This window comes from Macrotis lagotis, chromosome 1 (assembly GCF_037893015.1).
Source record: "Macrotis lagotis isolate mMagLag1 chromosome 1, bilby.v1.9.chrom.fasta, whole genome shotgun sequence".
Classification (NCBI taxonomy): domain Eukaryota; kingdom Metazoa; phylum Chordata; class Mammalia; order Peramelemorphia; family Peramelidae; genus Macrotis; species Macrotis lagotis.
The window spans coordinates 296303640-296591997 of record NC_133658.1 but is presented as its reverse complement, the minus strand read 5'-3'; the positions used below and the strand labels follow the sequence as shown (position 1 = coordinate 296591997).

At 38.1% G+C, this 288358-nt stretch overlaps 2 protein-coding genes and 2 pseudogenes across 12 annotated transcripts; 2 read left to right on the top strand and 2 right to left on the bottom strand.

Moving 5' to 3' along the window:
• Positions 1 to 62622: 62622 nt before the first annotated feature.
• LOC141505380 (large ribosomal subunit protein eL38 pseudogene) lies at positions 62623 to 73600 on the bottom strand (annotated as a pseudogene).
• A 90-nt stretch (positions 73601 to 73690) lies between these two features.
• STK35 (serine/threonine kinase 35) lies at positions 73691 to 118754 on the bottom strand. 3 transcript variants are annotated; one of them, XM_074211178.1, is made up of 4 exons: positions 118583 to 118754; positions 116549 to 117176; positions 99480 to 100229; positions 73691 to 73974 (listed from the first exon to the last, which is right to left on the bottom strand). In XM_074211178.1, exons 1-3 carry the CDS (start codon positions 118610 to 118612, stop codon positions 99517 to 99519), a joined length of 1371 nt encoding a protein of 456 aa, XP_074067279.1. In that variant the 5' UTR covers positions 118613 to 118754; the 3' UTR covers positions 73691 to 73974; positions 99480 to 99516. The 3 variants fall into 3 exon arrangements, with proteins under 3 accessions (XP_074067279.1, XP_074067277.1, XP_074067278.1); XM_074211176.1 differs by lacking the exon at positions 118583 to 118754 and adding an exon at positions 117807 to 118308; XM_074211177.1 differs by lacking the exon at positions 118583 to 118754 and adding an exon at positions 117592 to 117800.
• Positions 116800 to 255445, top strand: PDYN (prodynorphin). 9 transcript variants are annotated; one of them, XM_074211180.1, is made up of 10 exons: positions 116800 to 116882; positions 131658 to 131754; positions 138237 to 138433; positions 145636 to 145827; positions 146288 to 146372; positions 179496 to 179530; positions 241273 to 241392; positions 241919 to 242062; positions 251690 to 251837; positions 252706 to 255445. In XM_074211180.1, the coding sequence occupies exons 9-10, from the start codon at positions 251709 to 251711 to the stop codon at positions 253339 to 253341; spliced, it is 765 nt and encodes a 254-aa protein (XP_074067281.1). In that variant the 5' UTR covers positions 116800 to 116882; positions 131658 to 131754; positions 138237 to 138433; positions 145636 to 145827; positions 146288 to 146372; positions 179496 to 179530; positions 241273 to 241392; positions 241919 to 242062; positions 251690 to 251708; the 3' UTR covers positions 253342 to 255445. The 9 variants fall into 9 exon arrangements, with proteins under 9 accessions (XP_074067281.1, XP_074067284.1, XP_074067282.1 ...); XM_074211181.1 differs by lacking the exon at positions 116800 to 116882 and adding an exon at positions 117110 to 117194; XM_074211179.1 differs by lacking the exon at positions 116800 to 116882 and adding an exon at positions 118182 to 119362.
• Positions 149588 to 161409, top strand: LOC141505378 (heat shock cognate 71 kDa protein-like; annotated as a pseudogene).
• Positions 255446 to 288358: the final 32913 nt, after the last annotated feature.

Sequence of the window (288358 nt, the reverse complement as noted above, 5' to 3'; positions counted from 1 at the left end):
TATGAATAATTTTGTGAAATTCAATATTGTGAAAATAAGTGAAATTACAAAATGGGGCAGGAATGCTCAGTTCTTTGAGAATTCATTGGAAAAGACCATGATGGCAGTGGGAAATGGAATGGCAATCTCACTTTAACAACTACAGAGGATGTGGGGACAAACAGCACATAGAGACAAGTGACATAAGGGTTACAAAAGAAGGGGATGAGATGATGAAGGCAGTCTGAGGAAGAGAATGGGTAGAGTGGGAGACAAAGTGTCACTCACATAGCCATGGATTATAGTCAGGAGCCTTCAGAAACACAGACCAGATGGAGATGAGAGAGTGCTTGGGGCAGGGTGAGAGAGTAGGAGTTTGAGGTCTCATTTTTATTGGTTTTTTTTTGGTTGGAACAGAACTCTTATCTGTGCCACTTTGGGGTTAGTTCATTCATATATCCAAATCATTTCAAAGTTGTCAGTAAAACTTTAAAGTCAATGTGTCCATATCATCTCAAAATTATCAGTACCATTTGGTGATCTGCTGATCTTTACTGTGGAGGTCTGGAATTTGTCTGGGATTTACATGTCCTAAGACCAAAAGGTCCTGACAGCAGCGCCAAGATGGCTTCTTCTGATTCAGCACATATTACCAGGATGTGATTTTTGATTAATATATGATACAATTTATAAATTATACTATATTATAAATTATATTCAAAGATCCTTTGATCCTTGAGATGGTTTGAATGTGACCTCCAGGTTCTCCTTTGCAATTTTATTTCCTACTCTCCTTCCTTTATGCTAACTATTTATGGAAAGGGGTGGTGGTCAAGGGGACCAGAACAAGATGCAATTTTAACACATTTGCAAAATTTAGGATTGGATAGGACAGTGATGACTTCAACACAGTATCCTCCATTTCATATAGCCCTGGGCAACTGTAGGGTCCATTGCTTTATTTCAGGGAACACATTTGAATTATATTTTACCTTACCTCCTAAAATCCATAAAGAAACCATGTATATATTAATATTGTAAGAAATTATTATATTTATAATTCATTATGATTCAGAAACTACAGCTATCATGTGACACCACCCAACAAGACCTGGGGACAAAAATAATATCACCTGTCACAAAATCCTATGTCTCAGGATGATACAGCTCACTGGTGGCCTCTAAGAATATCTCACTGCAATCATTTTCCCCTCTTGGATTGGGTTTCCCTTTCTTTTTTCAGGGGTAGATTCTATACATTTCATGTTTCTATATTCATTACTAATGAAAATGCACAGGGTATAAGGGGTTATGCTCTCTTCTTCTATTCTAAAGAATCAGGTAGGGCCAAAGCATCTTCTGGAAGATGACCAAGCAACTTTCTTTTCTTTTTTTTTTTTAAGGTTTTTGCAAGGCAAATGGGGTTAAGTGGCTTGCCCAAGGCCACACAGCTAGGTAATTATTAAGTGTCTGAGACCAGATTTGAACTCAGGTACTCCTGACTCCAGGGCCAGTGCTCTATCCCTGCGCCACCTAGCCACCCCCCAAGCAACTTTCATATAGTACCTTGTACTCCTTTCTGATGTCCAATTAAAAGATCTCAGTTTATTAAAAACTTTTATTTTTAAACAAATCCTTGTCAGAATTCCGACCCTCTTCTCCTCTAACTTATTCACCATCCCTCCATTCTCATCCTGCCCTCTCTAGTTCTGTGGCTTTAGTCACTTTGTTTCCCTTACCTAAAATAAACTCTTACCTTGTCCCTTGTTCCCCCTCCTCCCAATCTCTACCTTCCTTTATCTTATCCTTTATCTTACCTTTCCTTTAGGGTCTAGCTTAGATGCCACTTTCTTATGATGTCTTCTCTGACCGCACCAGCTGGAAGTGATTTTTCCCTGTTCAAATTTCTTATCACATTTTGTACAGATGGCCCCTTTGCATTTATCACATTCTGCTTTGTATTATTTAGGTCAAAGGCTGTCAGAGCTAGAAGAAACATTGGAGCTCTGGTCCAACCTCTCTTCCTTTTACAAGAGAAGGATGTGTGGTCTTAATTATTGGTTAATTTCTGTCCCCATTATATTGTAAGCTCTTTATAGAGAGGATGGTTTTAGTTCATCTTTCTATACTCAGTACTGATTTGTAACCAAATAATAATAATAACATAATATAATAATAATCTATTGTTAATAAATATTTGAGGAGTTTAATTGGGTTTAAGAAGTTGCATAGTTGGAGGAATCCTATGAATGTCCCTGTAGTTAATGAACCAGGGATGGGATTTGAGGGAACAGATTTGGCTGCTTCTCTAAAGCTGCCAAGTTCCTGTGGAAGAGAGAGTTGAGTTCTTATATCTTACTTAGGTCAAAGAACTTAGAGTCAGAAGGAACCTTAGAGAGAAATGAGTCTAATCTCTTTATTTTATAGATGGGGAAATTGAGACACAGAGTTACCAAGTGCTTTGCCCAAGATTATAAGGTAATAAATACCAGGGCAAGAATTTAAACTCAGGTCTTCTGATCCTAAATCCTGTTTTCTCTGCAATGCCATGGTGCTTGCCTTAGGGTCTTAAGATTTTGGACTCCCTAGTAGAAAATAGCAGTTCTCTCCCTCATCCACAGGCTACTCCAATGCCCTCTGGACTGTTTTGACTACTTACTTGGATGAGATGGGAGTCATCAATTCTGTGCCTTCTATTGAGATAGAGGATTACCAGACCTTGTTATTAATCTAGAGTTCTCTGTGCCCTCCAGATTCCCTGTCATCTGAACTCCTGATGCAACCTTAGGACCTCTGTCATCACTTCAGCCATATTAACCTTAGGACTTATAAACTTTTCCATTCATTCTTATAGAGAGCAGAGACCATCTCAATTCTCCTGTTTGTGTCACTAGCACTTAACCCAGTGATTGGGACTATTGAAAGTTTAATAAAGGACAGGTAGGTCATGTGGTAGATAGGGAGCCAGGTCTGGAGTCAGGGGGACCTGAATTCAAATCCAGTCTCAGACACTTACCAGCTGTATGGCATATCACTTAACTCTCTTTGCCTCTATTTTCTCATCTGCAAATTGAGTTGGAAGGAAATGAGAAACCATTCAGTATCTTTGAATAGAAAACCCCAAATGTGATCACAAAAAGCCAGACATGACTGAAATGAATGAACAACAGCAAAAATGTTTAATAAATATTTTATCGTAGATTGAATCATTTCATCTTAGATCTTCCACACAAATCTGAGTACAAGGCTTTGTGCATAATAGGTGTATAATAGACATCTGTTGAATTGAATCATATTTTTGCTAAAGCAGCAGGAAATCAGGCCACTGCTGAGTTGCCAGATGCAAGAGAAAGGGTCCTACCTTTCTCTTCAGCATACGGTTATAGTTAAGAGCGCTCCAGTTAGTCTTATGTACATGTGATGAGGTTTCCTGTTTATTTTTGCCTTTTGTATATACACCTCATGTTTTGTTCACTGAAGTAAGTGACCTATTATTGTTTAACAATGCAAGTACTCTTCCCTTGGAAATTTGTATTTTCTTTTATTTTTTTTCTTCCTGTAAAAAGGTGACATCTCTGGTAGAATAAAGGCACATAAAAATTTCCATTCATTGTAATCTAATCAAATGTGCCATATCACCTTTAGGAAGCTATTCATCTGACTGCTTCTTGAAATGTTGGATATGTCTAGATTCTAACATGTGATAATATCAGCATCAGCATATTTACCTATTCTCACTGATAGAAATGGATGTTTATTTCAAACACTTCAAAACCAGCACTTAATATAAGTGACTAGGGGGTGGGAGAAGAGGGGCAGCTTTTCTGAGAGGTCCATATTTTACTTTCTCAATTCAGAATGAAAAGTAATGACCAGATGCAAAATGACCTTGCTCTGTCATAAAGCTGTAATAAAGGTTTATAAAATTTGAAGGCAGATGGCGCCAATGATCCAGACTGGTTATATTTCTTTCGTTCTTTTTTGGTAAATGTCTTACACTTTAATTATGAAGGATTTAGAGCTGGAAGGGACATTAGAGGTCATGTAGTTTGATTCCTTCCTTTTACAGAGGAAGAAACTGAGGCCCAGAGAAGGTAATTTATTAGCTCTGGGTTACAGCGGTTAGGGCTGAAAAGTTCTTTAGAGTTCATCTAGGCCAACCCTTTAATTTTATTGAAGAAACAGGACCTGGGTAGGGAAAATATTTGTCCAAGGTTACAGAGCAAGTTATTTGTATGTTAAAATGCTTACATAAATATAATTTGTCATAACTCTGACATTTTATTTTTGTACACAGTCCATTTATACACATTTGAGTTGAGAGAGAAACCATAGTATTGAGCATAGATTATAGATTATTAGCACTAGAGAAATCTTAGAAGTCAGAATGGCATTACTGTAAGGGATCTTAAAAATATACAACAAAGAATCAAAGGATCTTAAGGCAGGTCATGGGCCAGTCCTTTCATGTTATAAAGAAAGAATCTAAAAACCCCAACAGAAGAAAAAATGAATTTGAGCAGCAAAAAAATTGTTAAGCATTTCTCATATACTATACTATTCTAAGTGCTGGGGATACAAATATAAAAATGAGGCAGTCATTTCTCCCAAACTGCTTAAATTCCAATAGGACAAATATCTTTAATCTCTTTTGTGGCATAGATCCCTTTGACAATCTGGTGAAATCTATGAACCCCTTCTCAATAATAGTTTTGTTGTTGTTGTTTTAATTGGAGAAAATGTTAAATTTTAGGCAGTGATTAATGAAAATAAAGATACAATTTTTTTACCTCATCCAAGTTCATGAGACCCCCCCACCACCAAAGGGTTCAAATATCCCCTATTAAGAACCCCTATAATACTGGAAAATCACACACACACACACACACACACACACACAGAGTGCAGAAGCAGTAACTAGGGAATAGAGTGTCTGGGGAAACATAGAAGTGGTGGAACATTGATCCAGAGGGCAGAGCATAACATTTCTTTTCTGGAAACAATAGTGGTATGACCAGGAATTCTGTGAGCCAACTGTAATCCCTACTGCTGGGGAGTCTGAGGTAGGTGTATGACTCAAGTTTGGGATTTCTGAGCTAAAGTAGGACTGAAGATCTGCAGTGTTTACCATGTGGCACTGATATGTGCCACCATCCCCACTCCCAGGACCAGTCCTGTTTCAGCCAGTATTAGGCAGCAAACTGCCTAAATAGGAGGAAATGGGCCCAACTTGGAAATATAGTAGTCAAAATAGCCATTGTACTTCCATAATAGACTAGTTAAAAACACCAGTTTCAAAACATCAAACAAACAAAAATAATTGAATTAAATGTTTAGTCAAAATAGAAAAGACCACTATAGGAGGCTGTGGGTCCTCCTCCTTAGAGGGGTTTAAGGAAAGCCATGCAGTCCTTCTTCCATGCCCTATTTTGCTTAATTAAAAAAAGAGTTAAAAAAAAAAGATGTATTCAGACATACAGAAATACCAATAGGATTATTACTCATAATAAGAATTTCATTTTCCTAACTAGATTTATAGAATTATTTTAGATTAAGAAAGTAGTGGGGTGGCTAGGTGGTGCAGTGAATAGAGCACCGGCCCTGGAGTCAGGAGTACCTGAGTTCAAATCCGACCTCAGACACTTAATAATTACCTAGCTGTGTAGCCTTGGGCAAGCTGCTTAACCCCACTGTCTTGCAAAAAAAAAAATCCAAAAGAAAAAAAGATTAAGAAAATAGTTCTATAAGTGAGAAAGATCATCTAAAAAAAAGTTCAAGAACTAGTTTCCCTATATGGTTTGTTTTGCCCATAGCTTGATAATATTCAGCCACCCCAAGATTGACATTTGAAAAGCTTGCTCTTTTGCAAGATTTCAAACCATTTCCCTTTTCCGCCTCCTCTCAGTCAGTAGCAATCAAGTCTATCATTTAGTTCTTCAGAAAAATGCTATTTTGTACCTGGGGTGTGCAATACTGGAGTTACTTTTTTTCTTTGCAAATGCTATGTAAGAAATCTGAATGTATAATGCTTTTTCATTAGTGTCACACACTCAGGTGGAAGGGAATTTTACTGATCTTCAGGAGGAATCAGGAAGGAGTTACTCTTTATGGTCTAGTTGCGGATTATTAAAGATTTAAAGATTGAAGACAGAAGTTTTAAGGCCACTGAAAATGTGAAGGAATTTACAGCTCTCTGGGATGTTAAAACTGCTCAGGATTTTATTATGGCAAAATATTGTTACAAAGTACACAGGCCAAAATTAGTAAGAAAAAAGCAGTAAGCATGCTGAGGACAGGCCAGGTAAAGTCTGAGTAAGAGAGAGAAACAGAGAGAGAGAGAGAGAGAGAGAGAGAGAGAGAGAGAGAGAGAGAGAAGGGCAGGCAGCCATGGGCCTTGGTTTAACCAGGCCACCACAGGGCTCCATGGATTAAAGAAGATCATGAGAAAGTTCCATCCTTCTGGATAGGAACCCAGCTCAGAAGAAGCAAAGACCCAGAAGGGCTGGTGCTTCCTATTAAATACCCTTCTATGGCAGGCTGGATAGAGTGTGGTCTTATACCTTGGACCAGGCATCTTCCAATGGTAAGCTGTATACTGGTCCTTTCTGTCCCAAGGTTCAACAGCCAAGTTCAACATGTCATTTCCTGTCACACAAGCACCCAGGCCAAGGTTAAGTGAAGGGGAAAACGGGGTGGGGGGGCAAGATACAAACAACAGTGTCCAGGGAAGGCAGGATATAATCAAGGGGGTCAGTTTACATCTCAAGAGCAGGGAACCTCCACCCATTTAACAGGATTTAAGATTTAACAACATTTAAGATTACAGATTTTTTCTTCTACAGTCATAATTCTCTCCATCATTTCCCTGCATCAGTCTGACCTCTTAGAACAGAGAGGGAAGAAGACTATTTCTCATCTTCCTCAGAAAACACCATCCATTCCCTGGCTTAGGACCCTTTTGTTTTGAGGTCTAGGGGGTAACTCTAAGCCTTGCCAAATACAGGAGGAGGCTATTATCTATTTTCTTCTCTCTTTCTTGATTATACCTATCCACTCAAGACTGAAAGTTCTACTACCTCCAGTAAACCCTCCATGACTACTCCCTTAGTTTATTTTCTTCTCTAATATTAGTAATGAAATTAGTAATCCACAAAACTCATTTAAGATATGAGACAGCTAGATACCTAAAGGGAAGGGATAAAATGGATAAAATGACTTGCCTTGAGTCAGGAAGAGTTCAAATTCTGCCTCAGATACTAATTAGCTGTAGGATCCTAGGCAAGTCACTTAACTTCTGTTTGCCTCAGTTTCCTCTTCTGTAAAATGAGAATATTAGTTTACCCCTCCCAGGGTTGTTGTGAGGATCAAGTGAGGTAACAACCTATAAACAATTTATCACAGTGTCTGACACACAGTAAACATTATCACAGGAACTGAGAAATTATCTAGGTTCAAGCTTTCATTTTACAGAGGAGGAAACTGAGAACCCATAGGAGAAATGACTTGCTCAAAATCATTGTGGAAAGCTCATTCAACTCTTGATGAAGTTGAAACTGAACTGAGAGAGTCAAATGGAGGTTTGCAGTCTCACAGGTTCACAGACAGTTGAAAGTTGGAAGGCCTCTTAGCTCACAAGTCACCCAGCTCTATCCTGGGTACCTTTAATTCAAGGAAAGATTAAAAAACAAAGACTCCTCACCCCAAAGGAGCTCATAGTCTAATGAGAGAAAAAATAAACAAGTAACCAGATCAATTTGAGTCATACACAGAGTAGATGAGGGCTAATTTCAGGAGGGCCAATACTAGTAACTCTAGGAGAATGGGAAAGGCCACCTATAGAAGGTGAGGATGTGAACAGAGATGTGAAAGCCAGAAAACTTAGAGGAGAAGGGCCAGCACTCCTAGTAATGGGACAGTTCAAAGGCAGATAAGGAGCTGAAGCCTTGTAGTTAAGGAGGTCAATGCAGCCAGACTGGGGAGGGAGTGAGGGGAGTGAAGTGGAAGGTGGTTGTTTTTGTTCTCCAAGAGGACCATGACATCAGGGAGGTAATGCAAGTGAACTGGATTTAGGAGGAAGGGCTGTGCAATGTCGCCAGCCTCACTTTTTCCTCTGGATTCATCTGGGTCCAGTGGCCAGATATGAATTAGGACACCTGGAGATGGCCTTGGATGCAATGGAAGACCATGGCCTTTTTAAGCTTTGGTCTTTACTAGGCCTCAGTTTGATTGAGACAATGTCCATTCAGTGATCTAAGCTAGGTAAAGTCAACCTCTAATAAATCTCATTGTATCAAGGATCACTAGGTGTGCCAACCTCCTGACTTGTCCAATCAATGTAGGAAGGGGATGAGGTAGGGTGCAAAGAAGTGGAGGGGATCCAAAAAGAGTGGGAAGCAGGGGCAGGAGGGAGAAACAGAGAGGAGAGGTGAGAGGAGACAGGACATATTCCTACAGAAGGAAGAGCCTTAGAAAAATTTCATAAGGCAAATATATACTTAGAAGGATTTCTGATGGGATTAAAAGGCAAACCCTTTGTTCTGTTTTACCTTAAGGGAGTCATCTCTAAACCCCTTTCTCAAATGCTAATTACCAGGAGACTACTCCTCGGTTCCCTAATCTGCTCTATAGAAGCATTTATGAAATAGGGGAATTTTCAGTCACTAGTTATAGAAATATGTTAAAATTTATTCTCTTTTAACAAGTCATGCAAACTTTCAGCCAGATTATTGAAATTTGTTCTTCCTTTTTCCTGATCCTTCCAGAACAGTGGTCTGTGATCTCTTGAATCAGGATAAGCAGGGAGGGAGGCTCTATCAGTTTTTTCAGGTGCTCTGGGCTCAAATATACCCAAGCTGTTGACTGGAAAGTTTGAATGTTGGAGAAAAAAAGAAGAAGGAAAGATAAGGGAGACTGAGGTATCTGTAGGAGGGCATTGCCTCCCATTTCTGTAGAAGCATAAGTCTAACCATGCCATTCCCCCATCCCCCTTAGTCCAGTGGTTTCCTATTATCTCCAGGTTCAAATGGAAATTCTCTTCCAAATTTCTGGGATTGACCATACAAGACATAATGTCCTTCCTCCTTACCTCCCTGAAATATCTTCCTAAGTTTCAGCCCAAAGTCCACCTACTGCAAAGATTGGTCCATAATCATTTATTTTTAGCCTCCCTCATTTGAATGTGTGTTTTTAGAGGATAAGTGTTTTTTTTCTTTGTGTCTTTACAAAGTAAGTGTATAATAAATGATTGATTGATATGGACATGAGGAGTTGTTTCTCTCCTCAGTCTTACCCTTCTGGAAATGGCTTCATATTCTGGGTCCTGTACTAAATATACTAAGAAGCAACCTGGTGGGGCTCTCTTGAGGATTTCTAAACTTCTGGAAGCATTCCATCTTCCTAGGGCCCCATCCCCAGGCCCTTGGTCTTGGACATTTTAGATTTTTTTTCAAGGCAATGGGGTTAAGTGGCTTGCCCAAAGCCACACGGCTAGGTAATTATTAAGTGTCTGAGGTCGGATTTGAACCCAGATACTCCTGACTCCAAGGCGGGTGCTCTGTCCACTGTACCACCTAGCTGCCCCAGTCTTGGACATTTTCACATCAGTCCACATTCCCATTCCCCTATTTCCTTCACCAGAAAAGTTTTATCAGCTTAGGAGAACAAAACTATAAGATCGAGAAAAGTTCCCTGACAAAGGAGAAAAGAGGAATCACTGGGAAATCATGGTCCTGTAGTAGTGGTGGGGAGAGGGAAGGGTCTTGAAGAGGGGAAAGGGGGAGGAGTTATCTTTTTTCTTGAGCCTTACCCCATTTGAAGTGTCCCATGGTCCCACAAAGACTGGATCCATGGGTACCTAAATGCCAATCATCCCAGCCTGAAGCTAGCTCCCAAGCTATCTCCTCCTCCTCACCTGTGTGAATAAGTGGAGAGCCAGACCTGGTGTCAAGAAGACCTGAGTTCAAATCTTAACACAAAATACTATCTTTGTGACCCTGAGTGAGTCACTTAATCTGTCTGCCTCAGTATCCTTAACTGTTAAAAAGGGCATCTTAATAATAGAACCTACCTCTTAGGTACTTGTGAGAATTGAATGAGTTGATATTTGTGAAGAGTTTAGAACAGTACTTTGTACTTAATAAATAGTATATATAAAATATAGTAGTCACTTAATAAATGTTTATTTTCTTCTTTCCTTCCTATTACCCGAAAGAACAAATCTGGGCTACTGGCCCTAAGAGATTCAGCATGTCTGTTCAGTCCAGGGCCTTCTCCTATTCTCTGTGCAGAAAAAAAAAATTAGGGGGCCACCAAACTGAGCAAGAACCCTTAGTCCCCTTTCTTTATATTTGTACATTTCTCTCCCTAGTGCAAACTTCTGATCAATTTCTTCTTTTTCATTTTCTTTTTTCTTTTTTCTGCAAGACAATGGGATTAAGTGACTTGCCCAAGGTTACACAGACAGGTAAGTATAAGTGGCTGAGGTCAAATTTGAATTCAGATCCTCCTGGCTCCATGACTGGTACTCTATCCACCTAGCTGCCCCCAATCTCTTCTTGAAAGTACTTCTTGTCCTTAACAGATCAGGAGTCTGGTTTGTTAATAGTTTGTTTTTGTTTTGTTAATTTAATTTAATTTAATTTTAATTTTTAGTCAAAATTTCCCTTTCCTCATCCCTCCTTCACCCATTGAAAGGGCGAGAAAGACAAAAGTCATTATAAATATGAAGTCACTCAAAATAAATTTCTGCAGCAGCATCATCATCAAAATCAATATTTATTAAGCTCCTACTATGTGCCAGTCCTGGAGATACAAAAAGAGGCAAAAGACAGTCCTGGTCCTCAAGGAACTTCCAATCAAATGGAGAGAGACATTCTACAAATACATATAAGGCAATCTATAGATAACTGGAGCTTCTAGGGTAGTTCGAGAGTGATAACTGTGGTTAGTTTTAGTTGACAAAATCACTAAACTGACCCAGGGAAGTAAGAAAGGTTTAGACTTTAATTCTTAGATTGCACAAAAAGTTCACAAGTTAGATTCTTTGGAGAAGCAGCAAGATAGTTTCAATATTGCTATGAACTAAGGGAAAGTGAAGACTGGAAACAAATGATCCCTAATGAGCAAGAGTAATCATGTGGGGAATCAATTTGTTTCTTTAACAAGGTAAACATGAGTTTCTAAGAAGGTGGTAAAGTTAAGCAAAAAGAGAGTTACAAGCCGGAAAAGAAGGTAAATTTCGAAGAAGATAGGCAAGTTAAAAAGTGGGCAGCCTCCTGCCCAGCTGAGTAGTGTAGCAAAAAGAGGGTGAGCCAGGGCAGCACCTCACTTAAATACATTTGAGTGGAATTTTACTGGTATTGTGCATGCTATCACCCCAAAGGACATGACCAAGGTCAGGTCTAATGTTAAATCCAGAGTGGAATGGGGTTTAAAACAGCTAATACAGAATGGAGAGCACTTGAACAGTACAGAAAAAAATGTACAAGATTTGTTTCTGATACAAAAGGAAATATTTCATTATGTCTAGAGTTCCTCTGCTTCATATATCCAAGATAAAGGGGATAATTAGCAAAGGTACGGCACTGAAATTAAGAGGGTATAGGAAAGACTTCTATAGAAGGTGGAATTTTAGTTGGCACTTATGGGAAGCCAGGCAAGTCAGTAATCTTAATGGAGGAGGGAGAACAGTCCAGGCATAGGGGAGAATCAGAGACAATGCTCAGAGCCAAGAGATGGAGATTCTGATTCATGGGACAGTTAGGAGGCCAGGGTCACCAGACTTAAGAAAACATGTGAGGGAGGAAAAGACTGGACAGGTAGGAAAGGATTAGGTCATGACAGGTTTTGGATCCAAATAGAGCAATTAATGTTTGTTCCTGGAGGCAAGAGGAAAACACTGAAGTCTATTAAGTAGTGGGGATGGGGTTGGTGATATGGTCCCATCTGCACTTAACAAAAATCACTTTAGGAACTGAATAGAGGCTGGATTGAAGAAGGGATAGACTAGAGGCAGGTAGACTCACCAACAGGTCATTGCATTCCTCCAGATGTGAGGTGGTGAGGGCTGCAGGGAGTGTCAGAAGGAGAAGGAGGGCTATTTAAGGAATTATACAAAAGTGAAATGGACTGGCCTTGGGAATAGCTTGGAATGGGGAGGGGGTGATGAGAGATAATGAGGAATGATTCTCAGAATGTGTAAGACTGATAGACTGGGAGGGTAGTGTTGCTGACTATGGGAGTAAGATGTACAAAAAGTATAAGAAGTACAAGACAGGAGATGTGATATTGGAAGTCAGTGGAGAGATTGGGGCAGGAGAGGTTTATTTAAGAATCATCATCGTATGTTCAACCTTAATGGACTTTCTCATTCCATCAGTGCAACGATCAGGCACAATTTTGGGGTATCTGTGATGGAGAACACCATCTATATTCAGAGAAAGAATTGCAGAGTTTCAACAAAGACCAAAGATTATTACCTTTAATTAAAAAAAACATTATCTTATTATATAATTTTGCTATCTCTTATACTTTATTTTTCTTCCTTAAGGATATGATTTCTCTCTCATCATATTCAATTTAGATCAATGTATACCATGGAGGGGTATTGCGCTGTGGATAAAGCACCAGCCATGGAGTCAGGAGTACCTGGGTTCAAATCTGATCTCAGACACTTGATAATTACCTAGCTGTGTGGCCTTGGGCAAGCCACTTAACTCCATTTGCCTTGCAAAAACCTAAAAAAATGTATACCATGGAAACAATGTACAAGACTAACAAACTGCCTTCTGTGGGGGGTGGGGGAGGGAAGCAAGATTAAGGGAAAAAATGTAAAATTTAAAATAAATAAAATCTTTCTTTAAAAAAAATTGAATTCCAAAAAAAAATAAAATAAAAAAAGAACCATCATCATATTGATGGTAATTAAAACCATGGGAGCTGATGAGTTCACTAAATGAAGTAGTATAGAGGTTGGAGCAAAGAGGACCCAGGACAGAACCCTGGAAGATATCTATAGTTAAGAGGACATGATCTAGAGATGGATCCAGCAAAGGAGTCAGAGAAGATGTAGTCAGATAGGTAGGAGGAGAACCAGGAGACATTGGTATCCTTAAAAACCTAGATAGAAGAGAGGATCACCTAGAGAGAGAAGAGAATGATCAATGGTGTCAAAGGCTTTAGAGAGGAGGAGGATTAAGAAAAGGCCATTGAATCTGGCAACTGAGAAATCTTCAGTAAATTTGGACAGAGCAGTTTTGAGGCAGTTATAGGATAGGAAGTCAGGTTATAAAAGAGATTAAAAAGCGATAAAGGATGAGAGTGAAATGGTCTTTTTTGAGAAATTTATCTACAAAAGACAGAAGACAAATAGGATGTTAGTGGGATGGAAGGATTAAGCAAAGGTTTTTCAGGATGGGGAAGAAATAGGCATGTTTGTAGGTAGTAGAAAATGAGCCAGTAGAAAGGAGAGATTGAAAATAATTGAAAGAATGGGAATGACAGAGGGAACAATCTGTTGGAGGAGACTAACTGGAATGGATTAGCCTTGGTAAGGAGAAAGCTACTTGATCATGTGAAACAGGGTTAAAGATAAAAGTGGCAGTAGAGCAGCTAGGTGGCTCAGTGGATAGAACACCGGCCTTGGAGTCAGGAGTTCCTGAGCTCCATTCTGGAGTCAGACACTTAATTACCTAGCTGTGTGGCCTTGGGCAAGCCACTTAACCCTACTGCCTTGCAAAAAAAACCCTAAAAAAAAGATAAAAGTGGCAGAAAGCATTTGAGTGATAGGAGGTGACGAAGAGAGGAGAATAAGGAATTTATGGTTTGAAGAGGAAAGGAAAGGTTTGGAATAGCTCCTATGAAGAGTGAATTAATGAGTTGATAGGGAAGGTATAGAAGCAGTGAGGGTCTAATTGAGGATGTGTAACATAAATTTGTAGTGGACTCAGATGGTTATGTGATTTTTTCTACTTTCATTCAGCAGCCTTTGTGTAGGAGTGAAAGCAACAAATTGTTTCAGTGATCTAAGGCTGAAGCTTGGCTAGGTTTAATTGATGATATGATAAGGTAGTTAGGGATTTAAGAGAGCAGGACTGTGTAGAGTTGAATTGGTTCACCAAGGAAGGGATCAAGATGGGAAAAAGAGGAGAGATTAATTTATGTGGGGGAAATGATTTGGGAGAGAAATGAGGGGGTCAAGGGATTGGAAGATGAGAATGCAAAGGAAGAGTGTCATATAAAGGAAGGCAGAGTGAGAGGCTAAAAAGCCAATAATGTTCAGATAAGGAGAGTTCAGAATTCTGGAACAAAGAAGTGACACATTTGTGAGTGATGGCATTATATCAAGGGTATAACCACCTTTGTATGTAGTTGGGGCTGGGTGGTGAGAGGTGAGAAGGTTGAGTAACTGAATAGTTAGGAAATCAATATGTATGTTGAAGTCTCCTAATATGAGGCAGGAGTTGGGGAGGAGACAAAAATTGTAAACTAGGTATCTAAAGCATTGAAGAAGGAAGGGGAGTGACCTGATGCTCAGTAGACAATAGCTACCAGGATTTTGATAAGGTGATAGATATGAACAGCATGAATCTCAAAAAAAAAAGAGAGGTATTGAGTGATTGTTGTTTGTCCTTTGTTCTCAAAAAGGACCAAGATATCAGGAAGGTGATATCATAACTTGTAAGCAAATTGGATTTGAGTGAGTCAGGGCTGTGCAAAATCACTAACTCTCTCCTCTGGGTCCAGTGACCAGATATAGATTAAGATGACGGGAAATGGCCCTACTGAGTGATGGAGGAAAGGGGAGAACCTGGAAATGTCAATGGGGAGTGAGAGGTATTAAAACTACCCCACCTTGGCCAGTGAGCTGAGGAGATTGAGGAAAGGTAGAGTTAATAATGGAGAGGTGACCAGGGAGGCTGTGTCACAGGGCAAAGCCAGGTTTCAGTAAGAGCTACTAGATGGAAAGAGTGGGAGAGGAAAAAATTTAAGATGAAGGGACACTTGTTCCCTTTGAAATAGCCATTCCAGGGGCAGCTAGGTGGCGTAGTGGATAAAGCACCGGCCTTGGAGTCAGGAGTACCTGGGTTCTAATCTGGTCTCAGACACTTAATAATTACCTAGCTGTGTGGCCTTGGGCAAGCCACTTAACCCCATTTGCCTTGCAAAAATATAAAAAAAAAGAAAAAGAAATAGCCATTCCAGAGGGCATAATTGAAAGGATGGGTGGAGATAGGTTGAAGTTTTGGGGTGGGAGAGTTGAGGGGGATGGTAATGGGAAACTGGATGATAGGGATTTTAAATGGGGTTTAGAAGATGATCAATCTATAGGAACATTAACCATGTTTTTAAAAAGGCAAGAAAAAGAAAGAGAAAAACATTACCTTGTACTCTAAGTAAGTTTTCTATATGAAGGTAGATAACAATTTTCTTTGGAGTTCTTTGGAACTGTGATAGTTATTATATTGATTGGTTATGAAGTCTTTTACAGTTGATTATCTCTACAATATTATTACTATGTAAATTATTCTGATTTTGTTCTCACTTTGTATTTGGTTTTTTTGCATCAGTTCTTATACATTTTTCCAAGTTTTTCTGAAATCATTCACTTCATTATTTTTAAATTTTATTTTATTTTTTCCAATTACATGCAAAAGTAGTTTTGAACATTCATCCATTTTCAAGTTTATGAATTCCACATTTTTTTTTACCATCCTCCCTTCTCTCCTCCCTCCCCATGGTAGTGAACAACCTGGTAAAAGTTGTACATGTATAATCGTGTTTAACATATTTCCATATTACTCACCCTTTGTTATTTTTTTTACAACATAACAGTATTCCATCAAATTCTATATCATAACTTGTTCAGTTATTATTAATAGCTTGTTAAACTGTTATTGGATCTATTTTTATTCACTTGAAGGATTTAAATCAGACCATGTAGGGGAACAGTGCTCTTCATTGGTTGTCTTTTTATATATTGATTTTTCTGCCTTATTAGTATCTTCCTTCTATTGATTATCACTGACTTAACATATATGGCACATATCACACACACATATACATACATATGTATATATGTGAATGATTGAAAAGAACCCTACTGAGTGTTGAAGGAAAGCGAAGAACTTGGAAGAATCAGTGGGGAGGCAAGGGGTATTAAAACTATCCTACTATACAATAACATATAAGTACATAATTATTGGTGTACTGTCTCCTTCATTAGAATGGGAGGTCCTGGAGAACAGGAGCTGCTAGTTTGCCTTTCTTTGTATCCTCAGAACATAATACAGTGGTCAGCATCTAGCACTCCCTTTGTAAATGCTTGTTCTGACTTCATTAGGAGAGTATTCTAATGATTGTTTGGGGGTACCCAGAGTCAAATACAAATAATATTTAGATTAAGGTTTGAATTCTGGATCTTAGCTGGAATGCTGAATGAGATATTATAATTTCTCTGAGCTACAAGCTCTTTTAGTTATAAAACTGGGAATGATGTTTTCATACCTACTTGTCTGGGTTGTTGGGAAGAAAAGTGATTTGTAAGCTGTTAGGGACCATATAAATGTGAACTATTGTTATTAATGATAATTAATCCACAGAATAATGACTCTGCCACAACCTAGGTGACCTTGGGTGAGTCTCTTAACTTCTCTGGCCTCCAATTTCTCTATCTGTAAAGTAAGGGGGTTGAGCAAGATCACCTCTGAGGTGTCTTCCAGTTCTATGATCCAATCAAATCCTATCTTTCATAAGATATCTTGGGTCTATTAATTATCTCATTTGATCCTCCCAGCATCCTCTGTGAGATAGGGAGTTTTATTTGATTACTCCCATTTTGCAGATGAAAAAACTGAGGTGTAGAAGGATCGATTATGTTCTTCCTCTGAATTACAGCTCTTATTCTGCTCATGTTTGAGTCTTGCCACCCATCCAGGCTATAAGCCCAAAATTATCACTGAGATTTTCTCATCTGCAAAATGGAGATAATAATTTCACTCTCTACTTCACAAGCTTATGATGAAAGAAGTGGTGGGGTTTTTATTTTGGCAACCTTATGGGGAAATCAGAATAAGATAAAGACATTAGAGTGGTAAAAAGTGCTATGAGATCAGACAAAGGAAAGATTATGTCTTCCTAGAGATAACATGTAGGATTTCATGGAAGAAATTTGAGTTGAACCTTGAAGGATGGATAGATGCTAAATAAACAAAAATGGGACTGGGTTTAGAGGAGAAAGAAAGGCAAGAACAGGAAATGGTGTAAGAAATGCATAGACCACTGAGGATCTGAGTTCAAATTTAGCCTCAGATGCAAATTACTTAATCTCTGTCTACCTCAACTGTAAATGGAGATGATAATAGCACTTACCACCAAGAGTTGATGTGATCATATTTGTAATGTGCTTAGCACAGTGCTTGAGAAAAAAATAGATCCTTAATAAAATGATTTCTTTTAAGGCAGGAAAGTATGGGAATTGTTAGGGGAAGGGGTTATATCCATTTTGGTTGGAGCATATAGTGTGAAAAAGGGAAGTAGAGTGAGATGAGGTTGAAAAGTCATGGTAAAAGAGAGTTTTCAATACCAGGTTAAAGAGCGTATACTTTATATTATAGATTGTAGGGGCTGGGCTATTGAAAGATTTCAAGCAGAGTATTGAAGTAATCAAGACAGTGAATTAAGGAACTAACTGGCAGCTTTTAGCTAGTTTATATGGCATTGTATTAACTAGCTCTTCAGAAAAGATTCCACAATCTCCTTTTGCCACTCATTGTAAGGGTTTATCACTCTAGCTAACTCAAATACTTCTCGTTCTTCTGTATTGCCTGTTGAGCAACCCTCAGTGGAAATGGTGAATGGGAGATTTTGCAAAAATGAATAGCTCTTTCGTGACATCCCTCATGCCAATATGTGGATATGATTGCTTTCCCTTCATATGCCAACTGGACAATTCATTTATTAATGTCAGCAGAATGAGACACATGCTTGTCTGGCACAGTCCCTCAGCAGATGCTGCAGCCAGAAATTAAGGACCAGTGGGAACATAAGCCATTTTTGACAGATGCAAGTTGGGCCTGGCTTAACCATAGCTTAATGGAGGAATTAGAAATGAAGATTAGCATTTATTCATTCATTCAGAATGTCAGAATTGGAAGGAAGGGATCTAAAAAGAGAGAATACAGAATGTCAAAGACAGAAGGCCCTTAGAGTCCATCAGTCCAACACTCATTTAACAGATGAGGAAACCAAAGTCCATAGAGGGAAAGGGACTGGCTCAATTTTACAGAACTAGAAAAGGGGGCAGTCAGGTATGTTGATGGACTAATATCTCCATGGGGAGGAGCACCAGCTCTGAATGTAGACTCTCAGGACATTAGGATTTGAAATTTGATGTAGTAAAGAGATTGAAATTGAACCTGGAAGTTAAGATTCTAAAAGCTATCACTCCTCCATCTCATTTAGTTCTCACAAAAGCTCTGGGAGGTGAGTATTATTATCATCCCCATTTTACAGTTGAGGAAAAAGAGACAGACAGAGGTTAAGGTCCTATATCAGGATTCCACACCTGTTAGGTGTCTGACACTAGACTTGATTTTAGGTTCTTCCTAACTCTGGGTTCAGAGTTCTGACCACTTATTAAATACATAGAGCAGACCTGGATTCTCATCTTGGGGTACCACTCTGCTTCTCTGGGCAAGTTTTCAAACATCAGTTTCTACATCTGTAGCATAGGGATTAAAATATATATTTCTCATGGGGTTTCTATGAGAATCAAACAAGAAATAATATGGCTTACTAGAAAGAGACTGAGAATTAGATTAAATTAAGTCTTAGATCCTGGTAAGTCATATTCTCTTCTCAGGACTTGATTTCCTCTTCTATAAAAATGAGGAATTGGTTTGTTACAACACTGAAAGTAGAATGAGAGGATCTGATTCAAGTTTCACCTTTGATACAACCTTTGTGACCCTGGGTAAGTCACTTGGCCACTTGGACCTGTTTCCATATTTCTAAAACTGGAGGAGACTGGACTAGATGACCATTGAGGTCCTTTTCAGCTCTATATTTCAGATAATAAACGATCCCTAAGGACTCCACCACTGCTACAGGGATAGGAATCAGACCTGTGTTTTAGTTAACTTAGAGAACTCCTGGGTGAGGAAACTCCCTGTGCCAATGAATAACCTGGGATTGCCTAGAGCAACAAGACCTTCAATGACTTGCCTGTATGAAGCCTTTCTGGCTTCCAGAGCAACTCTCTACCACCCTGCCTTTCATAGCATAAATACTGCAAAGTTTACAAAAGTACAGGGTGATAAAGAGGTGCATAGAAGTCACAGAATATAAAAGAAGTTTTCGAAGTCATCTCACTTAGCCCTTGTGTTTTACCGAAGTTAAATGACTTGTCTAAAGTCATAGTTAGGCAGCTAGGTGGCACGGTAGCTAGAGCACTGGGCCTGGAGTTAGGAAGATTCATCATTCTGAGTTCAAATCCAACCTTAGATACTTACCAGCTGTATGACCCTGGGCAAGTCACTTAACCCTGTTTGCCTCATTTTTCTCATCTGTAAAATGAACTGAAGAAGGAAATGGCAAACCACTCCAGTGTCTTTGCCAAGAAAATCCCAAACTGGTTTCATGAAGAATTGGACATGACTAGAAAAACACATCAACAAGCTCAGAATGCACATTTGTCTGAAGTATGGTGTTCATTCTACATGCTTTTTAATAGCCAGGTAGTACCCTCTGTGTGGGCACCTGGGCACCAAGTGAGGCAGAATAGAATCACTGCATTGATGCAGATGGGGAAGCTGGTGACAGATGTCCCCCAAGAACACCCAGTGCGTCAGAGGTGGGATTAGCCCCCATCTGCGGTGCGTCAGTCCTGCCGGGCCTCGTAGCCCTACGTGGTATAAATGTTCCCTAGTTCTGGGACATAAAGAGGTGGAAATGAAAATGAATTTACTGAAAGCCGACAGGCTTCATGGACTCCCTGGTTGCCAGCGACGGTTCTCTATGGAAACTGACGGCTGGCATCTGAGACATTAGTCACCCACCCCCTCCTTGTACCCTCTGCATACAGAAAGTGTCACTCTCAGCGTCAGACACCAGAAACAAAGGACCAATAGCTTCTCCTCTCTTCCATCCTCCCCCCTCATCCCCTTATTAGCAAGATCTGGCTCTTCATAAAAGATACATTTCCCTTCCCCAGGGTAAGCATGACTCTAATCTTGGCTGTCAAGAGAAGCTGAAAGAACAGCCCTAATCTTTAAAAAAAAAAATCAATGGGGCTAAGAGAGGCACTGTGAGAACTCAAATCAAAAGTCCCTGGCAATTTGGGACCCCATTCTTCATGTCCCCAGTGTCTATGAAATGTTCATTTACTGAGGAATAAAATGATAAGAAAAACCCCCCAATATTATACAGTAATAACATCAGGAAGGAGATAGTCACCCTAACTAGAAGTATTGGTAGTATTTACTCTATCTTGTGGAGAGGAGGAGGTAAGCTCATTTATTTTAGCAAAAATCTATTAAAATCTTTCCTTTCCAAAATTCATAGGAGTTGGGGGGACCTTAGAGACAATTTGATCCAGCTCCTTCATTCTACAGAGAAAGAAGCTGAGACTTGGATAGGGAAATGATTTGCTTTAGGTCATATAATAATAATGCTTGTCCTTCATTCTCAAAGATGACCACAACATCATGATGGTGTACCATGACAAGCACATGAATTGGATTTGAGTGAGGGGTGCTGTGCTAAGCCTTACTTTCTCCTCCAGAGCCATCTGGGTTCAGTGGCCAGATAGGAATCAGGATGACTGGAGATGGCCCTGAAAGGAGGCCATCAGGGTTAAATGATTTGCCCAAGGTCACACAGCTAGTAGGTGTCAGAGGTTAGATTCCAACTTCCATTCTCCCGATTCCAAGGCCAGTGCTCTATCCACCAAAGGGTAAATGAAAATGTCAGAACTTGATACCAGGTAGCTTGGTTTTGTTTTTTAAATTCCAGATCCAATGTTCTATTCCATCCTGCTTTCTATGTGGAAGGTACCAGGAAGACATCGTGTGGTTAAAAGAAAGAATGCTGACCTGGGGAGTAAGAAGACTTGAATTCAAGGCTTTATCATTTACTCTGTGACTTTGGGCTATTTACCTTATCATTCTCAACTTGTTTCTTATTTGTAGAATGAAGGGATCAGAAAATCTTTTCTAGCACTAACATTCTGTAGTTCCATGTTTATAATAAAAGGCTAGTCCTGAGCTGCAAGAAGTTTATAGTTTAATCATGGGACAGCAAGTTGCACCTATAGACAAACAACAGTGAATTACTGATTAATAGCTGGCTTTATGGAGGAGGTATCATTTGAAATGGGCACTGAAGTATGAGCCATATTGCAATAGACAGAGATGGGAAGTGAGGGCTGTGGGAAAGAGTGGAGAATGATCCCCACTGACTTTTACTTTTAAAATGTCACTTTATATCTTGTGATATTTTTACTTAGTTGACTAAATATTTCCAAGTTGCATTTCAATCTGGTTTAGCAGCACCAGAATGTGGTGTAAGTAGGCTATGTTTGACATCTTTGGTGTAGGGCACACATTCAAGGTGTAGGGAGTGAGGTAAGCCAAAATACAACAGGGAGAAAGTGATGAATGTTAAGTGTAGAAGGGCTGGTGAGTAGTTCCTGGTTCTATGGAGAGAACATGGTGGAGTGGGGGTGGGGAGCAGAGTAAGCTTGGGCTGGAAAGCAGCAAGGATTTGGGAGCTCATCAGAGTCTTGCTCAAGCTGAGGTAACAAATGGGTACTCATTAATGATTTATCAATGCTATTTTATATTATATTTTATTTTTTCTAATTACATGTAAAGATAGTTTTCAACATTGATTTTTTTTTCAGTTTTCAACGATCATTTCTTGTAAGGTTTTGAGTTTCACATTTTTCTCCCTCCTTTCCTTCCCTTCTCTCTCTCCCTCAGACAGAAAGCAATCTAATATAGGTTATATTGATTCATCAATGCTAATACTAATGTGGTTTCTACTACCATTTTCCTGTTGTGATATCAACCTGAACAGTCGATCAATAAACATTTATTGGGCATCTGCCTTGTGATAGGCATTATGCTAAAAGCAGGTGATACAAAAAGAGGCAAAAGCCAGCCTTGTCCCTGAGGAAGGAGCTTGGAATCTAATGAACAGCAAGTGATTTCTCCCCAGCTCTGATCTAACATCCGGGAAACAATAACACCTCCTGCTCCATGTAGCAGGGAGCCACTTTCACCAAATTCTAGAATTTTAGAGCTGGAAGTGAGAGAGAGTACTAATCAATGAATTATTTTCAGAATAAGTTGGGGTTTTTGAGCCAAATTTGCTAAAAGTTAAAGGTTATCATCATTTCCAGCTGTGACAGAGTAGAATAAACACCTGACTTGGAGTAGAAAACCTCAATTTTTTGATCTGTAAAATGGAGATAATAATACATGTCCCATCTGCTTTGCGGGAATATTGTGAAGCTCAAATGAGATAATGTGTGCAAAATCCTTAGTATGCCCCAGATTGCTATGCAAATGTCAGCCTTAAAAAAAATTATCTCCCAAGAAGGGAAACTATTTAGAAGTTTCTAAATTGGAATTGTTGGAATTGTCCAACCTTGGAAGAGGAGAAAGTCATCTCTCTCCTCTCTTGCCATTGGCCCCTCTCTCTTCCAAGCTCACAAACACAGGAAGCAGCAGTCCTCATCAGCCTTAGCTGATGGCAAAGGCAGCAGTTTAGGGGAAGCCAGACTCTGCCACCATTTTTTACATATTAAAGTTCTGAGTGAAAAAACCCATCTGGAGTCTGTGTTGTGGGAGAACAGGATCCAATTTCTCTCCCTTTCCTACTGACATTCCTCCTGAGGTTTCTACTCTGAGGTGCTCAGCTGGTACATGTATATTTGAGAGAGCTCCCAGAAGCACATCTCTAAGAGAGAGGAGAAGAGGGCAGCAAAGAGACGTAGCAGCTACGTGAGATTGGTCTGATTAGGGTAAAGTCAAATCCTTGGCATTGAATGAGTGGACCTCAGTTAATAATAATAATAAAGATATGCTAAATTATTAACACATTTAATATAATACTTTTTATTCTTCAAGGCACTTTTTTTCTCTTGTTGGATTCTCCCCCAAATCCCAGAGCAATTGAATTCCAAGAGCCCTGGTAGAAAGAACATACAATAGCAGAACTAGAGGGAACATTGGAGGCAATATAGTACAACCTGATAATGTTACAGAAGAGGAAATGGAGGACCCCCAGAGAGAAAGGATTTGTTCCAAGTTGGTAACTAGTTAGGACAAAGAACTTTAATTCCCCTCTCCAATCTCCAAACTTTTCCACTTCCTCACTAGCAACCTGGAAGTGACTCCACCCTGCATCTTCCCTTTAGATTGGCCAGTTCTTGAACTGAGCCACTGTTTTATGCTCATTTCACTCTCAGTGCCATTTCTTTAGATTTTCCCTTTTCTTCTCTAGCTGCATTTCCCCAACAGGTACTTTCTCCTCCACTTTCTCCTGTCTCCTTCCCCCATTAAAAGGTGAGATCCTTGAAAGAAGGAACTTTCCTTTTTGTTGGTATCACAGAAATTTATATATGTACTCATGCACACATTTATTTGTAAATACCTAAATGCTTTTCCAGCTTTCAACTTTAGCCAGGATCTGTGTGTTTGATGAGTTGGGGAAATTGAGACTTGAGAGCAATGAAGTAACTCATACAAAGTCAGGGACTGGATCATAGATTCAAAGCCAGGAAAGACCTTAGAGATAATTTAGTCCAGTCCTCTAATTTTACAGATGGGAAACAGGCTGAGATAGGTTATGACTTTCCAGTGCCAGGGATTCAAACCCAGTGTCTTCTGATAAATCTAGCTTTTTTCCACTGCCTCACACTGCCTTTAGTAAGTTATAACAAGAACCATGACAAGCACCTGGGTGTCCTTACACATTTATCTCCCATTTTTATGCTTTTGTGATTACCTTCTCCCATGTCTGTAATGCATCCCTTACCTCTACCTCAGTCTTTCCCTTCCTTCCATCATCTTCTACCTAAGCCTCTCCTAATCTTCCCAATTAGTAGTGCCTTCCCTCCCTCCCAAACAACCTCATATCCAACTATATTGTGTTTGCATGTATTCACCTTATACTTACTTTATATACTTATGAAGGACTTAATATTTCCCCAATTAGTATGCTAACCCCTTGAGGTCACTGACAATCTTGTTTTTGTCTTTCTGTACTTAGTAGACACTTTAACAAATACTTGTGTGTTAGTTCATTTTATAGACACAAAATAATTTTATATTTATACTTCATAAGATTTCTAGGAAGATGGTGAGTGTGAAGATTATGATTCATATTTTATGAGATTAAAAAATTAAAGAACCAAGGATGAGTGAATTGTCCAAGTCACCAAGCAGATAAGTAATGGCACATGGCTAGCTCCTGGGTCAACATGCCCCTCAAATTCAGGTTGACTATGTTTGAAAAGTGAGCCCTTTTTATGACATGTCCTGAATATTGGGCTTGAATAGAATTGCAGTAGTTGTCCTAATTCATTTATTTTCAGCACCTGGGCATAAGAGCCTCTTGAATCACTTGCTTCTGATTTGCATGCAGTGACAGAATTAGCATCAAAACAACAGACAAATCTTGCTTCTGGGACAAGAGCTCTGGCAGTTCTAAAGTAGGACTAAACTATTGGAGTGAACATGTGGAGGCCAGTCAGCTTCCTCAATAGGACTCATCTTCACTCCACAGCAAGGTTACCAGACATAAGATGTCTAGGGAAAGGAATTTTTGTGTTTCTCTTTTCTGAGAGAGGGGAAAATCCAAGACCAGAATTCTGACCAGGTGTCTAGTTTGGGTTTCCTTCTTTGTTCTATCTTTGGTTCTATCCTATGACAAAACTGTCTCCAAAGAAAGGGGTATGACTAGAAAATGTCAGAATTGTAAGGAATCTCAAAAATCTTCTAGTCCCACAGGAATGCCTTCTAATGCAATAAGAATGATAACTCACATTGCTATAGTGATTTAAGGTTTGCAAAGCCTTTGAAGATAGGTAGTGTAGATGTTATTGTTTTCATCTATAAATATAGTTCTCACATTATCTAACTCTCAGAGCCAGTATTTAGGAGAGATTTGAACCCAGGTCTCCTGACCAGGACCAGGATATCATTCACTGTGTCATATTCCCCCTTGGATCCATGCTGCACACTTCTCCTTAAAGGCTTTCATTGCTCCTGTCATGTTATTTCTCTTTTCAGATGCCTTTAGTTATTTCTCATAAAAGGATAAGGGTCAAGCTCTTCATACTGGTAGGCAAAGTCTTCTATAATTTCTTTTTTTTAATGTGTATACTTTTAGATTATGAATTGAGTTTTCAAAAGAATGAGAAAAAATTGATATTTGAAAACTTGAAAACTGAAAATATTTAATGGGGTATATTTTGTTTTAAAACAAAACAAAGTTTGCTATAATAAAGAGTTTTCATTTGAAAATTTTTGGCTGTCACAAAAATTATGAAAATGAATAGGATGGTTTAAATATGGAACTTCAATATATTAATATGAATCAACTATCATAATTGAATATGGTTAGTTTTGATTTAGAAGTAAAGGATAGGTGCGGCTAGGTGGTGCAGTGGATAGAGTACTGGCCTTGGAGTCAGGAGTACCTGAGTTCAAATCTGGCCTCAGACACTTAATAATTACCCAGCCATGTGGCCTTGAGCAAGCCACTTAACCCCATTGCCTTGGAAAATCTTAAAAAAAAGAAGTAAAGGATAAATGAGATGCTAACTGTTAAGGAAGCAGAAGTAAAAAGTAAAGATATTCAAGACCTAAGATGTGATCAGTAAAAATTTTGCTATTTGAGGTAAAAACTCTTTGGACTATAATTTATGACTGCTTTGACTTTTGATTACAGGAATAGTTGTCAGAGTTGCCATGAAGCCAATAGTAGAAAATGACATGTGTTGCAGTTTAAAAACTGCTAATGGTGGATATCTGTGCCTAGAAAAAGTACCCAGCATGGTACAAGGTAAAGATCTCTTGATTCAGTTTCCCCACTGTGCTATTTCCTTTCTGAACAGGAAATTTCTTTACCTGGTTAATCCCAAGTTTTGCTTTTGATACCCTGTGACTATATGATTAACTGTCAGATGTGAATCATGCCTGGAATCCAAGTTAAGTTAATCAAGCATCATTATAACTCTGTCCTTCCTTTTTTTTCCCACAGCAAATTTCTATAATCAGAGCAGGTGAGTGGTGGACTTTTTAAAAATATAATACTAAATCTCATAATTAATATATTTATACTAATAATAATGAATAAAACTGTAATGCAAAAGTTTTCTAATTAAATTGGAGTAGTAAATTTTCAGAAAGTAACAGGATTAGATTTTTTCCCCCCTAAGAACTATGTACATAAGATTGACTTCCAAATGCATCTTGTAGGGAAGTTCAAGTTTGAATATGTCTTAGTAATAAATTTTCTTAAGGATTTTTATGTATAAAACTGTATTAATTTAAGAAATTATTTTCCCATTTTAAAGTGGCTATCTGATCATTTTAAAAGACAGAAGAGTTCATTTTACAAGTTAAACTCTTGAATTTTTTTGAATTTTCTTATATCAGTTATAGTGTTTAGAAAAATAAAAACAACAGGTGGTGTATAAAAACTGAAATTCTCTAAAGTGTCAGCATTAGAGAGGCAAATTTAAGAGGTCATACAAAATTGTATTGGGTGTTGTTACTGGCAGATTTTAATTTAGTATCCTTTACAAATAATTTGGAACTGGAGAAGCAGAGCCCTCTTCAGAGTTTCCCTGAGAATGAAGCCTATTTCAGAATGTCCAAGAGATGATATTTTTAAGGATCAGATGACTACATGGAAATTCTGGGACTCAAAATCTGCTGATTAAATGGACATTGGGAGTGGGTTACTAGGATACAAGGAGACTTGGTGTTAGTTAATATTAATGATCATTATTGTATTGCTTTGACCTTTTGCTTCATGGTGTTTATGTTTGAATTTAAGTTTTCTTGGTTACCTTGGTAACATGTAAATTTCCTTTCTCAAAATTAGTCCATTATAAGTTGACAAGCAATTCTGATTATGAATTTAGGAAAAACTTATAAATTTGACTTATAGATAAATGATTCATAGGGACAGTAGACTGCCTACTCATCCATAAATGAAACAGATGAAAATTGAGTGAATTGAAGGGATTAGGACAGTAGTGTTTAATTGTGGGAATTGAATGAACCACATTGACTCCATTTTGTGATTCAATTCTGGATCTAGCTCAGTTCCCTTTCTATTCAATTATGGATCTAGTTCAATTTCTGTCTTATGAGAAAACTTTATTCATTTGCAAGAATTTGGAGAAAATCTTTTGTATCCTTTGAACTTAACCCTGTATGGCTGGGAAGTTGCACCTATTTTACCTGCTTCTTTGAGACCTTTGACTAAGGATTTAGCTTATGCTGACTTAGTCAGATATGAAAACTGATATAAGGAGTTTAATCATAATTATACATCTTTTTTTTAGGGTTTTTTTTTGCAAGGCAAATAGGGTTAAGGGCTTGCCCAAGGCCACCCAGCTAGGTAATTATTAAGTGTCTGAGACCGGATTTGAATCCAGGTACTCTTGACTCCAGGGCTGGTGCTTTATCCACTACTCCACCTAGCCGCCCTATCTTAAACAATCATATGTCTTATCTGAAAACTGGCTCCATACTGATCAATCAGTTATTGTTTTCATGTTTCTTTGATTGTTTACAGACACTTTGGGGAATGGGGAATTTTTCTGAATTCAGGGAATTGCACATGTTGGTTATCTTTCATTCTAATTAAAAATCAGATTACCGAATATTGTATTGTTTCCTTTTAATTAATTTGTCTTTAATATTATTAAACTCTGTCTCCAACTATATATAGGGACCAGCTCTAAGCCAAGGCATTGCTTAATAAATCAGTATGCTTGGAAGATCAAACCTTTGTGTTTTTTCAGTCATTTCATTCTTTCTCTCTCTTTCTCTCTCTCTCTCTCTCTCTCTCTCTCTCTCTCTCTCTCTCTCTCTCTCTCTCCCCCTCCCTCCTCTCCTTCCCACTTTCTCTTTCTAACTCTCTCCCCACCTCTGTACCTTTCCTCATATTCTGTGTCCCCTTCCCCCACCCCATCCCCATCCCAGGCTTGGAAGAGAAGACCCAAGGAGGACAATATCCCTGTCTTCAAAAATCTGATAAACTATCATGGGAGACAAGATTTGATTTTTGTGGCCCCAGGGGTAGAACTAGCATTATTGAGTGGAAGGCAGTGAGGTTTAATGGAAAGAGCACTAGACTGAAAGTCAGGCTCTGCTACTAACATGTTGTGTGACCCGGGCAAGTATTTTTTTTCTTCTCTGGGTCTCAGTTTCCTACACTGTAAAATGCCCTAACAGGGTATGCAAGGGTTGTGAGAATAAAAATAATGGACATAAAACATTTTGTAAACTGAAAGCACTACGTACATGTAGTGAGTTCTCTTTTTATTTCTACAGATGAGAAAATTGAGGCTGAGACAGGAGTGACTTGCCCAATGTCAATGCTCTTTTTAGTACATCATGCTAGCTCCTAACTCTCCTTTCTACTCCTAAGAAAAATGACTGTGGCCTTTGCTCTGGACATAAGTGGCTAAGGTTTAGTCCATCAAGATCAAACAGCCAGGAAAGACTCAGAACCCCAGTTTGTAATTACCAAAGTATTTCCACCAGGGGGAAGCATTGGCTCTCATGATAATCCACCAGTTTTTCAGATTCATTCTCATAACAGATATTTGTAAAGGCTCCTAGGACAGTGCCAGATCATAGTAATTTTTAATAAATGCTTATTGACTGTTATTGACTGTTATTGTGTCACAGACTCTTAGTGTGAGAAGGCTTTAACACATTATGGACAAGGAGCCCTCTATTGCAAGTCCTATTCCCAGAAATCAGTTCTACTATAGTACAAAGACTTCCAGTGAGAGCCTCTCCAGGGCTTCCCACTCCACTTTGGTGCAGCTATAACACTTGGAAGGTTTTCCTTATTAAATATTTCCTTTCTGCAATTTCCAACCATTGTTCCTAGGTCTGCTAACTGAGGCTAAGTAGAAAGATGTAGAAACCCCTTCCACATAATCTTGAAGATGATTCCCATGGCTTCCCAAAGTCTTCTCTAAGACAAATGTAAGTCATAATCTCTTCTTTCTCCTCTCTCCCTGGAAGTTCTCCACTTTATTGATCTATGGTTTTCTCCTTTTACCAAACACACCTCTAAGTCAGGGCAAAGTAGAGCAAAAGCTGCACTTCTCTTGTCAGGGACAATACACCTTTTCATGAAGGGTAACTTATCTATTTAGCATTATCTTTTTTGACGCTCATTCCATTGTTGACCCCTCTGTCAGACAAACTGCTGCCCAGTCAGTCTTTTATTAAGAGCCAACTATGTCAACCTATGTCCATGGGGCTGGAGGAGGGAATGGAGGGTGGTAGAAAAAAATGTAGAACTCTAAAGCTTACAAAAAATTAAATGTTAAAAATTATTTTCACATGTACTTGGAAAAAAATGAAAGAACATTAAAAAATAAACAGGCCATTTGATTTTTTTTTAAAGAGCCTACTATGTGTTGGGTACTAGGTCAAGAACTGGGGATATAAAGAAGGGCAGAAACAGTTCTTACCCTCAAGAAGTTCATAATATTATCAGAGAAGACAACTTACAAATTGTTGTTCAGTTGTTTCAGTTGTGGCTGACTTTGTGAAAGCATTTTAGAGTTTCTTGGCAAAGATACTGAAATGATTTGTCATTTCCTTCTCCAACTCATTTAACATATAGAGAAACCAAGGCAAATAGGATTAAGTGACTTTCCCAGGGTCACACAACTAGTATGTGTGTAGGGCTAGATTTGAACTCAGCATCTTTCTGGTTCCAGACCCAGTGTTGTAGCCACTGCACCACCTAGCTGCCCCCAATAAATAAACAACTGTCTTTAAACAAAATAACTACAGGATAAATTGGAGGGAAGTGAGTTGGAAAATCTCAAAGGATAGACACTATGATGGGAATGACTTCTTGTAGAAAGTCAAACTGTAACTGTAACTTGATAGAAGCTAGGGAAGTTTGGAGGCAGAGATGAGTAGGGAAAATGTTCCAGGTCTGGGGGACAGTAGGTGAAAATATTTGCAAAGAGTGTCTTACAAAAGGAACAAGAAGAAAGCCAGAATTATTGGATCATAGAATATATGAGTGACATGATCAGACCTGCTCTTCAGGAAGATCACTTTGGAAACTGAATGGAGAATGGATTAGAGTAGGGAAGCTACTTCAAGCAAGGTAGGCTATTACAATACTCCAGATGCAAGTGGTTCAGGGCCTGAACCAAGGTGGTAGCGGTGTTAAAGAGAAAGGAGCCTACAAGAAAGATGTTACCCAGATAAAAAAAAAAAGATGACCCCTGATTGGATCTTGGAAGTAAGGTATTGAAGATGGCGCCTAAGATTGCCTTCTAGACCTTGTACATGTAAAGTTAATTTTTGGAACATAAGCATAAGATTTGATATTTATTTCTATTATATTTCATTTTAGAGGATTCAGTCTGAAGTTTTAATCTGACAATATCTTTTTAGTCAATGAAAGAAACCAGAGTGATATGGAGTTAATAAACCCCAAAATATCTTGCTAGGTTTTAGTGATCAAAATTTACATTCTTTTGGGCAGAGCACCCATAGGTAAGAGTGGAGGGAGGGAGGGAGAGAGAGAGAAAGGAGAGAGAAAGAGAGAGAGAGAGAGAGAGAGAGAGAGAGAGAGAGAGAGAGAGAGAGAGAGAGAGAGAGAGAGAGAGAAGGAGCTGTGTGGTCCAACTGGCCTGTCATGAGGCAGCTCCTTCTACTAGCATAGGTTGTTTGTCCTTTGTTCTAGAAGAGGACTAAGACAAGCAAAGGCCATTAGTTGGGCTCTGATTGACTCAGACTAAATGCATACAGTAATTGTTTCTTTTTTGGTTAGAAATCCTGAGAGTCTTCCACTCCCAGATTGATTGTTTTGTTTTACTGAAAAAGAGGTCATTTTTTATTTCACTTCTTTCTTACTTGCCTTAATCACAGAATGGATTTTTGCTTCAGGCAAACTGAGACCTGATAAGGACCTTAGCTTAAATCTTTGTTTCTTTTTTTTTTTAGTTTGTTTTTTTTTTTTGCAAGGAGAATGGGGTTAAGTGGCTTGCCCAAGGCCACATAGGTAATTATTAAGTGTCTGAGGCTGGATTTGAACTCAGGTACTCTGACTCCAGGGCCGGTGCTCTATCCACTGCGCCACCTAGCTGCCCCATAAGGTCAAGGTCTTTCATTGCATCCAGGATCTTCTCTAGGATTCCTGATCCATATCTGGCCACTGGGCCCACATGGCTCTGGAGGAGAAAGGTTAGGCTGGTGACTCTGCACAGCACCTCCTCACTCAAATCCAATTTCCTTGCATGTCATGGCTTCACCTCCCTGATGTCATGGTCCTCTTTGAGAATGAAGGACAAACAACAACAATAACTTATTGCTGGCACATAGTTAAAGGATCTAAGCCTTTATTCAAGTTTCTTGCTAAAAATATTAAATAGCACAAGGTTAAACAGTTCCACTTGAGACCTCTTTTGAAATTGAACCCCTAAAACTGCTTTTGAGATCTAACCATTGAAACAGCTTCAAATCTACCTGATTGTACTGGATTCTAGCTCAGAATTCTTCACCTTTTCCACAAGAGTAGCACAAAACACTATTAAGCACTTTAATAAATTCCACATAAAATATATTGACAGCCCTCTCTTGATCTGGCAGTTTAGTAACCCTCTTTAAAGAGGAAAGGAAATTAATCTGGTATGGTCTCTTCTTACTGATCATTGCTTCTTTTTGTCTATCCTTCAAGGCCCAGCTCAAGTCTCATCTCCTCCAGGAAGTCTCACCTGGCCATCCCAGCCAATAGGAATCTCTTCTTCTTCTGAACTCTGACAGCATTGACTTTACCATACATGGGACTCTCAGCACCCTTGGTCTGGACTTGTTTATTTTAGCTATTTTCCCTCCTAGTATTACTTCACTTACATTTAATATGCGTTTACTAAGTTCCTACCATGTAAATGTGTTAAGGGGTCACATAGGAAAATATAAAGAAGGAAACAGTTCCTGGTCTTGAGAAGCCTACATTCTACTGGAGAGATGTTTGTCCTTTGTTCTCGAAGAAGACCATGATATCAGGGAGGTGATGCCATGACAAGCACATGAATTAGATTTGAGTGAGGGAGGGCTGTGCTAAGTCACTAGCCTCAATTTCTCCTCCAGAGCCATCTGGATACAGTGGAAGACTGGAGATGGCCCTGGGTGTGAGGAAAACAGGGTTAAATGACTTATCCAAGGTCACACAACTAGTGAGCATCAAGTATATGAAGCTGGATTCAAACTTCCATCCTCTTGACTCCAAAGTCAGTGTTCTATACACTGCATCATCTTGCTACCCCCTACTGGGCAGAACAAACATATAGAGCTGAATAAATGAGAAATATATGCAAAGTAACTTTGGGCTTAGGGTCAAGAGAATAGTGATATTTTGGAAAATTAGGAAAGATCTGTTTAAAGAGAAGATTACTTATGGGTGGCTAGGTGGCACAGTGGATAGAGCACCAACCCTGGAGTCAGGAGTACCTGAGTTCAAATCCAGCCTCAGACACTTAATAATTACCTAGCCATGTGGCCTTGGGCAAGCCACTTAACCCCATTGCTTTGCAAAAACCTATAAAAAAAAGAGAGAGAGAGAGAGACAGAGAAAATTACTTCTAACCTTAATCCTGACTGTATCAGTGTCAGGATTCCATTTGGATTCATCCTGGATTTTTTTGATCATCAATACAATAAATATTGATTTCTTATTATGTGACAGGCAATGGACTTGGGATATAAATAAGAAAAAAGAAAATTCATCCTTGCCCTCATGAAGCTCATAATCTAATAGGGGATGAGGATGGGGAAGATTACACCAAAGGAAGTCGAATTGCTGGTAGGGGGGAGGATACCAATTTCAGGGGCATTGTGATGGCAGAATAGAAAATAAAGCATGTGCAGTTGGTGAGGCTGGGTTTCATTGTTCTTTTTGTATGGGGACTCTGGAAAGCCTTTTTGCTCTGCCCTCTCTAGTCCTCCAATCAGAGGAACAGAGGCAACTGAAGGTTCTGATGAGGTGTGAGTACCAAATTGATAAAATCTCCAGAATGATCAGTTTTCTGGTGATGAGCAATCAATAAGAATCCATCAATATGGGGCAGCTATGTGGAGCAGTGAATAGAGCATGGACCCTGGAGTTGGGAGGACCCGAGTTCAAATTTGACCTCAGACACTTAATAATTACCTGGCTGTGTGACCTTGAGCAAGTCACTTAACCCCATTGGTTTGCAAAAACATTAAAAGACAAAACAAAAAAAAAGAATCCATCAATAGGCATCTGATGGGTTCTAATCCTGACTCTGCCCCTTAATAGCTGTATGACTAATGGAAGGTACTTAGCTTCTTTGAAACTCTGTTTCCTCATCTGTAAAATGGCAATAATGATACTTCTATAACCTAACAATTTTCTAGGATTATTGTGAGAATAGCATTTTGTTAACTTTAAAGTGCTAGAGAGGTGTGAGCTATTACTATAATAATGAACAATAGCAGATTCAGAGGCTGGAACCAGCCTAAATCAATGGCATATTTTATATTTTAATATCTTCTGGATGAAGTCAGTTTGTTTTCTAGCTTTTTGCTCCAGTCTACTGATTTCTAAAAAAAATCAATAGTGTCATTTTCGGGGCATCCATCTTATAAATCTGCTTATGGAATGAACATTTGGGTAGATTTCTGAAAAAAAAACCATGCTCCCTCTTGAATTCCTAATTAGAATGTAAAACACATTTGTTCAGTATTTGCAGCAAAATGGAAATATGTAATTGATTCTTTAAAAATGTGACCTCTTTGCTCATTTGAAAGTGCTTTTAGGGCAATATCCTGCATTACAGTCTTTCAACATAATTAGCCCAAGTAATTGCTCAATTCTTTGGCATAGTACATTTGCAGCTAATTCTGGACAACTGACATTTTTGTATAGGATTTTCCTTATATAATGGAAAAAGCTACTTGGTGTAGTGGCTACAGAGCTTGCTTTGGCTTCAGGAATTCCTATGTTCAAATACATCCCCTGACACAGACTAGTTGGGATGACTATGGGCAAACCATTTGACTTTCCAGGGTCCCCAGCCAAACTCTCTAAGACTGGAAAATGGAGGAGATTGAAATACTGGCTTTCAATCATGGTTCTGCTAGTCACTGATTGTGTGGCTCTAGAGAACTCACTTAAGGACACAGAATATGACTTTCCTCATCTGTAGAATGAGAGAGTTGGACTAGATGAACTTCAAGATACCATCCAGTTCTGAATCTATAAAACTAGTATCCTAAATGACAGAAGATAGGTAATTCTACCTCAGTGGAAACTGGAAGTTTCCCATTTAGATGAAATAAAAAAAAATCTAGTTCTTCAACTCCCCCCCCCCCAATCCTTTACTCACCTTAAAAAAGAAGAAAAAAAGGAGAAGAAGAAAGAGGAGGAGGAAGTGGAGAAGGAAGAAGACAAACAAAGATGACAACTATGACAAGAAGAAAATGATGATGGTGATTTGAAATCTGGATTTGATTCTGATTGTTACTAACTTTTTCTTAATTTTTAAAATGGGGATGACATGGATACAGTTACAATAGGGCTTGTAAAAGGAGTATCAGTACCAAGAAGCAGCACATCTACGGCCAGCATGGGTTGTGGAGAGCTTGGGAAGGAAGCGCCTTCTTTATATCATCACCATGTGACCATGTACACATGGGCTTGCTGATATTCCTGTCCTTTTGGGGTCTATTCTTCCTCTTTCTTGGCAAAGACACATCAGACTAGATGTGTCCATTGGACCTGGGACTGAGTAGCTCTGGAGCTAGGGGTTGGGCAGGGGTATCATCATGGCCTAGAGACTTGAGAGTCCAAGGATTGGCTCCAAAAACAAGCCCACAGACCAGGGAAAGGGATGGGGGGAAGGATAATGCTGTGAATTGCCAGGCGGGGGAGTCCATTTCTTACATAGTTGCCACGTAGTCATGAACACATTAGGCTGCTGATATTCCTATCCTTGTTGTTTTTATTCTTCCTTATTCTTACAGGAATAAGTATCAGAGTCAAGATGAACCAGACTATGACTTTGTAAGTTCTAAAGGATTGGAAGAGCTACTAAAGTTCCAGCAGTTGGTTTTCTATAGAAGAGTCTGCTGTTAGTTGAGTGGCTGATCCCAAGAGGAGCATTTGGTTTGATTAAGTATAGCAGTGGATTAACCTGCTAGTTGAGACATCTTGTCCTTCAAGTAGATGAGTTCCTTGTCATTGGCTATGCCACCACCAGAAGTAAACCTGCTTTGGAGAAATTTTTACCTCCTGCCTTAAGTTTAAATCTGCCTCTCCTCAGGAACTGAGTGGGTAAGGTAAGTTTTCCTCATGTAGGAGGTTTTTGTACTACTGGTCCTTGCTATACTGTTTCTGGTAATATTACTTTGTAAAAAAAAACTAATTTATGTTAATTGGTTAATTAATATTAGGAAGATATTAATTGGTTAATTGAGATTTGGGAAAATAAACTAGATGGGGATTTTTGAGCAATAGTGTTAGTTAAGACACTGAGTTTCTCAGGGTCTCATCTTGAACTCTGAGGGCATATGTAGCAGGCCACACTTAGGAGACCTGATTTTATCCTCCCAAATGGAATTTGGATAGTGAGATACAGGGTTTGTGCTAAATATGCTTCAAAGAAAGAACAAGGAAGGGAGATGGGAGTTGCACAACTGTGTGTGGATCATGTTTGTTCTGCCTACCCCTGCCCAAATAATAATTCTTTTAATTCAGATTATTTTTTGGCTCCATATATTTTTAGGGTTTTAAAAAAATGTCAACAGGAAAAAAAAGCAAAGCCTTAATGTTTCAGTTTTCCATCCTGAACCTATTGCTTATTAGCTATATGAGCTTGGAAAAGTCCCTTTCCTCAGTTTTCCTTTAAAAAATGCAGCTAATACTCTACTTCTTAGGGGCTGTTAAGAGGAAAATGGGGTGTGTGTGTGTGTGTGTGTGTGTGTGTGTGTGTGTGTGTGTGTGTACTAAAGTATTAGGGCATGAATATTATTCAACAAGGTATTATAAAATCTCCTTCATGTGAATCGTCATCACTCAAAAGAATTTGGCCTAGTTATTTACAGAGGAAAAAAAAACAAGTGGATGAAGAAAATCTATCATTCAGACTACAGTAGGCAGTTAAATGAACAATCCATGGAGGTAAGCAGTCAGTAATTCTGTCTGATTCAGACAGAATGGACAAACAGGTGGGCCCAAAATTAAACATGCGGAAGAGGAGAGTGATCAGGATTGCATTTAGGAAATTTCAGAATACTTTTAATGAGTCCAAGTATCTCTCTGGAAAAAAGGCCCGTATTTTTAACAAGAATATTTTTCTGGTGATGTGGGATGGTTGTGAATCATTGAATATCAATCTCTGAAGAAATAAAGATGAGAATCATCCAACAGGAAATAGAAAGAAGGTATTATGAGTATGAGCAATGAAGAGAAAGGAAACAAGTAAATATTATCTCAGATTATCAAATGCTGAATTTGATCACATGAATAGTTTATAAAATGTCATCAGTGAAGAACTGGGTGAAAGAAGCAGAATAGGACTAATACCCTGTATGATTGGAAAAGAAGGTGGGTCAATAATATGAGAGGAGCTGATAACTAATAGATTGCCTGTATGTTCCATTAAATTCATGAAATATCCAAAGATCTTGATGTTGAGCAACCCAAATCCAATGAGACTGGTTGCTGACCATGATCGTTGTCTTCCTCCTGTCCACATTCCTTGTTTTATTATAAGCCAGAAAAACAGGCTAGGAGGAAGTTAATAATCATGGCCTGTTATTAGCTTTTGTGCTTGCTTATTTTAATTTTCATGTCAAAAATCAAAGAATTTCAGGGGGATAAAGAAAGAAATCCCTGGGTAAGGGTGGGAGGGGAAGAGAAAGAGAAGGAAAAAATAAAGAATATCCCTAAAATGATTTGAAGTGGATGCAGGGTGACAATCATAACTGATAGTTATGAAAAGGAACTCCCTAAACACAAGTCAAATATAAACATAGGACAGAGATGATGATCCTCCTAAAAAAAAAAAAAGACATAAATTTAAAGACTAAATACCTGAGGGCTCTTATTAGCTGACTGACTCTTTTGTGTTCCAAAAGGGCTTGGCCCCTGGAAGCTAAGCTAATGTCTGGAGAGAAAGTAGCTGAGATTTTTCTATCTAGTCTGATAATGTGAGAGCCTTGCTTTTTTTCTAAAATAATTGAAACTTAAGTTCCAAAGGATTAAACTAAATGAGAGATAGGAAGGGTCTGTTTTTCTTAAGGAGCCTTAGCTGAGGGCTCCAGTTGAAGCTCAGGAGAGAAGGAGGTGGGGAACAGCCAAGATGTGATACCTGACAGGGAAAAGCAGATACATGGATATACTTGTATATATACAAGCATATGCATAACCTCCCATGTTTATTCACTGGTCACATGTGTTCTTGACATATATGTATGTCCTCCATACATATGTTTAAACCCTATGTACAATCAGTCTTCCCTCTAGTAATATTTGTATTTATGGGAGAGTGTTCCCCAGGTTTTAGCTCAATGCTGTTTTTTTTAAACCATGTTATTTCATTAAAACTAATTGTTGGGGGTGGCTAGGTGGTGCAGTGGATAGAGCACTGGCCCTGGAGTCAGGAGTACCTGAGTTCATTTTTTTCTTTTTTTTTTTTTTGTCTGAGGCTGGATTTGAATTCAGGTACTCCTGGGGTGGCTAGGGGCTAGGTGGTGTAGTGGATAAAGCACGGGCCCTGGAGTCAGGTGTACCTGGGTTCAAATCCGGTCTCAGACACTTAATAATTACCTAGCTGTGTGACCTTAGGCAAGTCACTTAACCCCATTTGTCTTGCAAAAAAAGCCCTAATTGTTTTAGCTGATAAAAGTGAATAAATCAGGAGAGACTTGTAAACTGTGAGTTGGTTCCAATTTAGTATTTTAGCAAATGAAAGAATCCTAGAATTAAAGGTGATCCTGTCCAATCCCTATAAGGAATAGGAATGCCCCCTCAATATCATCCAAAAGTCCTAATCCAAAGTCTGCTTGAACCCCCTCCAGTGACAGGAAGCTCATTAAGACTTCCATTTTCAGATAGTTCCAATCATTCAGAAGTGGATGCTTCAGATTGAGCTGGTATTGATCAATTTATAACTTCTCTTCATTGAACCAAGATCAATGGTCTTTGGGGCTGAGCAGATAATCCTTGACATCTCTTCAGGTATTTGAAAACATTACCTCCACGTGCTCTTTAAATCCTCTTTCCTCAGAATAAACCTCTCCAGTTCTTTCAGCTGAACACTGGACAGGCTAATTGGGAGACCCTCCCCATCTTGCTGCTTCTCCCCTAGTTATGTTCCAGTTTATATGGAGCACACCTAGAAATACTGCAAGGATAATGAGAAGTCACAAAGTAGTATGGGATTAAATAGTCAAATGAGGGGAATGGACAAGAGCTGAGAGAGGTCAGGAGAAGGAGAGATCATAGTGGGATAAGTAAGAGAATGGTTAAGGAAAGCTTCCTGGAGGCAGAAAGAGCTGCCAAAAGGGGGGAATATTGCTGATTTAGCCAAGAACAGACTTTACCCTCACAGAGAAACCTTCCAGTAAGAAAAAAAAGGGGGACCATTGGGATTATTTAAAGCTGAATCATCAACGTTATCTTCATCTACAATTATAGACACTCATGAAAGTCTCCTGTGTATAGAGCTTTGTACTGGGGCTACAGAGCTATTGTTGCTATGGGAACGAGAAGTTAAATGAAATGACATTATTCCACCTTTAGGAATCCAAGAAAAGGGATGAAAACATGAAGATGAGTCATTAAAGAACAGGGAAGGAGGAAGACCAGAACCCAGAAGGCACAGGACAGATGATCTTAGAGACAAAGAGGAGATGTTTGTAAAATGGTGGTATCTTTAAGGTCCCTGTCTGCTCTAAATCCTATGATTCCACTGTGATCTTTGGAGACCACTTAGCCCAACCCTTTGTTTTATAGATGAGGGAACTAAAGGCTATAGAGAAGTCCACTTGCCCTTCCACTACATTTAGGGTCATCTTCAGTTGTTTTGGTCTATATCTGGCTACTGGACCCTGATGGCTCCAGAGGAGAAAGTGAGGCTGGTGACTTAGCAGAGCATCCCTCCTCACTCAGATCCAATTCACTTCCATGTCATGGTATCACAACCCTGATGCCATGGTTCTCTTTGAGAATGAAGAACAAAAACAGTGCTAGTCCTTGCTAGTCTATCCTTTATCATCCTTATCTATTTGTTTTGCCCTTTCCCACTATCCTTTTTTTCTTTCCCTCTCTCCCCTACCTTGAAACAACACGAAGGCAAGAACTGGCTCATTTCTCCTAGTATCTTTAGCTTCCAATAGAATGCCTCATATGTAGTAGGGAGGGAATAGCACAAGCCAGAAAGACAGCAGCAGATCATCTATTGCTATCTCTTCACAAAGAATGTTCTTCCCCATCAGTCCTGTGAGATGAGCATGGTATAAGTCCATTTTCAGCGTCCAACTCTGGTGTCATCTCTAGCAATAGCAGAGGAAGTGATAGAGAACAATGGCTTTGGGGTCATATCCTAGCTTGCTACTCATTGCCTGTGAGACTTTGGGCAAGTTATTTCAGTTGTATTCAACTCTACATGGCCCTTTTTGGTGTTTATTTGGCAAAGATATTGCAGTGGTTTGCCATTTTCCTTCTCTAGTTCATTTTTATAGATGAGGGAACTAAACTAAACAGGGTTAAATGACTTGCCCAAGGTCACATGCTAATAAGTATCTGAGTCCTCTGACTCCAGGCCCCTCTGTACTGCACCTAGATACCCTTGGGCAAGTCCTTTCTACATCTCAGTTTCCATAGGTAATAGAATGGGTTGGAATAGATGCCCTCTAATCAGGACCCCTTCTAGTTCTAGACCTATGATATGATGAAAGGAAAGTCTTTATCTTCAATTTTTCTTAGAATATTTTGTCTAACCCTCTGTGGTCTCCCACTACATTCAAAGTCATCTCCGGTCATCCTGATCCATATCTGTCCACTGAACTCAGATGGCTCCAGAGGAGAAAGTGAAGTGTCTGACATAGCCTCACTCAAATCCAATTCACTTCCATGTCATGGCATCACATCTCTAATGTCATGATTCTCTTTGAGAAAAGACAAAAATAATAGCTAATCCTTAGCACATTCTACCCCTCATCCTTATTTGTCTATTTGTCTTGCCCTTCCCCATTCTCCTTTTTTCCCTTTTCCCCTCTCCCCCAACTTGAAAGAACATGAAGGCAAGAACTGGCTCATTGCCCCTAGTATCTTTAACTTCTGATTCTATACCTTATATGTAGTGGATGCTTTAAAAATAATTCATGAAGAATCTCAAAAATAGAAGGGGCCTCAGAAGCTTCATCTAGTTCAACTTGATCTTGAACAAGAATCCTCCCCAACAACAAAGCTAACAAATAGCTGTCTGTTCCTCTCTAATGAGGGGAAAGCCATTAGCTCCTGGAGAAGTCCATTCCTTTTGGGAATAATTCTTATTGTAAGAACATTTTTTTTGTGTGTAGTCTAAATATGCCTCTTTATAACTTCCACACATTGTTCCTACTTCTGCCTTCTGGACCACCAAACAGAAATGTCATGAGTTCCAAGAGGAAGTCCTTCAAATGCTTGAAGAAACAGCTACCATGTCCCCTGAGTCTTCTCTTCTCCAGGATAAACACCCTCACTTCCTATAACTGATCTTTCTGGCAAATTTTCAATGTCCTCTAACATATTGATTGGCCTTCTTTGGACGCTGTGATTAATCAATGATTTTCCTAAAATATGGCACCCAAGACTAAAAAGCACTTCAGATGTGGTCTGCTTAAGGTATCATAGAGCAAAAATATCTTTTTCTATTCCCGCAAACTATGCATTTTAAAAATGTAATTAAGATCATCTTTTAGGGGCAGCTAGGTGGTGCAGTGGATAAAGCACTGGCCCTGGAGTCAGGAGTACCTGGGTTCAAATCCAGTCTCAGACACCTAATCATTACCTGGCTTTGTGGCCTTGGGCAAGCCACTTAACCCCATTTGCCTTTCAAAAACCTAAGGAAAAAAAAAGATCATCTTTTGGGGAGCTGCCATATCATATTGAGCTTTTACCCACTAATGTCCTTCAGATCTTTTTCAGGTAAGTGCTGTCTAACAAAACCTCCCCTTATCTTACTCTTATGATGTCAATTTTTTTGTTTACCTCTATTAAATTTCATCATTCATCCCTATTAATGTTCCAACTTGATCTTTTTTGGATCCTGATGATCATTCAAAATGTTAGATAATCCTCCTCACTTTATATCACATGTAAATCTGATAAGCATGCCATCTGGGTCTGCATCCAAAATACCAATAAAAAAGATGTTAAAACACACATGGCCAATTGCAGATCTTTAGGGGCTCCCTAGAGCCTTCACTGAGTATTGAATTGAATTGAGGCTATGGACCTGGAATTGGAGATTGTTAGAGCTCTTAGACATCCTTTAGTCTAATTCATCTGTTTCAGGGTTGGAGAATCTGAGGCCTAGAGAGAGGAAGTGATTTGTTCAAGGTCATAGAGAAAGTTAGGAGCTCTGCTGGGGCTAGAATCCAAGTCTCCTGACTCTTGAGATAATGTTGTGGGTTTTTTGATTTGTTTGGTTTTGTTTTTTTGTTTCGTGAGGCAATTGGGGTTAAGTGACTGCCCAAGGTCACACAACTAGTAAGGGTCAAGTATATGACTCCAGGGTTGGTAGATATAATGTTTTTTTCTACCACAGGAAGCACAGCCAATAAGCTGGGGGAGGGGGGGAGATGTTGAAGAAAGTATCTAGAAATCCTAGAATCCTAGAAGAATTCTTCTGAAATTGACCCCTGGGGTGTACAAGAGGGAAAAGGAGATGGGGGAGAAGAGTTTCAGAGACTAGAGCTATGAATGGATGGCAGTGGCATTGATGGTGAATTATGGAGTATCTAGAATTAGCCAATCCTAGCCAGTCTGACCTCCCTTTTCCCTAAGCTGAAAAAAACAGATTGTTTGTATTGCTAATGGGATCATGGAGGGTACAAGACTCCAAAGAGGTGTTTGTCAGTCCTGATGCTATCAGGTTAACCTGTACTGCTTCTGTTTGGTTCTGGTGGGGATGAGAACCAAGGGTAGGAGAGATTGTTTTGGAATGCACCATAGAGGAAATGAAATGGATAAAGGTGAGAACCAGTATTCTAGGTAGGCAGACCCACAACATCAGTCTTTGGGCAAACTAGCATGTTGATAGCAAATAAAAATGTCAACTTTCCTCTTGTCTTCTCTCCTCTCAGTCTTGAGCCTCTTAAAACTTCTTGCACCAATGAACAGAAGAATTTGAAGGGAATGTCTGTGGTTAGAAATTCTTTAGGCTATCTGCATGGGATAAACCAAATAACTCCTTAAAATGACCAGTAATTCAAGTTAACTTAAAATGTAAATTGACTGTGTAACCTTGGGCAAATCACTTTTCTCTCAGCTTCAGCTTATTCTTTTGTAAAATGAGATGGGGTTGGACTAGATGGTGTCTAAGATTTCTCCCATTTCTTCCTCCCCTATTTCTAAATGGTTCTATAAGCCTCCACTTTTCTATATACCTATTATGTATTCAACAAGGAAAGTTAGAGAAGTGTTCAACATGGAAGGTTAGAGAGTCCATGCTCTAACCTTCCAATGTTGTTCACATAGTAAGTATATAGAAAAGTTGAAACTTCTAGAATTGTTTAGAACTAGGGGAGGTAGTTGTCCTGCTTCCTTCCCCCTAAGTTTTTTGAAAAAGTTTGACATTCCTTCCATTCATTATCTCATTTGATGAATCCAGCAAGTTTGTGAGGAGGGTAAGAATTGGAAGCTAAGTCAGGTGATTCTGGACAAGGAAAGAGAACCTTTTCACCTCATCTGTAAAATGAGGATAATTTTTGTTCTACTTTTCTCAAAAGATCTTTTACAACTTCAGTCACTATAGAAATGTGTAATTTCTTAACCTTTTTTATGTCATGGAAACTTTGGGCAATCTGGTGAAGCCAATGACCCTCTTACCCTCTTCTCAGAATAATGTTTCTGAATGTAAGCAGAAAAAGAAAGGAAACTTGACTGAAAAATAATTATCACAATCTTTAAAAGAGTTTATAGACTAAAAATCCTTTGTAAGGAGGGAGGTAAGGCCAGGCTAAGATATTTCCTTACTGAGGTTAATTCCTTGCTAATGTAAAGAGGATGAAGTTTTTGCTCTTGCCTGTCACCATTAAACTTCACTTATTCCTATATTTGAGCTCTGTTTTTGTACTTGACCTTTTAAAAGAAAAAGAGACAAGCAAAGAACTGGAGGCAAGATGGCCAGGAGGAAGTCAGTTGTCAGTTAAAAAAAATTATTATTCAGTGTAAATGAGCAAACCTGGACTTTACCCTTCAGTAGGACTGAGTACATGGTAGGTCTTAATTGTTATCATAACAATAACTAATATTTATATGCCAGGCACTGTTCTGTTTTACAATTATTATCTCATTTGATCCAAACAACAATCCTGGGAGATAGAGGGCTATTATTAACCCCATTTTACAGATGAGGAAATTGAGGCAGACACAGATAAAGTGATCTAAGTTAGTGTCTGAGGACAGATTTGAACTCAGAATAATTAATAAATACTTGTTGACTGCCTGTCTATACAGATCCATGTAAAGTAGGATCAAACTTATGTCCTTTTCTCTCACTCTGGGAAATCTCAATTCCTAGGGTGATACTATGTATGTCTGGATGACATGGAGGGAATGTCTTTGGGGGATTGTGCAATTTATCCCCAGAGGACTGGCTTGCTTGACCTCCAGCAAACTTGAGTACTGGGGATGAAGGAGCTTAACCACAGAGTAGTCCTAAAAATGTGGAAGATTCTATAATGTAGAAGGGAGAAGGATAGGGCTAGAACCCACTGGAGAGAGAAGCATAGTTGTTTATAGTTCAGCTATTTATAATTCAAGTCTTTTGTATTTTCTTGTTGATGTAAATAAAATCTGCCTAGTATTTGATGGTGTATTAGCTCCAGTGTCTACCAGGGCTCAGAGGTTTTTTTTTTTTTTCCTTTTACTAGGAAAACTTAGGAGAAAATTCTGATATTGTCAGGGCCAAGACTTGAGTCAAAGGGAGATATATGTGAGAAGCCCTGGAGACTGATTTGGGGACATTTATAAATGGGCTACAATTATCTTCCATATATAAATGAGGTTCAGAGAAATGAAGAAACTTACACAAAATCTCACAGCTTATTGGCACAGCCATAACTCTCATATAGGTCTCTCCTGATTCTAGATCCAGATCTAGATCTAGATCTTTGTACTAACAGCCAGCACTGCCCCTTAAAATACAAAAATCTTATGAAGAAGACTTAAAGAAACCTGTAATTTTATTTTTATTTCTAAGGGAATATACATTTTCCCATCACTCATTTAATTATTTTGGAGGACAGCTAGGCTGACAGGACTCTGCAAACCTAAGCCTGGGGAGAAATTGGACTTAATGATGTGTAATGTACTGAGGCTGCTGCCTGCTTCCTCCAAGGGTTCCTGTTTTTCAGAAAGTCCTTAGGTCAATGATATAAGGGAAGAGTATGCTAGCTGGAGGAAGTTTGTGATCCATAGACTCAGTTCCCCCATCCTCCTGGCAAATTTCTACCAGAGAAGGTTTTACCATCAGTTTATAAGGTAGCTCAGACTGGAGGTCGGGGTGGGGGTGGGGGCAAGCACAAGAAGTGATAAATTCCATTCAAACATGAAGGTGCCCTGATGGTGGTAGGGTTGGAGCTTCTGGAACTCTCACCCTGTCCCTTCAGGCCTTATCACTCTCCTGTATGGTTAGTTAAGTAAAAGATATTGATATTCTTTTTGACCTAAAGAGTCAAATGTCACAATTTAGAAATTATGAGGAATTTGAGTCCTAGGGTTATCATTAATTCATTATGTGATATTTGGGCAAATCATTCTCTAATTTCTTCATCTACATGTAACATTAGATGATCCCTCTCCTTTCTAACATTTTATAATCTATGAGATCTTCTAGTTATGATATTAAAAGGTTTAAGTTTCTTCATGACTTTATGAACTCAAAAATTCCATTTCCCAAAGGAACCTGAGTACCACCCCAGTTCAGAGCTTGGGACAGTCTGCAGTACTAGATTTTCTTTGACTGGAGTTTGTATAGCCCAAGACTCCCTGAGTTCTGTCTCTGCAGCTGGAAGAAAATGTAGGATTATTTGACTAGGTTTCACTTCTTTTTGGTCCCCCCCCCACCCTCTGGTCCCACTCACCTCTTTTACAGCAGAATCTGACATTAGATAACCCCAGAATCTATTCTGAGGGGATTATGACCAGCTGCTATTGAGGGATGTTCTTGTTCTCAACACTCCCAGATGGCCCCTAGGCAGTCATTGAGAACTAGCTGGAGAGGAGTTGGCAACAGCTGGTATTCCAGATGTTGCCTCCGGCTAGTCATCTTCCTCTATCCTTTCCTATAGGGTCCCACTGGAAAGAGAACTAAGCCAAGAGTCAAGAGAAACATCTCTGCCAGGAACTCTGAGTGACCTTGGTAAAATCCTTTCCCCTGAGTCTCAATTTCCCCACCAATAAAAAAAGGAGAGTCAACCTAGATGATCTCTAAGTTCTCTTTCAGCACTTCTAGTGATTCTGTTATGTCTCAGGTAAACCTTTGCTTTTGTTAGAGTTCAGCAGCCCAAATACTTACTATTGTTTAAGACATGGTTGGCAAATTAAATCCATTTGACCAAACTGGGGTCAAATCCAGCCCATTGACATTCATGGTCTTTTACATTCAAAAATAAAGTTTTATTATATTTGAACATTTAACATAGCTCACATGTTCAAAAGCAGGCTGGAGGTTGGATTTGACCTAAGGAATTAGAATAGAAAAACCTCAGAGAAGTTAAAACTTTAGTCTAAGACTATACAATAAGTTTTTAATTTGTGGCTGGTGATTTGGCCATATTGAAACTTAATTTGACAAACATTTGTTAAGTGTTTATTATGGCCAGACATTGTGCTAAGGTGAGGATACAAAAAGAGGCAAAAGACAATCCCTGTCCTTAAGAAACTTACAGGAATCACAATAACTGATACTTATATACCATTTTAAGGTTTGCAAAGTTCATTTGATCCCCACAACAATCTTGTGATTGTTATTGCCCCTAATAATATTATGATATTATATCCCCATTTTACAGATGAGGAAGCCTAGGTTCAAGGAATAAATGACTAGTACACAAGGGATCTATCACACAGATGGTGAGTATGGAGTGGGGGGTAATACTCCAGAGCTTCTTAATTCCTGGTCCAGCATCCTTTCTGTAACGTCATCCTACTTCTCCAGAGCCCTAATTTTCTACTTCCTCATATGTATTCTTTAGAGTTGACCATCATCACCACCATCATCATTCCAGAGTATCTGTAGGATGCATATCTCCATCAGTGAGGGGAGGCATGGTCTGGTAGAAAGAGCCCTGACTTAGAAATTAAGACACCCGACTTCACTCCACCACTACTTCACGGTATGAACTTGAACATGACCTTTGAGTTTCTAGAAAATGTACAGGTTGGACTAGATGGTCTCTAAGGAACCCAAGAGTAAATAAAATAGTAGGACACTCCTATTTTGCCTTGGTCACCCCACTTTTGGGGCCACTCCCTTGCTTGGGGCCCACACAGCAGCTAGGGACAGGGAGTTGCCTTATGAGGTTGACTGACTTTGGCTAGGACTCTTTCTACCCACATTGGAGTTGACAGGCTTCATTCAAAGCAATCGAGGCTGAATGAATCCATTTCACATCACTGACAGGAGTGATTAGGGAACACAATGCTGATGGGATCTGTTTGGGGAAGGATGATGTTTTCTCTGTCTGGGGTGCTTGGCCCCAAGTCCTGTTGGAGCAGAGAAAGTCCTAACCCTGTTGCTTAGGACAAGGTCTGTTCCTCCCTTTCCTCAGCTGGTGCCAAATTATATAACAGGTTGATGCTGGAAGCTGCCAACCTTTCTCATCTGAGGCTCTGAAAACTTCTGGCTCTACTAAAACAAGAGAATGACCTAGGAAAGATAAGGATTGACTTTCTCCAGCACAAACTATGGAAGTATCTTGTTTCTCTCTCCTTTTTCATCCTAATGCTGAAAAGAACTAGGGAATGATTTATTTCCACTGATTCCACATCAGCTCCATTTATTCTGATCAACTACCCACAGGGTGCTCTGAATTGTATTTGCCACTAGGGAAGAGAGTCAGGATTTACAAACAACCTATGTTCAAGGGACTGTGATAAGGGCTTTTTACAAATATTATCTCATTTGATCTTCACACCAACCTTGTGAGGTAGTTAATACTATGATCCCCATTTTACAGATAAGGAAACTGAGGTAGAGATTAAATAACTTGTTCAGAGTTACACAACTAGTGTGACTAGATTTGAATTCAGGTCTTTCTGACTCCAGGTCCAGGGCTCTATCCATTGTTCTACCCACTGACAGTCAGAAAGACAAGAGGAAGAGAAACAGAGTATTAGAGCTAGAAGGTCCTTAAGAATATTAGAGAGGGAAGGGATCTCAGAGACATCTGGTCCAGTAAATTTATTTTATTCTATTTTATTTTTAAAAATGTTTTATTGAAGCCTTTTGTTTCTATATCACAATCATTTCCAGACATTACAACTCTCCTCTCTCCCCACTCCATACGTATTATACATTACCTTCTAACAAAGAAAAAGTTAAACAAAACCAGTTGGTACTGTGAGCATGTCAGACATTATCTGCAACTTCCACCTTGTTACCAAAAAAGAGGGAGAATTATTTCATTCTCTATTTTCCAGGGCCAAGATAGGTGACTTCATTTTATAGAGGAAAAACCTGAGACCCAGATATGAGTGGTAACCTGCAGAAAGCCAGGTCTATTAGTAAGTTTAGAGGTCTTTTGACTTGGTAATCCCATGTTATCATGCAGGGGACAACATTGGACTACAGCTCTGAATTCAGGGACCTCTCCACTACATTGTGTTACCTCAAATGACAATCCTTTAACCTTAAGGAATTCGTTTTGTTTTCATTTTCTCTGTCAAGGAGAATGACCTTTGCATTAGAAATATCAGAACAAACATGTCTGACATGGCATTGTTACCCAAGGCCAAGTGAGGTGATAGTAAGAGACCACCTACCTGCCCTGGATAAATTAAAGTTGCTTGGCCTGGATGGAACTTAGGTCCTAAAAGAATAGTCAGATCAGATTGCTGAATCACAGTCAATGATATACAAAAATGGGAGCATGTGCTAAGACTGGAGATGAACCGATTTTTCAGTTTTCAAGAAAAGGAAAGAAAAAAGACTTTGCTAATGATAAATCCATGAACTAGACTTCAATTTTTGGAAATTTTTCCTTAAAGGATCATTCCAGAGATGACAGGCAAATATCTAGAAAGGAAAATGATGATAAGAGAGAGAGTCAACAAGGCTTCCTCAAGATCTAGTCATACCCAATTAACCTATATTTGCTTTTGTGATAGGGTTACCAACTAGAAGAAGGAAATGCTATAGATGTTGGTTCACTTAGATTTTAGCAAAACTTTTAAGTATTGAAAATTGAGAAAATCAAATTTATCTCATTTGATTATCTCTATTGATTTTATTTTGTATTATCATTGACATTTTGCCAACTATCTAAATATGTTTCATTTGTCTCTGAATGAAGTTGGAACTTCAGCTTTCTCCTTAATCACTCATTATCTTTGAGTTAAGCTTAAGTTCAGTTTTTTGCTAATCATTATTTTTTATTTTGTCAAGCAAATCTCTTATCTTGAAGGATGTCTGTTATCTCTTCAGCACTGCCTGACCTTCAAGAAAGTTGGGTTTGTTATTACTGTGATACTAACTAGCCATGTAAATGGATACTACCAAGGAACTTTCCATTGTGACAAGATAGAAGGAGGCATTGTTGTTAGCCGTGCATTTCAAATTTCCAGTCAGTCATATTGTCCTCCCACTTCTATGATGCTTCTGCCTTTGTAACCAACCACATTATTTTTCCTATCTATGATGTTGCCTTCTAGTTTTTGGAGGCTCCTCCTATTGTTCATAAAAATAATCTGTCAACTCTCATTCAGGGTCTTTTGGATTGCTAGGGAGCTAAAGACCCATTGTATTCAATTTATTGATAAATTGGAATTTTTTGACTCATTTTATTTTAATTTTAATCAGTACAACTGGCAAACTTTCAGCCAGGAGTTGAGAGAGTTTACTGGTCCTGAAGATCAGACTCTACCTTGGTCTTAAATTTGTTTGAGCTAAAATAAGCTTTCAATTTGTTGGAAAAGATATCCCTGGGAAGTCCCTCTGTGGAATAGGTGAGGCTCCACATAGTTAGAGAAGTAGCTACCTAAGATTATCGTCCATTCTGTTGGGGAAGTCTCTTTATAAGAATAAGATTATCCTCTATTCTGATGGGGAAGTTCCTTTAAGGGAATAAAATAATATATCATACTAGTGGGGAAGTATCTACATAGGAAAATGGGATCTAGTAGTATTTGGTCCCTTTGATTATTGTTCAAATGAAAAACTTTAAAATTGCTTTTAGAAAATTTTGCTAATTTAGAAAATTAGAAAAAATCAATTTTTGATTAAAATTTTTTCAGTGGGTTATTAAAAAAATCTAGCTGGCAAATGTTTCTCTATGTCTCTCTTGTCATATTATCAATGTTTATAATTCAAACAAACTTTTTAATGGGTCCTGGTCAGTTGATAAAGAAAGTAAAACTTATTTCTTTAGAAAGAAATTCTCTCCCTCTGTGTTTCTAAATTCTGATTAAGTTAGAAAGAAAAGAAGTGACAGATAAGAGGGAATGTTTGCACTCAGTTGCAAAAATTTATGGCTCATAAACTAGAAACTAAATTTAAGATTGAAAATGTAATTTCTCTACTTTTTTATATGCTAAGATATTTTAATGAATTTTGGGGCAACATTCTATAGAATTTGTTTTAAAGAAATAAGCATTAAAATTGTGGAAGTTATATGGAAACAATACTTAGACCTTTTATTACTCTTTCCCTGGTGAGTGACAGATTTATTGTTTTAATTCTTGGTAGGGGGGAGAGGGAAGGTGAATTCACTGATTAGAGAAAGAAAAAAGAGTTGCAGGTCAAATTTATCTGTTACTTAAGAACTGCCTGTTATTACTCTTTCCATGACCATGAAAAAAGAAAAGCTTGTTTAAATCAGAGAGCAACTTGAAAGTAAATAAAATTTAATTTGTAAGAGTGCTTTAGTTATCATTTTATTTTCTTCTGTGAATAATAGAACAGAATTAATTTTTTAGATAAACTGGAAGGAGGGCATCACTATACATTGGATAAGACCATGCATTTGTTAAGTTTTGGGGGTTTTTTTTTTTAGGATTTTTGCAAGGCAAATGGGGTTAAGTGGCTTGCCCAAGGCCACACAGCTAGGTAATTATTAAGCATCTGAGACCAGATTTGAACCCAGGTACTCCTGATTCCAGGGCCAGTACTTTATCCATTACACCACCTAGCTGCCCATTTGTTAAGTTCTTAAGGGCCCCAAAGGAAACAGTATTACAATTAACTGGGGTTGTATAAAAAAAATGTATCAAATTACAAAATGGGAAAAAATTACAAAAAAGGGAGGGCTATATACATAGTCTGGGATATGACACAGAAATGAACACTGTAGAAACTGAGAAACTGGAAGATGTGTCAAATCAAAGTATGAAGGGAGAACAAGAAAGGTCCAGTTTTAAAGGACTTTAATCAAAGACCTCTGGAGGGATTTAGAGAGAAAGGAAGAGAGAAAAATTAAGCAAGAATGGTTTGAAAGTAGTTTGGTGTTTTGGAAAGAGAGGTTTGAGGGAGATTTTTGATCTTGAAAGGTAAGAAGGATACAAGAAACATGTCGTGATTTATATTCTGCAGACTTGTAAGAGATTTGCAACACAGAATTATTTGAAGATACTATCCTAAAATTCTATCCTTAAAAATCATTAAAAGAGTATATTTTAGTTGTTATGTGAGAAATTAAAAACTCTTATGGAACCTAAAAAAAAAAAGGAAAACGATGTTGAATGCTTTGGTTTTTTTTTTGAAAGGCCTTGTAAACTTTTTATTGTTAACTGTTATTTGCAACATCATGAGAGAAATAATAATAACTGTTTCTAATCCTAAATCATGTCTAGTGAAACTTGTTATTTGAGATAAAAATCTCTTGGGAGTGTAATTTGATAATGTCTTGAGTTTTGAATTTAGGCATAAAGGTCTGAATTATCATTAACAGTAATCCATTATTCAAGGGAAACACTGAGCTGCTCAAAGGGAATGTGATCTAAGAACTACTACAAGTGGATGTCTGTGTCTGGGGAAAGTTGAGGGGACAACCTTGGCATAGCTAATGGTAGGATCCTCTTGACTCATGTTCTCCATTGTTATTTCCTTCTTGAACAGGACTGTTTCCTACCTGGTTAATTCCAAGTCTTGCTATGAAACCCTAGGAATAAAGTGAGATTTTCTGTATGACTACCAGTTCAAATAGTAACTATGACTTTTACCTTAAATCAAATAGTAATTAGGATGCTTTATGCTATTATGCCTATATTGATTCTTTCTGTATCCTGAGTCTTAGGCCTAGAGGACCAGTCTTGATGTTATTACAATCATGGCTTTGTTTCTTCCTTTTATAGCAAATCTCTCTAATGATGGCAGGTAAAGTTGTCATTAAAAAAAATGAATCTTGTTGCTACAATACTCCTATCCTGCAATACAGCACCTTTTCATTATAAAAGGACACATGTATGAAATAGCTTACTGTTTTTAATTTGAATTGGTGGGCAATTTCATATCCTAAGAAAATAAGAAAATAAGTTCTTGGATTTGCCACCTCATTACTAGTAGTTATATAAGGATAACATCTTCCAAAGGGAGGAATTAAGACAAAGATGAAAACAATTTCTAATAAAACAAAGATGTAAAAGGTATATTTAAAAAAATTAAATGGAGTAGTAAATTTTTAGAAAACAGCTGGATAAGCCTGTTCTCACTAAGAACTAGAATAGATAAATGCATATAATTGACTTCCAAATTTTTTAATTAAATAGAGTAGTAAACTTTGGGAAAATAGCAGGATAAGACTTTTTTCTCTAAGAACTAGAACATACAAATGTAAATAGTTGGCTTCCAATGGGTTTTTAAAATAGAATTAAGGATTTCACATGTAAAATTGCATTGATATTTGTGAAATTATTTTCCTATTTGAAATATCTACTTGATAATGTTAAGAAATAGAAGGGCCTGTTTTACAAGTAGGGTGTTCTTAAATTCTTTTAAAAATTCTTCTTTCTGCCTGTCAATAGCAGTTTCCATATCAGTTATAGTTTGGGTAAAGATAGGAATGGCAAATGATATTTAACAACAGAAATTCTCTGAAGTTTCAGGTGAATTATGACAGCTTTTTTTTTGGGGGGGGGTTTGCAAGGCCATGGGGTTAAGTGACTTGCTCAAGACCACACAGTTAGGTAATTATTATATATCTGAGGCCAGATTTGAAGTCAGGTCTTCCTGACTCTAGGGCCGGTGCTCTATCCACTGTACCACTTAGATATCCTAAATTCTGATTTCTTTAATTTGATGTTTTAGTTCTTTTTAAATAAGATCAGAACCATAAGACTTGAGCTGATTTTTGTCCCATGAGCTAGTTGTCATAAAGGCAGGTTTTATAGATTTTACAAAATTGTTTTGAGTCTTATTCTTGGCAGATTTTAGCAAAATTATCTACAAATACCTAGGATAGTAAGTGACTTGGAACCAAAGAAGCAAATCTCTTTAGTAGGAGCCCCCTTCAGAGCTTCCCTGAGAAAAAAGCTTTCAGAATATCCAAGGGACCAGATGACTATATGGACATCTAGAATACAAGATAAAATTGCTGATTAAATGGACACTGGGCGTGTGTTACTGGGATACAAGGAGATGATGTTTGTTAATATTGATAATCATTGTTATATTACTTCAGCTTCTCTTTCATATTTCACTTGTCTTTGAGTAAAGTTTGGAAGTTTAGCTTTCCTGTAAATCATTCATTGTCTCTGAGTTAAACTTAAAAGTTCAAATTTTTTTCTATTCATTTTTCTATTCTTCTCTCAAATAAATCTATTATCCATGACAAATGCAGATAGATGCCAGGAAGTCTTACCTGTCATTTCTACCACACTGACTTGCCTTCAAGAAAGTTTGGTTACTCTTTCTGGAGAGCAATTTGAAATTATAACCAAAGGGCTATAAAACTGTGCATAGCCTTTGATCTAGCAATACCACTACTGGGTCTGTATTCCAAAGAGATCATGAAAAAGGGTAAAAATTCCACATGCACAAAAATATTCATAGCAGCTCTTTTTGCAGAGGTAAAAGAATCAAAACCTGAGGAGATGCCCATCAATTGGGGAATGAACAAATTGTACTATATGAATGTGATGAAACACTATTGTTCTGTAAGAAATCATGAGGTGACTATTGTAGTAATGTGTTTCATGGCTACACATTTTTAACCTACACCAAATAACCTGCTTTCTCAATGGGGGAGTGGGGGAGGGAGAAGGGAGAGAATTTGGAACTCAAAGTTTTGGAAGTAAATGTTGAAACTTGCTTTTGAGAGTAGCTGAGGTAAAAAAAAACTTTAAAAATAAAATTTAGGGGCAGCTAGTGGCACAGTGGATAGAGCACCCGCCTTGGAGTCAGGAGTACCTGGGTTCAAATCCAACCTCAGACACTTAATAATTACCTAGTCGTGTGGCCTTGGGCAAGCCACTTAGCCCCATTGCCTTGAAAAATCTAAAAAAAAAATTTAAGGGAAAAAAAAGAAATCATGAGGGATGGGACTTAAGAAATGCCTGGCAAGACTTATGATGGAAAATATCAACCATATTCAGAGAAGGAATTGTGGAGTTTAAATGCAGACCAAAGCTTACAATCTTCAATTTTGAAAAGTTGTCTTTTGCATTATATCACTTTTTCCTCTCTAATTTTTTTCATTTGGACTTGATTCTTTTTTCACAACATGATTAATATGGATCTATGTTTAGCATAATTATACATGTATAGACTATATTAGATTGCTTTTGTCAGGGGGGAGGGAGTAAAGGAAGGGAAGGAGGGAGAAAAATGTAAAACTCATAAACTTGCAAAAAATTGGTGAAAACTACTGTTGTACATTGGAAAAACAAAAAATAAAAGTATTTAAATTTTAAAAATTGAAAAAGAAAGTCTGGTTATCCTGATGATACTACCTAGCCATGTAGGTGGTTACTACCAACAGACTTTCCATAGCAACAAGATGGAAGACAGGTTGTTGCTAGCTCTGCATACCAAATATCCAGTCAGTCATATTGTCCCCCCACATCTATGATGCTTTTGCCTTTGTAATCAATTGTACTGTTTTGGATACTACTTCTTTTGGCCCTCATTCAGGGTCTTTTGGCTTGCTGAGGAGTCAAAGATCCCTTTTACTGTCAACTACTACCCTTATTAATAAATTGGATGTACTTGGAACTATATTGCTTCACTTTACCTTAATTTCCATCATGATAGTATCTCTTTTTTAAGCTTAATCCCACTGCCTTGCAAAAAACCCCAAACCATTCTAAAATAAACATGTGTATTAAGGGAAAAAGTGAATATTTAAGTTAACTGGGATGATCTTTTCAGAAGTTGACTTTTTTTTTTGCTTCTTAGAAGCTTCTTTTGCCTTTAGTAAGACAGTGAATCTATGAGATTCATTTAAAAATTCAATGCCATTCTTGTGAACAGGATTGAGAGAGTCATCAGTCTTACTTTTTCCTCCAGAGCAATCTGGGTCTAGTGACCAGATAAAAAACAGGTCAACTGGAGATAGCTCTGAGTTAAGTGACTTGCCCAAGGTCAAATAGCTAGTATGTGTCTGAGGCTAGATTTGAAGTCAGGTTCTCCTGACTTCAGGGACTGTGCTCTACCTACTGTGTCATCTAAATGCCCAATAGAATAATATGATCATAAGGTGAAATAAGAATGGTAAAATGGAAAGAACTCTGGAATTAGAGTCAAAGGGGGTGCGGCTAGGTGGCGCAGTGGATAGAGTACCAGCCCTGGAGTCAGGAGTACCTGAGTTCAAATCTGGCCTCAGACACTTAATAATTACCTAGCTGTGTGGCCTTGGGCAAGCCATTTGACCCCATTGCCTTGCAAAAAATCTAAAAAAAGAAGAGTCAAAGGAGCTGGGTTCAAATCCTACCTCTAATTCTTAACTATCTATATAACTGTGTATCTAAGTATCTGTGTAGCTTAATGTATCTGGGAATCAGTTTTCTCCTTTGTAAAATGAAGGAATAGGAGTAGAAAGTAGGATTCTTTCTAGATTTAAATTTCTGATCTGTAATTCATTTGGGAAGATGTGAAACCTGCGGTTGTTGTTACTTATTTTCAGATGTATATGACCTTTTTATTACCCCATTTGGGATTTTCTTGGCAAAGATATTGGAGTGGTTTGACATTCCCTTCTCCAGCTCATTTTACAGATAAGGAAATTGAGGTAAATAGGATTAAGTAACTTGCTCAGGGTCACACATCTAGTAAGAATCTGAACTCAGATTTGAACTGAGGAAAATGAGCTACTGTGTCACCTAGTAACCCTGCAAATTGAAAAGTTAATTGTCTATAATCAGGGTTCACTGAATGGTCTAGGACTATAAGAGTTCATAGGAGACTAAATTGATCACAGAAGGTCTCCTGGGGGACCTTGAACTAGACTTCAAAGTAAAAGTAGATAAGTGCATTGTAGGTAAAAGGAAACAGAGATTCAGGTAATAATGAATACATCTGGTTTGGGAAGACATTGTGGAGCAATGGAGGTTAGACATTTAGGAAGTCGGATAGGATCAACTTAGCTAGAGAACTGGTGGTTGGTTTTTTTTTAGATTTTTGCGAGGCAAATGGGGTTAAGTGGCTTGCCCAAGGCCACACAGCTATGTAATTCTTAAGTGTCTGAGACTGGATTTGAACCCAGGTACTCCTGACTCCAGGACCTGTGCTTTATCCACTTCACCACCTAGCTGCCCCCAAGAACTGCTGTTAATAGCTCTGATCAATGATTTATGGTAGTGAAATAACCCCTATGATCAGAGTCAGAAATTCTAGTACTAGCTCTGCCTCTACTTGCTGTAACCTTGGAGAAAACACTTTAACCCTAGAAGGTGAGATTAGATCACAGGTTTTGAGGGTCAATTCCCAAGTGTGGCCTGAGCCATACTAAAATTTCATTGGGAAATGTTTAACAAAATAAATAAAATGCAATAAAACATGGATAAGGTTAATATGTGGCTTTCTAAGTCAATATCAGCAGGCAGGAATCACCTTCTACTTGATAGCACTTGGACTAGGTGATTTCTAATAATTTTTCTTGGCTCCCAGGATTTTATAGCTAAAATTTATCAAAATTAGAGAAGGGAGGTTGGTGATAGTCAGGAAAGGCTTCCCAATGGAGATAGGGGAATACAAGATATGTTTCAAGTTCAGGGACCAGACCAAAATACTTAGGAAAGGGCTGATGGTGTTGTTGTTTTCATTATTAATCCTAACTTTTCTCTTGGGTGTGGTGGCTGAAGAGCAAGCCTCAAGAGAGTCTCAAGATTTCTCAATATGTGGGGATTGGGGGTGGAGAGGGAACCTGACATCAAGCATGGAGTTGCTCAAAGTTGGAAGAAACCTTTAAACAATGAACATAGACCTCACCTGGTATTTCCTCATATAAAGTTATGTGCTTCTATCACCTCTGGGTATGTCATAATAGACCATGAACTCAATGATGGCAGAGACTAGGTCTCATATATATGTTTTGTATCTCTCCAGAACCTACCACAATCCATTGCTCAAAATGATTCTTAACAAAGGATTATTGAATGAATAATGCTACATGGAAAAAGTAATAGAAGATTCTGCTTTGTCCTCTGTGACCTTGGGCAAGTGGATTAGCTTCTCTGGACCTGTTTCCTCTGCAAAATGGGGCAGTTGGGTTAGATAATCTCTAAGTTTCCTTCCAGAACTAAATCCTGTAAATGAATGAACAAAGACTATAAAAATTGCAGTTGCATGGAAAGTGGAAGATTTATTTTTACAGCAAGTTTTTCTGACAAAGAACTCATCTTTCAAATAGAGAACAGAGTCAAATTTATAAGATTATGAGTCATCTCCAACTAATAAATGGTCAAAGGATATGAATAAGCAGTTTTCAAAAGAAGAAATCAAAGCTATCTATAGTCATATAAAAATGTTCTAAATCAATATTGATTAGAAAAGTACAAATTAAAACAACTATGAGGTACAACCTTACACTCATCAAAGTTGGCTAATATGACAGAGAAGGCAAATGACAAATTTTGGAGGGGTTGTAAAAAATTTGGGACATTAATGTATTATTGGTGGAGCTGTGTACTAGTCCAACTATTCTGGAGAATAATTTGGAAGTATGCCCAATGGGCTATAAAACTGTTTTTTACCCAGCAAAACCACCACAAAGTCTGTATCCCAAAGACAACAAGGAAAAAGGAAAAGGACTATATATATATATATATTATATATATATGTATAAATATTATAGCAACTCTTTTTGTTGTGGTGCCAAATAATTTAAAATTGAGAGAATGCTCATTAATTGGGGTATAGCTGAACAAATTGTGGCATATAATTGTGATGAATTGCTATTGTGCTATTAAGAATGACAAGCAGTCAGTTTCATAAAAAATTTGAGAGGATGAATTGATGCAAAGTAAAGCAAGCAGAACCAGAAGAACATTATATACAACAATAGCAATATTCTAGGATGATCAACTGAAAGAATGAATGACTTAGCTCTTCTCATCAATACAGTGATCCAAGAGAATTCTTAAGGACTTATGATGAAAAATGTTATCCAGACTGAGAAGTAACAGTCTGAATGCAGATTGAAGCATACTTTTAAAATTTTTTTCTTTTTTTTTTGTTCTTTTTTTCTTGTTATTTGGTCTGCATTTTCTTTTGTAATATGGCTAATAAGAAAATGATTTGCATGACTTCACATATATAATCTATACTGAATTGTTTGTCTTCTTAAGGAGGCGTGAGGGCAGAGAAGAGAATTTAGAACTCAAAAATTTTTTTAAAATTAATGTTAAAACATTTTTAGATGTAATTAGGATGTGTGTGTGTGTGTGTGTGTGTGTGTGTGTGTGTGTGTGTGAGAGAGAGAGAGAGAGAGAGAGAGAGAGAGAGAGAGAGAGAGAGATTAACAAGTTGGACTGAAGCCTCAGTTCAGAGGGGTGCTGACCTGGGAGACTGAAACCCTGAATGGGTTTTGCCCCACATCATGTTTCCTAAGCTGACTCATACAAGAAACAAATTGCAGGAAAGTCTAGAGAGCAATAGTAAAAGGCTTTTGTTCCCAGATTAGCGTGCAGTGGATGACCAGTGAGAAAAGTTAGGCATTTTTTGAGATTGAAATTTTCTTTTTAGGTTTTTGCAAGGCAAATGGGGTTAAGTAGCTTGCCCAAAGCCACACAGCTAGCTAATTATTAAGTGTCTGAGACAGGATTTGAACCCAGGTACTCCTGACTCCAAGGCAGGTGCTTTATCCACTACACTACCTAGCTGCCCAGGGTTGAAAATTTTTAACTTCTCTTTCCTACCCATATTGAGAAGATAGAGTAGCTGTTTATTTCTGGGTCACATGGAAGCCTATGGGGGAGGAAGGGGGGACAAGCAGCTGACCTAAACACCAGACTGTATTACTTGAAGATTTGGACAAAAAAGGAGAAAGCCTTTTTTTAATTAGTTTTTTTTAGTCAGAATTTCAATAATAAAAACATCTGAGATTTTAAGAGTCAATTTCTTTGGCATTCAAGGCTCTTCACAATCAAGTCTCAACCTGTATTTCCTCATTAGGTTTATACTGTCTCTGTCTGGGTCCTTGTTGTGGCAGGAGATCTAGGCAGCTGTTATTAAATTCCTTTCATTCCATCTTCAACATGAGATAAGGGCCTGAGGCTGTTGTAAGGGTGGAACATGTGGGCCACAGCCTGAACTGGAAGGAAGCATGGGGTAATCTGGGGCTCCTGAAGAGGCAGCACTCATTTTAGAATTGGAAGAGAGCTCAGTAACCACCAAGTCTATTTTGCAGATTAGCAAATTGAAGTTTAGAGAGATTTTGTAACAGGATTGTGGTCAGGCTGGGCCTAGAACATTTATCTCCTGACTTCTAGACTAGGGTTCATTTCACTTTGTCACACTGTTGTTGCTGAGAGTATGTTCAGATTGATGCACTAAATACAAAGTAACAACAATATTGCAGGATGATCAACTGGGAGTGATTTAGCTTTTCTCACCCCCTGGCTGTGACCCAAGACAAGAGCTGATAGTGTCTGAATACAGATTGAAGCATACTTAAAAGAATTTTTTTTTTCTTGAGGTTTCTTATTTTGGGGAGGGGAGAGGTCTGAGTTACTTTTACAACACAACTGTTATGAAAAATGTTTTGTATGTCTACACATTTTTTTTTAGGATTTTTCAAGGCAAATGGGGTTAAGTGGCTTGCCCAAGGCCACACAACTAATGTCTACATATTTTTAAACTATTAAATAACTTGCTTTCCCAATGAGGGGCAGGGGTGGGAAGGGAGAGAATTCAGAACTCAAAATTTTAAAAATGAATGTTAAAATTGTTTTTTCATATAACTGGGGACAAACTGGAATTTATTTTTTTAATTGTTTTTTTTTAGTTTTTTTACAAGGCAGTGGGGTTAAGTGGCGACAAACTAGAATTTAAAAGAGTGTGTTCAAAGTGATAGGATATCAGAGTTAGTAAGAAACTTAGAACATAGAATGTTAAAGCAGAAGAGAATCTTAGTACAAAGAATGGTAGAGCTATCTAGGACTTTAGAACTAGGCATACAGAATTAGGACTTTAGGACTATATTTAAAGGACTACTGTTTTCTGAGCTGGATAGGGTCTTAAGAAAAATGAATTAATCAATTTTTCTTATGCACCAGACACAGAATACAGAATGTTCTGAAGAGAGTTTAATACAATATCTACTGGCTCTCCCAACCATGCTCTTCAATGTTCTGGGTTGCTTTTTTCCCTCATGCTCCTAGGTCAGGTGAGATGGACTTACTCCTTTTTCTCAGTTCCTTGAGGATCCAGCATATGCTACCATGACTGTCTAGCTTCTCTCTTGAGGTTCAATCCATCCAGATCTTGTTGAGATATAATAGCCTACTTACTTGAAGAGATCATTATTTGATTCAGTCCCATATTTGGTGAGTTAAATTTAGGTTTTGATATTCCTTTCATCACTCTAACCTTTCAATTCATCAGTTCCTATGACCTACCTACATTTAAATTATGCCACCTCCTTCAGATGTAAAACTTTGAAATTTCTTTCTGATTAAAATTTCCACTCCTTTCTTCTCTTCTTTGGACTCACTCCTACTAAATCAATCTTCATCTTTACTGTGACCTTTAGTACTTCCTTTTCTAGGGAGCTAGGTGGTACAATGATGGTACCAACACTGGGTGGAATCAGGAAGATGTGATCTCCCAGTTACTAGTTATGTGACCCTGGACAAGTCCCTTAATCTGTCTGATTCAGTTTCATCAATTGTATAATGTGGATTCTAATCACATCGCCTCTCAGGACTGTAGTGAGGCTCAAATGAGAAAATAGTTGTGAGAATCTTGGCACACAGTAGGCACTTATTGCTTTTTCCCTCCTGTCATCTCATCTTCAACCTTTCATTTTCTATTGACTCTTCCCCTGAAGTCTACAAATATATCCAGGTCTTCCCATCCTTGAAGAAGCTCCACTTGGCCCTGCCATCTCTTTAGGATATTTCCCTCTTTCCCAACCTTCTAAAAAAGTTGTTCATTTTTGGTGCCAAGCACTCACCCAATCCTTTCTTTGGGGTTACCAGCACATTGATCTATTATTAATCGCTATATCTAATAACCTTTTCTCAAACCTCATTGTTTTTGACCTATCTATAGCTTTTAACACTGCTGACCACTCTCTTTACAGCATTTCTTTGGTTTCCATGACCTTGTTTTAATTTGCTTCTTTTACCTTTCTGAATATTGCTTTTTCAGTGTCCTTGGTAGAGTATTAGATATCTTGATTACTCCTGTAGGCTTGTGTGTTTCCTTAGGGCTATAAAAACTGAACTTTCAAACTTTCCTTCCTTGGTCCAGGGTTCTATAATCATCTCATCTCATCTCCAGTCATTTACCCAAAATGTCTTCCTCATTTGGAACATCCCTCAGATGTTCATTTCTGCCCATCTGCTCAGATGCCACTTTATGGCACTGTTCCCAATCTCCTGCCCACTCCCACCCCATGCTCTTTTTTCCCCAGTGGATTACTGAATACATTTATTTTGCACATAGAAGTCATATTTCCTAACCTGGAGGAAGTCAGAGGCAGCAGAATCTAATGCCAATTACAACCTTGTGAGAATAGTTAACCTTACCAATAGCTTCCTTCAGCAGCTCCAGAGCTTCTTGATTCTCCAGGATGTTAGGAGCAAAGCCACCCTCATCTCCTACATTGATGGTGTTCTATCCATATTTCTGCTTATTCACATTCTTCAGGTTGTGGCAGACCTCAATTCTAAAGTCCACAGCTTCCATGAAGTTTGTTGCTCCGACAGGGAGGATCATGAACTCCTTCCCTGCCAGTTTGCTTCCAGAATGGGAGCCACCATTGATTATAGTGAAAGTTGGAACTAGCAAGGTGACTTACAGCAATGATGGAAAAATGAGACATTTCTTGGCAGCTCCGACCATACAAATAGCCAGACATTCCCAATGTGGCATTTGCATCAAATTTAGATTTATTCTTGGTGCCATCCATCTCTATCATCAATTTGTGAATATTTTCCTGCTCCACATTTAGTTTCTTGCTAATTAGGGTTGGGGCAACAGTTTTATTGATGTGCTCAACTGCTTTTGAGACACCTTTTCTCATATAGCAGGTCTTACAGCTTTAGGGCTTCATGGATGTCATGAGAAGCACCCCTGGACATAGCTCAGAAAAGACCTTTTGCTGTATAGAGATCAACTTCAATAGTGGGGTTTCCATGAGAGTCAAAGATTTCTCTTGCATGCACCTTCAAAACTGATATGTTGAGGTTCTGGATGGTGGTTGCTTCACTGGGTTTAGAGGAGTAGAAGGATCCTACACCATCTTCTATTTATGTATGTATGTATTTATTTATTTAGAATTTTACAATTTTCCCCCCAATCTCACTCCCACCCCCGCAGAAGGCAATCTGATAGTCTTTACATTGCTACCCCATGTTCTTAATGCTCTCTCTCTTCTCAGTTTTCCTTGTACTATACTTCTTTCTGTACCTCTTCCCAGCATGATGTTTTTGGAGGGATAGGGACTCATATTTTTGTCCTTCTAGCATTTCCTAGCATCTGATGCAATGCTTTGAACACATTTATGAGTTTAAGTAAATGATTGATGATTGGTTTAAAGTTTGTCTAAGAAGGTAATTTAGACAATAGAATGATAGCCTGGAAGGAACTTTATTTAGAACATAAAACCAGAAAATCAGAAACCCCTAGAATTCTCATGTTAATGTCTCTTCCATGCATTTATTTTCTAGTTTGTATTTTTTTTTAGGTTTTTGCTAGGCAGTGGGGTTAAGTGGCTTGCCCAAGGTCACACAGCTAGGTAATTATTAAGTGTCTGAGGCCGGATTTGAACTCAGGTACTCCTGACTCCAGGGCTGGTGCTCTATCCAATGTGCCACCTAGCCGCCCCACTAGCTTGTATTTTTTGTGAATGTCTTACATTTCTATCTACATGAGGCAGGTGGTTGTACAGTAGGTAAGAGAGTTTCAAGTTTGAGTCAGAAAAATGAGCTCAAATTCAGCCTTAACTCACTTGCTGTGTAACCTTGGGTAAGTCTCTTAACCTTGCTTGCCTCAGTTTCCTCATCTATAAGTATATGGATAATAGCACCTACTTTCTAGGGTTGTGGTGAGGATCAAATGAGATCATTGTAGAGTACTTTTCAGTGTCTGGCACATAGGTGCTATATAAGTTATTGTTATGGTTCAGTTCTGAGAAGCTCAGCTTCATAGAATGTGGAAACTTAACTAGAAGATGGGACTTAGGGATCGTCAAGATCAGTTTCTTATTTTAAAGATGAGGAAATGAGAAGGGAGGTTCCCTGCCTAAGTGTACAACAAGTTAGTAGCAGAACTATGATTAGGTTTTAGGTTTTTTTTTTTTTTGGCAAGGCAAATGGGGTTAAGTGGCTTGCCCAAGGCTACACAGCTAGGTCATTATTAAGTGTCTGAGAACGGATTTGAACCCAGGTACTCCTGACTCCAAGGCCGGTGCTTTATCTACTAGCCACCCCCAGAACTATGATTAGGTCACATGAGGTAATAATTTATAAAGCACTTAGTAGAATGCTTGACATAGGAACTTCTTCCCTCCCTTCCTCCCAGGTTTAGCCTCTTTGCTCCATTCTGTGGCCCCTGTCTGATCACCTCCCATGATGTTGGGATTATCTCTTTTCTTGGAGCCAAGGCTGCTTGCTCCCAGAACTTGAGGAAATGCTGCAGGCTGCCTCAGGAAGGATTCCCACAGATGCATCCAACCAGATGGATTCAGATAGACAGGTAGTATCTGAGGATACTGGGGATTCCTGGGGATGGAGTAGAGAATGGGTTAGAGTGGGGTATAACTCAGTAGAATGAATTTGAAGTCCCAAGGCTTACATTTGAATCTTTGTCTCTTTTGCTTATTCTCCATGTGACCTCAGGCAAGTGTTTTTTTCCCTTGGCTCTCAGTTTTTGTATTCTGTATAATGAGATAGTTGGACTAGATGATCTCTTTGGTCCATTCTAGCTCTAAATTCTATGATTCTGGGAAACTTGTCTGCTAGTCTTTTCAGGTGGATTCTAAGCAATAAGCATGTATAAGGTCAGCACTAGGACTAGTGAGATTGAATTAAGGTCTGGAAAATGTATAAATGCAAGCTCATATTTCTACGATATAGTAATAAGGGGAATAGGTACTGTTATATATGTTTTATCCACTTTACAGGTGCAGAAACTGAGGCTTCAGTTTCTACATCTGTAAAATGGACTACTAAACCATTTCTAAGGTACTATGCTTGCTCTGCCCACATAGCTTCCAAGGTGCTGACTGAGGAGTGCTCCCCATTTCCCCCATCCGCTTCTAGTTCTGCTACTAAAATCAAATAAATACTGCTATTGGTGCTTGAAAGGTTGTGTCAATCTATTTCCCTAAGGCTCCATTCACCATTCCTATAATATTTTTTTTTAGGTTTTTTGCAAGGCAATGGGGTTAAGTGGCTTGCCCAAGGCCACAGAGCTAGGTAATTATTAAGTGTCTGAGGTTGGGATTCCAGGGCCTGTGCTCTATCCATTGTGCCACCTAGCCGCCCCTCCTATAAATTTCAAATAAAAAATAACCCTTTCTAGCCCTAAATCTCCTGTATGTTCTTCCCTATTTGACTGTAAGCTCAACACCTAATTAGAACTCAACTGTTTTCCATTTATTCAATCAACTCATCTCCTCTTGTCTCATTAATGATACTACCAATTCCCTGTCAGTTAAATAGGACTAGAGACCTGTCACCTATGACTTTCTTCTCCAAAACAAAAAATCCCCAAATCTTCTCAGTTCTTTTTATGTCCAAAATTCTCCTTTGAACTTTTGCTGCTACCCATCTAGTCCAGGCCTTCATCACCAAACTCCTGGATTATCTGAACACTCTCCTAAATAATCTCCTTCCTCCCCAGTTTCTCACTCTTAAACCTATCTTTAGAGCATTGCCCTTAGGGCTCTAGTCACTTTTTTCCAGCAAGTTTTCCCCACAACCTTCACTTATCAATTCTACCAACTCTTCTGAGAGCCTTCACTTGGTTACATTTCCCCAGTGCTTCTTCATGTTTGAATTATAGTCATTCATGCACCAAGAGGTTGGAGGACCAAATCTAACGGATCTTTGAATTTTAGCACCAGAACTTGTACACAGAAAGAGGTCAACAACCATAAATTCTTAAGATTATCAGTTTATCCTGCCTATATGTTGTGTGTACATAGTTGTTTGCATGGCATTTCTGAGAAGGAACTGATTTTTTGTAATTTTTTGTACTTATATATTTATATTCAGAACATTTACTCTCCTATACAAATTTTTTAGTTACATACAACCTTAAATGTGTTGTTGTTACATATCTACAAAAGAAAACCTATACAAGGTGGAAAGATTTCTTTTAAATCATTATATAATACCTGAAAGTATTTTTTTTCCCAATTTTTCTTCGTGTATTTTAATGGAGATAATGGAACATTGAGTTGATTCCTTCACAGCCAAATCAGGAGGCAGGGACTGTTTAAGTTTCTCTGCCTTCTCTTTGTCTGTGATGACCAACGTGTACAGGTACCAGTTGCATCGGACCTTAAACTTCACATTGTCCTTGTTTTTCTTGATCTTGACAGATTTAGCATCTTTTCATCTGGCTGTGAGCAGGAAGTCTTTTATTTCCTCAATTTTTCGGGGCATGGTGACGGCGGGATGAGGGGGTGGTGGGTGGCCCAAGGGATGGAGCCTCGGGAGAGATTCTCACAAGGAGTCAAGAAAAAACAGGTTTTTTTTTTTTTAAAATTAGGTATTTTCCTCTCAATTAAAAATAAAGCTTGGCTTTTTACTTGTGCAGGGCCTTTGATTTTTCTCCAGGAGAGCCCTTTAAAGGAAAAAAAAAGGTTTCTTCTTTCCCCCTCAGGGTCTGCCTGAGGGTACTGCACCAGGACCCCAGCCCTTTTAAATTCAACCTTCATTTACTAGTGTGCTCCATGTAATTAACAGTCTTTCCTTTGAAAGTATGAGTGATAGGAGGTGGGAGAAGAAATCACATTATAAAACCTAGAGTTCTAAGGGAAGCAGCTAAAGGTCTCATGGATATCACAATTAGGGACCTCAGAAGTCATGGACCCTAAGCAAAATCCCCAATAAATTGTCATTCAGTCTTTGCTTGAAGATTTTCCGGGGATGAAGAAGTCACTACCTCATGAGGAAGTTCACTTTTAGACATCATGTTCTAATTACCAGTTTTTCCCCCCTTACTTCCTGCCTTTGGAAAAAAAGAAAAAGTCACTCTGTTGTTTCCTTCTCATTAAGCAAGACAAGTCCCCATAGTAATACTTCTCCATGACAAGGATTCTTTAGGTTAAATATTCCTAGTTTAACTAGTTTCCAGTCTCATTATTTTATTCACCATTCCCTGGAGATGGCTCAGCTTGTCATAATCCCTAATTGGCGTTCTTAAAATGAAGTACAAGGGGTGACCAGATGGCAAAGTTTTTTTGGTTAACATTAACTCAATGAAGCTCACTTTTGAGGCTCCTCCTTTCATCTGCCCCACCTCTTCCTAGCCTAGGACTGGAATGTCTACAAGTTTGGCCTGCTATTTCTACAGACTATAAAAAAACTCCAAGCCGAATCTTATCTGTTTCTCCAACTCACATTCCAAAGACTTGATCTTTTTTCCGTCTCAACTGAATTGTTTCCAGGCCTAGCCTATCCCTGTTATCTTCCTAAAGCACAGTAATGGGGCCCATCAAGCACCTAAGGTCTGGGGGTGATTAGTTCCACTTAAAGCCATGGCATCTGTTGGACAGCTTCTCTAATGTTCTCTCAGCCTGGCTCATCACTAAGACTGAATATAATCTAAGCTCTCAAGCCTGGCCTTTGAGGTTTCTTATGTCTAACCTCAACCTCCAACCTCCCCTCTTCCTCCTCCCCTGCATCCAGAGGTAAGCATGCTTCAAAGCCCAAATTTTCCCAGATCCTGCAATTGAGAACAAGAGATCCACTAGCAGGCAAAAAAAAGGGAATATAGGGTCTCAAATGGGTTATCATTGAGGTCTCATCCAACTTCAGCTATTTATGTTGTTTTAAGGTCCTACTTCAGAGTTGTTGGAAGAAAACCACTTTTGTAAACCCCTGGAATGTTCTGATCAATTTTTAGTTTCCCACAGCTCTTTGTATTCCGATGTTCCTGTTGTCTGAAACATAGATGATCAGGAGGCAGTGTTACAAAGTCAGAGACTCTGGGTTCAAAAATCCAGCATTCCCTGAGGGATCATTTCACTTTACTGGGGGGGGGGGGCAGATGGGGATAACTTATGGTACCTTAGAGTGAGCCCCTATAGCTCAAGACTGTGTCCTCAGGAATTGACCTTTGGGAGAGCCAAGAAAAGTTAACTAGGGAGGAAAAGGGAGAAGAGAGGAGGGGGGGGGTCTTTCCTTGTGGTGAGGAAAAGAACCCTCCTCCACTGTCAAATCCACCACACACTCAGAAAAGACCTCAAAACTCAAGACTCCTATTAGTGAATTTTGGTCGAAGTCCTAGGAGAAGAGCTGACAACCTCCAACAAGTCAGGTTTTAAATTGTTCATCCCTGTTCCCCTAGCTACTCTATAGAGGAGCTGAGATACCTGAAGTTAACTTTCTAAGTGATTATGCAAGGGTAATTCTCCATCTTTGGTCTTGAGTTTCTTCTGTAAGATGGTAAGATTGTCTAATGATCTCACAGAATGGCTGTGGTATTCTTTCTCCAAGGTTGTACCCATGAGGTATATATGTAGGGCTCAGTGTGGAGGGGGTGGTGGTGATGCTGACTTCTGGCCTACCTCTACTACCAAAAAATTCACAAGTTGCAGGACCCATTCAAATCACAGATGGCTTCTTCAACCCCATCAAATAGCTTTATTCACACAAACGTCTCTTAATTTACAAAGTGTCTGCCATTCATACACATCAGGGGATCCACAGTGTTCGAGGAACTTAAATACAAGGTTTCAATCCAACCCAAGTAAACTGAGTACAAAAAATATTTATATAAAGTTGTTCACACGTAGGTCCTAGATTACCAGCTTCTGTGCAAAAACAAAAACAAAAATAAAACAAAACCCAGAAAAATAGATTCATTAACTAGTATTTTAAAACTAACTTTGAGCCTGGGTTTAAGCCTTTCCCTCACATCTGCCCGCCTCTATCCTGTCCACTGTATCTATCCTGTCCACTGTGTTGAAGGAGCTCTATGATTCTATCTCACCAGCAGCTCTTTAGGAAAGGAGTCTTGAGGGGTGAAGATGACTGTTTTCTTTTGCTCTCCCCTAACTACGGGGCTACCTGCTTTTTCTGATTTCTACATGAAGCTCCCCCCTCACTCTCCCCCTCTTGTGGCCTGGGAAAGGGGTGCTGGGGGTTCAAAGTGCTATGGAAGCTCTGGGCCCTGAGCTGACTATGGGGCAGCTTTTCAAAGGGTGGGTGGGACTCCTCTCCCCTGGCTGGGGCTCTAAGTGTTTGCTTGGGGTGGGGGGGGGGGTGGGAAGCTGAGGAATGGGGAAAAAATAGATTTGCCAGGTAAAACCCAAGACAGGGGGTAGGTTATTCTGGAATTAGAATTCTAAGGTAATCAGCTAAATAACACGCTGAAACCAACGGCACCAAGACCTACCAGTTTGATGTATGGGGCTTGTCAGCAAGAAGTTTATTGCTTTTGATGACTTTGCACATAAAGACTTAGCTAGTTATTTTTTAAGCATGTGGAAGGCTTGCTATGCCTTCGTGCTTGGGACCAGGCTAGGAGGCTACTCACAGGTGAAATCATACATCCAAGTCAATCCTTTAACCAAATCCCCAGGCATGGCAAGATCAGAGGCATTGTCATTAATTCAGTGCTGTGGTTTCCAAGCGCCAGTAATCTGTCTACCTTACCAACACTATCCATCCCAATCACCAGTCAGGTGTCTGAAGTCTAGGCTTTCAGAGTTTCATTTGCAAGATGGTTGAATTTCATTAATATGAGAAAGTATGGGAAAGGAAGGACATCATCAGGGGGCTGGTCTTAGACCAGAGGCCTAGAAAGGGTAAGGTGGGCAAGCAATAGCAAAAAAGATCCTAGCCTTGATGCATGGATCTGGAGGTGTGTATAAATTCGGCCAATAGCAGGAAAGGCACGTTCCCAGGTCAGGCTGGTGAGCTGAGTTGGCAGTGTGCAGTAAGAGGCCCACAATATTCCCTGCTCTCTGAGCCTAGGAATTTGCTCACCTGGAGGAGGAGTGAGATGTGCTGTTTGTGCCTTTTCTGGTACCAGGCAGGCTTAAACCCAGACTAGATCCTGCTTACTGAAACTTCAAAAGTAAAACAAAACTGAATTGAGGAAGAGAATCATAGGGATAGTACTTTCCTCCTATTACTTAAAAAAAAAAAACCTTACTGCTCCAAGAACTCTAGTTCAAGGAGACAACTGATATGTTAAGGAGTTGAAAATTCTAAAAGGAGGAAGGAAGGAAGGAAGGAACACAAACAGGCAGGAAGACCTGGGAAGGGGACTATTGGCCTGTTAGTCCTAGCACCTCTGGATTTTGAAAACAGGAGGGGGGAAAAAGAGAGGGACAGGAATATAATACCCTTCCCCAGGGCTAACCATTGGCTACATCACAAAGGATGGTAGGTATTCAATAAGGATTTGATCTCCTAGTGCTTTCAAAGTCCCAACCCACTGCTCCAGGAGTTTGGCCCCTCCCTACTGTAAACAGGACAAAAGTAAACAATTTCATACACTCACTCCTAGACCCCTTGGGAATCATAGTACTTTGAGGAGAAACTTTGCAAAGTCAGTTCTGGGCATGAGGAAGACATTCCATCTATGGGCCTGGGAAAGAAGGATCAACAAAACAGGGCTTGCCACCAGGTTGTCAAGAGCCAGAGTTTTGACTCCAATGGGGCAATTGAGTCTATTTTGATTTCTGCCAATGCATGCCATGGAAACCTAGTTTGAGGACCCCTAAACATCAGCTTGTACTACAGGGCTCACCCACCATATTTCTGTATGTGGACATTTCCCCAACTCATGTCACTAGTAAGGATGTGCCCCTAAGTAAGGAATCTTATCCAGCAGTGCTATCAGCCAAGAGAATAATGGGGAGAAGGCAGAGACAGAAGAATGGTAGGGGCCTAACTACAAAGTTTATACTACAAATCCAAATCCAAATGGAGAACCCTGTCCTTTTTCTTCTAGGAGAGCACCCAATGTCCTTGGGAAGGGGTGGGGAAAAGATAAGAACAAAAGGACAAAAGCCTAATCTTCCCTCTAATATGAGAATTTCATATAGTTACACATAGCCCAGGATAAGAACTCTCCCTGATACTTCAGATAATCAAGAACACAACACCAAAATAGTTTGTTCCTGGAAGAGGCCCAGAGGAATAAAAAGTGTCCATAGACACTGACAGGAAGGAGATGAGGAAGAAAGTTAGTGGAAGAGAAAAGAGAGATAGATGAGAAACAGAAAGGAGAGAAGACAAAAGTGTGACTTTGTGAGGCTGGAAGTTTCTAGTATAAGGCACTATGGTCTGTCCCTGGGATTCTCTGGCTTTAAGAGAAACAGATTTAGCCTAGAAGGCCTATCTGCTTTCCACAGGGAAGATGCAGGCTTGGGCCTTTAGATGGACTGTTGTTTCTGTTTCTCTATTCTGAAGAGGGTGAAGTTCATTCTACAGACTGCTGGGAAAGTAATGAAATGTTACTAGCTTGGAAAAAGGGATTTTTAGTGGGGGAGAGGGGAATGGCTGCACAGTAGGAAAACAGCCAATAAAGAATACCTATTACTCCTGAAATCCTGGAAAGATTTTATTTCTTGGTCTAGGATGAGATTGTCAGTGCTGAGTCATTAGAATTGAACAATGTCAACTAGCAGGCATAGGTCACTGGAATGGGGAGAATAAGAAGAGTAACGGAAGGGACATGGTAAAGGGAATGAATATCACTAACTGCTTCAAGAGCTACCTATGCTACAAACTACTGACCAGTCCCTAGACCAGGCCCCAAAACATCTTGCTTTTCTTGGTTCTGGGCAGAGGAGAGCAGAGAGAGTACTTAGCTTGGCACCAGTTTCATTCTAGATAGAGAAAGCCCTGGGATACAGTGGGGCAGAAGTGGCAAGCAGGTACCAGGAGCTGACTCTGACTAGGTGGCTCTCACTGGAGCCAGGATCAAAACCAAGAAGGCAAGGCTAGCTTCAGATGCCAGGAGACCAGAAGTGAAGAACCTAAAGTCTCGGTTGAGGGCTGACACAAGACACAACCCTCTCTGTGAACTGGAGACAAGAATGTTTGAAATGTGGAACTTTGTAACCTCCCGGAAGGATGAGGGATTCTGAGGCAGGAAAGGATGAGAAGGATGGACTAAAAAGAACTTTGAAACACAACTGGGAAGTAGATGAAGAGAGGAAAAAACCATCCCAAACTCCCACCAACCTTTAAATAAAACAAATTAACCCTTGAGCCCTCATTAGAGATTCCTGTGCAGAGGTTGGGGGGAGAGGGAAGTGTAGACTAGAGGGAATTTGTGGCACTGAAATATGGAACTGTTTTTTACTAATCACTAATGAATGAAGAGACAAGTTTGCCCCATGGGAAAAGAGGGCTGGGTGCAGAGATGCAATGCAGCCTTCATCTTAATTGGGATTTCTCCCAGATCAGACTTTCAAGAGCAGTGATACAACTAAGTAGCTGGAGAGAGAAACAAAGAGTCACATGTTATGGAAGGCCAAAGAGCAGGTGACCCTCCCGAATAATATCACCTAAAGCTAAATGTCCACAACAGCTGTCAAGAGTTTTTCAGTATTTGAAGACTAGAGAAATTTAGCAGGGAACAAGAAAATAGATTATTTTTGAATTGTCCAGGTATAGAAAACAGTCTCAATTTGGGTGAGCTGACTTGGAGGGAACCTGTCAAATCAAAGGGGATGCAGAAATAGTAAAAAATGTCTTTATCTTTTCCCTGTCAATTGTCCCTCACAACTCATCCCTAGTCAATCTTCCCTAGCTTTAGGCAGAAAAAAGGGAAAAAAAAGAAAAAAAAGACTTTTCTTTTGAACACCCATCACCTTCCCACTCTAGCTAGGTATAATGCCTTTGCCACTAAGATGGAAAGGAACAATTAGGATGTATGGTAAAAAAACTTGACCTCAGCACTTGATCATATTGAAAGAAAACAATGAATACAAAGGGAAGTTATCCTACAGGGATAGCAGGTACACTGGGAAGGGAAAGAGTATGAGAGAATGAGGATAAAAGAATGAAAACAGACACACAAAGAGAAGTCAAGAATATGACAACAGGCAATGAGCTGATTACATGAAGGTTTTCTAGGCTGGTAAATGGGTTTCTCTAGTTAAGTAGGTTTTTCTTTCTGTAGAAAATAAGTACATTCCTATGGAAAACACTTCCATTTTGAGATGGGGTCCCTAATGGGTTATTCACTTTCACTATTTACAGGAACAGGGCATAGAAAGATTTCTCCCAGACGAGTCCCAGAGATTTGCCTGAACCCAGCCAAGGCAGTGATATGATGGCAAGGTCAAATGGGTTAGCCTCAGCTTGTCTGTCCCCAATGTCCTATGATAGTGCTGCTGGCACTCTTTAAAAACTAGGCCAGTTCTAGAAAGGAACCCACCTAAAAAGGTCTAGCCCGAGAATACCACCACAAGGCTGCCTTCCTAGCAAAGATTTGGCACAATTGGTTTCCTCTCCTGATTTCCCCTGACAGAAGAAAAATATGCATGAAAATGGGTACAGGAAAATCCTTTTATAACCCTCTTTTAGCTCCACTCAATCTGGAGATAGGAAGCTCACAATAAAGTGAGAGACTGAGAGTAAGAGTGACAGAGACAGAGACAAACAGAAAGAGACAGATAGACAGTATGTGCATAAAACATCCAACAGAAGGGGATCCAATTCCTGGCTGTGGTCTGAGGTTTGGATTCCCAGAAACCAAAGAATACAATGAGACTAGGGGGTACCCTTCCCCAAATCCTGCACTGGGCTCTTCCATATTTTTCGAGGTCTGACCTAGCATACTCCCTGCCTCTAGTCTCTTACTATCTGCCAAGGGATAAGTTAATGCTGGCTACCAAGATATCACTTAGGACTGAAGACATATGGGACCTCTTTTCCCTCCTTAGTTATCCTACAGGAAGGCTCACACTTGGATCAGAACAGCTCCTGGCTGACCAAGAGAAAGGATTTAAATGGAAGGGCCCACTATTCCACACTAGCAGAAGCCCTTAGGGAAAGTCCTTCTGGCTTTGAAGGAATTTGATGGTGAAAGGCTGGACATCTTTCTCAATGAGTTGTTGTTTGAAAAGCAGGACTGAGATACAAAGGGGGAAAAGGAGAATAAAAGGAAAAAAGATGAACAAAAATCCTTCCCCCATCCCATCTTAAAAAAAAGTACACATATGCTGAGTCCATATTGAATTGGCTTTAAACAAATTGGTGCCTGTCCACTGGAATAGCTTCTGCTCTTCTGAAGTCTCAATTGGCTTACTCAAAAAAAAAAAAGGTAAAGAAAAATTGAAAGGAGAGGAAAAAAAATCAAACACACAGAAAAAAATACAACCACCCCCCAAACAAAAGCTTCACATAGCTGGAGATCCAGCTGTCCGGAGAGCGCCCATCATCCACCCAGCCACTTCTTGATCCTCTGCTTCCCTCTATACTGAAGAGATTGTGGGTCCCTGCGAAGTCAACCTGGAAGATATCAATAAAGAAGAAACACAGTTAATTAAGTCAATTTGGATTTGGATCCATTTTGGCTAAAGACAACTTAAGGAATTAACAGAGGTAGCATGCAGCAGTAGAAGGACTACTGGGCTTGAATCCTATTTCTAAGCCACTCATATGGGAAAGGAGGTTGCCAGATATCTCTGGAATTTGGAAAGAACTAGAAATATCTGGCTACCTCTTTTCTTTTGTAGATGAGAAGACAGAGGCCCAAAGAAGGGGAGGAGCCTTATCTCTGGTACAATTTCAACATGACTATAGTAAAAATCAAATATGATTACATGTGACAGATCACAATAATAGCAAATGTTTCTATCCTGTTATGCTTTGTTTTATAAAGCATTTTATATATAATATTAAAGATATTGCTATTGCCCTTCATATGTGTGGGAGAAGGCAAATCAGAAGAATTTATTGACTATCTACATGTCTAACACCATGTCAGACACAGTTGGAAAATAGCTCTGTGACTTAGGAAATCATTAGCATCAGAGCTACAAGAGCCTGCAGATACCTCCAAATTCAAAAATAAGGCCCATAGAAGGGAAGGAATTTGTTTCAAACTACAAAGTTGGGAAGACAGCAGAATGGGCTCTAGTCTGCAGTCCACTATACTAAACTGAGAGACAGAGCTGAAAAAAGGGACCAGGGCAGTTTCTTCTCACCCAAGACTCCTTGTATCATCCCTGTTGATTCCAAAGGGGGCAGGCAGCTTCTTAGCATGGGCATGTTAATTTCTGATCAAATGATTAGTGGATTGGATAGAAGTTGGGTTACTTGTAGTGATAATAGCAGGGGAGAGAGTGGGACAGACAGAATAATCTACGGGGGCCCAAGAAAATGGGTGAGGTGTTTGAACTACTGACTATTGGCTGCCTTTATTTCAGCTCTTTGATTTCTATTATCTTCTGGTAAATAATGCTGTATGCCTAGGAAAAGAGTTTGTCAAGGTGATTTCTGCATGTTAGATAGCAGAAGTCTGGCAAACATCTGCAACATCACGCAAACCTATTCTGCTGTTAACTTCACATGACATGCCTGAGAGAGCTCCCATCAATGCCTGGGATCAGCTGAGAGAAAATGTGCTTGAGCAAGGGACATAGTGAAGAAGAGGCAGAAAGCTCACAACAGATTGGTTTTGAGGCTGAGATTTGCAGAATGGTCTCTAGGGTAGTGCAGTGCCCATCAAAGTGTGTGTGTGTGGGGGGAGGGGTAATAGGGTGGGACAGGAGAGGTATATAAAATGAGAGAATATAGCATTTTTAGATGAAATGAAAACCTCAAGTCCAAGCTAGAAAGAGATCATATGAAATTCAAAGGTTCATAGAAGCCCCAGTTTCTATCACAAGGATGAAATCTTCTCAATACTATCCTCATAAGTGGCCATTCATTCCCAGCTTAAACATTACTTTCTAGAGAGTTCACTCAATGACTCTCATTTTCTTTCCTAGGAATCCAGACTTAATCCTATGCTTCTCTTCTTCCTCAGAGGTATATTCCTTTATCCTAGAACTCCCACAGATCACATTAACTATAAAGAACAAAGTCTTGGTAGAAAGACTTGCATGAATCAATGCTGAGTGAGATGAGCGAACCAGAAGAACTAACAGTTATACATGATAACAACAACATGGGGTGATGATCAATCATGATGGATTTATTTCAGCAGGACAATAATCAAAGACAATTTTAAGGCTTGTGATAGAAAATACCATTCATATCCAGAAAAGGAATTGTAGAGTTTAAATGAAGATTAAAGCTTATTATCTTCAATTTTTAAAGCTGTCTAATGTACTCTGTCAATTTTTTTCTCCCTAATGTTTTATTTCTTCCATTTGGATCTGATTCTTCTTTTTACAACATGATCAATATGAACTATGTTTAGCATGGTTATAAATGTAGAGCCAATATCAGATTGCATTCTGTTGGGGGAAGAGGGAGAGGAGGGAGAGGAGAAAAATGTAAAACTCAAAACCTTGCAAAAAATGTTTGGTAAAAATCACCATTCCATGTAGTTGGAAAAACAAAATATTTTTTTAAAAAAAGAAGAAAGGCTTGGGCAAAGTTGTGTGGGGAAATAAGGTTAATTCCTTTAGATTTCTAGGATCCAAAAAGCTGGAGGCCAGTGTAGTTCTTCCCCCAATATTTCTAGCAACATTTATTAATTACCAGTTGATTAGATCTTTTCTTCTACAATTTGACTACAGAATTTTTTTCAGAGATCTTGAAGATCACCTAGCTAGCCCAAATCCCAGCTAAAGCAGGAACTCTCCTCTGCAATACTCCTGACCAGCTGTCATCAGGTTGGTCTCTCCTTGAAAACCTCTACTATGGAGGAACTACCATCTCATTCCTGGATAGTCTTAATTAGAAAAATTTTCCTTAAACTGGTCTAAAATCATTTTCTCTCCTTTTTTAACTTATTCAACTTAATCAACTTATCTTTATGACTTCATCTATGCTCTATAAGATAAGACAAATCTTGTCTTTTAACTCTTCTGCAGGCAGTTCTTTCTCTTGGGAATTAAACAATTGATGGTTTGGACCACCATTTGATTATTCAAATTCTAGCTCAAATATTAATTTTGATTTTTTAAAAAACTGGTCACAAGAAAAAAATAAGCAACAAGTCACAAGGAAAATGTCCTCAACCACTGAAGATTATCAGAGTTTCCTGGGGCACTGAGAGGTTAAGTGATTTGCCCCAATCACAAACTGGTAGGTGGCAGAGGCTGGACTAGAATCCATATCTTTCTGACTAGAAGGTTGTTTTTTAATTGAAGCCTAACTTAAATTACATTAATTGGACTTGGTGGTGGTAGTAGCCTCTGGCCTAAGAAAAATAAAGCTGGAGCTCTATGACTTAAGTCAAGGTTTATTCTACTTGTAAAAACGCTTTATTAATTTAAATAATGTGAGGTTTTAAGTGGTAAAAATCCTGAAGTTGGGGTTGAGATCTCATTTTCACATTTAACAACCAGGTGACCTCAAGTCATTTTAAGAATCTTAATCAATGAGCACCATGCATTTGACACTTGGCACTGCTTCACAGGAGGTGAAGTACTACCAAATGTTGTGAGAGGAATAAAAAGGCCACAGTATTAGTAGCAAGGGCAGAAAGAGACACCAGCCGTGGAAGTTTAAAGCTTAAAGGGGAATTTAGAATTTTTTGCTGGTTTTGTTTTTGTAAGGCAATAGGATTAAGTGACTTGCTCCAAGTCACAGCTAGGTAATTTTTAAGTGTCTGAGGCCTCATTTGAACTCAGATCCTCCTGACTCCAGGGCCAGTGCTTTATTCAATGCACTAAAAGGGGAGTTTGGGAAATAACTTTCTTAGGATCACAAGGACAATTGGAATTGGGGGACAAGAGAACTTTGATTTCCTGACTCCTGGTCCACCCATTCTGCTCTGCCTATTATACTGTCCAGCCACTTCCCAATCTTGCTCAACAAGTCATTTCTACTACACCCCCACCCCCATCTGAGTTTTTTCAGACATAATAATGGGGATCTTAATACTTACATTACTGGCTTCACTGGGGTATTGTAAGGATCAAATATATTATTAGTAAAGTGCAAGATAAATATAAGCTACTCCTAATGCTATTCATTCCCTACTTCCTGAGATACTGAGCAAGAGCAGAAGGGTAAAATTCAATAATCTCTATTCCTAAGAAACCTATATTTTTGTACAAACAACAGAATTTCTAGGGTAAGTTAAAGAAATGACTATTCCCTTTGTTCCTAGGGTCTCTTCTATTTGAAAAGAGGGACTGTCAGACTCTTGTTTTAGACTAGAGCCCTACATCTTAAAAATCTAATGCATGAATTCTGTTTAGAGGGGGTCTGGCATTGTCTCTTAATTCTTTCCCACTGTTTAGTGTTCTTCAGTGAACCATCTCCTTGGTCTTAGGGTCCTCCCAATGGGATGACAGGCATGTTATTTAAGCAGAAGGGCATATGAAGGACAGTCTGCAGGGTGCCCAAGTGGCACCAACTAGCTTTGAAAAAACACAAATGTCATAAAATGCCACAGGAGCAGGGAGGTAGAGGGTCACTTTTCTGTGCTGTTTCAAGTGGTTGTTTGCCACTTGAAAGAAGTTAAGTCAATTGGTGTCACCCAACTGATTTAACTTAGTAGCTCCAATTATGAATAGTGGGTAACCTTCTGGTCTCTTCCCACATCTTGCATGATGGTCTGACCAATAAATACAAGGTTTACTTAGAATCTTAATCACGTTGGGGCTGACATTTCTATAAATAGGTTAACCTGGGTTTCCTCACCAAATCCTTAATATAACCCTTTGAGTCTATCAGGGATAGCTAAGTCAGGGACAGCTAAGTAGTGCAGTGGATAGAGTATGTGGTCTGAAGTGAGAAGGACTCATCTTCCTGGGTTCAAATTTGACCTCAGACACTTACTAGCCATGTAATTCTGGGCAAGCAACCTAATCCTATTTACTTTAGTTTCCTTATCTATAAAATAATCTGGAGAAGGAAATAGCAAACTACTCCAATGTCTTTGCCAAGGAAACCCCAAAGAGGGGTCACAAAGAATTGGACATGACTGAAACAACTGAACAACAACAAGAGACCATCAGAGAAGCCTGTCCTTATTTTGCTAATTTAGGGATTTGATCCAAACCACAAATCTAGACAAGAGGTGGGGCTGAGGCTTGAACCCAGGTCATCAAACCCTCAAATCTGGCACTTTTCCTGCCACAGGCAAATCCTTTCCTAAAGGCTCAGAATATTGGGGATGGCAGGGCCTAAAAGAACCCCAGCTCAAATCAATTTCAGAAATAGGAAGGGTTGAATAGCAACATCAGGAACCAAGTTAGCATTCCAAGGACGGATGATAATATGGGATTGGCTATGGTCAGAGAAGGCACAAATACTTGAATCAATTTTGATGGGTGTGGATATGATTTGAGCTCAATATGAGTAGGCCCCTCTCCTCCTAGTTCATCCATGTCTTTACATCTTATGAGACTCATGCCCAAGAACTCAGGTAAATTTCCCTTACAAGGGTCTACCCAATGTGTTCTGGGACTTTCTCTGGATCTTCTCAAGCTGCTGATACTCCAACTTCATAGGAATATTAAAAGAACTAGACATGAAGTACTCTGGGGTCATAAACAGTAACTGTCATTTCTATGATGTTGCATAGTTTTTAGAATGCTTTCCTCACATTATTCTTCTCTTTTACAGATAAGGAAAACTGAGCCTCAGAGAGTTTGAAAAATAGCTTGTCCTGCAATACACAGATTGTAAATAGCAGGATTGGCATCCAGGCATTGTACTGTCAAATTCAGTGCTCTTTGCATTAGGCTACACTGTATGACTGCCTGGAGAAGAAGTCTGGCCAAACTTGAAAAGGTATTGGGCATCTGGCATATTAACTGATCTAAACCAAGAGTGCTCACAAAACAGCAAATTTCTTTCCCATGAGGTACTGTGGCACACTATGTTTAAACTGGCTAGCACCAGGAGAGTCAGGAGACAGATACATATGGAGGGTTCCTGGCACACCTGGCAAAATTCATGCTGTCCCCTTTGAGAAGCACCGGTTTAGATGGCCCCTCAAGGGGAGTATTTAATCTGAGTCTTGAGACCTTGTGGTACAGCCATGGATTTTGGACTCCTGAAGTCTGGGTTCAAATTCCAGCTCTACTTACTTCTTGTGTGATCTTAAGGACAAAGTCATTTCACTTCTCTAGGCCTGTTTCCTTATCTATAAAAGAAGGTTAAAACTGGATGACTTCCAAGATCCTTTTCAGCTCCAAAACTATGATCCTATACTACTAGTGGCAATGCAGGAAAATCTCAATATGGGCTTATATAGTACTCAATAAATATTTGAGAAGTTATGGAAATGGATGAGGTTCATGGTCAATAGAACCCACTAATCTCTGCCATCCTCTCTAGCTATCATCCTCTTATTCTTCCTTCCCTTTCTCAGGAAAATTCCTTGAAAAAGACACTGAAAGTCTCTACTCTATACTTGTTGCCTTTTCTTCCCTCAATCAACCTTTGGTTAGCTGACATTTGATGTCATCATTCAATTGAAACAGTTCTCTCCAAAGATACTATCAATCTCTTAATCCCAAATGGTAATGTAATTGCCTTAACTGCCCTGTCTCAATTCACATCCTTCTGGCCCTATCTACTGCATTGAACACTCTTGACTACCTACTCCCACCTCCTGGTTATTCTCTCCTGGTCTTTCTATCTTCTTTGGCTGGTCCTTCTTAGTCTTCTTTGCTGGTTCATTAGTCTACACCATCCCTCTAACTGTGGGTGTTCTCCAAGATTCTGTCCTTGACTCTTTTCTTCTCTTCTCCCTTTACAGTTTCTCTTAGTAACCATCATCAGCTCCCATGAAAGGTTCCTCATCTGACCCCTTCCTTCCATTCAGCTACCACCCTATTTCTGGTCCTAGTTTTTTGTTTTATTTGTTTTTGTTTTTTTAGGTTTTTGTAAGGCAAATGGGGTTAAGTGGCTTGCCCAAGGCCACACAGCTAGGTAATTATTATTAAGTGTCTGAGACCGGGTTTGAACCCAGGTACTCCTGACTCCAGGGCCAGTGCTCTATCCACTGCACCACCTAGCCTCCCCTGGTCCTTGTTATACAGATTATTGTAACACCTTCCTCACTTTGGCAACAACATAGAGTGGAGACAGACTGAGGTGATTAATCTTCTTGCCAAAAGTCTCTCTTTACTCCATGCTGCTGCAGAAGAAATTTTCCTTAAAAATATGACTATGGGGTGCTGTGTGGAGCAGTGGATAGAGCATCAGCCCTGGAGTCAGGAGTACCTGGGTTCAAACCCGGCCTCAGACACTTAATAATAATTACCTAGCTGTGTGGCCTTGGGCAAGCCACTTAACCCCATTTGCCTTGCAAAAAAAAAAAACCCTAAAAAAAAATCTGACTATATACTTTCTCTACTCAAGTGATTCCAGTGACTCTTTGGGTTTTTTTTGGATAAAATATAAATTCCTTTATTTAGCTTTTAAAGTCCTTCACAACCTGGCTTCAACTCTTTCAGCCCCATTACTCTCCCACTTCATATTATCTTCCTCATCCTACATGAGATTTTTCTGGGTTCCCCAACTATCTTGCATCTATAATCAATTAAGCATTTACCAAGCACCTGGTAAGGCACTATGGTAAATACCAAGGATTCACAAATTTACACTAATGAAGACAAATACGCATAAAAATCTATACAACATAAATAGAATGTGAATACAAGCCATATATACATATGTATACATATATATAACTATAAATATATAAAGATTGTTAAATACGAGTTAGTCTGGGAAGGGCACTATCAACTGGAAGACTAAGGAAGGGCATCATGCAAAAGAAGATGTCTGAACCATATCATAAAAGGATGCATGTGTGGAGATACTAGGGGTGGGGGTGGGGAAGAGAAGATTGAGAGAAGATAAATTCAATGCTGGAGAGGATAGCTAGGGTGAGGTGCCATTCCAGAGGAGCCTATCAAATCATGGTCCCTTGAACTTCAAAGATTCAGTTCAAAGTGGCTTGAGTTCCTAACTTTTCTAAGATGGGACCTATTATAGTTAGGAACAACAAACTAACAGCAGCTTAGGAAGTAGATGACCGAGATAGCATCTTAATCTTCATGGAGGATCCTTGACCAGTTAATGAAATCTCTGTAACCTCTTTCATGACTCCACCATCTAAAAATGGCCACATAGTTGAACACTACTCTGGCTGATGAATGGAATGAGAGCTGCTTAAGGTGACAATTGCCTGGCTCAGTTTGTGAATGTAATATACATTCTACTTTAAAAGGAAAGACTTATTTATTAAAATTGGCAGCCAGAGAACACTTAGAAAAAATAGGACAAATGATAACCACAGAAAGTGATGAACGTCATCAGTTAATCAAACTAACTCCTTTCTGTGGACTGAAGCACTCTGACCTCCAGAGGAGTATGAATATCATCCCACTTCTATTATATAGCTAGAATGAGTCAACCTATGGTCTCATTTGATGGAATCAGGTTATTTCCTCTATTACAATATAGGTCCAGGAATGTCACCTTAGTTAAGGAGGAAAAAAGTAACCACTGGGATCTTGCCTCACACCTGGGAGAACAAAAGCCAGTGACCCCAATCTGAGATTGTCAAATCAATGTGGCAAAGTAGAATGATAGGAGTGTTGCAAAGGAAGTCAAGTGACTTGAGGACTAATCCTGGCTCTACCAATTACTGGATGTCTCTTGGGCAAGCACCCTTGCCCTCACTGGATCTCAGAAAAAGATAAAAATTGTACAAAACAATGCCAAAGCTCTTTCCATTTTTAGAAGATTCCAAAACACATTTCTAACCTCAGTACTTTGGGACTACCAAAGACAAGGAGATAAGAATTGGCTGATTCCAAGAATTGATGACATTTAGTCAACAGGTCTTGAGTGGAAATGATGAAATGAAGGGAATCTGAGCTCTCCTCTAGAGTCAGAAGCCCTGGGTGTGGTTTGAGTCCCAATTCAGTGAGGCTAGGTGATGAGACAAGTCATCTAACTTCTTTGGGCCTCAGTTTTCTTACCTATAAAATTCAGGGTTCAGTCTAGATAATATATTTAAGGTCCTTCTCAGTTCTAAATCTATGATGAAGGCAGTAAGCATATATTTGGTCCTTGTGCCTCAGATTCCTCATCTGTAAACAGAAATGTTCTAAGGAAAGTATTTTCTAAATCTTAAAAGTACAACAGGTACAAAGCCCTGTAGTGGTAGCATTATTATTAACTGCTAGAGAAGAGGCCATGGCAATAATTGGTCTTAACTAATTCCCTTTCTCAACTTAGGAAGTGTGCCCACGAAATGAGATATGCAGACAGTTTCAATTGGCTCCCTAGAGGGAAAGAAAGAAGGGTTCAGCTGCAGCTGCTGTAATTAGCAAAGAATTGGCTCAGGGGAAAAGGCTGTGATCTTATTGAAGGTGCCTCAGAGATGAAGGCCTTTGGGGCCCAATGCCACTAGACAGACATCCCAATACTATTCCTAGCCAAGGGGCTAAAGGTGACCAGGCAGCTCATGGTCTTTGGGGAGAAAAACAAACTAACAAACTTATGCCTATAGAGAGTGAAGAGAGACCAGGTCACAGCAGGGCAGTGAGCACCCGCAGGTGCTTTTTGTGCTGGAAACAACCAGCCAAGTTCCTTTCAACTTGTTGGCTATAATTGCTGAAGGGCTTTGGGATCTCTCTGTGCAAAGGGGCTGTAGAATATGTTAGTGAGGTTCCATGGGAAAATGATTAGACTTAGGTTGATCTGGCCAAACAAATGAGAATTAGAAAATGTCTTCCCACTATCCCCTGAAGATTAAGTAGAACAATTCATATTTATAGAGCAATTTACAGTTTGGAAAGCACTCTCCTCACAAGACCTAAAACAAGGAAAATGGCTTGCCCAGTTATTAAATGGGTATTGAATGAAGTCAGGACTTGAATTGAGATCTTCTGACTAAGCTCAGCATACCCCAGTGCCCCTCAATAACGATAAACCTTTACATTATCCTTCATAGATCTCCTGTGATCTTCATATTATTTTTGTGAAGGAAGATAATGCAAATAAATGATCACATTCCATTTACAGAGAAGGAAACCAAGGGACAGAGAGGGAAAGTTGTTTCTCTGTTTTTGTTAAACTCCTGTTCATCCTTTGGAAATCCAACTCAAATGCCAACTCCTGAAGACTTAGAAGGGTGAGAGGCTACAGGGGAGCATAACTCTTCAGTATCCTCCTCAAAGATAGCCAGAGAAATGCCAAGAAAAAAATGGGCAACATAATTGAACATGTTATGGATGAAGAGATACAGAGGTGGAAATGCCAGAAGAAATATACATTGAATGTCATGAACAGAAATACCAGACAGGAAAAGTAACTTTTCAAAACCCTGTAATATGGATAATGACCAAAGTAATGGCTCTGAAGTAAATGAAACTTAATGGTACCCCTTTTGTGAAGCCTTTACTAATGATTTGGCTATTAATGCCACTTTCTTCTTAACCCTTACTTAAATAAGTACTCTATTATGGAATCTTTTATTGTATGATAGGTAACTAGCATTTGTCTCATTACATGTCATCTTCACCAGACTGTGAGCTTCCCTCATGTTTTCATGAAATATTTAATTCCTCATGTTAATATGGAACCTTCAATTTTTAGTCACCATAATTTCTTCCTTCAAAATTCACCCTACTCAGTTTTATTTCTTATTCCAAGAATTCTGGGGTCAGAAAAGTCCCTCCCCCCACCTGTCTTTTACTTCTTTTGTCCTGTCTGGTTCAGGGTCTTACCCCAGTTGCCATACTCTGCTCTATGGACTTCTGTCATTCATTAGGGAACCTCAGATGTTGATTAGGACCAGGGACAAAGGCAAGGGGGCAGGAGAAGGGGTATTAAAAGATGTCTAGTTTTGGTTAGTATCCTGGATCCTGACAATGAATTCTACTGAATAATATTAATTTTTCTAAAACCCATCTTTCCATATGCTATTCCAACCTGCTCAAAAACTTTTCACAACTATATTCACATGTATATGGTGCTTGGTAAAACCAAGCGCTTTCCAAGTTAACTGTGAGCTAGGTTGTGTGTACTACTAATTTATCCAATCCTCAGTTTCCTCATCTGTACAAGGGGTTCAGATAATCTGCCCTTAGTTACATAGATAGTGCCAAGTCGAAATTCAAGCCCAACACTCCTGACCCAAAGTCCAGGACTCATTCCCATTCTACCATGCTGTTTCAATGGACCAAGCCTGAATTCCCAATCATGGCATTCAGAACACTTCACAATTTGGCCTCAACCTGCAAAGATAAACCAGTTCCTTATGTAAGTCCCTACTCCAGCTCAACTGGCTTCTTCAATACCAAGATTATGACTTTTGTGCCTTTATTTATCCTCTTCTTCCTCCTTTCTTTTCTAATACAATACCAGTTCCTCCAGGAAGAAAGTGCTCATCGACTTTCAGTCTTCAAGAATCCTACACAAAAAGCATATTACCCTAGATTGTCACTTATTATTAAATCTTTTGTTCACTGAAGATGCCACAGATTATGCCTGGGAGTTGGCTAGAACCTGTGAAACCTCTACTTCACTATTTATGCGGAACATAAATCGCCCCCAATCTCTTGCTTTCCAGGGCCCCAGCTCCTGCCTGGGCCCCCTATCCCTTCATCAGAATGACTCACTATACATAGAAAAACTCTTATCAATTGATGAAGAGCATGAACTATTGGGAAATTAAGACATAAAACAATCCTGATCACAACAGTAAATTTTGTAACAACTCTGAAGAAAGTGCTCTTTTTATCCCTAATTTATACACTGAGGCAAGTGAACTGATCAGTTTAACACATGTAAGAAAGGTTTTTTAAATTTTTTTTAAATTTTTAAAGATTTTATTTGAGTTTTGAGTTTTACAATTTTCTCCCAATTTTACTCCCCCCCCCCCCCCCACGGAAAGCAATCTGTCAGTCTTTATTTTGTTTCCATGTTGTACACTGATCCAAATTGAGTGTGATGAAAGAAATCATATCCTTAAGGAAGAAACAAAAAGTATAAGAAATAAGATCAGACAATAAGGTATCTGTTTTTTTTTTAAAGCAAGTTTTTGAAGTCAAGTTTTCCTGATTTCAAATCAGGCATCTCTCCCACTATAGCCTAGATGAAATTTATCTCTATGCTATGTTCACACTCATACCTTTTAGTTTATATGTAGTCTAAGACTGTTAGTGTTTATTGATACTAGAAACTGGCTTGCAACAGGGGATATTTCCCGTTTTGCCTCTTGGTTTCTTCAAAATGGGATCTAATGAACTATCAAAAGAACCTGATAGTATCAGGAGAACTGAATGATTTTAGCCTACAAAGAATATATCATGGATTTAGAGCTGAAAGGGACCCTGAAGATTATATAATCCAAATCCTTTACTTTACACATTAAAAAACCTGAAATTTAGAAGTGACTTACTACTAAAGATTTTAAAAGAATTAAATTTGAGGACTGAGATTGGAGCTCAGATCCTCAAACAATCTACAAACAAATCTAGGAAATGTGCTGCCAATAAAGCTGTTCCTTTAAATACAAACTTAATTCTTACATATTATTTACATTGTCCCTTACAATACATGACCCTTTTACAGATGAGGTAACTGAGACTCCAAAAGCAAAATGGTCTGTTCCAAATCCTATGTGGCAGAGACCAGTTTCAAATTCAGGTCTTCCAAATTCAAATACAGTGTACTCTCTCTACAATACCATGCTGCAAATGTTATAGCAAATTCTAGATGAAAGATAGAAAACTTTTCTAAGATAAGGGGAAGAATTCTTACCTATACAAAGATAAGAAGATGGTACAAAAGGTATAACAAACAATTCTGAATCTTGTATACACAAAACCAAGGTAGGTAAAATTAAGAAGCAGGGAAAAATTTCTGTACTGTTTCTCTATTAAAAAAGTAAATTATAGCTAAGAGAAATGCAAATTACAGTAATACTCATCAGATTGGCAAAGTTGATAAAAGCAGAAAATGACAAATGTTGGAGAGGTGGTAGGGAAACAAGTTCATTCCAGAACTGGTGATAGGAATGGTGAACTGGTTTAGCCAATCTGGAAAGCAGTTTGGAACCATGCCCTTTACCAAATTACTAAACCCTTTGATTCAATGATATTACTTCCAAGTTTATACCCCAAAGTGGGAAACAGTTCTTATGTGCAAAAGTTATTTTTGAAGGGGTGTGTGTGTGTGTGTGTGTGTGTGTGTGTGTGTGCGCGTGCGTCGCATAGTAGCAAAGGAATAAGAAGGTACTCATTACTAGCAAATGAGTGTAATGGAATATTAATTGTGCTTTAAGAAATGATGAAGGGGAAGTTGGTAAGAACTGATTTGGAGAAAAATGAGCAGAACCAGTAGAACAATTTATACAACAATGTAAAGATAATAACTTTAAACAACAATGTAAAGACAAACAACTTGGAACTTAAAATAACTTAAAACTCTGATAGATATAATGACTACTCCTGATTCCAAAGGCCTCACACTCACCACTGGATAGAGGTGTGAAGGATTCAAAATATAAACTGTATATTAAATTTGGCCATGGCAAGAATTTGTTTTGCTTGACTATGCAGATGTTACAAGTTGTTTTTCTTTTTTTCAACTAGGGGTGGGATAAGTGAACTGGTAAGAAAGAGAATAGATTTTTGTTTCTTAAAAAAAAATTAAGAAAAAAAAGAATTCTAAAAACTAGGGGATAGGAGAGCTGAGTTCTACTATTGCTTTGGCTGGGGGCTCATTTACCTGCTTTGGAAGAGTTGGCTAGACAGATTATCTCTAATGGTCATTCTGACATCCTAGACTCAACATTTTATGTTCTTAGATCCTGATCAGCTCTACCATTCTGAAACTTATGGCCATTAAGAGCATAAAGGCAACTATATAGAGGACTTGCTAGTATCTCACTTAAATACAGGCAGGCTTCTTCTCCTCTAACCTATTTCTTTGGCTGGCATGAATTATAAATAGCATCCCACAATTTGCAATAAAAGTGGCTTTAAAGGAGATTTTTTTTAAACAGTAAGCAATCATAGCTCCAAATTATTACATGAAAGTATAAAAGAAGAATGACAGAAGTATCATTCTGACAGAACCAGAGCCTGCTCCTAAGCCCTGTCCATGTGGCAGGACACTACATTGCTCATTTTCAGCTCATTCCCATCTTTACAAGAAGGTTGATATGGTCTTGAAAGATAAAATTATAGTGAAGTGCCTATGCAGAAATGCCATCATGATCACCTATCATTTAAAGGCAAACTGTTTACAAAGAATAGCAACAGCAAACACTGAAGTATAAGTCCTATCTATCAAGCAAAGAATATAAAAGTTGGACTTGAATTTATCTAAATGGATGAGGGGAGGATGGTGGTCACAAGGGAAGTATGGAGACACACAATGTTGGCCTACCCTTAACATTGGAGAATTAAAGAGACTAATATGGGGATTTATGAGTTGAGGACCAACTTTCTTCCCAGAAGACTCATTATGGCAGAAGAATAATAAATTAATGAACTGGGAGTCAAAAAAACCTGAGTTCAACCTTGAATCTATTACTCATTAGCTTAGGAAGGCACTTCCCCTAAATCTGGAAAATGAGATTATTTATGACTTAACCTACATCACAAAGATATTAGGAACAAATGCATGTAAACTGCTTTAAAAACTGAAAATGTCAAAAAATATATATACGAACTATTATCATCTTTGAAGGCATTCAACTACAGGACTGAACTTTTTACTTTTTATTTTCCTTCTAGTCCTAATATCTGACATTTTGAAATACCTTCTAGCTCTAACAATCTATAATTTTAGGATTCTAAAATCAAAAAAACTGCTGCCTTTCATAATAGATTATTTAAGAAGGCATGGGAATGATGGCTAAGAGGAAACCCCTCCCTCCCAACATTTGGTGAAGTCAGTACTGGTTCTGGCTCTCCTCCCAGACCTCTTCACCACAAGCTTCTCTTCTCTTCTCTTCTCCCTCAAAATAAGAACAATTGATTCCTACTTTAGCAAAATAACAGGGAATCAAGAGTTCATGGTTGAAGACCTTTGTATTATTCCAGCTCCTTTCATCAGAGAATCTCAAAGTATTATTACTGTATAGAAAATAGTCTCCCTAGGGCAAGGGGCATCTGTTGAGGAAAGTCAAATTGTTTTCCCTCCTCTTTCCTCATCCTCTTTAGATGCACTGGAGGCAAGAGAGGAGGTCTCAGTGCCTCTAAGGGCCATATGCTGTCTCATCATAGGCAAACACACCTGTTTTACAGACTTTGGTGATGGCTAATGTACCAAGGGAGAAAATAATGAGGAGAAAGGGCCACTATTAAGCATGACTTGCCCAACCTGGACTGGGAGGCAGAAACCCTTAGCTTTAACTCCATTATGGGCTTGGAAAGATTTCTTAAAGGAGGTGAAGGGAGTTGGGTTATGACCTGGACTAAGAAGGTTAACTGTTAAGTAGAGTCTAGCTGGGGAAGAAAGCAAAAAAGTAAAGGGGGTAGTAAACAGACCAGCCTGGCCTGGGAAAAGGTTTCGTGTTACAGAGCAAGAGGCCACAGACCTTGAGTAAGAGTGAATCATAGGGTTGGTCAAGGTTGGACAGCTGTGGGCAGTACTGGTTAAGGATTTGGTGCAGTGAAAAGAGCTGTAAACTAGAAATCAGGGGAGCCTGGTTCTGCCTCTAAAACTGGATAAATTCAGCTCAACCACTTCCCTAAGCATGAGTATCTCCACTGACAAAGAGAAAAATCTACTCCCAAGAGTTCCTGTGAAATTGGGACAGCAAAACTCTTGCAAAGCTTTGGACAAACTTTCTAATTCCAGTTTTTCTAGCCCTGATCAAATTATCCAAACTTAACAGTGTTAACCAGGGCTAAAGTTAGGTTACATTCATGGGATACTGGTTGTAGAGTCAAAAGAAAGCCTTCAACATCAGCTAGTTCAATTTTCAGCTTCATTTTACAAATGAAGAAAACAAGGATCACAAAAGAGGTTTATGATTTTCAAGGGAATGGAGTATTTTTTTTTATTTTTTATTTACTTAAAGTAATGGGATTAAGTGACTTGCCCAAAGCCACAGGGCTAGGTAATTATTAAGTGTCCGGGACTGGATTTGAACTCAGGTCTTTCTGATTCCTGGGCTGGTGCTCTATCCACTGTGCCAACTAGCTGCCTAGAATGGAATATTTATGACATGTGCAAGTAGCCACATCAAATTTTAGTTCATTTTGTTTATTATTTTCAAAGTAAATTTTTTCCCTTAATTTCAGTTCAGAGTAGGCCTAGTTCCTGAAAGGGAAAAAAAAGTCAGTTAGTTGCTAGTTTGGGGTGTGGCTTATTTATAGTCTTCAACATTCAGAACCGCTGACTGTTTAACATTAACCATGGCTCATTAGAACCAGTCACCCCAACTGGTTACTAACAACAAAGACTTCTTCACTTGTGACCACTGCTTTTTTTTTCTTCCTGGTACAAGGTTGAATTTTTCTGGTAAGATGTTGATATACTCTGCCAAAATCTCCAAGTCCTACACACCCATTCACAGACTTGGACTCGCCTCCCAGGACATGTCCTAGACATGTTAAGAACATCATCTAGATGCAAATATAGGAAAAATTGGAGGCCTGGTTGATTTACCATTTTCCAAATAAATGCAAGAGATACAAAGTGAGGGGGAAAAAAAAAATCAACCCATCCATGTGACGTTTTCATTTATGCAGAAAATGAATGCCCAAGTCCCTATCCTCAAAAATACGTATGATGCTGAAGGATTTTGGAATTCAGAGATAGCATTTATACAATTAGCTTCACTTCACAGCATTTTCCACCATACTTTGCTTTGGCAAAATTGGGTGACTGGTCATCTTTCGTAAATAAAATCAATTTTTCTGGCTCCAGTACTTTTGCTTCAATCACTTATTACATTCAGACAGTAATCCTCTCTCAGTTGAAAAATTCATCACAAAACTCTGCTTAAATTCTATCTCCTCCAGGAAAATCACCCCTTATCTTCTTCCTATCCCCAAACCAGTCAAGAAATCATCTTTCTTCTCTCAGATCTAATAGCCTTTTGTGTTCATTATTATATAACCATCTCCTCTGCCTTATAGTTACTGCATGGTTACCATCCCCACAAGACTGTGAGTTTCTTAAAAGTCCTGGTCAAGGTTTAGGGTTAAGGCTCAGCTTTGTAACTTACTCTGTGTGACTTTGTCCAAGACACTTAACAACTCTTTGATCCTCAGTTTCCTGATCTAAGAAATGGAGCTAAAAGCAGACTGTAAATCTGCTCTTTGTAAAAGGAAAGCTCTTTGTAAAATGTTATAGAAAAGTGTCAAGTTTCTAATGAAATATTTAATTGCTGCTGATGATGAATGGTTTAGAATCATGACCTACTTCAATTTTCAAAGGACTGAAGCTTGGCTTACCCACAGGTAAGTGTGAAAGGTGCATTGACTGTAGCACATTATCAACAAAAATGGGGAAGAAGTGGAATAAAAAATTGTCCCTGGAAAGATGTATCATCATAGAAGAAGGTGGGCTGCATGGTAGCTCCATAGTTTTTCTTGAAATGTCAAGGGAATTAGACTTCTAAGGGCTCTTTCAGCTCTAGAGCTATAGATAACCCTATGGTCTAAAGAAAGTTATCTATCACACCAAGCAGTTTCCCTGTGAAGCATGTATGGCAGGTCATCACCAAGACTGTCATAGTGAGAAGGCCTGGATGGGTTATAATCTGGACCCACTGGAAGGAAGAGATTAGAGATCTGTTGAAGCATTTCCTTGAGTAACACATAGTGGATACTTCATATATGGTTATTAAATGAACTTCAACCAACTCATACTGTACCATAAAAGATATTTTAAAAAGAATATTGCATATCTTTCTCTGTGGTTTGTAGCATTTGGGTGGCTGTTTCTCAATTCTTGTCAGTCTCTGGTTAATACTTTTCTCTTCCAAAGAAATAAAATAGAAAATCTGATCTTTGTATAATGCTTGTTGAGTTATAGCTTTCCCCTGGCACCTCTAACTGAAATGGAAATTCCTTTAAAGTCAGGAAATTCATCACAGTAGTTTATGGTATTGATTTATTTTAAACATTGTTGGCAGTTTTAAGACTTGCCTTGACTGAATGCTAGAAATGATGTAAGGGCCTCTTCTTTTGATTATGTAATGTTACCAGATAAAACCACCAGGGAGTTGAAAGAGAACCGGTGAGTATATAGAAAAAAGGTATGTGAACTACAGAACTGTCATTGGGACTTGAACACGTCATCATTAGGACCAGGAGCTCAACATGCATACAGCAGCTGAGTGCATCTGGTACAATGCAGAGAGAATACTTGATGGACAAACCTAGAAATGCCCATGCTTTAGTCTTTTGTTCTTTGTTATTCTAGGAGAAAACCCTCTGAACACATTCCTTCTTTGGGTCTCTGGAATTAGACTAGACAGTCCCTTTCTGGTACAGACCTTCTAGGATTCTCTAATCTGCTGGTGCCCATGCTCCAGGGTAGCAGGCCAATCCAACAAGCATTTACAAGAACAGTTTCAAAATCTCACAACAGCTATGTGGTTAAGGAATCATGTATGCACCTACATAATTTAATTTAAAAGGGGACTCTGGTACTTTGGAGTCTACGGCCCCCCCAATATAAACCTTACTACCTGCTAATGTACCATTATAGTTTCATGCTTCAGGCAAAATGGGACAAAAAATGAGGGGTGGGCAAGAATGCCAGCAAGAAAGAAAAGACAGCTAATTGGGGAGGCAGGAGGACCCCCAAAGACTTTTTACCTATTTCCTCCTACCCTCTTGGTTTCTCTGAAAAAAAAAAATAATACCCAGGTTAAATGGAGCAAAGGTACAAATTATAGGACACTGAGTATCAAAGTTGGAAAGACTGTATTATATTCAACTAATCCTAAGGATCAGTCTTAAAAGCAGGACCAGACCTTGGAAGTCATCTAACCCTTTAATTTTACAAAGGAAGAAACAGCAGCCTAGAGAAAAAAAGTGATGTGCCCAAGATCCCACTATTAATGAAAGGCTGGAAAAAACTTGAACACTGGTGTCCAGACTGGGTCTGAGTTTTCACTGTGACCCAGTGTGCTCAGGAGAAATATGAGGAGGCAATTGGAATTTTAAGTAAATAGCTGCAGGGTAGAACTGTCCCCTCTTGCTTTTGATTGTCCTGCATTTACTATTCCATAGAGCAGCACAGTGTGGATTTTCCCCAGAGGGCACTGCTCCTGTTACATAACTCAACAGCATCACATTAGCACAGCACGAGTGATCACAGATGGCAACGGTAGAGGCCAAACACAGGCCACTCGGGAGCTCCCCGATGCCAGGCAGGGCCTTTGAAAATAACATTCTTACCCTAGAAAGGAAAAAGGGCTCCAAGATTCTGGCATGTTCAATGGCACCTAATGCTTTAAGGTAGAATTTATTGCTGTCTCATTTTCCAGGAGAAAAAGTCCATATTCAATAGGAAATACAGGACCGTGGGTATAACATAATTTGAGGGATCTATTTCTTCATCTATGACAGGAAATAGCAATACTTATTTTACTCTGTCTCACAGGGATGCTATGAAGAAAGAACTTTGTAAACCATAGTGATGTAAATGTATTTTTTCCCCTCCCCCTGAAACTCACAAAAGGTACACACACATACACAAACACACACACAGCTATTACAGTAATTCATTAATGCAAAGGATCTTGGAGCTGTCTTGGATCAGTCTTCTATCATGGGGTATATACATCTCCCACCTTTTGGCTACTTCATGGTTCATTAGTACTTAAAAAAAGAACTTTTTTCTTTTGGCTTTTGCAAGGCAATGGGGTTAAGTGACTGATAATATTAAGTGTCTGAGACTGGATTTGAATTCAGGTCCTCCTGACACTAAGGATGATGCTCTGTCTACTGTGCCACCCAACTGCCCCACAAGAGAACTTTATTAGTACTGTTGATATCAACTTCATTTTCAAATATATTTCTCTCCTTTACCCGTTCAGCATGTCATATCATATAGGATTTTTTTTTGTTTTTTTTAGGTGTTTTTTTTTTTTTGCAAGGCAATGGGGTTAAGTGGCTTGCCCAAGATCACATATAGGATTTTTTTTAAAAGGACTACAAAAGCAGTTCAACAAAACTAATATAGCAACTGAAACTTGATAGTATATGTATTATCTACATATTCATAATCCTCCTATATCTGTAGGGGAGAGAAGAAGATGCATTAACTTGCATTTACATAGATCACAGGCAAAAATAATCAAAGATTCAAGAAAAGTATAATCTAGTACAAACTATCACCTTGTAGAATCAGTCCCTTCACTTCATCCCACAAGTGTTCAGCTCAGGGTTTTGAATACTTTTAGCAATTTAACTCACTACCTCACAAAGCAGCCCATGTCTCTGCAAAATAGGACTAGAACTAGAAGAAACTTTTAAAGGGCACCTAATACAACCTTCTCACTTTACAGAGGAGATCAAGAAACATCCAATGATTTGCTCAAGTTTATACAAATAATAAGTAGCAGACTAAGGACTTAGAAGAAGACCCTTGGTTTCCAAATCTGCCCATGTACCATGCTGCTGCTTCTAAATCTTGGCAGAGGTAGAGGATTATGGGTATGGAGTTTTACATACACTATCAGATACAAAATGAGTCAGTTTTGGTAAAGTGTTTTTGCTCTTTTATTCTTTGTTAGAAGGGATATATTTAGAAATGAAGATGCTATAAAAATGAAGATTTTTTTTAAACATTTAAAAAATATACAGGTTTCAAGTTCACTATCAGTGACTTCAGCCCACCAAGCTCTAACCACTGTAAATGTTATTTAGTCATGTCTGACCTTCATGACCCAATTTGGGATTTTCTGGCCAAAGTTACTGAAGTGCTTTGCCATTTCCTTCTCCAGCTCATTTTACAGATGAGGAAATTGTGGCCAACAGGGTTAAATGACTTGCTCAGGGTCACAAACTAGTGAGTGTCTAAGGTTGGATTTGAGCTCTTGGAAGATGATTCTTCCTGATTCCAAGCCCAGTGCTCTATCCAGTGCACTACCCAGCTACAGAGGAAATCTATATTACAAAGACAGGAGACAAAACAATTTAAAAGGAAATTAAAATATAAACTACTCCACTTTGCTACTTGACAGTTACATTACTGATAGAATTGAAATTCAGATATATATATATATGGTGGGTCAATGCATTTCTTTTCACAAATTATACATTTCATAACCTGTTCCTATTTGCAAATTAAATGCCTACTATGTGCAGACTTCAAGTGTGGCACTCATCAGGGATACGAGGATAAAATTTAGATATACACCTTCTCTTTTGGGAAATCTGTAATCTTGGAAGCCATTTCACGCATGTGGGGGGGCAGGCAAGGGGTGTGTGTGTGTGTGTGTGTGTGTGTGTGTGTGTGTGAGATAATTTGCTCAGGCAAACAAGCAGACAGCAGGCTCAGTGAATGTAAAGCATATTGTTTAGGAGGTCAAGGCAGAGTTTCCCTTCCTCTAGATTCAGACATACATGGCTAACCTGCCCTGCACTCTCACAAAATGCCTGCTTTTGTTACTGTGTTTGGCAAAATCCATCTGGACTACAGGACATACAAGGACAAAGCACAAGAGCTGATAATTGTGCTTTGGCAGCATCACTTTCATAAAAAGTCTACTTATTTTTTAATGCCTCTGGTTAACAAACCTGTTGACTATTAGTAGATCATAAACCATAGATTATTAGCAGTAGAAAAGACTTGAGGTCACAGTGTCTAAGAGAGACAGAAACCATCTTAGAACCCAATGTTGAAGTTGGAAGTAACTTTGCAGATTAACTATTCCACTCATTTTTAGTTTACTGAGAAGGAAATTGAGGGCAGAAGAAAGTAATTTATCTATGCAGTTACAGCACAGTGATGCAAGTACTGAATTTGAAATGAAAAGATCAGGGTCCTAGTCCTACTGTTAACACTATCTTGCTGTGACCTCAGACAAGTTTCTCAATCTTTCTTAGCTTCCAGGGCATCATATCTAAACTGGGGATAATATGGTTATTGTGATGGTCTAAGAATTACAGAATTTTATATCTGGATACAACATAGCCATCAAGTCCAACATTCTTTAATTTATACATAAGAAAAGTGAGGTCAAGAGAGGAAAAGGCCTAAAAAGAGTAAAGGTAGAAGGTAGGATCTTTGCCTGGAAAGAACCCTGGCTTGAGGGGGGAGAAAGGCTGGTTAAACTTCTAAGCTCCCCCTAAACCTTGGAGCTTCATCTGTGAAATGGGTACCATTCTTTCACTTCATATCTTACATAACTGATTCAAACAAAGCATCTAGCCATCTGAAAGTACTCAACAAACATATAATTACTATCATTAATGATGATTATTTGCCATGCCTTAGAATTGTGAAGCTCAAATGAGGTGCGCTGTAAAGGCTAAAGTAGAACATTATATAATGGTGAAGAGCTATAGCTAGCCTCTGCACAAGTCAGCAGCAGGGCCTGGCCCTCAAGGCCCCTCACTGCCATTCCAGGATATTCTTCACTGTTCCTGCTCCCTTTTGTGGTGGCCTCACTCTTACATGGCAACCATTCAAGTCTAACCTCATTTCCCTTCTGTCCTGGCTGGAGATGCACAGATCTTTTCTTCTTGTCTCAGACTACTTGCCAAGGTCCAGCTCCTCCTAGGTCTAACTATCTATAGTCCCTCTTATCCAAGCATTTCAACCTGGGCCTGTTCTGCTGCTGCCTCCCTAACACTTACAGCAGCACTTGGCTCAGAATGCTCAGGACTCTTCGGGCTCAGTCAGACGTCACACACCAGGGCTTTGGCTCAAGGAGGCCCTGGTTACACTGTTTTGTTTACAGACATCTGCTTCAGCTGTGAATGCAGACTGCCCCCCTCCCCCAATACACACCCTTCTCTCTCAGGCTTGTTGGGCCAGTGATCCCTCGAACATCATCCTAGTTGGTTTCAAATTTGGAATCAAGACATAGCAGGACAACTGAAGTAGCTGAGGCAAACAAATAAAAGAACAAGTACTCTGCTGCCTAGTATTGAGTAATGTGCAAAAATAGATGTTTTGGAACAGAGTGATGGTTTGAGACTGGAGTTTTTGTTCTTAAAGGTGAAGTGAATCAGTAATACTTTAACTCAGAAGCAAGGTCTGCTCTTATTTAAATGAGATGGGGAGGTATAGAAGAAAAGTTAGGTGTTTCTACTTGAGGTAAACAACTTGTATCAATACTGGGTTGAGCTTTTATTTTTAAAAGCAAAAACAAACAAAAAAACCACTGCTATGTTTTCTAATTCTCTTTTACTAAACAACCAAATTATGATCCCTGTGATCTTTAATTCATCCCAGTTGGATGCACTGCAGACCTCTTTTATCATACTGCTGTGGAAGTATAAGACCTATGTTCAGCTTCATTTGTTCAGAGAAGGCTCTTTGTACTTCTTGTAATAACTCTGTAATCAATCTCCTCCCATTTTCTCTACCACCACAAGAATTCAGGTCCTCATTTCCATTATTGGGTCTTCCCACCGCTATTTTCCCTGCCCTTTTTTTTCAATCCTTCCTACACACATAAACCTATCTTCCTTATGCATAAGTCTGATCACATCACTACTCTTTAAATCACTTTAATGGCTCCCTATGGGTTGGGATGTTTGAATCCTTAGTCACACACTGACTGACCTACCAACCTGTCTACCTTAACTTTCTATTCTTTCCCTGCTTCTCATTTATTATAAGATTTTGTCAAACTCTACTTTTACCATCTTTGTACCCTTGCTTTCTAAACTTTGTGCCACTCCCTAAGCTCCCTCCTTACTGTCCCTCTTCAACTTTTGTATTCCACCCATCTTTTAAAGCCAAAATACAAGGTAAATTCATTTCCTCTTTGAAAATCTCTCAAATCCCTTTGGGAATCCCAGGTCATGAAGTGGAAATCAATGGATTGGACAGAACAGTCTCCAAGGATAAAATCATTGATTTTACCCTTCTTTCCATATCCTCAACTCAGGAGGGCAGAGGAGACAGATGATGCAAATTTAATTCTAGCTGCTACCCATTACCTAGCCACCTAACCTTAGTGTCCCCATCTAGGCTGGACCTTAGTTTCCTTATTCTGTAAAACAGGGAGAACATATATCACTGTGTGAATAAAAGCACTATGTAACTGTGAAACTCTGTGTGGACAAAAGATCATGGGACATAGAGCTAGAAAGAACCTTAGCAATCATTTAGTCAAGTGTCATCATTTTCCAGATTAAAAAATTCAGGCTCATTGAGAAAAAATATCATGCCTAGGATCACAGAGATATTAAATAATAGAGCCCTAAACCAGTACTCTTTCCCCTGTGTGACAGAAGCTGATTTATAGGCCTACATTTTAGGTTAGATACTCTAATGACAGCCCTATGGAATATGGGGATCCTTCTTTAAAGGACTGTTCAAATAAGCCTCAGAAGGTGAAAAAGATAAGACAGAATGTGAAAAGAACCCTGGTCAATAAGGACCTCCATTTGGCCTTTTTGTTTCCAGAACTGTATCCCTAAACTCAACCAATAAAGGTATTTGAATAAGCAGTCCTTCATGACTCAGTATGTAAAATAACTGTGCCATAACAAAGAGACTGTAGTGCTATGGTACCTTAACTGATAAATGGCTCCTTGCAAAGTGCTGGGGCAAGGAAAAGAGGGAAGAAAAAGGAAAGGTAAAAATGGGAGTCTTTAAGTCAATCATTGCTAGTGACTACATCATTCCAGAACTGAGCCTACTGTATTTGAGGCCTAGTCATCCCCCTGAAGCAAGAGGGTACAGTTGCAGGTTGTCTACTAAAGTTTCTCCATTGATTAAAAATAGTACAATATCCTAAAGAAAAGAGACAGCTCATGAATTTTTGGTTGTGTTATATCAGAATATATTTTAAAAGCTACATATAGAAAAAAATCATAGAGCTCTGGGTTGATAACTGGACTAAAAGCAGCTCTGGTTAATTCATCACAATTTATTAATCTCAATTAGAGTTTCTCTGGCCTGGACTACCCTCCACCTTCTTATGGGTTCTTGATTCCAATAGGAAATGGGTTTGTTTTTCCTCCAAAGTTCAGAGATAGCTTTAGGATACATCTAGCCACCAGCATACAGGACTAAAGCCTTCAATCTGTTTTCAAATCCTTCAGTCAATCACAAATGGCTAGAGGTCTGATGAATATTCCATTCATACTGGAAACTCAGTAAGTACCTTATGATCAATCCCTTATCCTAAGAAGGCACAATTTATACTCACAAAAATCATTTACAGTTCAAATTAAAAGCACTGATTTAGGTAAGGAGGATTGGGTTCATACCCTCACTTTGCTGTTGCTTACCTTTATTATACTTTAGGCAAGTAACTTCCTCTCTCAGGGCAATAATCCAGTCATATGTAAAGGAATTAGTGTGTATTATGTCTAGGGTCCCTTGGGATTAAGTTTTGACAACATAAAAGAAGACAAGCAATAGCTATATTAATATAGTTCCTCCTTTCAGTGTACATAATACTTTTAATACACATTATCTCAATTGATCTTTCCAAAAGCTTTATGAGGTAGTAAGTATAAGTGACCACATTTCCATTTTGGAGATGAGAAATTGGGAGTTCAGAGATTAAATGATTTTCCCAAGGCCAAACAACTATTATTATCAGAGCTAGGATTCAAATCTAGGTTTCCTTATTAAAAATCCAGGGATCCTTCCATTTCATTAATTATATGCTCTTAATCAGGATACCCCTTGATTTTTCACAGACTTCTGTGGGGAGAAAAATAACTCAGATCCAACCAAATACTCACCCAGTTTTAAAACGCCCGGGATGCTTTGCCCTGAATTTTAAGCAGCACATGTGACTTGGTCCATTCTTGTTTCAAGCTCAAAGGCATCGGGTCGGTCTTGTGGGTTAGCAGCTAACATATCTTTCAAGAGCTGCTTGATCCCCTCAGACATGGAAGTCCTGCGTTTCTGGGGGATGTGCAACTCCATCTTTGGGTTCTCTAGCAGCGCTTCCCCTACGGGTACAATTTCTGTCCCCTGTTTGATGTAGGTCCCCAGCAGTTCCTTCTTGGTCTCGGAGTCAATGAACGTGATCCGCTCTATCATGGCCCAAATAATAATGCCTAGGGCAAAGATGTCCGCCTTGGCCGTGTAGTGCCCCTCCCAGACCTCTGGAGCCATGTAGAAGTCAGAACCACAGGCTGAGGACAACCAGTATTTATTCACATTCACATTTTTGTTGTCCTGACCACCCTCTTTCCCTCGAGGTGCTAGCCCAGCGCAGACTTTGCTGAGTCCAAAGTCAGCAACCTTAAGGACAGGGACCCCAGATCTCTCAGTGATTAGGATGTTGTCGGGCTTGAGGTCCCTGTGCACGATGTGGTTTTTGTGTAGGAAGGCGATGGCACTGGTGAGCTGCAGCATGAAGCTTCGGTTGGTGGCTGGGTCTGGCCGACGGGACAGCACATACTGATTCAGATCTCCCCCTTCACAGAACTCCATGACAAACCAGAGATAGCAGGGCTCCTCAGCATAACCCAGTATCCTTTCACCTGTGTGAAGAAGACAGCAAACAGCTTCAATTGCATGAGATTGGTAATGAAAATTTTGTGATGGGAAGAACAATAGATATCCTGGATCACCAAAGAATTTCTAGAGATCTTTGGAATGGATCTTTGAGATCAATTAATTCAACTTCCTCATTCTACAGATGGGAAAACTAATGTCCAGGGAACTAAAGTTACATGGATACTAATTAGCAGAGGTGAATTATTATTCAGGTGTCCCAACTATTAAAAAAATATATAAATATAAAACTATAAATATAAACACACACACACATATCCACCCGAGTAATAAGAACTCACATTTATATATAATGCTTTAAAGTTTCTATCTCATAACCCTGGTAAGGTAAGGAATGCAAATATTATACTCATTTTTCATAGAAGATAACAGAGGCTCAAAGAGTTTAAGGGAATTGCATAGCCACAAAACTAAGATTCATAATCTTGCTCCACATATTTTTTAAAATATATGTTCTATTCCAGTCAAAGTGGACTATTTTCTACTCCTTCCTCTTGTTTTACCCTTTACCATCACTATTCCTTTGCTTATTCTGTCGACCCACACTTGGAATAGCCACCACCTTCATCTCCATTTATAAATGTCTCTCCCTTTCCCCTTTAAGGCCCAGCTAAGTGATCCATCTATTCCTTGAAGCCTTGAGCTACTTTCACCTCCTACTCCTCACTCATGTAATTCCAAGTACTTCTCCACCTTCTTTGATTAATCAACGTTCACTCTGTATTGTACTTATTATTTATCTATCTTCAATCTCCTCATCCCCTCAGCCAACTGCTCCACCTCCAAAAAAAGAAAGAAAAAAAGCAGACTAAGTTCTTTAGGGTAGGATTGCATTATTTTTTTCATTTTTCTATCTTTGGGGCAACTACACCCCACCCCTCACACCTACCCCTTTACCAGAGAAATTAGTGAATGGACTTTTCTTGATGTGATGTGAATATGAACCCATAGTTAAAAAATTCTAACTTTTATTATTTTAGTTCATAGATCTGGAATCCCAGTTCATAGATCTGACATCAAAGTCAGAGAGGCATGTTACCCACTAAGAATGAAGATATCTCACTTCTCTGGGCCTCAGTTTTTTCATGTATAAATAGGGACTATCATGTCCTGTCAGGCAATGCATTTTTATGATTCTAATGAGCACTGTTCCATTATTTTGGATGAAGTACACCTTGCCTACTGAAATCCTTTCTCATGTTCTAATTCATAGTAAGCAGTATCATGGAACCTTAATATCTGGATTTCAGTCCTGGCTCTTCCTCTAGTTAGCCATGAAACTTGGGCAAATCACTTCTCTTGAATGAGTCTGCTTCTATATCAACAAAATGAAAGGGAAGGGAAGGCAAGTAAAAAACTCAAAGTGAACAAAAAACAAAGGAGAGCTTCCTAACTGGTCTCCTTGTCTCCCTCCCTGTGACTCTACCTCTCCAATACTTCCTCCACACATATGCCAAAATGATTTTCCCAAAGCACAAATCTGACCACATTAGCCAAATACATGCCAATGGCTTTTTATTATTCTAGGATCAACTACAAACTCCTCTGTTTGGTATTTAAAACTTCTCATAACTTGGTTCCAGCCTATTTTTTCAATCTTAATACTTGATAGTCCCTGCCAAGCTGGCCTCCTTGTTGTTCTTCACACTTGACAACTCCCATTTACAGTCCTTGTGCTGTGCTCCCCCCCCCCCCCCAGCCTGGGATGCTCTTCCTCCTCTCCTCACCCCTGCCTCTTGGAACCTCTAGCTCCCTTCAATAATTTGTTTGAGTGTTACCTCCTACATAAGGCCTTTGTTGATATCCTCTCCCTACGTGATCCCCAGCCATGCCTCTTTTTCACCAATTATTACCTTGTATTTATTTGATGTATGTACCACACACACACACACACACACACACACACACACACATACACACACACAACCCCAATAAAATAAAACCTAAGTTCCTAAAGGCATGTGGCTTATTTGTATCATTAGAATCAGGGGCTGTCTAGTATAATAAAAGATGCTTAATAAATGCAAAAGCACTACTCATGGCAGTAGGCAAAATCCTCTGACTATCTTCTGAGTTGTTATGTGTCTAAAAAACTCTAAAGGGCATTTATGAGAAAGTGGAAAGAGAATGGTTAGATAAAGAAAAAAAAATGTGTACATTCTGAACCTTCTAGTATAATGTGATTTCCCACCATTAGCTATTCAATTTGATGTAATAATTAAGATACTGGAGAATAGGGTCCTTATTTGACTTTGTTATTAGCTCTGTGATACTGTGATACTGAATAGGCTCCAAACCTCAACTAACTTCTTTAATAATAAAAAGGCTGAATTTAATGGCCTCTAAAGTTTATCCCACACCTAAGATGCAGTGGCATTCACTTGAGATCCATCTCTACTACTAAGAACTGCTTGAGCTCAGGAATTTTGAGTTGCAATGGCCTAAGCACATCAACTGAGTGTCCATTGTACCAATAAGATGAGCCCCTAGCAGTGGGGAATCAGGCAGTCTGAAGAGGATAAACCAAGGCAGATAAGAAAAGGAACTGACCAAAACTCCCATATCAACTGGCAATTGCATTTCCAGCCTAGATGATAAGAGAAACTCTGCTTAAAAATAGGCAAGATAAAAAACAAATGAATTAAGTCCATTCCATCTCTAATATTGTTTTATAGTCTAAGGTCCTTCTCTTTTCTAGATTTAATATGCTACACTCTTTATTCTAATGAATCTTGAGTGTTCTCAGTCCTGATGTCCCTTTCAGGTATGTTAATTATTCTAAGATTCTTTGCAGTTCAAATGATGTTTGATTCTAAGACTAAAGTATGCATAATCTGGTATCCCTGACATACTACTTAAAACGGCATATGACTGGAAAAACCTCAATGGGTTTAGATTATTAAATTCTCTAAAAAGGTCAGAAGAGGCAAGTTTACCCTCAAGTTTCTGACTGAGGCCTTACATATGACCTTCCTCAAAGCACACATTTCCCCATAATAGCTCATTTCCCCTGTAATTATATAATTTGTTTACATTGCTTTGAATCTTGGTGTAATACAGGTAGAACCAGTTTAGGAAAGATGGATGAATTTTTAAAAAATCTGTTAGTTCTCTTTATCATAATCCACTTTCTAGGTCACCAGCTTTGAAGTATTTTAAACACTGAGGAAAGAGTCCAGGCAAAAAAAGAGATTTCTGAAACCAATCAAATTTTCAAATTAATTCCCTGGGAATGAAAGCTTGATATTTCAAACTCCAGGTGGAGCCAAAAAAGGAAAAGATTAAAAAACCATCCAATTCTTTTCTCACAGGCCATGTCTGCAAACATCAGTGACATTTTGGGAAATGCTGGTTATTTTATATACAAAGTTGGTAACCATAGCTACAAGGTTGGAAAAGCCAGTCTACAAAACAAAATATACCTCACAATCCTGAAGGGTAGGAAGAGAATTAGAATGAGAGAAAAGCTTGAATTCCTACAAAGGGACTAAGTCATTGTTTCTAGACCAGTAGAGATCAAGGAATCTTCCAAGAGTCCTCAGTTCCAAAAGACTCATTTGGGCCAGATCTACTGTTTTAAGTTATGAGATAGGCAAGGGTGTTAGGGGGGATAGGAGGGAAGAGAAATAGTAGCAGGTTGAAGGGGAGAGGAAAAGGATGTGGGGTTGTTTTTGGAGATGAATACAGGGAACAGGAAGAGACGCTCCCAGTCTGAAGACGCCCATAGTAAGCTAAAGACAAGGCATGACTGAATGGAAAATAGAGAGCTTTTGCCTTGTTCCAGATACAAAAATGTTTACACAAGTACTGAACAGTGAAGTGTAGAGAGTTTGTCATTTCATTAGGGCAGCTCTTCTGGGGCTTACAGGAATGCCTCTGTCTCAAGTCTCAAAGTTAATCTGCAGGGAGTATGACAGAAAGAATACAGATCAGAGCTCCTAAGACCATCCCAAGGTCTCCAACACTCACACTGCAGCATGACTCCTCTGCATAGTGTTCAAAATCTCTGAAGGGATCTAGGCCCTAACCTCCCTTCTTCTAGCCTCATTTCAACCTGGCCCCTGGCTAAACCCAAAGTGTGGGCTATTAGATGATTTTGTTTACATTATGTCCTCTAAGTATACACCTGAAGATGTGCTACCCAAACCTCAAATGTCATTTCTCCCAGTTTCCCTGATGGAAAGGTTTTCTCCTTTTTGATGTTCTCAGGAGAAGACCTCAGAAATCACTTATCAGGGGTTTGTGTTGTTTTTTAAAAAATATTTTAATAACTGTATTTAAACATCCTTGTTTTTTTAATCTCTCCTTTAACCCCTTTAACACTTAAAAACAAAATCAAAGGGATTCATGACCACCAAAAGATCCCCTAACTGAAATCAAAGGAATCACTCTGCAAGCTTTACAACTATATAAATGATAGTTATTCCTGTTACCTAGTATAGTCATCTCATTTTATAGAAAAGAAAATAGAAACTCAAAGAAGGTAAATGTTAGGATTACACACAGAATTAATAAGGGAAAGAGCCAGGATGATTTTTACCTGCTGACATGCCTATTCAGCCTAGTGCTTTCTCTGTCACATAACACTGGCTCCAATTTATTCACATCTTTCTTATGGACTCCTTACATTTTAGTTTTTTTTATAATTATTTGTTATTATGTATTACCTCACTTACTAAAATGCAATCTCCTTGAAGATGGGAATTCCTTATTTTTGTTTCCCCCCCAGAAGGAACAAAACTTTGCACACAGAAGATAGTAAAGGTTTGGTGAATGATATCTCTTAGTATATTTTTTGTAACCAAATTTGTACAATTTACCTAAATGGTCTCTATCCATTCTGAAATGAGCTGTCATTGATCTGCAATAGATTAGCCTTTCATTCACCTGACTAATGAAGCAGAATTCTCTTTAGGCTTCTCCCAGCTCTTTTATTTCATAATTACACTCACATGGGAGATATATAACATAATGGACAGAACAATGATGAAGGATAGAAGAGATGCGTATAATCCTGGCTTATACTACTCTTATCTCACAGGATTTTGTTGAGGAAAACATATGTGTGAAACTAGATTAATCATTTTTCTGGGCCTCAGCTTCCCTCATCCTTCAAATGGGGACAATTATCAGTGCTTAGGCTTTCTCATAAGGCAATGATAAAAACCAAATTAGCGCAGTCTTCAGAAAAAGCATAAAGGACCATACAAATATTTGAAAACATTATTATTATTAAGAAATACTAATGAGCCCACTGACTTTATCCTCAATCCCTAAGTGGTAGACTATTGTATATAGCACCTTAATGTGGAAAGCAGAGAACAGAAAAAATTATTTAAAAAAACCACCAAAGCCCTTGACCCTTATAAGGGTCAATGAGAATTTTGGATGTTTTTACTTAAAATATCATAGGAACTCATGTGGCCTGAATTAATAGTCCGGAGCTCTGCCACTAATTTCCTGTGTAAACTTGGGCAAATGTAGTAGAAACTAGAGTCAAGAGAAGCTGGATTTGAATACAAACTCTTATTATTTACTGCCTTTGTGACTGTGGGCAAATCACTTTAGTTCTCGGAGTATCAGTTCATCATTTGTAAAATGAGAGGGTTGTTCTTCTTCCAAATCTAAATATATAATCAGAGACTTGGAAGAGCCTCAGAGGTCATCTAGTTCATTCGAGTGACCATTTAAGTTATTGCCATAGTTCATGCTTGAATATTTTTATCATTTAATGAATTCATCTCTGATCATCAGTTTCCTCATCCACAAAACAGATCATTCAACTCTAGATTCTTGGAGTTCTCTATAATTTATTTAGTAAGCCCTACATTAAAAAAATAAAAATCTTGTCCTTATTGCATTCAAATGCTTCCACTCTAGAAAGTACAGACTGCTTCAAGATGTAATGTGTTTCCAGTCCCTAGTGGTATTTCAGTAGAGGAGGTGTGAATAGTTGTCAGGATTCCAATTTCAAATTAAATTTGGCCTCAATGTCCCACCATCCTCAAATTCCCTTCCAATACTGAGATGAAAGATAAACCCATGTCATACACCTTGGGTATAACTCATTTCTTTCCCCTAAATTCTAACATCTCTCTGACAATGGATCAAATTCTGTTCCTTAAGGGTCTTCCCTTACCCTACCAACACAGAGAGATCAAATTACTCAGAATGAAATATTCTGATATTATTAATGGATCAAAGAATATTCACACATGTTCATAAACTACTGACACATTCAGAAGTAAGAGATCGAGGAGTTCAGTATGAAGACAAGAATAAGTTAAGTTTGGGGTGGCTAGGTGGCACAGTAGATAGAGCACTGGCCTTGGAGTTAGGAGTGCCTGAGTTCAAATCCAGCCTCAGACACTTAATAATTACCTAGCTGTGTGGCTTTAGGCAAGCCACTTAACCCCATTGCCTTGCAAAAACTTTAAAAAAAAAAACCTAAAAAAAAAAGAATAAAGAAATTGCACTTAATCAAAAACACCTCCCCTAGAAGGGAGAAATGACATCTGAATTTTTCAACTGTTATCATACATTATTCTAGTTTCTAATCACAAGATAGCTGCCAATAAAATTAAACTAAAAAATTTAAAGTATATAATGTTGCTGTGCCATGAAACTTTTTTTAAAAGAAAAAAAAACCTTAGCTTTTAGATTACAGTCTCAATGCCAACAAGATGGGACTAGAACCCAGGTCTTATTTCAATTTGATTGAAAAGCAACAAGGGGTGGTGGGAAGGAGACCAGACTGGAATATGATAATCTGGGCTCATATTTTAGTTCTATCACCGATTGACCATGTAGGTTTATGGAAAAATTGTCTTAATCTGGCCTCTGTTTCCTCGTGAATAAATTTACTATGATAATGTTAAATTGTCTTCTTAAAAAATTACTAAAAAAATTGCATTCACCTGCCTCACAGGATTTTTTGTGAGATTCTTCATAAAATTATAAGATCTACATAAATGGAAGCTGTTATTTGATCTTCCACTGTCAATCTCAGGCTCAGAAACTCAAGACAGCTCCCAGATTGGCTATCCAGATCTGTGATTTCATCAGTGTCAATGAAGATCAGTAACCATTTTGCTCTTTGAGCTCTTGAAGATCCCTCAGTCCTGGAAAGTCACATGGTCACTCTGTTTTGGGGAATCTGAATTTTTTCTCAATACAAGACCGAATCTACCTTCCTCTGCCATCTTGACTCTGCTTAAATTGATTATCTTATATACAAGTCTCTCTTCCAGGCTTTCAGAGCTGTTGTTGCTGTTGTTTTTTAATAATTCTAACCCCATTCTACCAATTCAACTTCATCTCTCACTTCTTTTGCATGAAGGATATGTTTGACCCAAGACTTCCTAGGTGTTCCTTGAAAAAACACACCTTCACAGTGTGGAATAGTAGAAAGGGCAATAAGTCTTGTTAGAGGACTTGGGCAAGGAGAGGGGAAGTTCGAGTCCTAGTACTCCTATTAGTAAGCTACTGGCTAAGGTGTAATACCTTCTCTGCTCTCTTCAAACCCTTCTTGCCTTCCAGATTCTCATGTTCTCTGCTTTCATGCAATCCTGAACTCTTCACTGCTTCTCACCTCAAGGCCCATCAACTGCCAAATCTTGTCCTTTCTACCTCAACAAGCATCTTTCACATCAGTTTTATTCTTACCATTGACTTAAAACAGAAAGTAATGCAATGTCTTCTGACTTCCCTCCAAGTTTTATCCATTTTTGTAGCTGCCAAAGTGCCTTTCCTGGTGAGCATCATGTTGTTCCTCTACAAACTTACAGTGGTTTCCCTGGTCTCTGGAACTTGGTAACTTTTTTTTTAACTTGATAAACTTTTTCACAACATAGCCCCAAACTACTCATTTAGCCTTATTCTATATGTACATCTCCTTTCCCCACATTGATCCAGTCAAACTCGCCTTCCAGATGGCTTCTCTCAGACTTTGTACTGGGCACCAATACAAATCTTTCCTTATCTATTTCAGAGAATCTCTTCATTTAAGATTAAATTTGGATACCACCTTTTGAAGCAGGTATACTAACCAGTTGGTCCCCATTCCTGCTTTGTTGTGCTTAGTTGGTGCTATGAGTTAGATTCTTGAATGAGTATTGAATTCTGTATGTGTCCCTTGATAATTTTTGTGCTCAGAAGAGCTAAGTTTGGACGCCTCCATTTCAAAGGAAGTCTTTCTTGATCCCATTTTTTCCAACTGCTACTTGCCTCTTGATCCCATCTTTTCCAACTGCTACTTGCCTCCCTAAAATGCATTTTATTTATTTTGTAAAATTTGAGAACACGGGACAAATCTTCTAGTAGAAGCTAAGCACCCTGAAAGCAGGGACTGTTTCTATTCTGTCTTTTTATATCTAGTCCCTAGCACATAATAAGCACTTAATAATGAATGTGTTCATATGCATTCATTAGAAAAGATCATATGGTATTTTTAATGGTAGAAAAGAAGGGAAGGTGTGGGGTGGGTGGGTGACGAAACAAGATGTCAAAGAGAAGGTCTGATGGGAATGGGCACATTCACGAATGTATGTAAATAAAACGATGACCATATTAAGATTAAGTCACAATGAATAAGTTTTTTAATTTTAAAAATCCCATTAAGAGTTTGGGACATTATGAATACTATTACATATGGACCACTTGGGGAAAGTGGACCATCCTAAAACATAATGTCAAAAAATCCTAGACTTCAGAGCTGAAAACTAATTCAGAAGTTATTTAATACTGGGGAAAAAGCAATGATTTTTTTTTTCTAATGAACTTGGGAGTTAGGAAACATGGGCTCAAATACCTTCTGTCACTTAAATCACTTTGTATTATCTCGAGCAAGTCATTTAACTTCTCTTTACCTCAATTTCCTTACTTATGATATCCCGTCCTATTATTCCAGACAAGAAGTTATGTTTTCTTTAATATATTCAGTGATGGGGTCCCCCTCTAAAATTTTTTTCTGTAATCTTGCCAAGTTCTGATTGTTAGAAGTTCTCCTCTATATTATGTTGAAACCTTACTCCCTGTAACTTCCATCCATACTTTCTGACTTTATAACCAAATAAAACAAGTGCATTCTTTTCCTTCACATAAGTCCTCAAGGTACTTGACATGTGGCTTTCATCCTAGTCCCCATTCTGGTTAGCCTCCTTTGGTATACAACCCTTTCTAGAAATTTGGCAACTAGAAGTTGACCACGAATTTAAAATGTGTTTCCAGGGCAGATAGATACTAGACTGCTATTAATTATTCTCTCAAGAGAATGACTTTCCTAAACATGAGGCAGCAATGCTTCAACTATGATTTTTCTAGTTTCTTTCAGTCTTATTTTTCTCATCTTATTCTTCTTTTTTTGCTTTTACTGATTTGTTTCAAAAGATGGAAGATTAGGAACTTTGAAGAATTTGTTTCCATATTCTCAGATTCCCATACTGCAAATTTTAGCAAGAGGCTGTTATGTTATCTTAGTTTTAATCATAAAGATTTCTATTAAGCAAGAGAACTCATTGGCAAGAGAGCCTAAGTTCTACCCCTACACTGGCTATGTTTTGGTAGCAATCTGGCAGGGAAAAAATCCCTCTTAGCCACAAAGTCTCAGTCTTACTTTGAGATGGCAATACTCTACGCCAGGTCCCAGCTTGCCTGAAGTCTAATAGACTGCAAAGATAAAATATGAAAACTTTCAGTCTGTCCAAACTATAGCCTGAACTTCAACCTATAGTTTAGAGCTTTAATAATTACATTTCAAAACTGTTGAACAGCACCCTAGGGGGTGAGATATAATGCACAGTTTGTTGAACTTAGAATCAGACTTGGGTTTTGAGTGCCAGCTTTTGACTCTTTCTAGTTGTGGAAGAAATGATTTCTCTGTCTTTGAGCTTCAGTTTTATTCATCTATAAATGAAGAGCTTGGATTAAGTGATTTTTAAGATCCTTCAAAAATCTGACAATCTAAAGTCCTCTTTGGATGCCATTTTATATTAATGAAATACTTAGAAGAGTATTAGATTTGGAGTCAAAGGACTTGGTTTCAAATATTAGCTCCTGAACAAGTTACTACTACATGTTTCTGGGCCTCAGTTTTTCACATTTGTAAAATGAGGGTATTAAATTAGATGATCCAAGACCTCATCTGATATTATAGAAATTTATGACTAGGCAGTGGTTGATTCAGGTAATTTCTGAGGTCCCTTTTAAACTTTTACTAGCATTGGCATAGTTCTATGAACCTAAGTACATATTAGGCAGGAAAGATCATCATTTTAAGTGCAATATTTGGTAATCTTAGTCACCGTTCTGTGGACAGAACTAGTATAAGAAGAGAAAATGACTTCGGCTCACTCCACCCAGGCAAATCTCCCTTAGTAACTTGCACTAGGTTGAGAACTACATCTTGGCAATCCAAAGACCACACTGTCCCATAATCTCTCTCCTTTTTTTTTAAGGTTTTTGCAAGGCAAATGGGTTAAGTGGTTTGCCCAAGGCCACACAGCTAGGTAATTATTAAGTGTCTGAGGCCGCATTTGAACTCAGGTACTCTTGACTCCAGGGCCAGTAATCCATCCACTGTGCCACATAGCTGCTCTGTCCCATAATCTTCTAATGGTGGCTACACCACTTATGTGCATCAATGGAGGGCTGACCAGGAACTGAGGAATATCACAGTTGTAATATATCTAACAAGACTAATAAAAAAGAATAATTTTCTTACTAGAACTGTCCATCAATAGACTGGGATGCCTTGGGAGTTAGCAATCCTCTAGACAACTTCAAGGCCCAGGATACAAATATAGGAAAAACATTTACCTTAAAGTCAGAGAGACTGGGTTAAAGGTTAACAACTTTTCTGGGACTCAGTTTTCTCCCTATAAAATGATGGGGTTGCAAAAAGTTGAGCACATCTCATCCGATCCTCTCATTTTGTAGAGGAAGAAACTAAGGGCAGGGATGGATACTCCCACATTCCCAGGATCATATTATTAAGTGACAGTTCTGAGCACTGAGTCAAAATTCTGACTATTAGGGGTTGGTGCTCTTTCTGCTATATTGTGGTGCCTCTCCTCTTGTACTCTGTGCTAATTCATTTACCTTTAAGTTTTAGAGAGTTAGATTCATAGCATCCCTTAGAAACATTCACTCATGTGTCCCACTTTCCCTAACAGAAAAGTTCTAAAAAGTTCTAAACAGAAGGGGTTGGCAATTATCTGTGAAACACTGTGAAAAAAACACAAAAAACAAAAAAAAAACAGCAGAGAGATACTGACTGAGAAGGAAAGGGGAAAAAAACATTCTTTGTAGCACATGATAAATAGGTTAGGAATAGAAATTTTTTAAAAACCTAAGGTGGAAAGAGGAGTGAGTCCTCATGTTTTGATGCCTGCTCTAACTTCTATTGATGGGCTAGCTATATGGCCTTGGGCTGCCTTTGGGCTTGTTTCCTGAAACTGTAAAATGGGAATGATATTTAGCAGAACCACAGAATTTCAGAGCTTGAAGGGACCTTTGATGTTACCCAGTTCAACCTTTATTTTATAACTGGGCAAACTGAAACCCAGAGAGAAGTAATTTGTGCAGTTAATACACCCAAGTTAGGGACAGCTAGGTGGTACAGTGGATAGAGCACCAACCTTGGAGTCAGGAGTACCTGGGTTCAAATCCGACCTCAGATACTTAACAATTACCTAGCCGTGTGGCCTTGGGCAAGCCACTTTAACCCCATTGCCTTGAAAAATATATATAAAAAAAAAATATACCCAAGTTAATGACGAGGCAGAGATCAGAACCCAAGGCAATACATTCTACCTAACTTTTACTACTGATTTTACAAGGTTCCTTTGGGAATCATGAGATGAAACAGCTAACCATGTTTGGCACACCCAAAGTTATTATCATCATTCTAAAATTCTTTGAATCAAACACTAAAAGAGGTTCTTTCTTAGCTAAAAGGTTTGAAACCTTTGATAAGGATAGTAAAAACCTAGATATTTAATGTCAACTATCTCATGGAAAACACTACACTCAATTCCCTCTAAAGGAAGCACCTCAATTAATCAAACCTCTCAATTAAGTCAAGCTTTCTTCCATCTCAAGGGGTTGTACTATGCTCTCCCTGAAGTCCCTAAAGCACAGTGCAGAGGGAGGCAGGTATCAGCTCAAGTGTCATTCAGGAGCAAGGGAGATTATGTACCCTGAGTGTATGACAGATGAGGATACCACCCTTGTGGATGATTCCCTAAATGCTAGGCTGTGATTCCCAATAGCTAGAGGGGGTCCAAAAGGCTTGTCCCATATGACAACCACAAAACCTAGTCTTGATTACCACAAAATGAATTCTAGACACCCCTTAGTTCACCCCAACATAATGAATAGTTGGGGCAGCTAGGTGGCATAGTGGATAAAGCACCAGCCCTGGAGTCAGGAGTACCTGGGTTCAAATCTGGTCTCAGCCACTTAATAATTACCTAGCTGTGTGGCCTTGGGCAAGCCACTTAACCCCATTTGCCTTGCAAAAAAAAACATGATGAATAGTCACCAACAGAAGATACTGGTGACATTTTGTAAAAACACCTGTCTCACAACAACACTGAGAGTTAAATAGTCCAAGTATCATTAACCCCAACAAGAAGAGGAAATGGGTAAATTGTTCTATCAGGATCACAGGACATCAAGTCATGGGGTTCTGGCTAAATCAAGGACTTCAGATTTTAAGTTCAAGGCTCTTTCATCATACTAATGTCTTCTCAGAGATCTTTCAATTTCATCTCTTTTGGTCAAAACTAGATGCCCAGAACTAAAAGTAAAATCTTATGATGCTGTTGCACTTTGCTTTACTTAAAATCCTACAAGTTAGACAATTTCAAGCATTATTATCCCTAATCTGAAGAACAAAATGATAGTAGTTGAATGACTCCCTTAAGGTCACAGAGCTACCTTCTTAGGAGTGATAAGTAGCCAGGCATGGCTCAATATTCTATGACCTTGGTCACATCAGTTCCCAAAGGTTTAATTATCATACTTCTATGCAAGTGATTCCTAGATCTACATATCCAGCTGCAGTCTGTCCCCAAGCTTCAGCCCTGTGTCAGTCACTAATGCCTATTGGAGGTTTCAAACTGGACATCCTGTAGATCTCTTTAACTCTCATCTTGTCTAAAACTGAACTGCTACATTTTTTCTTCCTCTAATCTTCCAATTCTGTTGAAGGCCCTTCCACTATCCTTCTAGAGCTTCAGGTTCATAATCTCACTTTATCCTCAATATCTCTTCATTCCACAAAACTGATTAGATGCCAAATCTTGAAGGTCTGTCACATTTCTTCTGTTTAAGCCTTATCTCTCCCCTTATACAGTTACCACTCTTAGCTCTAAATCACTATACTCTAGTTATTTTATACTCTGATGTCAAATAATTTTCCAGATCTGACTATATGACTTTTCTCCTCAACCAACTCCAGTGGTTTTCTATTGCCTCAAGAATAATATATGACATTCTGTTTAGCTTTAAAAACCCTACAAAGTCAACTCAGTCTATTTTTCAAGTCTTATTGGATATCATTCCCCTTCTCATTCTCAGGAATCCGTCTAAACTAACCTTTTCTCTATTCTTCACACATGACATTCCATTTCCCCTCACTACACTCTGGCTGTCCTCATGCTTGGAATGCCCTCCCTCCCTATCTGTACCTTAGGAATCATCTTTTTTATCAAGACTGTCTTCATTCATACTTCTGTTAATCCTTTCTCCCAATATATTTAACTACCTGGGATGTTGGTGGTGGTGTATTTTATCTACTAACTTTATATTTATGTTGTATGCATTTTCTATGTATCCTTGGAATGAAAGTTCAAGGAAGTATCATTTCTTTCTTTGTACTTGTATTATCTCCTAGAATAGTGTCTAAGCACACAGAAGGCATTTAATAAATACTTGTTGATTGAATAATGTTATCTACTTCCTTCTCTCTGGGGTTTCCTTTTTTTTCATATGCATAGTGGAAATAGTCACAGAATAAAGAATAACGTTCTTTCCAGTTGCAAACTCTTATGCTAACACAGAATTAAAGCGTATGAAGAGAATCTATAAGTCATTTGGTCCTAACTTCTACTCCATGTATAAATCTCCAACTCTTCAGCTATATTTTATCTTGGCATTCAACATATCCAGGGAAGTTTCTACTGGAGCCCTCTTCTATGTGCTAAGAAAGATAATTATTTCACCTCTCTTTCTACAGACCTAGTCTAAGGTTATAAAAACATGTGAATGGGATCTGACTCTCAAATTCTGTTTCCAAAGCTAAAGGATCAAGTGGGATTTGACTGAAGAGTTAGCACCAATCAAAAAGTCAGAAGACCTCTCTTACTAGCCAGGTTTCTTTTCCATGGTACAGTGTAAAAAGCAGTGGATTAGACATCAGAAAATCTGGGGCCGTGACCTGATTTGCTGTGTAGCTTTGAGAAAGTTACTTCCCTTCTTGACTGGAAGATGTCTAGCTAACATTCCTTTGAGATGTAAAAGCCTAAAAATTGAAATGAGCTAAGACCTAGAGCTGGGCTATAGTAAACCATATTAGCTCATACTACTAATTTGTGGCAAAGATGGGCCCTCTTTTGAAATGAAGGAACCTTATCTTGTGCTTTCAACAAGTTTCTATTACTTAACATGAAAGCATATTTATGGTCAAGAAGCTGAAGAGAAAGAAAATAGGTTCAGAGAAGTCAAGTTATGATTCAGAAATATGGAAGGAAACTTAGAAGTCTAATCCTATTCCCTAAGAAAATAAAGGCCAGAGGGAAATAAAAGTTACAAACCTGACCAATTTCACTGGCAATGAACTTGAAGACAAGGAAATATGTATTGAATAAAAGCAATCCTTTAAGCTGCCCTTCCCTTGGCCTATACGAAAATGAAGAAATACATCCAAAATTGATATAGCAGAGGAGAAAATATAGGTGGAGTTATAGGATGAGAACAAAAAATGTCAAGAGTTCAATGGGAAACAGAGTGATTCAGAAGTGAGAAGGGCCTATTTGTGTTGAGTAGTTAGAAAGTTAAGAAAAACTACAGGATCTACAAGTTCACATTTCAAGAGGGTTCAACAGGTATCTAAAGATAGGGTAAATATTTTTAATCCTCTTTTATAGAATGAGTACACTGAGGGTTCAATAAACCTTTTGTGTCTAATTAGAAATCAATGCTCTTACTATGATATGAGCTAAGCAATCATATAAGGCATTGGGGAATTTATCCACCTTCCTATGAGAACAGGGGAAACTATAGTCACAGTCTTATGGAACTAACTGAGGTAAGAGGGAGAGTTGACAGTCAAGGATGTGGATAAGTCCACAGAATCAGTGATTCTTTCTGGTAATTTGACTCTTAACTCTTTCTCATTCCATGTTCATACTGTCAACTCTTACCAAGTCTGTCTCCACATCTTACATATATACACGCACACATATGTCATTCTCTCAACTTTCCCAACCACTACTCTAATGCAGGCCTTCATCACCCTTGCCTCGTCCCCTTTAAAAGCCCTGCTCTCTTTCTCCTCCGCCCCACAACAACCAGTGATATTCCTCAGGCACACAAGTCAGCAAAAAGACCCTGACACTCTCGGGCCCAAACTGCCTCCAGAGTCAAGAACCAACTTTTCAAGTCCCTCACAACCGGGTCCCCCTTTCCCCGGCCTATTTCTCCCTCTACTTTCTTTCCTACCTCCTTGGGGCCCAACCAAACGAGCCTACTTCCTGTATGTGACAAATGACTCCGCCCCCTATAGCTGAAATTACACTCAAAGAAATTTATTGCACACACACTGTTTCCACTAATAGAATGTAAACTCCTGAGGGGAAGTCAGCTCCCCACTTCTCCAGGCCAGTCCCCGGCACAGCATACATATATATATTATATATATATATGTATATATACATATATATATATATAGCCTTTGACAAACTACCTGTTGAGAGTCAGAAAACTTAGGTTCCAGCTCTGACTTCTCAAACAATCGCCTAGAAAGGAACAGAACCGAGCAACCCCCCCCCCCCCAGGCCCAGATAACAATGCTTCACGTGAATATAAATGTAGACTATTAGAGGAAGTTATTCTTATTCTTATTCAGCACCCGGGGGCCTAACCGGGTGAGGAAGGGGACGCCGGAGGTGCCGGGGAGGGAGGGACCCAGCGGCGGGGGCTGGGGCCGAGGGCCCGGGGCGGCACCGAGGGGCCCCGGGGCAGGTGTGGAGCCCGAGACAAAGGGGCATCTGAGGGCCCGTACCTTTGAGCGAGGTCTCCACCAGGCGCAGGTACAGCTGCGAGCTCTTGTTGCCGTGGCTCATGCGCTGGGCCAGCCCGTTGCGCTGCAGGACGCACTCCTCGAACTGCACCACGTTCTGGTGGCGCCGCTTGAGGCTGGTCAGGGCCCAGAACTCGGCCAGCGCCAGCTCCACGTTCTCGGGCGCGTCGCAGCGGATCTTCTTCACGGCCACCCGGGCCCCGCTGCGCCCGGCCACCGCCTCGTACACCACGCCGTAGCTGCCGCGCCCGATCTCCGCCAGCAGGCTGTACCGCGGCCGCGCCGCCGCCTCCCGCCGCCTCAGCGCCGCCGCCAGGTAGGCCTTGCCCGCGGCCGCCTCCTGTTCCGCGGCCGCCTCCATGGCCTGGGCCTGGGCCTGAGCCTGGGCCTGGGCCGCTGCCGCCGGCCTCAGCTTCGCGCTGGGCGCCCGGAGCCCCGGGCTTCGCCTTTTCCGCTCGCTGCTTTGTGTCCCTCGGCGAACACCGTCCTCCTCGCCCGTTTCCATGGCTGCGGGCGGCGGGGGGAGCAGCAACGGCGCTGCCGGGGTCCCCCTTTCTTCATCCCTCCGTCCGGCCCCGGAACGCGGCGGAGCGGGACTTCGGGCTGGGACCTGCAAGCAAAAGAATCGGTTAGGCCAGGAGGCCGGGAGGAGGGGAAGGGGGCGGAGGGGGAGGGCGGGGATCGCAGGCCGCACCGCTTACCCTTACCCTTACCCTTACCACCACCACCACCACCTCCTCCTCCTCCTCCTCCTTCGGCCGCGGTCCCTTTAAGACTGAAACAGCGGCAGGCGCTTGAATGGGGGGAAAGCGGGAAGGTCGAAACCACTGAGTCGCTATGTGGGGAGGTGAAGAAAGAGGGTCGCGAGCCCCTCCCCCCCCGTCTTAATAATCAAGCTAGCTTATGGGGCAGAGGAAAACGACGGCGAGAATTCTAGAAAGCAGAAGAAAGGCGTCTCCTCGTGCGACTGTCTCTCATCTCGACCGCGCTCCCCCGGCCCCGTCTCTCCCCGTCTTCCCCCGTACCTTTCGCCGGGATGGATTCTCCCTAGTGTAAACAGTCCATTGAATTAAGCCGGAGTGGAGTCTAGAGGACCGTCCCAACTTCGGGCCGGAGGCGGGTGGGTTCGGGATGTGGCGTCTCATTCTCCCGGGGCCCTGGGGGTCTGGGTCACCCTGGAGGCGGAGCCAACACTCTGCCCCGTGCCTCCACCAACGGGCCGCTCGGGTCGCTTCCTTACCTGGCTCACGCCCTGCCGTCCCTGGGCCACCTTCTTCCTCTTCTTCCCCCTCGCAGGATGATGGTCCGCTCCGTCCTGGGGATGCCCCGGGGACAGAGCCGCTCTAGCGGCCCAGAGCGGCCGCGGCCGCGGCTGGGCCGGAGCCGCGGCAATGGTGTCGGTGGTGAAGAGCGGGCACCTGCAGCAGTCGAGCCCGCCGCCTCTCCGGCACCTCCTCTCGCCGCAGCCCATGTGGCCGCGCCGGCTGAGCCCCTTATATAAACCCTTTATGTAACTGGCGTGGCCCGCCTCGGGGGCCGGGGGCAGAGTCGGCTCGGGGTGTCCCATCCCCCGGGGGCCGTCGGGCCGGCTCAGCCTCAGGGCCGCCCAGCGCTCCGGCTGCCGCAGCCGGACCAATGCACTTGCGAGTCTCGCCGGAGCCGAGCAAAACCCGCCTCCCAGCCGAGGACGCGCGAAATCCCAGCGAGCCCCTGGCCGGCCCCGCCCTCGCTGCTCTCGCCGTCTCCCCTCCCTCCCCGCAGCCTGCGGATTGCGCTGCATCGCCCCCGGCCCGGCCCCCACCTCCATCCAATCAGGGCGGCTCCTGGCGCTGCTCGGGGCTGCGGAGCGCAGCCGGGCCCCTCCTCACCTGCCGCCGGCCCGCCCCCCGTGGGTGGGAGATGGACTGAAAAGCCGGGCTTTGACAGAAGACCCTTGTGTGGCTCTGCTTCTGCGGAGCCCCGGCCCCTCCCTGGGCCTCGGCTCCCTCCTCCCAGACGTGGGCCGGAGAATCTCACCTTAGCGTAAAGAGAGACCTCGGGGGCCATTTCGTCCAGCCCCCTTCATTCTGCAGACCAGGAACTGAAGCCAAGGAGGTTATGTGACTTGTCCGGGGAGGAAGAATTCGAATCCAAATCTTTCATATTCCATTTCTTCTTTTTCCGGCAGTGGGCTTAAGTGGTTTGCCCAAGGCTACACAACTAGGTCATTATGAGGTGTCAGGTCCTCCTGGCTACAGGGCGGGTGCGCTATCCACTGCGCCCCCCCCCCCCAATTCTATTTCTAATAACTCTGCCCACAAAGCCATCATAGACTATCATTTTATGTTCCTTGTGTCCATCTTAAAAATCCTAACTTTAGTTTCCATATTTGTAGTTATAAAATGGAATCAGGAAGCAGAGTGTGGTTACTTAAAGAAGACGAATCTTGACATAAACAACACCTGCTGTCCAGTTTATCTACAACCTAGCTAGGCCAGGGAAACATCAAATTTAAACATTCAATCAACGAGTATTAAGTATTTGTTAAACATCTAGCACAATCACTTAGGGTTGAATTTTTTAAAAAAGAGCAAATGTCTTTATATTTACTTTGTAATGGGGAGACAAACTCACAAAGATATGTCTATATGAAAGAAATACAAATAAAATATGAAGTAACCTTGAAGGAGAAAGAAACCAGGAGAGGCCTCTATACTACAGGTGGTGTAAGAACAGTCCAGAAAACTTGCTCAACCACTATCCAGGCACTGAAAAAGGAAATGCAACATTACATATGAAGAACAGCAAGAGCACCAGGTTAGTTGACCTCCAAGAACAAGGAGGGGGGTCATGCCAAAAAGAATGGAAAGGGGTGGCTAGGTGGCCGTGGATTGAACACCAGCCCTGGAGTCAGGAGTACCTGAGTTCAAATCTGGACTCTGCCACTTAATAATTACCTAGCTGTGTGGCCTTGGGCAAGCCACTTAACCCTATTTGCCTTGAAAAAAAAAATACCTAAAAAGAAAAGAATGGAAAGGTCGAAAGAACTTTAAATGACAAGCACAGAAACTTATATCTGATCCCAGAAGTAATGAAAGATGCTAGATTTTGAATAAAGCAGTATTATGATGAGCCTTGTACTTAAGGGAAATCACTGACAGCTGAGTAGAAGACAACCTCTGTGTGAATGCATGTATATCAGAGGTACACATATTTACATAATATACACATACATATACATATTTGTGTATTTATATGTGTGTATATAGATGCACATGTATATTTATAGCCAAAGGAGGTTACAAGTTGCCCAGAGTTTCCCAGGTAAGAATCTAAAGCAAAATTTGAATCCAGATCTTCCAGACTCCAGGACCAATATTATATCCACAAAATCAATGTAGCCTCTCACTTTGTGTTTGGGTTTGTTAGGTTCCATCTTTAAAATTCTACCGTTAGGCGGTGGCTAGGTGGCGCAGTGGATAGAGCACCGGCCTTGGAGTCAGGAGTACCTGAGTTCAAATGTGACCTCAGACACTTAATAATTACCTAGCTGTGTGGCCTTGGGCAAGCCACTTCACCCCATTGCCTTGCAAAAAAAAAAATTCTATGGTTAGGTGACAGACTTTCAGCTTTAGTATTTGTAAAATGAAGTCAGGAAGCATAATGTGGGTGTATAAAGAATTCCTGGGTTCAAGTTTTATTTACAACTTAGATTATCAGATAAAGATCATATCTAATCATTCAATCATTATTAAGTGATATGTACACACACACAACATATATACTTACATATATGGAAGGAAAGAAGGAAGGAAAAGAGGAAGAAAGAAAACTAAATTTCCTTATTTGAAGGGACCACCATCTAGTTTCCCAGATACATAACCTTGACTTTGTCTTCAACTCCTCACCCTTACTAATGCCTCCACAAACTCAATCAGTTGCCATAATTTGGCATTTCCACCTTCACAACATCTTTTCATCTGATGCTCTCTCCATTCAACCAACTAATAATCAATTAGCAAACGTTTATTAAGTACCTTCTCTGTACAGAGCATTGTGCTAATAGTTGGGGGATACAAAAAGAGGCAAATAGCAGTCCCTGCCCACAAGAAGCTGTATGGTTAATACATAGGATATAAGATTTTCCATGGTTAGGCCTTATAGTTTAGCTACAGAGAATTACTGACCCTCAGTTTACTTCTGGTATACAGAGAATCTCTGACCCCCAATTCACCCCTGATGTACAGGGTGAGGAGATGAGCCGGACTGATCTCATGTACTTATTTAAAACAGCTTGAGTATTTAAAAGAACTGCTGAATGTCCTTGACTGGTCCTGGCCAGACTCTCAAGGCCCTACTTGATGAACATTGCCTATCTCTTCAGGAACTAGCCATTCCTGAATGTAAACTCCATAATTCTTGGGGTGGCTCCCTCCTCATACAACCTGGAAAATTTGGTTTTATTCCATAAAAAATTGGCAAGAAGCCTTTGTTCTCAAGCTATATAAGATCCAATTAGACCCCCAATCTAATTGGAGTTTCACCCATAGAGAGGATGCTCTGCCTGGGACTCTTCCCAATCAGGACTCTGAAGGCTGTATACCCCAGGACTCCCCAGCCATTGTTGATTCAGATGTTGAAGCTTCCCCATTTAGTGATGTTTTCTCTTAATATATTTATGTAGGCTTTGATCTTTTCATTATATTTGGACTTATTGGTTACTTTTACTGTAAAACTGATTTATTTCTACCTCTTTTGTAATCACTTCATTAAATATGTTCTTTTTAGTTTTGTTGGTGTGAACGTGTCATTTTGTAGGAGCGAATCGAAATCGAAACTACTTAAACAGAAAGCTTACATGGAAATCAAGCTAGCTGGGTACAGGACAAATGAGAAATAATTGAAAGAGGGAAAGTGTTGGAGTTGAGGGTTTGGGAGGGTTTCCTATAGAAGGTGGGGTTTTAGTTGGGATTTAAGGGAAGTCATAGAGACCAATAGTTGGAAGGATGGAAAGGGATCCAGGCATGGGGGACAACCAGAAAAAAATGGCCAGAGCAGAGAAAGGGAGTGTCTTGTCCATGGAACAGCCAGGAGGCCAGAGTCACTGGACTGAAAATGGAAGAAGATCAGAAAAGTAGGAGAGGGCTAGGTTATGAAGGACTCTAAGTGTCAAATAACATTTGGTTTTTGCTTCTGTAGGCGATAGGAAACCATTGGAATGTATTGATTGAAGAGGGCAGGATGTGACGTGATGGGACTTGTGTTTTAGGAAAATTTCTTTAGTGACTGAATGGAGGCTATATTGGAGTACAGAAAGACTTGAGGAGGCAGACCCACCAACAAGCTGCTGCAGTCCAGGTGTGAGGGAAGGAGGACTGCAATAGAGCAGGAGAGAGGAGAGAAGGAGGTGTATTTGAGAGATGTTACAACAGTGTAGTTGACAGATCTTGGCACAGCTTGGTCATAGGGGGTGAGAGAGTGAAAAATCCAAGAAAACTCCCAGGTTGTGAGCCTGAGGGACTAGGTGGATGATGTTGCCCTCTGCAGGGATGGGGAAGGAGAAGGAGAGAGTGTAGTAAAGAAAATGAGCTCTCTTTTGGACATAATTGAATTTAAATTGTTTCCTGGACATCCAGTTCAAGATGATTGAAAGGCAGTTGTTGATGCAAGATTGGAAGTCAGCAGAGAGAATGGAGGAGGAAAGATAGGTTTGAGAATCATCATAAAGTGGAACTTTAAGTTCATGGGTGCTGATGAGATCACCACGTAGAGTACAGGGAGAAAAGAAGAGGGCCCAGGACAGTACCCAAGGGGACACCTGCAGTTAGAGAATGCAATGTAGAAGAGGATTCAGCAGAAGAGACTGAGAAGGAGCTGTCAAGATGAGTAGGTAGGAGAAGAACCAGGGGAGAAGAGAGGATCAAGGAAGATAGTGATCAAGTGATGAAGACTGCAGAGAAGTCAAAGAAAATGAGATTTAAGATAAGGCCATTGGATCAGGCAACTAATATCTTTAATGACTTTGGAGAGAAAAGTTTCAATGGAAACATAAGTGGGAAGAGATTATAAAGGATTAGGAAGAGAGTGGAGTGAAGTAGATGCACCTATTTTACAAGTCCTTTTCAGGGAATTCCCTCCCCAGTTCCCAGGGTAGAATCCTAAACTTCCTCCAAGGTTGTGCTCAACTGCCAGACCTATCTTAGTCTCTCTCAATTGCTCTTGCCCCTCACTGAAATTACTTTGCATTTATTTTGTTTGTATTTTGTCTTTGGGCAACTAGATGGCAGCTAGATAGAGCCCTAGAGTTGGAATCAGGAATCTTCCAGAATTCAAATCTGGCCTCTGACAAAAGCTTTGTGACCCTGGGCAAATCATTTACTGTATTTTCCCATGTATAAAATGCACCTTAATTTTGGGAACTGAAATCTGAAAAAAAAATGTATTATATAAAATATAAAAATGTATTGCATAAAGTTATTGAACTCAAGTTTTATTCATCATGAAATTCAAGGACCTTCTGCTCATAGCTTTCAGGCATCTTTTGGACAAGTCTGGTGTGGAGATGCATGTTTAGTCCATTCCATTTCATAAACCTGAAGCATCAACTGTGTCCTCCTTTGAAATCAGTAACTTCTTTTTCATCAGCAATTCTTGTCTCATGCTGAACCATCTTTGTGGACACACAATGGCCCTTTGTTCTTCAATCCATCTCTCTAACTCAGGCCATTTTGCTGACTAGCCTCTCATGATCTTCTGCTATGGCATTTTCATTAGGATTTTTTCTTCCTGTAGCCAATCTCAGAGTGCTTTCTCAGTTGGAGGACCAAACTTAGGTTCAGCAGCATGATTTCCATTCACTTTTGCAACCTGGATCACTTTGAATTTGAATTCAGCAGTGTATGAAAATCTTTTCTGAGCCATTTCTTGGCAGATCATGGTAAAACATAAATGGCTATACCAGTAACAAATGCAAAACAAGGAGCACAAAGACAACAAGTGCAAAAAAGTGGGAAATACAATTAAAAAAATCTACAGCCACTGTATAAGACACTCCCAGTTCTTAGATACCAAATTTTTCAGAAAAGGGTGCATTTTATACATGGGAGAAGTATGTGGTTCTATTTGCCTTAGTTTCCTTATATGTAAAATAAGCTGGAGAAAGAATGGTAAAGTATCTTTGCCAAGGAAAAACTCCAAATGGGATTATTAAGAGTTAGACATGACTGAACAACAATATACTTACTTATCTGCCTTATATTTTTTCCCTGGATAGGATGTGAGCTCCTTTAGGGCAGTGTCTATTCATGTTTGCATCTTCAGCATCTAGCTTAGTACATGATACATAAATGCTTATTATGAAATGAAGGAATGAATTCCATGGGTTCCTAAGTCTTTTGTGAATACTGTTCTAGAGTATGATTCATCAGAAGCACATTATTCATAACCTAAAACCCATTCATAGGAAATTTCTCTTCTATTAATAGTATTTCACTGGACATCCTCCATGATACTGGTAAACATCTTTAGCAAACATTTATCTTTTATGTCTCATCTGATATTAATAATAATAATAATAATATAATAATAATAATAGGCTTAGAGCTAGAAGGGCCCTTTAAGATCAAGTAATCTAAATCCCTCATTTTTCTAGAGCAAACTAAGACCTGGGAAAATTAAATGACTTGTCCAACATCATACAGCAAGTGAATCTCAATAGGATCAGGTTTTGAACCCAGGTCTTCTGGCTCCAAATCCATTGCTCTTTTCGCTGTATCATGCTGTCTCTTAGAGAACCACTAAACAATATTATCTCTGTTGTATCTTTTGAAGAATCTTGCAGGTTTTATAATTTTTAGAGATGTTTTGTGAAAGCCTTTAAACATAGCATTTTGTTCTGCTGAATCAAAATGCTTTCTTACAATCTATACATACTAAGAACAGTGGAATCTTGCGTTCTGTAGACCTTTCAGTCAATTATTTGACTAAAAATGCGGTCAGCTATTTAAATATTATTTGAAAAGCCTGTCTGTTTCATTATTACACCATATCAATCCCATCTATTTAGAATATTTTCAGGGCAGCTAGGTGGCGCAGTGGATGGAGCACTGGCCCTGGAATCAGGAGTACCTGAGTTCAAATCCGGCCTCAGATACTTAATAATTGCCTAGCTGTGTGGCCTTGGGCAAGCCACTTAACCCCATTTCTTTGCCAAAAACTAAAAAAAAAAATTAAAAAAAAATTAGAATATTCTTGTAACAATTGTATAGATAAAGCATTTGGATCAATGGTTATTGATATCTTTTTTTTGATAATACTAAAAGATATAGATGATATCTATAATGTTGGAAGGAATATTCAAAAGCTGTGTTTACCATACCAGTGAAATCATAAGCCTGGACCCAAAAACAAATATCTGTTATTTTCTCCAAGAATATGCTTTCAGATATCTTAAGAACTGACCCCTCACTGTTTGCCAGAACATGACTCCCAGCACAAGACCCCTTCTGTAATTGATTAGTCTAATCTAGAGGTTTCGCATTCCATGTTGGTCTATCTTTTTTTTTTTTTTTTTTAGATTTTGGCAAGGCAAATGGGGTTAAGTGGCTTGCCCAAGGCCACACAGCTAGGTAATTATTAAGTGTCTGAGACTGGATTTGAACCCAGGTACTCCTGACTCCAGGGCCAGTGTTTTACATGTTGGTCTATCTTAATTAGCTCTCTTACTAAATTCCTTTCAACTTATTTTTTTTTGCCTTCTCTTTTGTGGACTGTAGTGTCAAGAAGCACTGGTTTTGAATCTTTCAATACTTAATATTTGTCTGGCTCTGGGCAAATCACTTAATCTCTCTTAACCCTTTCTGTATAATGAAGATAATTATATCACTTACCTCAGAGAGTTGTAATGAGAATTACAAAAGATAATGCAAAGGTACTTTGGAAACCTTCAGATGAAACCTAAAATGTGAGCTAGTATTATGGTTGTAATATAGTGCTGCTAATAATCTTCAACTAGCTTCCTCTATAAGATTTTATAGACTAATTTATATTTTAAACCATTGTCTGCTGTATCTTTTCACTATTTCTTTTCCTCTTGACCTCCTGGCTTCTCTGGCTTCAAGTTCCAAGTAAAATTCCAATTTCTGCAAGAAGTCTTTTCTGGTCCTCCTTCACCTTACTGCCTTCTCTTGAGATTCACCACAATTTATCTTGTGATTATTTTGTTTGCATTTTGTTTCTCACATTAAACTAGAAGTACACTAGAAAGCAGAGACTGTTTTGTTGTTTGTGTGTTTGGGTTTTTTGTTTCCTTTTTTTTCTTTCTTTGTGTCCTTAGTGCTTAGCACTGTGCCATGCATATAATAGATTCTTTTTTTTTGAATTTTTTACATTTTCCCCCCTAATCTTGCTTCCCTCCATCCCCCACAGAAGGCAGTCTTCCATGGTATACATTGATCTAAGTTGAATGTGATAAGAGAGAAGTCATATCCTTAAGGAAGAAAAATAAAGTATTGTGCCTGATTGTTGTACTAATGGAATGAGCAAATCCACCAAGGTTGTTCATCACCCCCATGTTGTTGCTAGGGTGCACAGTATTCCTCTGGTTCTGCTTATCTCGCTCAGCATCAGTTCATGCAAATCTTTCTGGGCTTTCCTGAATTCCCATACCTCCTGGCTTCTAATAGAACAATAGTGTTCTGTGACATACATATACCACATTTTGTTAAGCCATTACCCAATTGAAGGACATTTACTTAATTTCCAATTCTTTGCCACCATGAACAGAGCTGCTATGAATATTTTTGTGCAAGTGATGTTTTTTTATACATTGCTAAAATAGTCTTGTTTAAGGGTAAACATAATATCCCCTTCCCCCCAAAAATATAGACCCTCATGAGAAATGACGTAAAGGAAAGAGAACAAAATGTGTTTCAGTCTGTGTTCTGATATCATCAGCTCTGTCTTGGGTGGATCACATTCTTTATGATAAGTCCATCATAAAAGTTAACTTCCATTATTTTTCCACTGTTGCTGTTGCTGATTGTAATTCCCTCCATCCATTCCTTCCCACTACCATATATTATATTTTCTCTCTCCTTTCACTCTGTCCTTCTTCTAAAAGGTGCTGTAGGGTAACTGAGTAGTGCAGCAAATTGATCACCTGGCCCTGGATCCAAGAGGCCCCAAGCCCACATACCAGCCCTGTGACCCAGCAACCACCCAGCCCCATGGTCCCAGACAAGCCACCCAATCCCAGCCCTTTGCAAGAAGTAAAGAAGAAAATGTGTTTTATCTGACTATTCTCTTCTATGATCTACCCTTTCCTTTATCACCCACATCCCCTCCCTTCCCCCTTTCCCCTTCTCTCCTTTTTATTCTAAACCCTATTGAGTGTGTATACTGTTTCTTCTCTGAGCCATTTCTGATGATAGTGAAGGTTCCCTCATTCCCCCTTACCTTCCTCCCTTCCATATCATTGCAAAAGCTCATTGTAAATATATATATATGTATGTATCTTTTATATCTTAGCCTATTCTACCTCTCCTTTCTCTTACTCCCAGTGCATTTCCCTTTTAGCCATTGACTTCATTTTTACAGTATATTATATATCTCCAAATTGAGCTCTCTCCTGTGCTTCATCTATAAAAGCTCCTTCCACCTGCTCTATTAAATGAGAAGTTTCATATGAGTATTATCATAGCTTTCTATGCTTCACCTGAATTCTGTATTTAAAGGTCAAACTTTCTGTTCAGCTCTGGTTGGTTCAACAGGAACATTTGAAATTTCCCTGCTTCATTGAAAGTCCATCCCTGGAAGAGGATGTTTAGTTTTGCTGGGTAGTTGATTCTTGGTTGCATTTCAAGCTCCTTTGCCTTCTGGAATATTAATATTCCAAGCCCTACAAGCCCTTAATGTAGTTGCTGCTAAGTCCTGTGTGATCCTGACTGCAGCTCCACGATATTTGAATTGTGTTCTTCAGGCTGCTTGTAATATTTTCTTTTTGACTTGGGAGTTCTGGAACTTGGCTATAATATTCCTGGGGGTTGGTTGTTTTTCGATCTCTTTCTGGGGGAGATTGGTGGATTCTCCCAATTTCTATTTCACCCTCTGCTTCTAGGATATCTAGGAAATTTTCCTGTAGGATTTCTTTAAAAATGAGGTCAGTGCTCTTTTCCTGATCATGATTTTCAGGTATCCTAATAATTTTTAAATTATCTTTCCTGAATTTGTTTTCCAAATCAGTTGTTTCATATTTTCTTCTAATTTTTCATTCTTTCAGTGTTGAAGTATTATGTCTTGACTTCTCATAAAGTCATCAGCTTCCTTTAGCTCCATTCTATATTTGAAGAATTTGTTTTCCTCAGAGAGCTTTCTTATCTCCTTTTCCATTTGGTCAATTCTGCTTTTTAAAGCATTCGTCTTTTCAATAACTTTTTGAAATGCTTCATCCGTTTGACCTATGCTGGTTTTTAACATGTTATTTTCTTCAGAATTTTTTTGGATCTCCTTGACTAAGCTGCTGACTCCTTTTTCATGTTTTTCCTGCATCTCTCTCATTTTTTCCCCAATTTTCCTTCTAACTTCCTTACTTGATTTTCAAAATCTTTTTTGAGTTCTGTCATAGCCTGAGCCCAACTTCCATTTTTCTTGGAGTCTTTAGATGCAGGAGCTTGTACTTCCTCATCTTCAGATTGAATATTTTGATCCTTCTTGGGATCATAGACAAAGAATTTCTCAATGTGTTCCTCTTTTTTTCTCCAGCCTGTGCCTGGTTTGGGGGTGCTTTCTGAGCTTTTGATATTATTGGAACACTCACTTTGGGAGATTTTTTTGGGTCACCTCGCTGGGACCTTTATTCCTCCAAGGTCTTGTGTTTTCTTGCCTGTGCTTTGATATGTAGATGACCAAGGCACTCGCCTCTTCCCTGGAGCTGTGAGGAGGGTCCCTGCTATCTTAGTATGGAAGGCCAACTGGATCTGAGTGTGAGCAAACAGCAGAGTCCTGTCCCAGGGAGAGAAGAGAGATTTCTTCAGTCTCATCTGACCCCCTTACCATCTGTGGGCTGTGCTCTGGAGGTGCAGGCTGGTTTCCCCAGATTCCTGCTGCAGGTTCTCACCGCAGGGCTGCTCTAAGGCCAGTGCTCCTCACTCCACACTCATTCTGGTGCAGCAGAGTTCTCTTACCATCCCTTCACACTATACCCAGTGATCCCTGGACTGGGCTGGGCTGTGCTGAGCTGTGGCAGGGGTTTTTTCTCAACCCCTGGTCCTGTTGAAACACACCTTTCCCCAAGGAACTTCTAAGTTATGTTGGACTGGGAAAATACATTACCCAGTCTTTCTGTGGATTCTGCTCCTCTAAATTTTGACCAGAGTCTTAATTTGATGGCTTTTGCAGTTCCCTGGGGAAGGAGTTTCTAGGAAATGCTGCCTTCATGCTGCCATCTTGCCACATAATAGAGTCTTAAAAATTTTGAACTACTTGACTGGTTAGCAAAGAGATCTAGAATTGACTTGACAAGGTGGTTTCTAGATTATTTTTGGTCTTTTCTTTGTACCATTTGATTTACATTTTTTAGACTATCTTTGAAAATGGAAATCATCTAACATTTGAAATGTTAATATTATCTGTTTTTGTTTGGTTTGGTTTTTACCCATATCTTATCCTTTTGGTCGAAAACTTGCTAATTTTTCCAAAATTTATTGATGCTTTTTACTTTTATATTAACCACACCAAAAAATGTTCAGCAAACCCTACATCTAAAAATAGATTTTATTGATGTTTTTGTTTTTGTGTGGTTTGTTCAGAGAGGGAGAAAAGAGAAACATAAGAGAAAAAGAGAGATAGAAATACAAAAGAGAGAGGAGAGAGAGGAGAGGAATAGAAAAGAGGAGAGAAAGAAGAAAGAAAAGAGAAGAGGAGAGAATAGAGAGAACAAGTGTTTATTAAACAACTATACTCTGGTCTCTGGGCTAGCAAGACTGTGCCTGCCTGCAAGGAGCTTACATTTTAATGGGAGAAGACAGATAAAAGGAGAATCAAAAGTTTGGGGAAAATAGAGTGAGCAATCTAGGATTAATAGCTCTAGTGGGCAGCATGAGCCTCTGTTTTGGGGCAAGATAAGGCAAAAAACTTGCCTATAGGCAGATCCCAGAGATCCTTGGTTTCTAAGGGAAGAAAAGTGAGAAAAACCTGGTTTCCCTCCCTGTCTACTACAGTTTTTTTGTTATGGTTTATGGATTCCTCACTATCTTATAAATCAATCAACAAGTATTTATTAAGTGCCTATTATAGTACTAAACAGTGGGAAAATAAGTACACATAATGAAAAATCCTTACTTCCCAGAAACTTACATTCCAAAGAAACAAGTGTATATGAAAATATACAAAGCACAAATATGAAGTGAATAAAATAAATATGTACAATATACATGTGTATTATATATTTATATATATACACACACATCTATGCACAAAGGATTTAAAAACCTGGACATAATGGAGGATGCCATGAAGATCAAGAAAATTTCATACACAAGACAGTATTGTATCTTAAAGAAAGCAGGAAGCTTCTGTGAAGCAGAAATAAGAAAGGAGGGCATCCTGGGCATGGGAGATGGCCAGTACCAAGGCGTGGTGGGTGGTTGGTTGTACCATGTGAGAAAGCCAGTTGTTAGGACCTTAAAAATCAAATAGAGGAGTTTACATTTTTATCCCAGAAGCAATTAGGAAAGACCTGGCATTAGTTGAGTATGAACTGGAGGAGGAAAAGACAAGGTAGGAAGGTCAAGTAGGCTGCTGAAATCACCTAGGCAACAAGATCAATTAAACTCCCAAAGATGACTTTAGTGGGATAGAAAAAGGAATGATGAAATTCATGAGAGGGGGAAAAAAGTCAAGAATCTAAGGAGAAATAATTTTTTAAAAAATGGAAAGGATGGATTCTGGCAGTACTAGATCTAACACTATATTACAAAGCAACAGTCATGAAAATAATTGACATTATATTACAAAGCAACAGTCATTAAAATAATTGATACTGATCAGCAGAATAGCTTAGGTATACAACATATAAAAGTTTTAGTAGTTTAGTACCTGACAAATCCAAAGAACCCAAATAGTGGGGTGATGATTCACCTCCTGAAAAAAACCTGTTGGAAAAAACTGGAATGTATTCTGACAAGACTTGGGTATAGAACAACAATTCACAGTATATGCCAAGATAAGCTCCAAATAGATACATGTCTTAAATATAAAAAGCTCACAACATCAATTTGAGGGGCATAAAGAATTTGCCTTTCAGACTTGTGCATGAACCAAGAAAGGATCATAGAAGATAAAATGAACAATTGTGATTACAACTTAAAGATTTTGCACAAATAAAACCAATGAAGTTAAAATGAGAAGGTAACAGACATCTGGGGAAAAATATTTGCAGCAAGTTTTTCTGAAGGTCTCATTTCCAAGACATTTAAAGGAGATGACCCAAATATATAAGAATAAAAGCCATTGCCCAATTGGTTATGTAGCCAAAGAATATGAGCAGGCAGTTCTCAAGGGAAGAAATGTAAACTACAATTGCCATATAAAAAATTGCTCAAAATCACTAGTAGTTAAACAAATACAAATTAGAACATCTCTGAGGTTGTATCTCACACCCACTAGATTGATAAACTTGACAAAAAAAAAGAAAATGATGGATGTTGGAGGGGCTATGAAAAATAGTAACAATATATTATTGGCTAATCTGTCATTCTGGAAAATTATGTGGAATTATGCCCCCTAAAGATGCTAAATTATGGATAGTCTTTGACCTAGTATTTACTGAAATAGCATGGTGCCTGACTCCTAGCAGATACTTAATCATAATATATGTTTATTTCCTCTCTCCCTATTCTTCCAAAGAACTTGTGGCAGCAAAGAACTGTTAACTAAGGAAGTTTCCATTAATTGGGAAGTGGCTAAACAAATTATGGGAATGTAACAGACTCCTACCGGGCTGTAAAAAGTGATGAAATGGATAGTTTTAGAGAAGCTTAGGTAGACTTGTATGAACTGCTACAGAGTTAAAATGAACAAAAACCAGCAAAATATTTTATACCGTAACAAACAGGTATGATTCCAGAGGACTAATGATGAAGAGTGCTACCTACTTTCTGAGGAGAGATGATGGACCAAGCGTGCAGAATGAGACATATTTTTGGGCATGGGTAATATGAATATTTGTTTTACTTGTCTATATGCACATTTGTTAAGAGTTTTATTTTTGTTTTTAAGTGGGAGTAGGGGAATAGAGGAAATAAATGTTTTATTGATAAATTGATATATTATTTTCTAAAAATAAATAAATTCTATGTCTAAGGTGATAAGGACCTTAACTAAAGTAGTAGCTTTTCTGTGAAACTTTTCCCAACTCCTCTTAATTCTGGTGCCTTTCCTCTATTAGTTATTTCCTATTTATCCCGTATATAACTTGTCTGTATATATTTGTTTACATGTTGTCTTGCCCATTAGAGGGTGAGTTTCTTCAGTCCAAAATCTATCTTCTGCCCCCTTTTGTATGCAGAATGCTTAGCATAGTGTCCAGCACATAGTAAGTGCTTAATATGTATTTATTGATTGATTAATAACTGATTAATTGTGTGAGTAGAGAGACATCATCAGATGAAAAAGATATCGGGAAAGGAGAAATGTATAATTTGGCAGCTGAGTGGGTTTGTGTAGTGAAGAAAGGGGAAAAGTTGAAGACAGTATCAAGATTATAAATCTGGGAAACTAGAAGTATGGCAATCCCTTCAATAGAAACAGGGATGTTTAGTAGAGGGGAGGGTTTAGGAAGAAAGATGATGAGTTTAGTTTTGAACATGTTGAATTAAAAGTTATTTCCAGGACTTCTAATTTGAAATGCTCATAAATAATTGGTGATGCAGAACTGAAACTCAGAGAAGAAAGTGGGTTTGGATATATAGAAAATGGAGTCAGAAGAGAAGATGGGGGGCTAAGGGCAGACTCTTGGGGAATACTCACAGAAAATAGGGATTTTGATAGTAGCTGAGGAGTGGTCAGAGAGATAGGAAGAAAGCCAGGAGAGAGGAGTGCCATAAAAACCCAAAGAACGACCATACAGGTGGAAGGGATAATCGACAGTATCACATCCAATTCACTCAGTACTCCCTTGTCTTGACTTAAGACTCGTTCTAGTTCAAAAGAGCTACTAGACTCTGGCAGGGCTGTTCAAGCCAACCATGAGCTTGAAACAGGGCTCAATCTGTCTCTACCCTATGCTATGAACAGCTAGAAGGCTGCTGCTCTGTCTGAGTCAGCAGTGGTCTGGGCTATGGCAGCACTCAGCCATCAAACAGGGACAGAGGAAGTGGGCACAGGATGTCATGAGGTAGGTAGACCCCCTAGACCTGAATAAAAGGGGACTGGTATCCAGCTGTGGCCATTTGTATCCTCCTAGAAGTCACTTGGGTTAGAGATGAAGGCTGATAAAATGTTAATTCCTTGATGTGGAAAGAAGCTGAGATAGCTTTGAATTTTAGCCCAAAAGGAAACTTCTATCAACAGAGAATATAAAAGGAAAAAAAGATCAAAATTATTAAAGATTTAGGAGGAAGAAAACTCAATTTAAGTCCTTGAGGACCAGCAGATAAGCCAACAGGGAAGATAATAACAGAAAGAAATATGGTCTCTAAGTCATTTAAACCAGTCCAGCTATCTAGGAATTAATATTGCAATATATAATTGAAATTAGTACCTGATAAGGGAGAAGACTTGATGGATTCCCAAGAAAACATGGAACCAGAGCAGAATATTCCCAAATTGTTTTAAGAGAGAAATAAGAATTGTAAAAGTGGAATTTATGGTCTTGCATAGCAGAAATAATTGACAGAAGTACTTGAATCTATAGTGGCAGACCTCATCAAAGAACAAGTGATTGGGAATCCAAATACAAAGAAGTAAAGGACTGCCTTGAAGAAGAGAAGCAAAAAGAAATAATGTTAAAGGAAAACATGCTCTCTTAACAAGCAAAATATTTTGATTTGTAAGAACACAAATCAAAAAATCTGAACATAATATAAAAAATACAATAATACAAAAAAATGTCCAGAAAACATTTCTATAGTTAACATTTCTGATAAAGAAATTATTTCTAGAATATATATAAAGTACTGAGTCAAATTTATAAGAATATAAATCATTCCCCAATCGATGAATGTCAAAGGATGTGAACAGGCAGTTTTCAGATGAAGAAATTAAAGCTCTTTATAGTCATTTGAAAAAATACTCTAAATCATTATTGCTTAGAGAAATGCAGATTAAAGCAACTCTGCAGTACCACCTCACACCTGACCAAAATGACAAAAAAAGGAAAATGATCAATGTTGGAAGGGATGTGAGAAAACTGAATCACTACTGCTTTGTTGATGCAGTTGTAAACTGATTCTGGAGAGCAACTTGGCACTCTGCCCAATAGACAATAAAACTGTAAACAAATTGTGATAATATGAAAGTGATGGAGTACTATTCTGTAAGAAATCCATGAACAACTGGACTTCAGAAAAACCTGGAAAGACTTGCTTGAGCTGATGCTGAGTAAAGTAAGTAGAACAAGGAGAACATTGTACATATTAATGATGACCAAGTATGATAGACTTAGCTATCTTCAGTACAATGATTAAAAAGCAATTTTTTAATTAAAATTTTATTTTTCTAATTACATGCAATGGTGGTTTTTCAACATTTATTTATTTGTCTGGTAAATGTTGTACATGTATATTATGTTTAATAGGTTGTCATGGTGTGAAAGAGGAATTAGAATTAAGAGGAAAAAAAACCATGAGAAAGGAAGGAAAAACATAAAAGGAGTTTTAAAAAGTGAACATAGTATGCATTTACACTTTCTATTTTTTCCTCTGGATGTGGATGGCGGGTCTCTCAGGGTTTTTTTTGATCTCTGAATTGCTGGGAGGAGCTGTATCCATCATGTTTTCTTGATTCTGCTCACTTCACTAAACATCAGTTCATATAATTTGTTCTATGCTTTTTAAAAGTCTAATCTCTCATCATTTCTTATTGAACAATAGTACTCTGTGACGTTCATATACATATAACTTGTTCAGCCATTCCCCATTTGATGGACGTCTCTTCAATTTCCAATTATTTGCCCCTACAAAAAGAGCTGATAGAAATATTTTGAAGATGTGAGACTTTTCCCATTTTTATGATTTCTTTAAGATATAGACCTAGTAATAGTATTGCTTGATCAAAGGGTATGATCAACTTTATTGCTCTTTGGGCAAGTTTTAGCTTGCTCTCCAGAAAGGCTGGATCAATTCACAACTCTACCAACAGTACATTAATATTCCCATATCCTTTCCCAACATTGATCGTTTTCTTGTTCTGTCATCTTAGCCAATTTAATTTGCATTTTTTAAAGTTGTTTTTTTTTTTTTTTTGCAAGGCAATGGGGTTAAGTGGCTTGCCCAAGGCCACACAGAACTCAGGTACTCCTGACTCCAGGGCCGGTGCTTTATCCACTGTGCCACCTAGCCGCCCCTAATTTGAATTTTTCTAATCAATAATAATTTGGAGCAGTTCAAAGCCAGTTCTAAAGAACTTGTGAAGAAAATACCATCCACATCCAGAGAAAGAAGTATGGGCATGAATGCAGACCAAAGCATATTATTTTCTATTTAAAAATTTGTTTTATGCATTATTTTTTTTCCTTTCATGCTTCCCCTCATTTTTGCTCTGTTCTTCACTAATTTCGAAATATGTTTAACATGATTATACATGCATAAATTATATCAGATTCCTGGCTGTGAAATGGAGGGGAGTAGGTAAGGGAGGGAGGGAGAAAAATGTGGAAATCAAAAGCTTCCAAAAAAAAGTGTTGAAAACTGTCTTTGCATTTAGTTGAAAAATAAGTTTATATTAAAAAAATCAACTGCCCAGAGCTTTTGAACACAGAAAACAAAATGTCAATTGAAAGAATCCACAGATTCCCTGTTGGGAACTGTTGTCTATGGGAATATTGTAAATTATCTTCACCTGATGTCTTTGAGCATCAGAGCCTTGTTTTTGCAAAGTGCTATGGGAGTGGCAGTGAATTAGAGTTTGGGAAGGATATTTAAGCAGTTGTATTCTAGTGAATAAATAGAGCATTTAGAGCACTTGGAGATCTTGATGTAGTACTTGTATTCCTTCGCTTCCTTGTCTCCTGCCCCTCCAATGCTTGCCTGGGGAAGACTGAGGGAATCCAGAACTGGGACTCAATAATTCCCTATAGAAAAAAAAAATATCTATACTGCAAACTCCAAGACACATATTGGTAAAATGTACAGTTCTAATGCTAATAAAATGAACAAAAAACAAATTTAGCAAGAGATTAAGGGAGAAACTTTAAAATTATAAAAGAAAGGAAATCTGAGGAACACAAGATTCTGCACTCAACAGAAATTTCAGAAGGGAATGGAATAATATTAGCCAAAGAGCAAAGGAGTTCGAGATATATAAATAAATGACTTAAAACTTGAACCAAATCATTAATGATAAAAGAAGTTTAATAAAAAAGAGGCATTCGAAGAATTCTACCAAAGAAAATGAATCATGAACAGATTACTTATTTGCAAACACACCAGATAACAGGAAAGCAAGAAATGCAGACAAATACAGTAACCAAGGAAGGTACACGTAACAAAATAAAAAGGAGGATATAAAAAGGAAGAAGGCACCCATGGGGTCATTCCAAAACAGCAACAAAATAACATCAGAGAGAACATTAAGTTCTTTCTAAAAATATAGAAGAAATAAAACAGAATACACAATGATGGAAGAGCAGTCCTGAAACATCACAGAACTAGACAAAATAAATATCAAAAAACCAAAATAGTTAATACATCTTTTATAGATCTTAGAGCAATAAAAATAGTAATCACTTCAGGGAGCACAAACAAAAAACAGACTCAAGTGGAGACATAATGAAATCTTGAATAATTGACTGGGTCAAAGCAAAAACACCATAGAAATGATAAGACTAAGAAAATACCATCACATTTGGCAATTTAGAGATTATATACCTGTCCTCACTTCCAGCCCTACTTAGTGAACCTTTCCTTGTAATAAAACAGTTAAACAAAATCTGTCAACACTTGACTACATATAATAGCATATACACCATTTTGGTCATCATTATTATACAATATTCAGTTTTAAAAATATGCTTTCCTGTTACATATCAACAGCTTGCTTAAATTGGTTAGGTTGGAATTGTTTTAATTACATGCCGTATATTCTCATTTTTATTATGCTGCTTAGTATTGACTTTAATCTTTGCTTTAATAAGTCAATGGTCTGACTATACAGAAGCTGATTTGGAAATAACTCCTCTACTGATAATCAGTCATTTCCTGTGCCTTTGGATATTATTAGTATTTATTTTGGTTATTGGATTGGTATTCATCAAGTCCATATTCCAGCTCTCTTTTTGAAGAAGGTATAAAGTTTCAATATAGTCTTCAAATATTTAGGCTCTTTTATTTCTAATTCCTGATCCATATGTTTCCATGTATTTTTTGCCATTCTCCCTTATATCCACATTTGATTTTAATTCAGAGTATTAAAATATATGTTGATTTGATTCAGAACATTTTATTGAGTTCTTTAAAAAATTTCTCTACTTCCTCATCATCTGCAACAGATGTTGCCTCATTAAGCTGAAATTATCTTTGCATTGGTCTTTTCACAAATACTCATCATGAGCACTGCAATGCAATGTCCAATTATCCCACAAATCTTTTTTGGGTGTTGTTGCCTTTGGATGCAAAAATGAAACCAACTCCACCGATGCTGTTATCTACCTCTTTAAGGAGAACCTGTGAATTCTTTCCATTATGTGCAACCTCCTTTTGTTTCCAGTTTTAATTTGCAAAAAAGAATATAAAAATTGATATGATAATTTTCCCAATACTAAGCACATTCTTTTGCATTTATTAGCTACTATTAATGGTTTTTTTTTAAGGTTTTTGCAAGGCAAATGGGGTTAAAGTGGCTTGCCCAAGGCCACACAGCTAGGTAATTATTAAGTGTCTGAGACCGGATTTGAACCCAGGTACTCCTGACTCCAGGGCTGGTGCTTTATCCACTGTGCCACCTAGCCGCCCCTACTATTAATGTTGATAGACAACTTAAAAATTTCCTGTACTTCTTCTGCCATCACAAAAGAATTAGAAAGGTATCTACACAGGACAAAGAGCCATTTTATATTTTTTTATATGTTTCGTGTGCTGTCATTACCAAAGAATTCATCATTTAGTGACTGGTCTGTTGGTGATGTTTCTGTAGACTAGACTGGTTTTCAGGGGGCAAACATATTCTGTCTCAGGGACATTACTAAGTCCCTTTAGCTTGAAAGATTTGGTAAGAAATTGAATTATACTAGCATAGCCTTTGAGAACCTAGGATGAAGTTCATACTGTGAGATACTATTGGAACAGGACTTTATACTTTTATACTTTATAATAGATATGAAAATACTTTATAACTTTCAAAAGATTATATGAATATTAGCAAATTTATTATGGTAATGTATATTGATAGGAGAAAGGATATGGAGAAATGTACAACATTTACAATTTATATTAGTCATAATCTTTTATATCCTTTATTAAATTCAAACATTTATTAGGTACCCACTATGAGAACTGCCTTAAGCACTGGAGATGATGTAAAGACTTCACAAGAGGAGGTATCCATCTGGGATGATCGATGAAGAAAAGGAAAGATAGAGGCAAAAAATAATTCCTTGATGACCCAATGCTTGAAGGGATAACTAATACACTGGATGATAGAATTAAAAAAACTCATGACAAGGGGCTAAACATGGTAAGAAGATATTTAATAGGGATGAATATGAAAACTTACAATTGTGCTAAAAATAAGTATATAATGAGAAATCATGATTAGATGACAGTTTGTCTGAAACAGACATGGGGATTTTAGAGATCCAGCAAATCAATATTATTCAAGGGAGTGATATGGAAGACCCCCCAAAAATTTGTAATTAGATCTGGAGCAACATTAAGTGAGACATTACTACCAATAATGAGGACATGATAATAAGGCTATACCATGCCCTAGTCAAATGATATCATCTAGAGTATTTTGTTCATATCTGGGAACCACAGTTTAGGAAGGAAATAGTTACTTTTGAATATAATTTTATTTTTCAATAATATACAAAGATAATTTTCAACATTCAACTTTTTGTAAGCTTCTGAGTTCTACATTTTTCTACCTTACTTTCCCCCTCTCCTTGACAGCCAGTAATCTGATAGAGATTCTATATATATATATATATATATATATATATATATATATATAATGTGTATATATTATATATAGAATTATATATAATATAATATATATAAATATATACATATATAAAAATTATCTTAAACATATTTCCATTTTAATGATATTGTAAAAGAATCAGGACAAAAGGGGGGAAGCCATGAAGGGGGGGGGAAAGCCATGAAAGGGGCAAAAAACAAAACAAAATTTAAAAATGGAAAATAGTATGCTTTGATCTGCAGACTCCATAGTTTTTTCTTCTTCTCCTGCTTCTGCTCATTTCACTCAGCCTAACTTCATGCAAGTCTTTCCAAGCTTTTCTGAAGTCCAGCTGCTCCTTTCTCACAGAACAATAGTACTCCATCACATTCATATATCACAATTTGTTCAGCCATTCCCCAATTGATGGTCATCCCATTCTCTAATTCTTTGCCACTACAAAAATATAAATATATGCTATAAATATGCTATAAATATTTTTGTACATGTGGGTCATTTCCTTTTTTTAATGATCTTTTGGGGATTCAGACCTAGTAGTGGTATTGCTGGATCAAAGAGTATTCAATTTTATTGCCTATTGGACATAGTTCCAAATTGCTCTCTGGAATGGTTGGATCAGTCCACCAACAGTGCATTAGTGTCCCAGCTTTCTACATCCCTTCCAACACTGATCATTTTCCTTTTTTGTTATTTTAGCCAATCAGATAGGTATGAAGTAATACCTCAGAGTTGTTTTTAATTTGCATTTCCTTAATCAACAATGATTTAGAGCATTTTTCTATATGACTATAGATTGCTTTAATTTCTTCATCTGAAAATTGCCTGTTCATGTCCTTTGACCATTTATCAATTGGGGAATGCCTTGTATTCTTATAAATTTGACTTAGTGTCTGTATGTTTTAGAAATGAGCCCTTTATCAGAAATACTAATTGTGAAAATTGTTTCTTAGCTTTCTGCATTGATTTTATTTGGGTAAACCCTTTTTTAATTTAAAGTTATCAAAATTATCCATTTTGCATTTTATAATGTTCTCTATCTTTTGTTTGGTCAGAAACTTCTCCCATCTCCAAAGATCTGCCAGATAAACTATTCCTTGTTCTCCCAAGTGGCTTATGGTATCACCCTGTGTGAGATGTGAGTCTATGCTTAGTTTCTGCCATACTATTTTCCAGTTTTCCTTGCAGTTTTTGTCAAATAATGAGTTCTTATCCCAGAATAGTCTTTGAGTTTATCAAACAGTTGATTACTATAGTAATTTACTACTTTTTTTTATCCCTAATCTATTCCACTGATCCACTACTCTGTTTCTTAGCAAATTCCAGACAGTTTTGATGACTGCCGCTGTATAGTATAGTTTTAGATCAGTAGGACTAGGTCACCTTCCTTTGCATTTTTTTTTTTTTTCATTAAATCCCTTGATATTCTGAACCTTTAGAGGGAGGACATTTATAAACTCTAGAATATCCAGAAGAGGGCAGTGAATATCACAAAGGACCTTGAGATCCTATGAGCATTGTTTGAATGATCAGATGTGTGTCTATAAATAAGAGAAGCCTGGGGATCAGGGCAAAAATAGGAAGTAGACAGGATGACTGTCTTTTACAGAGAAGAAGGATTAATTAGATTTCTTTTTCTTGATCCTAAAAGGCAGAACTAGGAGAAATGGGTAGAAATCAAAGAAAAACACATTTAGGAAAAACTACCTAATGAATCCATAGGTCTTTAAGAAGAGGCTAGACAGAGATATTGCTGTGGCAATTGTGGATTATTGTTAGAGATATTGTTGTGGCAGTTGTGTTTTTTCAGGTCTAGTCTTGAGGCCATGTGTAGCCACTGGGGTCCCAACAATTTAAATTCTGAGATTCTGTGATTCTGAATTGGGGTTGGATAGGGAATAGTTATACATATGATTTTTGGGGTGTGATGAGACATGAGGAGATAAAGATGTACATCAAGCTGTTGGATTTTTTCACATCCTCCACAATCCAACAAACATATTATTAAGTTGCTGCTACATGCCGGATTAGGTGCTGAAGACAGTACAGAGATGAGTAAAATGAAGTCCCTGGCTTCAAGAAACTTTCACTGTAGTTGAAGAAATGAGACTGAGAAACCAATGACCCATATGGCACAGTAGAAATAAGGGCATAATAGAGCTACAAATCAAGTGCTACATGGAAAGGATTTCAAATGAAGGAGTTGGGGAAGGTATAGTCTATGATTTCTTTATCAATCTTCCTTCTGTTTCCTGGGCTTAGGGCAAGTTAGACAATGAAAAGATTTGGTGGTTGCCATTTTAAGGAAGAGGATTGCCTGGAGTACCATATTCCAGAAGGCAAAAGATAACAGCTAACAACTAAGAATAACTTATCTGGCAAAGCAAAGTATAATTTATAGGGAGAAACAGGCCCTTGATTAAATAAAGGACTTCCAAGCATTTCTTTTTTTGGCAAAGTAATGGGGTTAAATGACTTGCCCAAAGTTTCTGAGGCTGGATTTGAACTCAGGCTCTCCTTACTCCAGGGCATGTGCTCTATCACTGCACCACCTAGCAGCCCCATTCTAATGCAAAGACCAGAATTAAGCAGAGTTCATTAAATGAAGTAGTCAAAAGTCAAAACAGTGACAGAGAAAATGTACTTGATCAATTGGAAGTGACTACATTTTGAGGTAGTTTCATTTTAAAAGGGGGATAAAAAACAAAAACTCTCTAAGAACTCTTAATATCTTCAAGGGTGATGGAGAAAGTTAAATAAGATAAGAAGAAGACCTGGGAGATAGTTCTTTTTTGTTAGTCTTAGGGGAAGACGGAAATGGGAAGAACAGAGGAATATACTAAGAGGAAAGGAAGAAGAAAGGGGATTACTATTTCACATATGAGAGACAGTATATGAACATGGAGAAAGGGGTTGGGGGGAATGGGATATCCTGTGAACTTCATGCTCATTTGAACTGAGTAGAGAAAAGGTGAACATGCCCACACATGTATATCCACACATACAAAGAGAGTAAGTCTCCATAAGGAAATAGAAAAGGGGGAAAGGAGAAATGAGTGTATAAGGAAAATACCAGATGAGTGAAAGAAAAATTATAACAAAATAAACTCTAACCTTAGAGGTTGAACAGTGAAAGAAAAGAATAAAAGTAAAATTAAGGAGTAAAAACACATGATGGGGAAAGGACAAAAGAAAGAGATGAAACAATAGAAACCATTCACTTCAATTATAGATCACTAGTGTGAAACAAATTCTTCTTTTTACCACCTTCTTTGTAAAGGGAAAAGTGAATGAGAAAGAAGGGGAAAAAATATGAAGACAGGGATGAATGGAACTACACAGTTAACAATCATAACCACATATTTTCCATAAAATGATAAGAGGTAGTAGAATGGATTAGAAAGCAGAATCTAATAATATGTTATGCACAAGAAACACTCTTGAAACAAAGTTTCACACTCAGTTAAAATTAGGGTCTGGAATAAAATCTATTATGCTTAAGGTGAACTCAAAAGAAAAGTAAGAGTAGCAGTTTTCAGACATGGAAATGGTAGGAGTCCAAACAGCACTCTAAGCCAGTTCACATCTATGGTCTCATCTAATCTTCAAGGCAATTCAATGAGTTAGTCAGAAATTATTATTCTCATATTTAAGATAATGTGGTTCGAATAAATCCCTTCTAGAGTTAAAGATAATAGGATTAAACTATTAAAGCTTAGAACTCCACTAAGACTTTTGGAAAACTTTTTCCAATTAATGGATCATAAGAATAACTTAAAGTTTTGTTTTCAAAAAAATAAAAAAATACATTTTATTTTTCCAGTTACAAGATTTAGTAGCTTTTCAGCATTCATCCCATTTATAAATTTATGTTACATATTTTTCTACCTCCCTCTTTTCCCTCTGCCCTCCTCTTGGTGGCAAATAATCTGGTAATAGTTGTACATGTACCTTTCTGTTTACTATATTTGCATATTAGTCTTTTTGTATAAGAGAAATTAGGACTAAAGGAAAAGAAAGAAAACTATGAGATAAGGAGGAAAAACACGAGAAATTTAAACAGTATATTTAAAAAGTGAACACAGTATATTTAATTCAGATTCTGTTGCCCTCCTCCCCTCCTTGTGGACGGTAGTAAGATTAACTTTTAGAGTTAGAATGATCATCTAGTCCAACCCCCATCATTTTATAGATGAAGGAATTGAAATCCTAAGAGGTTATATGACTTGCCCAAAGTCACATACCTAATTTGACAAAATATAGCATTCATTCCTATTAAAAACACTAGAGAGTGTAGGAATAAATGGACTGTTCCTTAAAATAATTAGCAGTATCTATCTGAAACCATCAACAAGCATTATATTCAATGGGGAGAGGCTAGAGGCATTCCCAATAAGATCAGGGGTGAAACAAGGGTGCCCATTATCACCACCACTATTCAATATTGTATTAGAAATGTTAGCGTCAGCAATTAGAGAAGAAAAGAAATTGAAGGAATTAGAATTGGGAAGGAAGAGACAAAACTCTCACTCTTTGCAGATGACATGATGGTCTACCTAGAAAATCCCAAGACATCATCCAAAAAACTACTGGAAACAATTAGCAATTTTAGCAGAGTTGCAGGTTATAAAATAAACCCTCATAAATCTTCAACTTTTCTATATATGTCTAGCAAGATACAGCAGGAAGAGCTAGAAAGAGAAATCCCATTCAAAGTAACCTCAGACAATATAAAATACTTGGGAGTTTATTTGCCAATACAGACTCAGAATCTTTTTGGAAATAATTATAAAATGCTTCTCACACAAATTAAATCTGATTTAAATAACTGGGCAACTATCAACTGCTCATGGATAGGTAGAGCTAATATAATAAAAATGACAATTCTACCAAAACTAAACCATCTGTTTAGTGCCCTACCAATCAAAATTCCAAAAATTACTTTAATGAGTTAGAAAAAATTGTAAGTAAATTCATATGGAGAAATAAAAAGTCAAGAATTGCCAGGAGCTTAATGAAAGAAAGTACAAAAGAAGGTGGCTTAGCCCTACCTGATCTAAAATTATATTATAAAGCATCAATCATCAAAACTGTTTGGTATTGGCTAAGAAATAGAGTGGTGGACCAGTGGAATAGACTAGGTGTAAAAGCAGGAGATGATTATAGTAATCTGCTGTTTGATAAACCCAAAGAGTCCAGCCATTGGGATAAAAACTCCCTCTTTGGTAAAAACTGCTGTGATAATTGGAAGTTAGTATGGAAGAAACTTAGATTAGACCAACACCTAACACCCTTTACCAAGATAAGATCCAAATGGTTATAGGACTTAGACATAAAAAACAATACTATAAGCAAATTAGAAGATCAAGGACTAGTTTACCTGTCAGATCTATGGAAAGGGGAGCAGTTTATGACTAAGGAAGAGTTGGAGAACATCACCAAAAACCAATTGGATGATTTCGATTTCATTAAATTAAAAAGCTTTTGCACAGATAAAACCACTGTAACCAAGATCAAAAGAAATGTAGTAAATTGGGAAACAATCTTTACAACTAATGATTCTGACAAAAGACTTATTTCTAAAATATACAGAGAACTGAGTCATATTTTTAAAACAAAAAGCAAATGGTCAAAGGATATGCAAAGGCAATTTACAGATGAGGAGATCAAAGCAATTCATAGCCATATGAAAAAATGCTCTAAATCATTAATTATTAGAGAAATGTAAATTAAAGCTTCTCTGAGGTACCACCTCACACCTCTCAGATTGGCCAGTATGACCAGAAAGGATAATGATCATTGTTGGAAGGGTTGTGGGAAATCTGGGACACTATTACACTGTTGGCTGAACTGTGAACTCATCCAACCCTTCTGGAGAGCTATTTGGAACTATGCCCAAAGGGCAACCAAAATGTACATATCCTTTGACCCAGAAATACCACTACTGGGTCTATATCCTGAAGCGATGAGGAAAAAGGGTAAAAACATTACTTGTACAAAGATATTTATAGCAGCCCTGTTTGTGGTGGCAAAGAATTGGAAATCAAGTAAATGTTCTTCAGTTGGGGAATGGCTTAGCAAACTGTGGTATATGTATGTCATGGAACACTATTGTTCTATTAGAAACCAAGAGGGATGGGATTTCAGGGAAGCCTGGAGGGATTTGCATGAACTGATGCTGAGTGAGATGAGCAGAACCAGAAAAACACTATACATCCTAGCAGCAACATGGGAGTGATGATCAACCTTGAAGGACTCGCTCATCCCATCAGTGCAACAATCGGGAGCAATTTGGGGCTGTCTGCAAAGGAGAGTTCCATCTGTATCCAGATAAGGAGCTGTGGAGTTTGAACAAAGTTCAAGGACTATTCCCTTCAATATAGAAAAACACAGATATCTTATTGTCTGATCTTGTTACCTCTTAGACTTCTTGTCTCTTCTCTAAGGATATGATTTCTCTCTCATCACACCCAATTTGAATCAAGGTACAACATGGAAACAAAGTAAAGACTGACAGATTGCTTTCTGTGGAGGGGTGGTGGGAAGGAAGATTGGGGGGGATTGTAAAACTCAAATAATATATTTAATAAAAATTAATTTAAAAAATCTAATAAAAGAAACACTAATAAAAAAAGTCACGTTGCTAATAAGCATCAAAGGTGGGATTGGAAATCAGATCTGGTAACTCTAAATTTTCACTGCTATTGCTACTGCTATTGCTGTTGTTCTTTCCTCAGGACCAAAATGACAGTATGATGTTGGAGTCAATGAATGTGATGTTTGATTGACTGATCAATCCAATATAAGCTTGGAAGGCTCTACCACATTTGAACACTTGAAGATGGAGATGGCATTGAATTTATGCATTTCATGCCTTTGTGCTGTCGATTCTGCTTTGCTCATAGAACACAGTGCATTCTTTAATTCAGGTACTCCATGCTAGGTGGTCCTGTGCCAGTGCCTCCCCTTTCTTACAATAAATAACCAAAGAAAGTTCATCAGAGAAACCATGGGAACATCATTATACCTTTTCTTTTGACCTCCATGTGAGCACTTACCACCTTATGTGAGCTATTCACAAAGTAATCTTTTAGGTAAATATAATTTTGGCATTCAAACAAAATGGTCAACCCATTGTGCTTTCTGCTGTAGAGTTTGAATGCTTGGCAATTCAGCTCAGGAAAAGACCTCAGTGTCTGGTAATTTTTCTTGTCAGGCAATCTTCAGAATCTTCCCAAGGTAATTCAAATGAAGTGGTTCAGTTTTCTGGCATGGCACTGGTATTACTGTTCAAATTTCATGGGCATACCACAATGAGGTCAGTGACTCTGTAGATCTTTCTTTTGACATGTCACCTAATATTTCTTCTCTTCCACACTTTTTTTTCAGAGTCTCTCAAATGCTGAGCTACTCAGGCAATGTGTGGGTCAACCATGTAAGCTATGTGTACATTCTTGGAAAGTGTGCTTTCAAGGTAAGTAAACCTAACCATAGCATTCAGAATTTCTTCATTTGATGTAATCATGGTTCTATTCATGGAACTTGCATACTCCTCCTGAAACCTCCTAAAATAAAGTGTGAAATGATCTAGCTCAAGGCAATTCTTTGACAAAAATAAATTCTCCTAGTCCTTGTTACTTCACTGATGAAGCCATTGTTCTAACATTGACTGATTATCCTTATGTCCTTGACAAGTGGTAAACTTGCCTCTTGGATACCTATACTATTACTACTACTACTGCTGCTGCAGCTGCTGCTGCTGCTGCTGCTACTACTACTACTACTACTACTACTACTACTACTACTACTACTACTACCACCATCTCTACTACTAACAGAAAAACACATCTGAGCTACCTTCTTGCCTTGATATTTTTTAAAATTAATTAATTTTCATCCATTTGTACATGCATATTTTCAGGTTACAAGATTTCCCTCCACCCTCCCTCCCCACCCCCATCCCCTCAGTAGGGAATAGTCAGATTAGCATTTTACATAAATATTTTGTTAAACATATTTACAAATTAGTAATTTTTGGCAGGAGGAATTAAGTTTAAGGGAAAGAGATATATGAGATAATTTTTATAAAGTGTTCGTCAGATTTGGAAGTGTGTTTTGTTTCTGTGTATTTTGTTTTGTTTTTCTTGCTCCAGTTGGGGATAATACAGTCCATAACCAGTCAAATACGTACCATAACCAGTCCTAGCTCTCTGGACTGTTGAGAGGAGTTGCTTCCATCCACGTTGTTCATCTCATAATATTGTTGATATGTACCTTGTTCTCTTGGCTCTACTCCTTTCACTCAGCATTAGATCCCATAAATCATAATACTTCTCTAGAATCTGACTATAGTTTCTTATTGAACAATAATATTCCATAGTATTCATGTACCATAACTTATTTAGCCATTCCCCAATTGATGGGGCATCCCCTCAATTTCCAATTCTTGCCACTACAAAAAGAGCTGCTATGAATATTTTGGAACATGTAGGACTTTCTCCATTTTTTACAATTTCTTCTGGATATAGTCCTAGAATTGGAATTGCTGGGGTCAAAGGGCATGAACACTTTTATTGCTCTTTGAGCATAGTTCCATATTGCTCTCCAGAAAGGTTAGATCCATTCACAACTCCACCAGCACTTCATCAATGTCCCAGTCCTTCCATAACCTCTCCAACATTGATCATTTCCCCTTTTTCTCATCTGGGCTAATGTAATAGGTGTGAGATGATACCTCATTGTTGTTTTAATTTGCATTTCTCTAATTAATAGTGATTTGGAACATTTTTTTTACTTTTATTCTTTATTTTTTTTTTAGATTTTTCTTTTTTCTTTTTATTGGTTCTTTTTTTTATTAAAGATATTATTACAATTTTCCCCCCAATCTTGCTTCCCTCCCCCCACCCCAACCCACAGATAGCACTCCGTCAGTCTTTACTTTGTTTCCATGTTGTACCTTGATCCAAATTGGGTGTGATGAGAGAGAAATCATATCCTTAAAGAGAACAGAATTCTCAGAGGTAACCAGATCAGACAATAAGATATCTGGTTTTTTTTTCCCCAAATTAAAGGGAATAGTCCTTGTACTTTGTTCATTTATCAATTGGGGAATGACTTGTGATCTTATAAATTTGATGCAATTCTCTATATATTTTAGAAATGAAACCTTTATCAGAACTCCTAGTTGTGAAGATTGTTTCCCAGCTTTTTGCTTTTCTTCTAATTTTGTCAGCTTTGATTTTATTAGCATAAAACCTTTTAAATTTAATATAATCAAAAATCATTCATTTTGCAGTTTATAATGTGCTCTTGTTTGGTCATAAATCGATCCCTTTTCCATAGATCAGATAAATAGATTTTTTGACTATTAATTTATCTATGATATTACTCTTAATGTCTAAATCCTGTACCTATTTTGACCTTATTTTGGTATAGGGTGTGACATGTGGATCTACACCTAGTTTTTTCCATATTGTTTTCCAGTTTTTCTGTCAATTTTTGTCAAATAGTGAGTTCTTATCCCAGTGAGTTCTTGCCAAATAGTGATGTTTTGGGGTTTGTCAAATAGTAGATTGTTGTAGTCATTTACTGCAGTTTCTTTTGAGCCTATTCTCCTCGATTGATTTCCTTACTCTTATTTCTTTTTTTGATTATTTATATTTTTATTGAATTTTGCAATTTTCTCCCAATCTTACTTCCTCCCCCCCCCCCCAGAAGACAGTCTGATAATCTTTACATTGTTTCCATGGTATACGTTGATCTAAGTTGAATGTGATGAGAGAAAAATCACATCCTTGAGGAGAAAATAAAATATAAGAGACAGAAAAATTACATAAATAAGATAATCTTTAAAAAAATTAATGGTCTTTGATCTTTGTTTGAACTCCACAATTCATTCTTCAGCTACAGATGGTATTCTTTATTGAAGATACCCTAAAATTGTCTCTGATTGTTACACTGATGAAATGAGCAAGTCCATTAAGATTGATCATCAACCCTGTGTTGATGTTATGGTGTACAATGTTCTTCTGGTTCTGCTCATCTTGCTCAGCATCAGTTCATGTAAATCCTTCCAGGCTTCCCTGAATTCCCATCCCTCCTGGTTTCTAATAGAACAATAGTATTCCATAATGTACATATACCACAATTTGTTCAGCCATCCCCCAATTGAAGGACATTCACTTGATTTCTAATTCTTTGCCACCACAAACAGGCTGCTATGAATATTTTTGTACAAGTGATGTTTTTACCCTTTTTTATGATCTCTTCAGGGTATAGACCAGTGGTGGTATTGCTGGATAAAAGGATATGCACATTTTTATTGCCCTTTTGGGCATAATTCCAAATTGCTCTCCAGAAAGGTTGGATGAGTTCACAGCTCCACCAACAATGTATTAGTGTCCCAGATTTCCCACATCCCTTCCAACATTGATCATTGTCCTTCTGGTCATATTGGCCAGTGTGAGAGGTGTGAGGTGGTACCTCAGAGATGCTTTAATTTGCATTTCTCTAATAAGTAATGATTTAGAGCAATTTTTCATATGACTGTAGATCGCTTTGATTTCTTCATCTTTAAATTGCCTTTGCATATCCTTTGACCATTTGTCAGTTGGGGAATGGCTTGTTTTTTGTTTTGTTTTTTATAAATTTGACTCAGTTCTCTACATATTTTAGAGAGGAGTCCTTTGTCTGAAATACTAGTTGTATTACTCAGAGCAGCAGCAGCCCTTTTTCCCCTCCACAGCAGTCAGCTACCACCCCTGACCCCTCAGCAACCATGTCAAAGGGACCCACACTTGGTATTGATCTTGGCACCACTTATTCCTGTGTGGGAGTTTTCCAACATGGGAAAGTGGAGATCATTGCTAATGATCAAGGAAATAGGACCATCTCAAGCTATGTTGCCTTCACCGACACAGAACATTTAATTGGTGATGCTGCAAAGAATCAAGTTGCGATGAACCCCACCAACATGGTTTTTTTTGCCAAATGTCTGGTTGAAGATTCAATGATAAAGTTATGCTGTCAGCCATGAAGCATTGGTCTTTCACAGTGGTGAATGAGATAGGCTGACCTAAGGTCCAAGTGAAGTACAAAGGGAAGACCATAAGCTTCTACTCAGAAGAAGTATCTTCAATGGTCTTGAATAAGATGAAAGAAATTGCTGAAGCTTACCTTAGGAAGACTGTCACAAAAGCTGTGGTCACAGTACTAGCCTACTTCAACAATTTCCAACATCAGGCCATCAAAGATGCTGGAACCATTGCTGGTCTCAATATGCTCTGTATCATCAATGAGCCAATTGCTGTTGCTATTGCTTATGGCTTGGACAAAAAAGTTAGTGCTGAGAGAAATGTGTTGATCTTTGACCTTCAATGTCTCCATTCTTTTTTTTTTTTAGGTTTTTGCAAGGCAAATGGGGTTAAGTAGCTTGCCCAAGGCCACACAACTAGGTAATTATTAAGTGTCTGAGACCGGATTTGAACCCAGGTACTCCTGACTCCAAGGCTGGTGCTTTATCCACTATGCCACCTAGCCACCCCAATGTCTCCATTCTTACTATTGAAGATGACCATCTTTGAGTTTGTCTAAAGCTGGGGACACCCACTTGGGTAGAGAGGACTTTGACAGCCCCAAGGTCAACCATTTCATTGCTGAGTTCAAGTGAAAGGACAAGAAGGACATCAGGAAGAACAAGAGGGCTGTTCACTGTCTGTGCACCACTTGTTTTTTTATTTAAATTTATTTTTTATTAAAGATATTATTTGAGTTTTACATTTTTCCCCCAATCTTGCTCCCCCCCCCCCCCACAGAATGCACTCTGTCAGTCTTTACTTTGTTTCCATGTTGTACCTTGATCCAAATTGGGTGTGATGAAAGAGAAATCATATCCTTAAAGAGAAGTCTAAGAGGTAACAAGATCAGACAATAAGCTATCTTTTTTTTTTCTAAATTAAAGGGAATAGTCCTTGTACTTTGTTCAAACTCCACAGCTCCTTATCTGGATACAGATGGTACTCTTCTTTGTAGGCAGCCCAAAATTGTTCCCGATTGTTGCACTGATGGAATGAGCAAGTCCTTCAAGCATGAACATCACTCCCATGTTGCTGTTAGGGTGTACAGTGTTTTTCTGGTTCTGCTCATCTCACTCAGCATCAGTTCATGCAAATCCCTCCAGGCTTCCCTGAAATCCCATCCCTCCTGGTTTCTAATAGAACAATAGTGTTCCATGACATACATATACCACAGTTTGCTAAGCCATTCCCCAATTGAAGGACATTTACTTGATTTCCAATTCTTTGCCACCACAAACAGGGCTGCTATAAATATTTTTGTACAAGTAATGTTTTTACCCTTTTTCCTCATCTCTTCAGGGTATAGACCTAGTAGTGGTATTGCTGGGTCAAAGGGTATGTACATTTTGGTTGCCCTTTGGGCATAGTTCCAAATAGCTCTCCAGAAGGGTTGGATGAGTTCACAGTTCAGCCAACAGTGTAATAGTATCCCAGATTTCCCACATCCCTTCCAACAATGATCATTATCCTTCCTGGTCATACTGGCTAATCTGAGAGGTGTGAGGTGATACCTCAGGAAAGCTTTAATTTGCATTTCTCTAATAATTAATGATTTAGAGCATTTTTTCATATGGCTATGGATTACTTTGATCTTCTCTGTAAATTGCCTTTGCATATCCTTTGACCATTTGTCAATTGGGGAATGGCTTTTTGTTTTAAAAATATGACTCAGTTCTCAGTATATTTTGGAAATGAGTCCTTTGTCAGAATCATTAGTTGTAAAGATCTTTTCCCAATTTACTACATTTCTTTTGATCTTGGTTACATTGGTTTTATCTGTGCAAAAGCTTTTAATTTAATGAAATCGAAATCATTTAATTGGCTTTTGGTGATGTTCTCCAACTCTTCCTTAGTCATAAACTGTTCCCCTTTCTATAGATCTAGTCCTTGATCTTCTAATTTGCTTATAGTATTGTTTTTTATGTCTATGTCCTGTAACCATTTGAATCTTATCTTGGTAAAGGGTGTGAGGTGTTGTTCTAATCTAAGTTTCTTCCATACTAACTTCCAATTTTCCCAACAATTTTTATCAAAGAGGGAGTTTTTATCCCAATGGCCAGACTCTTTGGGTTTATCAAACAGCAGCTTACTATAATCATCTCCTGCTTTTACACCTAGTCTATTCCACTGGTCCACCACTCTATTTCTTAGCCAATACAAAACAGTTTTGATGACCAATGCTTTATAATATAATTTTAGATCTGGTAGGGCTAAGCCACCTTCTTTTGCACTTTTTTTTATTAAGCTCCTGGCAATTCTTGACTTTTTATTTCTCCATATGAATTTACTTACAATTTTTTCTAACTCGTTAAAGTAATTTTTTGGAATTTTGATTGGTAGGGAACTAAACAGATGGTTTAGTTTTGGTAGAATTGTCATTTTTATTATATTAGCTGTACCTATCCATGAGCAGTTGATATTTGCCCAGTTATTTAAATCTAATTTATTTGTGTGAGAAGTGTTTTATAATAGTTTTCAAAAAGATTCTGAGTCTGTCTTGGCAAATAGACTCCCAAATATTTTACACTGTCTGAGGTTACTTTGAATGGGATTTCTCTTTCTAGCTCTTCCTGCTGTTTCTTGCTAGACATATATAGAAAAGTTGAGGATTTATTTTATAACCTGCAACTTTGCTAAAATTGCTAATTGTTTCCAGTAGTTTTTTAGATGATTTCTTGGGATTCTCTAGGTAGACTATCATGTCATCTGCAAAGAGTGAGAGTTTTGTCTCTTCCTTCCCAATTTCTTCTCTAATTGCTGATGCTAACATTTCTAATACAATATTCAATAGTAGTGGTGATAATGGGCACCCTTGTTTCACCCCTGATCTTACTGGGAATGCCTCTAGCCTCTCCCCATTGAATATAATGCTTGTTGATGGTTTCAGATAGATACTGCTAATTATTTTAAGGAACAGTCCATTTATTCCTACACTCTCTAGTGTTTTTAATAGGAATGGATGCTGTATTTTGTCAAAAGCTTTTTCAGCATCTATTGATATGATCATATGATATCTGATAGGTTTGTTGTTGATATAATTGAGTATACTAACAGTTTTCCTAATATTGAACCAACTCTGCATTCCTGGAATAAATCCTACTTGATCATAATGTATTATCCTAGTGATGACTTGTAATCATTTTGCTAAGATTTTATTTAGGATTTTTGCATCTATATTCATCAGGGAGATAGGTCTATAATTTTCTTTCTCTGTTTTAACTCTTCCTGGTTTAGGTAACAGTACCATATTGGTTTCATAGAAAGAGTTAGGCAGCGTTCCATCTTTCCCTATTTTTCCAAAGAGTTTATATAGGATTGGAACCAATTGTTCCTTAAATGTTTGGTAGAATTCACTTGTGAATACATCAGGCCCTGTTTTTTTTTTTTAGGGAGTTCAGTAATGGCTTGTTGAATTTCTTTTTCTGAGATAGGGTTGTTTAGGTATTTAATCTCTTCTTCATTTAACCTGGGCAACTTATATTTCTGTAAATATTCATCCATTTCACTTAGATTATGAAATTTATTGGCATAGAGTTGGGCAAAATAATTTCGAATTATTACTTTAATTTCCTCCTCATTGGTGGTGAGTTCACCTATTTCATTTATGATACTAGCAATTTGGTTTTCTTCTTTCTTTTTTTAAATCAAATTGACCAGAGGTTTATCAATTTTATTGGTTTTTTCATAATACCAACTTTTGGTTTTATTTATAGTTTTTTTGCTTTCAATTTTATTAATTTCTCCTTTAATTTTTAGAATTTCTAATTTGGTACTTAATTGGGGATTTTTGATTTGTTCTTTCTCTAATTTTTTTAGTTGCATGTTTAGTTCATTGATTTCTTCATATAAGCATTTAGAGCTATAATATATCCCCTGAGATTTGCTTTGAATGAATCCAATAGGTTTTGGTTTGTTGTTTCATTATTATCATTATCTAGGATAAAATGGTTAATTCTTTCTATAATTTCTTTTTTGGTCCACTCATTTTTTAAAAATGAGGTTATTCAGTTTCCAATTTGTTCTGGGTCTATATCTCCTTGGCCCAGTATTGCATATGACTTTTTATTGCATTGTGATCTGAGAAAGATGTATTCACTATTTCTGCCTTTCTGCAGTTGATCATTAGGTTTTTATGTCCTAGTACATGGTCAATTTTTGTATAAGTTCCATGTACTGCAGAGAAAAAGGTATATTCCTTTCTATCCCCATTCAGTTTCCTCCATAAGTCTACCATATCTAATTTTTCTAACAATCTATTTACCTCCCTAATTTCTTTCTTGTTTGTTTTATGATTCGATTTATCTAGATCTGATAGCTGGAGGTTGAGGTCTCCCACTAGTAGAGTTTTGCTGTCTATGTCTTTCTGTAATTTTTTCAGCTTCTCCTCTAAGAATTTGGGTGCTGTCCCACTAGGTGCATATATATTCAATATTGAAATGACTTGTCTATGGTACCTTTTAGGAGGATAAAGTTTCCTTCCTTATCTCTTTTAACACTATCTATTTTTGCTGCTGCTTTGTCTGAGATAAGGATTGCTACCCCTGCTTTTTTTTTACTTGAGCTGAAGCAAAATATATTTTGCTCCAGCCTTTTACCTTTATTCTATATGTATCTCTCTGCTTCAAATGAGTTTCTTGTAAGCAGCATATTGTAGGATTCTGGTTTTTAATCCACTCTGCTATTTGCTTATGTTTTAAGGGAGAGTTCATCCCATTCACATTCAAGGTTATGATTACTAATTCTTTATTGCCCTCTGTGCTATCTTCCCTCTGTTTGTATTTTTCCCCCTTTCCCCCCTTTTATCCATATTCCCCAGTCTTTTGTTTCTGAAAACCACCCCCTTCAGTGTGTTTGCCCTCCTATATCATGCCCTCTCCTTTCTTTCCCCTTTCCTTTTTTCCCTTCTCCCTTCCCTTCCTTTTTTTTATTTCCCCTTATTTCCCCCATTCCCCTTCCCTTTCTCCATCCCCCTCCCGTTTTCCCCTTTTAATACTTGAAAGGTTAGATGTTTTATGAGTTAACTGAGTATGTGTAGGTTGACTTTAAGCCAAGTCTGATGAGAAGAAGATTCAGGTGTTTCTCCTCTGCTTCCTTCTTCCCCACTATTACCATAGGTTTTTTGTACCTCTTAGTGTAATGAGATTTACCCCATTCAATTCCCTCCCTCCTCCCATCTCTTTCCTGTCCCCCTTTTTAGGGCAGTAGTGTTTTTTTTTAAGATCATTCTATCTAAGTCATAGAAAATTCTAAGTGTCTGTCTCTTTTAGTTCTGTATATTCTATCGAATAGAGTCAAAATTCCTGAGAGTTATTAAAGTCTTTCTCCCAAGTGGGGTTAAAGCCAGTTACATCCCATTAGATAGCAGTCTCATAGATAGGTCATGGATGTCCATCATTTCTGGCTAGGTATATTCTCTCTGTTAGAGTTACATTTCTCAGGATTTATTAGAGTCTCTCCCCGCCCCATGCTGGAATATAGCCAGTTTCAACTTACTGGATTGCATTTTTTTCCTTTTACCGCCCCCCCCCCTTTTTTTTGTTACCTTTTCATGTGTCTCTTGAACCTCCTGTTTGATGTCCAAATTTTCTGTTTAGCGCTGGTCTTTTCATCAGAAATTTTTGGAATTCTTCCATTTCATTAAATGTCCATCTTTTTCCCTGGAAGAGAAGGCTCAGCTTTGCAGGAAAGTAGATTCTTGGCTGCATTCTTCAAAATATCTCGTTCCAGGCCTTTTGATCCCTTAATGTTGATGCAGCCAGGTTCTGCGTGATCCTTGCTGTGGCTCCTTGATATTTAAATTGTTTCTTTCTGGCTGCTTGCAGGATTTTCTCTTTTATCTGATAGTTTTGGAGTTTGGCCACAACATTCCTTGGTGTTTTCATTTTAGGATCTTTTTCTGGTGGGGATTGATGTACTCTTTCAATAACTACTTAGCCCTCCGATTCCATGATATCAGGGCACTTTTCCATCACTAGATCCTGTAATATTAAGTCCAGGCTTTTTTTCTCTTCAATGTTTTCAGGAAGTCCTATAATTTTCAGGTTGCCCCTCCTCGATCTATTCTTGAGGTCAGTAGTTTTGTTGATGAGGTATTTTACATTTGCTTCATTTTTTCTATTTTTTGATTTTGTTTAACTGACTCTTGCTGTCTCATGGAGTCATTAGTTTCTGTAGACTCCATTCTTTTTTTGGGGGAGGAGTTTTCTTCTTTAACCTTTTGCAACTCCTTTTCTAATTGGTCAATTCTACTTTTGAAAGAGCTTTCCATTTGACCAATTGAGGTTTTGAGAGAATTAATTTCTTTTTGCATTTGTCCATTTGAAGATCTGAGAGATTTGTTTTCTTGTTGCAAGGTATTGTCTCCCCCAAATTTTCTAGTTGATTTTTAAACTCCTTCCTTATTTCTTCAAGGAAGTCTTTATGTCCTGAAGACCAGATTGTATTCTCCTCAGACGTTCCAGGTCTCTCTGAGTTAGTGTCTTTCCTTTCCAAGAATTTTTCTATGGATCCACCTTTCCACTGACCTTTCTTCATTTTGCTGAGACCTGAGTTTCGGAGGGGCTGGTTCACAGGGACTTGGGATTGCTAAAGGCTTTACTCACTGAGTGTGGTTTCTCTGGCTGGCCAGTAGGAGGTGCTGGTTGCTTTCTCTGAAGTGTCTGTAACCTTGGTTGAGGCCCTCTCCTTTTCCTTGAAGGGAGGAGTTGGAGGTATTGAATTCTTTTGCCTTCAATCAATGGTGGGCTTTACCCTGGCCTGAGGTCATTCCTCAGCTGGGCTGGTTCTTCTGCTCACACACCTGGGCCTGAGGCAGAAGTAGTTTGCATTTCTTTGTTAGGGGAGAAGTCTTAGTTGTAATGGGACTCAGACCAGAGGAGCCCAGGGATGGCGTCCACCGCTCCCCTGCTCCAGAATTCTTCCCCCCAGTCCTGTCCCAGATCTCCAGGGGGACATCTCCAACACCAGAGCCTCTGCTCCCCCACAGACTCACGCCCCCGCGGTCCAGCCCCAAGTCCGATCCAGCAGGTCTGGCTCTCGGGCCCTCAGACTCCCGGCTCCAATTCAGCTGGTAGTCTGGTTGATTGGGGCCGATCCTCCCTTTGGGCCCAGACTCACCCGCCCAACTTCAGCCACAGCTCCTGCTGGAGACAAATCCCGAGGTAGTTGTTCTTTCTTCTGGCTTTTCTTTCTGGGTTTTTTTGAGTCGGATTTCTTTTAAGAGGTTTGTTTCATGTGGTAGATGGGGAAGAGATCAGGAGACTTTAGAACTGTGCCTGTCTTCTCTCCGCCATCTTGGCCGGAAGCCCTGTGCACCACTTGTAAGCATGCAAAACATGCCCTCTCTTCCAGTACCCAGGCCAGTACTTTTTTTTATGTTTTTTTAGTTTCATATTTATTTATTCTCATTTCGTACAAATAATATTTTTATACATTAATAAAATATTCTTGTTTAAGAGTAAACAAAATACCCCTTCCCCCATACAAATATAGACCCGCATGCACGATAAAGTAAAGGGGAGAGAAAAAAATTAAAATTAAAATAAAAAAAATAATAGTAATAATTGTAGGTATGGCCAGGTGGCACAGTAGACAGAGCACCAGCCCTGGAGCCAGGAGCACCTGAGCCCATATCTGGCCCTGTACACCCAACAATCACCCAGCTGTGTGACATGGAAGCAACCCCAACCCCACTGCCCTACAAAAAAAGACCTAAAATAAAATAAAATAGTAATAACAGTAGGGGCGGCTGGGTGGCAGACAGAGCACTGAGCACCCAGGTCCAAATCTGGTCTCAGACACCCAATGTAATCACCCTGCTATGCGGCCCCAGGCAGGCCACTCAGGCCCAATTTACCCTGCACCCCCAAAATAATAATAATAATAATAATAATAATAATAATAATAATAATAATAATAATAAATGTGCTTCAGTCTATGTTCCAACACTACCAACTCTGTTGCGGGTGGATCACATTCTTTATGATAAATCCATCATGAAAGTTACTTCCATATTTTTTCACCATTGCCATTGCTGATTGCAACTCCCTCCTTTCGTATTTCTCCACTACCATGTACTATATTTTCTCTCTCCTTTCACTTAGACTCTGCTGTAGGGTAGCTGAGTGGCACAGCAGACAGATCCCTGGCCCTGGGTCCAAGAGGCCCCAGGCCCCCCTACTACCACTTTGGCCCAGCATCCACCTGGCTCTATGGTCCCAGACAAGTCATCCAATCCCAGCCCCTTGCAAGAAGTAAAAATGAAAATGTATTATATCTGACCACTCTCCCACCATAGTCCATCCTCTCCTCCTTCATTCACATCCCCACTACTTCCCCCGTCCCCCTCCTCTCTCCTCCTTACTCCAGATGCCTATACCCCATTGAGTATATATGCTATTTCCTTTCCTAGACACCTCTGATGAAAGTGAAGATTCCCTCATCCCCCCCTTGCCTTTCCCCCTTCCATATCATTTCAATAGCTCATTGTAACAAAGAAAAATCTTATTATATGAAATGTCTTGGCCTATTCCCCTCTCTTTTTTTCTTTCTCCTATTACATTTCCCTTTTTTTCTATTGACTCCATTTTTATACCATATTTTATCTTCAAATTCAGCTTTCTGCTGTGCTTCATCTATAAAATCTTCATCTATAAAATCTCCTTTTACCTGCTCTGTTAATTGAGAAGGTACATATGAGTATTATCAGTGTCATTTTTCTATGCAGGAATACATTCAGTCCATCATCATTAAGTCCTTCATATTTTCCCCTTCTCCTCCAATCTCCATGCTTTACCTGAGTCCTGTGTTTGAAGATCAAACCTTCTGTTCAGCTCTGGCCATTCCAACAGGAACATTTGAAATTCCCCTGGTTCATTGAAAGTCCATCTTTTTCCCTGGAAGAGGACATTCAGTTTTGCTGGGTAGTTGATTCTCGGTTGCATTCTAAGCTCTTTTGCCTTCCAGTATATTCCAGTATATTCCTACGAGCTTTTAATGTAGTTGCTGCTAAGTCCTGTGTGATCCTGACTGCAGCTCCACGATATTTGAATTGTGTCCTTCTGTTTGCTTTTAATATTTTCTCTTTGACTTGGGAGTTCTGGAACTTGGCTATAATATTCCTGGGGGTTGTTTTTATGAGATCTCTTTCTTGGGGGGATCATTACTTTCAGGTATTCCAATAATTTTTAAATTATCTTTCCTAAATCTGTTTTCTATATCAGTTGTTTTTTCAATGAGATGTTTCACAGTTTCTTCTAATTTTTCTTTCTTTTGGTTTTGAAGTATTGAGTCCTGATTTCTCATAAATTCATCAATCTCCCTGAGTTCTATTCTTTGTCTGAAGGATTTGTTATCCTCAGAGAGCTTTCTTATCTCTTTTTCCATCTGACCAATTCTGCTTTTTAAAGCATTTTTCTCCTCAATAACTTTTTGAACTATTTTATCCATTTGACCTAAGCTGGTTTTTAGCATGTTATTTTCTTCAGCATTTTTTTGGATTTCCTTGACTAAGCTGCTGACATCATTTTCATGTTTTTCCTGCATCTCTCTAATTTCTTTTCCCAGTTTTTCTTCTAACTCCCTCATTTGATTTTCAGTCTTTTTTGAGCTCTGTCATAGCCTGTGCCCAATTTCTGTTTTTCTTGGAGTCTTTTGATGCAGGAGCTTGTGCTTCCTCATCTTCAGACTAAGTGTTTTGATCCTTCTTGGGCTCACAGGCAAAACATTTCTCAATGGTGTTCCTCTTGTTTCTCTGCTTGCTCATTTTCCCAGCCTGAGCCTGTTTTGGGGGTGCTTCCTGAGCTTTTGGGACACTCCTATGAGGATCTCAGTGTGTGAGGCTCTGTCCTCCCTCCTGTTCTGTGAATGACCATAAGCGACCCCCTCTGTCAGGGGACTGAGGTGGGGGAGGCCCTGCTGTTCTATGGGAGGGCCCAGACTGCGATCAGGATCTGAATGTGGTCAGAACCCCAGTGTCCTGTTCCAGGAGCAGAACTTGGTAGTCTCTCTTCACTCTCCTCCCTAGGTTCAATGGTCTCATGCCCTGGGGGCTCCTGCTTATGGATTCTGCCTGCTTCTGTTTCCTGGATCTGAACTGCCTTGGCCAAGCTGCTTGCTGTGTGCCCTGAGGGCTGGGCTTCATGTGTTTGCTCTCCCAGAGGTGTTCCCCCCCCCAAGTTGTGCCCGGTACTCCTGGGTGTAGGTCAGGAAACTCCCCTGTTGCTGTGAGGCTTGGCTCCCAGTGCCCTGGGGCTGCCTCTGGGAGGCTGAAGTTCTTTTGCTCTGGTGGGCCACCTCTCTGGTGGGCCACCCCTCCAACCCCGGGGAGCAGAGCCTTTCTGCTCTTTTCCAGGTTACCTTGAGTAGGAGACCTATCATCAACCATCCTAGCCTATTTCAAGGAGCTTAATGTGGATCTTTTCTATGGCACCCTGGACCCTGTGGAAAAGGCATTAAGAGATACTAAGTTAGATAAATCACAGGTTCATGACTTTGTCCTGGTGGTGGTTCCACTCTCATCCCCAAAATCCAGAAGCTTCTGCAAGACCTCTTCAGTGACAAGGAGTTCAACAAGAGTATCTCCCATTGAAGCTGTTGCCTATGGTGCAGCTAACCAGGCTGCCATTTTGTCAGGAGATAAATCTGAGAATGTGCAGGACTTGCTGCTTTTGGATGTCACTCCTCTTTCCCTTGGAATTGAAACTGCTGGTGGCATGATGACAGTTATGATCAAACATAATACCACCATTTCCACCAAGCAGACACAGACCTTTACCATCTATTCAGTCAACCAACCTGATGTGCTTATTCAGGTTTATGAAGGTGAAAGAGCCATGACAAAAGGATAGCAACCTTCTTGGCAAGTTTGAGCTCACAGGAATCCTTCCAGCACCCAGGGGTGTTCTCAAATTGAAGTGACATTTGACATTGATGCAAATGGCATTCTCAATGTTTCTGCTGTGGATAAGACCACAGGCAAGGATTACAAGATTATCACCAATGAAAAAGGTCATCTGAGCAAAGAAGACATTGAGTGTATGGTCCAGGAAGTTGAGAAATACAAGACTGAGGATGTGAAGCAGAGAGACAAGGTGTTCTCCAAGAATTCCCTTGAATCTTATTCTTTCAACATGAAGGCTACTGTATAGGATGAAAGAATGCAAGGCAAAATTGTCAATGAAGACAAACAGAAGATTCTTGACAATTGGAATGAAATAATCAACTGACTGGATAAGAACCAGACTACTGAGAAGGAAGAATTTGAGCATCAGCAAAAAGAATTGGAGAAGTCTTCAGCCTCATTATTACTAAGTTGTACCAGAGTGCAGGGGGAATGCCAGGAGTTATGCCAGGAGGAATGCCTGGCAGTTCCCAGGGGGTGGAGCAGCCCCATCTGGAGGTGCTTCTTTTGGAACCACCATTGAAGAGGTTGATTAAATGCACCAGAAGAAAGAGCATTTCACACAACTTTTTCCCAAAATTGAAGGACTCAAATATTAGCTAAGGCAGTAGCTAGTTTAAAAGTAACATTTAAGGTACTGTATAAATCTAGGCATTCTGAATACTTGAATGTGTGCAGAGAGAGAGAAGAGAACAACATTGCACTTTCTCAGTACTGTGAACAAGTGGAAATGCAATTCTTGTCCTAGAGAATAAAATCTATTTAAAATTGGCACCTAAAAAAAATACTAGTTGTAAAAATTGTTTCCCAATTTGCTACATTTCTTTTGATCTTGGTTACAGTAGTGTTGTCTGCACAAAAGCTTTTTCATTTAATATAATCAAAATTGTCTAGTATGTTTTTAATGATGTTTTCCATCTCTTCCTTGGTCATAAACGGCTTCCCTTTCCATATATCTGATATATATTCCTTCCTCTCCTAATTTTCTTATAATATTGTCTTTTATGTCAAAATCCTGTCCACATTTTTATCTTATCTTAGTATTGGACATGAGCTGCTGGTCTAATCCAAGTTTCTGCCATACTTATTTCCAATTTTCCCAACAGTTTTTATTGAAGAGAGAGTTTTTATCCCAGAAGCTGGACTCTTTGGCAAAAAGCAGGTTTACTTTAATAATTTCTTGCTACTTTTTTTGCACCTAGTCTATTCCACTGATCCACCATTTTATTTTTAGTCAAAACCAGACAGTTTTGATGACTGATGCCTTTATAATATAATTTTAGATCTGCTGGGGGTAAGCCACTTTCTTTTGCACTTTTTTTCATTAAATCCCTGGAAATTCTTGACTTTTAATTTCTCCATATGAATTTACTTACAATTTTTTCTAGCTCATTAAAGTAATTTTTTGGAATTTCATTACCCTATTTTTTAACCAGTAGCAGGCAGTTTAGATGACTGCTGCTTTATAGTATAGTTTTAGATCTGGTAGAGCTAGGCTATCTTCCTTTACAATTTTTTTCCATCAGTTCCCTTCCTATTCTTGTCCTTTCATTGCTCCAGATGAATTTTGTTTCTTTTTTCCTAACTTGTAAAGTAGTTATTTGGTAGTTTGATTGGTATGGCACTGAATAGGTAATTTTAATTTGGGTAGAACTGTCATTTTTATTATATTAGCTTCACCTGTCCATGAGCATTTGACATTTTCCCAATTATTTAGATCTGACTTTATTTGGGTGAGGAGAACTTTATAATTGTGTTCATACAGTTTCTGAGTTTGTCTTGGGAGGCAGATTCCCAAGTATTTAATGTTTTCCACAGTTATTTTAAATGGAATTTCTCTTTCTATCTTTTGTTCTTAGGATTTGTTGTTCATATATAGAAATGCTGATGATTTATGTGGGTTTATTTTATATCCTACTACTTTGCTGAATTTGTTAATTGTTTCAAGGAGTTTTTTAGATGATTTTCTCAGATTCTCTAGGTATGCCATCATATCATCTGCAAAGAGTGAAAATTCTCATTGCCAATTCTGATTCCTTCAATTTCCTTTTCTTCTCTTATTGCTACTGCTAGCATTTCTAATACTATATTGACTAGTAGTGGTGATAATGGGCATCCTTATTTCACTCCTGAATTTACTGGAAGTGCTCTGAGTTTATTCACATTACATATAATATTTGTTGATGGTTTTAGATAGATATTATTTATTATTTTAGGAAAAACTTCATTTATTCCTAAACTTTCCTGGTGATTTTTAATAGGAATGGATGTTGTATTTTATCAAAAGCTTTTTTCAGCATTTATTGAGATGATCATTGGTTTTACTACTGTATGTTTAATTATGTTTAATGTTTTCTAATGTCGAACCATTTCTTGCCTGCCTGGTATATATCCAACGTGATCATGGTTTATTATCCTAGTAACAGGTTGCTGTTGTCTCATTGATGAAAATTTTATTTAAGATTTTTGTGTCAATATTCATTAGGGAGATTGGCCTATAATTTTCTTTGTCTGCTTTGGTTTTTCCTGGTTTAGGTATCAGCAAGCACCATGTAGGTTTCATAAAAGGAGTTTGGCAGAACTCTTTCCTTTCCTATTTTTTTTTTTTTTTTAGTTTTTGCAAGGCAAACGGGGTTAAGTGGCTTGCACAAGGCCACACAGCTAGGTAATTATTAAGTGTCTGAGACCAGATTTGAACCCAGGTACTCCTGACTCCAAGGCCGGTGCTTTATCCACTGCGCCACCTAGCCGCCCCTCCTTTCCTATTTTTTTAAGAATAGTTTATGTAGAATAGGAATTAATTGTTCCTTAAATCTTTGGTAGACTTCACTTGTAAATCCATCTGGACCTGGAGACTTTTTTTTAGGGAGTTTATTGGTAGTTTCTTCAATTTCTTTTTCTAAAATGGGCTTATGTAGGTAATTTATTTCCTTTTCTGTTAATATGGGCAGTTTGTATATTTGTAAATATTTATCCATTTCACTCAAGTTGTCCAATACATTGGCATATAGTTTGGCAAAGTATCTCTGAATCATCTCTTTGATTTCCTCCTCATTTGTGGTTAATTCACTTTTTTCATTTTAGATCCAGTAATTTGGTTATTTTCTTTCTTTTTAAAAATCAGATTAACAAGAGGTTTGTCTATTTTATTGGTTTTTCATAAAACCAACTCTTAGTTTTATTTATGAGATCAATGGTTTCTTGCTTTTCATTTTATTAATCTCTCCCTTGATTTTCAGAATTTCTTAATTGGTATTTAATTGGGGATATTTAATTTGTTCTTTTTCTAGCTTTTTTAGTTGCCTACCCAATTCATTGAGCTCTTCTTTCTCTGTTTTATTCATAAAACCTTTATAAAGTTTCCCCTCAAAACTGCCTTGGCTGTATCCCATAAATTTTGGTGTAATGTCTCAGTATCATTTTCATGTATATAATTATTGATTATTTTTATTATTTGCCATTTTTTCTACTCATTATTCAAGATAAGGTTATTTAATTTCCAATTAGTTCTTGGTTTGTCTTTCCCTGACCCTTTATTACATATAATTTTTATTACATCATCATCTGAGAAGTATATATTTATTATTTCTCCCTATTTGCATTTGATTTTAAGGTTTTTATGCCTTAGTACATGGTCAGTTTTGGTGAAGGTGCCTTGTACTGTTGAGAAAAAGGTATATTCTTTTCTATCCCCATTAAGTTTTCTCTAGAGGTCTATCATATCTAGTTTTCTAAGATTTCATTCAACTTCTTAACTTCCTTGTTAATTGTTTCAAAGAGTTTTTAAGATGATTTTCTTGGATTCCCTAGGTATACTATTATATCATTTGCAAAGAGTGAAAGTTTTTCTTTCTCATTGCCAATTCTGGAAATTATTTTCAGTTTCTTTTTCTTCTCTTATTGCTACTGCTAACATTTCTAAGTTTTCTAAGATTTTATTCACCTTAACTTCCTTCTTGTTTATTTTGTTGTTAGATTTATCTAGTTCTGAGAGAGAGGGAGATTGAGATCCCACATTATTAAAGTTTTGCTGTCTATTTCTCCTTGTGATTCATTCAGCTTTTCTTCTAGGAATTTGGATGCTGTACCACTGGGTATATACATGTTTATTAATGATGTAGATTCATTTCCAATGGTGCCTTTCAAGAAGATGTGGTTTTCTTCCTTATCCCTTTTAATGAGATTGATTTTTTGCTTTTACTTTGAGATTAGGATCACGACCCTAATTTTTTTACTTCTGCTGAGGCATAATATATTTTGCTCCAACCTTTTACCTTTACCCTGTGTGTATCTCTATGTTTCAAATGTGTTTCTTGTAAACAATGTATTGTAGAATTCTGGTTTTTAATCCATTCTGCTATCCACTTTCATTTTAAGGGATAGTTCATCCCATTCACATTCATAGTTAAGATTACTAATTCTGTATTTTCCTCCATGCTATCTTTCTCCACTTATATTTATCTCCTTTCTTTTCTCTTTTTCCTCCTCACCAAAATTTTACCACTTTCCCCCTTTGACTTTTCTTTTAAAAATTTAACTTTCAGTTTATTTTCATTTATACCTTGCCTTCCTTTATATCCATCTCTGCTCCCCTTATCTTTCCTTTTCCCAATCCCCCTCTTCCCTGTAGATTAAGTTAGATTTTTAAAACTCAAGTGGGAATGTATTTTATTCCTTCACTGGGCTAAATCTATTGAATAGAATTTACTCAGCATTCACATTCTCCCTTATTTCCCTCTAAAATTATAAATCTTTGTGCCTCTTCCCTTGGTATTATTTATCACTCTAATATTATTAATCAGGTATCATCAGTCACAGTTCGATTTATTTGACTGCTTGATAAGCTTCTATTATCTAGATATCATCACAGATTGTTTACTTGATTGCTTGATAAGCAGCATTGACTCAAATTGCATCAAATTATAATTATAATCATTTTTACTTTATCCCCTTTTTCAAGTATCTTTCAAGTACACACAATGCTCCTCACAAGCCAAAGTATCATTCAAATCCATATCCTTTCTTGAACAATTTGTGCTTCTCCCCCAGGCCTATTTTCTTTCACACTTTACCTCTTGCCCTCCCCACCCAAGGTACTTAACCCCTTGTCAAATGAAGCACCAGTTATTTCAAACCCTGATCTAATTAACTGAGAGAATCTTGAAGATCTCTAAGTACTGGGAGGTTCTGGAGATCTCAACTGAGAACTTTAGAAATGATTGTAAATAACAGAGACACTGTCTCAGGTCCTCACAGCTTATGATGCCCTCATTAGACAAGGTGCTTAGTACCTTGTGATTAAGTGAGTCAAAGTATAATGAGTCATAAGTTAAAGTTAACACCCCTGCTTTTTTTCCAGGGCTTTTTAAAAAGTCTCAAACCTATTGATGTTATCTTGGACCTCTTCCATTGAGAGACAAGACCCAATTATATCCATATCTAGGCTCATTCTCTGCAATTATATTCCACCCTCTAATTATCCTTAGAGAAATAAAGTTCTAAAGAATCAGAAGTGTTATATCTTCCCTTTCTGGGTTGTACACAATTTGGTAGTTGACCAACATTTGTTTAAAACAGTTTTGTTCTTCCAGTCCCCTTTTCATTTACCTTTTTTATGCAACTCTTCAGTCATGTGTTTGACAATTGAATTATCTGTTCAGTTCTGGTCTTTGTGTCAAGAAATTCTGGACTTCCTCTATTTCATTGAACATCCATCTTTCCCCCTGATGGTATATGCTGAAATTTGCAGGGCAGTACATTCTGGGTTGCAATCCCAGGTCCTTAGCTCTCTGAAATATGTTATTACAGTTCTTCCAGTCCTTCAGTGTTGAGGTTGATAGGTCCTCTGTTAGTCTGATTGTGTTCTCTTTGTATTTGAATTGTTTTCTTTTTGCTGTTTGTAATATTCTCTCCTTTATTTGAGGGTTCTGGAATTTGGCTATCACAGCCCTTGGACTTTTTATCCTGGGATCTCTTTCTGGAGGAGTTTTGTGGAGTCTTTCAATGGTTATATTGTTGTCTTGTTCTAGTAGATTTGGGCAGTTTTCCTTTATAATTTCCTGCATGATGTTTTCCAGGTTCTTTAGAATTTCTAGTAGTCTGATGATTCATAGATTGTCTCATCTGGATCTATTTTTCAGGGCATTCATTTTCCCTAGAAGGTACCTTACATTTTCTTTCTTTATATTTTTTCCCCAGCCTTTTTATTTTGTTTGATGGAATCTTGTTGTCTTGTAGAGTCATTGTTTTCTAATTGTTCAATTATAATTTTTAGGACGTTATTTTCTTCAATTAGCTTCTGTGTTTCCTTTTCTAGTTGATTATTTTTACTTTTAACCAAGTTGATTTCTTTGGTCAAATTTCACAATTTCCCTGAATTACTTTCATTTCTTTTTTCTATTTTTCTTTTCCCTCTCTTCTTTGGTTTTTAAATTCTTTTTTAAGCTCTTTGATGAGTGTTTGTATTTAAGTCCAATTTATAGATTTTTTGGATACTTCTGTGAGTGATTTTTCACTACTTTCTTCTTCAGACATAGCATTGCTATCTTTATAAAGCAGTTTTCTATAGTGAACACTCTTAGATTTTTTGTTCATCTTTATTGTTTTAGTTCTGCTTCTAGGGTATATGGAGTATAGATCCAAGCTTTTATTTTTGTTGGGGCTGAGGTCTGATCCCTGGCTTGTTGCTGGCCAAGATGTTGCCCATGAAGTCCAGGCCTTGCCTTTGAAGAGTTTTTTTTTTCTACATTTATGTCCAGGTTCTGACTTAACAGAGGATTGTTCCCAACCCAGTCCTGTCTTTTATCCCAGTGTTTTCATGGTTCAGGGTTCATCTAGGGTTGAAAACTTGTTTAAATATTTTCTTTTTCTTGGTGGGATCTGTAGTGTGAATTCAGAGTGGAGGCTTCATTTATCTTTGGTAGGGAAAGCTCCAGGAGCATGCTAGCTTTGTGCCATCATCTTGTTTCTGTCCCAGAAGTTTCTTGTTTGGTATTTTAAAGGGAGCTGCATATAAGACTTCAGAGACTAGAAAATTATGGAGGGATACAGAGAGGAAGAGAGAGAGAGAGAGAGAGAGAGAGAGAGAGAGAGAGAGAGACAGAGAGAGAGAGAGAGAGACAGAGAGAGAGAGAGAGACAGAGAGACTGAGAGAGAGATTTATAGGTAGGGTCATTGGATGGAGGACTACTAGGTACCTATCAAGCCTCTCCAGGGAACCATGGACCTTTCCATGTTAACCATAGTCATTAAGGAGCCAATGCCAGACGGGGAAGATAAAGCTGAGGAACTTTTGTACCCAACAACAAGTTCCATGAAAATGGAGTAATTGGTAGAAGCTATGCTGAAAAACATAAAGGGAAAGAGACAAAAGCATAGTAGAACCAATGAACCTTTGAGCACGAGTGCTGTGCATTGTATAGCTTATATATGTTTGGAGGAATTTTGCCTCCCTGTTGGTGCCAAGTGCTTTTTTTCTTCTGTTCCTTGATTTGACTTTTATAGCCCTTAACAATATAATTCCCCCACCACTGTGGTCAGACTTGCTTGCTAGTTCTTGACTAGGATATTTCCTCTCTCATATCTGTGTCTTAGCATAGCTGGTCCCCCAAGTCTGGAATGTCTTCCCTCCTCATAAATGACTTGTAGGTGAAGACCTAATGAAGGGGCAGCTAGGTGGCTCAGTGGATACAGCACCAGCCCTGGAATCAGGGACCATATCTCAAATTTGGCCTCAGACACTTAATAATTGCCTAGTTGTGTGACCTTGGGTAAGTCACTGAACCCCATTTTCTTAAATAAAATCTTTTTAAAAGACTTAATGGAGAGGGAAGGTTAATTTTCATGTCTGTTTATGGGCTTAGGTGTGAGTCCTTTGTGTTTTTCATTGGGTTAATAAACAAACCTGAACAGTATTGAATGTATTTTTATCCCTAGTGCTTGAAGTCTGTTTTCTGTTTTTTTTTTGTAGGAATGAACCAAATTCTAAAGTTGTCAAGTGTAAACCTTGGATGGGAGGGAACACATCCTGAGAAATTTTGGAGGGAAATCTTTAATACCAATCTTAAGACCAAGTTCTGTTGATGAGAGCCCAGCTCCTCTAGCCCTTGTGATACTCATTACTTAACAATACTAACTACATTGTTAGCTGACATGTATGTGTCATTTTTAATATATGATCCCATTTGGTCCCCACAACTATGCTGGGAGATGGTGCTAGAAGTGTTTTGCTAAAATTCACCCAGGGAATAAGTGGCAGAGCTTGGATTAAATTAAAGCCTGTGTCCAGACCAGCTACATTGCAGGCTTCCCTACTGTGCCTCAGCTCTTCATCCTCAGTTCTCATTCACTGCCCCTTTGACTGCTCTTTCTGATTTCCCTAGGACCTCCATTTAAGGAGGGCCTCCTGGTCAGCCATGGCTCTTTCCTCCATAGTCTGGGCATTCCCCTGTGGCTATTTTTGTCTGTCCCTCTCTCATTTCTTCCCTCCCCCAATTCCCACTCTCTCCATCCTCCTCACCCTATTTTCCCTACTTGTCAATGGGCAGTGCCTAGCATATAATAAGATCTTAATAAATACTTCTTATCATTGACTGACTTTAAACTTAGTGTTTATTTCATTAAACCATAAGAATGCAATGAGAGAAAAGGAAAGAGACACATTAATGCATGGTGTGGGGTGTTGGGATCAGTGATGTATGGTAAGTGTTTAACAAGCTTTGGGGGTAGGGTGAGCACATATTTTTAAGTTTAACCTGCATAATTAATATTTTCTCCATCACTTTCTTAAGTCTAGACAATCAACAAAATAATAAATTAAGCCTGATTTGTAGATTTGAGTTGAAGTATTTGTATTTTTGAGTTGAAGTACTCAGATTGAAAATTTGACAATAAACTTTGTTAAATTGGCTGGCTCTAGCACACCCCTGGTGAGAATGGACATAGGGAGGCTTGGAGGGATGGCAGGAGGAAGAAGGGTCACGGAGGGCTAAGTGTGTGTATCTGTGTGTGTTTGTGTATTTTGGGGGGAGGTGTGGGAGAGTGGGATGGGGTGAGAGAAGAGGAAAAGAAGAGCAAAGCCCAAAAGTTGAGGGGATTGCTTCAGGAGGGAGTGTTTATTAAAGAAGGTCTTCAAGAGAGGGATTTATGATGATTGTCAAGAATTCTAGGGGAATACCTATTAGAATAGTGAACTGTGGGATCCCTAAGATCACTTTCAGTGGGGTTCTTTGATTTTGTTATTACTCTCATTGGACACATGCAACCTGCCTCTAATTGACTAATTCAATGCCCTTTAAAAACTGTGCAGAGGGTACCAGATCCTTCCCCTTTCCATTTCTTTTATTGACAAAACTGTTATGAAGAAAGTACTTTGTAGACCTTAAAGTGTCATAGAAATAAATAGGAATTATTGTTATAATGGGTGGGCTATTAAGCTTGGAGCCCTTATTTCAAAGATCTAATATAACTACTACCTAGGATATCTTTTTAAAGTATGTATAATTATACTTACTTGGTGCAGTTTCACTGATTATAGCATCTCACATGCTCAATGATGTTTGACATTAATCATTAGAGATTTTTTTCCTTTAACTTATGATTTAACTTTTGTTAACATGTAGACATCCCTTACTGATCATTTTCAAATGAGAATGAATGAACTTGTCAGTCAGAATTTCATCTTACATGCTTGAGTAGGGAAGAGAGGAAGACATATGAGGGAAGGTGCAGTCTCTAGAATGCTGGGGAATCTGAGTTCAATCCTATTACTGACTATGTGAGACCATTGACAAGTCAATTAACATCCAATCTTAGTTTCCTCAACTGTAAAAGGGAGATAATGGGATTGTTAAGAGACTCAAATGAGATAATATATTATTAAGTATTTTGTAAACATGGAGATGTTATATGTAAATTTTTTTATATCAAAGAAAAAGTTTGACAACTCTTTTGTTAATATTGAATGTTGTGTACACAACTGGGCAATTAGCCAAATTGCTATTTTCAAAGTCCATTGAATAGGATTTATGGTACCAGGACCAATTCCAAGGCCCTGTTGCCAAGGTAATGGAAAAAGCATCAGTAGCCCTGGATTCTATTCTTCATCTCTGCTGTGTCCTTAGTCAGACTTATTGGAGAAGAACATGGGATTCAGAACAGATATATTAAACAAAAAAGTGGAGGTGGAGGACCCTAAATGCTATATGATTATTTAGGCTTCAGTTTCACTTTCTGTAAAAAGGAGGGACTTAATGGTCTTTATGACCCTTCTAACTCTAATATTTTATGTCCTAAGATGATATTTCTTATATTTTGTGTGTTCCATAATCCTACCACACATTCTATGTTTCTAAGCCTGTTTAGTTTTAACATTCTATATTCTAAAGTCTCTTTTGACATTTTATTATAGGCTCAAATGATATAGAGTTGTAAAGGATTTTTATATAATCCAACCTTCCTAATTTTGTGGATGAGGAAATTGAAACCCAGAGAAGATGTGTTTGCCCAAGGTCATAATTAGCAGTCAAGATTCAAACCTACATCCTCTGGCTGCAAATATAGTACTTTTCCCACAGCATAAAAATCACTCAGTCAGACTTTGAAATGGATCTGCCAGCTCCATAATGTGGGTATTTTATTTAGTCTTGCAGATAGCAACCCACCCATGCCTGCCTATCTTGTGCAATTCTTGTCCATATCATCCTTTAGGTTCACCACAGGATGTGTGTGAATTGAATCAGGTGGAGATTTTTCCACTTATCTTAGCATCACGAAATATCAATGGAACATATGGGCTATCCCTTGGTCATCCCCCCCCCTTGCCATCTTTTGGTTGTACATTCCCTTGATGACATCCATTACACTGCTTCTCCTTGTCAGTACCTTGTTTGTAAAAAGCAAAAAAGCAGACTGTTCACTCCTACCCTGCATGTCTCCATTACCCTTTGGGTGATTCTCATGTGCTATTTACTTGCAGTCTTGCAAGACAAATTACAGAATCACAGAAATTCTGTTTCTCTATCTCTCTCTTTCCTTCCCATCTTTTCCTTCCTCTGTATCATCCTCCTTCCCTACCTCCATCCATACTCACCCATATCAACAGGGAACTCTGTTCACTCTGGCTTCTTTTGAGCTTTCATATGCTTTAGAAAATGCTGAATTGATTTATTCCAGAATCCTTATCTAGCAGAGCTGTCCTGTCAGACCAATTAAAATTGATGCTCTTAATTTGATATTAGGAAGGACCTTGATATCCTAAGCATATTCAATACTATTGTTTGAGCAGAAGTGAAAAGACTTGGGTTTTTCTAATGCTCAGTATCATTATCCAAAGATTTCTTTAGGAGAGGAAAAAGATTGCCCCATCCCATTATCCCAATACCAGGAGCAGGAAGCTCTAGAATAAACTGAGCAAGCTTCACACTCTCTTGAGCTTTGATGTACCTGAGAAATTTCATTGTGTGAACACCAGGGTCTTATGAGAGCAGAAAATTGGAAAATTTGCAGAATTAAAAAGCTATAGAAGAGGCCTCGGGAGATCATACAATCTTAGCCTTCTGCTTCCTGACAGATCTGATCTGACTCATTGCCCTATGTACTCACAACTCTTTCTAACTCTTCATTCTTTAGTAGATTCACTATTTGCATGTTTGGTGAAGACGCTCCATTCTGTGGACCTCAATTATCTACTCCTCAAAAATGAGGGGGTGGGTGGATTCTCAACAATTATTAAGGAGAATGCAAAAAAGTTACTAAATCAGTTCTAGCCTGTGCTCCCCAGAGTCCACTACTGGGATTATTCCCCAAGATAGTCAAGAACTTAAAGAAAAGATTCATATATTTAAAATAGTCATAGTAGCAGTCTATGTTATAAGAGCTAGAAATGCAATATATGACCCGTTGGTTTGGGAATATCTGAAAAAAATGAAGTATGTTGTTATTCTGAGGGAAAGAAGGAAGGATGGGAGGGAAGGAGGGAGGAATGAAGTGAAGGAGGGAAGAAGGAAGGAAGGAAGGAGGAAAAAAGGGGAAAAAGGGAAGGAAGGAAGAGAAAAATGTTGGTTTGTGGCTTAGTTTTAGGTTTGAGACCATATTAGTTCACATGAAAACTGACTCTTGATGCAGACATATTTAGAGACAAAAAGATTTATTACCTATTATCATGATTGGCAGAAGCTAAAGGAGAGAGAAGTAAAGACTGGGCTGATCCTCTGGGGAAAAAAGCAAGCAAGAAAGTACAAGGTAATTAGTAGGAGCAGCAGGAGATAAACAGTAAAGAAGGAAAGTAAAGGACAGTTACAAAGTGTTGTAACTGGGCTGATAAAAGCAGGTTTTAAATAGGGGAGCAGTGCATGTTGCTGGGAAAGGGGTAAGGGAGGATTTAGGGGAAAGGGTAAACCTACCATCCCAGTGGGTTTACATTTCAGTGTTCCTCTTCAGTGGGATAGCCCTGGGGTGAGTTTGGAGAAGGAGTTGAGAGTTACATCTCAGCCCCTGCAGGTGGCTCACAATGGAGCTATTTATCTAGATAAATGGGATAGAAATCAGAAGTCCATAGGATATGCAAGGCCAGCACAGAAGAAAATAAAATTTAGCATGACATATTTCTCTGTCTAATATTTTCTCTATTTCAAAAGAAATGGGGGAAGATATAAAGTGATATGGAATATGAATGAATCAAACAGTCAGGAGAAAACTATGTACATTACCTACAACTTTGTTAAACCAAAAGGCATTTATTATGTGCTTTCTGTGTGCCAGACAGTGTGTTAAATGCTGAGGATTAAAAAACAAAAGCAAAAGCAGCCTCTGTTCTCAAGAAGCTCAAGACTAATGGAGGAGATAAGATGCAGACAGGTGCAGGCAAGATATATAGGGGGGAAATTGAGGCAATATCAAAAGGAAAGCATTATCATTAAGGGAAACCTGAAAAGCCCTCTTAAAGAAGGAAGCTAGGGAAAGCAGAAAAAGAGAGACAAGGAGAGGGGCCAGATAGGGGACAGCCAGGGAAAGACTGGGAATAGAACAAGTAAGAAGGCCCGGCAACATAACTGAGTATGTGTAAAGGACTGGAGTCTAAGACTGGAGAGATGGGAAGGAAGAAGTTTAGGAAGGGCTTTAAAAGCTTAACAGTATTTTTTGTTTGATCCTGCAGGTGATAGGAGGGTCCTGGAGTTTACTGAGTAGGGGAATGACGTGGTCAGACTCGTGCTTTAGGTCTCCTTACTTGATTCACTATTCTACTTTCCACCAAAGCTGTTCCAAACCTTTTCATCTTTCCTCAAGCCTCTCTCCCAGCATAATCTCTCCCCAATACCAGCTCAGCCAAGGACTTTGCTTCAAATTTCTCCAAATAAGTTGAGAACATCTGTAGAGAACTCTCTTCTCTCTTCTTCCTAATCTCACATCACTCAGGCATTTTCCTTGAAAATCTTCTCCACTAGTTGTGAACTGATCCAACTAACTATTCTGGAGAGCAGTTTGTAACTAGGTCCAAAGGGGTATAAAATTCATCCAGCAATAGCACTACTAGATCTGTATCTAGAAGAGATTTAAAGGGGGGGAGGATCTTTTTATGCAAAAATATCTGTTAACAGCTCTTTTTGTTTATTTATTCATTCATTCATTTATATTTATTTATTCGTTCATCCATTTATTCATTCATTCATTTATTTACTTATGTATGTATGTATGTATGTATGTTTTTGCAAGGCAATGGGGTTAAGTGGCTTGCCCAAGGCCACACAGCTAGGTAATTATTAAGTATCTGAGACCGGATTTGAACTCAGGTACTCCTGACCCCAGGGCCGGTGCTCTATCCACTGTGCCACCTAGTCGCCCCAACAGCTCTTTTTAGGGTAAAGAATGGGAAATTGCAGGATTGTCCGTCATTGGGAAATGACTGAACAAGCATATAATTTTATATAGATTTATATATGATTGTAATAGAATTCTGTTGAGCTTTAAAAAATGGCTAGCAGGATGATTTCAGAAAACTCTAGAAAGACTTAATGTGAACTGATGAAAAGTGAAATGAGCAGAAAGAACCAGGAGAACATTGTACATAATAATAACATTGTATGATGTTCAATTATGAGTGACTTAGCTCTTCTAGCAATACGATTACCTAAGGCAATTCAAAAGAACTCAAATGCCATCTACATCCAAAGAAATAACTGATAAAGTTTTAATGCAAATCAAAACATACAATTTTTCACTTTCTGTATAGTTTTCATGATATTTTTTGTTTGTATTTTCTTTCACAACCTATTATGAAAATAAGTTTTGTATGATGTTCAGTCATAACCCATAACAAATCTGCTTACTGTCTCTGAGAGAGAGGAGAGGAGTGAATGAGGGAATTTGGAATTCAAAATTTAAAAAAATGAATGTTAAAAATTGTTTTGACATGCATTTGGGAAAAATTAAAATATTATTTTTTTAAAAAGAAAATTTCCTCCACTTAATTCTCAGATGAAAAGACTCTTCTTACCAATCTCCAAATGATCTCCACCAGATCACCCCTTTTAATATCTCCATACTTTCTCTCTAAATTTCAGTTTCTCTATTTCCTGATTTCTTCCCAGCTGCCTACACATTCATGTCTCTTCCATCCTGAAAAAAAAACACCCTCACTTGATTCAATTCTTGCTAGCTATTGTATTATAACTCTTTTTCCTTCCCTAGAAGAAAGCCATATGCAATAGGTGCCTTAAGTTCCTCTTTTCCCTTTCCTTCTAAACCCTCCTGTATTCTGATTAATATCATCATTCATTGGAATTTTCCTTCTCCAAAGTTACCAGTGATCTCTTAATAGACAAATCTTGATCTTTCTTGACTTCATTGTAGCCTATGAAACAGTTGGTCACCTTCTCCTTCAGCATTTTCCCTTCTCTCTACATTTTTGTATTACTCTTTCCTGTCCTTGTCCTTCTGGTCTGACTGCTCCTCAGTTTCCTTTTCTGACTCATTATCTAAATTTGACTGTGCCTCAAGGCTCTGTCCTTGATGCCCCTTTTTTTATTGTTTACCATCTCACATACTGATCCAATTTTCTTCTACAGATTCAATTATCCACTTTTTGCAAGTGCTTTATGCAAATACTTCTCCAATTAACTAAGCTAAAATCATCTTCAACTGCCTCTTGGACATCTTAAACTTATGTCCTATAGGCATCTCATTAAATATCATTTATTTTCTTTCCTCCTCATTCTTTCCACTAATTTGAATAAAAAAAGATATATAAAACTCTCATAATGGAGATATATAGTCAATCAAAAATTCCTGTACAGACCACTCTAAAAATATATTTCTCAGTGTTCATTTAAGTCCATCACATTTCTCAAAGGAGAAAAATGTAATACTTCATCTTTGGTACTTTGGAATGATTGTCATTGAATTGATCAAAAAATTGGTCATTATCTTTCCTCCTAAGCTTCCTCCCTTTACCTATCACTATCAAAGGCATTGCCATTGTCTCCATATACTGGAAACCTCAATATCATCCTTCATTCCCCACTTGTGCTCAACACACATCACTAGACCATCTTCCAGACTTGTCATTTCTATCTTCACATCTTCCCTTGTAGATATCTCCTTCTCATACAGTGAACCACATCACCTTTCATCCTGCACTATTGCAGTAGTCTAACTGGTCTCCCTTCTCAAGTCTCCCCTTGCACCAATCCAGCATACATTCACAACCTGCCCTCTTCCTATCTTTTCAGCCTTTTTATTCCTCACTTCTCTTCATGCAGTACAGTTCCTTGAATATGACTCTGATATCTGTGTTTTTGCAGTGCCTGTCCATCATGCCTGGAACTCTGTTCCCTCACTGTTGCCTCTTAGTTTTCCTAGATTCCTTCAATAATCAGAACAAATTTCATCTTTTACAGAAGGGCATTCAGAGCATGACTGTATAATAATGTCTTCCCTTTTCATATTACTATCGTCCTCTCTCTCTCTCTGTGTGCTATATGTAGCTAATTATGTACATATTGCCTCCTCCCCTATTAGAATTTAAGCTCTTTGAGGGCAGGGATTGTGTTTTGTTTTGGCCTTTCTTTGTATTTTCAGTTTAACATGGGGCCTTACTTAATGGATGCTTATAGATTGGCAAATTGGCTTTCTTTGTTTTTTTTTTTTACTTTTATAAATATTTTATTTGTTTTCCAATTACATATAGTGGTATGTTTCTTTGCTTTTGCTTTTGTTTTTGTTATTTCTTTCTGTTTATTGAGTCTTTACCCATTTCAGGTGAGTGAATATCAAAGATGGGATGCATCATTGACTTTGTGAGATGCATAAGCTCAGAAGAACCATTAGAGGAGCAGCAAAACGAATTAGTAGCAGTCTTCAGACACCTAGTCTAGGGTCTGCCTACTTCCTGGTGGAAACAGTTCCAACCAAGCCCCTGAGAGGGAATTGCTTGGTGGAGAAGAGAAAGCTTCTGTATCTATTCCCACCCTCACCCCATTTTAATTAGAGGATGATCTTATGTTGAAAGATTAGAAGATTTTAGATTTTCCATGAACATCTCAGCAATGTCCTTTAAAGAACACTACCTGAATGAAGCATACATTAGAAATTGTGAAAAGGCAACTTCAAGACAAAAAAAAGAGCTCAGCAGAAAGCTGCACACCCTAACTAAGGAAAATCTTGTGGAGACTTAGCCAAAGGCAGAAAAGTTCTAGTGGTTGGGCATGGTGACTTATATCCTTGCCATATATGCTCCAGGGTACACTTTTCTCTAGAGCCCATGTACTTGTGAATGAGTGGTTTGAGGATATTAACTGTTCCTATTATAAAACCTTAATAAATACCTATTTCTTAAAGCTGATTAATTCTGATTGACTAAATAATATCAACTGAAAATCAGTAGGGAGGAGAGGCTAGGTGGTGCAGTGAATAGAGCACCAGCCCTGGAGTCAAGAGTACCTGAGTTCAAATTTGGCCTCACTCTTAATAATTACCTAGCTGTGTGGCCTTGGGCAAGTCACTTAACCCTATTTGCCTTGCAAAAAAAAAAATAAATAGGGAAATCATATTGATAGAACTGAGTATCCTAAACTACTCCTAACCAGTCAGTGTTATCCCCCCTAGATCTCTGAATGAGGAGAAGAAAACAACTTCTCTCTGGGAACTGAGTCTGTCAGTGCTAATGGTGTTTTGGGGTGGTAGTCCCAGAACACAAGGCCAGAGACATGCAAAAGTGGAAAGTGTTTACACAATCAAGTCATTAGGTTGGTTTGACTTAACTGTTTTCAGAGAATGTACAAGTTGGGGAATTATTTAGATGTTTCTTGGTAAGTGTATATCAAGAGGAAATATATCGATGAAAAAAAAGTAGGTGTTGTATTTATATGATCTTTAAAGTTATCTTTTCGCTCTGACATTCTATGATCTAAAGTCATTTCCACTTCTATGTTTTATTTTCTGTGGTTCCATTCAGTCTTGGCATTTTATCTTTTAAGGTCCCTTTCGATTCTGATATTCTCTGTCCTTGATCTGGGATCCCTTCTAGCTTTGACCTGCTAGGATTTACCTTGCTCTATATTCTACTGTTTTTCAAGGGCAGAAAAAAATTGAGTGACTGTGTCAGTTCAGCAACTTTGAGATCCTCTTGAGGCCCTTTTTATGTGCCTACTAAAATTAAACATTTAAACCTTATGTTTATAGATGGCCTTTATCATCCCTTTTATTAGATGATGAGAAGAACTGTATGACTATAAGGTAGAAGAATAATTTTAAACTCATCAGCATTAATAACATAATATAAGACTATACTTTATTATGTAAAGAGAATAGTGTACAGTTTATCCTAATAACTATCATAAGATACTGGAAAGTTTAATCTAATTTATTTGTGGTCAGGGATATACCAAAAAAAAAAAACATAGTTCACAGACATAGTAATTTGTAAACCTCACTTAGTGAACACAAAGTTATAAAATGTTAAGAGCAGGAAGGAATCTTACACTGGACATAGAAGACAGGATTTCAGAGCTGGGAAGGACCTTAGAATCCAGATTATTAAGCAATAGAAGGATCCTTAGAACACAGAGCATGTTAGAGTAGACAGTACTAGAATCAGAAGAGGGTTTCAACTATTGAATGTAGATATAGAAATAGCCTTAGAGGCATCTAGTTCAATAACCTCGGAAGGAAGCAGCTGGATGACTCAGGGGCTAGAGGACCAGACCTGGAATCCTGAAAACTGGCCTGCCACAGATTCTCACTGGGTGATGTTAAACTGTTATTTTTTTGGTCCAGTATTTTATATCTATTTCCTCCTTGTTTCCCATCAGTAGAATATAAACTTCTTGAAGGCAGGAATTATTTAATTTTTATTTATTTGTGTTCTTAGTACCTAGTCCAGTTCCTGGCACATGGTAAGTGTTCAATATGCTGGCTGAATGATTTCTACTACTTTCTAATGCGGTAGTGGTTTCAGGCTCTCCTGCACTGAAGTTTCAATCAGAAAAAAATATTTACATAGCAATAATATTTGCAAAAAATACTTTTCTGATAAGTTATATGAAAAGTACATTATTATCACCCCCATTTTATAGATGAGGAGATTAAGGTTTACATGGTTATTGAGAAGTTTGTATTCTTTCCACAGATTCATGATGGAGGACTGCAGCTTCTGTTTTCCAGGTCAGGCTTCATTAGCCTCCCCCACAGTTGGCATTCCAGGGTGCTGATGACTACCAGTACTAGCAGAGCTAATGAGGTTGCCCTGAAAATTCCTTTTATTGAACCAAGTTTGCTGAGCCCAGATTGACTTATTGTCTCATCCTCCCCGAAACATAACCTTTCTTTGCTTTGTGAGATGAATGGACATGTTGTTTCATTTCATGGCTGTGTGTGTTCCATGGCTGTGTGCATAAACTCTTTGGAGTAAATGTTATAATCTCATTTTCAGATGTCATTTGCAGCTGAATTACAGAACCCTTTGCTCCCAGTTGTTATGGTGGTTTATTAAAAGAATTCTTGGTTCTCCACCTGAGAGGCTCAGAGGGCTATAATAATAAATTTCAATGACCTATGTAGGTAAGAGAAGGGGATGTTAAAAAGGAAAGAAGGAAAGAGGGAAGGAAGGAAGGAAGGAAAGAAGGAAGGGAGGGAGGGAGACAGACAAAGTGAGCCAGAGTCAAAGAGATGTGTTTCAAAAAAGACTTCAGAAGAGAGAGAGCGAGTACTTTTCCTGGGCAGGTTCAGGGTCCAACACAGAGTTTTTTAGGACAGAAAGTATATTTTCTCTGTTCTTTTTATTTAGTCAGGTGGGTAAAAAGGGTAACTTGAGATAGCCAAAGTCACAAGTCACTGTTTGACAAATCATAGTGGCAACAGATTAATTTATTCTGAAAAATACAAATGCAGGAGGAGAAAAACATGTTTATAAATCTGTCAATACACTGTCTTCTTAGTGGAAAGCCAAGAATAGGCTCCTTGTGAAACTAATTGCTCTATCTCTTGCACTCAGAACTCGCTGGTCTCTCTGCTCCATAGCCTCTGAAGTTTAACCTCACCCAACAGCTCCCAACCCATTTTTCACTCTCCCAACTCCAACACCAGTTACTGAACCAAGAGCCATAATAAAATCAACTCTACCATTGTTCCTGGATAGATTAGGCCAATATCCTTCTCCACAAGCTTTTTAATATTTCTAGTTCAAAGTGCCCCTGCTGTCTACCACTCCCTTTATATGCTGCCTTCCCCCATTAGAATGTAAGCTTCCAAGGGCAAGAACTCTTTGTTTATTTGTGCTACCACTTAGCACAGTGTAGCATTTAGTAAATATTTTAAGAAATGTTTTTCATTCACTCATTCATTCTGTTCCACCTAACAAATGTTGTTCAGTCTCAGCAACATTTCTGTGATCCTATCCTTGGGGTTTTCTGGACAAAGATAATGGAATGATTCACCATTTCCTCCTTCAGTGGATTAAAGCAAAGACTTAAGTGACTTGACCAGGCTCATACAGTGTCTGAGACTGGATCTGAATTCAGACCTTCCAGATTCCAGCACTCTATCCACTGAGCCACTTAGTTGTCTCCTATGCTGCAAATAAGAAAGACTTAAAATGATTGATGAGTTGAACTTACTTCAGATGAGATAGGCTGTATTCTAGTCCAGAATTCTGTGTGACCATAGGCAAGTTAATTCTCTATTTCTTATTGTTGCTGTTCTGCCTTAGTTTTTTGAATTGGATCATTAACATCACAGGTGATGTCTTGACTCCTGAGTGAATTGGAATTAAACAAGGCAGAGTTTCCCAGAGTTTTCCTCACTCTCATCCAGAGTCACTGAAGTATGATGGTGGGACAAAAGTCAGAATGATTAGCCATGACCTGATTGATGACCTTGGCATCTTTAATATCTGACCAATGTCTGCTTCAGTCACTAGAACAAATTGTTTTCATCTTGCCCATTTCACCATAAGTCTTCACATGCTTGGGACAGATACACCCTTAATTCACTGACAAATTTGGGGCCTGTCAGATACCCTCAACCTAGTCTAGCCTATCTGCCTGGTTTTACCAGGGTGTGGCCACTGCCCACAGGTGAGAGTTGGATGACTGGTGGACACCACAGGTGTATGAGCAACACTGAAAAGGGATCCTTAAGCCCTCACCCCAGGGGGAAGTCCTCCCTGAATACCCCATAAATCCCAGTTTTTTATAGTAAGAGTGATACAAACTAATACTTTTAAAGTTTGTGAAGCACTTTATTTTTTGAATTATAAAGGTTTTATTTATTTTGAGTTTTACAATTTTTCCCCTAATCTTTTTTCCCCTCTCCCACCCCCCAGAAGGCAATTTGCCAGTCTTTACATTGTTTCCATGGTATACATTGATCCAAATTGAATGTGATGAGAAAGACATCATATCCTTAAGGAAGAAACATAAAGTATAAGAGATAGCAAGATCAGACAAAAAGATATCAGGTTTTTTTTTTTTTTCTAAATTCAAAGTAATAGTCCTTGGTCTTTGTTCAAACTCCACAGTTCTTTATCCGGATATAGATGGTATTCTCCATTGCAGACAGCCCCAAATTGTCCCTGATTGTTGCACTGATGCAATGAGTGAGTCCATCAAGGTTGAACATCACTCCCATGTTGCTGTTAGGGTGTACAATGTTTTTCTGGTTCTGCTCATCTCACTCAGCACCAGTTCATGCAAATCCCTCCAGGCTTCCCTGAAATCCTGTCCCTCCTGGTTTCTAATAGAACAGTAGTGTTCCATGACATACATATACCACAGTTTGCTAAGCTATTCCTCAGTTGAAGGACATTTACTTGATTTCTCATTCTTTGCCACCACAAACAGGGCTGCTACGAATATTTTTGTACAAGTGATATTTTTACCCTTTTTCATCATCTCTTCAGGGTATAGACCCAGTAGTGGTATTGCTGGATCAAAGGCTATGCATAGTTTTTTTTTTTTGCCCTTTGGGTATAGTTCCAAATTGCTCTCCAGAAAGGTTAGATGAGGTCTCACTGGATCTTAACAACAACCCAGTGAGGCAGGGACCATTATCTTCTCTTTATAGATGAGGAAACAGGTTAAGCAACTTGCTCAAGGTCACAACTTGCTCATGTTCAAGACTGGATTTGAATCCTGGTCTTCCTGATCTTATGTCTAATGCTCTATCTACTGTACCACTTTGTCTTTAAATAAACATTTTTAAAGCCCTTGCTATGTGCCAGACCCTTAGCTCAGCACTTTTCAAACATGATCTCATTTGATCCTCACAGCAACCATGGGTGATGATTATGATGATGTTATTCCTATTTTTATAGTTGAGAAAATTGAGGTTAAATGACTTGCCCAGAATCAAGCATCTAGTATCTGATTCAGTGCTCTCCTTGTGTCAGATTAGCAGCTAGAGTGATCAAGAAGGTGAATTCATGGAGGAAGCCTTAAGGGCAACCAGGGAACATGAAGGGTCCAGGGAAATACAGGGTCCATGGCAGGCATGGGGGAGGGGGGCTACCTCAAAGTCAAGGGGACTCAAGCCATAGCTATCTATGTAACTTTGGATGAGTTACTTGATTTTTAATACCATCAGATCCTTGAGATGGAGGGGACCTTGGAAAGTCACCTCCTCCACCATTCTCATTCCATACCTTGAATGTAAACTCACAGTTAAATTAGAGGGTCAGATTGGCTGCTCTTTGGTCCCTTCTTAGTCCTAAAAGTTGGCTTTAATATTCCATGGCCGAGTTGCCTTCTAGCATCAGTTCTCTTTATTTCACGCTCCCTTTCCAGTGTCAGCTATTTATTAATAAAGGTGAGCTATCATTAGTTTTATTGTCAATGAATAATTATTAGTCACCACCAAGGATATATAGATTATAGATGGAAAGTCCAAGTACTGCAAGGAATCTTCAGAGAAGCAAAGGAAGTTCTCTGGTTAGCTGGGTCGAGCCTCTAAGGAGGATTTGTGGAAAGATCTGGCCCCAAATCACACAGCCTGAGCTGGTATTTGTGTTCTGTGCCAGGAGGGGGAGCACTGACACCGATGAGATCCCAGAGCCATGGAAGTAATTAAATTGTTAGATAAAAGATGGATCGTTTTGATGCTAATAAAAATGATTTATATTGTGTTTGATGAAAATTAAATTAAATTCAAGGATTTATTAAACCAAGAATTATGCTAGGTATATCGTATTTTGTATATGCAGATATACACACACAAACACAGATATACATTTTATACATTTATTTATATATGTATTTATATATAAAACTTCATATATGCATAAAATATACAATATGCTATAAAACATTATATATACACACACACACACACACACACACACACATATATATGGAGAGAGAGAGAGAGAGAGAGAGAGAGAGAGAGAGAGAGAATCTATATGGTATATAAAAACCAAAAAGCTAGTCCATCAATCCATAAGCATTTATTAAGCTCCCACTATAGGCCAGACAAAGTAAGGGTTGGCAATGACCTTAGCTTAAAATGACCAAGGTCTCCTACTGAATCTGAAATCATCTCCAGCTGTCCTGATCTTTATCTTACCCCTGGACCCAGAAGACTCTGGAGGAGATAGTGAACCAGGTGACTTTGCACAACCCTCCCTCACTTAAATCCATTTCATTGCAAGTCATGGCATCATCTCCCCACTTTTATGATCCTCTTCAAGAATGAAAGGCAAGCAACATTCCTGGCACTGTCTCAGATGCTTACCATGATAATGATGAAAACAGTACTTGTCCTCAATGAGTATACATTGATTCAGAAGAGAAAGCATGGACATATGTAAATAGATAGAGGCCATCTACACAGTAAATGTGGGGATTGGCAATTTTAGGGTATTGGACCAGAAAATATAGGAGTTGGCACTGGCACTGAGCTTTGAAGAGGGGATGAGGGACAGCATTCCAGATATGAGAGAAATTCTTGGCAGAGATACAGAGATGGGAGATGCAGTGTCTTGGGTGAGAACAACTAGAAGGATGTTTTGGATGTATCACAGAGTAGATGAAGAGGACTAAGGTATTGTAATACTGAAAGGTAGACAGAAGCTAGGTTGTGAGGGTTTTCAAATTCCAAACTGGGAGTTTACATCTAATTTTAGAAGTAACAGTGAACTGTAGATCTCAACTAGCTTACATTCTATTGGAACAGGGTTTTTAAGCTTTCTGGTATCATGGATTCTTTTGATAGTCTGGAGAACCTATAAACACCTTCTCAGGATAATGTTTTCATATATAAAAAATATATGTGATGACAAAACTAATTATACTGGAAATAGTTATCAAGCTATTAAAAATTTGTAGTTTATAGATTGCCCCCCCAAAATGATCCATGAACTTGGGGTTGAGAACCTATATACAGAGGGTCAAATGTTTGTAAATAATGAATATGAAATATGAGTAGGGAGAAGGGAGAAGACTGAATGAGAATGGGGGAGGTAAAGTGAGAAGGAAGGGGAGAGAGAGAATAGAACAGGAAAGAGAAGCAAAGAGGAGAGAGAGAGAGTGTGTCAAAGATTTTTAGAGTTCAATAACAACTAGAGGGATCAAAAGGAGATGGTTCTGCACTTGAAGAAAAGAGACAATTCTAAGAGGGGGATAGGTATGATGGATAATCTGCTCAAAGGTCTTTAGGCAGCAGATAGAATGCAGAATTCTAGGATCACCAAGTAGGTCAGTTTGGTTAGAGCATAGAATTCATGAAGGGGAAGAATGTAGAGTAATTCTGGAAAGGTAAGAAAAGCCTAGATTGTTGAGGACTTTACATGTTAAATTGAGGAGCCTATATTTTATCTTAGAGATAAAAGGGAGTCATTGAAGATTCTTGAAGTAAGATCAGTGCTCAGGAGTTGGAGTTTGGCAGCTGTGTGGAGGTTGGATTGGAGAGACTTCTGATAGAAGATTGCACTCCAGGAGGCCACTTGGTGTGTGCTGTTTTTTAAAAATTCTCCCTATGAGGAGTCTGGGTAACATTTCAAGAGGCACAAATGTTTCCTGAGTTGGGAAGGCTGGCAAGTAACAGCTTATTTGACTGGGAGGCTTGCAGCTGTTTATTCTTTAATGGAATTGATTTCTCTCTTTGGGGACAGGCATCCTACTGTGGCTGATCTGAGGAAAAAGCACAGATTTCAGCATCTAGTTTGATATGACCAAAGGTAATGAACTACCTCCTATTCCAGTCCTGATAATGCAGACAAAGGAATTTATTCGAATAGGATACACACAATACATAAGAGCTCCAGAGAGTAAAGTTATTCTTTTGGTTCTGATGATAGACTCCTGAAGATTGTATCAAAAGTCATCCTATTTCTCTTTAATATTTGTTTTGTTTTTATTATTCACATTTCTATAGAGTTTTAACGCTTAAAAAGTTTGGTCAGAACAACTAGGGAGCACAAGTATTATTATTATTATTCTAATTTTCCACATGAGGAAACTGAGGTTCAGAGAGGTTGTCATGTTCTAAGTATCAAAGGCAGGATTTGAACTCATTTTTTTCTAATCCCAATACTAGTATTCCTTGAATTATACAGTAATTCCAGTAGTAGTCCCAGTTCCATGTTCAAAACCTGATTCAGGTCCCAGTCCCACAAGGGCTTCTCATGGCTCTCCTGCCAGGTTGGCTGTACAATGCTGGCTGTAATCCTGATGCCAAGATTCTCAGGGCTCCCACTGCCAACTGAGGTCACCTGAAAGTGGATGTTCATGCTCAAAGAAGACCAAAATGACATAATTGTATTAGGATCAAAGTACAGTGTGTCTGACTGTGGTGATCAGACCAGTAGAGCTCAGAAGGCTCTATCACAAATTTGACACAAATTATCTATATGAACCTTTGAAGTGGATATGTCTATAAATTTCTGTATCTCACATTTCCTTTGTATTACTTCAATTTTGTTTTGCTCATAAAGTAAATCATCATTTTTGATGGGTGCTGGATGGTCCTATTCCAGTGTCTCCCATGACTCAAAATTGATTCCTAAGTTCTTCAGAGAGATCTAGAGGGTGTCCTTATAACATGAAAGTAAAAAGTACACCAAACTGAATAAGATAAACATTCCAGTCACAGGATAAAATGAAAATGGGAAGGAATGAAGGATGACTATCTTACCCTTCACTGGTTCAATGTAAGGCACCCTTGCTGTGGGTGAACTGTGATCTTCATTCTTGGTCATCAGCAGGAAAGAGAGACACTGTCCTGTGTAGCCAGATTTTTTAAATTTAATTTTTATTTTTCCAACTACATATCATGAAAGCTTTTCAACATTCATTCCTCTGCATATTCATAAGTTGCACATTTTTCCACCACCCTCAATTCCCATTCCCTACCCCTCAGCAACAGTCTGATAAAAGTTGTACATGCACAACATGCCCACATATTAGTCATTTTGTGTATGAGGAATTGGAATCAAGGGGAAAAAAGAAAATCATGGAATAGGAAGGAAAAACATAAGAGAAGTTTTTAAAAAATGAACATAGTACCCACTCAGATTTTTTTGTTGTTTTCCCTCTGGATGTAGATGGCATTGCCCATAAAAGGTCTCCCAAGATTGTCCTAGATCTTTGAACTGCTGAGAGGAACTGCATCCATCATAGTTGATGAATTTACAATATTACTCTTAATGTTCTCTTGGTTCTTTTCACATAGCATCAGTTTGTCTAATTTTTCCACTTTTCTCTAAGGTTTGATCCTTCATTGTTTCTGATAGAACAATATACTTTCTATCATTCATATACTATAATTGGTTCAGTCTTTCTCCAATTGATGGGAATCCCCTCAATTTTCAATTCTCTGCCAATACACAAAGAGTTGTTATGAATATTTTGGAACATGTGAGACTTTATCCGTTTTTATGGATAGACCTAGGGGATTGCTGGTTAAAGGGTATGATCAGTTTTATTGCTTTTTAGGCATATGGCCAGTTTTAAATATGGTGATAAAGGAGACTATACCCATCTTGATAAGTGGGGAATTCAAGGAAGCAGGTATGTTCAGGGTAAGCCTTCTTATAGTAGAAAACCTTCTCTGGAGCACAAATCAGCCTCCCTATGACTTTATCCTCACTCACAAAGAATGGGTCTCATGCTTCCTTCCCTTTAGGTATTTAAAGACAGGAACAGATATGGATAGGTGTGTATGATATAAGTTTATAGAGTTCAATAGAATCATAGACTTTTCTAGTCCTGGAAAAAAACCTTAAATGATAGTCAACAAACTAACATTTATTGAGCTTTACTGTGTTCCAGTAAAGTGCTGGGGATACAAGAGGCAAAAAACAATTCTTGTTCTCAAAGAGGTTGCAGTCTTATGGAGGAGATGACAAGTAAACAACTAAATCTACAAACAAGATTTATGCAGGATAAATGGGTAGTCTCAGGGGAAAAGCATAAGGAAAGATTTCTTGTAGGAATAAAATTTGGATATGTGTGGCCTTAGCTGACTGTGACATCTATATTTTAGTCCCAAACTTGCCACTGGCTATAACTTGGTTTGGAATCATTTTCTGGGTCTCAGTTTCTACCTGTGTAAAATAAAGGGTTTAGACCAAGTGATTTCTAAGATCTCTTCTGTTTCTGACTATTTTCATTCTATGTCCAAAGATTTCTTCTAGCCTCTCGTTTAGTCTACTTCCACCTCATGTATGTAATATAAAATAAAAATGTAAAATCTGGTGGGTAAAAAGAAAGGACTTCCATGTTTATGGTGGAATGGAAAGAGTCCTGGGCCAGGAATCAGAAGTGTGGGCACTTGTGTGGGCACTTCTAGCTCTTTTATTCTATGAATCTATGGGTTGTTGACAGCTCCTAGAAAAGATGCAATCAGTAATTATTCCATGTCAGATTCTTATAAATAGCCTCCTTCCTTTTATAGTCTCAGATCCTGAGAGTGAAGGTGCAGCAGAGGTCTTTGTATAAATATTCTTGTGACAACTCTTCATTCCACTGGAAAAGACCCCCTAGATGTCAAGAACAAAAACATACAGAATAATCTTTTTATTTCAGAAAGAAGAGTCATTAAGTTCCAGAGAAATGAAACAATTTAGCCCAACCTCGTCCATTTATGAAGTCAGACTTTTAAGCACCTGGGTCAAGCCCTGAGCTGGGCCATAAAGGGGAGGCAAAGATGAATATGTAGCACAGTCCCTGCCCTCCAGAGCCCCCAGTGTTAGATGTGGGGGAAGGAGACATGGTTGAATTGGGAAGTAAAAAGAACCCCAGAGATCATTTAACTTCTTCAAAAGACTATATTAAACTAAGGACTGTACAAATATCTCCTTTGGTTTTCCCAACAACCCTTGTGAGGTAGAGGCTCTTATTTTTTTGTGTTTGGGATTTTCTTGGCAAAGAATCAGAAGTGGTTTGCCGTTTCCTTTTTCAGCAGATGAAGAAATTGAGGCAGATAAGTGACTTACCCAAGTCACACAGCTTGTGTCTGAGATCAAATTTGAATTCAGGAAGATGAATCTTCCCAACTACACTATGGTGCCACCTAGCTGCCACATTTTACTGTTAAAAGCAGTTTTTTCCAACCATTTGCATAATTAAACCTCATACAATGCATCTGTGCATTAAAGAGATAGATCACTACAGTATAAGGAAGAATGTGAAAAGTACATATGAAAGAGAGGTTCAAAGCAGCCCAAGATTTCAGAAATTACTTTCATTTGGAAAAGGCATCAGGGAAGGCTTTTCAAAGGAGCTGACATTTCAGTTGGGCCTTGAAGGACAGATTGCAGAAAGACCTGCCTTCTGTTGAGGAAACTGAGGTAGAAGTTAAGAGACTTTCCTAGGGTCAAACAGCTAGTAAATGTCACAGGCAGGATTTGAATCCAGGACCCCTGGCTCCAGAGCCAGTTCTCATTCCACAGTAGTACATTGCCTGTCTTGGGAATCTGCATTTTAATCCAGGTTCTGACACTGACCTTAAGCAAATCATTTCTCCCTGTTTGAACTACAGTCTAAAATATAATCAATAATACTTGTACTACAAATTTTTGTAAGGAAAGTGCTTTGGAAGCCCTCTCCCATCCTTTGTGATTCTTGTCTACCTTTCTCTGTAAGTCTTCCATAGTAAATCTACTCATCCACTAATGGCCTTACTTAGATTCTTTCAATAGTTCATACAATGTACCAGTGACAAGTGGAAGATAAAACCCAGGGCTTCTGATTCCTGGCCCAGGGCTCTTTCCATTCCACCATAAACATTTTTTTTAAAGTGTCTTAAGATATTTGGATTCTAATGAATTGTTTAAGGTCTTGGTATGTATCATTTAGAACAGTCTCCTTATGTTCTCATCAGTGGCTCAAGATGCAAGATGTTCTCATCAGAGGGCACTCTGGGGAGGGAAGAGAAAAATCATTAACAAAGTAATAAAGTCCCTGCTGAATCCAGGGACAATCAAGACTGTACCTAAGAGAAGCAAGAATTATTTCTAAACAAGTTCCATAAATATCCCCAGATTCCAGGCTTCTAATAAGCATAGAAAAAATCTAGAAGGGCACCTCTCTGCCCCTCTCTCTCCCTCAACCTCTTTGTCCTTGTAAGAGAAGCCTGGTGATTAGAACACTTCTTGAGTCAGAAGACCTAGGTGTGCTAGACTCTGACACTACTACTGTGGTTCTGGGCAAAGGCCTGAACCTCAGTTTCCTTATCTCTATAATAGGAATAATTCTATTTGGACTTCATATCTATAAAAAAGTTTGAGAGATAATTTCTGGGTGATTTAATCATTTATTATCCTTGCAGATAATAAAAGAGGTCAGTGGCACTCTTGAATGCCAGAGACCCATCACAGAACCCACTCAACACTTATAGCCCTTGGAAGAGTGGGTTTTACTGAGGATGTTGATCAATTCTGATTGGTTAACAATGAGAAAAATGAATCTTATAATTCGAGGTGGATCCATTCTAATGAAGGGCTGGGGGAGTTGACTTTGATCACTACCAGCCTGGGCAATTTAAAAGGATCAATCCCCCTATTTAATCCTGAGTAGAACATGATGGGCTTTCCCACTTGGGTGTGAGAAGAAAGTAGATCCAATCTCATCAGCAGTGTCCCTCAGGTGCTAACTTGATAGAGGTAGAGAATGAGGTGATAGAAATAGAAAAAACCCTGTGTCTCCCGAATAATTGGTTATTTAACAATCATTTCTCTTATCTATGAAGCTAGATACCATAGTGGATAGAACTCTGAACTTGAAGCCAGGAAGACCTGCATTTAACTCTGGCCTCATCTGCTATGAGAGCTTAGTAAAATTATTTAATTTCTGTCTCAGTTTCCTTGATGGTAAAATAGGAATAATGCTAGCACCTACTCCCCAGGGTTGTTCTTAAGGTAAAATAATATTGAGCCTGGCACAGAGTAGGTTCCTTAATAAATGCTTCTTTCCTTCCTTTCTATCTATCTTTCTCTCTCTGGTGAGAAACGTGTTTTGCAAACCTAAAGCATCATTGAAATGTAAGTTGTAGGTTTTGCCACTTTTTGATCATCACCCAACCTCAAAACTGAGTCCCATAAGGCTTAGGCACCATTTTAAAGGACTGGCAAGACTGAGTCAAGAGACCTGAATTCAAGTTTGATCAGTCACTAACTCGTGATCTTGAGAAAGTCATTTATCCTTTCTCTGGACTTTAATTTCCTCCTCTCTAGAATGGGGATAATACCTTAATTACCTAATGGGGCAATTATGAGAAACATATTTTGTAATTGTAAAACCTATAGAAAGATAAACTATTATTATTGTTATTATTAATTTAGAGCCAGCAGGGACTTCAGAGATGACCATCTAGGTCAACTCACTCATTTTGTCATCTTGCTTCAGGTCACAATAGGTATTAAGTAGCAGGTTCAGGATGTAATAGAGTTCATTATTAGAAATAATAACCAAAAATCATATTCTTATTCTCATTCCAAAACCAATCTAAGCATGATATTACTTCAAACAGTTGTAGCCTTAGGGAGGGTCCTTGAATATATCATATTCCTTGTCTGTACCTCCATTTAGCCATCACGAAAATGGAGATATCAGAAAACAATAATCACTGAAAAGGAAATTTTGCATGGAGAAATATGAAGGATTTTTAAATTTCTAACCACAAATAATAATTCCCTTCTAGAGTGTCTGTTCTTAGGTTAAGGTAGCTACACTGGATCATGTTAATACTGTGGGTCAAAAGAACCCCAGAATTAGGTTTAAGTTAAAGAAACATGCTCAAGGGAACTGATAAAAGGTTTCTTCATAGGTGACTCAATCAACAGCATCCATGTTGGATTTGTAATTCTCCATCCTAGCTCAGAAATGTACCATGTAACTAGTAGAGAAGACAGTGAAGGAGACATGATTATGGTCTTCAGAGACCTGAGAGACTGCCATGAGGAACAGGAACTAGATCTATTTGGTGTGACCATAGAAGTAATACTAAAATCATTGGGATAGTTGTAGATATTGTGAGGGTGGGGATTGGGAATGGATGAGAGGGATTATAATAAAGTAGATTTAAGTTCATTTGAAGGAAGTATGTCCAAATGATTAGAGCTATCCAAGAGGTGTAGAGTTTAAGACAAAATCACAAAAGTCATCTGCATTTTCAATTGGTTGTCCATCTAAGAGGAAAATGACATCACTCTGTTGGAGTTAAGGTACAATGTGTCTGATTGTGGCTGATCAGACCAAAACAAGTTTGGAATGCTCTACCACAGATTGAACACTGGTTCATGTGAGCATTTGGAGTGGTGATGTCTCTAAATTTATGCATCTCACATTTCTTTTGAATTACTGCAATTCAGCTTCAGTCATAGAACACAACTCCTTTGACGTGGGCACATCATGCCAGCGTCTGCTTTTTCTTGCAATTGGTACAAAAGTTTTTCAGAGAGACCTGGAGAATGTCTTTGTATTGCTTCTTCTTTCATGTGAGACATTCCTTTTGCCTTCCTTCTGCAGTTTCTTTTTTTTTTCTTTTTGGTTTTTGCAAAGCAATGAATTAAGTGACTTACCCAAGTTAAATGACTTTACTTAACTCACACAGCAAAGTAAATATTAAGTGTCTGAGGCTGGATTTGAGCTCAGGCCCTGTTGACTCCAGGGTTGGTGTCTCTAGCCACTGCACCATCTAGCTGCCCCTACTCCTTTTTTTTACTAACAAGGACCAGGAAAATTTGATAGGAAATACTATTTATATTACTGCCAAATGAATTAGGACAATTGATAGTTAGCCTTTATGTCAGAAAAAATAGACTGTACTGTAAAATATAGTAAATATGAAGAACTGAAAAAAAGTAGGGAGATTGATGTGAACTATTTTACAGTGAAGTAAGCAGAGCTATGAAAGCAGCATTCACGATGATTATAGTAATGAAAATGGAAAGTTAACAAGCATTTTAGCCCTTACTGTTTTCCAGGCTCTGTGCTGAGCCCTGGGGATACAAAGAAAGGCAGTAGTCCCTGCTCTCAAGGAAATTACAGTCTAAAAGCAGGGGTGTCCACACTTTTAGCTCTTCTGGGTAGAATTGCCCAACAAAAACTTCTCAGGGCTTCATACAGAATTTAATACCATTCATGAGTACAGTGCAAGACATTACCACAATGAGCACAACAACTGCTAGAAGGACCACTTGAATGAGTCCCACAGGCCTCTGGGACCCCAGGCTGCAGGTTGGACAACAATATCAAAACTGTACACCATGAAATCAAAAAATGAACAATCCTGACCCCAAACAATGAGAATAGAAACTATGGGTGGTGAACACTGCATATGTTAAACTTTACTTTTATTAATTTTGCTAAATGACTCCCCCTCCCCCTTGTTTTATTATTATTCATTATGAGGAATGAGTTTTCCAGTAGGAGGAGAAAGTGATATGAAAAAGAATATTAATAAGTTTTTAAAAAAGAATTGAACATTTTGCATAAGGCAGTAATGAGTTTCTTATACCTGGAAGTAACCAAACAGAAATTGGGTGGCCATTCCTTTAGGAGGTTAGGGAGGGATTCTTGTTTCAGAGGAATGGACTAGATGACTGATGAAACTTCTTCCAAATCTAGGATTTCATGTTCCGTTTTCTAAGATTTGTTACTGCTCCAACTCTATGCTCAGTATTCTCAGAGTGTTTTCTAGTTCTGGCATTCTGTGTTCTGGGTTGATTCTCTCAAGTTACAAAACTTTGTGTTCTCTAATTTTTTTTGACCCCTGTGAATAACATCAGAATGAAGATTCAGAAGGGAAACTGATATTAGTGGAATACATATAGATGCAGATGAGTGAATGGGAAATTGAATGAATCTTATTCTGATTTTAGATGTAGGGGTTAGATGGTGACAGTTCTATCAATATAAAATTTGCCACATTTTTAATAATTATAGCAGATACTTGCATAGTGTATTAAATCACAGAACTATAGAATTTCAGATCTAGAAGGGACTATCTAATTAAACCCATACCTGAATACAAAGGTCCTTTCTGGTGACCTGGTAAGTGATCATTCAGCTTAGGTAAAGTGGGAGGAGGGACACCCTCATGCTGCATATATAAAGGAACTTTAGCTGGGAGTGAGATAAAAGCACATTCAGATCAGGAGACAGAAAAACAATTTCATACTCTCAAAAGTCTCTAGACCAAGTATTGTAGGTCAAAGGGTATGATGAAACCAAATTTTCATACATGAATGAAACTTTGAAGGCTCTTAATAGCCACGCAAATGTTGATGTCTCATCTCTCTCTTGACTGACTCTACCTAGGTCCTCTTTCAAAGGATGTGAAGTTGATGAAGGCAAGAAAGAGTGTCATATTCTTTGGAAAGTCAGGAATGAATTCCATATTTAGACTCTCCTGACTTGGAGATATATTGAAACATGCAAGTTTATTACATATTACTGTGACTTAAAAGTAACAAATAAGAAAGTTGGTAAATTGGGCAGTAATAATGAAACTAAGAGGGAATGTCAAGTCTTCTAAGGAAAAAAAGTATTTTATTATTGGGTGAAATTTTTGGGAGGAGAGAGTTGAGGTAATTCCTATTATCTCAGTGGGTTTACATCTCAATATCCCTTTTGCTGGGATAGCTTCTGGGGTGAATTTGGAAAAGGAGTTGAGATATATCTCAGCACCCCTTTTGATGGGGTAGCCTTTGGCATGCCAACTTCAAGTATCTGTATTTGAATAACAAATTATACCAGATGAGAGCATTAATTCTAGTAAGACAACTTTTGGTGTATAGATTCCAGGTGGCCCACAATGGGAATTATTTATCTAGATAACACAGGGATGGAAATTAGACACCCACCAAATATACAAGGCTAGTACAGAAGAAAATATTTAGCATAATATTTTTCTCTGTCTAATATTTCCTTTACTACAAATTGGGAGTCCCTTACATACAGAATATTCAGCCCAATATTTAGCCCAATATAGACTCATACTGCCTTCTTTATATATATAGCACAAGGTTCTCCCTCCCCTTCCCATCTGTTGGAAATGTATATATTACATTTAAATAAAAAGTTGTAATATTCTATGTTTTTTAGGTGGCACCCAAAATTGCATACAATATTGTAGATATGTTTTGACAGGATGGAGCCCAGCAGGATCATTACCTCCATAATCATAGCCACTGTGTTTCCCTTAGTGGAAACAAAACTTCCTTTAGCTCTCTGGGTCACTGTTGACTCATATCAATGTATTCCAACATCTTTTTCAGATGAACTGCTGGCTAACCATATCCCTGTCATTTTGTATTTTTTAAGTTGGTTAAAAAGAATCAAGATTCCAATCCTCACATTTGTCCTTTAAAATTGATATCATTTGCTTCTTTATTACTTACATTTCACCCTGTATCCCTCATCTTTCTCCTCTCAGAGAGTTATCCTTTATAACCAAGAATTTTTTTAAAGAGAAGGAAAATGGGGCAGCTAGGTGGCATAGTGGATAGAACACCAGCCTTGGAATCAAGAGGACCTGAGTTAAAATCCAGCTCAGACACTTAATAATTACCTAGCTGTGTGACCTTGGAAAGTCACTTAACCCTATTACCATGCAAAAACCGAGAGAGAGAGAGAGAGAGAGAGAGAGAGAGAGAGAGAGAATAAGGGAGAAAAAAAATTGAGCAAAAGCAGTCAGCATATTGAAAAGATCTGACATGATATGCAAATATGATAACTTTATCATTCATATCTTCATTGAAAGCATTGATAAAAATGTTAATACAGTACAGCGCCAAGTGTGCCACTTGAAACTGCCTTGCAAATTAATATCGATCCATTAATGACTACTTTTTTGGATCCATCAATCAACTAGTTCAAAAATCCACCTAATGTTTTTTTCTCTTCATTTTTTCCCTTAAGACTAGCAAGAGAGATTTTTAAAAAATTCATTTTTACTATGATTTAATAAACAAACATAAAGATCAGGATGCAAGGATAAAACAGAAGATTATAATAAACTCCCATTATGTGGTATGTTTTTAACAAGTTAGTTTTAAATTTAATGAGGTAGGAACAAAAGTGGATTGTCTCTTTCTGAATTTCTTGTCTTTGTTTTTCTTGTATTTCTACCACTGGGGGGGTATCACTAATACCCCAAAGAAGTCCTTTTTTGTAACAAATAAAATAGTCAAACAAAACACAGTAATACATTGATCATAAATGAAAATATATATTTCACTCAGCCCCTTTAGTTTACTACCACATACTAGGAGGCATGCTCATTATCAATTTTCTGAAGGTATGATTGATTAATCATTGTATTGCTCAGAGGGAAAGCTGACTTTGTTGACATTAAATGTTTTCCTTCTTACCTGAATATTCAAAAGCCATTGCCTTAATAATGCATTTTTAGACCCAGCATGGTGGTACATATCAGCAATCTCTGCTTCTCAGGGAGGCTGGGACTAATAGATCCTTTGAGTAGGGCAATTTTGAACTACAGTAATTGAGTGTCCATACTAAGTCTGGGATCAGACCAGTGAGTGACCCCTGCACTTTGACAAGATAGGGAAACTTTGTCTCAAAAAACAAAACAAATCAAAAAACTAGAAGTTTAATAGAAATCCATCAGTCAACACAGTGTAGAGAGCACCAACCTTAGAGACAGGAGGACCTGAGTTCAAATCTAGATTCAGAACTTGATAATTACCTAGCTGTGTGAACCTGGGCAAGTCACTTAATCCCATTGCCTTGCAAAACCAACTGCAAATTATTAAATACATACCATGTATTAGATACTGTACTATGTATTAGGGACAAAAACAATCCATTCTTTCAAAGGAGCTCATAATTAATGGGGAAAGTACATGTAAATAACTATATATAAGATGAATACGGGATAAATTGCAGATAATTTCAATGGTAAGTCCCTAAGATTAAAAGGGATTGAATAAGGTTTCTTGAAGAAGGTGAGACTTTAGCTGAGACTTGGGATTCTAGGAGGCTGACATGAAGAAAGAGTGTTCCAAGCAGAAGTGAAGGCCAGTGTAAACATTTGGAGTCAGTGGAACAAGGAAACCAGTATGCAAAGATCTCAGAGTACATGGAAGGAAGTAAGGTAAAAGAAGACTGGAAAGGTATAAAGAGACTAGAGTTTGATATTTTGATTACCAGCTAGAGGATTTTTTTGTTATGTTTCATTCTGGAAGTAATAGTGAGACTAAGAATCCGAGAGAGAGTCAGACCTAATAGCTAAGTGGATGAATTAGAGTGGAGAGAGACTTGATGCAAGGAGACCCATCACAATAGTCTAGGTGTGAGATATTGAGGACCTGCACCAGTCTGGTGACAGTATCAGAGGAGAGAAAGAAGCAAATATGAGAGACATGATGAAGGTAGAAACAACAGAAAAAAACTGATTGGATATAGGTGGTGTGGAGTCCAGAATAATCCCTAGGTTGTGAGCCTGGATAAATGGGAAAATGATGGTATCCTTGAGAATAACAAGGACATTTGGAATAGTGGAGTTTTGGTTGAAAGATTTAAATATTATATATATATATATATATATATATATGTATGTATGTATGTATGTATATGTCCAATTATTCTGAAAATGAAGTAAAGTTCATTGGTCCATAGCTTGCAGATTCTATCCTCTTAATAAAAATGTAGACATTCGCCCTTATCCTGTCCTGTACATCTTCCATTCTCTACAGGCTTTCATAGATCACTGAGTAGCAATCACTCCACCGTTCATTTCAGTGCAAGAAGATGAAATTCATCTGAATCAGGCAACTTGAACTAATCAAGGGAGGTTATTTTCTCTTTCAGTTTATTACTAGTCATGTTTGTTTGGTCCTTTCTAATCCAGAGGACATTCTCTTCAGTGGAGAAAACAGAAGCAAAATAAAAATTTAGCAGCTCTGCCTTATCTTTGTCTTTAGTTATCTTATTCTAGATGGTTTAGTGATTAGAGCACTGTCCCTGAAGTCAGGAGTTCCTGAGTTCAAATTTGACCTCAGACACCTACTAATTGTATGACTTTGGGCAAGTCACTTAACCTTGATTACTTCACATCCAGGGCTATCCCCAGAGCCAGCTAGTTTGATCTGGTAATTATCTATGTAGAGATGATAGTTGAACTTATGTAAACTAATCCCCTATAATACCCCCAGAAATTACTTTTGTGTTTAGTTTCTATATAGTTTGTATTTATTTTCTTTGTGTTTTTTTCACTCAGTGAAGGGTGGGGAATGGATTGCTTTTGTCCGCAATCTGATTCACATCTGACCACTGGACCCAGATGGCTCTGGAGGATAAAGTAAGGTGACATAGCACAGCATCCCCCTCACTCAAATCCAATTCATATGCATATCCTGGAATCACCTCCCTGCTTTCTTGGTCTTCTTCAAAAATGGACAAACATTATCATTATCCCAACCAATCTGAGCAATGAACCTATTCTTTCTTGAATGCTTTTCTTGCTCCAGTTTTGTGGACTACAAAACACACATATACACACACTGATGTGCACACACATAGACATCAAAATTCTTTGTTGCCTTTAGCTTTCCTTGTCACCCTTAGCTAACTCTGAGTATGACCATAATAGACACCATTCTTGAAGAACTGAAAATACATTCTTTTATCTGATCCTAAAATAGGAGATGAGGTCTAGAGAGTACAAGTGTTGCTTTTCCTTTTATTGGAATCTGATGGAGAGGGTTCTGACAGTAAAGTCAGAGAGACCTTTGTTCAAAACTAACCTCAGACACTTGCCAGATGTGTGACCCTGGGAAAGTTACTTAATCTCTGTTTGCCTCAGTTTCTTCAACTGTAAAATGAGAATACAAATAGCACCTGCCTCCCATGGTTGTTGTAATGATCAAAGAGCTTAGCACAGGGGCAGCTAGGTGGCGCAGTGGATAAAGCACTGGCCCTGGAGTCAGGAATACCTGGGTTCAAATCTGGTCTCAGACACTTACTAATTACCTAGCTGTGTGGCCTTGGGCAAGCCACTTAACCCCATTTGCCTTGCAAAAAAAACCCTAAAAAAAAAAGAGCTTAGCACAGTGACTGGTACTGAGTTGGTGTTTTAATAAAGCTTATTCCCTCCTCTACTTCCCTTCCTACTTAGATTTTGTGATTCAGTGACTTGTACAATTTAATCATGTTATATATGCTAGTACAGACAAAAATGTACAGATTACAGACAAAAGCAATCCATTCCCCACCTTTCACTGAATGAAATACTCACAAAGTAAATAAATACAAACTATATAGAAACTAAATACAAAAGTAATTTCTGGGGGTATTATTCTATGAGTTCAACTATCTCTGAAGGGCTACAATGATGCATCTTCAACTGACTCTTGAATATCTCAAATTAGATATGTGGTGCCACAAAACCAGAAATCATTATCCTTCCCCAGACAATGACATCTTTCTAACCTTCCCTGTTACTGTGAAGAGCACTAACATTGTCCAGGTCACTCAGGCTTGAGGTTTTTGGGTTCTTCTGGAATTCCTCACTCAAATTCTCCCAATCCATTCAATCTACTATTCAAACTTAAGTCAATTCTATCTTCATAACTTCTCTTACATATATCCCCTTCCGTCTTTTAATGTAAGCCACAACACTGGTTTAGGACCTAGTTGCCTCTTACCTAGATTACTGCAATGGCTTTCTAATCAGTGTGTCCTTCTAGGCTTTCCTCATACCAACCCATCTTTCCCTCAGATGCCAAGGTAATGTTTCAAGAGGTTATATCTGATTCTCCCTTTCCTCCCTTCTCCCCCAAATTAATCCTAGTGATTCCCTATTATCTCTAGGATCAAATACATAAGTTTTCTATTTGGCCTTAAAATTCCTCTTAAACATCCTCTCCTTGCCCTCCTTCCCCTCACTCCTCTCTCCCCTGTCCCCAGGATCCAGATATACTGGCCTGTTTGCTATGTCTTGAACATGACTCCACTTCCCAACTCTGTGCCTTTACACTAGATGTTCATCCAAGTCTAGAATACTTTCAACTAAGCCCCATAGTTTACCTTGTTTCCTTCAAGACTCAGTTCAAATTTTACATTTTGTAGAAGGCAAAATTTCATATTACCTTTATTTTTCTAACTAGGGCTATAAGTTCCTTATGGGCAAATATCACTATGTTTGAAGCCAAATTACTGTGTGTCTGACTGTGGCTAATCAGACTAGGTTGAACACAGAGCTTGGGATGCTCTATCACAGGTTGGACATAAATAGTCCATGTGAACACCTGAGGTGGGTACTGGAAACTTTCACATCTGCTTCCATTCTGCCTTCCTCATAGAGCACAGCACCCTCACTGATGAGGGTATGCCATGCTGGGTGATCCTGTGCCAGTGTCTCCCAAGCTGTACAGTAAATTTTAAAATTCTTCAACGAGACCTTCAGAATGTCTTGGTATTGCTTCTTCTGACCCCTTTGTGAGCACTTGCCCTGTTTGAGTTCTCCTTAAAATAGATTTTTTGGCAAGTGTACGTCTGACATTTTAACAATGTGTTGAGCCCATTGTAGTTACACTCTCTGTAGTAATGTTGGAATGCTACACAGTTTAGTTTGAAAAAGGACCTGTGTCTGGTAGCTTCTCCTGCCAGGTGATCTTCAGAATCTTCCTAAGACAATTTAAATGGAAGTGATTAAGTTTTCTGACATGGTACTGGTAAACTGTTCAGGTTTCACAGGCATGTGAGGTCAGCACAATGGCTCTGTAGACCTACAGTTTGGTAGTCAGTCTAAGACCTCTTCTCTCTCACTCTTTCTTTCTGAGCCTCCCAAACACTGAGCTAGCTCTGGCAATGAGATTATCAACCTCATTTTCAATGAGTACCTCCTTGGAAAGGACACTGCTAAGATGAATTTGTCCACAGTACTCAAAACTTCTCCATTAGCTGTAATCGATGGTTTCACATATGGATTGTGTGGTGCTGGCTGATGGAGCACCTGTGTTTTCTTGGTGTTAATTGTTAAACCAAAATTAGTACAAACAGCAGAAAATTGATCCATACTTTGTTGCATCTCAGCTTTAGAGTCTGTATTAAGTGCACATGCACCAGCACTCCCTCCACTTTGGTCTTGACTTGAAACCTTTTCAAGTTGAAGAATTTGCCACCAGTATGGTAGCTGACCTTGAGGCCATGTTTATCCTCACTCATCCACTTCATCTGGAGCTATCACCAGTTGTTTTGACTCTGTCTGGCTATACTGGATCATGATGACTTTGGAAGAGTGAGGCAGTTGATTTCATACAGCTCTACCTTGCTTAAATCCAGTTTATACATGCAACAACAAAAGACTTCATGACTAGCTATATGGATGCACACACACACAAGATTATATTCTAAGTGGGAGGCAACACACAAATAACTATATATATAAAATGTAACATTTAAAAATATAAATATAATTATATTTAAAGATAATATATTTTATATTTAAATGTAAAAGTGGTATATATGGAAATATAAACACATAATTGATATTTAAATATAGGTATATAATATGTATTTAAGTCTAAATATGTAAAGATATTTAAATCTATATTAAATAAAACCACTAGGCATATGCATATATGTATTGTTATTGCCATATAATCAATATATATGGATATACATGTATATGTATCTATATATGTTCCTACTTAGTTATGTGTATGTTGCCTTTCTAACTAGAATTCAGTTTTCTTGGGATCAAGGACTATTTTTTGCCTTTTTTTGTATTAACACAGTGTTTGGCATATGATGCCTGTGAATTATTAACTGATTGGGAGAATCAGAAAAGGCCTCTTGAAGAAGGGCACATGAGCTGAACCTTAGACTCAGTTAGGGATTTCTAAGAGATTAAGATGAAGAAGAACACTGAAAACTTCAGAGGACTCTTGTGCAAAAGTGTGGGGCCAGGAAATCAGAGTCATTTCCAGGGAAAAACAAGAAAGCCACTTTGATGGGAACAAATAATATATGATGGGGAATAATGTATAATCAGACTGGAAAGATAGGTTGGAGTCAGATAGTGATAGACATTCAATGTCAAGCAGAGGAGTTTTTAATACATCTGGGGGATAATAAAGACTCATTGGAGCTTTTTAAATAGTAAAATTGTAGAATCCAACTTGTGCTTTAGGAATATCAATTTGGTAGCTGTAGAAAGTATAAATTGTAAAGGAGAAAGACCGGAGGCAAGGAGCCCAATTAGTAGGCTCTTTTAATAGTCCTGTGGGAGTGGAGGATGAACTGAATTAAGATAGTGTCCATGGGAGTAGCTAGAAAGGGACACAGATTAGACAAGTTGTAGTGTTAGAATAGCAAATTTAGCAATTGATATGTTTAAGAAGTCAGCCAAGGAGGAATGGGAGATTTTTTAAGAATGGAAAATAATTATTCCAAATCTTCAACCAAAGATGAGGAAAAAGAGCTATATTAAGAAACTGATATGCAGGAAACTCCCCAGCTAACTTAGGTTCTTAAAAGACATTGACAGAAGTTAGATGCAAGGGCAACTAAGAGAGGAAAAATAGAAAACATGGTTTGGTATTGTAATAATAATGTCAGATGTGCTAGAGCTCAGAGTAGCTTGACATTGGGAGAGAAAATTAAAAATATAAAAGGAGTCTTAAAAATGTTATATTGGAGGAAAAAGAGAAGCTTATGATAATAATAGTAATAATAGTACTAGCATTTCTTTAGCTCTTTAAGGTTTGTAAAGCACTTTACAAAAATTATCACATTTTATCCTTACAAAAACCCTGGGAAGTAGTGCTATTATTCTTTTCATTTTACACAAGGGAAAACTGAGGCAGACAGAGTACAAGAGAGTCATACAGCAAATAAGTTTGGGATGTCAAATTTGAACCCAGGTCTTTGTGACTCCAGGTCTAGCATTCTATCCTTTGTGCTCCATAACTTTGTGAAGGCTGCTACTTGAATGGAGAGAAATGATGTCTTTTGATGACAGATCTGCTCAACTCACATTTTACTTGTTTACACTGCCAAGGAAAACTGATTTTTTTGGACTGAAAAAGACAAACTAAAAAGGGCTAATTGGAAGTTAATAATTAGGAAAAGCAAGGAGAAAGTAAAAGAACACCTAAGTATGCATATTCATCACCAAAGAAGATAAACCACATATTAAGGTTCCGAAAGAAATAGTAGATGCAATTGCCAAGACATCATTAATGAAAGAATGCAGAAAATGGTAGAGTAACCCCAGGACTGGAGCAGGGTAAATGTTTCATTTTTTAACAGGGAAGAAAGTAGAATCTGCCCTATATAGGAGAGTGAGTCTAAATTTAGTTCCTAGCAAAATTCTAAAATATGTGTGAATATATACATAGATAGATGTAAATACATATATCTATATATGTGTTAATTGTTCCAAATTCTTTCCCTCCTTTGCCTCTCCTCTATCTATGGAGAAGCCAATAAATATGATACCTATTTTACCTATGAAACTTTGGAAAGCATCTAAAATATATATATAGCATTAAAGGGATGACTAGGACTATCTAGAAAAGGGAGTGGTGATTACAAAGGTCACACAGCTTTACCAGCAACAGGTTATGTTATGAGGTAGATGTAATTTACAAAAAATTTAGCAGAGTCTTTCTCAAAAGCCTTTCCTGCTCTATGTGTGACTGGAAAGATATAGGCCAGACAAATGTGTAGTTGAGTGGATTTGGAAATAATTGAATGGTCAAGCCCAAAGAGTATTAACAACTTGATATCAACTTGGAAGAAGGCTCCTATTGAAGTGCTAGACCACATAGTATTTAAAATTCATGTCAGTGGTTTAGATAAAAATTATAGTAGGCACACATTAAATTTGCAGAGCTAGGAGGGAAAGATAAACTAGCACATGGGATGACAGGGGCAGGATCCAGAAGATCATACCAGATTAGCACTTGACTGAATCTAATAAGATGAAATGCAGTAGGCATAAAAGTAGTCTTGCACAATACAAGTTGGAGGAGGCATGGTTAGCTGTTTTTCTGAAAAATAAAAATCTAGTGATTTTAGTGAACATCAAGGCAAATAAGACTCAGCAGTGTGATATGGCAGCTAATAAAAAGCCAGTAAGCATTTAGAATGAGGAAGGAGGATGTAATAATTCTTCTTTACCTTTCTTTGGTCCAAATATATCTAATACTTAGCACAATGTCTTGTGACCATAAAATAATTTTGAGAGGCAAAGATTTGGGGTAAATTAAATCAATTTTATCACAATCACAGCCAGCAGATGATTGACAAAAAAGGTTCCTTATCCTCTAATTCTAATAGATCACTGGTTTATTTTTTGAAGTTTATATGCTCCATTAAACAGTTTAATTAGAGGTGAGCTTTACAAGAAAAGTGGATTTACTCCAGTGATGGGCTGAGAGTGATATCATGTCACTCTTGGGTAAAGAGACCATCCTTATACCCAGACTACTCCTAGCCTTGAACTATCTGTGAAAGGATTTGGTTCCTCCCAAACCTGATTGAATAGAATTCACCTGAGACTAGAGATTGCTTGTAAGATTGAATTGGGTCAAATAGAGAAATTTAGCTCATTTATCAGAGACAGTGGTCTTGAAAACAAAACAAAACTTCAACAATTATTAGTTTTTAATAATCATTCCTCTCAGCTTGTATATAATAGATCCTTAATAAATATTTATTGACTGGCTGACTTAGTGGAATTTTGTGTTAAGTTCTAAGTGTCATAATCTAGCAAGGACATTGATAAAAATTAAAGACTATCCAGAGGAGATGGCGCAGTGGATAGAGGGCTGTGCTTTGAGTCAGGTAGACTCATCTTCCTGAATTCAAACCTGGCCTCAAACACTACCTTGGGCAAGTAAAAACTCTTAACTGTTTCAGGTTCCTTATCTGTAAAATGGACTGGAGAAAAAAATGGCAAACCATTCTAGTATCTCTGCCAAGAAAACCCCAATAGGTAGCAAAAAATCAGACATGACTGAAGCAATTGAACAACATCTAGAGGTGATGGTCTTTGAATTTATATCATATGTTATCAATTGAAGGAACTGGGGAAGTTTAGACTGGAGAGTTAATAACTTAGGGAGGAAGCAACATTGCAAGATGTAGATGCCTAGGATTTTAGGAAAACACTTAAAAAAATTTTAGGGGGCAGCTAGGTGGCGCACTGGATAGAGCACTGGCCTTGGAGTCAGGAGTAACTGAGTTCAAATCTGGCCTCAGACATTTAATAATTACCTAGCCATGTGGCCTTGGGCAAGCCACTTAACTCCATGGCCTTGCTAAAACTAAAAAAAATAATTAATTAATTTATTTTTGAATTTTACAATTTTCCCCCTAATCCTGCTTCCCTACCCCCCCCAGAAGGCAGTCTGTTGATCTTTACATTGTTTCCATGCTATACAATGATGTAAATTGAATGTGTTGACAGAGATATTAAGGAAAAAAATACATAAGAAATATAAGAGATAACAAAATTATGTAATAAGATAATGTTTTTTTTTTAAATTAAAGGTAATAGTCTTTGGTCTTTATTCAAATTCCACAATTCTTTCTCTGAATACAGATGATATTCACCATTGTAGATATCCCCAAATTGTCCCTGCACTGATGGAATGATTTTAGGAAAACATTTGACAAAATCTTGCTGTTCTTATGAAAAAAAAAGAGTTGTAAACCAAGATCTCTTGCCTTCTGGAATATCATATTCCAGTCCCTACAAGCCCTTAATGTAGATGCTGCTAGATCCTGTGTAATCCTGACTATGGACCCTCAGTAGTTGAATTGTTTGCTTCTGGTAGCTTTTAGAATTTTCTCTTTGATTTGGGAGTTTTGAAATTTGGCTATAAGTTTTTCATTTGGGATCTCTTTCAGGAGGTGACTGGTAAATTCCCTCAATTTCTATTTTACCTTCTGCTTCTAGGATCTCAGGGCAATTTTGCTGTATTTCTTGAAAAATGAAGTCTAGGCTCTTTTCCTGGTCATGACTAGCCCAATAATTTTTAAATTTTTTTCTTCTGGATCTGTTTTCGAGGTTGGTTGTTTTTCCAATGAGATATTTCACTTTGTCTTCTAATTTTGGGCTTTTTTTGGAAGAGTTTTATTTCTTCCTGATTTCTTTCAAAGTCATCAGCTTCTTTTATTTCCATTCTGCATTTGAAGGAGTTATTTTCTTCAGAGAACTTTTTTATCCCCATTTCCAGCTGGCCAATTCTGTTTTTTAAGGCATTCTTCTCCTCATTTGCCTTTTGTTTTGTTTTTTTCCATTTGGCCTAAACTGGTTTTTAACATATTATTTTCTTCAGTATTTTTTTGTATTTCTTTCACCAAGCTGATGATTTGGTTTTCCTGATTTTTATGCCTCACTCTCATTTCTCCTCCCAATTTTTCCTCCATCTCCCTTAATTGCTTTTCAAAGACTTTTTTGAGCCCATCCATAGTCTGAGTCCATTTTCTATTTTTTTGGAGGTTTTGGATATGGAAGCTTCAATTTTGTCATCATCTGAGTATGTGTTTTGATGCTTCATAGGACTAAAGTAATTCTTTATGATTAGATTCTTCTTTTTTATGGTGTTTACTCATTTCCTCAGCCCAAGATTAGTTTACAACACTTCCAAGGCTTTGGGGTTTTTTGGGGACACCTCACTGAGACCTTTATTCCTCCCAGGTCTTATGCTCTCTTGCCTGTGCTTTGATATGCAGATGACCATAGCACTCCCCTCTGCTCTGGAGCTGTGAGGAAGGTCCCTGCTATCTTAGTATGGAAGGTCAAACTGCAACCTGGATCTGAGTGTGGCTAAACAGCAGAGTCCTACTACAGGGAGAGCAGAGAGATTTCTGCAGTCTCCCTGACCCCCTTACTGTCTATGGTCTGTGCTCTGGAGGTGCAGGCTGTTTTTTCCTGATTCTCGCTGCAGGTTCTACAGCTGGTACTCCTCACTCTACTCATTCTGGTGTAGCAGAGTTCTCTCACTGCCCCTTCAAGCTGTTCCCAGTAATCCCTGGGCTGGGCTGGGCTGGACTGCACTGAGGCTTGGGCTTTCTTTCGAACTCATGGTCCTGGTGAAACACACCTTTCCCCCAGAACTTCTTTTTTTTTTAAATTTAAAATTTTTTTTTTAATTTTTTAGGGTTTTTCAAGGCAATGGGGTTAAGTGGCTTGCCCAAGGCCACACAACTAGGTAATTAGACAGTGTCTGAGGCCAGATTTGAACTCAGGTACTCCTAACTCCAAGGCTCTATCCACTGCACCACCTAGCTGCCCCCCCAGCAGAACTTCTATGTTATTTTGGAATGGGAAAATGTATCACTCAGTCTTTCTGTGGGTTCTGATCCTCTAAATTTTGGCTACAGTCATAATTTGATGGCTTTTGGAGTTTTTTGGGGAAGGAGTTCCCAGAAAATGCTGCCTTCATGCTGCCATCTTGGCTTCTCCCCCAAATGACTAGATTTGAAGAGCAATCATTAATGGTTTGATATGAGCTTGGATTTAGTTGTTCAGTGGAATAATATACTCTGCCCTGGTAAGAATACATCTAGAATATTGTATTCTGTTCTGTCTGCTAGAAGTACTAAGAAGCAGCATGATGTAAGAGGAAAGGAGTCAACCTGGAAATCAGGAAGCCCTGAATTCAAATGCTGCTCTAGCCATATACTGACTGTGTGACCATGGCAAGTCACTTGCCCATTCGGCTAGGAAACTCTCTAATATTGTAAATTGCAGAAATGGTGCCAGCCTGCACTGTCAAATGTAGTGTCCTTACCTGGGAGGTCCATACACTAATGAAATGTAAATGTAATCTTATCTTTATTGATAATTTAGAGAGTGTTTAGAGAGAAGAAAACTAAGATGGTGAGAAACCTTATGTGAACTGGTTGAAGGAACTGAGATTATTTTTAAATCCATGAATTGCAAACATTTAAAGGGGAACTTAATTGATGTCTTCAAATATTTCAAAGGTGTATGGGAGGAATTAGATTTATTATTGGGATATAATACTTGGTGTTATATAGTCTAGTAATAGTACCAGATCAAGGACTAATAAATATTAGATTTATTCTACTTACAGCCAAAAGTTAGAACTGGGAATAATGGATATAGGTTATAAGGACATACATTTAAACAGTGTAAGGAGAAAGTTTCTAGAGGTTAGATTATACAAAAGTAGAAGAGGCTGCTCTGTGGGTCATTGGGATTTCCCTTCACTGGAGGTCTTCAAACAAATGTTACACCATCACTTCTTGGAGATAGAACTGTGTTGTTCAGTTTTTCAGTTGTATATGGCTCTTTGTGACCCCATTTGGGGTTTTCCTGGCAAAGGTACTGGAATGGTTTACCATTTCCTTCTCCAGCTCTTTTCACAGATGAGAAAACTGAGACAAAGAATCACACAGCTAGTAAGTTATCTGAGGTCAGATTTGAACTTGGGAAGATGAGTCTTCCTGATTTCAACCCTGGTACCTTATCGAATGCCCCACATAGGTGCCCCATAGAGCTATGAACAGTTTTGCATTTGGTATGGGATGAGAACCTTGCCTTGAATGATGCCATAGTGGGAAGACATATACCTGGGGCATTGCTAGGTTTCTACAATACTGAGATTGCTAATGCTAAAGTGTAGTGGGGAGAATGTGGTGATGATGGGATTCAGGATCCAGAGGCTAGTGCTAACATTCAAGAGGATGAAGCATGCCCCTAGAAGAAATATAGAATTGATTGTGTTGATTTCTCTCTTCATTCGAGCACCATGATTCAAAGTCCTGGTCATGCCATCTTACATGCAACTCTATTCAGGGGTTCCATTCCTGAGTTCCTGGGATTCTATAATAAATTAGTATAGCTTTTTTCCTAATTTAAATTTTTTTCTAATTTAAAAATGTTATTTTTATTTTTATGAACTTTGACAAATAATAAGTGAACATTTCTTAATGCAAAGAACAGAAAATAGAATTGTATATGAAACTATGAAATGCTTTTGTGTATACCTTTAAATATATATGCATATATGTACATTTATGCACTATAATAGGTCCAATTCTGAACTTTTTTCTATATATTAAAATATCTTGCTATAATATTTTCTTATTTTTTGGTTTATTAACAATAGCCCTATCTTTACTTCTTCCCATTATTCCCCCCACTAAAAAAAAAGACTTCTCTTTGTGAAAAACATCTATAGTCAAGTTATAGTCAGCCCCCACACATTTGTCCCCCTCTGAAAGTATATGTCTCATTCTGCACTGTAGTCCATCACCTCTCCAGAAAGACACAGGAAGATGCATGACTCATCAGTAGCTTTTTTGGTGTCATGTCTGGTCATTACTTTGATTGAAGTTCTTCAAGTCTTTTACAGTTTTTCTTTTGTAGTTACTGCATAAATTATTGTAGTCACTATTTAAATTGTTCTTCTGGTTCTGATCACCTCATTTTTGAATCAATTCATACATGTCTTCCCAGTTTTTTCTTACTCTGATCCTTTTGTCATTTCTTATGGGGCATTAATATTATATTACATTCATATTTCAACAATTCAGTCATTTCATAACTGATGGGCACTAATTTTGTTTCTCTTTTTTTGCCACAACAAAAAGTGCTACTATAAATATTTTTGTGTTGAGGCTGTTCTGGCCAGCCTCAGATACTAGCTATGTGACCTTCAGTAAGTCACTCTTTGTGTCAGTTTCCTCAAATGTAAAATTGGGGTAATAACACCTACCTCCCAGGGTTGTTGTGAGGATAAAATGAGATAATATTTGTAAAATGCTTAATGCAGTGTCTGGCACATATAAATGCTAACTGTCATCATCATTATTTTGAGGCACTCATGTTGGAGAAGTTGGAGAAGATCTCAGTGATCAATGTAATTGAATGTTTTATAGATAGAGAAACTGAAGTCCATTGGGGAGAAAGTGATTTGTTCATGGTCAGTCAGTCAGTCACAGAACATTTAAGAATCTACTAATGTTCCAGGTACCCCATTGGGGTGTGGGATTACAAAGAAAGAAGACAATCCCCCATCTCATGGAGTTCCCAGGCTTGGAGAAAACAACCTGCAAGCCACGAGGTACAAGCAAGCCATATGATGGGCAAACTGGAGATAATCAACAGAGAGAAGGCACTAAAATTAAGGGAAGCAGGAAAGGTTTTCTAGGAGAAGGTGGAATTTTGGATGGAGTTTGAAGGAAGCCAGGAGACAGAGAGGAGAAGGGAGAAAATCCCAAGACATGGGATACAGTCAATGATAATGCCCAGAATCGAGTTGGAGTATCTTGACACCAGCAGGTGTCACCAGACTGAAGTGTGTATGTGTATGAGAGTGAGTGTGAGTGTGTGAGAGTGTGTGTGTGTGTGAGAGTGTGTGTGAGTATGTGTATGTGTATGAGAATGAGAGTGTATGTGTATGTGTGTGTGTATATGTGTGTGAGTATGTATGAGTGTCAGTGTCTGAGTATGTGTATGTGTTCATGTGAGATTGTGAGAGTGTGTAGGCATGTGAGTGTGAGTGCATGAGTGTGTATTATGTGAGTATGTATGTGTATATGTGCATGTGTATGAGTGTGTGTGAGTATGAGTATGAGATTATGTGTTTGTATGAGTGTGTGAATGTGAGAGTGTGAGTGTATGTGTATGAGAGTGTGAGAGTGAGTGAGTGTATATGTATGTATGAATGTATGAGTGTGTGTGTGTGTGTGAGTGCGTATGATGTGTGAGTGTAAGAGTGTGCATGTGAGTATGTGTGTATGTGTGTATGTATGAGAGTGTGTGTGTGTGTGTGGGGAAAGTGGTTGCTAAGATGTAAGATGACTGGAAAGGTCATCTTATGATGTGTTATGAGTGCCAAATAGAAGATTTAATAAATACTCTTGAGGTACTAGGGAGTCACTAAAGTTTGAGCTGAGGAATAACATGGTAAGATCTGTGCTTTTGAAAAGCTTTAGTAAAAGCAACTGACAACTGAGATAGACTGGAATGGAGAGAGACTTGAGGTAGGGAAACCCACCAACTGTCATTGCATTAGTCCTTGCTGTTACATTTTATTTTCCCTGTCAGACGTTAGGTGTTGAGAAATTTGCACTAAGGGCACCAGGGGGCAGCAATGATAAGAGAGAAGGGGATGTATAGGCGAGATGTCAGGAAGGCAAAATCGACAATCCTTGGTAAGAAATTGGATAGGGGGAAGGGGGTGAGAGAGTAGTTAGTGGCAACTCCAGGAAAAATCTTGGGTCTCTTCACTCCACATCCAGGGCTATTTTCATCATCCATATGTAGCTTCTCACTAAATGTGCAATATTATATAAATACACATATATATAGCAACACTTGCAAAGACTTCCTGGGGAACTGACAGTATGATTCATGACTAAGGTCAATTTTAAATGTAACCCTTTTGTGAAAGACATACTCACTCCAGGAGCCATTCCTAAGACACAATTACCGTGGGAGGCTACCTTCTCTCCAGGGACAAGTTATTTCTGCATTTGCTTAAGAGCTTCTCCAACTCCACCCTGACCAAGTGACTTTTGGCTATGTTCCCAGGAGATCCAGCCTTGCAAAACATAGCCAAAGGGTCCTAAAAATGGAAGGGGAACATTCAAGTTGCAGCAACAGAGGGTCATGTCAGTCATGGAGTGAAAAAATTCTAAGTCAGAAGCTATGGGTCCTAGTTCTGATCTGCCAACAACCTGTTACATGACCTTAAGCAAGCTACCTTCACTCTGAAATTTTTCCCTCACCTGTAAAATGAAGACGTCCATTCCAGCTCTACTGTAGACTTTAATAACTGATCTCTTAGAAGTCTCTACCTTTGCCTTCATTTCTTTCTTTACCCCACCTGTTACCTGGCTGAGCTCAGAAAGTTGGAACCCTTATGTGGAGGTACCATTCTAGAATAATGGGTCAAATTGAAACACTAAACCATATGTAAAGATGCTGGTGAGTCATTCATATACATATATATATATATATATATATATATATATATATATATATACACACACACACACACACACACACATACATATATACATATATCTTTAAGTTTATTTATTTATTTTGAAATTTAAAATTTAAAATTTCCCCCCAATTTCTCATTTCCCTACCCCCCCCCTCTCAGAAGGCAGTCTGTTAGTCTTTACATTGTTTCCATGGTATACGCTGAACTAAGTTGAATGTGATGAGAGAGAACCTATATCTTTAAGGATGAAAAATATAAGAGATAGCAAAATTACATAATAAGATAGCAGGTTTTTTTTTAAATTAAAGGTAATAGGGTGGCTAGGTGGTGCAGTGGATAGAGCACTGGCCTTGGAGTCAGGAGTACCTGAGTTCAAGTCCAGTCTCAGACACTTAATAATTACCTAGCTGTGTGGCCTTGGGCAAGTCACTTAAAACCCCATTGCCTTGCAAAAACTAAAAAAAAAAGGTAATAGTCTTTGGTCTTTGTTCAAATTCCACAATTCTTTTTCTGAATATAGATGGTATTCTCCATCACAGATACCCCAGAATTGTGTCTGATTGTTGCACTGATGGAATGAGCAAGTCCATTAAGTTTGATCATCACGCCCATGTTGCTTCTAGGGTGTACAATGTTCTAGTTCTGGTCATCTCTGGTGAGCCATATATTGATTTAGTATATTTTTTAATTTTTTTAATTTTTAAAAATTAATCTAAGGCAATGGGGTTAAGTGACTTGCCCAAGGCCACATAGCTAGGCAATTATTAAGTATCTGAGGTCGGATTTGAGCTCAGGTCCTCCTAACTCCAGTGTCAGTGCTCTATCCATTGTGTAACCTAGTTGCTTCCATATTGGTTTAGTTTAAAAAATATAATAGTATCCATGTTTTATTACAGCTTTATTCATTTTATTACATATTTCCCAATGACATTTTAATCTGGTTTGGGCCACCCTTGGTAGGCTTATGGGTTGCTTATGGCATTTGATACCTTTGTTCTAGATCTAGAGCATCCCTTTTCAAGGGAAAATTTTCCTGTAAGAAAGGACTTGAAACATGGCTAGCAGATTGGGCCTGACCCCACCAAGATAGTTTTCCTGGGTCTGTTTTGTCACCTTACCAGTGTACTTAGGCCATTATACAAATGATTTAGGACCTATAGCCTGAAATTATCCCAATAATAGATTAGGTCAGGGTTGGGGCTGCCAACCTGCAGCTCTCAATTTCCTTCTCTCTTTGAGGTTCACTTTTCACAGCCAAGTGTATGGGTCTTTGGCCAATCACCTAAATTCTGGGTTCTCCTCAGATATTGGGTTGAGTCCTCCTCCTTTACTTCCATTTGATTTTTTTGGGGGGAGGAATATTCCTCTGGGATCCTGGGGTTCTGATCCTGGGCAATGCCACCAAACTAAAGAATCTTGGACAAATTATATTTTTCCTTTCTAAGTATCAATTTGCTCATCTGTAAAATACAGGATTTAGTCTAGATGATTTTTAAGATTCCTTCCATCTCCTATGTTCTGAGTACACGTCTAGTTCTAACACTATAAGTTGTGAAGAATATTAGAAATTATATAGATACCATCTTTTTCAATTTTCTCATTTTAGAAATGAAAATGAAATCTCATAGTTAAGGAATTTGCCCAAACTTCCAAACTGCAATAGAGGGGAAGAGCTAGTGTCCAAAATCAGGTCTTCTTACTCCAATCCTGTTCTCTTCTACTTCACATTAAATCTAAGCTTCCAGTCAGTTTCACTATTCTATGTTACATTTCCCAAGTTAATTGGGACCCACATAGTTTTAGGTCCTCAATTATAGGCTATTTTGCTTTCAAAGTCCTAGCCTAAATCTCAGAGACAATTAAATAAAAATATTTCTCCCTCCCATGAGGAGGAAGGAAAAGTCATAAATCCCAAGTGGAGGTTAGGAGAGGCAGATTAGCAATTCCCCTCTCTGACTCTGTTTCAGTCTCTAATAATTTTCAGAATGAAACAGTTTGAACTAGCAACTTTCTAGCACTTGTATTCTGTTTAATATCAGCCCTATCTAGTTCTAATTTTCTGTTTCCTAAAATCCCTTCCAGCTCTAACATGTTCTATCCTAGTGTCCTTCAACATTCAAATATTATCTATTTTAATGTCCCTTCTAGCTTTGATATTCTGTGTTCTAAGGTCCCTTCTAGATCTGAATGTTCTAAAGTCTCTTCTAACTCTGACATTCTATATTCTAAGGCCCCTTTTAGTACTGGCATCCTCTATTGAAGCAATTATTAAACACCTCCACTAATTATTATTTTTCTTGTTTTTTTCTCAGAAGCATGAGGGACAATTCTTGGTGTACAGAATCATCTCTACCTCCATCCTTGGGTTGCTAACAGGGTAGCCATTTCACATTTATAATAGAAGTATAGGATATCAGCACTAAAAAGGACCTTAGAGCAAAGAATTTAAGGATTGAGAAATTTATTAAAAGTCATGAAGCAGTGTTAATAGTTGAATGGATTCTAGAACTGAAGTCTCCTGATTCACAGAAATTTTATAATGGATAATAAAGGAGATGAGTTTCTGTAAAACAGGGAGGTTGAATAGAATTTTGGGGACTTGATACACTTTGTCATAGTTCTTTTGCTAGCTGTCCCACCAACTGATATTCCTCAACCTATTTTGTATAATCATTGTCCATGTTCTCCTTCTCTCTTTATATCTTCCCTCCCCAACCATGTCCTAGGCCCTCTCCTTTCTCCTTTCTCTTTTGGTGATCAACTCCTATTGATTTATCTATTGTCTCCTTGCAGATGACTTCTAAATCTCCATCTCTCATCTCTCCTGAGCTCCAGTTCTATGACTCCAACAACTGAACCAATCCACTCAGTTTATCTATCCTGTATGCATCTCAAACTTAATATATATCTCCCAAAATAATTTTTTCATCTTTCCCTCTAAACTTCTATTTCTGTTGAAGTCATCATTGCTTGGATTTAGAATATTGAAGTCATACTTATGCCTCACTCTCAAACACATCTCATCATTTGCCAAATCTTGATGCTACCTTAACTGTCCCCTTCTCTCTATCACCCAAGTCCAAGCTCTCATTATCTCTTTACTGGACTATTTTATTTTGTTTTTGTTTTTGTTTTTTTAGTTTTTGTAAGGCAATGGGGTTAAGTGATTTGCTGAAGGTTACACAGCTAGGTAATTCTTGTCTAAGGCTGAATTTGAATTCAGGTCTTCCTGACTCTAGAACCAGTGCTCTATCCACTGTGTCACCTAGCTGCCCCCACTAGACTATTTTAATAATTTCTGAATTTTTCTCTCTACTTCAGGGCCCCTTTCTCTCCAATCTAACCTTCACCTAACCACCACAATCATTTAAAAATTTTATTTTTAAAAAAATATTTTAATTATTTATTTTTCCAATTACATGCAAAGATAGTTTTCAACAATCATTTTTTTTCATTTTTTGTAAGGTTTTGAGTTTCACACTTTTCTTCCTTCTTCCCTTCCCTCCCCCTTCCCTCTGACAGAAAGCAATCTAATATAGATTGCATCCAAGGCCATCTCCAGTCATCTTGATTTGTATCTGGACACTGGACCCAGATAACTCTGGAGGAGAAAGTAAGGATGGTGACTTAGTACAGCAGCCCCTTCACTCAAATCCAATTCATGTACTAGTCATGATCTTCTTTGAAAATGAAGGATAAATATTATTAATATAGGTTATAGATGTATAACTTTGTTTAACATTTATGCATATTAATCATATTGTGAAAGAAAAATCAAAAAAGGGACAAACATTAGCAGGAAAAAACATAATACATAAGACAACTTTGAAAGATGTAAGATTATAAGCTTTGGTCTGCACATAAAGTCCATAGTTTCTTCTTTGTTGTGGATAGTATTTCCTATCATAAGATTTTTACAAAATTATTAATTTATTTTTGAATTTTATAATTTTTCCCCTAATCTTGCTTCCCTCCCTCCACTGCCCCACTGAAGGCAGTCTGTTAGTCTTTACATTGTTTCCATGGTATGCATTGATCTAAGTTGAATGTGTTGAGAGAAATATATAAATAAATATCATATAAATAAAATATAAGTGATAGCAAAATTATATAAGATAACTTTTTTTTCAATTAAAGGTAATATCTCTAGTCTTTATTCAAACTCCACATGTCTTTCTCTGGATACAGATGGTATTCTCCATCACAGATACCCCCAAGTTATCCCTGATTGTTGCGCTGATGAAATTAGAAAGTTCATTAAGATTGAACATCAACCCCATGTTGCTGTTAGGGTGTACAATGTTCTTCTGGTTCTGCTCATCTTGCTCAGCATCAGTTCATGCAAATCCTTTCAGGCTCTCTGAATTCACATCCTTCCTGGTTTCTAATAGAACAATAGTGTTCCATAACATACACATACCACATTTGTTCAGCCATTCCTCAATTGATGGACATTCATTCAATTTCCAATTCTTTGCCACCACAAAATAGAGCTGCTACACATATTTTTTGTACAAGTAATGTTTTTACCCTTTTTCATAATCTCTTCAGGGTATAGAACCAGTAGTGGTATTGCTGGATCAAAGGCTATGCATAGTTTTATTACCCTTTGGGCGTAATTCCAAATTGCTCTCCAGAAAGGTTGGATGAGTTCACAGCTCCACCAACAATGTATTAGTGTCCCAGATTTTCCACATCCCTTCCAACATTGATCATTGTCCTTTCTGGTCATATTGACTAATCTGGGGGGCAACTAGGTGGTGTGGCAGTTAGAGCACTGGCCCTGGAGTCAGGAGGCCCTGAGTTCAAATCTGACCTCAGACAATTAATAATTACCTAGATGTGTGATTTTGCCTTACCAAAAAACAAAAAAACAAAAAACAAAAAACAAACTACAACATATTGGCCAGACTGAGAGGTATGAGGTGGTACTTTAAAGATGCTTTTATTTGCATTTCTTTAATAAGTAATGATTTAGAGCAATTTTTCATATGACTGTGGATCACTTTGATCTCTTCATCTGTAAATTGCCTTTGCATATCCTTTGACCATTTATCAATTGGGGAATGGCTTTTTTTTTTATAAATTTGACTGAGATTTCTATATATTTTAGAAATGAGTCCTTTGTCAGAAATACTAGTTGTAAAAATTGTTTCCCAATTTACTACATTTCTTTTGATCTTGGTTATAGTGGTTTTGTCTGTGCAAAAGCTTTTTAATTTAATTTAATCAAAATTATCTAGTTTTTAATGATGTTCTCCATCTCTTCCTTGGTCAAACTGCTTCCCTTTCCATAGATCTGACAGGTAAACTATTCCTTGATTTCCTAGTTTGCTTATAATATTGTCTTTTATTTCTAAATTCTGTATCCATTTTGATCTTATCTTGGTATAGGGTGTGAGGTCCAAGTTTCTGCCATAATAACTTCCAATTTTCCCAACAGTTTTTATCAAAGAGATAGTTTTTATCCCCAAAGCTGGACTCTTTAGGTTTATCAAACAGCAGATTACTATAATCATTTCTTGCTATCTCTTTTGCACCTAGTCTATCCTACTGATCCACCATTCTGTTTCTTAGCCAATACCAGCCAGTTTTGATGACTGATACTTTATAATATATTTTTAGATCTGGTAGGGCTAAGCCACTAAGTTTATACTTTTTTTCATTAAATCCCTGGAAATTCTTGACTTTTTATTTCTCCATATGAATTTACTTACAATTTTTTCTAACTCATTGAAGTATTTTTTTTTGGAATTTTGGTTGGTATGGCACTAAATAAGTAGTTTAATTTTGGTAGAATTGACATTTTTATTATATTAGTTCAGCCTACCCATGAGCAGTTGATATTTGCTCAGTTATTTAAATTTGATTTTAATTGTGAGAAGTGTTTTGTAATTGCTTTCATAAAGTTTCTGAGTGCCTTGGTAAGGAGGCTCCCACATATTTTATATTGTCTGAATTTACTTTGAATGGGATTTCTCTTTTTAGCTCTTTCTGCTGTATCTTACTAGTCATCTATCATAAGTTTTTAGAATTGTCTTTGATTATTGTACTGCTGAAATGAACAAGCCCATCCCTAGCTGGTTATCACACAGTGTTGCTATTAGTATGTACTATGTTCTTCTGGTTCTGCTCACTTTATTCAGCATCAGTCTTTTGAGGCTTTTCTGAAGTCCTGTTCCTCATGATTTCTTATAGAACAGTAGTGTTCCTTCATAGGCATATACCACAATTTATTCAGCCATTCCCAATTTAATGGACATTCCCTCAATTTCAGGTTCTTTGCTACTTACAAAGGGAGCTGCTAAAAATAATTTTTGTCCATGTACCACAGTAATTTTTCAGAAAAATGTCTGACCATGTCATTTTCTTTTCAAGAAACTTCAATAGCTCTTTATTGCCTTTAGAGAAAATATTAATTTCTCTAGTTGACATTTAAAGCCCTTTATAATATCATTGTGACCTATATTTGCACATTGATTATACATTACTTCCCATCTTGTATTTAATCCACCCAAATTTACTTGTGTGCTATTCATTATATATGACATTCTATCACTTCTCTCTGTATCTTAATACAATCTGTCTCCTACATTAGAAATTTTCTCCTTCACCTCTACCTCTTGCAATCCCTAGTTCCCTTTTAAATTCAATTCAAGCATCATTTTTTTAAGAGATCTTTCCTGATTGCCCCAATTTTTAGTGCCCCTGTTCTCAAAATCACTTTGTGTTAATTTTATATTTCATTTTGTACTTTATTTAGCCTTCATACATTTATTGGTTGAGAAATGTTATCAATTATTCAATAATATGAGCATGGCTTATATACTTCACTAGTTGCAACAAGAAGTCTTTTTGGATTGGGAGATGGAATCCAGCTGAAATCTATTTAAAACCATTAAGTCAGTTGGAATTGGAGACATGACTATATGGCAGAGAAGAAAGATCCTTCTTCAAGATGGAATCTTTTGATTGGAGAGGAGAGTGCTTTGGTCTATACCTTCATTCCCTATTGGATGAATATGAGTTTCAGAGGGACTGGAGAATTTTAGATTTACCATTTTTTGATTGACAAACCCTAGGAGCATCCTAAAACAGCTGATAGCTATGTCTACACTGGTAGTCAGAGACAGACTCAATGAAGATTCAAGGATCCACAAAGAATGTAGCAAGAAAACAAAATAAAATAAAACCTTGTTAAAGAGAAATTGTCAAGACTTTACTAAAAAAGATTTCCAGGAACTGTTATTCTTTTGTTACATGTAGTTTCTAAGCTTGAATCCACTTTCTCTTGGACTCTGTACTTTAGGAGAGTACCAAGGACCTTTCACATACCTATTGTTCTTACTATGCCAACTTTGTAGATACTCCTTTGAAAATCCTATGAAGTCTCTGGGTTCTCGATTCAGTTCTGCTGATGACTCTCTGGGTAACCTGGGGTAAGTCATTTCTCTTCCCTGAGGCTCAAGTTCTTAATTTATAAACAAACAGGTTGTAGTCTGACTTCTTCAAACTCTTAATATTTTGTGTTCTTTTCCCTCAGATTCCTTCACCTCTGACATTCTATGCCAGAAGTCCTGCTAGTTCGAATTTCTTGTGTTCTAAACTTTCTTCCAGTTCTAATTACAAATGTTCAGTAATTCCTTCCAGTTTTGACATTCTCTATTTGATTTTCTAAGTACCCATTCATTCCCAACATCACATGCTTCTCAGACTCTGAGACCTCTCTGTGCTAAGATACTTCCCAAAATGAACATATTTTAGGTATGGGTGAGTGAGGACACTTACCTTAAGAGTGTTGTATATTTTGTATGATAAATAACTCTTAACATGTTGCAATTTTAAAGGATCATACTTCCATATTTTAGTTCTGGCTTCTCTGCATAAATATAGATTTTCCTCATTAATATTCAACTGTATGACTTCTGGATAACACTCTTTAGTGTTTTTGTCAAAGCATGGATGAAGTAGTCAAAAGCCCCAAGAACCATCATAACTGGTGAGTTGGGTCATGGCATTTGAAGGATGAAGTCTTCCTTCTGGAAGAGTGAAGACATGTTGTGGACCCTGAAATTTCCCTAGAAAGTAAGAATATTCATTAAAACCCAAAATAGAATTAGTCAGTTTTATCACATCCCTAAACATGGTCATTTAATCTCTCCTTGAAGAACTTCAAGAGAAGGAACTTCATTTCCCAAGGCAACTCATTCTCTTGTTGACAATCTCTAATCATTAGGAAATTCATCTTAATATTCAACCCAATTTTTCCTCCCACAGTTTCTCAAAACATCTTGCTCACTCAGTCTCCCCTTAACTTTAAGAAGAAACTATGTTCTTGTTACTTGGGTCCCCAAGGACAGCCTAACTTATTTTCTTTCTAATAAAAAAAAATATGACTTTTCTTCTTTCTTGCAACTAGGACTAGAACATGAAATGTCTGAATTGGAAAGAATCTTAGAATAGAATGTAAATTATGGAAAAGAAAGGATCTTAAGAAAATAGATCTGCTAGTCCTTCTTACATTTTAGAAATGAGATGAATTGATTTGGTTAGGGTAATTAAATGAGTTAATGGATGAGATAGGAGTTGAAAGGTGTCCAACAATAGGAGGCAGCATGAAATCTGGAGTTAGAAACTCTGACTTCAAATTCTGGCTCTATCATTTGCTAACTGCATGTCCTTTCATAGATGTTGAAACTCTCAACTTAAATTTCTTCATATTTAAAAATGAGGGGAAGGTGGTGGATTAGATAACCTCTAAGGCAAGGATTTTTGACTTTTTTGATGCCATGGACCCTGATTTTTTTTTAGGTTTTTGCAAGGCAAATGGGGTTAAGTGGCTTGCCCAAGGCCACACAGCTAGGTAGGTAATTATTAAGTATCTGAGACTGGATTTGAACCCAGGTACTCCTGACTCCTAGCCGCCCCTACAGTCTGTTAGTCTTTACATTGATTCCATGGTATATACTGATCTAAGTTGAATGTGATGAGAGAGAAATCATATCCTTAAGGAAAAAAATAAAGTATAAGAGATAGAAAAATTACATAGTAAGATAATGATTTTTTTATCTAAATTGAAGGTAATAGTCTTTGGTCTTTGTTCAAACTTCACAAATCTTTTCTCTGGTATTCTCCATCACAGATAGCCCAGAATTGTCCCTGATTGTTGCACTGATGGAATGAGCAAGTCTGTCAAGGTTGATCATCACCCCCATGTTACTGTTAGAGTGTACAGTGTTCTTCTGGTTCTGCTTATCTTGCTTAGCATCAGTTCATGCAAATCCTTCCAGGTTTCTTTGAATTCCTATCACATACATATACTATGTGTTCCATCACATACATATACTGGGCACAATGTTTTTAGTAAATGAAACATACAATTAAATAGGAAGTCAATTACATTTAAGTTCAGTTATAAAAAAATTCCTTTCCAAGTTCATGGACCCCTATAGTGTCCATGGATTCTAGGTAAAGAACCCCTGTTCTAAGGTTCAGTTCTAAGATCTTTATGCAGCAAGATAAGATACCTTATGAAAGTGAGCTCTCCATTGCTAGGCTTAAATGACCACTTTTGGTGAAGCTTGAGAGGGGATTCCTGTATGGAAACTAGACTAGATGTTGTTCTTTTTTATTTAAGATCCATTATTTTATGATAATTCTTGCTTATTGAAAAGGCAAGTGAATCATGAAATAGCCAGAAGGAATGAAGAGGTGGATACTAGTTTATGTGGATGCCTCAGTTGATGACTGATCAGTCCTTAAATAGCCTGGAGCTTATCAGGTTGGAGTAGGTGACCTTTTAGTTCTCTTCCAACTCCAGGATTCTATGTATTCAGCCAACCTTTCTGATTCCCACTGTAGCACAGTAGAAAGAATACAGAGTCAAAATACAAGTTCCAGTCTGAGCCCTGACATTTATTAGTCCTGTAAAGGTAGACAAGTCATTTCTCTCTGAACCTCAGTTTTTTCCTCCATAAAATGGAATCAGTGATCTTATACTGTGAGGAGAGGTCTTTATAATCCTTAAATCATTATAGATACCTATAATAATGTTAATTATTTTTCAATGAACTATAAAGACAAGAAAGAACCTGTTCTTGGGGAAGTCATGGGAATATATGGGGCAGGGGTGGGGGGTGTAATACTTTTGTAGCTTCTGCATCTCTGTTCTTTTGAATAAGCCTGGATCTGTAAGTTTTTTTTTTTTTTTGCAAGGCAGTGGGTTAAGTGACTAAGGTCAGATTTGAACTTAGGTCCTCCTGACTCCAGGGCTCCATCCAAGTTGCCCCATAATCTTTTTGTAAATGACTTTCTCTTCTGTGCCCACTCATCTCACTGCTAAGGGTTCAGCATCACTTCTTCTGGGTCTGCCCCTAATAAACAGATAACTTCCCCCTCCCCTAATTAAATCCATATCAGATTGTCAGGGCAAATGCTTCAACATCCTTCCTGGAAAGCTGGGGAAGTTAAACTATATCCATCCTCATTCTGAGCACTCTCCTAAGAAGTCTTTGCTGGAGGCTTCCTGCTAACTGCTTACCCGGGACATCAACCCAATGGACTGATTTTCTGCTACAGCAGTCATTTAAGTAGTGTCTTTGCTTAAGGCTTTGTCTGAAGTTATTCATGCTGGACATTCTCAGATCATCAGTCACTGAACTTTGTGCCCCAATCTACACGTGTCCTGGGGCAATCTCTTTACTTACTTTTCACTAGGGGTTGAGGTTCGTTTGTTGCTATCTAAAATGGAGAAGAATTTTCACTCTGTTATAAAACCTTTTGATTTTTTCAAGGGGGTGAAAAAATCATCCACATCATTTTAGCATTAATATCTTTCTTATTTTACTCCCTGTAGAGACTAAGAAAATCTCATTATTTTGCTGCTCCTCCCTGCCCCCACTTCCAACCCTATCCCTTGTTGGCCTCATCTCATTACAAGAGAATGCATTATGATAAGGGACCACAATGTGTGAAGGGATCTCAGAGGAGACTTATAGAATTGGAAGGGGCTTCAGAATACAGAATGTTTGAATCAGAAGGAGCTTTAGAAAAGGATGGTAGAGCTGAAGGTACATTGTAACACTAATACAGAGGGTTAAATCTGAAAGGGACCTTAAAGATGATGGGGGGACCCTAATTACCTGTAAAACCTTAGGCAAGACACTTTACTCATCTAAACTTAAGTTCCCTTAGCTATAAATTGATAGGGTAGAAATTAAATGGCCACTAAGGTTCCTTACAAGTCTAATAGCCTATAATATATATTTTCTTGATCAGTAGTGATTCAGCTGAGTTTTCTACTTGAATATTCTCTCTCTCCTATTTCGGTAGGCAGTTTCTTTATATCTCCTTTCAAGATTGAGTTGACTTACCTTTGAAAAATGTCAGGAGGTAGCAAATTATCAATGTTTATACCTCAGCAATTTTACTCATCTCTCTGGGGAGGAGATGGGTGGTATAATATGTTTATTGTATTATAATAAGTTAAAATTTCTATTTCTTTTAGGTTTTCCAAGTGCTTTTCAGATATTTCATTGAATCTTCATAATAAATTACAAGATAGATCTTATTATTATCTTCATTCTACAAATTAGGAAACAGAAGCTCAGATACAGCCATTGAGGTAGGATTCCAAAACAGGTCTTCCTAGCACTATATATCCTACACTTTAAAAGATTAAATCCTCAAAGAAGTGGAAATAATTTTTCCTCATTAGAATTTTATTTTTATTATTTTATACACATTGTATATTTAAGGCAATGTGACTTAATGGATAAGGAGCTGGTCTCAGCATGAAGAAGATCTTGCCTGGGAAAGTCAGTGTTCTAGACTACCATTTTCAAACTTTTGGACTAAGGATCCCTTTGCATTTTTAAAAATTGAGAACTTTACTTATGTAAGTTATGTATCAAAATTTACCATATTAGAAATTAAAATGTTAGTATTATGAAAATAATTTTGACCTCAGAGATTTCCTGACAAAGCCTCAGCATTTCTGGACCACACTTTGAGAAACAGTTTGCTTTGCAACTGTCTGAGACTTTATGTTGCAGAAAAAGTATCAAGCTTCATTAGTAGAAGTAATTTTCTTACCTGGGAATTTTCCTATATTACTGAATTCACAGGTCTGGTCCTTCTGCCTATCCTATGAATTATATCTGTGTCTTACTCCCATCCCCAGTAGAATGTAAATTCCTTGAGGTCAGAGATTGCATATTTTTCTTCTTAATATCTTCCTCAATGTTAGATCAGAATAATTTTAAATAGTAGGTACTTAACAAATATTAACTGACCTAATGAATGAATGTTTATTAAATGGGAGTATCTGCTTTATTCTCCCTCCCTCCCATATTCCTTACATATAGATGGTGCACAGTAAACAGTTGCATTTTGGGGGGGGGGTCCAGACCTGTGATTCATCCATGTGGCAAATTCCTGGTATAGAAACTCTCTTCATACTCTATGCATACAGTTAACTATCTGTCACTTATAAGATCATTGCATTATACTTCTAAAGCTTGAAGAGAACTCAGAGGCTATCTAGTTCAATAGAGGAAGAAACTGAGGTTCATAGAAGGGAAGTGAATTACCCAGGGTCATACAGATAGCAGTGCTGGGATTTGTACTCAGATCTGGTGACACTAAGTTCAGAATTATAAGTTCAGTAATCTATCCATAGGATCATACTACCTCTACTTAAGTCTTAAGGAATTTCCTAAATCTATGAGAGGTTAATTGACTTATCAAATTCCTTCCACACAACCAGTATGTGTCAAAGGCAGGAACTGACCTCAGTTCCCTTGGCTCCAAGATCAACTTCTATCCACTGTACCATGCTAACTGGTGAGAGTCAATATGATTCTCTGCCAATAGAATATAAGTTCCTTGAGAGAAGGAATGGTTTCATTTTTGCCTTTAAATGACCAGAACATAGAGCAAATTCTGGCACAAGTAGGGACTTCATAAATACTTATGATCAAAATCATGTTTATCAGTGCACTTATGATCAGAAACAATTAATTAAATTAAATTTTTAAAACTTTAAAGGCTGCCAATTGGACTTCCTCTTTCTCTTGGGTTTTAATGCCATAGCCAAAGTTCATTATGCTTTTGTTGGGCTGATGTAAATTCTGCCCTCTCTGTCTGACTTCTGTCACCTCCTTAAATTGCTCTAATATTCATTCTCTCAAAGCAAAACTTCTGCTGTCCCTGGTGCTGAAATGGAAAGGCATATTATCTAAAGAGCCACAGGCAGAAGTGAGGACCTGAGAAGAGGAGAAAGGAGACATTTAACTTTCAGTGTGACTTGTCATCTAAAGTTGTTATTCCTTTCTCCAAATATCTTCTTTTGGACTTTTTTTTTACTATGGTCAAATATTCTATGTGGATTTTCCCCCTTTTTCTTTGGAAAGTAGATACAGAAGTAATGAATTCCAGAAACTTCCTGGGCTTATTGGCAAGCACTATGCTCAATAATAGAAGCCAGCTGATGCTTGCTGTTTCAGTACAGCATTGATGCTTGGGGTGGTATTGGATTTCCTTGGAGAAGTTTCCAGGGACAGAGCTCTTACAGAAATCACATTTAGGCACAATATCTTGAGGGAAAGTGTTTAGAAAAAGAATTAGGGTAGCTTTATTCAGCTATTCTATGGAATCATCATAGAGGGAAGCAATGGAAGTAGCTATGATGCAATTCTAATAATATATTATTAGGCAATGTGTGTGCTTTGGGGAAGAATGACATAGGTTTGAAACCTGGTCTCAACACAAGCTGGGCAAGTAACTTAATCTTTCTCATCCTCAATTTCTTTATCAGTAAAATGAGAACAGTAATCCTCATATTTCTTCTCTCATAGGACTGTGTGAAAAAAGTACTTCATAAACCTTAAAGCACATTAGAAATGTTGTCATTCCCTCCACTTGTGTGCCTCCCCCTCACTTCCCAATCTCTTGTCAGGCATACCACTATCTTCTCAGCCATTTCTATGCCTAACCTCTGAGTCATCTTGGACTATACCCTCCTCCTCACTTCTTCCTTAGTCCATCAACATCCAGTCATTTGTCAAGTCCCATTGTTCCTACCTCCAAAATACTTCTCACATTTTTGTACTTTTTACTAGTCTAACTTCATGATATCTCCAGATAGCATGATATAATGTTCAGAGAGCTGGATTTGAAGTGAGAGAGTCTGGGCTCCAATCTTGGACCTATCACTTATTAGCTGTAAGTCACTTTACTTCTCTGGGGCTCAGTATCCTTATCTGTAGCATGAAGGTGTTGGCTTTGATAAACTTTGAGGCCTCTTCCAAATCCTTGCAAATACTATTATTATATCCAATGTATTTATATAAAACACCCATTTGGAAAGAAGCAGCATTGGTTCAGTGGAAAATATACTACCCTAGTTTGGATTCTTGTTACCATTCTTCTCTACAGTTCTAATAGCTTTATAATGGATATTTCTGTCCTTAGATTATCACCTTTTCAATCCACCTATTATATATACTCTTTTACTCTGATCACAATTACTCCTCCATTCCACCACTTCAGTGCCTCTCTTCAGACTAGAACACAAAGTCCAAACTCATTAATTTGGTGTTTGAGGCCTTCCACAATCTGACCTCAGTCTACTTTTTCAAATGTATCCACTTCTTTCTTTTCAGTCTTTTTTTTTTTTTGAACTATTTACTTTCCTCAAAACATGTTTCACTCATGCTCTTCTGCCTTCAGGGTTTTTACTTATGTCTCTGTTTATAATGTCTTCCATTTCTGTTTTGCCCATGGCACATGCCTAATAAATGTGGAAAATGCTTGACACATCCCCCCATACTATCCTCAAATCTATTCTGTGATAAAAAGATGGCCCTTATTCTGGTCAAGGCCAATTTCTCTATTGGTACTTTTGATCCCATTCCCTTCAGTCAAGCCATCCTTCTCAATAATCTTCTATCTTTCCCTATCAAGTACTTCCCTTTTTATTGCCAATAAAATTTCCAAAGCCTTCTCAGACTTTTAAAAAAAACCCTCACTTGACCCTATCATCCTACATCTCTCCACATTTCATAGACAAATTTTGTAGAAAAAGCCATCTGCACCCTCTGTCTTCACTTTCTTTCCTATCAATCACTTTTCAATCTCTTTCAATCTGACATTTGACTCATCATTCAACTGAAAAAAGTGCTCTCTCAGACCAATTAGGAGCCTACTGAAATAGTTTAGGCAAGAGTTAGTGAAGTTATCTCTCAGACAGAAAGGTCTGAACTATTGTGAAGATTGCATGGAGAAGAAAAGATGTTGTGGAAAATTGATCAACAACTTATTGCTATGTGGGTTCAAGAAGAGGAAAGAGTTAAGGATAATAACTTAAACTTGCAAAGCTAGGAGTCATGAATGATTCCAAGGTTGTGAATCTGGGAACTGGAAGCATAATGGTGCTATCAATGGAAATGAATAAATTTGGAAGAAGGTGTGTTTTAGGTGGGAGGAATAATAGGAACAATAAAAACTTCCCCTCTAAAGTTTAAAAAGTCACAATTCTCTGAGGCATGCACTATTATTACCCCCCATTTTTATAGATGAGGAAGCTGAGGTTTAGAAGATGAGTGAAATATTTAGGATCACACAACTAATAAGTGTCTTTCTAGATCCAACCCTGGTCTTCTTGGATCCAAGCTCTGTCACTGTTACTTAAAAATATGAGTGACCAATATCCCATATTTGATGTCAGTGGGAATATTCCTATTAAGGATACTTAAAGTCTCAAAGATTTCATCTTTGACTATTTAAAGTTGATTAAGAAAGCACCTTAACATCTGGGTAGAATTTATGGGACTGGACCATTTATACTTTTTATACTTGCTCACATCCATTCAGATATCTTACCTAGTGAATATAGAATATTAACCTCTGGAAGGGCCTTTAGAACTTAGAATGTTTAACTTTGAAAAGACTACCTGAATCCTTCATTTTATGGAGGATGATCCTGAGTTCTTATAGAGGGAAGTGCTTTGTTCAAAGTCACAAGACCCTTTTTATAAAGACAGTTCTTTTGATATTTGACACTGAAGATGAACAATGGAGAATTTCATTTTTTTAAGGCAGGTTCTTGACAACTCTACAAGAGATCAGTGAGTTTTCAGGCTGCCAATTTGCCCTGGTGGAGATTAATTTCTACAAGGAGCTACATAGTGCCACATTACCTGAAATTAACTCCTACTTACTTCCCTCCAATCTGGAATTCATGCTAATTTGTTCTCCTTCTCCCAAGGAAAGAATGATTTCTCTTTTGGAAACTTTGCTTTTATATTAGTGTTTGGAGGGTATAGCAAATGCTCTCCCATACCCAGATGTTTAATTGTTATTATCTCAGGGATATGTTAGAGTGAATCAGGAGACAGATTTGAAGAAGCAACTGAAAATTAATTTTTGTCAGAAACAGAACTAGTGAAGATTTTGCTTTATTTTGGCGGGTACCCTTTGGCCAAGACTCTTAGGATACTTGCAATGCTATAGGCAGATAATTAAAGAAAAGATAAAGTCACTGCTTCTCAAATTTTATCCTACCCTCAAGCTTTTGGGCATGTCTTAATTTGTTATAAAAATTTGGGGGCCAGGATGTGTTGGACTCCCTGTGCGTTTTTGTGTGTATTTGGGGAGGGATAGAGAAGAAAGAGAATCTTAGATCAATTGATGGAAATTGGTGTTTGTGGGTAATCAATACTGGTGAATATTTCTAGGCTAGGCCTTTGGAAAAAATATATTTAACTCTAGTAATTAAAGAGAAGAAAAGAAATGAGAGAGAGAGAGAGAGTAGTTGTCTGCACATAAGACCAAGGGGAAAATGGTCCCATTTCAATGTCAACCAAGATAGAAAAGAAGAAAATTTCATGAAATCTGGACAGGAAAAACTATGGATGAGGTCTTTACAGAAGAGAGATAAGAACTAGAGCTTCAGGCAGAATTTGAATACAGGACTTTTTTCCTCCAGAGTCAGAACTTTTTCTACTGTACCATCCTGATCTTCTAACTCCTAAACATTTATTCCCTATACATTATTGCTTTCTACTTGATGGGACTTGTAGTAAATCCTTTGATCTATACTTGTGTGGGGAGTACTGACACAGGCCTACTAGAAAGCAAAAAGGAAGAGAAGAACCTTTACAAATATACCTGATGCATCCTCTCAGGTATACTTATGAGTTCTAAATCCAACTGTTCCTCAGGAAAGGACCTTTTACATTGTCAGGAGAGAATATTCTGAGTATTGTAGTTGACCAAGAAGATATGAAAGGGAAAATACTGTAGAATTTAGAAGAAACAACAATTCTTAGCCTCTGGAAATAAAAGCAATTTACTCTTGCCCTTCAGTAACAAAGGAAGAAAACTCCTTCTTATTCAGAAATGTTATTAAGAGTAACTTAGATTGCTTGGCCTGGAACTTATCCAAGGCTACTTCCTATCATGAAAATATTGGATTCACTGGTAAGTTTAGGGCAAAACATCTGGGAAAATCATCATCCAGGATTGCTCAGTAAATTGTATTCACTCTGATAGTCAAGATGACTAATGAGGAATTATAGAGATATTCAAGGATAGCATGGCATAGTGGAAAAAGCATGATACTTGAAGTTATAAGAGACTTGGGTTCAAATCCCAGGTGTTAAACTTTCTAATCATATGATCTTGGGCAAGTCTCTGGTTCCCTGAGCCTCAGTTTGCTATCTGTCAAATGAGGAGGAGGAGGAGGAGAAGAAGAGAAGAAGAAGAAAAAGAAGAAGAAGATCTATAATATCTAACTCATAATGTGGTAGTAAGGCAAACACTTTGAACATTAAAGCCACTATAGAAAAAGAAGTACTCTTATTATCTAGAATTGAAAGTGGATACTAACTCCTAAACTGGTTTATCAGATTTGATTTGCTCTCATAGAACACAGGACATTGGATGTCAGGGCTAGAAGGAACCTAGAGGATAGGATACAGTTGGCAGGTTTGAAAGAGATTCTCTTTTCTTTTCCTTTCCTTTCCTTTCCTTTCCTTTCCTTTCCTTTCCTTTCCTTTCCTTTCCTTTCCTTTCCTTTCCTTTCCTTTCCTTTCCTTTCCTTTCCTTTCCTTTCCTTTCCTTTCCTTTCCTTTCCTTTCCTTTCCTTTCCTTTCCTTTCCTTTCCTTTCCTTTCCTTTCCTTTCTTCTTTTCTTTTCTTTTCTTTTCTTTTCTTTTTTTTGCAAGGCAATAGGGTTAAGTGGCTTGCCCACGGCCACACAGCAAATATTAAGTGTCTGAGGCTGGATTTGGACTCAGGTACTCCTGACTCCAGGCCTGGTGCTCTATCCACTGCACCACCTAGCTGCCCCTGAAAGAGATTCTAAAACATGGCACATGAGATATCAGAGAAGAAAGGATCTTAAAACATAAAATATCATAATTTGAAGAAGCCAAGGAACACAGAGATAGATAGAGCCAGAAAACATGGATTATGGCCAGATATTCACAATATATAAGGAATCAACATAAATATTATCTATTCCTAAATAGTTGGAATAGTTGGTAACTGCTCTGCATAGTGGTAAGAGATCTGGGTTTAGAAATAGGAAGACCTGAGTTTAAATCTTACCCCTAAGATTTTTAACCCTAGGTATGTCACTTAAGTTATCTAAGCCTCAGTTTCTTGGGGGAAAATGGAAAAATGGGAAAAATAATAGCACATACCTCATATAGTTGTTGTAAGAATCAAATAAGATAATTGCTTGTAAAATAATTTGAAACATTAAATTACTATATAAATGTTATCTATTATTATTGCTATTATAAGTGGTCAAAGTAAGTGAACAATTTTATTTTAAAATTTTTATTTTATATGATTTTTACATCACCTTAGTTTCAAAATATATCCTTTTCCTGTGCCATAGACACCTATCAGAGAATGCAATTGATAAAAAGGAAAAAACAAAGATTTAAAGGAAAACTAATCAAAATATTAATCAAGTTTAGTAATACTTGCTATGGTTTTTCCATAGTCTCCCACTTCTCCATAGAAGGGAAGAAGACACATCCTCCTAGTTCTTTAAATTAATAGTTTTTGAAAGAAAACTTACAAACTATAAATGACAGGATATATATTTGCTCCAAATTTTGTTAGAGGAATGAAAATCTTAGGGTTTACCTCATATTATGTAGATTGGAAGAGATAACAAAAGATTAGAATGGTGACTATTGGAGAGGTTGTTGGAAGAAAGGCACATGAATACCTTATCAATAAAGTCAATAACCTGATCATTTTGGATTTTAATTTGGGATTTTGGAAAGAACTGCGCCACCTAGCCGCACATATGTTTAGTTCTGCCCATCTCACTAATGGGCACGTGTCCTAAGAAAGTCAAAGATGGATACAAAAGTTTCAGATATACCAAAATATTCATAGCAGCTCTCTTGGTGGTAGTGAAGAGCTAGATATAAAATGAGTGCCCAACAATTGAAGATTAAATGAAAAAGCGATGGTTCATGAATGAAATGGGATATTGTTTTGCAGAATATGATGAATATGAAGAATCTCGGAAAACATGCCAAAGTCACACAACTAGGTAATTATTAAGTATCTGAGACTGGATTTGAACTCAGGTTCTTTTTTTACTATGGGTTGGTGCTCTATCCTCTGTACCACCTAGCTACCTCTGGGAAAAAAGATAATTAAGCATAATTCCTTTTCCACAATAAAGAAGTGGGGAGCTTCTAGAATAAAATAATATACATGATATCATTATATCTACCATTTTTGCTTGATTGCTTATCTTTGTCACAAGAAAGAGTTCAATTAACAATTAGAGGTCAAATGGATAGTGGTGAACCTAAAGTCAAGAAGACTCCTAGGTTTAAATCTTTACTCATAGACTTATTAGGTATATGACCCTGGGCACATCACTTAACCTTTCTAAGTCTTAATTTCCTTGTTTGTAGAATGGGAATAATAACAATTCCCACCTTACAGTTGTGTTATGGGGTTCAAACATGACAACATATAAAATTCTATCGATTATTATTGGAATGAAGGAGGTTAAATGACTGATGTAAAGGCAAAAGATGTCAACAAAATATATCTTTATAAAAAGAAGATAGAATATGGAATGTTAGATTGGGAAGCCCCCTTGGAATAAAACAAATGGAAGACAGTAGTTTGAAGAGAACTTGGAGTCAATCTAGTCCAATTCCAACATTTTATAGATGGAAAAACATTGAGTAGCAGAGAGGAAGTGACATGATCAAATCCACACTGTCATTATTTGACTCTGTTCTTATTTCTTCATTGTAGCACATTGTTTTGAGAGCAATCTTAATGTGTGCTGGCCACATGCCAGGTAATTCAGCTTAGAATGAGATGTTATTCTGCAAAATCATCAACCAAAACCCCTCAGAATGATAGTATGGCACTCATTATCACTGAGAACTTGCTCATTCTGTCTGTTCAAAGCCGACATAAGCAGATGACTGAGCATCCCAATTCCATCCACTAAGAAGTTTTGTTTACCCTCAACTTGTTAATGCTCAGAATTTGGAGATAGTCACACAGCAACAGGCTATATCCAATCATATTTGGCAGCATGAGCAAACTAACAGATTCCGTTTTTTTCCCCCAGACTTATCCCTTCTGCAAAAATCTTTCTCCTAGGGAGATGACTGTCTTTCTCATTGGGAAATGAAATATCATTATCATTCATTCCCTCATGGAAATAAACAAGTATTTGTTGCTTTAGAATGAACCTAAGAGAAGCATCTGGACCCTTTGCATAAATTATATGTTGCAAAAATTGCCTTCAGGGTACTAGCCTGTGCAGTTTCTAGTATTCCCAGTAGTGAGGGCTGCTACTATTTTGCTGCTTCCAAGATAGGATCTCTTCACTTGGTGTGAAAAAAAAATCAACCATGCTAAGGTAGAGTCTTTCTTAATGCAAAATACGGAGCTCTTCTCTGTCCTCTAAGCTCAACAACCAGAATCACAAATGGCTCTCTCAGCACAGGTCTGGAGAATCTATGATTTACAGAAAATTGCAAAAGGATGGAATCTTGGAACATAGGATGTTAGAATATAGAACACAAAATTGTTAGAACTGGAAGGGACTGGAGATCAGAAATTGTTAGACTCTAGAACAAAAAATGTCAGAAGTAGAAAGGGAGCCTTCTAGTCCAAACTTCATTTTACAAAAGAGGAAACTTAAGACTCTATAACAAACTTGGGTACTACAGATGAAAATGTGACTTTGTAGTTACAATGAACCCCTTGAATTTTGGCAAATAGTTATTCAACACAGAAGAGAAGAGAAGGTTGCTGGGAGACATTCCCCTAGAGAGAGTGAGAGAAGGTAAAAATAGCACCTTCAAATCCAAGACTACAAGTAATATGAAAAACTTAAATACCATAGAGGAAGTGACATGACTGAATCCACACTGTCTTTATTTGACTCAGTTCTTATTTCTTCATTGTGGCACATTGTTTTGAACTCAATCTCAACGTGTATTGAGACTATAATATTGGAAACATTGTAAAGAAGCATTGTAACATTTTATTTAGTGGTTATTTAATTGAAACATTGTAACATTACACAGATGTTATTTATATATTTAGCTGGACTGGATATAGTAAGACTATATTCCCTATATATATAACATTATAAAGAAACATTGTAAAGAAAAACAATTTTCAAAAACTTAAGAACACTGTCCAATTCAGTCATCAACCATAGTTCGAGAGGACTGATAATAAAGCATGCTACCCACTTCCTGATAGATGAGGGATGGAAGATAGCCAATAAGGTCTACATCTCTAGACATAACCACTGTGAGAATTTGTTCTGTCTGATTGTATATATTGTTACAAGGGTGCTACTTCCTTCCCTCCTTCCTTTTCTTCTCCCTTCCTTCCCTCCTCCCTTCCTAGCTCTCTCCCTTTCTTCCTCCCTCTCTCCCTTTCTTCCTCCCTCCCTCCCTTTCTTCCTTCCTCCCTCCCTTCCTTCCTTCCTTCCTTCCTTCCTTCCTTCCTTCCTTCCTTCCTTCCTTCCTTCCTTCCTTCCTTCCTTCCTTCCTTCCTTCCTTCCTTTCTATTCTTTTGGAGAAAGAGGTAAAAAAGAGGTTAAAAAAAGAAAAGAAGATATGAGAAAAAAGAAAAGAATAAATGTAAATATTTTTTAAACTGCACAGAAGAGAACAGAAGAAAAAACCAGAGGGGAAACACAGGTAAGCAGGAAAGCTAGGAAAGCTATATGCTGAATTTATTATATGCTTAAAATCGAAAGCAAGCTGAATATGAGACCCACCTTTCCTGTACAATCCCTTTTTCTGTCTTCTACTTTGTATATGGAAATATTCATTTTTGGTGTTTATTAAATTGGGAATAAAAAATTCATAAATAAAATGAAAGAGTTAGACTAGATAGCCCCTGGGATCCCTTCCAGCTCTCTATTCTAGTCTCTGATCCTTTGTCTAGTGATGAAGCATTCACTTCTTTACCTCTTCAGGCAGCCTGGTCTGCTATGATAAAAGCGCTATCTATTATTTTTATTTGGAACTTAACAAACTCTAAATAAAATGGGGATTTCCATACATATAATAGAACATAAAAATAAGATTATACATGAAACTGAAGACCTCTGTTATGTATAGTTTGCCTTTCTTCTCAGATATATAACAAATCGAATCTAGAGCTTTCAAAGTTGTCCTACTTGCCTTTGCATCTTTCTGGTCTTTCTTCTGATTGCTTTTCAGCATTAAAAATAAATATCTCAATCAAGTTGTTTCAAATTTTCCCCCTTTAATTTCATTTTCTTTCTTTCTTTCTTTCTTTCTTTCTTTCTTTCTTTCTTTCTTTCTTTCTTTCTTTCTCTCTCTCTCTTTCTCCTTCCTCCTCCTCCTCCTCCTCCTCCTCCTTCCTTTATTTCATTACTCTATCCCTATTACTCCTTGCCTTTTTACCTCCTACAGTTGGAAAAAAAGGAAAAAGTTGAAAAAATAGCCCTCATAACAAATGTATATGCCAAGTAAGGAAAATTCTCACATTAACAATGACTGAAAAAATGATTAAATCTTGAGTCTTTTTACCTTGATAGATAGAATCTTTCTGTCTTCCTTATTATATCAGTGAAATATACATACTGGTGGTGTGTATAAAGGAGGTATCATAGTGTCGAGCAATGAGTTTGGAGTCAGTAGGCTTGGGTTTGAATTCTGGTTCTGCCATTTATTAGTTATATGACCTTGGGCAAATAAGTTTCTCTACTTTGGTTCCAGTTTCCTTTACATATCTATATCCTATTAAACTTTGAATTCACCAACTAGTTCACTCTTGACTTGCACTGACATTGAGAGGTTGAGTTCTCAGAGGACAGTTGCTATTGCTTCCACAGTTCTTGAGAGGTGACTATCCTTTTAACCCTAGTTCACATAAAGGAAAGTAATTAGAGTATTTTTCCAAAATCACATTTTCCCACAAATGGAGAGTTGGGGGGGGGGAGGAGTATGTGCTCTATACAATATATCACAAAATGCCATGGATTTAGCAATGAATTACTTTCTTGGATTTTCAATAGGTTGACTCTTCATAGGTCACAGAATCTCAGATATATGGGCAGCTCAACTGGGCTTACTCCTCATAAGGTATAATGTCTTCACAAGGTTGATTAGTGTGTTTCTGGACTGGTTCAAGTGCATCACCTGGCTGTTGTGCTGGTTCCTCACCAGACTCAGTTACTAATGGGCTAGGTATATTGTTGGACTATTAGGAACCACTGCTGCTTAGCTGAGAGAAGGAGAGCCATTAGACTACTTGATTGAGGTCACTCATTACTGGATTCTTCTCAGAGCTGAATGGTACTCTGATTGCTCCAGCTAGACTGTTGCAGTGTTTTTCTTTCAGCTGGGGGTAATATTATTTAGCCTAGGATTAACAGAAGCCTCTGCTCTTGACATTCTTACACCCAATATCTCCAGTTTATTCATTACCTCCAGCCCAGAGATGAGAGAGTTCTAACCTCTCCTATTTCTCCCTAGTCCTGGCCAGTTTTCTCAGGCAGGACTCTTCCTTGGCTTATGATGATAAGTTCTGATTCAGTCAATTATCCTTCCATTGCTCTTTCTAGGGTCTTTTGCAGTTAAGTGGCTAGGAACAGAGATCTGTACACTATTTTGATGACCTCTTCACCTATAATTGAACTATTCAAAATTCTAAATCCCTTCTAAATTGTGAAATGCTCTTCTCTCATCCTGAAATATCTTCCCCTTTATCCTTAAATGACTATGTTTCTTCATTTTCCCTAAACTTGAACTTTGCTGAAGTCTTGTAGAACACACTTTTATATATTGGTAGTTTCACTCTAATTCTGATGTTTTGTGTCCTGTGTCCTAAGATCCCTCTAGTTTTGATATTATATGCTATGTGTTCTAAATATTTTATGCATCTATAAAATTGTACCAACTTTTATTACATATGTGTATAATGACATAGTACACATCTCTGTACTAGATACTGGGGGGAGACACATGGTTCTTGCCCTTATGGAGTTTACAACCTAATGGAGAAGATGACAGGTATGCAAGTAGCTACAATATAAAATAGAACATATTGTGTGAAAAAAAAGAATGCAAGCTAAGTGTAACACTTGTAAGATTGTAGATTTAGAATTGGAGGGACCCCAGAGATAATCTAGTCCAGCTAAACATATAAATGAAATAATAACTATAAGTTAAAGTGAGGAAGTAAAGATCATTTCCAAGTGGGAAGATTAGACTTTATGGAGGAGTTGCTCTTTGAGTTAGGTTGTAAAGGACTAATGGAATTTTAATATTCAGACATGGAAGTGAATGTTGTTCCAAGTCTGGGGACGAGAAAAGGAAAATTCAGGATGTATTTGGGGAGGAAAATGGTAAATAGTAAATTATCCAGTTTGGTTGAAGCATGTAGTAGGCAAAGGGGAGTGGTGTGAAATAAAACTGGATAGGGAGATTGGGATGAGATTGTGGAAAGCTTTGAATGCTATGCTAAAGGCTTAGTAATATTTCATAGGTAATGGGAAAATACCAGTGGTTTTGACTAGAGTGGAACTCATGATGATGTTTGTCCATTCGCAAAGAAGACCATGATATCAGAGAGGTGATGCCATAATAAACGTGTGAATTGGATTTGAGTGAGGAGGTGTTGTGCTAAGTAACTAGCTTCACTTTCTCCTCCAAAGTCATCTGACTCCAATGACCAGATATGGATCAGGACGACTGGAGATGGCCCTGGATTTGGAGGCAATAAGGGATAAGTGACTTGCCCAAGGCCACACAAGTAATAAGTGTTAAGTGTTGAAGCTGGATTTGAATTCCTATTCTCATGACTCCAAGGCCTGTGCTCTGTCTGCTGTGCTACCTAGTTTCCCTTTGAGTAGAGTAGTGGAATGATGAGAGCAGGGCATGAGGTTACCCTGGCAGCATCTCTGCTTGTTTGGATTAGAAGAGGAGAGACTAGGTGTTCCTAACAGATGCTCTTTCATGCTGATCTCTGGGTAGGCAATCAGTACAACTTTAGCCCATAGAAGGAGAATGTCTCCCTGATTTGGAAAACTTCATAGTTACCATTTAATGGAGAGCTCTAGGGAGAGAATGAATGGGCAAAGTCTGGATCGATGAGAAAAGGGAGTTGCTATACATATTTTCCATACTTCAGTCAGAGAAAATCAATGAAAATCTTGGCTAAGTCTAAGAAACCATGACTGGACCAGTGTGGTAATATTGTAAGAAGACCTCATGACATGAGGGTAATAATGGAAGAAATACTAAATTTGGAGTTAGAGGTCAATGGTTTGAATCCTGACTCTGTTCTCTGCTGCCTATTCTTTTCTTCTCTGGATTTCAGTTTACTCAGTTATAAAATGAAATATTGCCCTAGATGATCTCTAAGGTCCCTTTAGGGTTATGATTCTGTCCTGGATTTCATAGTTTGTTGTTATTGAGTTGTTTCAACTCTTTGTGACCCCCATTTGGGTTTTCTTGGCAAAAGTAATGGAAAGGTTTGCCATTTCCTTCTCTAGCTTATTTTACAGATGAAGAAACTGAGACAAATGGGGTTAAGTGACTAGCCCAGGATCACACAGCTAGTAAGTGCCTGAAGCCTGATTTTGAACTGGGGAAGATGAGTCTTTCTGACTCCAGGACTGGCTGCCTCAACTTTCATCCTTACTAGATACATAAACAAGGGCAAGTTATGTCATCTCTCTGAGCGTCAGCTTCCCCATCTGTAAAATGAGAAGCATAATATTTATATAACCTATCTTCTTGGAAGCTGCCAGGGAAGCACTTTGGAAATGAACTATCATTAATGATAAAAAATTATTCTCCCTTTCTTGCAATTTAAGGCAAGAGAGCAGAGAAGAAATTCCTATCAACCTGACGAACCATTTGTTAGTAGCTTAAAGTAGTTAGTAATTAATGATCTGGAGGTAGAGGATAAAATGAAAAAAAAAACTCAGATGAAGATTATCCATAGATTTATTTTAACCATCATGTTCCCTGCCGTGGTTCTTTGGCTAATAGTCAGCGTTGACTGTATATCCCTATTTCTAAAGCTTCCTGCTCCTGCTGACTCCCAAGCACAGAAGCCATTATATTCTTGTCTTGGAGTCTTTGTCTACTCCAAGGTAATTATCAAGAGCTTACTGCATAGGGGAAGAGGAGGAGGCGGAGGAGGGGGATTCTGTGCAGAGAGCTATGAGGCAAAGGGGAACTAGGAGCAGGGATTGGAATTGAATAGATAGTGAAGATGGAGGTTTTACAATCTGTGAAAAGTCCTTATTTCAAAGAGGGAGCAGAAGGGTAATGTGAAGTAGTGGGGAGAGGAAGGTATCTAGGAAAAAATATATTTAGTAAATGAGGAAAAAATATCACACAGAACATGAAGGCTTGAAGAGATTCTAGAACATAGAATGTGCAAACCAGGAGGGACTTCAGAACATAGAATGTCAAACGTAGATGAGACTTTAGAATATTTAATGCCCAAACTAACACTGTAGCATAGAATATTCTAACAGAAGAATCATTAGAATACAAAATGTCTAAACTAGAAGAGAACTTACATTGAACTCAACAGATGAAGATATTAAAGCCCAGGAAGAACAAGTTATTTGTTCTATGGAGCACACAGCTCCATAGAAAATGGTAGAGCTATGACTTCAGTCCAGATCTCCAGACGCATGGGTCCAGTGACTTTTTCACACATTTCACACATTTCATTTCACATCTATTAAATCTTGTGAACCAGTGGTTATTAGTATTATAGGATCTTTCTTTTGGTTGCTTTCTAGCTATACTTGATTTCCATGCCTAAAGAAGGCTTCTTTTGGAAAGAGACTTGGAAAGAAAACCATTTTGAAACACATGGAGAAGTTGGAAGTTGTTTAGCTCTGAGAAGAGAAAAGTTAGTGGGGACACAAGCTGCCTTCAAATATATGAAGGGTTGTTATATGAAAAAGACATCCAATTAATTTTGTTTGTTCCCAAAAGGCAAAAATGGGATCGATGGTCTAAGCTTCAGGGAGGTCATTTTAATTTCTCTGTAAGGAAAAACTTCCTAAGAATTATTGTTCAGTTGTTTCAGACTCTTCATAACTCCTTTGGGATTTTCTTGGCAAAGAGAACAGAAGTAGTTTGTTATTTCCTTCTTCAGCTCATTTTACAGATGAGGAAACTGAGGCAAACAGGATTAAGTCACTTGCTCAAGGTTACATAGCTACCACATGTCTAAGGCCAATCTTCCTAAGCCTAGGTCTGGCACTCTATTAGTTCCCTAAAATTCTAGCTATTCAAAAGTGGAATGGGATGCCTCAAGAGGAAGTAGGGGCCCCTTTTCTAGAGGTCTTCATGTGGAGGCTTTAAGTCTGTCAGGGATGACTTATATAGAGGTACAGGTGAGACTAAATAGTCGCAAGGCTTCTTTTCCACTCTGAGATTCTGTAATTCTGGGTGAGTCAGTTCTATGGAAAGTGTTTCCAACATAATTTCTCCCATTTTTATAGCATATTATTGTTCACAAGGAATTTTCCTCTTTATATCTCTGTGAGGAATTATTCCCATTTTGCAATTGTGGAAACTGAGGGTCAAGACACAGATACTTGAATTTAAATCAGGGTTTTTTGGTTGTTGTTGTTTTTTATGTTTTTGCAAGGTAAATGGGGTTAAGTGGCTTGCCCAAGGCCACACAGCTAGGTAATTATTAAGTGTTTGAGACCGGATTTGAACCCAGGTACTCCTGACTCCAGGGCCGGTGCTTTATCCACTGTGCCACCTAGCTGCCCCTGTTGTTGTTTTTAATAGAACAATGCAGAATCTTCTTTTTTGGATCCTTTCAATAGTCTCCTAAAGGCTGTTTTTTGTTCTCAACTTTTATTGCTTTCTTTGAAGATGAGAAGCACATTTTTTTCCAAGACTGATGACCACCTAATAATAGCAGCTAGAACATAGCTTAGGCCTTGAAGGAGCAATGTCTCAGATGGTACACTGTTCAAATCACTCAACTAGGAGTCACAAGACATGGATTCAGATCCTAGCTTTAGCAGTAACTAACCTCTTGACCAAATCATTTCCTAGCTCTAAGACTCAGTTTCTTCATCTGTAAAATGGAGATGATCCTACTTCTGTATCTTTCACAGCATCATTGTGAGGGAAGTGCTTCTGAAATGATGAAATACTAGAATAACATGAGCAATTTAGATGGATGCACAGGCAATGTGAATAAATGAGACAGTTATGTACTTTTAGCCAGAGTAGGTACAGAGAGGCACGTTATTATCAGTCCATATTTTGAGGGGGATTCAAACATTCAGGGCTGTATTTTCAGCTTTATCCATTTTGTTTTGCAGCCAGGGAAGACTAAACAGTCGGTTCCAGACGGCTTGGAAATCATCATGTTTCTATGAGTGTTGGTGTGCCTGGCACAGTCTCACAGTCTCGTTCCTTCAGAGCCTGCTAGCAGAGGCTGGCAAACACATGGGCACATACATGAATATGCTCACATGTGAGCTCCTACACACCTGTACTTGGGCTCACAGACCACTTATCCCCTTGATCTATGGTTGGGCATGTGTTGGGTTTAAAGGAGCACATTTCTTCCTCTGACATGATTGCCTCGTTCCCCTTCCCCCCAAGTCCCTCCTCACTCCCCCACATCCCTGCCCTGAGCAGATGCCTACTGGTAAGTGTTCCAGGGGGTTCCAGTTGAAGGACCTAGGGAATGTTGGAGTTCTGTGCAGGGAGGTGTCGAGAGGTCTGTTTGCATCTGACTATTGTGAGCTGTCTTCCCCTATTGGCTCTGAAGAGCCTATGCTGAGCTGGGTCTGCATGACAGGGGGAGGCTCCGTGTCAATAAAAAGAGGGGGAACCAGGCATCAGAACTCCAGTTCTGAGGAGGACCACGCTGTCCATTTGCAGCCCCTGTCGCTGCTGCAGTGAGATAGGCTGCTCAGGAAGGACAGCTCCTTTCTCTGACCCCAGGGACAAGACCCTACTGAATCTGGCAAGAAAGCTGCTGGTGGTGGACCTCCCGTGTCATCAGAAAGCATACCTTCTATGGGAAGGTGAGAAGCTTTTCAGGACAAAGAAACACGCACACAGGTAAAAATTTCAGCATGGGCAAGAGGGTGGGGAGTATGGAATTTTTTTTTATTGATTTGTGTTGGGAACTCAGGTTGGAAGCCAGGGCAAGTGACCCTCTGAAAATTTCACACTGGGGACTCATTAGTAGTCCCAAGGATAATTTATTGAGTTTCTATTTCCTGGAATTTCCCTGTAGGTACTATTCCTTTTTGAAAGGAGTATATTCTTTTATACATGTAGTTGGTAACTCAGCTTTGCTGCCAACTACACTTTGTATATGGTAAGCCCAGGGCTCTCTCAGTCTTCTGGTTTCTGGGATGACTGGTGCACTCTCAGTTCTGGGGTACATTCAGCCAGCTCAATTTCTGTCTACTTTATGCAATACTCCTCAACAAGCTCCATGTTCTCTCCTTGGTCAAATAGAATGGAATGCTTGGGGTTGATAAGCATAACTCAAATGTCCATGGTACTTTATCAACACAGTGCTTTACTTATGAGAGACTTTGGAAGTAGGGAATGCTAGTATTATTCTCCCTATTTCTAGATTAGGAAACTGAAGTCAAGAAGGGAACTGACTTCCCCAAGATCACCCAGCTGGTCAGTAGCAGAACTGAGGCTGAAAGTTCTTTTGACTTCAAATCCAGGGCTCTCCTTGGAGTTTCAGAGAATCGGGATGTTTAAAAATAAGGTTTGTGATCTTTTCTAGAGTTTAGATAACAAGGACTTGGGACATTAGTGAGGTCCAGAAAGTCATCAATTGTCATGTTTCAAAATGTACAACCAGTGCCAGCAGTTTTCCTTGTCTCCCAATCACTTTTAATTATTGATAATGTTATTCCTTTCAGTGCCTTGATTCTGGGTAATTTTTCAAAGTATATAAAACCTTTGTCTTTTTCTCAGAGGAGAAGAGAGAACAGATTCTAAAAGCAAGCATAGTTGAAAATCATTCCCTTTTCTTCTCTTCAGTGATACTTATTTTGATGAAAGCGGTAGAGTAGCATGGACAGTGACAAGAGACCACTTAGGGAGAGAAGAGAAAGAGTGACAAAACCTCCTGTCTGAATGAAAAAACCCAGACATATTTTTCTTAAGTGTACAGGATTCTAAACTTTTTCTAAGAAGAAAAGTTTCAAAGACTCTGAAGAGAAGTTTATTGACTAGCCAGATAATACCAGGTGTTTGAAAGGACAGAGTATTAGAGGCTGGGAGAACAAGATTCTAGTCCTATCTTTGCTTTAAACTAACAATATAATCTGGGGTAAAATTATTAAAAATTAAAAGTATCTAAATTATGCTTAATACTCAAATTTTGTTGGTGGTGAAAAGAGACTAAGAATGAAGAGGGTATGGAACTATCTACCATGGATTTGTTGTATCACCACTTGGGACAAATCACTTTCTATCCAAGGGCTTCATTTTCCCCAATTATAAAAGGAAGGAATTGGAGTAGATGATCTCTCTGATCTGACATTTTGTGCCTGGCATGATGTTACAGTCTCATTCTAAAATTCTATGACCATGATTTGTTCTTCTCTGAGACTCAGTTACCTCATCTGTAAAATGACATAAGTTGGTTCCTTTTAGTTCTAGCAAACTATGATTCTAAAGGTAAATGCAACCACTTTTTACTTTCTATAGTGTCTTTTATCAAGTCTTCTAGTGCTTTACAAATATTTCTTAATCATATTTCCCCTCCTGAAATATGTGCAGTAGGGTAACAGATCTGATTTCAACACCCCTCCCACAGACAGAAAGCCCTCATTCCCCATTATGCTTTTCAGAGATTGATAAAACATATGCTTCTTTGTATTTCCAGTCTGACAGGGACTCCTGCAAGTGTCATTGTTATGTGAATCAGAATATCAATTTGCTTCTTTTCTTTCCTCCATTCCTTCTTTCTCTCAATTTTCTTGCTTCTCCTCCCTTTTCCTTTTGGTTCTATTTCTGTAGGTCATTTATCTCTAAGCACAGCACAGATAAATCCTGCGTGGGGTAGTCGGTGCAGGAGTGGGTGAGTTAGGTGTGTGGGGGAGGCTTTTGCCAGCTTGCTGACAGGTGACAGGGAGCCCACTGTTTTGTCCCCTGTGAGCTAGGGGTACACGAGATGGTACGTGCATCCTGCCTCTTCTAGAGAGAGTGTGGGTTGTGAAGGCTTCCACTCTGAATGCTCTCTGTAAATGACAATTTTTTAATTGGTCAGGGAAATGGAACAGTTTTGTAAGCTATTTGACCATCTTCAGTCACAGAATATCAGAACTCGGGGAAACCCCAGAACCCAAAATTTAGATAGTGGTGAATTGGAAGAGAACATAGAGCATATATTAGATGAGGTAAAACTTAGATTGTCAGGGCTGAGAGTATATCTAACATAGAATGTCACAGTTGGGAGGGAGCTGAGAACATAGAATATTTAAGAGCTGGGAAGGGCTGTGACTCATAGAATGTTAGAACCTAGGAATTTTAAGTGACAATTTCTCAGTTCTTACAGACCCCCTGGTCCAAACCCTCCCTAAATAGGAACTCCAACTAAATCATCCTTGACATCAGGTCATCCAACCTCTGTTTGACAGCCTCTGGTGATGGGGACCCTAGAATGTAAAATTTTATCACTAGGAAGAATCCTTTAGAGGCCAGATAGTATGAGGGATCTTAGCCTTTATTCTGTCATGATCCCCTTGGTAGCCTTTAGACCTCTTCTTGGAATCATATTCATTGACAACAATGTTAGATTTCAGTTAAAACTTGGTGAAAGATAAGGATTTAATCCCCCTCTCCAAGTTCACAGAAGCTTGAAATATAACAAAAACAACCACAACAATAATTAGAGTTTAAATAGTGCTTTCTAGGTACTTAATACTAAGTACTTTACAAATATTATCTCCTTTGATAACCACAAAAACCCTTGGGAACTAGGTGCTGTTATTATTTCCATTTTACAGATGAGCTAAAAGATGAGGCAAATAGAATATAGGTGATGTGCTCAAGCTTCATACAGCTGGCTAGGAATCTGAGGCCAGATTTGAAATCAGATCTTCCTGACTCTAGGCCCGGCACTCTACCCACCATGTAGCTGCTTTGGGCCTGTTTGTAGACTCCTTGGTTAGGAGTTTTTTATTACTGTTTATTCAAGTTATGTCCGACTCTTCATGACTTCATGTAGAGTTTTTTTGGCAAAGATACTGGAGTAGTTTTCCATTTCCTTCTCCAACTCATTTACAGATGAGGAAATTGAGGCAAACAGGGTTAAGTGCAAGTGTCTGAGGCCAGATTTGGACAAAGATAAGTCTTCCTACTTCAGACACAGCCCTCTCTTCACTGTACCACTTACCTGCCTTGAACCTAAGTATGGATCCCTTTGTTAGCACTCTTTGATTTAGTCCAACTCCACCATTTAACATATAGAAAAATGTTTATCCCAAGTGTATTATTATTATTATTACCATGTTCAAGGTGACGAGTTAGTTTTAAAGCTCATTAACCCATAGGATTTAGGGTTGGCAGGGGCCTGAAAAGCCATAAGCTCCAAACTCCTTTATTTTTACAGACAACAAAACTGAGGCCCAATGATTTGCTCAAGATTATCCAGATAGAACTTGGTCCTCTGACTCCAAATGCAGAGCTCCTTCCACTACCCGCCAGCTGAGTGATAAATGTTCTCTAACATCTAGCAAATCTGCATGACCCCCTACTGCTGCTTCTTTTTTATCTCCACCCTGAAATAAATTCATTTTATCTTTTACCTTCAAGATCTTGGAACCCTTTTTGAATGTTGGTTATTGATAGTCCCAACCTCCAGGTCTCTGGGACTTTCCACCATGGCCATTGTATTTTATTAGTTGTCTTAAATCATTTTGATAGAAATCAATATTTGGGAGATGATTTCAAGAAATGTCAGAGAAAATATAGAGAAGTAACCTGTTTCTCTAACCCATTTTCATCAATTCCTGTCACTTTGGGACATAAATGACACATTCTTCATCGGAGCTGACAAAGAGCTAAAAATATTTAATGAAATAGAAATCTCTGCCAGTAAGACAGGGCGCATTAGGCACTAAACATTGACTCACTGACTTTAAGGAAGCATGAGGCCAAGTCCTTTTAAGCTTAGTGTTGATCAAAGCCTCCCAACTACACACAAATTGATTTACTGGAGAGTGGAGTTAAATGGGAAGGCTCTATTTAGGACTCACATTTCTGAAAGCTTCTGAATGTGCCCATAATTTCTCTTCCATATGCCAGATTTGTTCTCTGGGTCTCTCTCATATCTTTGCTTTGCCTGAAACACAGGTGCTTCCTCTGGTCACTCTATACAAAGACATGACTGAATATTTTTATCTAGGGTTTTAATAGCCCTTTGCATCTCAGTCAGTGAGAAAACAAAGCACTTGAGTTCAACATATGTTTATAGATCTTTTCTTTTCAGCTTTGGGCTATGATCCTTCAACTAAGTGGGGATAAAAGCTAGGAATCTAGGAAAGTACCAACAGAGAAAAATGTTTATTTTTTTTACTATGCCTTTGGAAATTTAAGCTTCTTAGGTAACCTGTTTTCCAAGTTATCTTTCCTTCTTTTTTCCTCTTCAACATTGCTTTTGTCTTGTTTGATCACTTGTGCATTTCTTTGTTTCATTTTGTTTCTCTTCTTCCTCTCCCACTTTCTCTGCATGTTTCATCTCCTGTTTTGATTAGTTTTCTTTTTCTTAATATAGTTCATGCTCAGATTGTTTCTCTATTTAGTCACTTCGATTGAACAAAGATTTATTATATAGAATACATAGAATGGCTAGCTAGATGGCACAGATAGAGCACTAGGTCTGGAGTTAGAAAGACCTGAGTTCAACTATGACCTCAGAGTCCTCCTAGTTGGGTGACCCTGAGCAAGTCACTTAATTCTACTTGCCTCAGTTTCCTCATCTGTAAAATGAGTTAGAGAAGGAATGGCAAATCTCTTTGCCAACTCCCCCCCCCCAAAACCCCTCCAAATGGTGTTCTGAAGAGTCAGGCATAGAGCATAGGAGGCAGCTTGGCATAGCAGATAGAGAGTTGATCTCAGGTTTCAAAAAACAGGTTCAAGTACCACCTCTGATTAATATTGATTATGCCACAATTTCTCTGTGCCCCTGACAACTCTTCAAAACTACAAGTTATGTCAATATACATTCATAAGGGAGTTTCCTTTTTTGAAATCTATATACATAAAAACATCATTTAGCACAAAAAAGACTTTAGAGATTATCTAACTTGATACTCTCATTTTGTAGAAAAAGAAACTGAAGCTCCAAGGGCTAAGATACCTTGTCCAGATTCACAGAGGAAGGAAATCATACAACCAGTATTCAAGCATAGATCCTCAGATTCCAAATTCTATGATGTTGCACTAACTCTCATGACTCAACTGGCCTACTCTCCACTCACCTTTTTTTTCCTCACCCTCTCTTCATTCACCTAACCCAGAACATGCCCAATTTAGATGCTCTTCTTGGAAAAGAGTTATTTTTAAACTATTTTTAATTTGTTGTGCAGTGATATTGACCTCTGCTCTGTTGTTCCGTTGTTCTTTCCTCTGGATGTTAGCCTGAAATGAATTTGTGGCTGACCTCTTCCAGGCAGGGACTTCAGCCCTTTGTTTGCTGTATCTCACCCATTATGAAACTAAGTGATCTGCATAGTTTGCCTCTCAATACAGATGGCAAATCATAATTCATAAGGTTTTCATGAATATTGAGGCTACAAAATAGGTCCATTGTTTCCCATTGACCTCCTTGACTCACTATGAACAGAGAGAGCTACATTGCCTGGCCCTATGAATGGTATGGTGGATGTTGAATTTGTTTTGTCTTGGTGGAGATTAGTTTGGGAGTAATTAACTTATCATTTAGATCATTTCATATGGTAGCATTATTGGACCAGCATCTTTTAGCGAAGAGAGTCCTGGGCTGGGATTCAGTTCATTTATATCTACTTGTAGTCACCATGTACCTTGGCACTGTGCTGCTTACAGAAACATAGAGACAAGAACTAAAGAGACCTTGCCTTCAAGAAGCTTATATGGGGGAGGGCAAAGTTGGGAGGGAATAGCATATACATAAAGAAATCAGTAAATAAACAAAAAATTCACTATATTATGTGTGTATCTATACATATATATGTATAATTACATATTAATTTCAGAGTAAAGAGAGAGCTTAAAACCGGAAGGACCAAGTAAAGACTTATACAGGGAGTAGCACTAATCTGAACTTTGAAGGCAGATAGGCTTCCAAAAGACCAGGAACTAGAAGCAGTGGGGAACCTATGTATCCTGTCTGTAGCTTGCTTGTGGCATATAGTTATGTCATTTCCCCCACTAGATCATAAACTCCTTCAGGTCAAGGACTATTATTTGCTTTTCTTTATATCCCCACCCTTAGCATGATGTCATGGTACACAGTAGTGTTTAATAAATGCCTATTGATTGACTGTCAGAGAGAAATTTCACCCTGATGTCAGGAAACACTTACTAATAATTTTCCCACAATTGACTGGGCTTCCTTGAGAACCTGTGGATTTCCCTTATTGCAATCATTGCAATTGCTATTATTGTCCTCAAAAAAGAGGGTGGATGACTATTTTTCTGGTAGGTTATAATGGGGAGTGTGTGTGTGTGTGTGTGTGTGTGTGTGTGTGTGTGTGTGTGTGTGTGTATTTTAGAGGATGGGTTGGATTAGATGACTGGAAGATTAGAGATTGTAATTCTGTAGGCCCGGAACAGAAACTTAACACATCCTTGATGATCATAATAATGCCTATCTTATAGTATTGCTGTGAGGCTTAGATGAAATAGTATTAAAAAAGCATTTTGCAAGCTTTATAGCATTAGACAAATGTAATTTGTTATTATCAAGTCAGTGATATATTCTTGATATCTCAAAGTAATTATAAAAAGTAACAAGCCTAGAGTCAAATGCCATTGGTCCATATCACAAGATGAAATGATTGAGGCCAAGAGAGGTTAAATGTCAAGCCCAGGGCCAAGTTTTTGAGGTCAAATTTGAGCCCAGGTCTTCAAGACTTTAGGTCTAGTGTCCTAATTATTATACATTCTTCCTTTACATCCTTGGAATACTGAAGTAAGGAAAGGTGAAATATTTCTTTCTTCAGTGACTCCTCTCTTTCCCCCAATTTACCTGGGGCTGATTTCAACCTGAGATAGGAAAAGAAAGGAATCATCTGTTCTCAAATCTTGGTGTCACATGCTTCCCTCTAAACTTGCAGAACATAGTCAAATGATAATATTAGGCGAAGATCTGTCCTCGGGCTGGTTCTCAGCCCCAACAAGCTTGGTAGGCCTGGCATCCTGTTTAACTTCAAGCTATTCCAACTGCTAAATAAGATGTCCTGAGTATTAGATTTGGAACCAGAAGGGGCCCTAGTCAGGAATCTTAACGTTGTTGATATCACAGATCCCATTGGAAGTCTCTCTAGTAAAGCTCATTATTCTTTTCTTAGAATAATCAATTAAAACAGATAAAACAGTATATAGATAAATATAAAGGAAATCAATTAAATTGAAATAGTCATCAAAATGTGTTTTTTTTTAAAAGTTCATAGACCCTAGGTCAACAACCTAGTCCAACTTCTTCATTTCACATCAAAGAACTTGGAGTGATCTTCCTAAGGTAGTAAGTAGCAGCTTTGAACCCAAGGCTGCTAACTAATACTGAATTGTTTTAAAAAGAAACTGCCTAGGGGCAACTAGGTGGTGCAGTGGATAGAGCACTGGCCTTGGAGTCAGGAGTACCTGAGTTCAAATCCAGCCTCAGACACTTAACCCCATTGCCTTGCAAAAACCAAAAAAGAAAGAAAGAAAGAAATTGTCTCCTTACAATGAAATTTCTTTGAAAGGGAAATATATATGCATTTGTCAAATGCATGCATGCATGCATGTGTATGTATGTACACACAAACACAAGGTTATATGCATGTCTTTGTATAAATACACATCCTGCATGTGTACACATGCACACAATATATTTATGCCTATTTCTATATCTCCTGTGTGTATTGTGTATACCTATATACATACGCATATATTTTACATGATAGGCAAAAATGTGCATATACAGGTTGTCTTCCAAATTTAATACTACATTAAGACTTTTTGGATAGCCTGTGTTTGTATATATTTATTTTGGTTTAAGGTATTAGATACAGTATTATTAATTTACATATGGTATACAATATATTATATTTGTTCATTAACTTTTATGAGCATATAACCTATACAGATGTGTAGGTGTGTTTGTGTATATGACATGCATGAATGAGCATACATATTCCTTTCAAAGAATTTCCATTTCTTTTTAAACCAATTTATTATTAGAAGTTCTGAGTTCAAATCTTGGCCCTGCCACATATTATCTGTGTTGCCTTAGGAAGATCACTCCAAGTCTCTACACTTCATTTTATTTTTCAGTAAAATGAAGGAGTTAGACTAGGTTCATGGGGCCTTAACCTGTGGTTTATGAAATTAAAAAAAATTTAAATAGGGCATCTCAGAAATCTTAGGGCAGTCTTAAATTTTAATCAACTTAAACCTACAATAAAACTCTGCATATGTTTGTATATGATGAAAAACAAATCCAACTATAGATTGCAAACAAAATGACAAAAATCATATTTGGAGATAAAAGGGCAGCTTATTTTTGGACCAATAGAGTAGTCATCCTCCAGCTAAGACCTCTTCCCATGACTCATTGTATGGTATTCAGGGTGACTCTGAACTCTTGAGGCTTCTGCCAGTAAAATACAGTCACCAACCAATCTTACCAAGCTAATTAAATCCTGACTGAGAGATGGACCTATATTTATTGCCCTGATAAATGTAGAGGGGGAGGGTCATTAAAACTTAGCCCTTGGGAAGGGAAATGATTACTTTTTGTTCACAGCAACTCATAAAAGGCATCTCCTAAGGCATGGAGGTGATCCATAGAAGTGATCATCGTGTTTCAGTGCATACCAATTCTGTTTTCCAATAGATGTTTATTTAATTCAATCCACAGAAAAAGCCTCTGGATTGAGGTTGGCTAGTAGCTAGACCTTTTGTGATCTATCAGCCCTCTCCTCCCAGAATAAGATCTACATTTTCCTTTTTTATTCCCTTTCCTCTTCACTGTTTGCCCTGAAATAACTGTGCTGGTTTTGAATTCCATTAATTCAAGGCCAGAAGGGAGAGAAACTAGGTGATTCTGTTACTTGAACCCTTCAGTGGTACCATGGTAACAATAATTGAGTATTTCATCAAATGAAAATGTGTAAACATATCAGAAAAGCACCTTTAGTCTTCAGCTCTGTCTTCTCTATCCTTCTCTCATCTTTTCTTCCTCTCCTCACTCTTTCTAGGTTCCAGTTAACTCCTTTCCCCTTTTATGCTTTTCCTTTTACCCCTCCTTTCACTTCTCTTTTCTCCCCTCTTCTTTTCTTCCCTCCCTTCTTCTCTTCTTTTCTCCCTTCTCTCTTTTCCTGTGTGTAGCAATTGAAGTAGCAATTATTGCTAAGAACTCTGAGACTGACATCTCAGAGAATCCCTCCTGCTAACAAATCATCCAAACTCAGAACTGAGGCTCTATTCATGATTTTAAGTGAGGTTACAATCTTTGAGGAGCAACTTGAAAAGACCACAGAGGTACGGAGAGGAAGAGACTTGCCCAAGGTCATACAGAGAGTAGTAATAAAGCAAGGCTAGAGCCCATGACTTCTAGGCCATGACTATTTCCACTGAACAATGCCACTGTGTGGTTTGATCTTGGGCAAATCATACTTTGCTTCAGTTTTCCCATTTCTAAAATGAAAGAATCAGTCTATATTCCTTTTCACTTGGACATGCCATGTTTTATATTTTAAAGACCCTCCCAGACTTAATATTCTATGTTCAAATTTCCCTTTCGATAATCTCTATTTCTGTAGTTAATAATTAAGTAGGATGAAGAAGAGTGAAATCCCAGAGATATTACCAAAGAATAAAAGACAGGATTTAATGGTAGGCTAGGTATATAGATGAAGGGAGGCAAGAGGCAACACTCATTTTTTTTGGGGGGGGGGAGGTAAGATTTGAGTTCTACATTTTTCTCCCTGCCTCCTTTTTTACCCCCCTTCATGACAGCAAATAATCTGATATAGTTTACACATGTATAAGTATGTTAAACATAACAGGCAAGAGTCAAAAGAACAGAACAAAGTCTGGACACTTGTCAAATTTTCCACAGACCAGAGAATGGCTTTTGATGCATCTGATGACCTTATCACTAGTCCCTGTGTTTCTCTTTCTCCATTTACAGAAAGTGTTTCTAAAAGAAAATGGAGTGGCAGGTCTTGATTCTGATTCTTTGCCTCAGTACATTTCCCTCAGTCTCTGCTGACTGCCCAGCCCAATGCTCCATGTGTGCTGTGCAAACTCAAAACCTGGACAAGCCCATCAACCCATTGGTAGGTCTTGAGTATATCATTGTTATTCTAAGTATTGTCTGAGACACAGATAATTGAACTGCTCAGAGGAAGCATGGGGACAGGCCATCATAAAAAGGCCTGAGCTATCAGGTAATCAGATTGCTTCTATTTTGGGGAAAGGGAAGACAATTGAGGTTAAATGACTTGACCAAGATCATACAACTAATAAGTGTCTGGGGCCAGATTTGAACTCTTGATTCCAGTCTGGGGTGTTCTATTCACTACACCACCTAGATGTCCCCAGATTTCTTTCCAAAATTTTACTAGAGAATAATATGTTTGAAGTGCATGACACCTGGGACATAGATTATCTCAATCTTCTAGAAAATGTTATAGGAATCTCCAGTTATTTCTGGCAGTAAAGGTGTTTCTTTCAAGAAATTAGGGCAAGAAACTAATTTTACATCTCTGATTTCTTTTCTGTTTCTAAATGTATTTTGTAATGGCTCACTCTTAAATGGTATGGCATATATTAAGATGTACACAAAGGTTCTTTCATCTGTCAGTTCTACAATATTATCATAGGGTTGTGGGCTAGCCTTTGAGTCTTCCCTCTAAGATTATCTCCAATTTATCATTCATCATGTATACATATTTATCATACATATCACTTATATCATGTATATACATATACACAGATATTTATGTATGTACACACATACTTATCTTGTTTGAATATAGTTGTTTGCATGTTGTTGTTCCATTAGACCAGGCTCCTTGAAGATAAAGACTCTTCCCTATCCTTCTTTGTTTCCCTAGTCCTTAGTAGAGTGCCTGGCACTTGTAGGTACTTAATAAATGTTTCTCTACTGACTTGACTGTTGTCTTTTTGCTTGGTGTGTTGCAGACATGTTTCCTAGAGTGTCAGACAATCCTGATGTCCAATACGGAATGGGAGAAGTGTAAAAGCTTTCTGTCGCTATTCACTCCATTTATGCTGGGCCTTCATGGGAAAGAAGAACTTGGAGGTGTGTCAGTGGCCTCTGAAGAGTTGTATGGAGAGCAGGCTAAACCCTACCCAGAGCTCACCAAGTCCATGGAGAAGTTGGCCAATGTTCTGATGCAGGAGAATGCCAGAGGCAGAGGCCTGAGCCACAAATCTGGGGGACTCCTCCCCAAGTTTGGTGAACGGGCTGTATCCGAGATGATAGAAGATTCGCAGCAGTACCACAGAGCCTTGGAGACAGGAGATCTGGGTTACCTTAGTGAGGACTCGGCAGGAACCCCAAAAGATCAGATGAAACGCTATGGGGGCTTCCTGCGCAAATATCCCAAGAGGAGCTTTGAGGTGGCTGGGGCCAGCGATGGCCAGGAGCAGGAAGACTTGCACAAGCGCTATGGGGGCTTCATGAGAAGAATACGCCCCAAGCTCAAGTGGGATAATCAGAAGAGGTATGGAGGCTTCCTTCGACGGCAGTTCAAAGTGGTGACACGGTCCGAGGAAGATCCAAATGCCTATTCAGGGGAAGTCTCTGGTCTATAGACCCTCCCCTCAGCCCTCAGCAGAAAAGAGTTAGGAGTTGATCCATTTCTTGTCTGGACTAATTACATCATCCCCATACTTTGTGCTTGGCTGCATTATTTTGTTCAGAAGGAAGATCCAAGCCCACTTTAGGTCCAGTCCATCCCAGTCCAGGGAGTATCCATGTCTGAGGTTAACATCAAGGAGAGGCATGTTGGTTTCAATCTCATCTTCCATTCTTTTCTGAATGGAACTGAGGTTTCCTTACAGTACCAAAACAGACTGACAAAAAACAATAGATACACATATATACAAAAAGCAAAAAAAACACCCAGATTACCCCCATCCCCAAAGCAGTGGATTTTGATTGTTTTTTTCTCCTTCTCCAGGAATATCTTATGTGTAAGGGCCAATGTGTCTTCCTCCTTCCAAAGCCCATTAACATACACTTATGACAGCATAGGTACTCTTGTATCTGGACTACATTTCCAAAATGATTGGGTCAAAGAGTGTCTCTGTACTTGATTACATGGCCCCCTGAGAAAGAAATTTAAAGCCCTTGTCCCTAGCGGCTTCTGGGAAATGTAGTCCCATAGAACTGTACTTGCCTACCCAGACACTTTTACATATAGAATTCCTGAATTCCAGGAATGAGTGATTGAATCCTTTAAAGATTACTCTCTAAATACTCTCTAAAGAATGTAAGGGCCTAGGATGTCCTCCATCATTTATTCATCCCCTCAACAAACATTTATTTAAGGCCTAAAGTGCAGAGTCTATTATGGGTACTAGAATGAAGACAAATTTAAGTAGATTAATGTCTATGTCTTCAAGGAGGACTCACATCCATCAACATATGAATTCCTTCTCTATTCTTTATTAGTGCTCATTCCAAGACCTTTCCTTTAATTTATTATCTAATGGATAAAGAGAATTGACATTCTTTGAACCTTGGAAGGTTCTTTTGGAAATGCATCCTTTAATAATAAGCTCCTTCTTTCCCCCTTCCCCAGCTAAGTAATAGAGGGAAAGGACCTTGAAAAAAACTATAAGTTTTATTATCAATAATAATGTTGATTGAGAGGGACACTGAATGAATCAGGAATATATGAAATATGCTTCCTTAAATATTTATGTAGAATTGAATATGAAGGGGAAATTTATGCTTGGATCAGGATCCATTCTGAGTTCCAAAACTTTAAGGGAAAGATTCAACAAACTTAAAATGCAAACCTGTTCCCTTGGCCCTCGTTAGACTAATTAAAATGATCAGCATCTTTCTCCTACCCGAGATGAACTGTGGTGGATTCAGACTGATGAGGTGAGGAATGATCAGCCACTTGAGTCACCATATCAGCTGCTGAGAGCCCACACCATATGGTCCACCATATGGGATTGACTTGGACTGAGGCCGTCTAGAAGCAACAGATAGAAAATGAAAGAATGCCTTAATGACCACCCTTTCCAATCAGCATCTTAAAAACAAACAAATATGGTAATGAAACAATTCAAAAATCAAATCAGCTCCTTAGGTAACTCAGAATAATGGCATTAGACCCTATAAAGCTGTAGGAGAACTATAGGAGGCAGACTGAGTCTTAGAATCTAAAGGAAGGAAGGGACCATGGAAACCATCTAATCCAGTTCCATATCTAAAACATAAAATCTCATAGTATCTTCTATAAGTGATCATCCAGCTTCCACTTGAACATTTTTGCTGATAGGAAACTTACTATCCCTCAAAGTAGCTCATTTTACCCTTGGACAATTCCGAATGCTAGTTGTTCCTTACTTTAAGCCCAAATTTTCCCTCTGATAACTTTCCTCACAATTTTAGCCCCCAAATATCCTCCTTGGGCCAAGGAGAACCAATCAAATGCCTCTTCTTAATGATAGTCCTTTTGTTATCTGAGGGTCAATGATACTGGATTTTCATGTATTATATAAATTACAGCCTAGCACAAATATTCATCTACAGTCATTGTTTATTGTGATGTTCCTAATGTACAGATTGTTTTGCTTCCTTTTAAAAAAGATTCAGTTTACATGACTAAACTGGAATGTGATCTGTTTGAAAGGGGGCAGTATCATGTCCCCCTTTTCTTCTGTATTATAAATAAAATGATGATGCTAATGTCTCTGTGTCCCATAGGCTCTATTCACAAAGTTTTCCTTACTTGTAGCAATCTAAAGATACTTAGGATTTTACTGGTACAATAGAGAATAGAATTACAGTTTTAAAGACTGTGAGGGATCTTAGAGAACATCTGATCTAATTCCTTCATTCTCACAGCTGAGAATACTGAAACTCAGGCTTAAGTGACTTGTTCATGATTACACAAATAGTAAGAGTAAGTGGTAGGATTTGAATCCTATCTTTTTAGCTCTAAGGTATTCTAATCATGATTCTATGCTACCTCTCTAATGGAAGCAACCTTAGAACACAGAACATAAAACATTAAAATTATAAAGGACTTAAGAACAAGGAATTTTAGAATTGGGAGGGACCAAAGAAATTATTTTGTAGAGGAAGAGACTGAGGCTGGGGTAGGGGGTGGTGAGGAAGAGATTTATCCAAGACCCCATATCAAGGTAGTGGCAGAGCTAGGACCTGAAGCCAGGTCTCCTGAGCACTCCTTCCATCATCCTGTCACACTTCTAATTTCATTTCACAGAAAATGTCAGCTTTTTTCATAAAAAGAGTTCCAGAGAAAGAATAAAAATTGGCATTTATATAGTGTTAGATTTTGCAAAGCACTTCAGATGCATTATCTCTCTCGAGTCACACAACAAAGGAGGAAACAAGCACAGTGCGGTTAAGTGCCATACTCATGGTTACACAGCCAGAAAGTGTCAGAAGCAGGATTCAAAACCAGTTTTGCCTGTTGCCAGGTTGAGTATACTAATCCATACAGTTTAATAAAAGGTATAGAAACTTAAATAACAGCATTTCTCATTGCACCTAGTGGTTGAAAAATATATATATATTGGCTCAGTTTCAGAGCTAAAACTCCAAATATTAAATAGTTCAATAGGGACAGCAGAGGAAGGGGGAGGAGAGGGAATGAAACCATGGGAACTGTGAATGGCAGATTAATAATAGTAACAAAAATAATAGCTATCATTTATATTACATTTGAAGGTTTGCAATGTTGTTGTTCAGTTGTTTCAGACTTTGTGTGAGCCCATTTGGGATTTTTTTTTTTGCAAAGATACTGGAATAGTTTGCCATTTCCCTCTCTAGTTCATTTTACAAATGAGGAAACTAAGGCAAACAGGGTTAAATAACTTGACCAGGGTCATACAGTATGTCTGAGACCATATTTGAACTCATGAAGATGAATCTTCCTGTTGCTCTATTCACTGAGCAACCTAACTGCCCCTACAACAACTGACCAAGAGGAATTTAACTTTGGATTCTGACTTTCTGAGTGATGATGAACAAAATATTTGATTTATGGTATAATGACAAAGATATTAAATTTTAAGTCAGAAGTTCTGGGTTCCAATCTTGGCCCTCTCATCTCTCTGGGTAAGTATTTATTTTCTCAACTATAAAATGAAGGGCCCAGCCTAGATGAACCCTTTATTTCCCCCTAGCTCCAACTCCAGTGAAACTACTTTATAAGCAATATAGTGGAACTCAGTCAATCAACAAGCATTTATTAAGTTCTTATTACATCCAGATAGTGTGCTAATCACTGAGAATACAAATAAAGGCAAAGTAAGGAAAAAAGTTATGCTTTAAAGGAGCACAAGCTCCCAGAGTAGGAGTATAGTATATTAAGGTTTTTATATTCTGCTCCTGCATATGAAGAACAGAAATGGGTCTCCCTAAGAGACTTGGATCCAAGAATTGTAGAGGAAGAGAGGGATAATTCTTATATTTTAGTATCTCAGTCCTGATCCTTCTTGATCTCTCTATTGCATCTCATGATACCCCCTCCTCCACGCTCTTCCCATCTCCAGGAGCTTCTTCATCTCAGGGGATAGCTGACTTCTTTGTTACTTTGTTTTGTTCCTTTTTTTCTGGATGCTTTTCCTTCTTTCATTTTAAATTAGAAGTTCCTTACCATGTTTGTGTCAAGGAGTCCTCATTTGACCTGGACAAGAAGCCCTTTTTAAATGGTTAAAGTAAACTGCACAAGATTATTAATGAAACCAATTATATTGAAATCAAAATGTCATTTTCTTCTCCATACAAGTTGATGAACTCCCTGAAATCTAGAGACCTCTTAGAAGTCCATGGGTCTCAGCCCTAATGTGGATTTTATCAAGGCCCTTTAACTTGATCCTTTCCTCCTTAACTTTCATTCTAGATGAAATCACAGGATTTTATAACTGGAAGGGACCTGAAAGGTCATCTAATCTAACTCCTTCATTTTATAGTTAAGAAACCTGAGGAATAGAGAGAAGTGGTGTTATCCAAGTAAGAAAAATGGGTTTCAAGATTAGATCCTCTAACTTCAAATCTGGCATTCTTATTACCTTGGAGTCTTAATGATGGTAGAGCAATTAAGGATCTGTCCCAATTTAGGGGGCAGACAGTGATGGAACCTATGCTTCAGCACCCTGTTAGCAAAAATTTTTGTTGTTTTTGAGTTGTCTGAGTGGTGTTTGACTTACCATGACCCTATTTGGGGTTTTCTTAACAAAGATCCTGTAGTGCTTTGCTGTTTCTTTATCCAGATCATTTTACAAATAAGAAAACTGTAAACAGGTAGACAGAGCTAGGTGACTTGCCCAAGGTCACACAGCTAGTAAGTGTTTGAGGTCAGATTTGAACTCAGAAAGATGAGTTTTACTGACTCAAGGCCTGGTACTTTATCCCCTGAGTCACTTTGCAAGAATAAATTTACTTAAAAAGGAAGCTATTTAGCTTAGGTGAACTCTCCCAATCTCTTTTGCCACCTCTTCTTTCTATATTATAGGGGAGAGTTCAGGTGTTACTTCTTGTCTAGTATACTGTAGTCACTTGAAGACATTTGGTGCACCAGAAATAATGTTGGATTTGGAATCAAAGGACCTAGAAGGGACCTCTCAGTTACTTCTGCCCCTTCCTACCTGTGTGACCCCAGGCAAATCATTTAACCACTCTGGATCCCAGTTTCCTCATCTACATGTGGGAGTTGGGTGACATGACCTCTAATGACTCTTAATAGCTCTAAATCTATTTATCCTATAATCTTTATACCTTTTCTATATAATTTTTCCTTTCAAAAGTCCATTTTACATATCACTGACATAGTTATCTTTCTAAAACAGGTGATTTTTATTATCTTCTACTCAGAAATCTGCAATGACTCCCAGTTGCCTCCCTAATTGAGTCAGTCAGCCCACCACAATTTGGTTCCAATCTACCTTTCCAGACTAATATCTCTCTCTTTCCCTTAGTGTATCATATACTTTAGCCAAATTGGACTTTTTACCTTTCTCTTGTTATGTGTTTGTCTTTTTTTTTATTTTTTATTTTTGCAAGGCAAATGGGGTTAAGTGGCTTGCCCAAAGACACACAGCTAGGTAATTAGAAAGTGTCTGAGACCAGATTTGAATCCAGGTACTCCTGACTCCAGGGCTGGTGCTTTATCCACCACCTAGCCAGCCCTATGTGTTTGTCTTAATGTGGATCACAGAAAAGGCATCTCTAGCATCTACCCTTGTCACTCCTCTCCAAGGAAGAATTTATTCCTGCCTGGAGGGAAGCAGGAGACTGGGGTTGGGGCTAGCCACTCTGCTTTCCTTAGAGAGAAGGGGCACTGGGCTAAAATTCTATGTGTTCCTTAAATATTATTAATTTACGGGACAAAATTTTAAGGTTCAAGCTAATGTCCTGATTGCTAATCATTAGTGGGGAAAGGGAGATCCTCAATAAATCCAAGGCTTGACTCTCCCTTGATTCTCCAAATGACTGTTCCACAGTGGACACACACAACAAATAGTAAAGAAGCCCATTTATTCAAGCCAGTAGCAAAACAGAAGTTGTAGAGAGTATACATTTGAGAATATATCCCAGACAATACACAGAGTAAACGAACTCTCCCTCTGGGAGTGAGATAATCCAACTCAACCAAGGGAAATGCTCTGAAGTCTCTAGGGTAACAAACTGGGAATAGGGACAGGATCCAAGTCCTAAATATCAACTTCTTCCCAGAGACTTCCTTCCACCACTTTGGAGGGAGATTTGAATGGAACATCTCTCTTAAAGCTGTAAGTCACTAGAACCAAAAAGACCAAAGAGAACAGATCTCTCTTCTCCTTTTCTCACTGCCTATGGTACTGCCTCATTTAGTGCTCCAAGAATACCATATAAGTGATTGTTAAGCCAGTGTTAGTCTCTGAAAACATCCCATGCTTTACCTTACCCTTTAGTGCTCTTCCTCTTGAATGGACTCGATTCCTACTTGTGGTTCCAAGGTCCGATTCAATGATTAACCTCTTCATGAATCTTTTCTGATCTCTCCAATAAGAAGTGATCTTTTCTCCCAATCTCCCTAGCCTTCATCACTTATAATATTCTTCTTCCTTTTGTAAGACTTCCTTATATATGTCTTGTATCCCCTACTGGACTCTAAACTTTTTGGAGATAGAGGCTGGATCTAAATCATCTATGTAGCCTTTATAATATCTAACACAAGGATAGGCCCATAGGAGGGTCTCAGTAAATATTTGCAGAATAAATGAATAAATTTAATGGATCAGGAGAGATATTTGAACAAAAATAGAAATAGTAAGAGGAAATCCCTACATACCAAATGAATTTTAATGAATATTAAGTTCCTACTACAGAACAAAAATGAATAGGGCATGAAAACAGAAAATATTGGACTTATGACTGGACCAGCTTGATTGAAATCATTTTCCTCATCGGAGCTCTTAGGAATTTTCAATTCTCTTTAGACTCTTGTCCTATTTTGTATCATCTATTCCAGGACATTTTCTCTCACCCTTTAGACTGACACACATCATAGAAGTGGAAACTACCAGTTCTGATAACTATTAGTAGTGTGACCTTGGACAAGTCACTTAAAGGTCTCTCTGAACCCCAGTTTTATCATCTGTAAAAAGAAGACAATATTTGTACTACCTATCTAACAGCAGGGATGTAAGGAAAATAAAACATGATGTGCTACAGAGGCATGAGTTAGTTTTTAATTATAGAGTTCATAGCATACAGAAAAGAAAAAGTCTTTTAGGGTCTTCTAATTCATCCCCCTAATTTTAAGCTGAGAAAATTGAAGGCAAGAGACTCATAGGCACAAGGTTAAATAGTTGATGTTTGTCTTTTATTTTTGAAGACTTCATGGAGTGATATATCTTAACTTGCACATGAATTGGGTTTAAGTGAGGCAGAGTTGCATTAAGTCTTCAGCCTCATTCTCTCTTCCTGAGTCTTCTGAATCCAGTGGTAGTACAAAAGTCGGGATGACCTGCAGTGATCTGGGATATGCTAGATGACCTTGGTGTCTTCAACATCTGACCAATTCCAGAGCACCTGTTTCAACTATCTTCTTTTCAGTTGGTGATTGTTCTCAAACTTTTCTCATGGCACTAAGAGCCCAGTTGGGTTTTTAAACCCATATCCTGTGACTTTTAATCCAGTACTCTTTTCATTATACTATGTTCTCTGTATTGTTAGAAGCTATCTGAGGGCAGGAACAAGGACTTCTTTATGTCTGTTTATCTTCCATCCCTGAGCATAGTATGCTACATATGGTGGAAAGTTAATGTATGTTTGTTGAAAAAAAAATAAAAGACAAAAGGAAGTAAGGAAAAGCAAAAGGATGAATGGAAGGAAAAAAGGAAAGAAATCAAAGGGAAGAATGGGAAGGAAAAAAATAAAAAGAAAATAGAAAGAAAGGCTAGAGGGAAAAGATAAAGGAAGGGAGGAAGGGAGGGAGGGAGAAAGGAAGGAAAGAAGGAAGGAAAAAGTAGAAGGAAAGAAGGAGCACATGCCAAAGAATATTATTGTCTAATTCTTGACCATATCTTAAATAGGCCCATTATTATGAATCTCAGAGTAGAAGCTGGTTAGGAGATGCCAACCCCCCCAGTAACCTTAAAAGGATGAGTTACTAATAACATTTTGTTTCTATGGCAACATCCCCATACCATCATCAGTGAGGAAATTCTTGTCATAATAATGATGCTGCTAATAGTCCTACCTTTGAGCTATGCAGGTCTTCCTTCGGAGGCGCTCCAAGCACTCCACGCAAATGAGCTCATTTGCCTTCACAGAGGTTTCTATGATTTTAAAAGAACATGTGTCACAAAAGCAAAGAGCATTCAAAACAAGAGTCTTCAGCAATTATTTGGTTCTCCAGGAGAGCTACAGGCTCCTGATTCATGGCTATTTGTGCTGCTGCCAATTAGTTTTCATCACTAACAAAGATTTATAATTACAACTCTGATATATACACTTGAAAACAATAAGAACTTTCATCCTATTTATTCTATTCCTCATCTGATCCAGACTAAGCCACAATTCTTTCTTTCAGTTACTCTTTTGTGTCCCACACCTCCATTGACATGTCATAGACCCTGGGTAAGGTTCAGAATCTTGGATTTCCACTTCCCAGCTGTGCCAAGTGCTAGCTGGGTATCCTTGAGCAAAGCATTTCTCTCTCTCTCTGCCACCTTCTTCAGGGGAAATGACACATGCATTATCTCCGTCTCAAAATTATTATAAGGATAGGGCTTTGTAAACATTAAAGTACTTAGAAATGCCAACCATCTTATGCATTCTGCCAAATAGAAGAGTCTGACATGCCTTATTTTTAAACACTGTTACACTGATTAAGCCAAAAAAATCCTCTAACATTGTTCTGAAAAAGAGGTAGAAAACTGCACTTATTTTCCTCAGTTATAGATAATTTTACTAAGAAAAAGGATGGTATAGTAGATAGAATTTTCCAGGAGGGTCTGGGTTCAAATCCTGCCTCTGATACCTGCTGACTATGAGCCATGGATGTTTGTCACTTATTCTCTTATCATTCTAGGTGACTCTAAGACTAAATGTTGTCAAACAAAATGCCCACTACCATGAGTAGAAGGGAAAGTTTTTATACTGGGAATTTTTATATAATAATGAAATCACAGATCAAGTCTTTAGTCCTAAGTCTTAGTTTCCTCTTCTGAGGTAATAATGGTATAATCAATCTACCTCTATAATAATGCTAAAGTTAATCACTAATCTGTGAGATTATAGCTTGAGAACTGAGAACATGAGAGGTCACCCAATCCTCCATTTTATAGATGAGGAAACTGAGGCACAGAGAAAGTAACAAGTAGCAGACCTTCAAAGCCAGGTCTACCGACTCCATATTTAAGGGACTTTTCACTTTACCTACTAAAGAATGTTACAGAACACTCTAGTTATAAAGCACAAGAGCAAAGCAAGTTATTATTATTAGGGGGATGACTATTTACTGTGCTCTGTTCCCTACTGTAAAGATGTTTTTGTTAGTTCTTTCTTCAAGTCACCACCCTCATAAATATCTTGGAAAGGAGAAATCTAAGTGGTGGGCATGAGGAGGGAAGCAGAATTTTTCTGTCTTCAATAAGAATTTGCTGCTTTAATAGATGAAAATGTTAGTCCTGACCCCCTCTCTGGTGGGCATAAGCTCTGTTGTGTTTTTTTTCAGGAGTGGTAATAGGTTTGCACTTTAATGATACACTCTCTAAGCAGGAGTTTAAGTGATAGTCCTAGACCAACATCAGCCCTTTCCTCGGGAATGAGATAGGTAACCCTAGGCTCTTCACTGTTTTTAAGCTTTCAGGAAGAAAGGCATGGTAGGTGTCCCTCATTTTCTGCAGCAGAATCATAGGAGCTCAGCATTGAAAGAGGCCCTTGGAGAGATGACAGGATTGTAGAGCTAGAAGGGGTCTTTGAAATTATATGGTCCAATCTCTTCACTTTATCAATGAGGAAAACCAAAACCCAGAGAGTTAGAGTGATCTGCCACTGGTCTTGTGGGTAGGGTAATAAGTGGCAGAGCCGGGACCATCTCATTCTAAGGTTAATTCTAAGGTCATCTCATTCTAAATCTAGGCTCTTTCCCACTGTGTCACCATATTCCACTCTATTGCTTCACATAGGAATGCTTCAGATGAAAGCATCTTTGGGGATAGTTAGATGGTGCAATGAATGGAGCAGTGGCCCTGGAGTCAGGAGGACCTGAGTTCAAATCTGATCTCAGACATTTAATAATTATCTAGCTGCATGATCTTGGACAAGTTACTTAATCCTATTGCCTTGCAAAAATAATTTTTTTTAAAAAATGAAAGCATCTCATTGTTGAAAAGAGACCCCAATGGCATACCAACCAATGTTAAATTAAATGGAAATTTTGAATTAAATCAAATTTAGACCAAGATTTTCACTTTACAAATAGGGAGACTGAGGCTCAAGTAAAGGAAGAGACTTGCTTGAGATACCACAGCCATTTAGTGACAGGACCTTGAACCCATGCTACTTCTGACTCCAGATTCCTACCAAAGAGATGAACCATCTTAGGGACTGGTGGAATAGAAGAAGCTCTAGGTTTGCGTTAAAAGATGTTAGTTCGAAACCTTCTGCCTGTGTAAGCAACCTTGGGAAGTCACTGGCTCTGTAAGGGGAAGAGGACGGGACTAGATGATGTTCAAAATTTTAGAATTCCTGGTTGTCTTATCTTTGCTTATGAGTTTTTTTCATTTTTTAGGGACAATTAACTGAAGGGGGCTTCCAGTGGAGGAAAGATTTGTGGAATGACAAAATGAGCCCTTCGCAGCTTCATGTGGGTCGGACCAGGCGACCTGTCATCGGTGCCTAATACGGGGGCTCCCCCTTGTGGTGAGATAGAGCGATGGAGACGTTGATTAAGTGTAATTTGTAGTTGTCCAGGAGCCACAATTTAAGTCCTGGAGCAGGATACTGAAAATTAATGGATTAACGACTCAGACACTAGCTGAATGACTTTGGGCAAGTCATTTTACCATGTTTGTGTCAGTTTCTTCATCTTCCAAATGAACTGATGAAGGAAATGGCAAACCATTCTAGTATCTTTGCCAAGAAAATCCCACATGAGATTGGTTGGACATGACTGAAATGACTGAGCAACAACAACAACAACAACAACAACAACAGAAACCTAAAGGGGTCCTCTGAGAACATGAACTGAACTGTCTTTTGTAGTTCTAGTCAATCACATAAGAGCTTTGGGATCTTGTGTTGACTATATGATGAAGGGAGAGAAAGAGCAGAGACCTCCCGTTGACTGTTGGGCCAGGAAAGTTGAGGTCTTCTTGGAAGTTTAAAAAGGAGTGTTTCCATCTTTACTGTTCTCTTTCCTTCCAGCTGAAAACTATATCAGATCTTTTTTGAGTTACTTCCTAAGAGTGGTTGGGAAAGGACAGTTTTTCCTGGCCTCTATACTGCCATATGTTCATGGCATCTAAAGTGCCAGTCCTATCTAGACAAGTCTGAACTTGGTCTGAGATTGCTTTTTTTTTTCTGTGTTTCTTCTTTACTAATCCTAGATGAACAAGTATCTCAGGTTGAACCAAATCCAAGCTCAATGTAGCCTCGTGAGTCTAGAAGTTCAGTGCTTTTGTTCAGTTGACCAGAAAGGACCTCCCCACTCCCCCCCCACACTATTACTTTACCAAGATATGGATTAAACCCTGGCCTTTGAACAGAAGATATGGATCAGGAGTTTTTTTGCTTTGGACAGTCAGTCCTAGTCAGTCAATAAAGTTTTACTGAGAATTTATTATATACCAGGATGGTTGTTAGAGGACCAAAATGGCACCACTATATTAGAGTCAAGTTATGGTGTATGTGTCTGTGGAATGCTCTACTGTAGGCTGGGTAAAAATAATCTACATGAATATTTGGGATGAATTTTCTAAATTTGTGCATATTGCATTTCTTTTGTGCTACTTCAATTCTTCTTTGTTCATAGAGCATAGCACCTTCTTTGATGATGGCTCCCCATGCTGGGCAGTCCTATGCTGGTATCTCTCATATGTCATGCAATCATTTTCAAAGTTCTTAAGAAAGACCTTGAGAGTGTCCTTGAATCACTTTTTCTGACACCCTCCCTCCATGAGTGCTGGTCTTGGGTGAGTTCTCAACTTCGACTTGACATGCCAGGGCAGCACTAGAGATACAAAAAAAGCAAACTACTCTCAAGTAGTTTATAATCTAATAGTGGAAGCAGCATACAAAAAGCTATGTACAAAATGACATAAGGGATAAAGGAGATATAAGCAGTAGAATGAAGGTATTTTGAAGAAGGTGAGATTTTGGCTGAACCTAAAAGGGTTCCTAAAAGGAAGCCAGGGAAGCCCAGAGGCAGAGATGAAAAGGGAGAGAAATTCAGGCATGTGAGACAGTCAGTGAACATGCATGCAGTCAGGAGATAGATTGTCTTATTAAGGAGCAGTAAGGTCAGTATCTTTGGATAAGAGAGTTTCTGGGGACTAGTAAGGTATAAGAAGACTGGAGAGTTAGGAGAATGTCAGATGATGAAGGGTTTTGAATGCCAAACACATGATTTTATATTTGATTCTGGAGATTAAAGCCATTGGGATTTACTGACTTAGAGGGGTGACATGGTCAGTCAGACATTACTTCAGGGCAGAACTGAAAAGTGTAAAATGATGAATCAACAGTTCCACATAGTACTTTATGTTCTGAAAAGGCTTAAGTGACATCCTCTTGAAAGAATAGAATAGCATTTATACATTGTATGGTTGAATTCTCTTTTAAATTGATCTGATGGGACTCACAGACATTTATTTTTTAGGGGTTTTTTTTTGTAAGGCAAATGGGGTTAAGTGGCTTGCCCAAGGCCACACAGCTAGGTAATTATTAAGTGTCTGATACTGGATTTGAACCCAGGTACTCCTGACTCCAGGACTGGTGCTTTATCTACTTTGCCACCTAGCTACCCTTAACTCACAGACTTTTGAGTATACAAATTTTTATTCCCTGCTCTACTCTAGATATATTAATACCTATGGATTTGATGAGCTGAAGAATATGAGAGGGAAGGAGGCTTGCATTACAGGTTAGGATTCTCTAGGACTGAACCCATTCTGGACTTTGTGCCTGCATCCAAAGCAGATAGAAACAAAAAAGGAGAGGGAATGGATGTAGTGTTCTAGTCCCTTGAGTCTGGAATCAGTTGTCTAATATCATAAAAGCACCTGTTTCCAATCCCATTTCTCCTACTTTCTCCCTAGATGACCATGGCAAGGCTCTTTCCCTCTCTGAGCCATCAGTTTCCTTGTCAGTGTAGGGATAGAAATCCACTTTTCAAAAACCAGTAACCACCCTCTACATATTTTCTGACTATATCTGTAAATGAGAGGATTGGATTTGATGAACTCCAAGATCCCTTTTAGCTAATTCCTTTGATTGACATTGAAAAATTACTTTCTGGGCTCTCCCCTCCTAACCCTCACCCTCTCCCATCTGGACTTTGAGAAAGCAAGGTGAGAAATTGCCTTTAAAAATCATTAGGGAAATTTTCTTTCTTTCCACAAACAGTTTGTTTATGCAGGGTTATGGGCTTTTGAACCAGATATCCTGGTTTCTTATCTTAGCTCTGCCCAAGTGACCAAAGGCAAGTCACTTGACCTCTCTGGGTCTCAATTTCCCCCTTCCTGTAAAATCAGGGGCTTGAACTAAATTCACATCCCTTCTTGCTCTGATTCTAAAAAGTAGATGCTTTAGTCTCACCCTGTTTTCCCTTGAATCAGGATTCCTTGAGATAGTTTTGAATAATAGAACACACACACACACACACACACACACACACACATACACACACACAAATCTTCATAAACCAGCAGAGTCAAGAAGGAGCATAATGGATGGGGTTTGGCATTGACCTTCAGCTGCCCTTTCACTGTCAAAAGAGGGAGTAATATAACAAGTTTTTTTTTTTCTTTTCTTTTCTATTTTTCTTCTTCAGAAAAATCCAAGAGAGAGAAACAGCTAGAAATAAGAGATAGGCTGATCCACACCCAGCTTAGCTCTCCAATTTGACTGGAGGTGGGGGAACCAGGCCTGATGCTGGGGAGGGGAGAGTGCATGGAGGATTATGTAATCTTGTGGCCCTTTGGTCAGTGAGAGAAAAACTGGCAGGTGGTTGATTACAGTGCCAGGTAAGAGGCAGCCTATTGGACCTGTATTTGGGGATGGGGCACAATTAAAGCTCCCTCACACCCTCACATAGGATTATTAAAAGCCCCACACAGTCATAACACAACATTCATCAATAAAAACAACATTGGCTTCTGTGATAAATAGTGGGGCAGGCATGTCATATGCCAGCCAAGCCACTCCCAAACAAGCTGGTTGGCAACTCTACCCTTAGACTAGCCCTGAGAGCATCAGATCTGACTGTGCAACAAGAAAATGCTGTGATGTTATGCTACACATGAGGTTAGTTTTTCAGACTGTGTCCATAGTGACAAATGGTTACACTTCTTATTAAACCTCAGAAAAACCCAGACTGCCAACATTACTCATGATTCCATCCTGGTGTTACATGCCCTTATCTTAGGACCAGTGAGGGATAATTCCATCTGCTCTGTAAATTCTTTTTCTCTGATAATTTTTATAATGATAATGATGATGATGATAAAGTGCTGTGATGTGGTGAATAGAAATATGGCCTTATAAGTCAGGAAAACCTAGTTTCAAATCCAACTTCAGACACTTAACAGTTATGTGACTTTGGGCAAATCACTTAATCTCTTATGACTCAATTTTCCTATCTATAAAGTGTGGGAATTGGATTCTGAGGTTCCTTCCAGTTCTAAATCCATGATACAATGATACTAAAGGCTATAAGTCCTGATCCTTGAACATGCTGGTTGTGTAACTCTCAAGGCCCCAGGCAATTCTCAAGGACTCTGAGTTGTAGAGAAGGTATCAATCTGTTTTGGTTTCTATATTAATGAAATCATAAATCTAGCCACAACCACAACCACAACAATGAATAACTAGATCTAATCATGTTACAATAATAAAATGATAATGATGATGTAGGAATCCATTGTCTATGTTATGTGGTTAATAAATATTTTCATAATAACCACTCTATGAGGTAGGTAGTCTAAGTATGATTGACAGGAGAGAAAACTCAGGTCCTACCAAAAGAAATGACTTACACAGAGTTACAGACATAGTAGTTGGCAAAGTTAAGATTCTGGCATGTTTTTGATACCAAATCCAGTGATTATTAGGCACAACAAGATTGAAATTTTTAAAAGAAATTTTTGTTGATATCTTTTCTTTATACAAAATCAAAATTTGTCCCCTATTTCTTCACCTTAGATAGTCATCCCATAGCAGAAAATATATATACGTACATAGTCATACACATGCCCACACATGTTTACTTATACATGTGCATTTATTTGCATACATATAAGTATACATTCACACATATTTGTTTATATGGAATAGGAATGGAGAAAATCAGAAAAAGCAGTTAATATAATGATGAAATCTAAAAAACATATGAAACATTCCACAGCTCTGTAAAGAAGTAGGGGGAAATGTCTTCCTATAGCAATTCTTTGTGGCCATGACTATTCTTTGTAACTTTTGCAACATTTACTTTTGATTGTTTTGTGGTTATTGTGGTCTTTCCATTTATATTATTATAGTCATTGTGTTATGAGGATTGGTGAAATGGATAAAGTACCAGACCTGGAATCAAAAAGATTCATTTTCTTGAGTTTAAATCTGGCCTCAGACCTTACTAGCTGGGTGATTCTGGGCAAGTCATTTAACTCTGTTCTCAGTTTCCTCATCTATAAAATGATCTGAAAAAGGAAACGGTAAATCATTTTAGCATCTTTGCCAAGTAAACCACAAATGGAGTTATGAAGATTTGGACATAAGTGAAAAATGACAGAACAAAGTGATTGTGTAATAGTGTTTACTTGCCTCTACTTCACTTTGAATCAGTTCATGCTGCTCTTGATACTTCTCAGCATTTATCATTTTTTATACCACTGTAATGTTCCATTATCCTAATGTATCATGGTTTTTCAGTTTGTTTAGCAATTCCTCATTTAAAGGGATACCTATTTGATTCTAGATATTTACCAAACCAAGAAGTGATTCTATAAATATTTCTTTTTTCAGTGCTGCATGAAATAGAATTTCTGACTCAAAGGGTTCTTGACATTGTAGTCATTTCATCTGCAAAATTCCAAACTCTTTTTCAAAATGATTAATGGATTTACAGCTTCACCAACAATGCACTAGTCTGCCTCTATTCTCACAACCCCTCCAATATTAACTACTCGCATCTTTTGTCATATTTGAAAATTCATTGTGTGTGAGGTAAAAACTCAGGGTTATTTTGATTTTCATTCCTCTCAGAGCATTCTTTCATATGGTCATTTATAGTTTATAATTCTTTGAAAATTGTTTATTCATGTCTTTTGATTATTTAGTTATGGTTTTTGGTTTAATATATAGGTACACACACATACATATTAATTGTTTATATATCCTGAATACCAAATTTTTGACTAAGAAATTTGATACAAAGTTATTTTTCCATTCAACCACTTCCCTGTTCTCAGTTGCTTTCTTTTGTAATCACTTCTTTTGCTTTTTTGATTAAGAAAGGAAGGGGGAAATGGGATGAGAATACACATTTATATAGTACCTACCTATGCTAACTGCTTTTCATAAATAACATTTCATTTGATTCTCAGAACAACCTTGCAAAGATGATCCCCATTTTACAGCTGCAGAATATGAGGCAAACAAATATTAGGTGACTTTTCCCAAGTTGGTGTCTGAGACCTTATTTGAACTCAGGTCCTTCAGGCTATAGGTCTAATGGAAAATATCACCTACTATAGAGCACATCAGCATCTTCATATTGGGGTCACATACTAGCCAGTTGCTTTCCCAGGTGATTCTTGAATAGTAAAAATTTCTTAATGACTCAACTTCAAAAATTATTACTTGCAAAAGGCAACATGGTTTAATGGAAGAGCTGATTTTTGCTAGCTATGTAGCTAAAAACAAATCACTTAATTTGTCTGTTTCTTTCTTCATCTGTAAAATGAATACAGAAATTGCCTTACAGTTATTTCAAGGCTCAGATGAAATAGTATATATATATATATATACATATACACACACACACACAATACTTTCTTTCTTTCTTTCTTTTTTTTCAAGGCAATGGAGGTTAAGTGGCTTGCCCAAGGCCACAAGGCTAGGTAAATATTAAGTGTCTGAGGTCGGATGTGAACCCAGGTATTCCTGACTCCAAGGCCGGTGCTCTATCCACTGCGCCACCTAGCTGCCCCCCTCTTTTTTTTTAAAGAAAGATTTTATTTATTTTCAGTTTTACAATTTTTCCCCTAATCTTGCTTCCCACCCCCCATGCTGGACTTTACATTGTTTCCATGTATACAATACTATGGATTGTTCTAAAGTGATAAATAAATGTCAGTTTCTTTTATATCTACCTCAGAAGACTTTTGTGCTGCCAAATATTCATTCTCCCAAGATCCCAGGATGATGAGAGAGAATTTTTTTTAGGTTTTTTTTTTTTTTTTTGCAAGGCAAATAGAGTTAAGTGGCTTGCCCAAGGCCACATGGCTAGGTAATTATTAAGTGTTTGAGACCGGATTTGAACCCAGGTACTCCTGACTTCAAGGCCAGTGCTTTATCCACTATGCCACCCAGCCGCCCCAGTAGGTGATATATGCCATTATTAGGCCCTATTTGGACTGCTGTGTCCAATTCTAACCACTCAAGTTTTTTTTTTTTTTTTTTTGGTTTTTTGGTTTTTGCAAGGCAAATGGGGTTAAGTGGCTTGCCCAAGGCCACACAGCTAGGTAATTATTAAGTGTCTGAGACCGGATTTGAACCCAGGTACTCCTGACTTCAGGGCCCGTGCTTTATCCATTGCCCCACCTAGCCGCCCTGATGAGAGAGAATTTGATTCCCTTTCTCTATTTTTCCTCCTTTTAATTTAACAGCTATATCTTAGTGACACATTCAATAATCTGTCTCTCTTTTTGTCTGTTTCTGTCCCCCTCTCTTTTTTTTAAGATTAGGGCCATGTATCTGATTTGCTGAAGAAATTGGTCTCCAGATGCTTGGATCTATAATAAGCCAATAACTCACACTTGGGTCGCTGGAGTCACGAGTTGGGCCTGGTTATTTATACTGCTAAATGTGAGTTGATTTGTAAGCATTCAGGAGATGTGCCCAAATAACATCCCCAACGGGTGTGAAAACAATCTGCGATGTGGGATTTTTTAATTCAGTTCCCAAAAGACTATGACTGACATCAATGTTGTTTTTCTAATATTGATGGCGTGATGAGGATGATGAACCTTGACCTAAATACCTACAGGGTTCTTAGGAGGAAAGCTCTTTGCAAACTGAAAATATGAGATATTATGACTAACAATAATAGTAGGAGCATTAAAAATAGGAACAATATCCTTGTACTCCTTGCTTTCATCCTAAAATAAAAGGAGAGTCTTCTCAAAATTGTTGCTGACCCCCTTTCCTCTTTGTGCTAACTAACTTGAAGACCAGAATATTCAGCAACTTGCCTGGTTGAACCATTTCCTCATTGTCCCAGTTCCTCCATGCTCATTCCTGCTCCTGAGTATTTAGTATTAGGGCTGAAGTGCCAAACTCACAGAGAGAGTCATCCAGACAAGGCTGTCCCAGGTTCAGGGCTCTCTGTACTTTGGATTAATTTTGTTTCTTATGGTTGAGTATAGAAAAGGTAAAAACATTAGTGGGACATTGTAAGTTTTGATTTTGAATGCATACAGTTCCCCAAGGTATCTTAAATTTGAGATAACTCATCTGGGAGCTCCATGTGTAAGAGGGAGGTAATTCAATTGATATGTTATTGGGGCCCATCCAGGATATCAAATTTAGGATGGAGTCAAAAACTAAATATATGCATCAGATGCAGTGTTTGACAACACAAGACAAGACTTTTCCCCCCTTCAAAATAAAGGATGACTTAGGTAAATTTCACAATGTTGTGATGTTATAGAAGCAGGAGGAACTGATGTCATTGCTCAGAAAATATCCTTAGGACCAAATGACCATTGACTTTATAATCTGACTTGCCTAGGAATGTTTACTATAACTCCTATCTCTGAGCATGAGATAATGAGTTGCTAGGAATGATAATGTCTGGGATAATGGATACATATTTCAGTCTTATAGTTGATGAAACAGTGAGACCCATTCCACTCCACTAACTTCAAGCTTTTGTACATACTTTTATTTGCTTATAGACATGCATATAGTTTCCCTTTACAGTAAGTAGACTTCTTGAGGGGTTGGGGGTGGGAGGTGATTTTATTTTTGTCTTTGTGTCCACAATATCTTGCATAGTGAGTGGCACATAGTAGTTACTTCATAAATTCTGGTTGAATCAAACCAAATTGGATGCTGAAATGCACTGGGGAAAAAATACAGGTTATATGCTACAGCAGAGTATTTCAACATGTTTGTCTTTTCAGGTTAGACCAACTGTGAAAAAATAATTATTATTCTCTATAAAGTGCATTAAAGTGTTTCATTTATGATGCTGAATTTTGGGGGGGAGGGACATTGTGATCAAGCACTGGGTTTAGTTGTTCCCTTGCTTATGCAGGTATCTGAAGCTTGGTGCTGTTTTTTAGGAACTGACCCACACCAAGGATTCCTGTCTGTCAGTATCTCTGGATTGTAGCGACGATTTTGTGTAGCCTTTACACCATGCTGAGAATGTGATTGGGGAGATTAAATTATGGGACAAGAAATGCAAGGACAGAGAAGTAGAAAAGGACTTTATGCCCCTTGCATCACTAAGATAGTGAGACAAATATTTTCAAGGAAACCAGTGGTAATAGGATGGTTTGGGAATTAATTAGTAAAACCCCTGGATGATAGTGATGATGATGATGACAATAGTGATGATGACAAAGACAACTAGGAATTAGCTAGAAAGTTTGACAAAAGAAAGACTGACTGAAGACAAAAATAAGGAACATGCTGGAAGGCAGAGAGAATGACTTTGAGCAACTCACTTTCATCTTTAGTGTATTTTGGGGCAAGGAGAGAATCAATTCTAGCACTTCCAGATGTAGGAGATGAAAGTAAAGATAGACTACAGGTGATTAGCCTCTAATCACCCAAATATTTATAGCATCACTTTTTTGTGACAATGGTAGCAAAGAACTGGAAACAAAGTAGGTGCACATCAACCAAGGAATATGTAAAAAAAAATTGATAAGTGAATGTAATGGAACATGCTGTGCTATTCGAAGCAACAAGAATGATGACTATAGAGAAATATAGAGACATTTTCATGAACTTGTAATATAGCTGGACAAATCATAAACAAAATAGCTGAACCATTATGCATAGTCATTTGGAACTATACCCCCCAAATTACTAAAATGTACATACCCTTCAATTCTGCCATACCACTACTAGGGCTATACCCCAAATAAATTAAAGAAAGAAGAAAAGCCCATGTGTTTATTTTTTTAATTTAATTTTTTTTGAAAAGCCCATATGTTAAAAAAAATAGCATATCTTTTTGTAGTAACCTCAAATTGGAAACTAAAGGGGTGATCATTTATTGAGAAGTGATTAAACAAATTGTGGCATGTTAATATAGTGGAATATTTTTGTTCCATAAGAAATGATGAAAATTGCAGAGGTTACTGGGAAGACCTACAAGAACTGAGCCGGGGTGAAGGGAGCAAAAATAGGAAAATATTTAGCACAATTACAACGACATTATAGAGAAATACAACCTTTAAAGACTTTAGAATTCTGATTAATGTAAGGATAAACCAGGAATCCAGAGGACTGAAGATGAAACTTATCATCCACTTCCTATTGGAGAGGTGATGAACTTAAAATGCAGAATGGGACATTTTTGGATATGTCCTTGTGGGACTTTGTTTTGCAGGTCTATGTATATTTGTGAGGGGCTTATTTATTTTTTAATTTATAAATGTTCAATGGGGATATGAAAATGAGAGATAATAAATCCTTGTGAAAATTTTTAAGTGTACAAAACCCATAATGGTTGGCCCACATGTGGCATTGGATAGCTAATCCAGGATCTGGTCCACCTTCTTTTCCAAATGAGACTGATTTCCAGTTTTGTGGAGAGTAAGAAACAGGTTAAAGCTAGAAACCTACTTAGTCTTCTATCTCCAATATGGGTATTGGGCTAGAAAATTAATATCAATCTACACATAAAAAATTTGGTAGTTGAGGGTTGTAATGCATTATGTTCATAATAAAAACCACTTTCCTTGGTCTGTCTAAAAGGGAAGGCATTCTCCTCAGTTTAGGCTCCTTTCCACCCAATGCAAACAAACACAAACAATCATTTCATATAGTCTACAAACCCATTTATCCAAGAGAACAGTAAACAGAAATCAAGGAAGTTATACAGATTGGAGGAGAGGAAAGAATGCATAAGAGTAAATGAGCTCTTTGGGAGCAAGATAAAATCTTTAATTCAAACAAGAGAATGATCTCACTAGGAAAAATTCATTCTTTATAGCCTCTGAGATCATAGACCCTGGGTATCAAGAGATGTTTTGGGGGAGGGGGCTGACTTCACTTTTCTCCATCTTCAGGGAAATAATCCAAAATCTATGCCTTGTCTCTCTTCCATCTTTCTTCAATTCTGCTTTCAAAACTCCCTTACAGCTTCCAAAGACTCCTCTTACAGCTACCAAGCTTAGAAGCCCCTTACTGATCAAGAGTCATATCTCCCTCCACAGGCTGTCCCTAGAGAAACTGCCCCTGGTTTTGAGGCAAGAGTGGCTTCTAAGTTTCTATGACATATGCTGATGAATGTTTAACAATTAGCTCTCCAAACTGCAGGATAGATTTCTTTTTTTATGTTAATATTTTAAATTATCTTCTTATTGTTCTTCAATTAGATAATTCTTTAATGGGCTAATAATCTATACAAAGTAATTTGAAATATATGTAACTGAATTGAAGGGTTTATAAAAATGTACAGTTTTGAATATGATATGATAATATTCCTAAAGGTTTTTTAAATTTTATTTATTTATTTTGAATTTTCCGATTTCCCCCTTATCTCGCTTCCCTTCCCCCACCCCCACAGAAGGAAGTATGTTAGTTTTTACATTACTTTCATGGTATACATTGATCTAAGTTGAATATGATGAGAGAGAAATCATATCCTTAAGGAAGAAAAATAAAGTATAAGAGACAGCAAAATTACATAATAAGATAAAGGTTTTTTTTTTTTAAAAAAAACTAAAGGTCTTTGGTCTTTGTTCAAACTCTACAATTCTTTCTCTGTATACAGATGGCATTCTCCATTGCAGATATCCCAACATTATGCCTGAATGTTGCACTGATGGAATGAGCAAGCCCATTAAGGTTGATCATCACCCCCATGTTGCTGTTAGGGTATACAATGTTCTTCTGGTTCTACTTATCCAGGATAGATTTATTAAGTTTAAGCTACAACATTAACATTTTATCCATCTCTTTCTTAAAGCTAGACAATCAACAAAACAATAAATCAAGCTCTGATTTGTAGGGTTTGTTAATTTCCAAGATGGAAATACTTACAATGAAAATTTAACAATTGGTTCTCTTGAATCAGGAAAGCTAGCTCAAGGGTATCTCTGGTTATAACTGGCATAAAGTGAAGTGAGGAAAACAATATACCCAATGATTGCAACAATGTAAAAGGAAAGAACAACAAACACAAAAACGATCAAAACTAAATTTTGAAAAATAAGAAACAAGTTTGACCCTAAAGAGGAAATAAAAAAAGACATTTCTTGTTCCTTAGCAGAAATTGGAGTACAGGCATGAGAAAAGTTTTTCTTAACATTAGATTTAAAAAACATTTGTTTAAGATTAGATTTAACATTAGATCAATTTTGCTGAATTTTTTTCTCTCCATCTTTTTTCTTTTTAAAAAAATTCCTTGTTATTAGGGATGGTTCTGTATAAGATGGGAAGAAAAAGATACATGGGGAAAAAATAAAATATTTTTGAATGAATACTGATTCTACTAAATATTAATTTAATTGAGTATGGATTCAATAGTTTTTTAATGTATTGTTATTGATGGCATAGGAATGACAGGACTGAGGTAGAGAAGTGTGGTCAGTTATCAGAGTCTCAGGGGACCTTCTTATGTACATATATTGACAATATAACAGACTCTGGTACTCGAATAGTTGTGGGTGTTAGGTGGATGCCTTGGCAATACAAGAGAATTCCCAATGGCCTCTGTATGAAGTTCCCTAACTATCTCCAAACAAGGGCAAGAAGAGGTCTCTGTCTTTATGTTAGAGCTGAAGGAGGTTAATGGTCAAGGGTGTAAGGCTTAGAAAAGTCATGAATCAGGGCAGCTAGGTGGCATAGTGGATAAAGCACCAGCCCTGGAGTCAGGAGTACCTGGGTTCAAATCTGGTCTCAGACACTTAATAATTACCTAGCTGTGTGGCCTTGGGCAAGCCACTTAACCCCGTTTGCCTTGCAAAAACCTAAAAAAAAAAAAGTCATGAATTCTGCCAAGCTGACTCAAGTTCTTGGGCAAATAGCACATGATGATTTTTTTCTTCTTTCCCTCCCTCCCCTGGGATATAATACACACACACACACACACACACACACGCATATATATACACACATATACACAAATACACACACACATGACAGTACTATGCATATTTTTGGGGCGTCTTCCTTCATAAGTCCAAGTCTTTCCATATTTTTCTAAATCAATCAGCTCATCATGTCTTATGCCACAGCAGTATTTTAATACAACTACATCCTGTCTGAAAGATTTTCCATGAAAGTTTTCCCACATTTAATGCATTACTTCTATTCTTGTCTCCACTGCTTTTATTTACACAAGAAATTTTGAATTTAAAATGATTGAAATTATCCATTTTATACTTCAATAATATTCTCACCTTATAGCATAATCTAAGATTTGATAATACTGGATCTTTTTACATATTTTCCCCCTAGTTTCTTTGAAATTTCTGACCTTTTGTTCTTCCAAATGCACTTATTTTTCCTAACTCAGTAAGATGATTTACATGATATCTTTTTTGGTTGAGCAAAAGGAGCATCATATCTTCCCAGAGACCTGGATGATAGAAAGAATCTCTGAACTGGGAGAGCTCACTGTTAGAAAAAACTTCTAAGACATCTTGAATCACTGAGATCAAATGAGAGGATACTTTGTATCCCGCAAACTTCACTAAAAGAGATCAAGACTTGGGGCAGCTAGGTGGCACAGTGGACAGAGCACTGGCTCTGGAGTCAGGAGGACCTGAGTTCAAATTCAACCTCGGGCACTTAATAATTGCCTAGTTGTGTGACCTTGGACAAGTCACTTAACCTCACTGCCTTAAATAAAATTTAAAAAAGTAAAAAAAGATCAAGACATCTGATGGGGGGGGTAGTCCAGTGGGCATAGCCGATCTCCTCCTTGAAGAAAGAGATAAGATCAGAAGATAAAACAGCCACAGGTAAGAATAGAAATGATAGAATGTAGTCAAATAGGTCAAGTTTTTCTTGTTGTTATTGTTATAAATGGGGACAAAAGGGAATCCAGATCCTGGAAGATATTAGTAGGTTTGGAGAAGGGTGACCTGAGATCTCAAAGAAGTGAAACTTTTCTCCATTTGCAGTTGCTGAGTTTTTCCATCTGGACTTTATTCAGCAGTGACAATGATAACTGAAAAGGTAGAGGGTATTGCTGTGTTGGATAACAGATCACAAGTGATGATTGGACTTTAGCCATTTTTATAGAGATAGTTGTGTGAGTACAGACAGTAGTCCTCAGTGGGCTGGGTTAGAAGGTTTAGTCACATATGGAATTTATTGAAGTTCTCTAAGGTTCTTGTCCTTCATTATCAAAGATAACCAAGGAAATTGTAGGTGGCAACGGGAAAGTAAATACAAGCTCTCATGCATACAGAACTGGCAAATGTATCAGATATGTCAGCATTGACTGGGGTCAACTTCAGGCTTTTCCAGGCATTAGTTGCATACTTTGAGCCATGAACTGGAACCGAATCCAATAAGCAATGCCTCCTGCAAAGACATCTAGAGAAGATGAGAAACCAATGGTGATGGAAACCATTTAGGAACACCAACTTCTCCACCTCAATAGTGGAACCAGAAAAGTTTACCTAGTCAATTAATTGAAGAATAATTTGAGAAAGAATGTAGTGCAAAAATGTTCTCATTATGTGAATGAGAGGTAGGGTGTGCCTGAAGAGCAACATGTAAAATCCAGCTCAATGACAAAAAAATGAGCTTTTCAAAAACAATCTCGGAAGTCTGCCCTCTGAAATCATCTGAAAGAATCATTAGTCAATGGCATCATCACCAAGTCCAGTAGTTCATAAAACTCACCTACAGTAGGAGAGAATAACAAGAAAATCTAGATATTTATAGATTACTGGGCTTTGAAGAAGGAAGCTAAAGTGAATGTGTTCTATGCCACCAGGTCAAAGTTTTTAGACTTTTTTTTTTGGGGGGGGTTAACAAACAGAAGCTTTTATAAATGGATGAATGCAATGAATACTACCATATCCAGAGTAGAGTGACCACAGTTCTCACCTCAGCAAAAGTGTAGAAATTTAAGCATATGCTGCAACAAATTTGCAAGTATGTGTGTGTGGGTGGGGGGGGAAGGTGGTTAGGTGGGAAATATCCATATTTCAGAGACATAGTGGGAAGGTGGTGGAAAACCTGAATTATCTGGAACTTCTGGTATACCTAGATGTCTTCACTGCCTTTGGAAAGACCTTGAAAGCACAAAGAGAACTACCAACAAGATATTAGATTAGCTAGAAGTTGGTATGAAACTGTTCATCAGATATCATCAAACGACAATATTGTATGATGATCAACTGAGAATGTTTTGGCTATTCTCAGTAAGACAAAGATTCAAGGCAATTCTGAAAGACTTGTGATGAAAAAATGCACTCCATCTCCAAAGAAAGAACTGATGGAGTCTGAAATGAAATTGAAGCACACTTACCTTTTTAATTTTTTTGGTTGTTTTTTTAATTTGTGTTTTCTTTCACAACATGACTAATATGGGAAATATTACTGCACATGCATAACCCATATCAAATTGGGGTTGACTTTTTTGGCCATCTCATGGAGGGAGGGAGAGAATTTAGAATTCAAAAGTTTTTTTTTAAATGAATGTTATGATTAATATGGAAATATGTTAAAAATGAATGTACATATATTACCTATAATCAGATTATTCCCTATCATGGAGAAGAATGGAAGGAAGGACAGTAGAAAAATATGCAACTCAAAAGCTTTCAAAAAAGATGAATGTTGAAACTGTTTTTGAATGTAATTAGAAGAAAATAAAATAACATTTAAAAATGAATGTTAAAATTGTTTGTATATTTAATTGGAAAAAATAATATTTAAAAAAAAAAAAACCTGTTCAGGGGCAGCTAGGTGGCACAGTGGATAAAGCACCGGCCCTGGAGTCAGGAGTACCTGGGTTCAAATCTGGTCTCAGACACTTTCTAATTACCTAGCTGTGTGGCCTTGGGCAAGCCACTTAACCCCATTTACCTTGCAAAAAAACCTACCCCCCCCCCCCCCCCCCGCAAAAAAACCTGTTCATTGGCAAGTGATGGTTTTGCAGAGTTTTTGTCAAGTATGCAAATCACATAATGTCTCACTTGGGAGAGAGCAAGGATCTTGAGAAAATAACAGGCCTCACCAGCTGGCCATATTCAAAGAATATCTGTGAATATGTATGTGAATGATAGAGTCATGGCCCTGTAATCAGACAGATCTAGATTCAAATCCCAACTTAGACATGTGTGACAATGAGTAAATAACTTAATAACAATATTTATTAATAAATAAATAACTAGTATTTATATAGAGTTTTAAGGTTAGCAAAGTACTTAACAAATGCTATTTTATTTTATTCTTCCTCACAACCATCCTGGAAAGTGGTACTATTATTGTCTCCATTTTATAATTGAGGAAACAAAGGCAGTCAAAGATTAAATGACTTGCCAAGTGTCAGAGGCAGGATTTGAAATTTCCTGACTCCAAATTCAGTGATCTATCTACTCTGCCATCAGCTACCCCCTCTAAACCTTTCTGGGCTCAGTTACCTCATCTATAAAATGATAAGATTGGGCTTGATGACCTATAAGATCTCTCCTGGCTCTAAATCTATGGTTGCATGATTTTTCTAGGATTATGGAAAATTTTGGAAGAATTCTGCTTACATTACTAAGCTTCTCAGCTTTTTGATTTAGTAAATAGAATGATGAACTTGACATTAGAAAAACCAAACTTTAAACCCTTCCTCTGATACTTAATAACTGTATGCCTCAGTTTCCTCATCTGCACAATGAGGGGGTTGGATTAGATGGTTTCTGTGGTCTCTCCCAATTCTAAGATAGCATGATGTAAGCTCTCACTTATGTATATGATTGAAAAGAACTGAGACAAGAAAATTCTGCCTTGCTTGACTCCTTTGATACCAGTTAGAAACTGCTAGAATTAGAAGTATAAAGAAATTTTTAAGAATTTGATCAACTACCATACAAAAATAAGAGTGTTAATCTTGAAGACATAAGCAAGATTTCTTTCCTCCTCTGCATACTGATGCTAGTTTGATTTGCCTGGGAACAGTCCTGAGTCAAAAGAGAGTTATGGTCAGTAGAAACCTTTTGCATTTGTCAACAGAGTGACATATTGACTGTGAGAATTTGATATCCCATTAGCAAACTGTAGTTCTTGGCTTTGAAATTAGCTGTCATCGAGAAGTCCAAAGACTATTAGTAGGGAACTAAATTTAAAGTAAGGATAGACAATAATCCACTGACCTATATCTTGGCTTGAATCCATTTTGATTTCTAGTTGACAGAGATAAGTAGCATCATTAGCCAACTAAGAGTTCAGTATACATTATTAGCCAAGGAGGATTAATTTGGATCAAAATTCTCTCTCCAAAGTGATGAAAATAATTCCAAAAAAGGTAAAGATTATCTGTAATTCTCAAGGAACTGGACTATGGTCATATGAAAGTACTACTATGAGTTTAGGGCACCCAGTAGGGGGTACGCTATCAGTAATCTCTTTTTTCATTGAAGTAATCTTTGCCTCGGTTGTCCTTGGAAGATTGGCAGTGGGAACAACTTCACAATGGAGGTGATATAAACTGTGACTCAAGGGAATTTTCCTTGGGGATTCCTTTCTTTCCCTAGAGAGAAGCTTATGAGTGAAACAATGACAGAAATGGCACCTGTGCAATGGAATATTGTATCAACCTATAATTGATCCCTCAGGTGGTCTCCAAAAACAGTTGGTGGTGCCCAAAGCATTTTGTTCTCTGGTTATAACAGCACTACATGATGATTTTGGACATAGATCAAGAGAGGGCAGTAGAGTTACTAAGAAACAGATTTTCCTGGCCTCAAATGGCAACAGATGTCTATAAGAAGTGTCAGACTTATGCCCCATATGTCCATAGGAAAGTCCTGCCAAGCCGTGCTGAATACTTGTAGAATATAAGCACCAGCAAGCTGTTGGAACCTGTGTATATTGACTTCTAAAAAAAAAATCTTTTTTGGAAGAAGATGGGAAAAAAATAAGCAATACCCACACAACGATGGGCCAATTTGTATGCACAAACATGGCGACCAAGAATCAAAAAGTCTCTATAGTAGTTAAGGTGTTGTGGCCATGTATTTCTCTATATGTGACTTCCCTGCCAGTTTCTACTCTGACCAAAAAGGTGTTTTTGTTGTTTTTTTTCAGGAATAAAGAAATTAAGAACCGTTCCTTGGCTTCCTTAGGTATATTCACAGCTTGAATGTCCACTAGGGGATATGTTGGGAAAGCAGAAACTTAAGCAAAAGGGTCTGTGGAATCAGTAGGTACCATTTTTCTAGTCTAACACCAGAGGGAGCTCATGAGTGAGGACAATTAGAGCTGGTTCTTCAGCCTAGATCAATAGTGTGTGACATCTCCTTTTCACTCCCTACCCCCCACCTAGGAGGCTTCATCTCCACAGAGGGGCTTTTTTGGCTCACAGGCTTTAAAAAAAGAAGTGAGAGGAAAATAAACCAATGGTTCAAATTGGACTGTACATAATCTGAAAGGTTATAAAAAATATCTGGTTCACTCTCCCTTTCTTGCCCCCACCCCCACAATTTATACTGAGAGGGAAATGTCTTCCTGACTTTTTAAGGGATTTTGTTGGTTTTTTCCAGATCTCTCTCTCAAACTTACTACCCACAATTCAATAAGTAAGCAAACAGTTCAGATTTGTTGGCCAACAATTTGTTTTTTTGTTTTTTTAAATAAGTAACTGGCTAAATAGCAGAATATAAAATTACACAGGGAAATCAAAATTCTCAATGTCAGCAAAAGCAGCCTAGAAGAGACAAGAAAAAATTGGAAGATAAAAAAAGGATTGATTGAAAAATAGAACTTCTTCTTAGAAAAGGAAGAAAGAGAAAACTCTCCATTTCTGTACTTACTTGACCAGCAGTACAAGTCTACTCCCTTCTTAGCTTGTGGTCTGAACATCTCCTCAGTCCAGCTTCTCCTGCTTATCATTCTGGATTGTATTCAAATATATTTATTCTTATCTCCCATGACTTTGTGTGATTTCTCCACTGGAAAAGGCCTGGCCACTATACTACTTGTTCTTGTGATGAAGCAAGATGGTTCCTTATCTCCCTATGACTATGCTGGTACCCTCTAATGTCATGAGCTTTTGAAAACTCTGAGAACTCTGTCCCATAGGAATCCCTAGTGTATTCTGGATCACCTACTTGACCAGCAAATAGGTCCCTAGTTTCCTCTAAGCATTTCTATGGCATTCATGCATGCATATACTCTTAGGAATAACACCTGCTGATATCTGAATGAGAGCAAGTTAGCCTATCAACTTGAACTTTTAAGTCTCAGAAGATGGAGAAAACATAGAAATTTATAACCAGTGTATATTTATAACAAGTGTATCTCTTAAATGAAGAAGAAGTTCATGGGGGCCTATCACTGAGATATAGTCTCAGTTTGCTGCAACAGAAACAAATGACAGTCTGATGCAAGTTCATTGTTGAAACATTTTCAGCAAGATGATAGTTATTTTAAGAAGCCGTAGAGAATATATAAGAGAGCAGATCAATAGAAAGCCATCCTATACCAAATAGTTGGAAAACTGACAAAATTGTCATCTATTAGATGGTGCTGGAGAAGGGAGAAACTTGAAAACAATGCATTGCAACCCATCACCTATTGGGGTGTTAGTTGAGTTCCCTCATGGAGGAAAGCATGAAGAAAAGGAACCATAGAGAATCAGTCAAGTATACTAAGAATAAAAATTTTCTCACCAAAAATTAATTAAAAACTAGATAATAACACAGTAGTTAATAACTCAGATGAGAAAGATCAGACAGTGGAATCTGCTAGAAGATCAAACACAGGACCCTCAGAAAGTCTGGGAATAGGGATCACTAGACTGACTCATTCATAAACTCAGAGTTGGGACTATAGCCCCAGGAGTCTGATTATTGTTGTCTTTTCATCCTTTGTTCTTAAAGAGGACCAATGACATCACAAGATGTTGTCTTGACTTGCATGCCCAGTGGTCTGATGAGGTTGACTAGCAGAGACAGCCTCTTTCTTGCTAATACTCCAGTTGTGGGAGCACCTGGAGAATGGAAGGTACACACAGAGCCCAGAGACTGAGTCATGACAAGTTTGGGGTTGAACCTGCAGGCCAGAAGGTCTGAGGATGTTGATGGGAGCCTGGGCCGTCCACAAGCTCAGGAGTTTATGGTGAAAGTACTAGGCCTATTAGGTCAGAATCTTAGTTCACTCATGATGTTTAAAAGAAATAGGAGGGGGTGGCTAGGTGGCATAGTGGATAAAGCACCAGCCTTGGAGTCAGGAGTACCTGGGTTCAAATCCAGTCTCAGACACTTAATAATTACCTAGCTGTGTGGCCTTGGGCAAGGTACTTAACCCCTTTTGCCTTGCAAAAACCTAAAAAAAAGAAATAGAAGGGGTTAATCTATATAGTTGGGCAACTAGGTATATAATGGAGAGAGTGCCTGGCCTCAAGTCAGGAAGATCCATCTTCTTGAGTTCAAATCTAGCCTCAGTTAATTACTAGCTGTGTGATTCTGGGCAAATCATTTAATTCTGATTGACTCAGTTTCCTCATCTGTAAAATGAACTGAAAAAAGAAATGTCAAAACCATTCCAGTATCTTTGCCAAGAAAACCCTAAATGGGATCATGGAGAATCAGATGACTGAAACAACTAAACAACAACAAGCTTTGTAATCAAACCAGACTCCTTGATATAATATAGGTAATAAGTACTTTTTGTACAATGACCACACACTAATAATAATGACATTAATATAATGCTTTGAGGTTTGCAAAATATTTTACAAATATTATCTCACTTTATCCACACAACAATCCTAAGAGACAGCAGGAACTATTATTAGCCTCATTTTACAGATGTGGAAACTAAGGCAAACAGAAATTAAATGACTTTCTCAGGGTCTCACAGCTAGTAGGTGTTTTGTTGTAAGTGGATATATATTCTATTATATGTTGAATATGAAGTGTTAAGTATCATTGTTATATACATGAGTATACAGTATTCTGTGTGTACTCTTGCCATAGTGTATATTTTGTTTCTGCTGATGGTCACTAGATATGATTCTGCTGTGTGTTTTATATAGCACTGTGATTTGTGTCTTCGGTTTGAAAGATATTATGTTGTCATGGATACTATTGATTACAATACTATTGATTACAATCTACATAATACATATATATGATATAGATATATCATCCCCTATACTAATGATAGCTACATGTAGCTCTAATGTGAATGCCTCTATGTCTTAGGAATCTGTGTATGAATTTTACTATGTATTTGAAAATCATTTGTTAACTTATATTCTTTATGATGTTCACAAATATTCATATGTACCACATAAAACTTTTCAGAACTGCAGGTTTTTTTCTGATGGGAAAAGGGATGGAGACAGTAGAGGGAGACAGGTTTTCCTCCTGCCCAAAATATAACCCCAAAGTAACCAGACTTGTCTGTTGACAGACATGCATGATAAAGGTAGAAGTGTGGGCTACATGAGTAGAGTATATCCTCTTAGCTTACCTTTTATTCTTGTTCAAATTCATGCAAAACCAGAGAGCATTTTGGGAATATCTAAACCTCAGTTAGTTATCTGTAACAGAGAGCTTTGAACTCTACTTACATATAGGGATCAAAAGGAAAGATTTAATCTTAGCTTGGGGCTATTCTGTCTAGTCTTTGTTAGTTGTCTGCCTGCCCTAATCAAGGAGAAATTATAATTATTATCACCTAGAATACTACAGCTGAAATGACCAGTTACTAGCCCTGAAAGAATGAGGTTGTAGGCTTGTAGCAGGGAACAATGTTTACCAGAGACCACTCATTTACTAGAAACCAGTCACAAGCCATGATGGAAACCAGTTGAGCAAAGAGCCCAGCAGAAGCACCCCTATCTAGTGGAGAGTGGGACTCGTGCATATAGCATGATGACATCATCAAAGACACCTATGGTCCTTAGTATCAGAGACATGAATTATCCTTTTATGAATATGCTCTGGCCATCTGTGTCCCATATGTGTGTGTCCCTTATGCATGATTTCTATTCATGAACACATATGCTCAGTATATTTTTGAGGATTGTACCAAGGGGAGAATGGGGAGAATGTTATATTGTTAGTTTGTGATTTTTAAAAATATATATTATTATATCATTATTTTTCTTATTATACTATTATAGTAAATACCTTTGAAATGTGTCCTGTAGCTGACTGTAGAAAAAAATAAGCACATCAATTGGAGCTTGCTAGCTGTGATTCTGAATGCCTGTGAACCAACAGAGCACCTGAATCTGAGTTACCTAGCTATTCTGATGACTCTCCGTATGTTAAAAGGAGATCCCTGAGGGATGTTATCCGCAAACTTGAGAGCTTACAGTACCAGACCCATTGGACTAATGACTAACATCAAATATGACCCATTAGATTTTACATTGCATGTAAACCTTCTTTCGTCCCCCATTGTATTCCCTTAAGTACCTTAACTATTGTTAAGGGTTGCAGCAAACCCAAAATGAGGGGAATGGAAAAAAAAATGTATCATCATATGGTGGAAAGAACATTTAAATGGGAGGCAAGAGATCAGGATTATGATCCTGGCTCTGCTGCATGACCATTGACAACCCACTTCTCTTTTCTGGGCCTTAATTTCTCTATCTGAAAAACAAAGAGGTTGTATTGAGTCCAAAGTCTCTTCCAGCATTGTTGTTCTCCTAGAGATACAAGAGTTCCACTGGGCTTAAAGCTTTAGAGAACATCCTTTGGTTAGGTAGGGTTTAAAAATGTATTTTTAAGTACTTACAGGAAAGGCAATATGTTAAAATAGAAAGATTTCTGGAAATCTTTGCTTACTAATTGGGTGACCTTCAGGATGTTACTTTATAGGGAGGTTGAACTAGGTGATAATACTAACATCAAGATAGCCAATATCTTTATGGTGTCTTAAAGTTTATAGAGAACTTTACATATGGTATCTCATCATAGCCTCACAGTAACTCAGTGTGAGGTTTATAAAACCCCGTTTTATAGGTAAGAGAGATTAAGTGATTTACCCACTGTCACACAACTAGTGTCTATGGAAAAATTTGAATACAGATTATCCTGACTCGAGGACTAACATTGCTGTATCTAGCTACCTCTAGACTGGTGATCTCTGAGATCCCTTTGGTTCTCAGTCCTGTGAACTTTAGATATCTATTCCCAGGAAACAGATGTTGTAGGGTCAGGAGATTGATTTTCTAGAAAAGAATGTTTCTCACATAGTCAGGCACTAGACATTGGGCCTGTGATGCTATAGAAAATTACCCAATCAGAAAATGTCCTCTGGTGATTTAGGTCTGCATCTTCTCTTCAACTTCTCATCTTAGAGGATCACAAAGCCAGAATGTGTCGGGTGAGGGGCAAGAGCTCCTATCTTCCTTTCTCTGAGGGGTAACTGGCTCTTCACTCACTATACCATGCTGCCTTTCACAGCTTTAAAGTAGATTAGGGTTGTAGTGGAAAGTTAAGACCTTGGGCAAGTCACTTATTGGGGCTTTAATGTACTCATGAGAGGGATTCATTAGGTAATCTTGAAGTCCCTTCCACTGCTAAAACCCTTAATTTTTTTAGGTCCTAAAAGAACAGACTTTCTTTTAGGTCTCTCTCCTGACTCCAATCCAACTCCCAAAGTACCCCCTTTAGATCCCTCCCAATTCTCACCTTCTATGAGTATGTGGAGAAGTCCTTCCCATGTTTAGATGAGAAGGCACCTTGGAAGCCATCTAGATTACTTTCTGCCTCATTTTATGGAAGAGGAAAAAAACACAGGTAAATTTAACTGACTTTCTCAAAGTTGAATCAGGTTCTATGATCTCAGGTCCAATATCCTTTGCTCTTCACCACACTGCCTATTTTGGCTTTAGATCATCTTCACATTCTCTCTGGTGTCATCAAAATCAACCCTGTGCTGTTCAAATCAACAGGTGTACACATGACAAGAGCCACAGAGACAGGGAAAGGTAACAGATAAGCTTCTTTTCCTCAGCAAAGAAGTTTAAAAATGAAGAAATTTCTAAGTTAAGATTCCCATGGTAACATTAACTCACCCACATTGTGTGTGTGCTGCATTCTGGATTACAGGTTAGGTAGTAAGCTCTATAATAAATTACACGCTCCTAGTATTTTGCACGGCAGCACTGTATAATAATAAATTATGCAGCTACAGGCCCAGGCCCAAGTTATAACAAATTGTACCACAGTGTATAATTATCTGGCACCATACTATATAATAATAAATTAGACAGTTATGAGGCTCTGTTGTGACTCAAAATAAAATATATGC

What these genes read in the sequence shown, in the direction of transcription:
- PDYN (XM_074211180.1), top strand. Translation starts at nt 251,709, where the DNA reads ATGGAGTGGCAGGTCTTGATTCTGATTCTTTGCCTCAGTACATTTCCC. An exon ending in ACAAGCCCATCAACCCATTG is followed by an intron (nt 251,838 to 252,705) that starts GTAGGTCTTGAG and finishes GGTGTGTTGCAG; the next exon opens with ACATGTTTCCTAGAGTGTCA.
- STK35 (XM_074211176.1), bottom strand. Translation starts at nt 118,133, where the DNA reads ATGGGACACCCCGAGCCGACTCTGCCCCCGGCCCCCGAGGCGGGCCAC. An exon ending in GACGGCAGGGCGTGAGCCAG is followed by an intron (nt 117,177 to 117,806) that starts GTAAGGAAGCGA and finishes TTTTGCTTGCAG; the next exon opens with GTCCCAGCCCGAAGTCCCGC. An exon ending in GGTGGAGACCTCGCTCAAAG is followed by an intron (nt 100,230 to 116,548) that starts GTACGGGCCCTC and finishes TTCTTCACACAG; the next exon opens with GTGAAAGGATACTGGGTTAT.